Source organism: Malaya genurostris, chromosome 3 (genome assembly GCF_030247185.1).
Source record: "Malaya genurostris strain Urasoe2022 chromosome 3, Malgen_1.1, whole genome shotgun sequence".
Taxonomy (NCBI): Eukaryota; Metazoa; Arthropoda; class Insecta; order Diptera; family Culicidae; genus Malaya; species Malaya genurostris.
The window spans coordinates 243,009,457-243,273,434 of NC_080572.1; the positions used below are offsets into that span (position 1 = coordinate 243,009,457).

The 263,978-nt window shown below is 38.7% G+C and overlaps 11 protein-coding genes and 1 long non-coding RNA gene across 21 annotated transcripts; 6 read left to right on the forward strand and 6 right to left on the reverse strand.

The window, feature by feature from the left end:
* The first annotated feature begins 9,693 nt into the window (after positions 1-9,693).
* LOC131438682 (zinc finger protein 354C-like) lies at positions 9,694-11,811 on the forward strand. The gene is made up of 3 exons (XM_058608855.1): positions 9,694-9,884; positions 9,946-11,070; positions 11,143-11,811. The coding sequence occupies exons 1-3, from the start codon at positions 9,777-9,779 to the stop codon at positions 11,305-11,307; spliced, it is 1,398 nt and encodes a 465-aa protein (XP_058464838.1). The 5' UTR covers positions 9,694-9,776; the 3' UTR covers positions 11,308-11,811.
* Positions 11,812-24,295: 12,484 nt separating this feature from the next.
* Positions 24,296-25,972, forward strand: LOC131438679 (zinc finger protein 62 homolog). Its single transcript, XM_058608853.1, has 2 exons — positions 24,296-24,495; positions 24,552-25,972. Exons 1-2 carry the CDS (start codon positions 24,382-24,384, stop codon positions 25,872-25,874), a joined length of 1,437 nt encoding a protein of 478 aa, XP_058464836.1. The 5' UTR covers positions 24,296-24,381; the 3' UTR covers positions 25,875-25,972.
* Positions 25,973-28,033: 2,061 nt separating this feature from the next.
* Positions 28,034-29,763, reverse strand: LOC131438545 (zinc finger protein OZF-like). The gene is made up of 2 exons (XM_058608645.1): positions 29,547-29,763; positions 28,034-29,483 (listed from the first exon to the last, which is right to left on the reverse strand). Exons 1-2 carry the CDS (start codon positions 29,661-29,663, stop codon positions 28,116-28,118), a joined length of 1,485 nt encoding a protein of 494 aa, XP_058464628.1. The 5' UTR covers positions 29,664-29,763; the 3' UTR covers positions 28,034-28,115.
* A 5,254-nt stretch (positions 29,764-35,017) lies between these two features.
* LOC131437686 (zinc finger protein 714-like) lies at positions 35,018-37,517 on the reverse strand. The gene is made up of 2 exons (XM_058607190.1): positions 37,334-37,517; positions 35,018-37,278 (listed from the first exon to the last, which is right to left on the reverse strand). The coding sequence occupies exons 1-2, from the start codon at positions 37,448-37,450 to the stop codon at positions 35,893-35,895; spliced, it is 1,503 nt and encodes a 500-aa protein (XP_058463173.1). The 5' UTR covers positions 37,451-37,517; the 3' UTR covers positions 35,018-35,892.
* A 3,481-nt stretch (positions 37,518-40,998) lies between these two features.
* LOC131435616 (uncharacterized) lies at positions 40,999-41,777 on the reverse strand. Its single transcript, XR_009230516.1, has 3 exons — positions 41,551-41,777; positions 41,193-41,429; positions 40,999-41,130 (listed from the first exon to the last, which is right to left on the reverse strand). It is a non-coding gene; the product is annotated as an uncharacterized LOC131435616 (long non-coding RNA).
* Positions 41,778-45,724: 3,947 nt separating this feature from the next.
* Positions 45,725-48,411, forward strand: LOC131438363 (transcription factor grauzone-like). The gene is made up of 2 exons (XM_058608360.1): positions 45,725-46,128; positions 46,185-48,411. The coding sequence occupies exons 1-2, from the start codon at positions 46,012-46,014 to the stop codon at positions 47,529-47,531; spliced, it is 1,464 nt and encodes a 487-aa protein (XP_058464343.1). The 5' UTR covers positions 45,725-46,011; the 3' UTR covers positions 47,532-48,411.
* Positions 48,412-52,784: 4,373 nt separating this feature from the next.
* Positions 52,785-57,120, forward strand: LOC131437071 (transcription factor grauzone-like). Its single transcript, XM_058606133.1, has 5 exons — positions 52,785-53,111; positions 53,669-54,013; positions 54,088-54,342; positions 54,409-55,593; positions 55,661-57,120. Exons 3-5 carry the CDS (start codon positions 54,229-54,231, stop codon positions 55,835-55,837), a joined length of 1,476 nt encoding a protein of 491 aa, XP_058462116.1. The 5' UTR covers positions 52,785-53,111; positions 53,669-54,013; positions 54,088-54,228; the 3' UTR covers positions 55,838-57,120.
* A 5,052-nt stretch (positions 57,121-62,172) lies between these two features.
* LOC131437516 (zinc finger protein 93-like) lies at positions 62,173-63,830 on the forward strand. Its single transcript, XM_058606915.1, has 2 exons — positions 62,173-62,355; positions 62,423-63,830. The coding sequence occupies exons 1-2, from the start codon at positions 62,248-62,250 to the stop codon at positions 63,671-63,673; spliced, it is 1,359 nt and encodes a 452-aa protein (XP_058462898.1). The 5' UTR covers positions 62,173-62,247; the 3' UTR covers positions 63,674-63,830.
* Positions 63,816-65,781, reverse strand: LOC131437515 (transcription factor grauzone-like). The gene is made up of 2 exons (XM_058606914.1): positions 65,467-65,781; positions 63,816-65,402 (listed from the first exon to the last, which is right to left on the reverse strand). Exons 1-2 carry the CDS (start codon positions 65,608-65,610, stop codon positions 63,924-63,926), a joined length of 1,623 nt encoding a protein of 540 aa, XP_058462897.1. The 5' UTR covers positions 65,611-65,781; the 3' UTR covers positions 63,816-63,923.
* Positions 65,782-71,267: 5,486 nt separating this feature from the next.
* On the forward strand, positions 71,268-84,263 carry LOC131435261 (protein hobbit). 3 transcript variants are annotated; one of them, XM_058602948.1, is made up of 7 exons: positions 71,268-71,487; positions 71,616-71,739; positions 71,803-76,070; positions 80,801-83,081; positions 83,150-83,251; positions 83,390-83,404; positions 83,719-84,263. In XM_058602948.1, the coding sequence occupies exons 1-7, from the start codon at positions 71,429-71,431 to the stop codon at positions 83,767-83,769; spliced, it is 6,900 nt and encodes a 2,299-aa protein (XP_058458931.1). In that variant the 5' UTR covers positions 71,268-71,428; the 3' UTR covers positions 83,770-84,263. The 3 variants fall into 3 exon arrangements, with proteins under 3 accessions (XP_058458931.1, XP_058458930.1, XP_058458932.1); XM_058602949.1 differs by lacking the exon at positions 83,390-83,404 and having other exon boundaries at positions 71,269-71,487; XM_058602947.1 differs by having other exon boundaries at positions 83,150-84,263.
* A 5,838-nt stretch (positions 84,264-90,101) lies between these two features.
* On the reverse strand, positions 90,102-243,391 carry LOC131438700 (obscurin). 8 transcript variants are annotated; one of them, XM_058608877.1, is made up of 29 exons: positions 243,137-243,391; positions 235,099-235,400; positions 186,402-186,526; positions 186,146-186,313; positions 185,912-186,043; positions 185,669-185,845; positions 185,301-185,466; positions 150,017-150,109; positions 128,131-131,572; positions 126,959-128,005; positions 126,372-126,506; positions 125,581-125,820; positions 125,382-125,523; positions 124,353-125,304; positions 123,374-124,289; positions 122,298-122,432; positions 103,445-104,455; positions 102,707-102,873; positions 102,522-102,636; positions 101,855-102,457; positions 101,540-101,790; positions 97,101-97,312; positions 96,900-97,039; positions 94,438-96,836; positions 92,951-94,372; positions 91,461-92,892; positions 91,166-91,391; positions 90,987-91,092; positions 90,102-90,930 (listed from the first exon to the last, which is right to left on the reverse strand). In XM_058608877.1, exons 1-29 carry the CDS (start codon positions 243,183-243,185, stop codon positions 90,793-90,795), a joined length of 16,443 nt encoding a protein of 5,480 aa, XP_058464860.1. In that variant the 5' UTR covers positions 243,186-243,391; the 3' UTR covers positions 90,102-90,792. The 8 variants fall into 8 exon arrangements, with proteins under 8 accessions (XP_058464860.1, XP_058464859.1, XP_058464864.1 ...); XM_058608876.1 differs by having other exon boundaries at positions 126,959-128,008; XM_058608881.1 differs by lacking the exon at positions 126,959-128,005.
* On the reverse strand, positions 205,794-220,634 carry LOC131438702 (uncharacterized). Its single transcript, XM_058608889.1, has 2 exons — positions 214,370-220,634; positions 205,794-206,503 (listed from the first exon to the last, which is right to left on the reverse strand). The coding sequence occupies exons 1-2, from the start codon at positions 218,885-218,887 to the stop codon at positions 206,384-206,386; spliced, it is 4,638 nt and encodes a 1,545-aa protein (XP_058464872.1). The 5' UTR covers positions 218,888-220,634; the 3' UTR covers positions 205,794-206,383.
* Positions 243,392-263,978: the final 20,587 nt, after the last annotated feature.

A 263,978-nucleotide genomic window follows, 5' to 3' on the forward strand; every position in this document is an offset into this window, starting at 1 on the left:
TTCTCATATGAGAGATATTTTTCCGTTTTAAAAATTTTTGTATGAAGGCACCCAAAAAGGCACTTCTAGATGTGCGATCATTCGATTTGTTATATTATTTGCTAACTCTGACGAAATTTTGAACAAAATTTATCGGGTCGTTCAAAAGTTATAGTCGTAAACGTAAATTTTGTTCTCATATGAGAGATATTTTTACATTTTAAAAATTTTTGTATGAAGGCACCCAAAAAGGCACTTCTAGATGAGCGATCATTCGATTTGTTATATTATTAGCTAACTCTGACGAAATTTTGAACGAAATTTATCGGGTCGTTCACAAGTTATAGTCGAAAACGTAAATTTGTTTCTCATATGAGAGATATTTTTCCGTTTTAAAAATTTTTGTATGAAGGCACCCAAAAAGGCACTTCTAGATGTGCGATCATTCGATTTGTTATACAGGGTGATTTTTTAAGAGCTTGAGAACTTTTTTAAACAATAAAACGCATAAAATTTGCAAAATCTCATCGGTTCTTTTTTTTAAACGTTAGATTGGTACATGACATTTACTTTTTGAAGATAATTTCATTTAAATGTTGACCGCGGCTGCGTCTTAGGTGGTCCATTCGGAAAGTCCGCTTTTTTATCGACAAATTTTGTTCAGCGATGAGGCTCATTTCTGGTTGAATGGCTACGTAAATAAGCAAAATTGCCGCATTTGGAGTGAAGAGCAACCAGAAGCCGTTCAAGAACTGCCCATGCATCCCGAAAAATGCACTGTTTGGTGTGGTTTGTACGCTGGTGGAATCATTGGACCGTATTTTTTCAAAGATGCTGTTGGACGCAACGTTACAGTGAATGGCGATCGCTATCGTTCGATGCTAACAAACTTTTTGTTGCCAAAAATGGAAGAACTGAACTTGGTTGACATGTGGTTTCAACAAGATGGCGCTACATGCCACACAGCTCGCGATTCTATGGCCATTTTGAGGGAAAACTTCGGAGAACAATTCATCTCAAGAAATGGACCGGTAAGTTGGCCACCAAGATCATGCGATTTGACGCCTTTAGACTATTTTTTGTGGGGCTACGTCAAGTCTAAAGTCTACAGAAATAAGCCAGTAACTATTCCAGCTTTGGAAGACAACATTTCCGAAGAAATTCGGGCTATTCCGGCCGAAATGCTCGAAAAAGTTGCCCAAAATTGGACTTTCCGAATGGACCACCTAAGACGCAGCCGCGGTCAACATTTAAATGAAATTATCTTCAAAAAGTAAATGTCATGTACCAATCTAACGTTTAAAATAAAGAACCGATGAGATTTTGCAAATTTTATGCGTTTTATTGTTTAAAAAAGTTCTCAAGCTCTTAAAAAATCACCCTGTATTATTAGCTAACTCTGACGAAATTTTGAACGAAATTTATCGGGTCGTTCAAAAGTTATAGTCGAAAACGTAAATTTTGTTCTCATATGAGAGATATTTTTCCGTTTTAAAAATTTTTGTATGAAGGCACCCAAAAAGGCACTTCTAGATGTGCGATCATTCGATTTGTTATATTATTAGCTAACTCTGACGAAATTTTGAACGAAATTTATCGGGTCGTTCAAAAGTTATAGTCGAAAACGTAAATTTTGTTCTCATATGAGAGATATTTTTCCGTTTTAAAAATTTTTGTATGAAGGCATCCAAAAAGGCACTTCTAGATGTGCGATCATTCGATTTGTTATATTATTTGCTAACTCTGACGAAATTTTGAACAAAATTTATCGGGTCGTTCAAAAGTTATAGTCGTAAACGTAAATTTTGTTCTCATATGAGAGATATTTTTCCGTTTTAAATATTTTTGTATGAAGGCATCCAAAAAGGCACTTCTAGATGTGCGATCATTCGATTTGTTATATTATTTGCTAACTCTGACGAAATTTTGAACAAAATTTATCGGGTCGTTCAAAAGTTATAGTCGTAAACGTAAATTTTGTTCTCATATGAGAGATATTTTTCCGTTTTAAAAATTTTTGTATGAAGGCATCCAAAAAGGCACTTCTAGATGTGCGATCATTCGATTTGTTATATTATTAGCTAACTCTGACGAAATTTTGAACGAAATTTATCGGGTCGTTCACAAGTTATAGTCGAAAACGTAAATTTGTTTCTCATATGAGAGATATTTTTCCGTTTTAAAAATTTTTGTATGAAGGCACCCAAAAAGGCACTTCTAGATGTGCGATCATTCGATTTGTTATATTATTAGCTAACTCTGACGAAATTTTGAACGAAATTTATCGGGTCGTTCAAAAGTTATAGTCGAAAACGTAAATGTTGTTCTCATATGAGAGATATTTTTACATTTTAAAAATTTTTGTATGAAGGCACCCAAAAAGGCACTTCTAGATGTGCGATCATTCGATTTGTTATATTATTAGCTTACTCTGACGAAATTTTGAACAAAATTTATCGGGTCGTTCAAAAGTTATAGTCGTAAACGTAAATTTTGTTCTCATATGAGAGATATTTTTCCGTTTTAAAAATTTTTGTATGAAGGCATCCAAAAAGGCACTTCTAGATGTGCGATCATTCGATTTGTTATATTATTTGCTAACTCTGACGAAATTTTGAACGAAATTTATCGGGTCGTTCAAAAGTTATAGTCGAAAACGTAAATTTTGTTCTCATATGAGAGATATTTTTCCATTTTAAAAATTTTTGTATGAAGGCACCCAAAAAGGCACTTCTAGATGAGCGATCATTCGATTCGTTATATTTTTAGCTAACTCTGACGAAATTTTGAACGAAATTTATCGGGTCGTTCAAAAGTTATAGTCGAAAACGTAAATTTTGTTCTCATATGAGAGATATTTTTCCATTTTAAAAATTTTTGTATGAAGGCACCCAAAAAGGCACTTCTAGATGAGCGATCATTCGATTTGTTATATTATTAGCTTACTCTGACGAAATTTTGAACGAAATTTATCGGGTCGTTCAAAAGTTATAGTCGTAAACGTAAATTTTGTTCTCATATGAGAGATATTTTTACATTTTAAAAATTTTTGTATGAAGGCATCCAAAAAGGCACTTCTAGATGTGCGATCATTCGATTTGTTATATTATTTGCTAACTCTGACGAAATTTTGAACGAAATTTATCGGGTCGTTCAAAAGTTATAGTCGTAAACGTAAATTTTGTTCTCATATGAGAGATATTTTTCCATTTTAAAAATTTTTGTATGAAGGCACCCAAAAAGGCACTTCTAGATGTGCGATCATTCGATTTGTTATATTATTAGCTAACTCTGACGAAATTTTGAACGAAATTTATCGGGTCGTTCAAAAGTTATAGTCGAAAACGTAAATTTTGTTCTCATATGAGAGATATTTTTCCATTTAAAAAATTTTTGTATGAAGGCACCCAAAAAGGCACTTCTAGATGTGCGATCATTCGATTTGTTATATTATTAGCTAACTCTGACGAAATTTTGAACGAAATTTATCGGGTCGTTCAAAAGTTATAGTCGAAAACGTAAATTTTGTTCTCATATGAGAGATATTTTTCCGTTTTAAAAATTTTTGTATGAAGGCATCCAAAAAGGCACTTCTAGATGTGCGATCATTCGATTTGTTATATTATTTGCTAACTCTGACGAAATTTTGAACGAAATTTATCGGGTCGTTCAAAAGTTATAGTCTAAAACGTAAATGTTGTTCTCATATGAGAGATATTTTTACATTTTAAAAATTTTTGTATGAAGGCATCCAAAAAGGCACTTCTAGATGTGCGATCATTCGATTTGTTATATTATTTGCTAACTCTGACGAAATTTTGAACGAAATTTATCGGGTCGTTCAAAAGTTATAGTCGTAAACGTAAATTTTGTTCTCATATGAGAGATATTTTTACATTTTAAAAATTTTTGTATGAAGGCACCCAAAAAGGCACTTCTAGATTTGCGATCATTCGATTTGTTATATTATTAGCTTACTCTGACGAAATTTTGAACAAAATTTATCGGGTCGTTCAAAAGTTATAGTCGTAAACGTAAATTTTGTTCTCATATGAGAGATATTTTTCCGTTTTAAAAATTTTTGTATGAAGGCATCCAAAAAGGCACTTCTAGATGTGCGATCATTCGATTTGTTATATTATTTGCTAACTCTGACGAAATTTTGAACGAAATTTATCGGGTCGTTCAAAAGTTATAGTCGTAAACGTAAATTTTGTTCTCATATGAGAGATATTTTTCCATTTTAAAAATTTTTGTATGAAGGCACCCAAAAAGGCACTTCTAGATGAGCGATCATTCGATTTGTTATATTTTTAGCTAACTCTGACGAAATTTTGAACGAAATTTATCGGGTCGTTCAAAAGTTATAGTCGAAAACGTAAATTTTGTTCTCATATGAGAGATATTTTTCCGTTTTAAAAATTTTTGTATGAAGGCATCCAAAAAGGCACTTCTAGATGTGCGATCATTCGATTTGTTATATTATTAGCTAACTCTGACGAAATTTTGAACGAAATTTATCGGGTCGTTCAAAAGTTATAGTCGAAAACGTAAATGTTGTTCTCATATGAGAGATATTTTTACATTTTAAAAATTTTTGTATGAAGGCATCCAAAAAGGCACTTCTAGATGTGCGATCATTCGATTTGTTATATTATTTGCTAACTCTGACGAAATTTTGAACGAAATTTATCGGGTCGTTCAAAAGTTATAGTCGTAAACGTAAATTTTGTTCTCATATGAGAGATATTTTTCCATTTTAAAAATTTTTGTATGAAGGCACCCAAAAAGGCACTTCTAGATTTGCGATCATTCGATTTGTTATATTATTAGCTTACTCTGACGAAATTTTGAACGAAATTTATCGGGTCGTTCAAAAGTTATAGTCGAAAACGTAAATTTTGTTCTCATATGAGAGATATTTTTCCATTTTAAAAATTTTTGTATGAAGGCACCCAAAAAGGCACTTCTAGATGTGCGATCATTCGATTTGTTATATTATTAGCTAACTCTGACGAAATTTTGAACGAAATTTATCGGGTCGTTCAAAAGTTATAGTCGAAAACGTAAATTTTGTTCTCATATGAGAGATATTTTTCCATTTAAAAAATTTTTGTATGAAGGCACCCAAAAAGGCACTTCTAGATGAGCGATCATTCGATTTGTTATATTTTTAGCTAACTCTGACGAAATTTTGAACGAAATTTATCGGGTCGTTCAAAAGTTATAGTCGAAAACGTAAATGTTGTTCTCATATGAGAGATATTTTTACATTTTAAAAATTTTTGTATGAAGGCACCCAAAAAGGCACTTCTAGATGTGCGATCATTCGATTTGTTATATTATTAGCTTACTCTGACGAAATTTTGAACAAAATTTATCGGGTCGTTCAAAAGTTATAGTCGTAAACGTAAATTTTGTTCTCATATGAGAGATATTTTTCCGTTTTAAAAATTTTTGTATGAAGGCATCCAAAAAGGCACTTCTAGATGTGCGATCATTCGATTTGTTATATTATTTGCTAACTCTGACGAAATTTTGAACGAAATTTATCGGGTCGTTCAAAAGTTATAGTCGAAAACGTAAATTTTGTTCTCATATGAGAGATATTTTTCCATTTTAAAAATTTTTGTATGAAGGCACCCAAAAAGGCACTTCTAGATGAGCGATCATTCGATTTGTTATATTTTTAGCTTACTCTGACGAAATTTTGAACAAAATTTATCGGGTCGTTCAAAAGTTATAGTCGTAAACGTAAATTTTGTTCTCATATGAGAGATATTTTTCCGTTTTAAAAATTTTTGTATGAAGGCATCCAAAAAGGCACTTCTAGATGTGCGATCATTCGATTTGTTATATTATTTGCTAACTCTGACGAAATTTTGAACGAAATTTATCGGGTCGTTCAAAAGTTATAGTCGAAAACGTAAATTTTGTTCTCATATGAGAGATATTTTTCCATTTTAAAAATTTTTGTATGAAGGCACCCAAAAAGGCACTTCTAGATGAGCGATCATTCGATTTGTTATATTTTTAGCTAACTCTGACGAAATTTTGAACGAAATTTATCGGGTCGTTCAAAAGTTATAGTCGAAAACATAAATTTCGAATTACAATTTTTTTCATCACTTATTATCATCTCTCAACACACATGATTAACTGCAAAATTCATGTACACGCTCGTGGACAACTGATGGTCGTACCAGGAATGCGATACCAAAATCGAAGGGCACATTTACAACCGCGCGAGTGCTACAAACAACAGCTGCCGTCAAGACTTCGGTGACGAGTAAGTATTTTGTAATTTGGCAATTTTTCCACAAATTAATGCATTATTTGTTTTCCTTAGATCCTACGGAATTACCCTCAACCCTTGGTCTAGAACATTGACATACCGGTGGAGTCTAGACGCCGTCGAAGATTCCATTCAGTACTGTCGAAATGCCGAGTGACATTCTAACCAACATTGGCTATCTGAATGTGCGATTCGGTGCTCATAATTTCGGCACAGACGATTCTTTCGAAAATGTTTCTGGTCAGTCAGATGTCGTCGCAACAGAACTACCGGAACAGATCCCACAATGTGTATGGAACACGGGACTGGATTGTATTACTGGGTAAGTCAATGTCGCTTTGGTTGTTGAGTTGTGTAGTTTTTTTGTCGTGAATACGACTTACTTTACTATGGGGCGCCTTTTCAAAATTTACCCTCTGAGAGAGTGATAAGTTTTTGATCGTGAATATCCCATGTTATATCTAATGAATCAACATAATTCTTGCTACATGCCATCGGAAATATGATCACAATTTTATGATAAAACTTTCAGTTGTGTGACATATTCTTAAATAGTTCACAATTAAACTTTTCTGAAATGTTTGGTATAAACGAGTATCAAAGAGGATAATTCATATGGCGCGTTTGCCTTTCTCGTATTTTGAAAGCTCATAGCTCAGTGATCTGTAGAAGGATTTATATAATCTAACTACCAATAGAATCGAAAATATTCAACTTGAACGTGTATTACAACAATATTGAAGTTTTTCAATAGTACACTATTGAAAAACCTGTTTGATTTAACCCATGACAGCACCAGCCAATCAGAACGCGAGATGTCTGTATCTATACAAGAGCATCCATATAAAAGTTGAATGGTTCACTTTTCCTATCATTTGCTGAGCAACTCTTCCCGAAACAAGACACACGACAGCAACATCGAGGACCTGTCGTCTCATTGTTTCCCGATATGAATGCACGAGACACCGTCAGCACAATGCCACCGAAAAAGGCAGCCAAAAAGTCCAGCAAGGCCCATTACCGAAACAAGACACACACGAGAACCATCTCAGATCTCAATATTTCCTACCAAAAGATTCATCAAGATGGGAGTTAAAATAATTTGCACCGTCACTAACACATTCAATTACGAACGGCAATGCGAAAGCGAAAGTGATGATTTTGAACACATCTTTATACTAGTTTACAAATATGCCGTGCGAAACAGATTTGCCACAGATCAATATGTATTTTTGTCGCGATTACTTTAGTATGCGGCCGAAAACAAAAATTGTTAGAACAAATGTTTCCACTTGATTTGCACATTCTACTTTCCAGGCGTATCAGAACTGGCTAAACTTAAAGCAATTCTAAATATTTCTTTATCACAGTGATGTGGTCATCCTGAAAAGGACGGGGTTTTCAACGGATGGCCAGCTGCAGATGGCGAGGGATGATTTTCGTTTTCGTTGTCATGGGCAGCGTTACCGGTCAACTCCAACACTTCGGCAACCAAGTACTCCATCACTGCCGCCAGATAGACCGGTGCACCGGCACCGACACGCTCGGCGTAGTTCCCCTTCCGAGGCAAACGATGGATTCTGCCGCCAACTGGGCACTTCAGACCAGCACGGTTTGAGCGGGACTTTGCCTTGCCCTTAATTGTTCCTCCACAGCTCGACGACCCATTCAGTATTACTGGCTGCCGCTCTGCTAACTCTCTCTTTTATATCGTTTCACTGTTTCCCGTTCTGCGTATAGGAAAGGAATTCTAACAAATGGGACGTCTTACCGTGCTACCACTAGCACGTATAAAAGGAAATGTGATGTGAGAAATAGCGTCATTTAAGTTAAAGCAGCTACTCTGTACGTACGAGACACCGTCAGAACGATGGCTCCGAAGACAGGTAGAAAAGCAGATTTGTACCGTCACTAACACATTCAATTACGAACGGCAATGCGAAAGCGAAAATGATGATGTTGAACACATCTTTATACTAGTATGGGGTCGTGTGAAAATATGCCTTGCGAAACAGGGTTGCCATATATACAGATCAATCTGTATTATCATTATTATTATTATTATTATTATCATTATTATTATTATCATTATTATTATTATTATTAGAATCACTCTTGCATACCGAAGATCGTAGATACATTTCAGACCAGGCCATTGCAATTGTCTCGTACTGAAATTTCGAGAAGAATCAGATATCTTCGAACTTCATAGCTTCAATAAAAATAAACTACAAATTTGTCGTACCTAGCTTCCTATATTAGCAAATTAAAAAGGAATTGTTTCAAGTTTGGAATATATAGTTGTAGAATAGTAGCTGTTTAATGTAACTAAACTGTACTTTAATGTAGGTGCATCGCTTCAAACTCTATTAGTGAAAAAAAGGAAAGCTTGCACAATTCATACAATCAATCAACTAACTGATATTCGGAAAAGTGATGGGAGCGTGTCAGTTTTTTCGTATTCACGACATCCAGTTATGTCTCTGACATTACTCACCCGCCTTTTTTTAATGTACAGTACTGATAACTTGGTTTCAACAGCGGAAACAAAGAAATCGTATGTTTTATGCGTTATTATTTGTTCTAAGTAATGTTATTTTTAATCAACGTGTAAGGGCAGTAATGATTCGCAACCCGCACATAGGATCAGAAAGATTTTTCTGGTCCGAAGAGGTAATGAATTCTTCATACAAGGGCCGCTATAGATAATCAACACAATCAAAATTATTCTTGTTACATTTTATTCATACGGCCCACTATCTTTTCATATACGAAAAAAAAATTTATAGCTGATAGAACGTTCCTCTTGCGATTTTTTGTATGCGATGAACATCTTGTGCTGAATACTGAATTCTATAAAAAACATTGAAAAATTAAATTTATATAATTGCAAATATTATCAAGTATGCAATATTACACTCAGGCACAAAAATTTTTTGGTGCCTAGCTTGACGGTTTCAAAATTTGACACACAGGTGGCGCAACAATCGCTTAATTCCAGGCACTAAAATTATTTTGGTGCTTGGGATTTTAGTGCCTGACTTGACGCAAAGACTTCATATTAACAAGATATCCAGCTCTCACATTTCCCGAACAAATCATTGGCAACATCCTTTTTTGCGAGCATGTCGCCCTCAGGTGAGTCCGCATCGAATCTCATACATAGAAGTAGGGGAGAGAAATGTCAAATTCGTGCGCGCCAAAATAGCAGGGCTGCGCACCCATACAATTGACATGATATGTTGAATGTGATGCCGTGCGATGGCGTTGTTGAACTGAAGATTGATTTCGCTCCAAGCTGACAGGGTCTGCTTGACGCCAGTAGCGATCTACACGCTCGCTGAATTTTAACGAAAACAATCGCTGATTTTAGGAGATTTCCTGAACTAAGTTTTTCTGCGTATTGCACAAAATAGAAAGCAAGGATAACATCAAAACGTTTGCTTATCAACAATAAATGGTTCAGTTTGTCGGTAAGCATGTATATTGATTTAATTTCGAAATGGAAAGAAATGACTGTCGACTATGCCTTGATCCGGTTGCCGAAAACTATTATTCAATTGAGAGTCCAGATTTGAAGGCGAAAATGAATAAAGTGTTCAACTTTCCAGTGAGTATGAGCATATCTAGAATGATATAATATCGGTAAGCTTTTTTTTATAAAAACGCAGATCGATCTGAAAGCAGGATACTCAACCTGTGTCTGTGGGACGTGTTTATGTGCTATATCCGAGTTCTACGAATATTCGGAACGGGTTCGAGCTAACCAGGAATTGCTGAATGTCAAAGCAGAGTCAAGTCATCTAGAAGCTTTGGATTTTATAAATGATAGTGAATCCAAGACTGACGACGCCACAAAGTCAGCATGTGACAACGAACATGATTCATCTTCTGAAGAAACGACGGACCCATCCTTCTTTGCAAATGATATAGAATCGAGAAAAAGTGTTGTAGTAAAGCAACCAGATCTTCAACAGAAAGCAAAACAAAAACGTACAAAACTGACTAAAGAAACGTTGGAGCAACAGGATGAACAGATACACGACTTCTTCAAAATGGTTTGTGATGTGTGTGGAGAACTAAGCGAGAGCTTTCCTGCTCTGCATCTTCATTTCCAGAAATTTCATAGTAGACCCGGGTACGTGGTGTGCTGCAAGAAGAAGTTGTTCAATCGTCGTTTCTTGTTGGAACACATAATCTTCCATACGAATCCGAGCGCGTTTCAGTGTGAAGTTTGCCAGAAATCATACAAAAATAAAGAATACTTGGCAGCACATTTGGCGAAAGCTCATGGACAAGGTTTCGATCGTCAGTACAAATGTACGCATTGTCAAGTATCTTTCGCTAAAAAGCACAAATTGGAAGCGCATTTGCAAAGTCATGAGAAGGCCCAGTGTCCATACTGTAACAAGATGTTAAAGGGAGCAGCGAGCCTGAAGGTGCACATCACCAACCTGCACAGTGACACGGATCGGCGCATGATCTGTGACGCCTGCGGGCGAGTTTTCTTGAGCAAGATTTTCTTCGAGCGGCACGTCCAAGAACACATGGGAATTGATCCGGTGAAAAAATATCAGTGTCAAATTTGCCAAAGTTGGTTGAAAGGTGAGCGTGGACTGCAGGATCATTTGCAACATTCGCATTACGAAAAGGAACATGAATTCTACTGTGATATCTGTCAGCGACGTGTGGCAAACTATCGGGCACTACAGAAACACAAACGTCGAGTTCACACAGACGAAAAATATGGCTGTGACTTTTGTGACCGGAAGTTCAAACAGGCGTACGCTTTGAAGGTGAGACTTGGAACTGTGGTACTATCTACCGTTATGATCTGCAATTCAACTACAATCGAGTACATATTTTAGGAGCATCGTGCCGTTCACACCGGGGAAGTATTATATACCTGTGAAATATGTAATAAGACTTCAAAATCTAGGGCAAACAGGTATGCTCACATAAAAAAAGCTCATCCTATTGAATGGGCTGAAAAAAGACGCTTAGATGCGGAAGCCAGGGTGCCAAAAACGTAAGGCGTTTCACTAACTTAACTGTTCGATAGGTACAATCCTGACTAAGCCTAGACATGGTACAGATTGGAAAACTAGTCAAATACTTTCGGTAATTGTTAAAAGGTGAACTTTCACTTTTTGTGAATGTTTTGACGACGAAAAAATAGCTGTGTCCCGACGATTTAAGCTCTTTCAAGCTGTAGAGCAATGTGTTTACATTCAGACTAAGATTAGTCGAAACTCATTTTGTACTGTATTCTATATTAGATCAAAAAAGAAAAGAAAGATAATAAATTCTATGTTTGGCTTTCTTCTTCATTTGTAAAAGAAAAAACAGAAGTTACACATTGGATAGTAGCACACTGCGTCAATTATGCGTAGAACGTGTAGTTCTATTATATTTGAAAAAGAATCGGTTTTTTTTAATTATTTTCCAAAAAGGTGTGCCAAAGAAAACCAATTCAAAATATACACAAAGAAGAACAAATTCTGTTTTTTTCTTCCCTCAGTTAACAATAAATAATGACCACGATTGAATGAATTATTTTCATAAATATTTGGAACATAAACCAATTCGTAGTGATACTAAGGGTCAAATCACTCTAAACTCTGAACTTGTCCAGACAAATAAATTCATCCGATTTGAGTACTTGGGGTCTTTGAGAGAAAAATCCTGCGCTCAATACTTGTTGGTAAAAAAGAGAATGGCACAGACGCATGAATCATAAGCTGTACCAAGTACACAAACATGAGGACATTGGAAGACTTATAAAACACGACAGACTACAGTGGACTGGACATGTAGCAAGAATGTCGGAAGGGTTTACCAAGCGGTTTCCACGTTTATCACTCAACTCTTGGCATAAAATGATACCCGAAACTTTCGACTTTCAGACAGAGTAGTGAAATCAAAGAAAATCCTTCTAATCACATCACAATAATCGAAAGAGAGAGTGAATAAAGAGAAACTGTCATTTGCTTATACGCCATAATGAAAAATCAACCGAGAAATGCCATTAAACTTTTTTAATCCCGCGCAATCCCTCTTAAACTTGGTTACACTTGCTTATCTCACACAATTTCTCCGAAACTTTTCTAACCCCGCTAAACCTTGTGTGAATACAGACAAGGTTTAGATTGACTTGTCCCTTGAACAACGCTTTTTCTTTAACTTTCCTAAGTCCGTTGACACCGTTCATTTTATCCTAAACTGTCTTAAAAATACTAAATATCTGACGATAACCATTGATAGAAATTTCTGGTAAACTCTTAGGTGGCATAACAGTTTCATATAAACCGCTCTGAATTGGCGTTTCAAAGACGCAATGAAAAGATTCATGCATTTGCTCCATTCTCTTCTTTTTCACTTCTGGGTGGCGTCACCTCACTTGAGATGATACCGAATAATGACACAGCAACTTGGGCTATATTGCCAGTTAATTTTAGTTTATAGTCCAATGGACTTTCTTTTCACTGGACTACAAGTGAAAACCTCGTTGCGTGACAACGTGGAGTCGCAAAAGTACGGATGAAAAACCTTTCTTTCTCGCGAAATACTCAAATTTTCACCGCACTAACACGATACAACGTGTTCACTCATTGAGGGTTTCACCGGAAGTGGCGCCATTCTCAATTTTGTTGCTCATCGCCGAGTATTGAGCGGACAAATGTTCTCTCGAACACGCTGAATATTCGAAGATCTGTCACATTCAACGCATATGCTTTAAGGTCGTACAAAGCAATAGGTATTTATATATTACATTTTATACTTGATTAAACTCCTGCGAAAAAATATTTTCACATACAAATATGATAAAACTTAAATTCTACCAGATTTATACCTAATTCTCATATAGAATGCATTTTCATATGACGTGCATAGAAAGTTTAATTTGAAATGTCATCATTTTGATATTAGGTTCTTAATAATTTGTTTAGTTTTATGCATGGCAAAAGAGGTGAAAATAAACAAAGAGAAACTGTCATTTGCTGTGTCTCGAAAAGTCACCGACAACTTACTCTTATGCCCCGTTTACACTTCTGCTGACTGCCAGCATGCTGGTGTCAGTGTGCTGCCCTCTTAGGAAAAAACGTTCAACTGTGGTCCAATGATCCAAAGTATTAGACCAACGAAGGACCACCGTTGAACGTTTTTTTCCTAAGAGGGCAGTACACTGACACCAGCATGCTGGCAGCCAGCAGAAGTGTAAACGGGGCATTACTCTTACTCTTTCAGTCGTAGACCACGCGGGTCTCTACTGTATACAGGAGGCGTCTCCATTCAACTCGATTCATGGTTGTTCGCCGCCAGCCTCGGTAGCTGCGAAGAGTGCGCAGGTCGTTCTCAATTTGATCGATCCCTCTTGCCGCTCCGACATTCTAACAACATGCCCGGCCCACCGAAACCGCCCGACCTTGGCCGTTTGGACGAGGGTTGGTCCTCCCAGCAACTGGTGCAGTTCATGGTTCATTCGCCTTTTCCACGTACCGTCTTCCATCCGCACTCCGCCGAATATGGTTCGCAACACCTTCCGTTCAAAAACACCTAGTGCGCGTTGATCCTCCGCAAGCATTGTCCAGGACTCGTGCCCGTAGTGGATAACCGGTGTAATCAGCGTTTTGTAGATAGTTAACTTCGTACGACGGCGAATTTTGCTCGATCGAAGCGTCCTGCGCAGTCCAAAGTAAGCACGATTTTCTGACAATATGCGTCTCTGAATTTCTCTGCTGGTGTCATTATCGGCAGTCACCAGTGAGCCCAAGTACACGAACTCGTCGACCATTTCGATTTCATCACCACCAATCAGAACTCGTAATGGGTGGCTGACGTTATCTTCTCTCGAGCCCCTGCCTTTCGTGTACTTTGTCTTTGACACATTGATGTCTAGTCCGATCCGCTTGGCCTCAGCTTTTAATCCGATGTACGTATCTTCCATCTTCTCAAAGTTGCGTGCTATAATATCAATATCATCAGCGAAACCAAGTAGCTGGACGGACTTTCTGAAAATCGTGCCACTCGTGTCTATCCTCGCTCTTCTTATCACACCCTCCAAAGCAATGTTGAATAGCAGACACGAAAGGCCATCACCTTACCGTAGCCCTCTGCGAATTTCGAAGGAACTGGAGTTTATCCCCGATACTCGAACAACGCACATCACTCGATCCATCGTAGCCTTGACCAAACGTATCAGTTTGTCCGGGAATCCGTAGTCGTGCATGATTTTCCATAGCTGATCTAGATGAATAAGTGATGTGTGGGCACATTGTATTCGCGGCACTTTTGCAACACCTGGCGGATGGTGAACACTTGGTCCCCATAAATCCTGCCTGATATTGTCCCACGAATTCGTCAATCGGAGAAAGTCGACGGCATAAGATTTGGGAGAGTACCTTGTAGGCGGCGTTCAGCAGAGTTATCGCGCGGTAATTGCAACAATCCAGCTTATCGCCCTTTTTGTATATGGGACACACGATTCCTTACATCCATTCCTCCGGTAAAATCTCGTCCTCTCAGATCTTGGTAACGACCCAGTGCAGTGCTTTCACTAGTGCATTACCACCGTGTTTTAGTAGCTCGCTTGGTAGTTGGTCAACGCCAGCGGCCTTATTATTTTTCAACCGGCTTACCACCTCCTCCACTGCTTGGAGGTCTGGGACCGGCAGTCTATCGTCCTCCGCACGTTTGCGGGCGGCTTATTAGGCCTACGCCAACCTCCTGTCTCGCCGGAGGATCATTGTGCTTGCTCTGTTTAATGTCCCAACTACACGGAACGACCGAAATTAGCTCTGCGCCTAATTCGTATTACTGTTTTTGAATTAGTTGATTTTAACAACAAAATTTCCAAAATAACTATAAAATAAGTTAAAATTTAGAATTTACTGTGCTGAAAAAAACTCTTATTTTTAGAGAATGTGTTTAGTTGGCGAATATTCTGGACACAAACCAGCAATATTTCAATCCAACACGAAATTCTCATTGACAACTAATTTCGTTTTTAAAATCAGAAACTTTGATTCTATTTATCTATCACCGTCATTACTGAAGGACTGCAGTGTCAAAGCAAAACAATCCATTAAAAAGCTAAAAGGGATAGTCTTGTTGAAACTGCTCGCAAATTGTTTAGATGTTTTTCGCATGTGTTACGATATATCCCTATATAAATTTCTAAACCGATATGTAAAAATGACGTAAACTGTTAGTGGAAAGTGTATTTATTCAGAATTTGTGCGCAGTTGAAGCGATTGTGGGTAATAATGTTTTTACGCGAAACAGTGAAGTGAGTTTCGAATGTTGCACTCTAATTGTACACGTCAAATGATGTTTTTTTGTATCTTCTCATTCCGGGCTACGCCGTCCGGTGTACTACTTGTATTCGGTTTTTTTTCCGAGTGCTCAAAGTTTTCAGTGAGAGAGTCGATTTCGCGAAGTCGAATGAAGAAAACAGCGATTTAGAAGTAAAATTTTTCAAAAAGAAGTTTATGTTTCACTTATGTCTTTTTCTCCAACACAACATCGTATTTATACCTGCAAATATAGAAAAGATAAACGCGACTGAAATTTTTTTCGGTAGTAGTGTGCCATCTAGTGGCTAGTAGTCATTACGGTGTTAACGAGCGCCATATAGCTGCTAATTGCAGAAACCAATTCAACCATTTATGTTGGTTGAAAACAACGTTTTATTTCTCTAATTCAACTAAAAAATTAGTTGAATGGATATGAAGCGTGCCTTAGCTAAGAAATGACAGCACGTTTGATTGGTGAATTCAACTAAAAAAAATAGCCATTTCAACAAATATTTTATTATTATTAAGAGAATTTTTTTAGTAAGATTTTTTCAGTTGTCTCAAAAAATAACTAACTAAAATCAGAAAATCAACTAATTTTTTCACCAAAATACTAATTTCGGTCTTTCCGTGTAGCACTAGGACGATCCCGTTGGTGGGGTTGGTACCTTGGATTTAGCTGGACAGGATGCAGCATTTCATACTCAGTCGCTGGATACCAGAACAGACGCTGTTTGAAGCCGCTCCTAACATGGAGTACAGACGCTCCGATATCCTCTAAAGAGTCTAAAGTCACCGACAATTTAAGGATTATATTTACTGTATAGAATTTCTAAGATATGTGGTAGAAAACCCTGATTCAATCACTTTCACAATGATTCTTGGAACCCTTTTTTTCAAAACTTTTTTATTATGTACTCGACACTTAGTATTGTCAGGGAATATACAAATTATTGAGAAAACATATATACATCAATTCAGCGTCTTAAAATTGCCATGTTATGGCATTGATCTACACACCTAGAACATTTCGCAGAATTCGATAATTTTTTACCGAATTTTCAAAAGCTGACCGTTCGGCAATTGAATTGATTGCTGATCGTTTGGTAATTGATGAATTAGCAACAACTAGCGTAAACTGTAAAGCAAATGGATCTAACGAATGGTTCGGTAGTTCTTTTGTGTTTGTTTTGTTTTGGTTAAAATTCTGGATTTGAACGGATTTTCAGTTTTAAAAAATAACACAAATTTTCAACTTACGATTTTTTCACAGAAACGATTGCACTGTATATCCACGAGAAAAAAAAGTGTAGACAAAAACAATGCCCCGGTTGACCGGAATTATGGGTGCCTCCCAGAACACTGCACAATACGTCGAGTCCACCAGAAATTGCCCTCGAACGAATGATTATAATGTGATATGATTGAGCCATTTGATGACACACATCACATCTGTGCGCTATGAAGCGTACTTGATATTTTAGTAAATCTAGACACTTGAAATGTAACTAGCATAATTTATAAATTGAAAACGTTTTAAACCAAATTGAAGAGATTATCTTGCGTTTTTTTTGCATTATCGCTCTATGACTGGTTGCAAAATCGATTACCCTTTTTTCTTCATTTGTTGCACATTTTACCCTGTTACTCCTGAACTGGAAGTCCGATCCGGGTAAAATTCAATAGGAAACTATGGGATGAAGAGGCGTTTTATTGGAATCTAAATTTGTGAAAATCAGTCCAACCGACGACACGACCTGCCACTCGTCTATTAAAACTGTATCGCAAATCTGACTACCCCTCAGTAACTCGAAATGTCAGAACGAAATTACTTGAAAATTTGTTAAAACTGGCAACTCGATTTGATAAATTATTGATTTCGAATAACAGATACCTTGGAAACTGTTATTCAAAAACATGTTTATGTAGATAAACAAAACTAACTCCGAATCGATATATACCAGTCGCGCATTTTACTACTTTGCCTAAAAACAAGAATCGGCCCTTAAGGTGAAATGTAGCGTCATAAAATGCGCGCAAAATTTTATCCGCTTCAGTTGAACGAACCGTCGCACAAAGCATACCAAGAAAAACGGACACATGGAAACAAGAACTTTTTTCAATGATTGAGCGCAGTGGGTTTACCTCTCGTTATATTGGCTTGTAAAAAGACTGGACGTAATGGATTTTTGAATCCTTCACACTTTGAATATATGCTAATTAAATCGTTATTGTTAGTGATTACTCTTACACAAGAGCTATAAATCATGAGTAATTATGAATGACTAACATGAGGTTATATGTATATGTATTGACCAACTTGCTAACCATGTTGTTGAAGATATAGATCGAAGGAGCAGTTGATTATTCATTATCATAGTTGATCATAGTGATGTAAGATTTTTTCATTCTTAATATAACCGTTCACCAGTTAACACGGTCTTTCCTTTGGCTCCCTACTCAATAGGTTATGGGCCCAGAAGCGCTGTGAACGGGGAAGAATCGCAAGTTACGGAAGCAGTTTTTTGAAGAACAAAAGATTGAAGAATCGCAAGTTACGGAAGCAGTTTTTTGAAGAACAAAATTGAAATCTTTTGCAACAACAAGAAAGATGGATACTAGCGCGAAAAAGGCTGGTGTGATTCAATTTGCTGGAGAAGGTTTCGACACCTGGAAGTTTCGGGTCGAAACGCAGCTTTCGGCTCACGGAGTTCGGGAGGTTTTGGAAGAGAATGCACCGCCGGAAACGGCATCTGCCGATACGAAGAAGGCGTTCAAAGAAATGGATGAAAAAGCGAAAGCGCTTCTTGTGGCTTCCATAGCGGATAGTCATTTGGAGTATGTCCGGGACAAGACAACGGCGAAGGAAATGTGGACGTCACTAGGCAACACATACATCCGTCACATACTGAAAGACCATTTCCGGCGATTCGACGAACTTGTTCGGCAGCTTAAAGATGCAGGTGCCGTGTTGACGGAACTCGACCAGGTGAGCCAACTTTTCATCTCGCTATCTGCGTCATACGATGTTGTGACAACGGCCATGGAAAACCTCCATGACGACGAGCTTCGTTTGGCAACCGTCAAAGCTCGTTTGTTGGCAGAAGAGCAGAAAAGGAATGGGCGTGAAAATTGTAGTCAAAATGCAACAAATGGATCCGACAGCATGGTTTTGGCTATGAAACAAGGACGAAAATCAGGAGTACCAGCAAAGTTTTCCGGAAAATGCTATGGCTGTGGATCATTTGGGCACAAGCGATCGTCTTGCCCGAAGGAAAAGCGTAAAAATGTTCGAGCACAGGCAGCGGAAGTTCCAGTTGATCGTCAGGTGGCGTTGGTCAGTCCGACCAGATCATCAAGTAGCAGTGATTCAGTTGAATGGATACTGGATTCCGGAGCCAGCCGGCATATGGTGAGTGAAGAAAAACTCCTCTCAGAAGTCAGCTTGCTGAGCTTTCCCGTGGTCATCGAAAGCGCTAAAGATCGACAGAGCATGGCTGGCGTAAAAGAAGGAACAGTTAGAGGAAAAGTTCAAACGAAGGAAGGAGGAATCATCTGGAGTGTTAGAAATGTACTCTACGTTCCGAAATTAAAGTTCAATCTTTTGTCGGTTGCTGCTTTATTGAAGGTTGGAGTTGATGTTCAGTTCATGCCAGGCCGTGCTGTACTGAAAAAGAATAATGAACTGATCGGTGAAGCTAAAATGAAGGAAAATTTATTCTACCTGAAAATGTTCGTTACGACTGGAACAGCACTAGCTGTAGAAAAGTCTAGCAGTAACCTGGAATTGTGGCACCAACGCTACGGACATTTGAGCTACCGAAATTTGAAACAGTTGCAGAGTTCGAAGATGGTTGAAGGCTTGGATAAACTTGATGGTGACGGAAGCTTCTGTGTCGTATGTGCAGAGGGTAAAATGGTACGTATGCCATTTAAAGGTAGCAGGCCCGCTACTACGAGACCACTGGAGCGAATACACACAGACGTTTGCGGCAAGATTACTCCGGCAACTCACGATGGGTTTCAGTATTTCGTTTCTTTTGTGGACGACTACACCCATTTTTCGGTTGTGTACCTGATGAAGAGCAAGGACCAGGTGTTCCAATACTTCAAGGTATATGAAGCTATGGCATGTGCGCAATTTGGAGTAAAAATTGCAGCGTTGCGGTGCGACATTGGGAGAGAGTATTTTAGTAGCGACCAGCTATCCTACTATAAGAAGCAAGGAATTCTAGTTGAGTCGACTGTCGGCTACACACCACAACATAATGGAGTGGCTGAACGACTGAATCGGACGATTGCGGAGAAAATGAGGTGTATGCTGATCGGTTCTGGAACACCGAAACGTTTCTGGGGAGAAGCTGTACTGAATGCAGTTTATGTAGCAAACCGAAGTCCTACAGAGAAACTAAAAGGTAAGACTCCAGCGGAAATATGGCATGAGAAGAAACCGGATGTAGCTAAACTGAAGGTATTTGGAAGCCTGGCCTACTCGTGGATTCCAAAACAGAAGCGTGGAAAGTTGGATGCTACGGGTCAACGATGCGTGATGTTGGGTTACGCTCCATGCGGTTACCGGTTGTGGTGCCTTGAAACAAGAAAACTGATCGTGGCTAGAGATGTTAAATGTAACGAGTTGGTTTTTCCATTCAAAAACAAAGATCAACAGTGTTCATCGCATGTCACCATTCCAATTGTGCTTCCTGGAACGGATCAGACAGAGGTAGACGAGATATCTTCAGATCCTGTCGGTAGCAGAACCTCAGATACTCAAGCAGCAGACAAGGATGTACTGGAGCAAGAGGGGAAGATGAATTTTCCCTAGCTGAAGACGACGAAACAGTGGCAGTACCGTTGGCACTCCCACCACAAAATACAGGAGCTAGCAATTCCCGTGGAGAAACTACTCCGAGGCCCAGTGGTCGGGAGTGCAGAAAACCAGGTTGGTTCAAAGATTTTATTACTTCATACGGAGCAATTTCTGCTGTTGACGATTCTCAGGTTCCATCGTGCTACGCTGAAGTCGCTGGGCATCGAAATAGACGTTTTTGGATGCAGGCTATTGAGAAGGAATTGCTGGCGTTAGAGAAAAATCACACCTGGGTTGTTGTGAAGCGGCCAGACTCGGCGACAACCGTTCCCTGCAAGTGGGTGTTTACGGTAAAAATGAACGCTGATGGAAAACCACTTCGATACAAAGCTCGGTTGGTGGCGAAAGGTTTCATGCAGAAGAAGCACATCGACTATGAGGAAACTTTTGCTCCTGTGGCAAAGTTGGTGACAATCCGGACAATACTGGCATTGGCAAATGTCAGGGACTATGAGATTCATCAGATGGACGTATGTACAGCTTTTCTAAATGGTGTATTGAATGAAGAAGTGTACATGGATGTCCCCGAAGGCGTTCGAGCTAAACCAAATGAAGTATGCCTCCTGAAGCGATCACTGTACGATTTGAAACAGTCTCCAAGGTGCTGGAACACTCGTTTCAATACTTTCCTGGAAAGTTGCGGTTTCATTAGATCCCGTTACGATTACTGTCTATACATCAGAGTGCAGAAGAATGAGATTGCTTACATCGTTGTTTATGTTGATGAACTTTTAATAGTTACCAAAGATCTGGGTACCATGGACACGATAAAGAAAATACTAAAGGACGAATTTGACATGGCCGACATGGGTGAATTGCACAACTTTCTGGGAATAAAAGTGGAACGCGATCGAGTGGGCGGAACACTGAAGCTTTCGCAAATCGGTCTGTTGGAAAAAATACTGGCTCGTTTTGATATGCGTTGTTGCAACCCATGCTCAACACCAGCTGAAGTGAAGTTGCAGCTTCTACCATTTACGGATGTTTGTGAGTTTCCGTATAGAGAACTAATTGGCAGCCTAATGTATCTGATGTTGGGAACAAGACCGGACCTGTGCTACATTGTTGCCTATTTAGCAAGATTCCAGGATAAGGCAGGACCGGAACACTGGAAACATGCAAAGCGAGTTTTAAGGTACATTAGAGGGACAACGAATGTGAAGCTGGTATACAAACGAGACTTGTATGCAGCTCCGGTGATGGGTTTTGTGGATGCAGACTTTGCAAATGATGAAGTAGACAGGAAATGTGTATCAGGTTTCATATTGAAGATATTTAATGCTACAGTTGCTTGGTCTTCTCGAAAGCAAGGTGTAGTAGCAATGTCATCAACCGAAGCAGAATACATTGCAATGAGTTGCTGTATAAGTGAAGCAATCTGGCTTGGAGGATTGATGCTCGATCTTAACACTGACAATGTTTTTCCAATACCAGTTCTGGAGGACATTCAAGGTGCAATATCGATGGCAAACAAAGAGGAAACGAAAAGGGCTAAACATATTGACATCAAATTTCATTTTATTCGTGACAACGTAGCCGAAGGTAAAATTGAATTGGTATACATACCGACTAAACAGCAAGAAGCGGATATGCTAACAAAGTCACTGCCTGCGCCTCAGTTCATTGAATTTCGCAAAAAACTTGGTTTGGAAGATATCAACTGAGAGGGGGTGTTGAAGATATAGATCGAAGGAGCAGTTGATTATTCATTATCATAGTTGATCATAGTGATGTAAGATTTTTTCATTCTTAATATAACCGTTCACCAGTTAACACGGTCTTTCCTTTGGCTCCCTACTCAATACATGTATATGCCTGTTGTTTTTCAATGTTTATCACATTGTTTGTATCACGATAATACTTGGTTTGTATTTCATTCAGTAGTTTGTCAATGATGAAGTTATAGTTTACCTGTTATACGATATCACACAGCCAGGCTTTATTGCTTCAGCAACATCAATGCACTGAACTCAACAGAATTGGACATTATTAGCATTATAAAGGACAGTTACTTAGAAAATAAACAATTTCTTACAATACCCATTTTACTGTATTCAACTCGTTTTTATTGCAACACAAAACGCAATGCTGCATAAATTCGCGTCATAATTTCATATGTAATTTTTGCTCACGATATAATGCCACCGTGCCCACCATGCATTTCTCACACCACCTCAATACGAAACAGCAGCGCGCAAGCAATAAAAAAAATGCGGAAAAGTGTATGTAAACTTTTTCAAATTTCGGTTGTTTTAGATAATATTTTATAATTTTGAGTTGCATTTTTAGATTCTTTGTGAAATTCTGCTACAAACACTACTTTTCAGTTCTAAAATTATCCCCGTGGAACAGAACAGTAACCGTTTATACATTTCAAAAACCAATTACGGCTCGGCAAAGCAAAATTTCAAAATTCTAAGAATACTTAGTGATGATAAATTTGATTTCGAAAACTTAAGTGTTTTTGGTTTTTCGAAAATCGGTCTAGTTTTTGAATAATTGACCAAAAACGGGATTTTCGCATTCCGCTACATTTCACCTTAAATGTTTTTGCGATACGGATAAGTTATATTATTTTATTTGCACCACCAGTAATTGTATGCACCGGAAATTTGATACCAAAGCAGTTACCAATCAACTACATCATCATCTCATACCATTAGAAAAAATCAATAATGAATTAAAACTTTTGCATAGTTTTCATAAAATCTTTAAATTATGCGACTAAGAATTTCTGCTAAGATCGTATCATCAGCATTACTATTTTTTCGCGCCATTGAGACAAACTTTTGTTTTATGACTTTTGCTAACCCTAGAATAGTTTTAGTATGACATCTGGATAATTCTTGGAAATTCTCTTGAGAAGACTTGAAACGCATCTCCAATAAAGATCTTCATGTAAAACAATCAAGCTTTCTAGCATGATTTAGCAGATAAATAACATAAATAAATGCATTTTATTGTTACTGACTCAATGTTTAAAGGATATTTGAAAATAGCTTAAATTTAATACTGGTGTTTCAAAACGACATCACAGAACGCAGCAATTTCATTATCGTTCATTTCCCATTGATTATAACTTCTGTAAGGGTTCTTCTAGTGTTACGAAATAATGTTTTGGTCTCAATTGAATGCATAATAAACGAAATAAACATCCTGCTCCACGTTTTTTTTGAGTTTTAGAAACAGTAATTTTTCTTGATTATTAGCAAATACACATTATAATAAATTCAGTTTCGTCTTGTGTCCATATTATTGCAACAGATTTGGAAATATGTGGCTGCACACAAGAGAATAGATCGCTTTATTCCGAAATTAATCCTTTTTTTCTAGCATTTTCGTGGCTACTGACAATGGAACGGGATAGTTTTCCAGTTTGTTTGTTTATTTCTATATATGCGGTTCCTTGACAAATAACGCATAGCAACCAGAACTGTGTTGCCTAAAAAGAATAATTTTATCATTATCAAGGGGCCGCTATATTTGTGGCAACTGACGGAAAATCACTCACAGACACTTTTTATTTCGATTTTTCTTCGGAGTGCCTGGTCGTGTCGTCGGTCCAACCATCTTCGAGAAAATCGAGTGCACATTTTTGTTACATACTCACAGACATTTTGCGTACTCAACGAACTGAGTCAAATGATACATAACACACTCGGCCTTCGATTCAAAAGTCGGTTTTCACAGTGATTGCATAATTTTTCTATATTAGAAATGCAAAAAGTGTCGACTTTTAGCAGTGCAGCGTTTGTGCTTAATCATTTTTCGTAGCGTAATTTGTGTATATGCTCATATACAATAAACGTGGACGGGTTTCCGAAGGGCCATATGTCAAGACACTGATCAGCTGTCTTTACCAACCAATCTCATATTTTACAACTAGATTTGTTAGATTTTCGTTATGTTCTGAATATATTGGCATCTGTTCCAGATTTTAAATGGAAAAACTGCAAAATATTTGTCGCTTGTGTCTCGATTCCAATGGATCTAGCAACATATCTGTAACTGATTCCGATCTTCAGGCAAAGATGCAGGTCATTTTCAAATTCGAAGTTTGTACCACACAATACATTTCTCGTGCAAACATTTCATAAAATTATATTTTCAGTTTATCGAAGAAGAGCGTTTTCCAAATAGAGTTTGTCTTACATGCTCGTCTAAAATCATGGACTATCACCATTTCCATGAGATGGTTTGCGCAAATCAGGCCCAGCTTCTAGCGCTCTCTAACACTGTAATGCGTACATCGTCTCCAGATGATATCAAATTAGATATTTCGTTGGACTTTGTCGAGAAATATAGTGATAAATCGTACAAATCCGACAGCCCAGCTATTGATACCGATACGACAGTTCTTCATTCCATTTCGCCGTCATTAAATCCTGGTATTCAAACAAATGATGAATTGTTAAAGGTAATGAAAAGGACAAGAAGAAAGAAAATTATTCCTTTGCAAGCACTCAACAAAATTAGTGCAGAAGAAAAAGTGAGAAGATTGAAAGAAGAAAACAGGAAAATCAAAGAATTTTTTACCCTAAACTGCGAAATTTGCACAGAATCGTTCGATTCGTTTGATAAACTTCAGAGGCATACTCGAAAAATTCATAAAACACAGGGAACTATAAAATGTTGCAACAGAATATTTTATAAAAAATGCAGGATCTTAGATCACATAAATTCCCACGTGAATCCAAATCAATATCATTGCAACATATGCAACAAAAACTACAACGATAAATACTATTTGGATTTACATCGACTACGAATGCACAATACCGGTAAAAAACCGTTCAAGTGTGACAAGTGTGCACAAACATTCCACAAGGAATATCTTCTGAAAGCGCATCTCAGTACCCATATTCAAGTGCAATGCTCAATTTGTCACAAGATCCTAGCAAGTGCTTCGACTCTTCGTACGCACATGATTCATATGCACAGTGAGGATTCCAAGCTTATATGTGACAGCTGTGGGCAAGCATTTCGTACGAAGCTGGCTATGGAGAGGCACATCAAGAGGCACCTAGGTATCAATCCCATTGAAAGAATCCAGTGTGACATATGCAGCAAATGGGTTAACGGAAGACCTAACCTAAAGGTTCACATCAAAACGGTCCATAGCGAAGAGAAACAAGAGGTCGCATGCGACCTGTGTCAGCAAATCTATCCTAACATAAGAGCACTCGGCAGCCACAAACGGCGAGTGCATGTAGAGGAACGGTTTGAGTGTGAATTTTGCGGGAAGAAATTCAAACGAAATATCTACCTAAAGGAACATCGTGCTTCACATACGGGACAAACGCTTTATTCGTGCGATGTCTGCGGAATGTGTACCAACTCGAATGCGAACCTGTACTCGCACAAGAAAAGTAAACACCCGGAAGAGTGGATGGCAGCGAAGAAGAAAGCTATTGCGGTAGCCTACGGACAGTAGATGTCATCCGACGGAGACAATCGTTCGTTTTAAAACTGGCTGGAAGTTGGTAGTTTTATCTAGCCATTTAGTTTAATCTTAGGTTTAAATATGAGCTGAGCAAATAAAAATAATATTACTCTAGTATTTATTTCGTGGTCGTTCATTAATAATCTGAACTCTACAAGAAGTACACTGAAGTTTTTTTTTCATGCGGATTTTTAAAGCTCTGCGAATTTTAGGTATCGTTTCGTTTTCGATTGGTCATTTTTCTTTATTTTATGATTCTCCGAAACGTTTTTTTTTTTTCTAATCTACCGTGGTTGTATGAAATGAGTTGGCAACTTTAAGCATACATTTTCAAGTATATTTTGCCACCCAATTTTTACCAGTTAGCGTTTACCATACCGATGACAGCTCTTTGAGAAACAATTACACTCTTGAAAAGCGCTTTTGAACGCCTGGCACTTGAAACTGAGCAAGCGAAACTTCAAATGACTAGGAACTATTATTCAACTGACGATGAATTCTGGGAGCTTCACTTGAAAATGGCAGCAAAAGTCATATGAATTTGTATCGATTGCTGACGGTCAGTGGCCATAAATTTCATTTTCATCCGATATCATTCGATTGAAAATGAATTTTTACAGCACTACTGAGCGCACAAGACTTTTGTCGTGAATACGACTTACTTTTCTATGGGGTGCCTTTTCAAAATTCACCCTCTGAGAGGGTTATAAGTTTTTGATCGTGAATATCTGATCACAATTTTATGATAAAATTTTCAGTTGTGTGACATAATCTCAAATAATTCAAAATTAAACTTTTCTGAAATGTTTGGTATAAATGAGTCTCAAAGAGGATAATTCGTAAGACGCGTTTGCCTGTCTCGTATTTTTAAAGCTCATAGCTCAGTCAACTGTGAAAGGATTTATATAATCTAACTACCAATAGAATCGAATTTTTTCAACTTAAACGCGTATAGCAAAACCATTGAAGTATTTCAATAGTACACTATTAAAAAATCTGTCTCATTTGACTCATGTCAACACCAGCCAATCAGAACGCGTTCTGAAGAAGAGAACAAAATATCTGCTGCAGTACAACAAATCGTTTGAGAAAAATGTTCCGAACAGTGTTGAATATCGCAGGGAGTTCCTCAGCCTATTGATAGTTTCTTTCAATAAATTATGCAAATCCGATATGAAATAATCGGCATTAAAATTCTGTATGCGGCTATTTTAGTCAGTTGCACAATTTGACCCTTCTGAATGCTAGAAACGAATCCATACAGCATATTGATAGTTTCTTTCAATAAATTATGCAAATCCGAAATGATATAATCGACATTAAAATTCTGTATGCGGCTATTTTTATAGCCGTTAGGACCGCCCATTAGTGAAAAGCTACAAACGAAATCACGTAAAAAGATACCTCTTAACAAAAATTGAATCAGTTTGGATTCTGTCACCACTGCGAGCAGATGTATTGTGTGTCGTTTGCGAAGCTAGTTTCGCTTCCGACAAGAGCGATTACGTCATAGCTGCCAGTCGTTTGGATCGGTGAAAAAACAACGAAAAGAGGACAACGGTGGCGAGCATCACACAAAATCAGCCGTTCTAATGCCTCTAAAAGTTTTCTAAATAACTATTAGGATTTCTTCTTCGCAAATCGAAGGTAAATATACTCAGTTTAGTGCAAATCTAGAACAGTTTGATTAGATTTGTGCACTTTTCGCTGTATGAAATTCACAGTAATCGAGATCAAGTGAAGCCTTCTTTGTTTTGACGAAAAATGTGAAAAAGGGGAATGCTTGCATAATTCATACACTTGATCAACTAATTGATATTCGGAAGTGTTAAGGAACATGTCAGTTGTTTTCGTATTCACGACATCCAGTTATGTCTCTAACATTACCCACCCGCCTTTTTTTCCTTATTTGTACGTTTCGTCTTTGACTAATAAGTGCATTAACAGTTTATGTTGAACTTCTACTGCTACCTCCCGGTTCAACCTACACACCTTGCAATACCAAAACCCCGAAATGGCTATAATCTGATGATTTACGTAGCATTAACTTTACGTCTGTTCAGTGGTTTAAGTAGAATTTAAGAGAAACGTGAATCAAAACATGTCACAGCAAGAGACAACATATTACATAAATACATTTATTTGTACGAGAAACTTCCGAACTGCTTGACTCAGAGGACTATTTGTAAATGCTTGCGAATGCCAATGAGTGTCAAATCTCGATTATGAGATTTATGGGCAGCCCTTAATCTCTTGTCCGTAGTTAGCCGCAAAAGCTTTCTTCTTTGCTTCCATCCATTCCTCTGGATGCTTGTTTTTCTTATGCGAGTACAGATTTCCGTTCGAATTAAAGGTCGCGTCACATATATTGCAAGAGTACAGCACTTCACCGGTATGCGAAGCTCGGTGCTCCTTACAGTTGATACTGCGTTTAAACCTTTTTCCACAAAATTCGCATTCGAATTTTTTCTCCACGTGAACTCGACCCTTGTGGACACTTAGCGATCGCTCATTCGGATACTTCAGGAAGCATATGTCACAATAAAACTCCCGAGTTTTGTCGCAATGAACCGTGTTCATGTGGATCTGCATAACGCGTTTCCCCAATATCCAACGACCGCAGATGTGACACTGCAGTCGGTCGTCAATACCTTTGTGACGTTTGATATGTTGCTCCAATGTTATTTTACTGCGAAATTCTTTTCCGCATGTGTCGCATACATATTTCATGGTTCCTGTATGCCTTAGCATATGCATTTTTAGGGAATTACTACCCAGCTTTTGATGACATATGGAACATATAGTTTGAGTGTGAGCTTTCAGATGCGCATTCAATAATCCCTGTTGCGGAAAACTTTTGCCACATTCGTCGCAACTAAAGGAGTTATCTCCCAATTTCCTATGCATCTTTAGATTGTGCACTGCGAGATACTCTTTACTGCGATAGGATTTTTGACAAATTTCACAGTAAAACTGATTCGGATTTTCATGGGAATTTATATGCTCAATTATTTTATACTTATCGTAGAAAATTCGACCACAGCATTTTACTCCTGCTTTTTTATCGTGAACATTTCGACAATGCGTTTGTAATCGACCAAAAGTGTTTGAAGTTTCGGGGCAGTACTCACAAGTCAGTTCGAAAAATTCTGATATTTTTTGATTTTCAACAGCGCTTCTTTTTATTCGCTCTTTTTGACTTTTTAATTCATGTTCATCGATTCGTTTTAATGTTTCAACACTGTGCCTTACTTGAGCGATGGCTTCTTGGTCGTCCGTACTGGTATCAGGTTCATTCAATTCCACTTTAAATTTAAGCACAGTCACGGAGTCATCCTGCTCAACGTCATCCGCATCATGATTTGTTTCCCGTTCCTCTAACCAAATCACATTATCAAGCTCATTTTGCTCACTGTCTGGAGTTTCCTGTTTTATAATTACATTTTCAAACGCTAAGCGCTGGTATTCTTTGCGGCTGACAGCTTCATTTCTTAACTCGATTTGATTAACTCGAACTGTTTCGTGAAAGTTGTAAAATTCGATTATTCTGCTTCGACAGCTCGAACAAACGATAGATGGTAGTAATTTATCATCAGTTATCTACAATTCATAACAGGTGTCTAGATATTGTGAATAACAATACTTCATCTAACATTTACTTACAGCAAAGTTGAATAAAACCTCAAATTTCGAACGAAATTCAGCATTGTTAATCAATATACTTTCAGTAAGTACGGTAGAGTTGAGACAAAATCGACAGATACCCATGATTTTATCCATAATTTAAAGCACCAAACTCAGTTTTATCTCCTTCGTGATGTTTGCTGCAGACCGAAGACTTTTGTAGTTGTTTCCTCACTTTTGCACAGAGTTGCCAGGTAATTTTTTTCAAAAATCTTTAGAGCAAAAAGCAGTTGGAAGTTTTATATGGGATATCTATAATGCCCCGTTTACACTTCTGCTGGCTGCCAGCATGCTGGTGTCAGTGTACTGCCCTCTGAGGAAAAAACGTTCAACTGTGGTCCAATGATCCAAAGTATTAGACCAACGAAGGACCACCGTTGAAAGTTTTTTTTCGTCAGAGGGCAGTACACTGACACCAGCACGCTGGCAGCCAGCAGAAGTGTAAACGGGGCATTAGAAAAAAAAAAAAGTTCAACGGTGGTCCTTCGTTGGTCTAATACTTTAGATCATTGGACCACAGTTGAACGTTTTTTCCTAAGAGGGCAGTATACTGACACCAGCATGCTGGCCGCCAGCACAAGTGTAAACGGGGCATAATAGAACTGAAATTGAAACAATTGTATTCGAGTGAGCCGTTTTTTTATTTACAGATTGAAATTTTAAAACTGACATAAATTATGTATCTATAGAACCCGCCGTCGGAAGCGGCGGTCCCCACACACAAACCTGTAATCCACTCGTTTGCCTGGTATATTTAAAGCTAAAAGCTATTCCTTGGCATCGCATTAGAAAACCGCAAGAAGGCGAAGCCGCTTTGAGAATTTTTTTTCTAGTTTTAGACCACGAGGACAAGGCAACCTCGGCGGCGCCAAGCATGAGAGGTAACGCAGTCCGAGTCGTCCAATCACTAAACGGAACACTAATCGGAAAACCTATAATCCAAGCACAGACTAACAGACAGGACACTCAAATTAGATTCTTAAATCATTTTAACGGTTATTTCAAATATTCCTTTAGTTGGGACAGTACTCGCTTATGGCATGATGGCGCCACGTTACCCTATCAAAAACGTGCTGTCTGTCATCTAGACTGTGTTTATTTTTTCATTTACCAACAGAGTTGCCATTCATACAGAATTACCTGTAATGTATTTATTTGTATACGTCCATGCGAATTTCATGCAGGATACCGATTTAATACATATTACCAAAACTATATACATAATTGTGCCTACTTCTCATCCCCCAACACAATACAAAATCGAACCCTTTTTGTTACAATATTTACTTGCTTCTGGTCTGCCGCCACCTAATTTTGGGTGAAAATTACAAACACAATAAAAAATAGTCTAGAACAACGTTGAGAAAAATAAATTGTTACCATCCAATGTCGCTAAAAAAAAGTTAAATATATTATCAACGTAATCCAATAATTTATTGACACTTTGTTATTTTTAACAAAACATTTCTTGAAACAAACTGATGCACCGAACAAAATCATATATCTTATTTTGTAACTTCAGGCAACAATATTTGCAACTTCAAATCAGATTTTCTTTTGACACTATTTCAACAAAATTAATCGTTACGTGAAACCAAAATTTAGTTATTTTTACAATATTTTTCTCTGCGTGTAGGAGGATATACATTATACTTGAATTCAAAGCACAACCTATTTACATTTAACCCATTTAACGCTCATTTTATTTATCTCTGTGCGCTAGAAATTAAAATTATTTGCTTTGAAGTAAATATCAAATGTATTTAAATTGAAGGGAAATGAAAATAAGCGCAGATTCAAAATAAAATATCTTTAAATTCGAAGTGTAATATAATAAAAAAATTTGAAATAATTGCTTCTGCGTGAATATTGTAGATCCAAAATTTTTTAGAATTTGCTTCAAGAACGAGATATTTTATTCAGTATCCATGAATTTGAAGCTTAGACTCAGTATATTTGATTCGGTTGAATTCAAATCAAAATTGCTTGCAAATTTGTTTGAACATAATATAAAATTAGGATCTATACCACTACATAATTTATTCAAATGCATTCAATGTATTGTAACAAGCATTCGGTCAGAATAAATTTTTGATTGGATTCAATAACAATTTTTAATTTGAATCCATATCTTAATATATTTTAATCTAATATACATTGTAGCACTGAATTTAATTCAACGAGAGTTTCATTTGATTCAAATACAGTTCTATTTGATTCAAACAAATGTTTGAAGTTGACTTAAAAACTCAATATATCAGAATCTTCTGTGTTCTGTTTCACTGCGTGCAGATTATGAGGAACTGCTAATGTCTATCCTGACGTGCCGAAAGTAAAAAAACATATTGACGGCATACTGTCCGCCAACAGATTGTAGTCATTCAGGGGTTTTGGTACCTTATCTTAACCGGTTTGTGCTAAAGCACACATGACTAATTACAATTTGTTGTTCACTTCGCAATATATTCGAAATATTGAAATAGTAACAAATAAAATCTGGCTTGATATAGCAAATATTGCTGCTTGAAACTACAAAATATGATAATTAACGTTTTCTCAGCGGATTAGTTTGTTTCAAAAAATATTTTGATTAAAAAAAAACAAATCTTTTGTTTGGGCGTTTCTGTCAATTTTTTGACAAACAATTTCTCAGTCAATTCAAATTGAAAAATTAGTTTTAAATGAACAAACTTTGGAAAGAGTTGATAATTGTAGCACTTTTTTGTTTGTTTTTAAGAATATTTAAGAATATTTTTGTTTGTTTTTTAAAATACAATAATTTCGTTCAAACCGATTCGCAAGGACTTTGATTTCTTGCAAACTTAAGATTTCTAGCTCTTTTGTTGCGAGACAATCGAATTATTCACGTACCACAATTAAGCCCTGGTATTTTAATTTTTATAATATCCAACGATTCGGATCTACCACCCCGTTTCAAAATAAGATAAAACTTATATACCTATATATTATCAGGTGTACAACTTTGCTTCCGCCGTTTTCCGATAGGTGGCTGTACCGGCTGAGGCTGGTCAAAATACATAGATGATAATGCCTTTGAAGTGAGTGTGTACAGTGCCTAACCCCGCATACGCATGGCTGCCAGACGGCTGACTAAACGCTGCCAGCTGGAAAAATATGGCTGGCAGACATTCTGGTGACCGGCTGCCTCACCGCTGCCAGGAATACAACTCAAACGATACAACCGCCCGCATATGCATGGCTGTCAGACGGCTGACTAAACGCTGCCAGCTGGTAAAATATAGCTGGCAGACATTCTGGTGACCGACTGCCTCACCGCTGGCAGTTATACAACTCAAACGATACAACCGTATCCACCAGGATTTTTCCACATTGAAATCTTTGACATTTTCAGCGAAGGTGAGAAGATGAAAACGCTCGGCTAACTTAGATACAGGCGACATTGTTTTGTCAAATAGGATTTGACAACCGTCACTGAATCAATTTTGGTAGCCGTCTGGTGGCCATGGCTGCCCAGGTAGCCAAAACGCTATGCGGGCGTATCCACCAGGATTTTTCCACATTGAAATCTTTGACATTTTCAGCGAAGGTGAGAAGATGAAAACGCTCGGCTAACTTGGATACAGGCGACTTTGTTTTGTCAAATTGGATTTGACAACCGTAACTGAATCAATTTTGGTAGCCTTCTAGTGGCCATGGCTGCCCAGGTAGCCAAAACGGTATGCGGGACGAATTGTCATCGCCGTTTCAGTGACAGTTGTTCTTGTTTTCGTATTATTCACGCTCGAAATTGTCTGTTTATGTGCCCAATTCTCGCCATTTACAAGAAGTATTACTTTTCTGTTACAATTCTAAAAAATTGCAGCTGAAGCGCATTGAATGCTGTCAGAAACTTACGGTGATGCTGCTCTGAGTAAAAGAACGTGTCGGAAGTGGTTTCAACGTTTTAAAAACAATGATTTCGATGTCGAAGACAAACATGGTGGTGAAAGAGAGAAAAACCTTCAAAGATGAACAACTAGAAGCATTCGTGCCAAACCCAAGAAGAGCTTTCCGAATCGTTGGGAGTAAGTCAGCAAGCTATTTTAAAACGTCTCAAAGCCCTTGGCATGATCCAGAAAGAAGGAAACTTGTAACGAGTACAGAATTAGAATAGATATTTTTTGTAAATAATAGTTAGTAGGTGAATGATCTTTAATAATAATGTTTATAGATCCTTGTATTAAAATTTAATATAATAAATATACGAAACGATATTAAAAGAGGTTCACAAAATCGAATCATCCCGTTATGATGAAAAAGCTCTAAGTAAGAGATTTGCCCTAAGACACAGCAGCTGATTTCCCGCCGTTCTTAGTACGCGCCAATTGCTTTCTGCTTTGCCTGGCGTCGCAGCCGATGGGGTGTTTGTTTGGGTTACCGAAAGAGGCCATCGACCTTTACAAAGTTCATGACCGCGTTAATCTTTCGGGAGAATGCTCTGTTTCGCTCTGATGACTGGTCTGGCGGTGGGTTGGTTTGATTGGGGTCGTTCGCAGAAACGAGATGCGATCATGCGACTGGGGAAGTTCGGGTTAATCAATGCGAATTCGGAACTATCGCTATTATCCACTTCGTGGAAAATGCGTCAGATCCGCTAACGAAGATGTACAAACCGCGGTTATTCTGAGGATTCTCAAAGCCCAATAAACCACTTTGAACTTATCAGTGGAAGAGGCAAGAGTGGTTCGATTTCAGTTCGCGCCGTGTTGTGTTTAGTTTGGTAAATTTAAATGTAACTTGAAATTCTTCATCAAAATGTAAATTCGTTCCTTTCTCAAACAGAATAAAAACCCAGTTAGATTCCCTATCGTTAATTTGGCGGTTCGCGTGTATGTTGAAACCAAGAAATCAAGGTAAACTCACAAATGTTGACACTACCAAGGTGCACGTGCTTATGCGTTTTCTGTGCAATGGCAATTTCTTTCACAGGTTTGTGGCTACCGTCGAAGTATCCGACACATCACACCCGTACATTAGAGACCGCTCTTGACCCCACGATCTGTCTCAAGGTTTGGTTTCGGCGATACATTGGGCCGGAAGAAGGCAGCATCCGTCAATCTTGCGCCTTGGCAGGGTTAGTAGACAACCATCATCAACGCTGTTAAGTTTTCTGGTGACGATCGGAAAACTCGACGGCAGTATCCCGTCGTCGTAAGTCCACAAATCGGCGGGGGAGACCAGCGTCGCCCGTTCAGCTCGATCGAGGGAAACGCACTCGTCGCAGCACCGCGTCGCATCGTTAGCATCATCATCGTCATCATCAGTAGCACCAGTAGGAATCGCCGTCCCCCGCCAACACGTAAATCCTAGGTCGTGAGTACAATATATATTTGTTGTGAAGTCCATGCGCATGGGGTCACTATTGACGGCCTTACCCTACCGTCTAATTTGCATATCGACATATAATAATTAAAGAAATTGCCAAGTGATTTGCACATGAGATAAGAGGCAAGTGAGGTGAACAATGAACACCGAAAGCACGCACCGCAGACAATAAAAAAATCGCCAGTTAGGATAGATGAGGGAAAGGTGAACGAATGGAAATAGCTAGCTAGCACAGAATAGAGTGAACAGAGAACATGACCGGGAAAACCGATAAAGGCCAATAAATGTTGGATTTGTGATTTTGTAAAAACCTTTTTTTTGTGATTTGATGTAGTTCTCCAATTTTCAGATTGATGAAGCTTTTCAAGTCCAGAGTTCCGTCTCGTTTGTAGTTTTTTGTTGTATTTTGTTTTTACTGGGGAGGTTGGCCCTGAAACCTACCGGAACCACTCTCAAGTTTCCTGCAGATTGGTTAATTTGGGAAGTTAGACTTTGCCCATGATGATTACGACCGTGTGAGAATATCGTTTTCGGACTGAGATCGCATTGAACATTTCGGACGTGCCGTAGTTTGTATGACACGCGCGACTCGGACGCGCTTTTGGTCGACTAGCTTGCTTCCACCCTACAAAGAGGGAAACCGGAACCTTCTCCCGAGAAGTCTCAAAAGGCCGGGCAGCCACACATCTGGCGGGTGGTCTCTCATCGAGAGTGGCGCATAAATCACCCGCTTACACCCCTCGGAAGCACGTTCAGGCGGTCCAGTTACAAACTGAGTGCCGTACAAGTTGAAACCGAGGGACATCGATTTTATTTTTACATAAAATATGGACCGCCTTTGTTTAGTCTTGTATATAAAATAAATGTATTAAGAAAAATCACATGAATATAGATTCTAGAACTGCGTAACTGAAATGACTATTTGTAAAAAAAAAAACTGCGAGCGGACTCGCAGCAGCTCGAAGTATCAAATTTCGATTTATGGATGGTCCCCAATCTTTTGCCCGTAGGTAGCCGCGAAAGCTTTCTTCTTTGCTTCCATCCATTCCTCTGGATGTTTGTTTTTCTTATGCGAATACAGATTTCCGTTCGAATTACAGGTCATGCCGCATACATTGCAAGTGTACAGCACTTCCCCGGTATGCGATGCTCGGTGCTCCTTACAGTTGATACTTCGTTTGAATTTTTTTCCACAAAATTCGCATTCGAATTTTTTCTCCACATGAACTCGACCCTTGTGGACACTTAGCGATCGCTCATTCGGATACTTCAGGAAGCATATGTTACAAGCAATTTCCTGATTTTTGTCACAATGAACCGTTTTCATGTGAACCTTTAGATAGCGTTTTCCCAATATCCAACGACTGCAGATGTGACATTGCAGTCGGTCGTCAATACCCATGTGACGTTTTATGTGCTGCTCCAATGTTATTTTGCTACGGAATTCTTTGCCGCATGTATCACAAACGTATTTCATGTTTCCTGTATGCCTTAGCATATGCATTTTCAGAGATTTACTAGCCAGCATTCGGTGACAAACAGTGCATTTAATTTGAATATGAGCTTTCATATGTGCGTTTAATAGTCCCGCTTTTGAAAAACTTTTGTCACATTTGTCACAATTGAAGGGTTTATCCTCGATTTTGCTGTGCTTCTTTAGATTGTGTAACGCGAGATACTCTTTACTGTGATAATATTTTTGACAAATTTCGCAATGAAATCGTTTCGGATTTTGATGGGAATTTATGTGTTCAATTATTCTGGATTTAACATAGAAAATTCGATCACAGCATTTTACTCCTGCTTTTTGATTGTGAACATTTCGACAATGCGTCTGTAATCGACCAAAAGTTTCTGCAATCTCCGGGCAGTACTCACAAGTCATTTTGAAAAATTCAGAAATTTTTCGATTCTCATCATCGTATCTCTTCACTCTCTCTTCTTGACTTTTCGATTTACGATTCTGTTTATGCTCATCGATTCGTTTAGATGTTTTCAGTTTAACACTGCGCCTAATTTGAGTGTCGGCTTTTTTACAACTTGTACTAGTATCTGAATCGTTCAGTTCTACTTTAAATTCAAGTACAGTCTCGGAAGATTCTTGCTTAACATCTTCGGCATCATAGTCTATTTCCCGTTCCCCTATCCAAACCACGCTATTGAGTTCATTGTTTTCGAAGTTTGGAAATTCCTGTTTTATGTTTACATCCTCAAGCCTTTCATTCTTGTCTTCCTTGTCACCGATAGTCTCACTTGTTAAATGAATTTGGTTGACCCGAACTGTTTCATGATAGTCGTAGAACTCGATTACTTTGCTTCGACAGCTCGAACATACGATAGCGGGTAATAATTCATCTTCAGTTATCTACAACTCTCACTAGTTATAGTGGATGAAAACACTTAATCGAATATTTACTTACAATAAAATGGAACACAACCATACATTTCAAACGAAAATCAGCATCGTTGACTGATGTACTGCCAGAAATTCCGGAAGATTTGAGACAAAATCGACAGATTTCTTTGGATTTATCCATAGTTTCAAGCAATTATCTGCTTATTATTCACATAGATGTAAAAATATGAAAATTCTATAGGTTTTTTTCACAAATTATTGTTTCGATTTGTCAAATGTCAGGTAGGGGCAGAGATGCCAGGTCTGCAGATTTGTCTGTAAATCTGCAGATTTGGGATATAGAGCTGCAGACATATTTTGCTGTGCAGACTTTTGCAGACTTTTGAAATTCTCGGCAGACTTTTACAGACTTTTGAAATTTTCGCAGACTTTTAAAATTTCCGCGACCATTTGTTTTGCTCGCCAAGTCAAGTTTTGCGTGTCATACTTTATTGGCATATTGTCGCAAAACTGAAATGTAGAGGCGCTGCTTATTTAGAGATGATACTTTGAGCAAGAGCTGTCAAATCGGTAGGAAAATTTCTAATTACTCCACCTTTTCAACGATTTCTTATGCAAAAGGGCGAATTCATTTGAAAAATCATAGTAGAAGTTGAAGAAAAAGTTTTTGCTCTGAGGTGGTAATGTTGATCTTAGTTCATTGTGCGAAATCTATCGTTTATTCACAATAGAGCATTAAACATGGTTTGATATCATTTTTCAAATGCCTGGAAATAACAAATAAAGTATCAAAAATAAATAGTACTCAATCGCTATACATTCTAGTACTGCAGAAACAGACCCTGTCAGCTTGGAGCGATCTCAATCTTCAGTTCAGCAACGCCATCGCACGGCATCACATTCAACATATCATGTCAATTGTATGGGTGCGCAGTGCTGCTGTTTTGGCGCGCACGAATTTGACATTTCTCTCCCCTACTTCTATGTACGAGATTCGATGCGGACTCGCCTGTGGGCACCATGCTAGCATAAAAGGATGTTGCCAATGATTTGTTCGGGAAATGTGAGAGCTGGATATCTTGTTAATATGATGTCTTTGTGGAGAAATCAACATTACACTGGTTTCTGTTTAAAAAAATGTTGATCCGAAAAAACCTAACCTTACCCAATTTCACACATTTCTGAAGATTTTCCATTTTTAATCGTAGTTTACACTAAAAAAAGTAGTAGTAACCACTTTGAAATCGATTTTCTTCTACTCCGAGTGTACTTTTATTGCTGATATCTATTTGTACTCTTGAATAAACGATAAAAATGTTGCAAATCACTATTGCCGATATGAAAATTTCCGAAAGATGGTTCCATTTTTCATTGGCAGGTGTCGCTGTCGGTATTCAACTTTGCGACAATGTGCCAATAGAGAAATTGGTGCCAGCAAGACATACTTGCTGACTGCAGATTTTTTTTTTCAGATTTACAGACCCTGTCTGCAGACATTTGAAATTTTTACCTGGCATCTCTGGGTAGGGGACATCTCTTCATACGCAACAGCAGGGCTGAGACAAAAACATCATCGAATATATCACGTCGAAATCGTTACCGATGATTAAACTGATAAAAATTAGAGCAATCGATTCATATGTTAACAGCACTTCAATTTAGTAAGCTTTTTCATTTCAATACATGAACAAAGCGATTTGATTTAAGATTTCATGTGCAAATTCACTTAGATACAAGATTAGTTTATTTTTCACTTAGCTGTGATGTGTTTTTTGGATGTGATGTGTTTTGGTATTGAATCGAACTACATGTGTTAAACAGTTCGTTTTCTAGTGGAAATGAATACAGCAACAATGTATGTGCAAAACACTTGATTCGGTTTACTGTGTTTCAGTTGAAATCTGTGGGAAACAATGTGACATTCGTATTAAATTCATATAGAATCCAGAGGTAACGAGATATCTTATCGTTTTGATGTGCATTTCAGATAAATGTAGTATGATTTCCACTTAATATCAACCATTTTTTACAATAATTGTATGAGTTAAGTGTATATTTTCATGATGGTCGCGTGTTTTACAAGTAGTGATAGTTCAAGTGCTTTGCACATGATGCTAGCTAGAGATGGGCAATTCGCTCCTGAGCTGTTCCAGTGAATCGAATCATTGAAGTGAGCTGACAGCTCACAGCTCTTTTCAAAAGAACCGCAGCTCACCAGCTCACTCATTTGCTACCCAGTTCACTGCATTATGACGAAGGGAACACGCTACGAGCTGATCGGATCTTCGGCTCTTTAAGAGATTCAATTTAGTCGACATCAATTAAAGATAAGTTAATTCGCATTGCATTCATTGCATCATTGCAAATCAATGATTCAATTTCGATCATGCATATGAAAGAAAACCGGCATAAGAAAAACGGTGCACAAAATGAATCTAAGTTTAAACTAAAAGAGCTGATGAGCTGATACATCGAATCGATTCACTTTGGTGAGCTGATCGGTTCGGAGCTGTTCACCAAAATGAGCTGTTTTGCACACCTCTAATGCTAGCGTGCAAAAACAAGTGATCGGTGAGAGGGGACGGGTATAGCGTGATGGGTAAGTCGATGCCTTTCACGCAGCCCGCCTGGGTTCGATTCCCAACCCCGCACATAGGGTCAGAAAGTTTTTCTGGCCCGAAGAGGCGAATGACATTAATGTTAAAACCTCTATAATTGAAACAAAAAAAAAAGTTATCGGTATGCGAAAAAAAAGTAAACATAATTTCAGAACAATATTCATGAATGAAAATCTACTGCTATTCTTCAAAATTCTTTAAATTGCATTGAAACTGCATGTTTTCTAATTGTGTTGTAATTTTTTCGTCGAAGTGTTCACTTTAAATGTGAAAATAATGCATTTTTCGATGCATCTTCAAGAGCCTTAAAAAGGTGTTACGTGCACTGTGTTGATGAGTTTTTAGCTACGCTACCGGAGAAAACCGTTCGGATAGGTAAAGTAGATGAGATCTACAATGATGGATGTCTCGTAAAAAAAATAAACCATTGATTTTACAGCATGAAAAATTAATTCACAATTAGATATATGGGTTACAATACATTTCATTGTATCTTGATAAGATTTTTTTTCATTTCCAACGATTCAATATATTGTTTCTACGATTCTACAATTGAACTTATTGTACACTTGGTGTTTCAAACAATATGAGAAAATTTTATGATTTGAATTGTTACGATACTTAACAACCTATACATTCTATTGTAAAAAGCATATTCACAATTAATTGAATAGTGTGTAACAATACATTAAAATATTTTTCAATGGTCAAAGCAAAATTGTGGCAGGTTTTGTAACAGCAAATCGTATTGTTTTTCTACAATATTTTTTATTCGGGGTGGCTTATTTTCAACTTGTCTACAGTCATCCTCCAAGTGTCGAGTCGCACACAATTAAAGTTTGCACCAGTGAAGGCAAATGCAAACACGTGATAGCTTTTTTGAATCATTTATTGAGGTTTGTTTTTTTTAATCCATGTTCAAAATCACCAAATTATTTTTTTGATTTGTTACAGAAACTCGACTGAATATAACGATTAACATCCAAAGGAGATTAAAACGAGCGGCGGTCGGATATTCCGAACCGATAACATCATGTTTGAGGATATTTGGCATTTATTCATTAAGTATATTTTATTGTCAGATGAATAAATTTAATAAATACATAACTTTATCCGTTTACAAATTGACGACACGCATTGAACGACAATCGATAAAAATATGGCTCAGCTCCTTAGTAGGGACAGGAAGCAGCGGGTACAGAAGAAGTCCTCAGTATTACTCGCTTAGTTGGACGGCTCAAACCTTAGAACAGAATACGAATTACAGTTGTCTGAATTTAAGCTAGAACAATATTTAATACTTACTGGGGGGAACGAAATATATTGCCAGATAAAGGTGAATTGCACCCAAGCAGTTTTCGTTGACTCGATTTTGAATCGTTGAATCCATTTTATGTATCGTTCATTTTACTTGTTTAAGAAGGATTGAATCGATATACTCAATGTGGAACCGAACACACTGTTCTCATCAGTATAACAAACTGTGACAGTGTTTTTGCAAGCCCATTCGAGCAACTTTTCAGATTCATGACCTACAATATTCTGAGAAAAAAATTCTTAAATAAGTCTCAATTACCTTCCTCTGTATGGAAATGCACTGGTTTGCCGCATTGGAATAACTAAGAATAGTTGTTTGATCACAAAATTTCAAATATCGTCTTACCTACAGTGGTGGTAAATTGCGAACCGAACGCCGATGCTTCTGCAAATTTACTCAAAAATGTGCACCGAGCGTAAGCATGCGATAGGTTCGAAAATTATTTCCTCGGTTAATGCGAAGATGTTCTGTGCTCGGTGTTCGGCGAAGCAATCTGATTCGAACCGTTCGGTTGGCGGACCATCGCCGAGGGCCGAGTAAACTGCGTTCGATACGATGGTTTGTTGATTTCAATTCTCGCATCCTGGTTTTGAAATTATCAATGTACACGTGATCAGCACAAAAAAAAAGTTTTGTTCGATTGATAAATCGATCAATAGCAATTCAAATGGTATTATTTTGGACATTATCAGTATGCGTAGGGTGGCTCGATATGGAAAATAGAAAGTTTTGGATCTTTTGCAAATTTTATGGTTTTGGTTATAGAATCTATAACAATAAGATTTGAACATTTTGGAACATTTCAGCAATCGTAGAGTAGCTCAATATGAAAAGGGATTTTTTGTTTACTCTTGAAAATTCGATGTTTAATAAACTGGTGAGTCAATAGCAAAGAAAATTGAGTAATTTCAGGTATTTTCAACGAGCGTATTTAAATTTGATGTTCTATTGATTGTTGAATCAATAGCAGTTCAACTTGGATAATTTTAGACATTTTCAGAGAGCGTAGAGTGGCGAAATTTGAAAATTTGGATTTTGATTTATTGAATAGTAGAAAATCTTTGGAAATTATCTGCCACCGTAGGGCTTTTCTATTTGAAAAATTGTAAACTTTTTGTCTAATACCAATTCGATGGTTTGTTGATTGTTGGATCAATAGCAATTAAAATTAAATAATTTTGGGCATTTTCGGTGAGTGTAGGATGGCGCAATATGAAAACTTGTAAATATTTTGACTTTTGCTGATAAAATGTTTCATTTAATAGTGAATTAATATCAATTACAAATTGCTCATTTTTGAGATTTTCAGGGACCATAGGATGGTTCTATCTGTATAATGGTAAAGTTTTTGACTAATGTCAATTCGATGCTCTATTGATTGATGAATTAATAGCAGTTCAAATAAGATGATTTTCATGATGATGATAAGAACATTTTCAGCGATCGTAGGGGGGTTTAATATAAAAATTTGAAAATATTTTGAATTTTGGTATTTTAATGTTCAATAGATGAGCGAATCAGTAGCAGGTAGAATTGGATAATTTTGGACGTTTCTAGCGAGCGAGCGACGTTTGTTAATTTTGGATATTCTCAGCGAGCGCTGGATGGCCTCATATAGAAATTGTAATTTTTAAACTATTTACAATTTCATACCAGCGGTAAAGCGGGAACCGAGCACCAATGCTTTATACATATTTTTTTAGAAATGTTTTCCTAGCAAAAATATGCAAAAGCTGTTCATTCGGTTTATGGTAAAGTTCGCTTGCTGTTCGGCGGAGCAATATGTACCAAACCATTCAGTTGGTAGACCATCGGCGAAGGTCAATTGAGCTCTATTCGATGCGTAGTTTTATTATTCATGGTTCGATGAAATGTCTACCTACAGCATCAAAACTAAATTCTATTTCAATTGATGTTCAAAGCAATAGCGCGTTAAAAATTACAATCAAAATCACAGGCACCTCGACGATTTGCATGTTTAAATCCGATGGTTCACCACCACTACTATTTATATATTAATCAACACAGCATCCGATTTGGAAAAATAGTTCACAATTTCTCATATAAACCACCTTACCACCGAATAAAAATTCTAATATTCCAATTGCTATCTATTAAACATTGAATTAACAAAAGGTAAAGTATTCCCAAATTTTTAGGTATATTAAGCCATTCCACGCCCACAAGATATGTATAAAATTATTCTATTCGAATTCAATTCATTCATCAATCAATAAAGCATCGGATCTGCAAATTCAAATACTAACATTTTTCAAATAGCACCACACAACGCTCGCTGTAAATTGGAAATCCTATTGGAACTGCTATTGATTCACCAATTAATAGGCCATTGAATCGACATTAGTCAAAAATTTTAAAATTTTCCAAATAGCACCACCCTACGTTCGTCGAAAATGTCCAAAATTATCAAATTTACATTGCTCTTGATTCACTATTAAATGGAACATGAAATCAGTAAAAGTCTAAATATATGCAAATTTTCATATTGCACCACCCTACGCTCGATAAAAATGTACAAAATTATTTCCAGAATCATCGAATTAGTCTAAGATACAATTTTTGTCGATTTTTTCAAATAGAACCACCCTACGGTCACTGAAAATGTCCAAAATTGTTAAATTTTAATTGCTTTTGAATCAATATTTAATAAAACATCAAATTAGTAAAAAAAAAATTTACAAATTTTCATATTGCGCCACCCCCGCTCACTGAAAATGTAAAAAAATATCCAATTCGAACTGCTATTTATTCACTAATCAATAGAGCATCGAAATGAGATTAGTCAAAAATTTTTGTATTTTCCATATACAGGCACCCTACGCTCGTTGTAAATGCTCAAAATTACTCAATTTTAATTGCTATTGACTCACCAATTTATTCAATATCGAATTTGCAAATGTTAAAACATTTTCAATTTATCATATTGAGCCACCCAACGCTCGCTGGAAATGTACAAAATTACCATTCTCTGCTAAGCTACCCAAACACTGAAACGTCCAGCCGCAGCTGACAAAGTTCGGTTCATCCGAAGCATCAACCTATAGTACTCGAATCGGATGTTCATGAACATACTAGTAACGATAGGCTCACAAACTAAAGCATCGGTTCTTTCACCATCAGCATCGCATCTTGGTTCGGCGATGCTTGCTCGAACGATGGTATCGGCAAATTCATACTCGCGATGGTGGTTCGCTTCTTGGTTCGGAACGAACACGTTTTGCGTGATCGGAATCGATGCTTTACCACCACTGCTTACCTATGCGGATTACTAGTGCCAGAAGAGGAGTTCTTTCCCGCTTTTAACTCACGAAATACCAGCAATAATGTACCGCAAAATATGTTTTAATTACTAAATAGGAGCCGTTTAATATTTTTAGTACTTTAACGCACAAAAAATCAAATGAGCAAACGAAGAATTAACTAATTTTACTTGAGTGAAAAACTACTCTGCTTTGTTTACATTCACTTCACACACAGAATAAACTTTTATAGATAGCAGCACCGTTCCTTCTAGGATATGCTTTTTATTAACGGTTGTAAATCGTCAGTTTGAAACTAAAGAATGGGCCAGGCCAACTTGTTGCTTTCATGAACCAAAAATATTTGATGCATTTGTATGAGACTTAGGGGTATTATTATTTGTATTTGGTAGAACTGTTTGAATAAATAAAACTAAAACGGCATGTTTGTTCCAGTTTCAGTTCTATTGAAGAATCCAATCAGAGTGATCACCACGAGATAGCGTTCTGGTGATTCTTTTGACATATCCCATATATTTAGAAAAATTTTGGATGTATTTTTCAAGTTACTTGAGTTTGAACGAATGCAGATGGTAAAACCTCATAAATATAAAATGATAATGATGATTCACGTGTTGTCATCAAACATATGATTTAAAATTGTCCTATATACTTAAAAATCTCGGATGAAATCAGAAATTTGCAGTTCACATACAGATTTTATTTAAATAATAAACCATGAGTAAATAGACTAGTAATACAACTTTTGATCATAATTTATTAATTAATCTCAAAATCCAACCATAAAAACAAAGAATGTCCCAGATATGAAAACAGAACCCAACCTCACTTCTTCGAATTTGATATTTCATTTTACGATTTCACTATATATATCAATCAAACATACCACGGAAAGTTACTGAATCATTAATGATCGATTTTTTACCAAATTTTAATACGTTTTTGTATGTTAGTATTCGATTCAAAAGAAAGAAAAACCCTGCCTTTTTTCGAATCTTCAGACAAAATCTGAAAATTATCACCCTCGTTTAGTTCGAAGTTCGCCACTCGAGCAGCGCAACGATCACAGAATAGTTGGTCGGATTCCTCAATTATAAATCTGCCAATGAAACTTCCAGCTGCTGAATTTCCTTTAGGCGTGTAGATTTTTACCGACATTATAAAAACACCTGGCAACTCTGGCTGGTTGCCGATAAACCTTTAAGGGCATATTCAGGAGTGTTCTAGTTCTAGATGCATAATTTATGTCAGTTTTAAAATTTAAATCTAGAAATTATAACAAAATAAACTGGCAGCCCTAGCAGCGTTTTATCTGTGTTTCAAATATAGAAAAAATAGAACGGCAATGTATACCAGTTTTAAATTTGACAGTAGAACTGGTCGAAAAAATAAAACTAAAACGGATTGCTGGGGATACGTTTGTTTCAGTTTCATTTACATTATAGACCACCCATATGAATCTTGCAGCTGTTGAATTTGCTCTAAGAAAGTGCACAAAAACAACACAAATTTGTTGCTTCAAATTATGGACGAAAACAATGAAATCTGTCGATTTTGTCTCAAATCTACCGCACTTACTGAAAGTATTTCGATTAACAATGCTGAGTTTCGTTTAAGATTTGAGGCTGTGTTCAATTTCAACGTAAGTAAATATAGAATGGAATATTTTTTTTCCACTACAGCCAATATGACTTGTAGATAACTGCTGAAGAATTACTACCATCTCTCGTTTGTAAGAACTGCCGAAACAGATTAATCGAATTTTATAACTTTCATGAAACTGTTCGAATCAACCAAATAGAGTTGGGAAGTAAACTTGCCAATGATCACAAACAGTCAGGGATTGAAGATGTCAAAATAAAACAGGATCCAACGTGTGATCAAAACAATCTCGAAAGTGTGGTTTGGTTAATGGAACGGCAAACATATGATACAGAAGACGTAAAACAGGAGAACTCTGAGACTGTACTAGAATTTGCAGTCGAGCTGAATGATCCGGATACGAGTACAGATAGTAAAAAATCTTCTAAACATATAGACGAGAATGCAAGAATCCAAGAAGAGAGACGCGAATCCGAAAGCCAAGAAGAGAGAGTGAAGAGATACGATGATGAAAATCGAAAAATTTCAGAATTTTTCAAAATGACTTGTGAGTACTGCTCGGAGACTGCAGAAACTTTTGGTCGATTACAGACGCATTGTCGAAAAGCTCACGATAAAAGAGCAGGAGTGAAATGCTGTGATCGAACTTTTTATGTTAAATCTAGAATAATTGAACACATAAATTCCCATCAAAATCCGAAGCGATTTTACTGCGAAATTTGCCAAAAATATTATAACAGTAAAGAGTATCTCGCGTTACACAGACTAAAGAAGCACAGCAAAACTGAAGATAATTCCTTTAGATGCGACAAATGTGGCAAAAATTTTCCCCAGCAGGGACTATTAAACGCGCATCTGAAAGCTCACATTCAAACTAAATGTACCGTTTGTAATCTAACGCTGGCTAATAATTCTCTGAAAATGCATATGCTAAGGCATACTGACATGAAATATATTTGCGACACATGCGGAAAAGAATTTCGTAGTAAAATAACATTAGAACTGCACGTAAAGCGGCACATGGGTATTGATCCCGTCGACCGACTGCAGTGCCACATCTGCAGCCGCTGGATGCTGTGTAAGCGCAACCTGCAGATACACATGGAAACGGTTCATTGTGACAAGAATCGACAGTTCTCGTGTAACATATGCCCTAAGAAGTACCACAATGAGCGAGCCTTGAGGGTTCACAAAAGTACAGTTCACGTGGAGAAAAAATTCGAATGTGATTTTTGTGGAAAAAAGTTCAAACGTAGTAAACATTTAAAGGAACACCGAGCATCGCATACGGGCGAAACGCTGTACTTCTGCGATGTATGCGGTATGACTTTCAATTCAAACGGAAATTTGTACTCGCACAAGAAAAACAAACATCCAGAGGAATGGTTGAAGGCGAAGAAGAAAGCTATGGAAGCGGATTATGCTGTAATGCCATTGCTATAGACGGGTGTGCCGAGCACGACGCACGACTACAACAAATTTTTCGGCATTGTAACTTTGCTATCGTTCATATACCTTCAATGTAATAGATTATTAAAAAATGTAACCTGAACATAGATTCTCAATGGACAAACATTTGCTGATTTTCTGTATGCACCTATGTCATTTTGGACCATGTTTCTATCGTACCATTATTTTAAGCAAATATTCCATTCTTGTCTTTCTTTATCGGCCTTGATCTCCTAATGTTGCTTTTCCGTATAACCGCGGGTGCTTCCTACAATGCACAACGTGAGCCGTTATGTTTGCCAATTGCATATGAGTTCTGGGAGTTCGATCTCATCTCGTTGCCTCAGTTGTGTGCAAATCTATATACAGAAACAGAAGGTCACGCTTCTAGAGATCTCTCCCACAGCACCTTATGTATCCGAATTGCTCATAAACCATTCGAAGAACGTCTCACATCTCATCACCGACGGGCAACGTGATTCTCGATCTTTAAAAAAAATTTCTCAAATCAAAATTCGTTATATAATCCAATAAATATTTCAAGAACAGTATAAATCAAACTCTAATTAAATCAATATTTGAAGAATATACAAAGTTGGAAGAAGATCCACTTTTTTATCGGAAAACTGTGTTCAGCGACAAAGCTCATTTCTGGATGAATGGATACGTCAACAAACAAAATTGCCGCAGTGATGACCAACCAAAAGCAATGAAAGAACTACCAATGCATCCATAAACAGTCACTGTTTGGTGTGGATTTTGAGCCGGTGGCATTATCCGTGAAATAATGGCCGATATGTTGAAGAGCAAGTGCCAAAATTGGACCTTGTGTACGGGCAATCTAAAGCCGCGTCGCGGCTCCGCCAACATTTGAATGAAATTATCTTCAAACATATAATTACATTAATCGTTCTCTCGATTCCAATAAAGATTGCATCAATTTTCTCATTTTTTTTGTGTTTTTCGAAAATCACAACTTATACCTCTTAAAGAATCACCCCTTATTTTACAACGAGAAGAAACAACTATTTAATTTCCTCGATCGTTATTCAATGTTTCTTTAACATTATTTAATATCTGTGAAACCTGTATTTCTGGCCAAGAATCTATAATCTGTATCTGTGCAGAATCTTGGCCGCAAATTTATCTGAAATATCTTCGCCCTCCCCCACTAGATACGCCACAGACTGAGTAAGAAGTAAAGCAAGTACATCATTTCGTTTGGTTCAGGTCCAGAGGTCAGTTCCAGTATCAAGAATTCAGTTTAGTATTGAGTCAATTGCGGAACGTTCGCAGAGTCAGTTTTCCTTCAAAGAAGATCAATTGCATCATCCTGCTGCTGGGCGTTTGCATTGGAGCAAAGTACAACGAAAAGTGGACAACGATGGGTCATCATGCCAAATCAGGCCTTTTAATGGCTCCAAATGTTATCTAAAGAACTAAAAAAATTGCTTCATTGCAAATTGGAGATACAAACTACCAGTTGAGTACAAATCTAGAATAAATTTGTAAGCTTTGTGCACTTTTCGCAGTGCGAAATTTGCGCCATCAATGTTGTTATTTTTGTGGTCTTTGGGACCGCCCATTTGTCAAAAAGCTGCAAACGAAAGCGATTGTGTCACCCTGGTTTTGCACTAACTTTTCTCAGAGATGACAACCGGTTTTCACAAACTTAGATTCAAATGAAAGGTCTTGTGGTCCCATACAAAATTCCTGATTTTTTTTGGATCCGACTTCCGGTTCCGGAACTATGGGGTAAAATGTCCAAAAATATGTGAAAATAAGTGCACTAACTTTTTAGGGAGACAAACTTAGATTCAAATGAAAACTCCTTAAGTCCCATATTAAATTCCTGAATTTCATTTGGTTCTGACTTCCGGTTCCGGAGTTGTGGAGTAAATTGTGCAAAAATTGTGAAAATAAGTGCTCCAAATTTGTTCGGAGATAGCTCAACCGATTTTCACATTCAAATGAAATCTCTTTAGGTTCCATACTAAATTCCAGAATTTCATTTGGATCAGACCTCCGGATCCGGAAATATACGGTAAAGCCTGTTAAAAATTTTACAAAATGTTCTAAATCGCCCTGAAAACTTCTTCAATTGATAGTTTTTGTCAGAAGACGGTAAAAAATCCGATTTCGGTTATTCTTTCCAGAATCGAAGAAAAATATTTTGAAGAATACCTTAGTAATATATTATAGTATGAGTGGTATCGCCCACCGGTTGGGCGATCATACGACGTTCGACCAAGGTTCTACCCAAGTAGCAATCCGCAACTAGTTCTGATACGACAAAGTCCAAACTATGTTGCAACAAGAGCACGAATATGTGTTTTATGTTATACTGGTTAAAACATGGTGACAGCAATGTTTCATCATAACATAACTAGTTACGAAATAGTTATTTAGGTTTCCAATCATAACATCTTTGTGTCATATTGAATTAAATATAATTTATAAGCTATCGTTACTTAATCCAAACATATTTTTAATCACAACAATGCTTCTACCCACTAGTTGAAAATAAGTTTATTTGACTTCAATAGTAGCAACCCATAACTAGTTTTGATACCACTTAACCCAACTGTGTTGCAACAAGAGCACGAACATGTTTTTTTATGTTATACTGGTTAAAACAAGGTGACAGCAGCGTTTCTTTATAACGTAAACATTAAACTAACTATCATTTGTAAGTTATCGTTACTTGATTCTAACATATCTTTAATCACAGCTATGTTTTTAGCTACTAGTTGAAAAAAGGTTTATTTTCCGTTGCGAAACCATTATTAATACGTTAACGTATAAGTGAATCGGTACTGTGAATTGATATAGCAATAACTTAGATATTAGAGGATTATAACATATAATTTCTTCATTAATTCAGGTAGTTATCGTTAAGTTTTCTCAACGTTATGATAACTAAAATGCAAACAAAACAGCCTTTGTTGGCTTCAATATGGCGAACACAATATGGAGTGTCAAGAAGTGTATGAAACGTAAATAAAACCAGGATATTACTTTCTTCAAAACTACTTTTTGCCGAAAATAGTGAAAGGCAGAATAGTAATTTTTGTTCTATGCACTGTCATAAACACGAAGAAAATAATATAGGGATTGAGCATCGAATGTGATAATATTATAGTTCTCATGATATATGAATTTAAAATGATGAAAAATCAATCTACTTGGAATAAATTTGAGCATTCTGAACATAGGGTTATTTTGTTGTTTGTTTTTTATATCTTCATAAACAGATTTTGATGGAAGGCGCATAAAAAACAGTTAAGTAAAATTGAATTCCGCTCGACAATTTTTGGATCGTTGTGAAATTTGTACCTTGTATCAAGTTTGTGACTTAAAGTACTCTTCTGCTTTTTTATTGATGATAGAAAGGTATTCTGGATTCATTCAATGTTTATAATGTCGATGGTGACCAAGTTTCAACTAGTTTACTTGGAAACTAGTTATTTTCAAGTTATGAAAAGATAAGTTATTTAAGTATGGCATTACAACGTAAGGACAACATATTTTTAGCCGACTTGACAACTAGTAGAAACTGCGCTTTTTGAGTCATGCAAGTGGTTAGATGTTAGTAACAATCACTCAAATATCTGGTTGCAAACTAGTCACAAACAAGCTAGCGTAACAAAAATTGTTACTTGGGTAGTTAGAGATGTCCTGCGGTACAAGCCACCTCTAAGTCTAGATTGATTCTATAGTTTGTGGCGCCTGCGTAACAAATGCTACACGCTATAGACTTTGGAATGGGGCCCTTCGTCCAGTTAGTATTGTCCTGCGTAACAAACCGATACTAAGTCTGGTCGTGTGGTTAATCTGATTCCTCGCCTGCGTTACAAACAAGGAAGTAGATCGACCAAGAGATGCAAGGTGGAAAGCAACGATGAGCTCCGGAGTTTCGGAAACGAATGTTTGCTGAATGAGTTTTGGATTTTGACTGTGTCTTTATTGATAATTTTTGGGTTTTTATATCGAAATTTCTTAATGTCAATTATTTACAAATATATATAAGTACATTTAATATTTGAATGATTCTTTATGTTCCTATATTGCGCCGCTTATGTTATTGAATATATATCAATATATCGCGGTGCGACAATGGCATCGGCATCGAAAATGTTGACTTAGCATAATTGGTCTGTTTTATTATGTGACCGACCGGACTGAACGCCGAGTGCAGTTGATGTAATTTGATTCTTCCTTGCGGTGTGTAGTAAGTACTAGTTGTATGAATTATTGCGGTCAAAGTTTTTTTTAATCATGAATGAACGAGTGTTACGGCAATAACAGATGATTTTTGTTTGCTGAGAAAGGCTGATTTGAGTTTGTGAGAAAGGCATCATTACACAACATTTTTTATTATAAAGAACTATACAAGTTCATTCGTAATATTTAATTGTATATAATATCTATTTCTTTGCGTTTCGCCTTCGGCTCGTCAGTGCTTAAAGCAGTTCAAATTGAACTGCCATCTCGTGCCTAGCAGTTCAACTTAAACCGCTAAGCAGACGCAAAGTTTGCACTACTTATGCAACCCTCAAACAATATTGCACAAGTGCTATATTATTTCTGACGTCTCAGGCGTAAACGAGTGACGGCTTATTACTGGCCGTCGCAGAATGTGAACATTTAGGGGTTTTGTTGTGCAAACTTTGCGTCTGCTTAGCGGTTTAAGTTGAACTGCTAGGCCCGAGATGGCAGTTCAATTTGAACTGCTTTAAGCACTGACGAGCCGAAGGCGAAACGCAAAGAAATAGAAACAAAATATGTGCTTTTTGCACAAACCAACAAAACCCCTAAATGTTGTATATAGTATGTTTTATTCAACTAATCCGTACTTCAGTGTAGGTGCATCGTTTCAAATTCTAATAGTGAAGAAGAGGAAAGCTGGCACAATTCAGTCAATCGATTAACTAACTGATATTGTGATATTGTGTGAAGGAAGCGTGCCATTTTTATTCGTATTCACGTCATCCAGTTATATCTCTGACATTAGCCACCCGCCTTTTTTTCTTACAAAAGCTAACCCGTTCACAATGTTCATGTATGAATTTTAACAATGTTCATGTATGAATCCACGCGTTTTTTTAGAACGGCCAATAAGCCACCTGTCAACTTCCACTGTCGAAAGAAATTGCAAGCGAGCTATGAAAAATAGAGTATTAAATTTAACACCAGACGAAAGAGAAAACTTTTCTCTGCCTAATAGTATTAGGTTTTGCACGAACATGACATAACCTCACAAAAATGAACAGAATGAACTTTTTTTGACAGTCGACGTGTACTTGTTTACAGTTTAAAAGTTCATCAGAAGTTCATCGTTCGAATGTAAAAATTGCAAGTCGCCTCACACTCAACAGATTCATACATATATCGCTCCTTGATGCTGGAATCACATACAGGGCAATTTTTTTAGTTATTTTCACTATGGAATACGTTTTAAACAGGCACTTTTTCGTCATTTTTTCAAAACAAAACAAGTACACGGCAACTGTCAAAGATGAACTTGATTCATCGGCAGTTCATTTGTGTCGTCATCGTGCAAAACCTAATTAGGTTTTGCACGAACATGACATAACCTCACAAAAATGAACAGAATGAACTTTTTTTGACAGTCGACGTGTACTTGTTTACAGTTTAAAATTTCATCAGAACTTCATCGTTCGAATGTAAAAATTGCAAGTCGCCTCACACTCAACAGATTCATACATAAATCGCTCCTTGATGCTGGAAACACACACAGGGCAATCTTTTTAGTTATTTTCACTGTGGAATACGTTTTTAACAGGCACTTTTTCGTCATTTTTTCAATTTTTAACTTGCAGTCGCAAAACAAAACAAGTACACGGCAACTGTCAAAGATGAACTTGATTCATCGGCAGTTCATTTGTGTCGTCATCGTGCAAAACCTAATTATGACTTACTCTCAGCGAGTGCCGAGTTATTCGAAATTACTCTTCAAAGTGAATGTTGCTGGATGGGTTATTGGCCGTTCTCAAAAAAAAACGCGTGAATTTTTTTGTGATGGATACAGATATTTGAAACAAAAACTACCTGGCATCCCTGCTCCCAGCGAATATGTTTGAAAGAATAGAACACTCAAAACAAATTAGGTTTTTTATCGTGACGACACAAATGAACAAGTATTCATCCTTGACAGTTCAGCGGTACTGTTTACAAACAAGCTTAAACAAAAATCGAAGAGCACATCTAAAACAATCATCTTTACACTTTGCAACTAGTCACTTTCATTTAATAAATATCAAAAACGAACCGTATTCAATCGTGAACAAATGTTTTAAAATTTTATTTAGGCTATACTGACCGTAAATGGTCTGATCCAATTTGTCAATAAACAAACAAAAGAAATTTCTGTTTACAAACAGTACTGCTGAACTGTCAAAATGTGTTCATCCGATTGAGGTTAGCAGTGACGGTAAAAAACCTAATAGGCATAGGTAATTATTATTGATCTATATATCTTAAATTTGTGAGTTTCTTGCAATTATGTCATTTATTTTATTGCATTTAGTTTGAAACGGTCCGTATAAGCAGATTAACAACAATGTTAAGCCTTACATGCCGACTTTACTCATGAAAATAGTCTGTGATTGACTGTCACAATCCACCACGGTGAATTTTTCTAGATTCAAGAAAACACCCACAGATTGTTATGGAAAATATAACAGAGGGGTGCCGACTGTGTCTGGACCCGATCGCCGACAACATTCACTCTATTGAAAATGTTCAAATTAAGGAGCAAATCAATCAGGTTTTCCGATTTTCGGTAAGTAGAACGGACAGAACGTCGCCTACTGCTATGTTATTTTCAATGTAATGTGTTTACTTTCAGATCGAAAATAAAACTGGTTATCCCACAAACATTTGTCAAGACTGCTCACATATTATAGCCGAATTCTACCAGTATTCTGAAAAAGTTCGTTTGAATCAGCAGAGACTCGACGAACGCCAGAATTCGATTTGCGATACTGTGAAAGCTGAACTTTTGTCCGAACCAGAAGAGCAAGTGTTGTCGGTAGATTTGAACATAGAACAACCGAAAACAGAACCTGAAGAAAACGGTGACGAGCCCAGTGATGGTGAAATTTTTGTGGAATGCTATGAACCTCCGGTAAGACGCGGTAGAAAAAAGCACAAGAAAGAAATACTTCCTAGGCGAAAACGTGACAAAACTATAGAACTAGTAAAAGAGCGTACAATCAAACATTATAATATAAAATCGAAGGAACAGCTCGAAAGCGAAGACAAAATGATTAAAGAATTTTACCGAATGATATGCGAATTATGTGGAGAACCGGAGTCAAGCTTCAATAGTTTAGCTTCTCACTTCCGGAAAATTCACGGTCGAACGGGATATATAAGATGTTGTAAAAGGAAGCTTTTTAAGCGGTGTGACCTCCTGCAGCACATGGCACTGCATACAAATCCAAACGCATACCGATGCGAGCTGTGTAATAAAAGTTACAAACACAAGATGTATCTGCTGCTGCATCAGACTAAGGCACATGGTAGCGAGGAGGAACGCCCGTTCAAATGTGACCGATGCAAGCAGTCGTATACCAAGGAGTATATGCTTCGAAATCATATGATAAGTCACGAAAAGGTGCAGTGTCCACAGTGCGACAGACTGCTGGCCAATAAGGCGGCGTTGAACGTTCACATCATCAACAAGCACAGTTCAGATTTGGACCGAAAAATGATTTGCGACACGTGTGGACAAGAGTTCCTGAACAAAGTTTGCTTCGAGCGGCACGTCAAGCGTCACTTGGGAATGGAAGAAGCAGAACAGAAATTCCAATGTCACATTTGTCAGAAGTGGTTGATGGGAGAACGTGGACTTCAGAAGCATCTGCAGTTCACACATTACGAGAGGGATCAGACCCACACATGCGACATATGTCAGCAGCAGTATCCGAACTCGAGGGCTCTCTGGAGCCACAAACGAATAGTGCACATCGAGGAGAAATTCGAATGTGAGTTCTGCGGGAAGAAGTTTAAGCGAGCGATAAATCTTAAGGTAAAGTAGATTAAATGTTTTTTTTTACCTGAATAAACAATAGAAATCTGAAATGTTTTGTTTTCAGGAACATCGAACAACGCATACAGGAGAGGTGCTATATTCCTGTGATGTGTGCGGGGCAACAATGAATTCTAATGCAAATCTTTATACTCATACGAAAAAAAGTCATCCGCTTGAATGGGCCGAAAAGAGAAGAAAAGCGATAGAGGCAAACAAACCCAAACAAAAAGCAGATAATTGATGACAGAATTATCCTTCGTGCATGTAAATAAACCAGTATGCTCGTACCAGAGATGCCAGGTAAAAATTTCAAATGTCTGCAAACAGGGTCTGTAAATCTGAAAAAAAATCTGCAGTCAGCAAGTATGGCTTGCTGGCAGCAATTTCTCTATAAAGTATGACATGCAAAACTGACTTGGCGAGCAAAAAAAAAAAAAAAGGTCGCGGAAATTTCAAATTTTTCTGTAAATATAGATGAAAGTCAGCGAGAATTTCAAAAGTCTGTAAAAATCTGCGAGAATTTCAAAAGTCTGCAAAAGTCTGCACAACAAAAAATGTCTGCAGCACTATACCCCAAATCTGCAGATTTACAGACAAATCTGCAGACCTGGCATCTCTGGCTCGTACTAACATGATTGATATAGTCACATATAAGCCTATACGTAACTTCCCGTAAGCCTCTCATGTGAGCATTCCTTATTTCGAAATTATCAGCCAGTCTTTTGTGGTCAGCCAAGCGAGTAATTACGGATAGTGAGCCGATTCTTCACGGCTTTATATACTAACAGAAAAAAAACTATTAGTTTACCAGTACGAGACTGACAGATTTCCTCTTAGACGACTAAATCACGCGTTTTTTTTTTTTGAGAACGGCCAATAAGCCACCTGTCAACTTCCACTTTCGAAAGAAATTGCAAGCGAGCTATGAAAGACAGAGTATTAAATTTAACACCAGACGAAAGAGAAAACTTTTCTCTGCCGTTTACTATTATAACTTACTCTCAGCGAGTGCCGAGTCATTCGAAATTACTCTTCAAAGTGAATGTTGATGGATTATTGGCCGTTCTAAAAAAAAGGCGTGAAATTGTCCGCCAAATAATATATCCGTAAATATCTGGCAACAATGCAACAACTTTTGCCGATTATCTCTTCTACTTGGTAGTGTGAAAGCCCTGTAATTACCCTGCACTAGAGTGCCTATAACCAGAGTGACGACATCTCATCCGTAAGTATGGCAACAATTCAAAACATTCCATTAGTTTTACATTGAATTGACAGGTCGTTTGCTCGTTTGGAACTGAGAGCTGTCATTCCAAACGAACAGCTGTCGCCACTCTGATTATAGTCACTCTACCCTGCACAAAAAATTGTAATGGGCAAAAATGAAGATTGAAAATGAAAACGCCCTCTTCATATCCGATATATAAAAATTTTCCAGCTCTCGGAAAGAAAGGCAAAAACAAATTTCGATTCCAGACGTCAGTTTGGACATTTTACCTCGGTGTAATAGCATAGTGTTTTGCAAATAGCATTACGTCTGCCTAGCGGTTCATGTTGAGCCGTCAGGTTGCACTAGCTCAACATAAGCTGCTACGCACTGATGAGTCAAAGACGAAACGTAAAATAACTTTGAAACGTTCATATGATTCAGAATAACTTCCGATCAAACCAACAGATTTCAAGTAAACTTGACACAGATACTGATTGCACTTGGAAACTAGTCATAAGGGTATTTCCATGTGAGGGGGAGGAGTAGCACGTTTCCCTAGCAGGAGGATCTAAGGTGAAACTGATCGAATTTGACGAGAATTGAATCTCAATTGGCTTTTAGATGCAAAGCTCAAACCCACTCACCGCCTTCTATGTTTTACTATAAAAAACGATGATGTTAGTAAATCATCACATAGAGCACTATAGGAGTCGACATAAATCAAATAAACATAGATTTTCCATTGTACGAAGACACTAACAGCGCTTCTAGTGAGAAACGGTTGTACTTTTTTCCATTACTTAGCTTATCATGAGTTACTTTTTTGTGAACTACAGACGTTACGAAGCGTTACTTATTTGTAAGTTACAAGCATTACTATGCGCGTTAAAATCAACGTTTAGGTTTAATTACTAGGGCATCTCCCTCATTCACCTGATTTAGCTTCCTCGTACTATTATCTGTACTTAATTACTTTTTTTTAAAGATATTTTATTCAGGCCTATTTGCGTACAAGCCTTACGTGGCCGATTTAGCTGAGTTTTTAGATAATTTTTTTTTGTATTGAATCTCGTTGTCACCCTTTTTCTAGGGGGAGAGGAGCTTCCATTTTCCTCCTGCGAGGATTGAGGGGCAGTTTGTTCGTGGTTCGTCTCGTCATCCATTGCCGTGATATTGTTGTTGATTTCGTTGCTAGTTGCTGTAGATGCGCCTTGTTGTACATTGTTTGCAGTTGCTGGTTGGTTGGATGGTAAGCTGTTAACTGCAGCTGGTGTACTTTGTTCTATAGGGGTTACGTTGGATGGTTTCGTTGAAGGGGATACTTCCCTGTTGTTGGTGACTGTCACAGGTGTACTGGGGTTGCTTGGGGTTGATGTGAAGGAAGCACCGTTGTCCTTTGGTATAGGTGTCTCCTTGTCCGGTTTATCACATGGCTTACCGTAGTGAACAGCTTTTTGGCAATATTGACATGTGGCCATCTGATTGTCATAGGTAACAAGTGATTTGCACGGTATTCTTGTATCCTGACCGAATGTCACCGAATGTCAAGCGCATGCGTAACAAACGTACGCCATTTAGAATACCGGGGAAAAAATTCTTCCACTTTTCTTCTTCGATAGAGAGAATCTCTCCGTATTGGGACATGGTATGGCGAATATAAGGATCGATGACGCTTGAGGGAAGATCATGCACACGCACTTTTATAGCACCATCTTCCATATATACTGGAATGTTGTACTTGATATTTTCATGCTCCACATAGTGCACATTATTATTGTGCTTAGCGAATTGAATTGCATCCATCTCTTTATAGAACTGGATATAAACAACATTATTGGTCTTATTGCATTGAAGTAAATGCACACGTTTAATGTCAAGATGCATTTGCTCCTTAACCAAACCTTCAAGTTCTCGTATCGAAGGTCGAATTTTGCACTGTCTGAAGTCAACAATAATTGTATTCTTTCGTACAGGCGGTAGCTTTTGTTCGTTTGGTTCACTCATTTTCGAGGTCTATTGTTCACTACACAATACTGTACTTGGTTTCTTCTGTTCCCAACTTAAGCGGTTTTGTTTTATTGACTGACTTGGATGAGATGTAAACCCGAACTGACTCAATTACGTTAATTTATCTTTGATAAATGTGCTTTATAGTGTTTAGAAGGTCTTAGACATGTGTTACAGAAATAACCTGTCAGTAAACATAAACAAATGTAATACAATAATCTTCTCTCGGATATAGTTCCAAATTTTACTTGAATACTCCTTAATGACAGTTCCAAAGGGAAAGTTTAAAGTGACTGTTAAAAACGCCGATAAAAGGCACATCGAGAATTAGGTACATAAGTAATCTTCAGTAACATAATTTTTTTATCTGAGGTCACCTCCAGAAACGAAATCCTGGGTACGGGCCTGTAAGCGAGTGAATGGCGTACACCGAATGATCCGCGATGGAAAAAACACGTCGTTTCCAGTCGAAAAAGAAGGCGATGTTCACACAATTTTCATTGGTTACATGGGTGTATATTTAATATATTAAGGGGAGAGTAGGGTCCAAATTATGAAAAAAATCATCATTTTAGCGATTGTTTTTCAGAATCACTCGAGGTTTAACAAAATAAATTCAAATGAATGCATCATTCGAACAACATTTTGTAATTTTTTCGTGGAAAAATATTGAGAAATAAGTCGGTGAAGAGGTATTTTTGAGGACGCTTCTAAAAAATCATCTCAACGTAGACTGATCAGAAGTGAACAAATCAAAGCAGCATAGTTAGAGTAGAAGTTTTTCTGTTTGATTTTTTTTCAATTTTTGGTGGTTGTTCAAAGTGAAAACTACGATTTGGGGTCTGATTCTTTATGTGTAGAAGGTGTGTGCAGAATTTGAACAAAATTGGTGCGGTAGTTTTTGAATGACGATGGACACGGACTTTCAAAATCTGCTTTCGAGAAAAACGCGTGTAAATTTTTTTTGTCTATAAATTCAATGAAAAGAATTTATTACTCAAGGGAGTCCGTAGGGTCTGATATTTTTAAACAATCATATTTTTTCCTTTATAATTTGTTATAATGGAACATTTCGAGAATGTTTTGTCAAGTTTTTAAGTCAATCGAATCAGAAGTCTTGGGCCTGTGTGCCGAGCTCTTACTTCTTCGCAGTATGAGATAAGCAAAGACCATAACTTGCAGAGTTTTGTTCCGATAGACTTGAAAATTTCACAATATATTCTTGAAATGTTTCGCTATAAGAAAATAAAAAGAAAATAAAAAGATTTTTCAAAAGTGCTGGATCCTACCCGCCCCTTAACAAAATTAAATGTTAAGAACTCTGGTTGACGATTTCCTTTTAGTTGCGTGTACCACTTACCATTCACTCTTTTCAATGCGTGTATCGCATTGACTTAAAATTAACTGCACATTTACTTTTTTCACAATAAAAGTAAATGTGAAAACGAAAACTGTACATTAAATGTGCATTCTTGAAGTGATCTGCCCCATGATCTTGCACCACGATAACGCAACGTCACATAATGCCATCGTTATCCATGAATATTTGGCTAAAAACGAAATGAATTCGGTCGACTCAAGAAATGAGATTATGAAAAAATCGCAGGTGGCTCTGATGGCCATATCGAACACTGAATGTAAAAAATGTTTCGAGGATTGGATCAAACGCTGGCATAAGTGTGTTGCAGTCCATGTGGGGGGTTCTCTTTGATCAAGGTAGTATTACCAAATACAAATTATAATACGGAATGCTTCGACAAATTTTCGAGGACACGTTTTATCATATTCGGTACACTGTCAAGAGTAAACTGTCAGAGCGACAGAGTACTCTAACGTATTTTCCATATTACTAGCAACGATGAAGAAATGAAGAAACTTTTTGCCATTAAGTCCATATTCTATTATTCAAAGGTGAATAAGAAGTAGGTTTAAATGATTATTATTATTGTATCTAACGAATCAACATAATTTTTGCTACCTGCCATCGGAAATATGATCACAATTTTATGATACAATTTTCAGTTGTGTGACATTATCTCAAATAATTCAAAATTAAACTATTCTGAAATGTTTGGTATAAACGAGTATCAAAGAGGATAATTCATGAGGCGCGTTTGCCTTTGTCGTATTTTTAAAGCTCATAGCTCAATGATCTGTGGAAATCCTGTCTCATTTGACCCATGTCAACACTAGCCAATCAGAACGCGTTCTGAGGAAATGAGCAAAATATCTGCTGCTGTACAACAACTCGTACGAGAAAAATGTTCCGAACGGTGCATAATATCGTAGTGAGATCCACAATTTGATCCTTCTGAAAGGCAGGAATGTATCCCGTACAGCATCCTGATAGTTTCTTTCAAAGAAATGCGAATCCAAAATGAAACAATCGACATTAAAATTCTATATGCTGCTAGTTTTCTAGCCGTTAGGACCGCCCATTAGTGAAAAAGATACAAACGAAATCACGTAAAAAGAAACCTCTTAACAAAAATTGGATCAGTTTGGATTCTATCGCCCCTGCGAGCAGATGTATTTTATGTCGTTTGCAAAGCTAGTTTAGCTTCCGACAAGAGCGATTACGTCACAGCTGCCAGTCGTTTGCATTGGTGAAAAAACAACGAAAAGAGGACAACGATGGAGAGCATCACACAAAATCAACCGTTCTAATGGCTCTAAAAGTTTTCTATAGAACTATTAGCATTTCTTGCTCGCAAATCGAAGGTAAATATCCTCAGGTTAGTGCAAATCTAGAACAGTTTGATTAGATTTGTGGACTTTTCGCTGTGTGAAATTCACAGTAATCGAGATCAAGTGAAGCCTTCTTTGTTTTTGCGAAAAATGTGAAAAAAGGGAATGCTTGCATAATTCATACAATTGATCAACTAATTGATATTCGGAAGTGTTAAGGAACATGTCAGTTGTTTTCGTATTCACGACATCCAGTTATGTCTCTGACATTACCCACCCGCCTTTTTTTTCTACCATTTTGAACTGTCAGTTTAAATCTTAACAAAGAGGCTACGCCAACTTGTCCATTTGATGAGCAAAAAATATTCAAGCGATTTGTATGGTACCTCGGGGTATTATTATTTGTAGCATTGCTGGTATTACTGCATAAAGCACAATAATCGGTATAAATACCGATAAAACATTGTTATACAGCTGCCAACGTAGAAAGTGACCGAAATACATCCGTTACCCTACACACTTTCTAATTAAACCTTCTTATATAATAAGAAATACGATGGATTTTGCGCAGTGCATAATTGATAAAAATTGCAAACATGTGTGCGTAACGATATGTCGTTACAATGAAAAGAAAATATATGGCAATGTACCTTACGCCAAAGCCAACGAAAACTGCAGCAAGAATTACACCGATGTTTATTTTGAGTATGTTTAAATAGTGTTATATAGTATAGTAACTTGTTATTATGGAACGAATTTGTCGTTTTTGCTTAAATGATAATAATTCTACGTTAAACATATCGCTAAGTGATGATGCGATTCGGCGTAAAATCGATGTGCTGTTTACATTTCCTGTAAGACTGATTGCAGTACTCCTGCGAGAAGGGCAAAAGTAATCAAATTCTGTATTTTTATTTACAGTTGGAAAATGGATCCGATTTACCCAGTAAAATCTGTGAGAAATGTAGATCTAAGATCGATGAGTTCTATACCTTCTTGGAGATGGTTCGTAGCAACGAACAACAGCTTAAGCTCAGGGTCGATGAAGTTCCGAAAGATGAAATGGTCAAAATAGCTAAACAGGAACAACAAGTAACCAGTGATACAGAAGAACACAATGACACGAATGCCGTTGGATTGGAACATCAAGAACTGAGCACTAAAAGCGAAAATGATTCGGATCACAGGGACGAGGAAACTCCTCTCGCCATTAGGCGTCGGAAGCAAGCCAAAGAAAACCGTCTAATTAAGGAATACTATTCATTGAAGTGCAACAAGTGCCAAAAGGCTTTCGAAAGCTTCCGAGAATTGAAACGACATGCTCTGGAGGAACACGACGAATTATTTACCATCATGTGCTGCGATCGTAGTCTTCGAAGTAAGCATGAGATCTTGAGGCACATTCAACATCACCTTAATCCGAACTGTTTTCAATGTACCATCTGTGAAAAAAGTTATACCAACAAACACAACCTCGTTATGCATCACTCGAACGTGCATGTCGTTGACAACAGCAAACGTTTCAAGTGTCACCTTTGTGGTGTCCACTTTAGAAATCAATCCTTGCTCAGTTCTCACCGTAAAGTTCACGAAAAGTGGGAGTGTCAAATTTGCCACAAAGCACTGTCCAGCAAGTCGTCGCTTAAGAAACACTTGTTCGGCATGCACGAGAGTCCCGGCGAGAAATTCGTTTGCGACAGTTGTGGAAAACAGTACAATTACAAATCGTTACTCAATCGCCACATCAACAAAGTCCATCTGGGTGTTCGAGAAGACCGAGTACAGTGCTATATCTGTGATATTTGGCTTAATAGAGGAAACATGAAACCTCACATGAAAACGGTTCACAATGGGACGGACACCACAGTCGCCTGCGACATTTGCAATCAGGTGTATCCAAACCGAAAGTCTATGACTACCCACAAGTGGCGGGTTCACGTGGAGGAAAAGTTTCAGTGTGAATTTTGTGGTAAAAAGTTCAAACGAAGAGTCACTCTGAAAGAGCACCGAGCTTCCCATACCGGTCAGATGCTGTACCAGTGTGACGTCTGTGGAATGGCTACAAACTCGAATGGCAACCTGTACTCGCACAAGAAGAGTAAGCACCCGAATGAGTGGATGGAGGCCAAACGGAAATCTACCGCAGTGCTGGTTGAGAAACTAGTAGACTAGTACACAACTGAACTAAAAACCAATTCAAACGCTTACCTTCGGTGATGGAAAGTAGCCCTTCGCATTTTTCTTTCTAATTCTCCATTCAGTATTTTAGTTGTAGTACATGGGCCTATGGGAAAATGAAGAAACCAACAATAAATAATTGTACAACTAATGTATTATCTTTTTTTTTATGAAAATAGTCTACATTCTATTATTAACATGTATAATACCTTCTAATGAAATGGATGTACAGCATGCCACAGTTTCACTGGGGTGGTAGATGCTGTTGACGCTGGGCTTGCCCCTTGCTGATGCGTTCCTGGGCCCACTCGTACGGATGGGCTTTCTTTTTGTGGGCGTACATGTTCGCTTTCGAGTTAAAAGTGGTCGCACAGAATGGACACGAGTACAGAATCTCGCCGGTATGTGTCGCTCTGTGTTCCTTCAGCGTGATGGGGTTTTTGAACCGTTTCTCACAAAATTCGCACTGATATTTTTCTTCGCAGTGAACCTTACGTTTATGAGATTCCAGAGCAAACTTGTTCGGGGCCTGTTTGCCACATTCATTGCAAATAAACACCTCATCCGTTTGGGTGTGCTTCGCAATCATGTGCTTCTTCATGGTGGCTTTGTTATGCAAGATCACATGACAAATGTGACACTCGATGCTAGTGTCCTCCAGCAGACCCTTGTGTTTGCGTACGTGCTTATCGAAGCAGGGTTTCGTTTTGAACTCACGTCCGCAGGTATCGCAAATCATTCGACCCATATCACTGTGCATGTTGACCATATGCGCCGTCAGTGAACCTTTTCCCGCCAACACTTTGTCACACAACGTGCACGGGTACAACTGATGGCGGCCCATGTGAGAGGACAATTGTCCCTTTTGAATGAAACTTTTTGGACATTTGTCACATTTAAATGGCCGATCAACTTCTGATGCATGTGCTTGCATTTTGTGCAATTGAAGATACTCCTTGGAGCTGAAGCTTTTCGGACACAAATCACATCCGTATAGGTTGGGATTTAGATGAACTTGGATGTGTTCCAGCAAATGGCATCTCTTGAATAACTTCTTATTACAACATCGATGATATCCTTTCTGTCCATGCTTTTCCCGGAAGTGTCTTCTCAGTTCGATGAAAGTCACTGTCGTCTCATGGCAAAGTTCACATACAAATTTGAAATACTCCAGTATTTGTTTGTCTTCTTCTTCAATCTCTTCTTTCGGTTTACTTCTGTACTCTTTCGAAGGATCATGCCCAGATTCTTTCTTCGCTTTCTTCAACCGTCCGGAAGATCTTTTGGTATACTTTCGTTTGACTTTCACAACAGTTTCTTCCTTCTTAACTTCTTTTTCCGTGCCCTCGTGCGGTCTCCAATCTTCATCTTCATCGCTATCATCTCCATCACTGGCAGCTACTCTACCGTCATCATCATCATCATCGTCGTCATCCTCATCATCATCATCCCCGTCCAAATTTGTTCCACCTTCGGTCCAGTCAGTTTGCTCATTAATCATGACTTCCGTCTCCGGCAACTCTGGCTCAATCTTTATATCGAGGATCACGGCACTCTTATCATCCTCAGCGGTTGGATCAGGCTTCATCTCACTTTCGGGGCTCACCAACGAACGCAAATATGTCTGATTCTTCTGAACCATTTCAGAGAACTTATAAAAGTCCCCAACAATTGTGCAGCACTGCTGGCACACATGCTTCGGCAGTTGAGTCATATTATCAAACTGGAAACAAAAAACGAACGCATTTAAAACTGATAACAAGCAAATTAATACCAGAACTACTTACAGAAAAGTTGAACACTCGGCTTAACTGTTGACTGAGTGAAGTGGCTTCAATAGTGCTGTCGTTTCCAAAACCAGAACTTGAATCGAAAGTTTTGTTTACAGTCGGATCCAAACACAATCGACAGCTGTTTTGAATAGTTTCCATTGCATGCACGGGCGAACACGACCGGTGTCCAAAGTTTTCACCTACTGAATCAGTATTCACACAGTTTTAATTAAATGGATTGGCATTACTCTGGACAATAAAAAATATATTCTAAATATTATTCTAATCATCGCGTATTACACTTGGAATGTTTTGAAATTTTCATTAATTTCTGACGTTTTCAGCCCGATGAAAAAACAACGACACACCTTGAAAAAGTACAGGTGGTTACATTTTTTATGTTTGAGTTTTGCCCAGAGATGCCATTTATACAGATTTATCTGTATTATACAGATTTTCACATACGCATACAGAATACAGATTTCTTAAATTTAATACGAATCTCCCAAGAAGCAAAACAAAAACTTTTTCGTATGAGCAATCTATTAGTATTTGATTGCAGTGACGAGAAGCAAAGTCTTGGTCTCATTGGATCTACCATTCTACAGCAACAACATGCTGAAATAACATCTTTTAACATCATTTTATCAAAAATAAACTCAAGATTACAATGTCCCATACGATTCATTGAAAAATGTTGGGTCAGTAATCGTGAACCAGTTGGTTCAGTAATAATGTAATGTTATTGACCCTCCGTTAATAAGCGTGGACTAGTTCCTACAAAATGCCATGGAAACAATACATGTTAGGAATAATTCAAACATATATTTACATTCAGCACATAATGATTTCTTGTCACAACTGACTTTAATGCTTCATGGGATGAGGCAATAACAAATTAAAGAAATTCTACAGAATGGTTCTAAGTAGTTTTTACTTTCTTATTGCAAGAATTACTGGATATAAGGCAAAATTATTCAATATCGTTCATACTGTAATTTGATATTTTTCCAAACATAACCAATCATTGTCATAGCTACGGCGCATCTAGCGATCAGACGCTTGTTGCTTTGCTTCAAAATACTGAAACTGACAGTGAACCGAGCTCATCGAGGGGTCCTATTCAAATGATACATAAGAAATCGCAGACTACTCCATCTTGAGTTTATCTTTGATTTTATTGTTGAAATTTAATTTTGTTAGTGAATACAGATAAATACAGATTATTCATAGAGAGTAATACAGATCTGGCATCTCTGGTTTTGCCTACCCGTCGTTCGAATCGTGCGGGCGAATTGCAATTGCGTTTCAACTAAAGGTCTATTCGCACTAGGTCGATCAAACCCGACTTTTGTTTTTCCTCTTCGGTTTTGACCGAGCTGCCATCGTGTTCATGTATGCATACGAAAGCAGCACGGTCAAAGCCAAAATTTATCAGTAGGGTTGCAAAGTGCTAAAAAAAAATAAAATCTAGTTTTTTCGGAAGAAAATCTCTAATACAATTTGACATCATCTACATTGAGGCAACTGATCTAACGACATTCATTAAAATACTTTCTGTTTTTTTGCCACAAGAATTCAGAATGATTTTCATAAGATCGCCTTAGGAAACAAATCAGATTAAAACAATGACACATTATGACTTTCATACAACAGCCTTAAGAAATTTAAAAAGGAAGATATTGAAAAAAATCGAATAAGTGGTATGAAATTTGATATTAGGGATTATAAAATATTACTTATATAATCTTCATCTTCGATTTAAAATATTAACACAAATTTAAATTTCCAAATAATTCGATAACAATTGTAACCAAATACAAATTATAATACGTAATACTTCGAACAATTTTCAAAGACACATTTTGCATCGTGCGGTACACTGTCATGATACACTGTCAGAGTGACAATGTACTTTAACGAGTTTTCTATAAAACTAGCAACACTGAAGGGTAAGAACAAGTTCACCATAGTTACTGTTTATTATAGTGAAAAATAAATAAACAAACAGTTTTTATCTGATAATCAAGATCACAAGCGAAATGTACAATAATCTAGAATGGTTAAGCCACCATGAATATACTACTAGCTGTATTGATATTTGTAGATTCGTGGGTGTTTGTGTTCATTTTTCATCTTTTGTGCTAGTGCCGGTGATATTTAGACTGATTGTTGCAGTTTAATATAGCAACGATAAACATAAACAAACAAGTTTGTTTTGCACCGTAGCAACTAGCATAAAGCGTTGCCAGAAACGATCTCCTTCCACATTTTCAAACTATCGCAACGAAAGGGAGTAATTTGCTAGGCTTATTTGTTCAGGCTGTGAACCAAACATTGGCGGTTCGTTTGTATGGGACTTGGGGGTATTATTATTTGTATTTCATTGTAACGGTCAATAAATACGTACCAAGATGGCTAGATAAGTTACGAAATCATTTACATTACATTTTTTCAGAATGGATGTTCTGTAGACATTTTTATTTTAAACACCAGAATACTAACATTCACTTCACTTACATGTCACTTTACTTGATTTTCCCTACTACCAGTATCACGCGTAGTGAAGTGATCACTGTAGTAGAAAAAAAAACTCAGTTTTTGGTGTTGGTGGCGTATGCATGATGCTCATAATGACATCAACTTCATCCAAATAATTACTTTCGTCTTTGAAGCGACTTCCGTGCTAAGGACCTAGATTCACTTCACTCGATTTTCACCGTGAAGTGATACCGATGATAAGGGTCACAATTACTTCACTTGATTTTTACCGTGTAATGATACCGGTAATAAGGGCCATAAACTTCTAATCCTAACTGATCTTCATTCCAGGAGGTGTACTCGTAACACGACGACAGATGGTAAGAAATACAGGTAAGAAGTTTAGACTTCACTCTAATCACATCCTGCGATTCCTCTTCATTTCGTTTGCACCTTCAAGGTGGAACCAGGGGAAGATTCCGTGACTCCGCAACATTATCTGCCAAGTTTTGATCGGATATGAGAATTATAAGAACTTTATTAGAACAAAAGATGCAATTAATATTTTTACTCTAAATATTATACTGTTTAATTGCGTACATTCGATGTATTCTATCACCAAAAAATTTGTGGTATCGCTGATTGCAACAGCCTTTTTCCATTTTTCATTTCGTAATAGCAGTTCACATGAAAATGTTCCGAACAGATTCTAACTGACTTGAAATTAGTATTTTTCACCATGAAATTTCGATTTTCAGTTTTCCCAATAGCTTGTAGCCACAGGTTGCGACGGTACAGATTTATTGGAAAACGGTGTTTCGATACACAGTTCGTGTCTGATTTATTTCTATTATGAAACTTATTTCCACATGATGGAACAAAACATTTCGTGTTGTATTCGTGATAAAACGACAAAACTTTTGTGACAAATTGAGAGAAATCAATCTTAAAACTGAAACTTTAGAATAAACTAACAAGGAAATCTGAAATTTGTTCAATCACTGATTGTTTATTTACGATAGAAGCAGCCTACTTGTTGGATTTTTGATGTTCCGATTTCATTCTCATAAAAATGGCGGCTTGAATGCCCGAATAAAAAAGATTGTAGAAAAACAAAACGATTTGCTGTTACAAAATCTGCCACAATTTTGCTTTGACCATTGAAAAATATTTTAATGTATTGTTATATACTATTCAATAAATTGTGAAAATGCTTTTTACAAAAAAATGTATAGGTTTTTAAGTATCGTAACAATTCAAATCATAAAGTTTTCTCATACATGTTTTCTTGAGAAACAATAAAATGTTCAGTTTGAATATTGTTTGAAACACCACGTGTACAATAAATTCAATTGTAGAATCGTAGAAAAAATATATTGAATCGTAGGAAATGAAAAAGGCGGGCGGATAATGTCAGAGACATAACTGGATGTCGTGAAGACGAAAACAACTGACACGTTCCTTAACACTTCCGAGTTATGCAAGCATTCCCCTGCAAAGAAACTATCAGGATGCTGTACGGGATTCATTCCTGTCTGTCAGAAGGACCAAATTGTGGAACTCACTACTATATTAAACACTGTTCGGAACATTTTTCTTGAACGATTTGTTGTACAGCAGCAGATATTTTGTTCTCTTCCTCAGAACGCGTTTTGATTGGCTGGTGTTGACATGGGTCAAATGAGACAGGTTTTTCAATAGTGTACTATTGAAATACTTCAATGCTGTTGCTATGCACGTTTAAGTTGATAAATTTCAATTCTATTGGTAGTTATATTATATAAATCCTTTCACAGATCACTGAGCTATGAGCTTTAAAAATACGAGAAAGGCAAACGCGTCTTATGAATTATCTTCTTTAATAATCGTTTATACCAAATATTACAGAAAAGTTTAATTTTGAATTATTTGAGATTATGTCACACAACTGAAAATTTTATCATAAAATTGTGATCATATTTCCGATGGCATGTAGTAAAAATTATGTTGATTCGTTAGATACAACAAGAGATATTTTCGATCAAAAACTTATCACTCTCTCAGAGGGTAAATTTTGAAAAGGCACCCCATAGTAAAGTAAGTCGACATGGAACAAAAAAGCTTGTCAAGATACAATAAAATGTATTGTAACCCATATAACTAATTGTGAAACAATTGTTTTTGCTGTAAAATCAATGGTTAAATCGACGACACGACCAGGCACTCCGAAGAAAAATCAGCATTAAAACTGTTCGCTAATGATTCACCGTCAGTTACCACAAATCTAGCGACCCCCTGTAAATGATAAAAATAATCTTCTCGAGCAACACTGTTTAAGCTGATATGGACTAGTTACCAAGGAACCCCAAAACAAATAAACATGTTTTGAAAGCGGTGGAATAGTTCTATTAGTGTTAAACTTTGTCCAAATTAAGCAGAAATGCATTTAAATGGACTCGAATTTAGGAATTTAATCGAAACTATGGATGAAACCAACGAACGAGGACAATGATCTGCTTCCAGCGATTCATCCGTACACTTCAACTGCTAGCTTTTCTGGGCAGTAGGATTCGGTATAATATGCCGGTGTCAAAATTGTTTTGTGTCGGTTGATTGCGCAGCAGTGGAAACAGTATTTCACTTTGTTGGCCACTATTCTAGGATTACTAGTGGAATTCCACGAAGAAATCATTTTACCGTACGTTATGCAGGTACCGCAGAGCACTAGCTTCCCTCAGCTCGTTGTCGATCATTTCCATGTCTTCCTTCTCACACAACGGTTCCAAGTCAAGACCTGAATTTTGAACTTGGCTTTATAAAAGACATAACTCATACTCCTCAATTTTTATATTCCGCTCGAGTCAGGTAAATCCATTAAAATGTTCCGTAATATAATAACCGATCTGAAATTTATTTTGTTTACATTCATCTTGCCTTCGATATGCAGTAACCAAGGTAATGGTGACTGTTATTCAAAATCAATAAATATATCAACTTGTGCTGCCAGTTTAAAAAAATTCACTAGCGTTTTCGATTTGACATTTCCAGTTACTGAGGGGTAGTTAAATTTACGATACAGTTTTGATAGACGAGTGGCAGGTCGTGTCGTCGGTTAAATATTTTAGTCGTTATCACAGAATACGTACGAGTAAAAAAATAGTGAATTTGTACCACCCTATTGAAATCAGCAATTTTATTTTCACTGGGAAGTGCTTATTTGAGGGGTAACCGGCAACATTTTCCGCCTGCAATTGTCACAAATACCATTACACAAAACCAGATGTTTTCGAGTTTGCTTTTAGATTTCTGTTCTATATTCAATCAAAAAAGCATCAGTCAGAGCTGTCAAAAGTGATTAACATAACTGTCAAACGATAGTGTTATTTATTACTCTACCCCATCGTTCGGGTTCGTGGAAGTGAAAGTTTTCCGATAAAAATATTATTTCAATTTGTTCGCAACACCCGATTGCTATTGCTGAATTCATTGGGCTGCACAGGAGAAAGATGTCCACATCATGATTACGCTATTTTCATTTTTGGTGATACTGGTGGTATTCTACTGGGGAATCACTTGGTGAGTAATTGTTTTTTTCTCTGGTATCTTACTTAACTGGGGCGTTTTTAGATGCCCTCGGATAGATAAAAACAATGAAGCAGATTGTTCTGTCTTGATATTGATAATGTTCTGTGTTTGCTTCGCAGGCTTCTGCCACAATGCATTGGGTATGTGTTGAAACGAAAGTTCAATATCAAAATTCGTTTCGGTCGGATTAGCTTACCGTTATCACTGCGAGATGTGAATGTCTGCAAAAGTGGATTTTCAGTTGTAAGTAATAGTGATATTGGTCGTACCCCATCTGTTCATCATGTTTTCTATTCTTCATTAAAGCAAATTGACGAGATCTGCATACGCAGTAGCTTTTTCAACTCGGAAGTAACGAAACTTTTATCCATCAACATCCGTGACATAAGAGTCAATAAGGATATTAATCGCCGATCAGTTTCGAGTCAGTATCAAAACTATCAGCAGAATGCCACATCACAAACTGGAGCAACCTCCGATGGCTGTAGTGACGGCAAGTCGTCGAGCAAGCGCAAAATTTTGGATTTTCGTGAGAAAAAAGTGCATCCAATGATCATAAAGTTTGCCCAATTCATGGCCGTTCATATTAACAATGTGTCGGTTGCTTTGCTGAACAATGATAACGATCCGGGCTGGTTGTTGCATGCCACTGCCAAAGAGCTTCACTTGGATGGAAGTATCGTACATAACACAAAAACGATGCTCGTTTCTGCTGCCTTATGTGATGCTCAAGCGAAAATACTTCGGCACTGTCCGGTTACCAAGAAAAAACTGGGTGACAATCAGGCTTGCCTGGGTGAGCTTAGCTTCGGAATAGCAATGGATAGCATTTTGGTAGCTCACGGTCCAATTTCGTTGGAAAAACTACAACTCGCAATGACCAACACAAAGGTGGTTCTTCACGGAGGCTTGTATGAATTCATAAAGGACGCCCAAAGCCAGAAGCGAAGGCATCAGTTGTTCCTGCGCCAGAACAGTGTCAATTTGGATCAAGTTCCGGTGTTCAACGAGTCCGATAGCAACGGCAGTGGAAGCTACCTCGGAATAGCTCCGATCATTCCGAAGAATTTTATCATCAAAATAGAAAACACAACCATTTCGGCAGTGCGGGAAAACAGTTCGAACGATTTTTCCGCTACCCTGCAGTCTTTCACCATATCCGGGAAATTTAACAATCGAAATCTGTCGGATGAATGTCGGCTGCCGATGTTCTACGTTGGAACACAACTGCAACAGTTGGAAATTGATACGATGCAGGAAAAGCTACTGTTCATGGAACAGTTCAGCGTGGATGCCAAACTGGAGAAAGAGCTGATCAATGTGTACTCAAAGCTGAAGGCGTTCCGTATGATTTATAATCATAAGGAAATTTACGGGTGGATCAGTAAAAATTTTTTCTCTAGTGAACGATTGGCCCGACAGATGAATCCTAAAAGTTTAAAGCTGGCGACAAGCATGAACAGGTCAGCTGCCAGGTTGACTGGTGGCGGAGGACCGTTGGAAGAATTTTTGAAACGAGTGGTTATAACCGGCTGTGCGGAACTGTGGAATGTCACATCGGTGTTTAAATTTGGTCCACAAGAGACCTGTTCCATCTGTTGCAATCACACGAAGCTGCTGCTGGAGCAGGGAATTGAGACCCGCGGTGGAGCGTATGAAAATCAGTTCCTAAACATGGTACTCGGAAAACGTCAGTGGAGTGCCGAGCTGATGATCGAGTCTCTTTGGTGGTCACTGAATGGGAACGTTTCAAACAGTAAAGAATTCGGTCAAAGTCTGAAGAAAAGTCACATCCGAGGAAGTCCGTTCTACATCGGAGTCAGTTTGATCAAACTGAGTAGCTACGGAGATGCCACGAAGCTTGACTTTACGATACACACTTTCCGAACGGAATACAGTCCGGCGTTGGCGGCTTATCTGTTGCAGGCGAAACAGTGCCTGGAACAGTACCGATCCAGCGGCCTACCGTCTGGAACGAAGTTGAGTTATTTTGCCAGCTCGGACGAAGCGGAAATAATTCTACCAACTACTTCGTTGAAACGTCCGAAAACCGGATTATTGATCAGTGCCAAGATAACCGACGTCACAAGTTTCTTTTTCAACAAGTACGAAACATGTGTGCTGGTTAATTTGAACGAACTATCGTTGGCAAAGACGGCGGCCGTAAACATCCTAAAGCTAGATCATTTTCATATGGAAATTTTGGATTTCAAAAACATATCGGGGTCAAACTTTGGTTCGGCAGAGATGCAGAACACGTTCGCTAATTTCAAGGTGATCAGAATAGAGCACACGGAACATCAGCAACATCCGAAGTTGGCCGTTCATTTCCTTGAGGATACCGGAGCGATGTGGAATGCGAATCTTCATATGCACATCGTTACACTGTTCGGCGAGATTCGGGAACTGAAGGCGGCACTGAAGACGAAACAAATGGCACAACCACCACTGGAACTGCCAGCAAAGCCTGAGGCTGAGCCGGACAGTTCCACCGGAGCGAAGCGTTCCTGGATCATTGATCTGTACGCCGAAGGAAGTGCCGAGCTGGCAATCAAAATCAGTGATCGTCATTCGATGCAAGTGTTTAGTGAAAATTTATACATCAGTCGGAAAGATTTGTGGTTTGTTTCGTTCGAAAACATATTTATCAACATTGATGATCAGCACATTTTTACGTTCAAAGACGTTGATAGCCATCAGCTGGCCGATATGGACGTGCTAAGATCGGAGAGGAAGCACTACGACAAGTTCCGGTTGGCCGACAATAGAGTTTGGGCGACCACGATCGGGGTGGTGAGAATTATCTTTCCCTATGATCACGATTTTTACGGTGCTATAGTGAATGAGTTCGTGTCGATTTACAAGTGGCTGAAGGTGGTTCATGGATATAGGAAGAAACCGTTCACTCAGGACTCTCCGCTGCCGAGTGATATGTTCATTCAAATAAAAGAGTTCCTAATGGAGATGAGTGATGATCCGTTCGAGGTGAAACTTCGTGATAACTACGTTCTTCTGTTGGACGAATACAACGAAAGTGTGAAGCGGAAGGAACTGTTCGATCAGAAAATTGCCCAGCTATGCTCGGAACGGTTGCTTTTGCCAGCAGGAACGCTGGAGGAACTAAACGCAAATTTGATCAAAAAGAATTCCGAAATTTACATTCAACGATCGAAGAAACTTTCGGAAACTGGACCACCAAGAACCCGATTGATCGCATGGATTATGACGGATCTGGAGATTTTGGCTATGGCGGATCCGTCGGTGCACGGAACGGACAATGCAGTTCGAATGATTCGCGAGATAGACGCCGAAAGTCCGTGGCCTGAGGAGGGCATCGAGTTTGTGACGCTTTGGTGTCGGGCGGTGAACGTGAGTTGCACCGAGTGGAAATTCATGCTCCGGGACTATCCGCAACCGATGTTTCACGTCAAGGCAATGCATTTGTTTGGATATCTGGCTGGAGCGGAGATGGCACCTCCGCGTAGGGCCAAACGGGATGTCGACATCGAAATAGGCGATCCATTCGGAACGCATACGATCCAGAGAAGTATGACTTCCATCAAGTTTTATCATGATTTCGATTGGGAATTGGACTACCTGGCGTATGCGTTCGGTCCCTGTTGGGAACCGGTGATGGCCCAGTGTAATTTGATGATGGAAAAGATTTCAGCACCCTCGCGAGATCCCAGTCCGCCGCTACCATTCTGGGACAAAATGCGTCTTCTCATGCACGGACGCTTAACGATCATTGCTAAACAGTTTACCATTCTGCTGCATGCTTCACTGGATCCCTACAACACCACCGAAGAAATGGAGTTAACCTGGAACAACTGCGGAATTGTGTACACCAATGCCAAAATCATGTTCAAAGGTGATTTGAATGTGTTCGTGCGGACAGCGTCTCGCTACGACGATTGCCGGCTTCTTCACCTTCCAAACCTCAAGCTAACGTTTAAACTAAACTGGACCTGCCTGGCAAATCCAAACGATCACCATGCCGTCATCCCATGTGCTCCTGATAAACTACCGGAGTATTCCAGCAATCAGGTGCACGATTCTTTCCGAGCGTTTCGTTCGCAAAACCTAAACATGTGGGTGTCGTTCGAAATCAAACAGAACATATCCGACCTGGACGTGCCGAATTTGGTTCTCTACGGGAGCACCCTTCGGTGGTTCGAGAGTCTTAAATTGATCCTTTCGGGTGTAACCCGACCGACCCGTCGGGGTCCCGTTTTCAACAACGTTCGTCCCCGCAAAAAGCAACTCAGTCGACACTATCGGAAAGCCAACCTGCAGATGAGTCTGCACAAGTTTCAGATTTTCTACTGGATGTCGCATGCGTTGAACCGTGGTTTTCAGCTGAACGGGGGCCGGATCACGTTCAGTTCGGAGCACACGTTGACCCTGTCGCCGATCGATGATGGATTGATTCATCGACCGCGGGCCGATTGGGCGATTGTGTACATGAACTGTGAACTGAACGATGCGGAGATTTGGTTGCGCACGACGACGATCAGCGACAGAGCGGACGGAAGCTCCGAGAGTATTTCCAACTCTAATGGCGATATTTGCAGGTAGGTTTTGTTGGTGACACGTATTCTGAATTTCGATTCGTAGTTCTTGCTAGTCGGAGGGTCATCGTGGGGTTTCGTTTGTTTTCCGTCACCTCACTAAAGTGACATTTGCGAGAAGTATTTAGTCTCGAATCTCGGATTGGCACGATCCGATAGTGTAACTATTTGATTCCGCTTATGACGATGATACTGTGGCACGTAACTTTGAGATGATAATGATGATGGAAACATACATCGGACTGAAAGCCGAAGCTAGGCATATTTGACTGGCTATAAAATATGTATATGAGAGGAAGAGTCTCTAATGAAGAAACACTACGCCTCTCACCACGAATATTGATAGACGGCGATGATGTCATTGTGGTAGACGAGTTCGTATATTTGGACTCACTGGTGACCGCCGAGTATGATACCAGCAGTGGTGCATACACGCTTTACTCAGAAACATCCTTCGAAAGAGAAAAATACATCACCGCACGAATCACATCACTGTGAAGAATCCCTCTAAAATTGATCTGGTTCTAACAGATCAAAGTCAGACAGACAGATCGCTAAAGAAGTTGAACCATCGAAAGAAGTTTGAAACATCGCTAAAAAAGTTGAACAAATCAAACCATATTCTAAACCTTTCTGGAAACTTTCTAAGGTTCTTAGCAAACCTCAGAAACCAATCCCTGCTATCAAGGAAGGAAATCAATTACTTCTTACAAACGGCGAAAAAGCTCAAAAACTTGCTCAGCGGTTCGAGAGTGTCCATGTCCGTTGTGAGTCCTATTGAAAATGAAGTTTCACTGAAATACGATCATATTTTAACTCTAGTGTTATTACAAGATGACACTACTGCGACGAATTTTGATGAAATTAAGTCAACCATTTGAAAACTTAACAACTCCTGGTAATGATGGAATCTTTAATATTCTTATTGAAAGTCTTTCCGATGTTGCCTTGAGACTTTTGGTTAAAATTTTCAACAAGTATTTTTCATTAGCTTACTTCTCTAAGAGATGGAAAAACGCTAAAGTAATTCCCACCTTCAAATCTCATAAAACCCCAGCAGAACTCGACCAACTAGTTCTATCAATAAACTTTTTGAAAAAAAATATTTTGTTGAGAATGTTGTCCCGTATAAAAAAGAAGTCATTTTTTACCTAAGCAGTTTGGGTTTCGTCATGAACATTCAACCTTCAAACAAGATAAAAGCAAATAAATCTTCTGGGTTATGCACTGGAGTTGCTCTTCTAGACATAGACAAAACATTGGACAGTGTTTGGCACAAAGATTTAATAGCAAAAATTTCCAACTTCCAGTTTCCTGTTTATTTGATTCAAATGGTTCGAAATTATTTAACTGTCTGTGCTCTCCAGGTTAGCTATCAGAATTGTAAATCTGAATTGCTACCCGTACGAGCAGGTGTTCCGTAGGGTTCGAGCGTAGCTCCGATCTTGTATAATATTTTCACATCTCATCTTCCAAATACAATTCCGTTAGTTGTCAGAAATCGCTATTCGGTGATTACACAAGTTTGTTAGCCACAGGTAAAAATCTAAGAGTGATCTGCAGTCGCCTACGGATCGGGGTCATGTCGCCGAAAGCCATTTCGCCGAAAGCCGTTTCGCCGAAAGTCATTTCGCCGAAAGGGTCATTTCGCCGAATGTCATTTCGCCGAATGGGACACTTCGCCGAATGTCATTTCGCCGAAAGGGTCAATTCGCCGATTCCTGCAAATGTCTTAAAATCGTAATGGGAATCGATTTGAAATAAAAACAAATTAAAGATGATAACGTTAACGCCCGTTTTGTTGACCTACAATTGTACTTCTTGAATAAAGATTGATTCATGAACCTCAGAACGGAGTTCCCAAAGAAACTTGATGACTACTAATCATCAAAGCAATTCCATAGGTATCTACCAAGCAAATGTATGTGGTATTTTCCGTTTACTAAATAAAAAAATATCTAATGTGACTTCGCCACATCGATTTGATTCGTGTGCTGTCTAAAGCAAAGAAACCTAGCTTTGAGTAGACCGGGCAAACGAGGCGGTTACAGGTTTGTATGCAAGAGGCCGCCGCTTCCCGTCGCCTACAAAAAAGCTTAAATATTTTCAGTGATTATCTGTCAAAATGGAAAATTGCACCAAATGCAGCTGAAACGCAATTAATTATCTTTCCTCATAAACCAAGAACTTGTTTTGTTAAACCAAACAATAATCACATTCTCAAATTGCATGACTTGGAATTGACATGGTCTGATCAAGCAAAATACTTAGGTTTAACGTATGACAAAAAACTCACTTTCAAGGATCACATTGAAGGAATCCAGGCAAAGTGTAATAAATATATTGAATGTTTATATCCTCTTATAAACAGAAATTCTAAGCTCTGTCTAAAAAACAAGTTGTTAATTTATAAACAAATTTTCAGACCAGCCATGCTTTATGCAGTACCAATTTGGTCAAGTTGTTGTTCCACCAGGAAGAAAACGCTTCAAAGGATTAGGAATAAAATTCTGAAAATGATTTTGAAGCGTCCTCCCTGGTTTAGTACAAATGAGTTACATAGACTCACAAATATAGAATGTAATGTCACATAATATTATAAACAAATTCTGACAAAAATCGATGCAATTGAATCAATTCACTTTCTGTATTAGTTAGCAGGGCTTGCAAATTGAAGCAACGAATATGAACAAAAGGGTTTCACCATCTGTGCTATTCACACACATTCGTATGTCAGATAGAATTCACAGCGCAACCCAAGCAAGGAGAGCTGCTTCGTTCGTTCATTAGCTCATGGATATGCCCGATTGCTGAGACCTATGCTTCATGAGGTTAGCATTTGATGAATGGTTCTCATATTGTAGATGCCTATGAAGGAACTAGATTCATAACTTTTAGTTCCGATGAATATTAATTTAGAGAACATTGTTTTTAGTGTTTCTAGGATATATACACAGTGTAAACTGCCAAGAAACAAATTGATCGTTTTGAAAATGGGCTCAAATGCAAAATTTCTGCTGTAAAATGTTTAAAGTATGTTTGAAATGTGATCAAATTTGGTCTTGGAATGCGAACACTATGTTAAAAATGATTTCTGTAAACCTACACTTTAAAAATAAACCGTAAACATTGCCTATATGATTTTGCTTCGCGTCTTGTAGCACGCCGTGAAGCAAGGTCTTCTTTCTCGTACAATACTAACGAGAGCGAACCCTTCATTTTATTACATTGTCATGGATTGCTTAGTTCATGTGTTAACTGAGACTGAGAGCACAGACAATTTACTTGGCAAGGGGAATTGGTCTGCTCAGTAGCATAAACCTCTCACGCATCCAGTTTCTCTCTAATATAGGTCTCTCATTCAGCTATGTCAAGTAAAGTGTTCACAGCAGATGTTTTTTGTTGCTTCGTTCGTTTGAGGATTCACAATACAAGCCCTGATTAGTTAGTGAGTTAGTATATAAGTTCCTTTTCCCCATTACACAATACATTCGGTTTACAATGTCTTAATGGTAATAACCAAATCATGTATATTAAAGGGCTGAAAAAAGTCACTACTTGTGGCTGAACACCCAATTTAAATCTTGATAATTTAATTTTAACTCATATTTCAATAAATATTACATTAAAATAAAAAAAACATCACCGCACGAATTTTGATCATCTTCAAAACACTTTTTAGACTTTTTGTTCTCTATGGAGTGCATTGACTATTGAGTGGCTAGTGGATCGAGCGACCATCGATAGAGCTACATGAAGACGATTGGTAGAAACCGAAAAAAACACCACATGACTAAGCTGACAGACCCTCACTTATTCTCAATACCCTATTTATTCTTCTTCTTCTTCACTCCTGGTGGCGTCACCTCACTTGAGATGACGCCGATTGATGGCACAGCGATTTAGCTATATTGCCAGTTAGTTTTCGTTTATAGTCCAATGGACTTTCTTATCACTGGACTACAAGTGAAACCCTCGCTATGTGACAACATGGAGTCACCGAATACTCGAATTTTCACCGCACTAACACGATACGACGTGTTCACTCGTTGAGGGTTTCACCGGAAGTGTACTCTATTTATTAACGCTTCCAATATGGAGCAGCTAAGTTGTTTGTCAAGCTCGGATTTTTTTGCCGAAGTTTCAACAGGTAATAAAAATTTTGTTGATGTTCAACGACTGGCAGGACACTTCATATTTTACTTTTCCCACGAAGAAAATGAGCTCCAATGTTCCCCAAGAAGCTGCTGCTGTGGCTGATAATCAGCGAGATGGAAATGTCAAAGCCGCTCTTCTGTCGCTCTGGAAGCTCTGGAATCTCCGTGAGCGGGAAATTTTATAGTACGAAATGCCTGCCGCAAGTTTCGTCGCGATAAGAGAGAAGAAGAGGAGTTCCGGCCGGTCGGTGAACACGCCCAACGGCCCCCAACTGCGTCCCATCGACAATTTCTGGGTCAACCTGAAGCGCAAGATCTACTCCAACAATTTTGTCGCTAAAACTAAGGAAGAATTGATTTAACAAAAAACCGGAAGGTCGCTTGCAAGGGCTCAAATAATTACCTTCCATGGGAAATTTATCAATAGCAATTATTTGTTTTAGCTTTATCACCATCTGAACAAAATTTAAACGTTAATAAAAAATTAGCACTAATTGCTGCCACAAGCAGTTACTATATTTATCCTGATATTTATCATTCTTCGGAAGCTCAATTTCGCACCGCTTTTCATTTCAGATACTACTTCCTTAGTGTGGCCCGAGTCTCGTACGGACGGGAGGCTCACTTCGTCAACGGAAACGAACGGGAAAAGGACACGCCCACTCATAAGCTGGTAGTGTACGACCTGAAGGGAGCCTGGACCAAAGATAACCGGGACGTTGCGTTCGCTTTGTTTGATTCCTTCATGAAGAGCCAACGGTTGAAGAATAATCTTTCGACCGAAGCACTGAAGTGCTTCCGGAAGGAAGGCAACAAAACTCCGCTAAAATCTCGGAACAGCCAGGATAGCAAAGGTACACCATCCCAGCACCATTCGGACGGTGGTGGACGGAGCAATCAGGGGCATCTGAGCAAACGGCAGGACACCGCGGATGGGTTGATAATGCTGCAGCAGTTGATTTCGGAAGCAGATCACAAATCGGTGGTCTTCAGTGATGATTTATCGGCACAGACGAGACAGCAGCAGTTGAAGGGATTGCAGGCCTGTCAGGACGGCGATGTGTTACACTATAACTGGTTTATTTCGCTGGTTAACTCTCAGGTTCTGCTGAAAGGTTGCGAAACATCCGGGTATGTGATTTTGAGTGCAGCCAAGGCGGAAATTTTGCAGCGAGTTCATCGACCGGTTTGGAGGGATCATACCATCGTATCGAAAACGACGTGGGTCGGTTCGTTGGAGTGTATGCAGTACTATGCTACAGTAAGCGAAGAGGACGGAGATACGAGAGAAATGGCAGAAATCATGTGGTTAACCGTGGACAATATTCAGGAGAAAGATAAGGATGCAACTGTGATAAACGAATTTCCGGACTTGCCTCACCTGGTTGGGAGTGGTCAAAGTGTAGGCGGAGTAGTTTCGGAGACCGTTGGTGTTTCTGGGGATAGCTATAGAGGGGGGAAATCACCAATTCAACTACAACGAATCGTGTCCAGGTGTAAGTGTGAGTTTTTCTACGTAAGCTATGGGGACACTAGTATCGATCCGGGAACAATCAGTGAGGTTCCGCCACCTCCGGTGGAAGAGAGTTTAAGCCCTTGGGAAAATCAAGACGATCCGGTAGATGCTTTTACCTTGATGCATCACGATTTGGACGTGTGCACGAATTCGCTCCAGTACGCTATGATTTTGGACATTGTCAACAACCTGCTTCTGTACGTGGAACCTCAGAGGAAGGAAGCTTCGGAGCGGCTCGCTAGGATGCGTTTCCAGCTACAACTCTACAGTGTGGAAGATCAGAAACGGCCCATCCAGCACATGCAAACAGAAATTCGTGGCCTGATGTCGCGCATTCGGTGCCTGGAGAAAGACATTCATTTCATCACTAAAGCCCGACTGGAGGAAGGTGACAGCGATGAGTTACGAATTGAGTACGATGAAGTACAGAAAATGATTCGAGAATACAAGGAAATGCTTTCGAACAAAAGTGACGAACTGGATATGATGCTATCCTGTTACAACGAAAGTCAACTGTCGGCTTCGAATCGGTTGGCCACCATTCGGAAGGACAAGCCTCTTACGATTGTGCGAGCGAATGAAATCTGCTTCAAACATGCTCAGTGGCGGTTGACGGAAGCGGATGGACAGATCGGTATAGCGGATCTTATTCTGAGTAATTTTTTGTACACCAAAAATTCCCGAAGCGATGATTCCGTGGAGCATCTGCTGGAGCTTGGTTATATTCGAATAAATAATCTCATACCGAGAGATAACTATAAGGAAGTTCTTTGTCCGACGGAAATTCAGCGTGACATGCCGGTGGATCACAAACGGGTGCTGCGGGTATTTTGTCGTGAGAAACCCCCGGTTGGAGGAATATCGGTGAAGGAACATTTTGAGATCAATGTCGTTCCGATCACTATTGCTATCTCGAAAAAGTTCTACAACACCATGCTGAAGTTCTGCTTTCCTGATCGGGATGCTTCGGAAACCGAGGGAAACGACGAGATAGAGGACGGTGCAAGTACCAGCTCTACGTCATCGACAAAAAGTTCCTCCAAGAAAGCGACCGTTTCTAAGAGCAAGAAAAATTTGAAGGACAGCAATTTCTACGTCAAAATCCAAGACGACGTGGAGAAAATGAAAGAACGGGCAGAGAAGAACAAACTGTTTATCTATATCAAAATCCCGGAGGTACCGGTTAGGGTCAGCTACAAGGGTAACAAGGAGAAGAACATCGAGGATATCACGGACCTGTCGCTGTTGATTCCGACGCTCGAGTACCACAATGTGACTTGGACCTGGTTGGATTTGCTGCTGGCAATGAAATCCGACAGCCGAAGGGTGCTGCTTTCACAGGTTATTTCCAATGTTGTAACGAATCGCGTGCAAAAGTTTCAGAAAGGTTTTCTCATTGTTTCCAACAGGCCATCAAGCAGAAGCTGAAGCTGAAGAAGGTACTAGTTGACGAGCAACCTTCCCCGCAGGAGGAGGACAAAGCTAAAATGCTTTTCGGAAATCGTCACGCTGTAAGTTTTTTGTTGTTTGTATCATTTTACAATCGTAGTACGATATATTATACCATTATTTCTTCCTGGTTCTCGCTGTTTTTTGCATGTACGATTGTTGGACAACTCGTACGTGTGCTACTATGGGTACTTCTATAGAGAGCTAGGAGTAAGGTATATGCATTTATGGACCAAACCAAATGACACTATCGCTACTGCTTTCATAGTTTTCAAAGCAGCGCACATTACATATTTTGTTGGCTTTATTTGTGCAGTTGATTGATGTTGTGTCAGTTACTATGACAACACATCATCATCATGTATGACTGGTTATGTAGGGTAAAATGATCGTTGGTAAAATATTGTTTAAGTCAGGGTACATAGCGGGGTTTTATTTTGTTGTTGCTTATCGCTTTTCAGTCGTTGGCAGATCGCTTCCATGCTAGATAGCACATTACTGAAGCTTGCTTCTGTTTCCTTCATTCTAGCCGGAGAACAAAAGTTTGCGCAAGGGAGTGTTCAAGTTTTCCAAATCCTAAGGAAGGAAACAGCCTTCGTATCTTATATCACATTTTACAGATTTTGTAAGCGAAACACGTTGGCTTGGATCTACACGCACCATGTGATGAGAGAAAATGGTCAGCAAGTTTCATACTAGTCTTGAAGGTGCGGCTTCAATTTACGTTTTAGGCACTATAATTTAATACGTCATAGCCAAAGTTGGTAGCACACAGGAAAGTTTATCACAGAGTATTAATTGTTAGTTTTATTTATTTTTTTTATCTTTTGGTCACAATTCAATGATGAGGTTTATCAGTTATCAGGTAACGTGCGTTGAATATTTTAGACAGGTTATTCCACTGTATTAAAGGGCAATATATGCTGGCTTCATGTTCACTGTTAGCACCGCCTAAAGCAATTTTATTCGTACTGGACAATAGCTTTCATAGAAATGTATGCCTTTTCGCTACGCATGGTAAAGTTTCGTTGGTTTCGTTTACATATATACAACCGTGATCATGTAATAAAACAGCAGCAGGAATTTCTGTAATCTGAAACGTATTCGAAGTCCTGCACATCCGGTGATAAAATCGAGAATATTAGTTGCCTGATTTGATTCGTTCATGCGTATTGTGAATTGTTATGCCAGATGACCGTTTGACCCTGAAATTTCCAGAGAACAAATTTCGTACCTTTACCGTGACATTGTCTTGACATTTACAGTCCATTTTAGAAATATTTTTACATTCACTTTCGGTGTTACTGGAACCGGCTGAAACTGACATAACCATTGAGCTTGGTTGATCGTCAACTATCAACCCCAACACAGTTTCGTGAAAAGTGTTTGTTTGATGACACTTGTTTCAGTTTTCTCAAGCGAAAATGACATAAAATAGTTTATTTTTAGAATTTTCAATTGTAGTAGGCGTGTGTGTCGGATGCAAAAATTTTTTCGCTCTTGTCAAAGCATTGAAAAAGAAACGTTTATGTTTATTATCAATACTAGCTGAATTACCCGACGTTGCTCGGAAATGTTTCGTGAAGACAAGGCCGCAAAAAAATTCTAAAAATTGCGCATGGACAATGTCCTATCTCAGAGCTCACAATAATCATAACTTTCACGACATTCTCGTAAAATTGGGTCTGTTTCATATTTGATTCCTTTTGCTAGGACATTTAAAACACCAAGTAAACTTTAAGTCCTTTAGATTAGATGAATTTCGTCATGATCCCCACCCCCTAAAAATACCCTTATGACCATTTCTGAATAGCAAGAAGTACCTGTGCCAAGTTTGATAGCAATCCGTGCAGTTATACCATTACAAACATTACACCCTCTTCCTTAGAGACACTTACTGAACTAGTATATTGCACAATTAAAGGGGAAATAATGTTGTGCTGGGTGGCGCCGTGCTCAAGAGAAAATATTGGATTTCCGGTGAAACTCTCAACGAGGGAGCTCGTCGTAACGTGATAGTGCAACGAAAGTTCGAGTATTTCGTGAGAAAGAAAGAATCGGGGACATTTCAAGTGGGGTGACGCCAACCAGAAGAAAGAAAAAAAACCTGTTTTAATCCACCTAGTGGAATAACCGGAATCGCTTTATCTGGCCGTCTATTGATAATGACTACTGATTGGAGCAGTTTTGATGTTGATTAAGAATTTTTTTACGTATTTTGTTTCTCCCCTTTAAGTGACGGTATAAAATTTTAAGCCCACTTCACCCTATAATTCCGGAGCCGGTAGTTGGATCCGGATAAAATTCAGGAATTCCGGAAAGGACCACAGGACCTTTCATTTGAAACTAAGTTAGTGAAAATCGATCAAACCATCGCTGAGAAAAGTGAATGAGATCCATCTGGGAAAATATGACCCCTATTTCCGGTGCCTCCAGAATCGGAAACCGGAAACCATGATAGCCGGAATCAGTTTTTTTTTGGTTGTCTACTGATAATGACTATCAAATGGAGTAGTTTTGAAGCCAGTTTTGAAAATCTTTCAAGTGTTTTTTTCGCTCATTTTAGTGAGGGTATAAAATTTTTATTTTTACCCTATAATTTCGAAACCGGAAATCGGATCCTGATAAAATTCAGAAGTTTTGTATATAATCATAAGACCTTTAATTTACATCTAAATTTGTAAAAATCAGCCACGCCATCATTGAGAAAAAAATAGTACACATATTTTCATTTTTTGCTCATTTTGATCATAAGACCTTTCATTTGAGTCCAAGATTATGAAAACCGGTTCAGCCGTTTCTAAGAAATTGGAGTGATTTTGGAGTACACGATCATTTTTTTTTATTGTTCCGGATAATTCAAGAATTATACAGCTATTTGAATGTATTTGATTGAATTTTCCGTGTCGTGTATAAAAACACGTCGATTAAATACGTATATCTCTGGAAATACTTTATCCTCGCGTGAAATATTTCGTAGACTGATGAACGTATGTCTGTCCATTGTGTAAAATCAGATTTTTTTTGTGATACTAAAAGATTTTAGATCGAAGATGGTGTCAAAAGAAGAGCAAGTGCGAAAACGCAATTGTGTGCGGTTTGGATCTGTCAGTAAGAAAACTTGCAAACAAACTTGGTTTTCCTCGGAACACTTTTCATAACGTTCTTAAATCTTTCGATACACGTTCGACAACAGCCAGGAAGGCAGGGAGTGGAACAAAAGTGGATCTCAGGATCCACCAGGAGGACGAGAAGATGAAGTAAATATTGCAGAAGAGACCAGATCTTTCGGTATGTACTGTGACTATAAAATAAAATGGCGGGTGGGTTATGTCAGAAACATAACTGGAGGACGTGAATACGAACAAAACTGACATGATTCACTTCACCTCACCACGATATCCACACTCCAAAAAATTTTGAATTTTACAGGTGACTTAATCCTTCATACGATGTAATTCATAAAGACCTAATTTGTCAAATGCCGGAAAATTTTATTTGTAATGACTTAATGTTAGATGAGCTTGAATTTTACTGGTTTCGACTGCAACTTGCGTTCTGCTAGCAGGTTCGACTGTATAAATTTAAATGCACCTTTCACCAGCCAAACAGATGCATGCTTCTGTGGCTCAGTCGATTAACAGACGTACTTGCGATCTAGTGATTCTGGGTTCAAGTCGCGGTGGTTTTGCTATCCAGTATTCTTTTTTTTATTATTTCAATGAATATCATGTCATGGAGTCTTAGACACAATATTAAATGTTCTTTGACGTAAATTTGCGTGAACTGCGACGCTCCATTTATGTGCATCTAATAAGATGTAAAATAACAGGGATTTTTTTAAGTGTAGTTCTGTCTAATGCACTAGGAGAAATGAACAATTTTTGATCAAAGCTTACCTTTCATACTCGTTCAGTAGAACATGGGGACTATCAGGTGTACAACTTTGCTTCCGCCGTTTCCCGATAGGTGGCTGTACCGGTTGAGGCTGGTCAAAATACATAGATTCGATGACAGCCTTTAAAGTGAGTGTGTACAGTGCCTAACGAATTGTCATCGCCGTTTCAGTGACAGTTGTTCTTGTTTTCGTATTACGCTCGAAAATGTCTGTTTATGTGCCCAATTCTCGCAATTTGCGGGAAGTTTTACTTTTCTGTTACAATTCGAAAAAAATGCAGCTGAAGCACATCGAATGCTCTCAGAAACTTTTGGTGATGCTGCTCTGAGTAATATAACGTGTCGGGAGTGGTTTCAACGTTTTAAAAATGGTAATTTCGATGTCGAAGACAAACATGGTGGTGGAAGAGAAAAAACCTTCAAAGATGAACAACTAGAAGCATTGTTTGATGAAGATTCGAGCCAAACCCAAGAAGAGCTAGCCGAATCGTTGGGAGTGAGTCAGCAAGCCATTTCAAAACGTCCCGCTATAAGAAAAGCGGCCACAATGTCAAGAGCGACATGACAAAGTCATCCTCCAACACGACAATGCTCGGCCTCACGTCGCAAAAGTTGGCAAAAAGTACCTGGAAACGCTGAAATGGGAGGTCTTGCTTCACCCGCCGTATTCCCCAGATGTCGCCCCTTCTGACTTCCACCTATTCCGTTCGATGGCACACGGCCTGGCAGATCAACATTTTCAATCCTTCGAAGAGTTGGAAAAATGGATTGCTTCATTGATAGCGTCAAAAGAGGACTCCTTTTTTCGAGCCGGGATTCGAAAATTGCCGGAAAGATGGGAGAAAGTTGTCGCTAGCGATGGACAATACTTTGAATAATACATCTGTAAGCACTTTTTCGCAATAAAGCTTTTAATTTTGTAAAAAACCGGCGGAAGCAAAGTTGTACACCTGACATGTGCCTGACTACCTCAAACCGTCGTCCGGGAGCGAAAAAGGCAGCATGATGAGTTTTCCTCATAGTTTCCAAAAGTTCGAGAAAATTTTGCTTTTGAGTTTTTTATGGTTATCTCACACTGTTGAAAATTAAAACACAAAATCTTGATCATATTTCCGATAGCTTGTAGAAAAAAAAATATGTTGTTGGGTTAAGTACAACAAGAGATTTGCACGATTGAGTTCTACCCATTCTTGTGCAGGGTAAATTTTGAAATGGCGCCCCATAATAAAGTAAGTCGTTTTCACGACAAAAATGTCGACAACTGTTGTGCATACTTTCAAGCCCGGCAAGATATGAACTCGTTCAAGGTGAAAACTGTACTTAATCGTAATGATAAACAGAATAAGACAGCTAAAACCCGGACTCGCAAATTGTATCGCAAATGTTTGACGATATTTTCCGGCGTGATAGTGGACGATGAAACTTATGTGTTCGAAGACTTTAAGCAGTTTCCGGGAATGTATTTTTATACTGCCATGCAACGGAACGGCGTAGAGGAGCTTTTTAGGACGAAGAAAAAAGTCAAGTTTCCAAAAAAATATTTGTTTTGGCAGGCAATAAGCAGCTGTGGTCGAGCAACTCAATACTTCATCACTACCAAAACGGTAAACAAGGAAATGTAACGTTAAGAATTACACACTTAAAAAAATCCCTGTGATTTTACATCTTATTAGATGCACATAAATGGAGCGTCGCAGCTCACGCAAATTTACGTGGAAGAACATTTAATATTGTGTCTAAAACTCCATGACATGAATTCGTTGAAATAAAAAAAGAATACTGATAGCAACCACCGCGACTAGAACCGAGAATCATTGGATCGCAAGTACGTCTGTTAATCGACTGAGCCACAGAAGCATACATCTGCTTGGTTGGTAAAAGGTGCATTTAAATTCATACAGTCGCACCTGCTAGCATAATGCAAGTTACAGTCGAAACCAGCAAAATTCAAGCTAATCTAACATTAAGTCAATACAAATGAAATTTTCTGTCATTTGACGAATTAGGTCTTTATGAATTACATCGTATGTGAAATTAAGTCAACTGTATTATTCAGAATTTTTTGGTGTGTAGAAGCGTTTTTAAAATTGACGCACTTAAGGGCTGAGGCCAGTAGGTCGCGTAAAACCACGTGGCTTTCTGTGCGTATTACATTTCTCTCCATGCTCTCTCGCAAATGTGCAAAATGACTCTCGATGTGGCCGGGTTGCCAAGAAAATTTTGATATTTTCGGTTACAAGTTTGACTACATCACATAAAATACAAGAAAGCTACCGCTTGTTTGGCAGCCTTGCTGAGCCGATTTTATTTCTCTCTCATGTTTGGTTACGTTACCAGGGAACTAAAATGGCGCCGCCATAGAAATCGACTTACCTTCACAAAAAATAAATTTTCACTTCATATTTGTCGCAACAACATATATGTTTTTATGCACTAATCGCATCTAAATTAAATTATCTAGACATTGTCAGGATAGATTTTTGATCCCTGCTTTTGAAGGCGAGATATTCAATGAACAAGTTGAAAGAGGGCGTTTTCAGCTATGCAATTTTTCCTTCAGAAAAAAGACTTTCCCGACCGCTAAAGACAATGAATCATTCTGAAATTTTCACAGAATAATCTAAACTAATTTTCTAAGAGATTGTCAGTTGGGTTTTTTGGTATTCATCACCGTTTCTGAGATAATCAGATTTGAAGCGAGAAAATAGCCCTCTAAAACACACTGGCCTCAGCCCTTAATGAAATTATTTGCAATTGTGAATATGAATTTGCTTTGTCGTTTGAATATTGAGATTTCAATTTAACATCATGGAGAAACAACATAACTAATATTGGGACGAGGTTGCTTCCCTGTGGCGCACCAGAAAAGTTAGTGAAATGTGAAGACGCTATCGAATCGAACTTGCCACAGATAGTTTCAAAAGTATCGACGTTCACCAAAGATAAAGTTGATCTTTACCTTCAAACAGGGACTTTCTAATTAACTGCGTAATGTCGAACTGAAATAAGACACCGTTACAATTAAGCACAACTATTTATTAAAATAAAAATATCGCAAAATGTCATCTCCGGCGAGGAATGACAAAATAACTAGAACGAAAAAAAATATTTTCATTATTTATCCAAAGCTTCGAAAGTAGGTTGGTTGATTAAAACTCTGAAACCGAACTAAATTCAACGAATTTTACACGTAATTTTCCGATTATCGAATTAGTTGCCTATCGATTGCGTTCTTGTTGCTCTGAAAGAATGCATATTTTCAGTGACTGTTCTTCCTAGGGGCTTAGGCTTAGCGATTCTATTTGATTTCTTAGCGTACTTCACAATATAAAGCGAGATAGAGAGACAATGTATATATATATATGGTCCGAGTCGTTTCTTCAGGGATGTGTAACGTATTTGTGGTTATAGCTTCGGTTAAATGATTATATAAAAGTTGTTTCCGACCCGGCTATCACATATATCAAAATATAAGTTTTTTTTGTTTTGCTAAACTGTGTTCTCGTCGTCTTTCCTATACAAAAATAAGTTTTCCTTTATTATTATGTACAAGGCGGGGCTGGATGCGAAGATAGAAGCGTGAATAAGCAGTTTGACATTATATTCTATATAGTGAATAAATAAATAAATAAATAGTTGCAAGGATTTCAAAGGCGATAGAAACGTAACGTAACGTAACGTAGAAGTGTAGCTTAAGCTGAAGGGCTTAGAAAGTGGTCAACAACTCCTCCTGGATGCTGTTGGACCTTAGCAGCTGCCGAGGGGATTGACCACCGATGCTGGAGATAGTCTCCGACTTGGTGGCCTCGTTCGTTTTCATCGTGTGATAGTGTTCGGAAAAGTCCTACAATATGCAATATTTAGTAAAAACACAATAATCTTTGATCGTTTTGAAATTACCTTCAGACGACTACCAGGGAAAATCGCTCGCTCACGTTTCTTAGTCATGAAGTCGGTATGCACGAGCCATCGGTGTTCGAAACATTCTTCGACCGATGGACGTTTACTGCAAGGAAAAAAAAGAATTGATCGATAACTCCCACCCTGCCAAAACCACTATACAGACAACCGTGACTTACGTGGGAGCTCGCTTGAACGTCAGCATCAAGAAGCGTGTTGCCTCCTGGGTGACTTCCTTGAACAGATATTCGAATCGATAGCGTACGAAACTGATGTTAGCTCGAGTTTCGGCTTCATCTCCGCCGCGGAACGGACTGGTCGCGGATAGGAACAGGTATGTAAGACAGCCAACCGACCAAATGTCTGTTTGTGGGTAAGCTGCTTCAGCGTTGAGCACTTCGGGAGCTGCGAGAGTTTAATAATGGAAGATTGTAAGCCGCTAGAATCAAATCAAACTACCCCGATATTACTTACAAGTGAAATCCAACCAGCCCTGATTCGGTACAAGATTACCCAATTTGGACACTTGCTGTGCCGCTCCGAAGTCGACCAGTTTGATCTGAACCTGTCGGACCGAAGACATAACAATGTTATCCGGCTGCAGATCTAAATGACAGATTCCACGCCAATGCAAGTACTGTAGACCATCGAGAATCTGTCCAACAATGGTTGCAACAATCTGTTCACTGTACTCGGAGCGACTGCTCAGGTAGGTCAGCACATCGGCACCCTGAAGTTTTTCCAGAACAAGGGCAGCAATAGAAGTGTTCTTAGGTTTGAAGGCAGCCAGTAGACTAGCGATGCGTTCGTGTCGCAACGTACGCAGCATTTCGTACTCGTGTTCTGCGGCTTCCGCTACACGTTCATCACCCAACTCGAAGATTTTAGCAACGACGATCCTGTCGGTAGCTTTTTCCAACCCTTTCACAACAATCGAGTAGCGTCCCCGCGAGATCTCCGACATAAAGCTAAACTTTTCGTTGTAATTACCTTCAATACTCCATTTTAAGGGAGTTTTCTCGTAGCTGTAGTCTAGGCGACCCGAACGTTCTTCCGGTGCAACCTGCTGGCCTGATTCTGTCAATTGCTGTAACTGCTTCATGGCTCTCGTGATTTGAATCTTCGGAGCACCGACTTCCAGGGTGTTCACCGTTTTCGTAGCAATACCACGGTCACTCCATCCGATCCGGTTATAAGCAGCCAATCGGAACTGATAGCCCGTATTGGGCGTTAAACTGTGCACCAAGTAGAACTCGTGATCAATGTTGCTGGCCACATCTACCCAGTCTAGCTTTCCATGTTCTTTCTGTTCTAAGCTGTAGCAGATAACTGGCGAATTACCGTCACTTCTGGGTTGTTTCCAACGCAGCAGCACCTCGGTATCACTGGCAGCTACGGCATCAGGACAGTCGGGAGCATCGGGAATAATGGCGATCACCACCCGGCAACGAGCTGCCGTTTTGGCGATCCTGTTACTCGCTACTGCTTTGTAGATACCGCAATCGCTATGCGAAGCCGGATGGAACTGAATCACGGATCGACCATCGACATCATCCAAAACCTTAATGCGGCTACTGTCGGTAACGACCATATCGTTATGGAACCAGGTCACCGCTGGCTTCGGATCACCAACGGCGTAGCAAATAATTTGATTGGGTTCACCTTCGCGAATTGCGATCGTTTGCGGTTTTTCGCGGAAGAACGGTGGATGACCTTCACGTTTGACTTCGATCAATGCTTCGGCTTCCGCGTAGGAGCCCAGACGAGTTCCTACCTCTGTACGAAGTCGTCGGCTGATCGTTACACTGTCGTCTGTGCCGTAGCGACTGATGCGACTTCTACGTTCATCGTCGATTTCCTCGTCCATGATATCGGTAAAGCGACGACGTTCGCGAATGATGGGGAGCTGTAATATTAATCATTCAAATATCTGTCAAAAGTACTATCTTTACTGGTATACTTACACTTGAATCATAGTTACTTTCGCTCAGCAAACTAGGCGAACGATGTTTGGCGATCTTCATGTACTCACGCAAACGGCACGGGAAGTTGGTGTCACGCAGCTGTAGCAAATACGTGTCCGGCCCGTACTGATAGTGACTTTCGGATTTGAACGATGCAGTTTCGTAGTCGGGATGGTTATCCTTCGATACGTATTCGTCCCACTTCCTGCGTTTGTGTGGGATATCATCCACGGTAACCGGGGGTGGTGTACCTTCCGGAGTGAATATTATACCGGATGGATAGATCATCTTCGACGGATGGTCGAAACAACTCATCAATGGACGACGACGGTACCAGGTGCGACATGATGCGTTAGTGTACCAATCTCTGTAGTGGTAATAGTAGCGACGGAGACGATCCGTACCAATCTGGTACTCTTCGAAGGTTCGCTTGTAAATGATATCGAACCACGAATGATTCAGAGCTTCCTTGATCGTCATACGATGTTCGTCTTCGTAAACCAACAGTTTGGTAATGAAATCACGGGCCTCGGCGGAGATGAACTCCCAAACACTGCCAATAAATGTCCACTTTCCGTCTCTTACTTTGGTTAAGGTCTCGCGATCGTTACGACCCATGAATGGGCTGATGCCTCCCAACAGGATGTATGTGATAATACCGATACTCCACATATCTTGACCTAATCCAACACCACGTCGGTTGATCACTTCCGGTGCCACAAACTCGGGCATGCCATAGTCTAGGGTGAACAGTTTATCATCTTCAATACGACGAGACAAGCCGAAGTCACAGATCTTCAGGTTGTCACTTCCAGGATGGGCTATCAGAAGATCCTTGATCGTAAGACCCATGTGTCCAATTCCTCTAGTATGCATATGCTCCAATCCCAGCAAGATTTGGTACACGTAGATTGCGATCTGACGCTCGGTGTAGTAGTCGTGGACTAACAGATTGTCACGAACTAATTCCCCACCGGAAGCCAGTTCCAGTATAAGAGTCAACGATTTGCTGATGTCGAACGAATCATGAAGACGAATCAACTTTCTGTGATTAAGAACATTCATAATGTCCACTTCGTTGAACATAAACGGTCGTAAGTCGGGACTACCGTGCATAATCTTAGCGGCGTAGTTACGTCCGCTGGCACGGTCAACGGCATGATAGGTAATACCCTGAGTTCCCCTTCCGATCTCGTCACCAATATCATAGAAGTCGTCGCAAACCTTATTCCGGGCTCGAACATAGGGAGTTCGGTGATGGGCATTGTACACGTAATCTTCCTCGTTATCCTCAACATGCACCATCACAGACGAACTAATGGATCCAATAACGTTGCGTGCGCTTAGCGAGTACAATCCTTCGTCTTTTTTGATCGCATCAGTGATCAGCAAAACCCAAGTATCAGGTTCGTAAAATATCATCTGAAAAAAAAAACGGGAAGCCTTCAGTTTAATAACCAAATCAACAGTGGCGTCAAACAATCTACCTTAAGCCGTGATGATTCTGTGATCGGCTGCCAGTCCTTGTACCATTTCACATCGGGGAAGGGTACACCGGCAATCTTCGCTTCAATACGCCCTGAGCGACGTCCCATGATGAACACTTCCTCGGGGCGTTGTAAGAACCGTGGGTACTCACCCAGTTCCAAGCAAACGCGTTGCCTAACCGAACCGTGTTCGTTGGTTGCCACTGCTTCGTACACTCCTACGTCGCGCTCGCTCATGCGATTGATGAACAGTGTTGCCTGCCCATTTCTGGTATAGCTGAAACAATAACGGCCGCCTGCTTCGATCTTCTGATCATTGAAGTAGTAGGTCATTGTTGGCTTCGGATAACCGTACACGAACCAGAACAGACTGACGTTGTGGTTTTTGGTACCGTATTGAACAGGGAATTCTTGACGCAGGAACTCCGGTGGAATTCCCTCGCGTTGATCGTGGCGCGATGCACGTTCCACGTCAAAGTTGCGTGGATACAACGGAGAAGTATCTGGACGGAAATCGCGTCCCGGTCCAAGATATGGATAGAACACCGGGGCACTAGGCTCCAGTTTCTGTCTATAAGTTTGCACGTAGGGACTCGGCTCACTGACTCCGTACTTATTTTCGACGCGAATGCGGAACTTGTAATCACGGAACGGTTCAAGGTTGCGTACTTCACACGAGCAACTGCGGATTCCGGAACGGGTAGTGTGCCAATCACCATCCGGAAGTTCCAACATCTCCATCTGATAGGTGATGGGGTACCGTGGTACTGTAGTCATCGATGGCTTCCAGGACAGTGTCAGTCGTCGGTCGGATAGCTTGGAAATGATTGGTTTGTCCATAAGCGGATACGGAGAAGTGTGCAGATAATTCTTGTCCTTAGTCTTTCCGTAACGACGCCGCGGACAGGCATCCAATGGTTCAAAGTGTAGATTTGCATGGGCTAATACTTCGGCCAGATTGTTACTGATTTTGCAAGTATACCGACCAAGATCTTCTTCCTGAACGTCATCGATGATCAAACGGGCTAGGCCATTGATGTCAGCTTCAATACGGTATTTTTCACTTGGTACCAACCGGTGACCATCGCGGATCCATTCCACTGTGGGTAGTGGAAATCCATCTACACACGCCGTGAACTTGGCTTTCATTCCTTCCAGTACAGTGATGTCGACAGGTTTTTTCATGAAATATGCTGGGGTAGGTTCATCTCCCTTGGTCAACTGCGAAACAACATCCAGTTTGGCTTCTACGGTGCTGGTTCCTTCGCGATTGGTTGCCACGCAGGAGTACAAACCGGTATCGGATTCTACACATTCTTTGATATACAAACAGCAATGTTCTCCCTCGTATTTCATTTTGTAGCGGTCGTTCGGATAGATGGGAGTCTCATTCTTATACCACTGAACAGTCGGTCGAGGAACACCGACCAGCTTCGCTGGGAACTTAGCTTCCAAACCGGGCAATTGTTGGACATCTGGGAAACGGTAGACAAAGTTCGGTTTTTGGTACACTTTTCGGACGATGGCGGAGGCTTTGGTTTCAGTTTCACCCAGAGGGTTAGCCATCAGACAAGCATATTCGCCGGAATCCGTCATCTCAGCCGGTGATATTGTGAGTCCAACACTTTTGCCGTCACATGAGACCGTAACACGTCCGGTTGGTTGAAGCGGTTCACCGTCCTTCGTCCAAATAACCTCGGGTGCTGGGTTACTAGCGAAACGTGCTCGGAAAGTAAGCTCTTTGCCTTCATCCGCTGTGATATCACGGATTCCTCCCAGGAAGGTTGGTGGTTCTTCACCAGTTGAAGTGTCTGTTACCGGCAGAATTGTTACCGTAGCTGCACATTCTGTGTCACCGTTTTCGTTGGAAGCAACGACCTTATATTCACCACCATCAGCGGCCTGAGATTTATCGACGGTCAACGTAGAGCATCCTTCGCCCTCCGAAGTGATCTTGAATCGATCGCCGGTTATTTGGGTTCCATTGTGTAACCAGGCGATTGCAGGTGCTGGACAACCGACAACCTTAACGTTCATCTTGATCGGGAATCCTTCAACGATGCTCGCATTCAAAAGCTCGTTGACGAATTGAGGTTTCTTCGCTTTCGGAATAACTTCGGCAATTGAAGCGGAAGTTGCTTTTCCAACGGCATTCACCACTTCGCATGTGTAGATTCCAGCATCTTCCGGTGTGGCACGATCAATGATAAATCCAACGATTCCGTTAGGTTCGTTAATGAAGTTGATAGCTCGTGTCTGATGGACCGGTAGGCCATCCTTGAACCACCGAACCTCTGGCATTGGGAAGCCGGCAATTTTACCTTCCACGTGCAGAGTTTCTCCAATAACGACCTGTTGATCTTGTAGTGGACGAATGAAAACGGGATATCTCTGTTTGGCTAATGGAATGAAAAAAAAAATTGTTCAGAAATGGTCTAATTCGAGCATCAAACAAAACTTACGAGTAATTGCAACCGAACTTTGTGTGGCAACGTCACCACTTTTGTTGGAGAGAACTAGTTTGTAGCAACCGCTGTCTCCTGGATCTACTTTTTCTATGATCAACCGACAACGACCATCGTGTCCGTGGGTGATTTTGATACTGCAAACATAGAACAACAATGCACGAATTACGTTGTTGGAGCTGTTCAACCTCAACTTACTGATTATCCGGAGTGATCTCGTTTCCATCCTTGTACCAGGTCATCTTGGGCAATGGACTGCCATCAACGATACAGGCCAGCTCCAGGCGATCGTCTTCCTCCAGATCCATGGTTCGGTCGAGACCTTTACCAAATATAGGCTGTTCGTTCTTTACCAGTATCATGAATTTTGCTTCCGTTTCTCCACCGATGCTCGATGCCAAACACGAGTACTGAAGTGGTAAAATATAATTTATTAGTTTTACATATTATCTCGGTTATCTGAAAATCAGTGATAGAAAGGTTTCACTTCTCTCAGGTTCAGGGCGTTCGAAGGAAAAGAAACAGTTTGCCTCGTGTTATGCGAAAATTTTAAATTAAATATTCCACTTTTTGCAAAACATATGGAAAATTATTTGTTATTCTTAGGGTGAAGCCAGAGTGGGAGCGACTAGCGACGCAAAGCGATGCGCTGCGATACGTAACGAGAAAATTTTCAATGCTATATAGTAGCCTTTACTATGGCTAGAAGTGATACTCAAAAGCACCAGAGGAAAAAAATTGACATTTTCATTCGTTGTTAAAGTTTCAAAAGAATGGATTCGGACGAAGAGTTTTTTATGTCCGAGGGCGTACGCAACTTTTTCTTCGGAAACCATAAAAGAGTTCGGAATTCATCCCATTAATCGAAACAGTAGAAAGTTCGGTGAATATCACCATCTGTATAAAGAATTGCTCACAGATTCTCAAAAATTTCATGACTATACTAACCAGTAGCTCTTAATATTTCCAAAACTTCTGCACAGAAACCTTTTTCCGGTAATCACGATATTGTTGATCCCAGAGCGCATTTCGTTTTAAAATAGCACCGATTAGCGCATCAATAGCAATCGAATTTCTTGACAAGAATCAATTCAATTTCTGTTCGCTCGTAGATCGCGTGAAAAACTTTGCACGTGGTGCTTGGTCGCTTGTCGCGCTGAAAATCGCTCGTCGCTACGCAACGTATCGTGTTTACTGTGGCATGCACGCTTATTTTATTTTAAATGGACGAAATTCGGTCGTGATTCGCCATGCAGTTCGGTCCACTCTCATTTAAGCCAAATGCTGTAGTGTCAATCGCTGCAGCTCTATCCGAAGTTGTAGCTTTTTGTTGCAGAATGCAAATCACATGCACACGACAATGTTTTTTTTTCTCCAGTAGTTTCAACTTTCAAAGTTCTATTTCCTGAAGTAGTGTCGATTGGTTATTCTATTCGGAGTTCTCTTCCACTTTCTTGATGAAAGGCGAAATAGAAGAGCAACTTGGCTAGTTCGAATATCTCAATCTGCTAAATGTCATTTCAAATGACCCTTCTTCGAATTGTCGTTGTCGTTGTCGCTAGTAATTTTTAATATTTTCGAAATATCTTTCCGACACTTGCGCATTCCGTTAAAACTGTTCCGATTAGAGCTTTGATATCAATAAAAGTATCTTCTTCCGCCATAACGAGTATCATTACTCGTTTACAGCCAATAAGGTGGGACTAACGAGGGAAAAATCCCTCCTTAAGGGCTGAGGCCAGTAGGACGCGTATAACCACGTGACTCGCTCTGCGTATTACATTTCCCTCCATGCTCTCTCACAAATGTGCAGAATGACTCTCGATGTGGCCGGGTGGCCAAGAAAGTTTTGATATTTTCAGTTACAAGTTTTCCTACATCACATAAAATCCAATAAAGCTACCGCTTGTTTGGCAGCCTTGCTGAGCCGATTTCATTTCTCTCATGTTTCGTCACGTTACCAGGGAACAAGAGCAGAAAAATGGTGCGTCTTTGGAAATCGACTTACCTTCACAAAAATAACATTCACTTCATTTTTATCGCGACAACATATATGTTTTTATGCACTAATCGCATCTAAATTAAATTATCTAGACATTGTCAGGGTAGATTTTTGATCCATGCTTTCGGAGGCGAGATATTCAATGAACAAGTTGAAAGACGGCTTTTTCAGCTATGTAATTCTTCCTTCAGAAAAAAGACTTTCCCGACCGCTAAAGTCAATGAATCATTCTGAAATTTTCACAGAATAATCTAAAATTTCTAAGAGATTGTCAGTTGGGTTTTTTTGATATTCGTCACCGTTTCTGAGAAAACAGATTTGAAGCTTGAAAAGGATCAGGGTCATTTCGCCAAATACCATTTCGCCAAAAGAGTCATTTCGCTGAATGCCATTTCGCCGAAAGCCATTTCACCGAAAGGGTAATTTTGCCGAATTCGTCATTAGTCTTTATATCGTAATTGGAATTGATAAAAGAAGACAAATAAAAAATGATTATGTTTACTCCCGTTTTGTTGACCTACAATCGTACTTCTGATATGATCCAGAGACTTGAATAATTTTTGTAGGTTCATTCATGATCCTCAGAACGGAATTCCCAAAATAGCTTGATGGCTTTATTAGTGTAGCTATCAGGCAATTGTTTGCGAAATTTTTCGATAACTGAGTGCAGGTGAAAAAATATTAATTGCGGCTTCGCCACATCGTTTTGTTCGTATGCTATCCGACCTCGCTACCGCTCGTTCTGACTCAGCTTTGAGTAGACCGGGCAAACGAGGCGGTTACAGGTTTGTATGCAAGAGGGCGCCGCTTCCGACGGCGGGTCGACGGCTAACTCAGCTGACGTCGACTCGGCTGCTTTGTGCCGCCGAGCCATCTTGGCTTCGGTTATGTGGCTGCGATTATGTGGACATGCGGAGATTTAAAGCAAAGAAATATTTTTGACCCTAAAAAAATGACCCTTTCGGCGAAATGGCTTTTTCGGCGAAACGACTTTCGGCGAAATGACCCATTCGCGAAACGACTTTCGGCGGAATGGCATTCGACGAAACGACATTCGGCGAAATGACATTCGGCGAAATGACATTCGGCGAAACGACTTTCGGCGAAATGACCCTCTCCCAGTGAAAATAGCCATCTAAAGCCTAAAACACACTGGCCTCAGCTCTTAATCCACCTAGCGGTATGATGATGCCTTTATCTTGCCATTTTAATAGTTTCATTAAACATTTGTGCGATTCTATCCTCGGCCATTGGTATAGCGAGAATATCGAAAAACCTAATAGTAATATTCAAACGAATCTAAGTCTTTCGAAATCGATTTTTTCATCTCTGATAAATTTTGTTGCATTGAAAGCTACTGGGATTTGTCGGTTACGTCACATATAACATATCTCGATCCGAAAATGTTCGCTGATACCCTTCCAAATTTGATTTGATTTATTTAACTTCCAAATAAGCCTAAGTTTATCTACATTCGTTAAGTCATCATCGAGAAAATTTAGCCGACGTCACTTATACTATTATATCATCAGAACCGGAAGTGACAACCATTTGATTTTCGAACTTCGTCCAACATTTAATAGTAGCTTTCAAACGAGTCTAGATTTGTTAAAATCGGCTCTGCCATTGCTGGTAAAATTGAGCGGTAAAAAAACAACGGTCGGTTACGTCACTCATGCCATTATATCTCTGGAATAAAAAATCATAGCCATTTGATCTTAGAATTTGATCCACAATTCAATAGTAACTTTCGAACGAACTAAGCGTGTTAAAATTGGCTGAATCATCTTCGAGAAATTGAGCGGTAATGTAACAACTCGTTCTGTCGGCTACGTCATTCATACCATTATAACTCCGGAACTAGAAGTGATAACCATTTGATCTTTGAACTCAATCCACAATTCAACAGTAACTTTCAAACGAACCTAGCTTTGTTAAAATCGGCATAGCCATCTGTGGAAAAATTGAGCGGTAAAGAAAACAACGTGTTTTGTCGGTAACGTCTCTTATACCATTATATCTTCGGAACCAGCAGTGGTAGCGATTTGATCTTCGAACTTGATCAATGGTCAAATAGTAGCTTTCTAATGAGCATAAGATTCTTGGAATCTGTTTGACCATCTCCGAAAAAATTGAGCAGTGAAAAAAACCGAACTGCACACGAGACGAATTAAATTTATTACTTCATCAACATTTCTATGAACGAGAGTATCTTTGAGATCGATTTTCGGTTCTTAAAAGAACTGTATTGTTGAATTATTCTGCAGAATGTCGGCGCGAATGGCGTTTAAAGCAGACCGAACAATGATCCACAATCGCTATGAGATAAAGTTGAGTGCGTTATTCTCTGATGAGAATAACCAATTGAGTAATGCTGAATACAGTTTTCAGTTACTTGGTATGGATGGCGTCGTTCAATTAACAGAACATTCTCTCCAGATAGGACAAAGTTACGGGTTCGGGTCATGTTTCTGTGGATTTTGTTTTCGCAGATCATCATTTCTGCTATTTCATTTATCAGTCTTCCAAATGTCTTGTTTTAAACGGTTACTTGTAAAAAGTGAAACCAAATGCATGTTACTTTTTCAACTCCTTGAACTGCTCCTTTGTGCCATTCCTTAAAACAAATACTTACATCTCCCTGTGATTCAGGTCCAAAGTGGGTGATGAACAGCTCACTGGTCACCTCGGTATCACCGGATGTAACCACTTTTACCTTGGGTTCACTGGTTTCTTCATCGATTTCGTCTAGGTTGAGCGGTGTACCGTTGTGTAACCATTGGATTGATGGACGCGGAATACCCACGACCACAACCTTGTTGTAGACATCGGCCCAATCGTGAACATTCATGCTCTCCGGTTCGATTGTGAACTTCGGTTTCTCAGCTGCAAAGGAAAGAACAATATTATTAACTAATTGGAATGCAGTCAAAACACACGATAGCCTTACTATGCACATTCAGCTTCGCTGTGGCCACCGTTTCTCCGAAGCTGTTGACCGCAGTGAGCGTGTAGGTGCCGTGTTCGGCTAGTGCACATGATTCTACCAACAGTGTGTAGATCTCCTTCTCGACATCCGCAATGACATCACAGTTGTCGACATTGCACAGATTGATGCCATCCTTGGTCCAGGTGACTTTGGGTTTGGGATTGGCCTTGACCAGTACCTGGAAGACACCTTGGGTAAACGGCATCACCGTGATGTCGCTGAAATTCTCAAACTCAGGCTTCAACAGCACATCCAAACGTCCATTGGATTCGTTGATGTCATATTTATTCTTCGCGCGGAAGGTGTAGTCTCCGGTATCGTAATGGCGAGCTTCCGCGATGTGCAGCGTGTAGGTGATCTCCTTGAGGTTGTACTCCAACTCCTTGATTTCGGTTTTCATCTCCACAAAATTATCGGCATGAACTTCAACACCATTCTGGATCCAAGTGAACTCCGGTTCCGGATCCGCCGTAATGGTGACACTCAAAGTAACCGGTTCGTTTTTGTGAACGCTGATGGTTTCAAGGCCTTTGCTGAATTTCGGTCGACGATATTCCTTGCAAGCTGCGGGTTTTACATGACAATAACGGATTTGCGTGACCAGTTCTAGTTTGATTGTTCTACTTACGAATAACCGTAAGATTACACGGTAGCGTCTTCTCTCCGATACGGTTCTTTACCACAGCTTTCCATTCCCCGGCATCAGCTTCCTTGACATCGCGATTCTCGATCTTGTAGGTAGTCTGTAACGATGGATGGATTAGTTACCGGTAGTGATGGATGATGTGATGAGATGGATATTGCCGCTGTTACCCCTGAATCAGTGATTCGGATCCGATCACTAGCCACGACCTCTTGTCCGTTGCAGTACCAGGAAACGGTCGGTCTTGGGATGCCATCAGCTTCCACGGTCCAAACCAGAGGAAGCGAGTCGAATGTTGTAACATCGGCAATGTCGGTTCTGATAATCTCCGGTGAGGCTAGATGATAAAGTTATCGTATTAGTGTCGATGCTACGGAATCGTGTTTAACTTGTTAGTCGGAAACTGAGAAGATATTTACATTGTTTAAAGATACTATGTACAGTTGTTTTTTATTTTTGTTTTTTTTTGGTTTTGATTCTTGAAAAGTTAAGTGGTAGCCAGCCACTACAGTAGATGAGCATATAGACAAGCCTAACCTAGAATTTCATAACATTCATAACAGCGTACATTTGTGTTCGGCAATAGCAGCGGTGTAAGTAACGAGAAAAACTATATAAATTCGCTAGGAAAATGTTCCTTACAGGACTATATTTACAGAGGAGATCTACAGAAATACCCAGCACTTACCAATCAATGTTGTACCGGATTCAACGCAGACAGAAAGCGAATCTTAAACCAGTATGATTAGCTCAGCTGAAACTGCGGTAAGCGTTAGTCACAAAGTGATAGCATGCTGCCAATTTTTTTGTAACGAATTGAGTTCGTGTGTTTACTGAGTCAAAGAATTGTTTGAAATGTGAGTATGAGTGTACTAAGAGAAGTAATAGAGTGTCCACGGTTGTACTACCTTCAGGGCGTTTTAGACTTTCCGCTTCAGATTCTTTGGCTTTCTGTGGTTTTCCAATTTCCTCTTCTGTCGTATCTTGCTTGGATAAAGCTTTCCGAGGGGTTTGGCCGGATGTTTGCAATTCGGCCTCAGTTTCCTTCTGATCGATTTCATTCGACGATTCCTTCTGAAGCAATTTAGAATTTAATGTTTCAACACCGTTAACATTTTTCAAATGTGCCTGTTGCTCCTCATCTATTCGCTTCGTATCTATCGTCTCCTTACTGAATAGCTTTCTGTCACCTTCTGTAGCGTCTACTTCTGACAGTTCAACAGGTTTTCCTGTTTGACTAACCTCAGTAGCCTCAGATTGTTGCAAGGATTTACTCATTTTTGAAATCATCGTGTCTTCACTGAGTGTAGCGCGCATTTCGCCACTCTCGACGTTTTCCGCCTCGGAGTCATGTTTCTCCAGCACTCGAGCATTCTTCGCTTGAGCTGTGCCATTGTCAAAATGAACCTTTTTCGCTTTCTCGGTACTACATTGTTCGACTTGCTCCTGCTCTAGTCGTTTGCCAAAATCGGCTTGACCAACCGTCGATTCTACACCATTCACCTGTACTGTAGTCTGTACTGCAGTTGCTTCGAATCGTTGTGATTCCGATTCTTCCTTTTCCAGCCGGCTAGACTGCCGAGAAAGCTTCTGCTCATCATCGGAAGCGGATGTGATGGACACGCCTCGTGAATATTTGCCACCAACGAAAACGGTGTGTGTTGTTTCGTTGTCCGATTCTAGCTCTTCAATGATTAGTCGCGTACCGAAGGATTCGTTCGTCGCTAGACTGTGATACTTGGCGGTATCCTCTGGCGATTGGAAAGTTATGCTGTCGATTTCCTCTACGTGTAAGGCCGACGCGTGCGGTTTATTAGGGTAGATGATTCTTTGAGGTACCTCCAACGGGGATCCGCTGTCCTCTTCAAATATGACGGTGGTAGCACGCATCTGGTGAATTGAGTGGGATGCTTCTGGGCCTGTTGAGAGTGCAGATGAATCGAGTGCGTGTGCGAGTGTGTGTGTGTGTGTTAGAATGAAAGGGAAAATGTCGATTGTTGAATAAGGAAGTGAAGCACACTGGAACCTCAATTTACACGCAGAGTCTGTGCACGGTCTGAGACTATGGGAATTCGTATGAGATGTTGTACGATCCAAGAATTTCTTGAAATATGGTTCTTAGTGTTTACATGGATCCACGTCACGAATCCATACGACGTTTATGAAGTAACAACTTTCAAAAGACCATTTAAGTGAAGCTACTTTTGTCATTTTCGAACAATGGTTCAAAATACCTTCATGTGTTAATTTCTCATTGATTCTCCATGAAAAAATACTGTACAAGCTCAGTAATAGCCTCAAAAGTGTTATTGGGACTCTTCTCCATCGAAAAGAACCATTTGTTATAAGTTTGTGGAATTCAAGCGCGGTTATAAAGACACTGCTGACGGTTGTCCCAGAAAACATTAAAAAACTCACCAAATTGGTTATACCTAATCCGAAATTAAAGAAAGGTCTTTTCAAAGTGGGGGCCACGTTTACTCACAAGTCGTTCAAAAACACAAACGTGTTGATGATTCAGAGCAGTGTTTGGCCATGTTTTTATGTAATAAATACGTTTTTTTTTTGTCGATATGTGACAATGGATGAAATATGGATCCAATGGATGGACCATGGGTCCGACTGGGCTGCAACCGGTGAACCTCGTCCGAAGTGTCTAAAGAATCTACAGTCAGTTGAGAAGATTATGGCTTTAGTATTTTGGTATAATCTCCTTTCTTTAGAAAGGGAAAACAATCAATAGCGAATACCGCAAAGCGTTGTTAGATCGTTTAAATATTGCTTTGGAAGGTGTGCTTCGACGAGCGAGGATCGACACGAGTGGCACAATCTTCAGAAAGTCCGTACAACTTTTTGGCTTCGCTGACGATATCTACAAGGTGAGATGAAAAAACTGCAACCAACTTCAGACTGCTGTCATTTCTAAACCGCTCGTCCCACAGCTGTCAGATTTATTCTAGTGACAGCTCATTATATTATTTACAAGCGCACAAAAGCATTTTGGTGGGAATTTTTCAGAAAAAAAGTTATTTGCGATGGAATTCAAGTGTGATAGTGTGATTGCTTTGCATTTGGCTGGAAAACCACAAGTGGCTATCGTTAGAGCCCTCCAGCATTTAAAAGTGAATAAATCTTTTGTGTCTCGTACCATCGCTCGTTACCGTGATACTGGTAGCGTAGCCCGACGTCAAGGAAGTGGACGAAAAAAAACAGCAACATCGGCAGAAATGGTTCGAAAAGTGAAGAAGCGAATTGAACGAAATCCGCGTCGCAGTGGCCGAAAAATGGCTCGTGAGCTGAACATATCGCAATATGCCATTCGGCAAATATTGAAAAATGAGCTTGGACTAAAGCCATTGAAGTTCCAAAAAGTGCAAGATCTTACTGATGCGCAAAAAAAAGTTAGACTCGAAAAAGCTAAAGAGTTGCTTCGCTTGGCCGAAAGTGGTGAACTGCCGAATTTGGTTTTCTCCGATGAGAAACCATTCGTTATCCAGCAGTTTGTAAACAAACAAAATGATCGTGTTCACTTCCCAGAGAGGTCAGCTGAAAATTTGCAACTTCGGTTGGCCACCAGAGCTCAAAAGCCGGCCATGGTGATGGTGTGGGCCGCCATAACAGCCGATGGTCGCTCGCCGCTCGTATTCATCGACCGTGGGGTCAAAATAAATGCGCAAATCTATCGCGAAAATATTTTGGAGGGAGTTCTGAAGCCCTGGGCACGCAAACATTTCGGCCGCAGACCTTGGACATTCCAACAGGACTCAGCACCATCGCACTCAGCACGCGCCACCCAAGAATGGTTAAGAAATGAGGTTCCTCGCTTCATTTCCACCGCACGATGGCCACCAAAATCTCCGGATGCCAATCCGTTGGACTATTGTGCCTGGGGTATTTTGGAAAGCAAGGTTGGCACTAAAAAATACCAAAGTGTCGATCATCTCAAGCAAGCGCTTCGCCGAGAATGGGACAAAATACCGCAGAGCCACTTTCGGGCAGCGTGTGATGGTTTCATTGGCCGTTTGAAGGCCATGGTTCGTGCCAAAGGTGGCCAATTCGAACAAATCTAAACCGATTCTCAAATTTGATGTTATTTCCGACATTTTTTGCTTTCATTCAATAAAATTTAAAAAAAAATGAAAAAATTATGGCGTTTTACTTTGTTGCAGTTTTTTCATCTCACCTTGTATATTGTGACACGTAACCTTGAGAAGATGACGGAAACCTACATCGGACTGAAAGCTGAAGCTAGGCGTATCGGACTGGCCATAAATGCGTCAAAACAATATACATGAGAGGAAGAGGCTCTAGATAAGAAACACTACGCCTCCCACCACGAATATTGATAGACGGTGACGATATCGAGGTGGTTGACGAGTTCGTGTATTTGGGCTCACTGGTTACCGCCGATAATGATAACAGCAGAGAAATTCAGAGACGTATTTTGGCAGGAAATTGTGCGTACTTTGGACTCAGAAAAACCCTTCGATCGACAAAGGTACACCACCGCTCGAAATTGACCATCTACAAAACGCTCATTAGACCGGTTGTTCTCTATGGCCACGAGACCTGGACTATGTTGGCAGAGGACAAACGCGTCCTTAGTGTTTTCGAAAGAAAGGTACTGAGGACCATCTATGGTAGATTGCAGATGGAAGACGGAACTTGGAGACGGCGTATGAATCACGAATTGCAACAGCTGCTAGGTGAACTACCTATCGTACAGACAACTAAAATCGGACGTCTACGATGGGCTGGGCATGTCATAAGGATGTTGGGCGACAGCCCAGTGAAAATGGTTCTTGAATCTAATCCGACTGGTACAAGAAGAAGAGAAGCGCAGCGAGCAAGGTGGATCGATCAAGTGCAAGGTGATCTACGAATCATCCGTGCCTTAAGTGGCTGGCGACGAGCAGCCCTGGATCGAGTTATGTGGAGACGTATGCTTGATACAGCAAAGAATACCCCAGGTGAGGTGTTAGGTAAGGTAAGTAACTAGGTTGAAGAAAAAAACACTGTTTCACCAAGACAATGCACCGATTCACAAGTCGATGGCAACAATGACAAAATTCCACGAATTAAACTTCGAATTGTTTCCTCATCCACCTTATAGTTCAGATCGGCCCCCCAGTGACTACTGGCTATTCGTTAAGCTCAAACAAAGAAAAATTGCTCGCCGGTTGATAATTCGACTCCAATGAAGAAGCAGTTGCTGAATGTGGAACTTTTTTCAAGGTAAAAGACAGATCTTTCTACAACCTATCAGTAACGAGAAGCGTTGGAATGATTGTATTGCTCTTGAAGGAGTTAGCAGTGATGATGATAAAATCGATTTTCGGTATTGGTTTTTACCTATCGACTATCAGCAGCTTGTTAAAAGTTTTTGTTGCGCTTCAAAGCTACATACTACGCACTTGTCCAGTTTAATCGGTTCCAGGAATGCTTTCCGTCATCCTAGAACTTCAATGAAAACGAGTTTTCTGATCTTCACAAGCAATTAGCAGCTCATGTATAATTTGTTATTGGTGCTGATAGTGTTGGAACTTTTTTTAATGGCTCTTCCCACTCCCCTACACCACAATGCTCACATTCTGAGCCCCCTGGTCATTAGGGTGCCAAATAGGTTGTATGGGAAATAAGTACAAATCGAATTTAACAAATCGGTAATTGTCAAAAGATCTAGCACTTCTGAAAAAGTCCCTAGAGAAAATTTGAGTTTAATCTAACATCGGTAAGTGCTGCCACATCGCAATCGAAGTTTTATTATTTTCAATCTTGAAAACTCATCATGAAGGATTATAGGAAGGCGAAGGGTATTTGGAATTTCTGAAATCTAAATGTTTTTTGGTGTCGGATGTCTTAGATGCATGAAACGTCGAAACGTGAATTTGACCTTTTTACCTTTTTTTATATATATAAAAAATAGGTATAGAATTCGCTCAAACTTTCGAAAAATTTTCCGAGGCCCGGAGGGCCGAATGTCATATACCAATCGATTCAGCTCGATGAACTGAGCAAATGTCTGTGTGTGTGTGTATGTGTGTGTGTCTGTATGTGTGTTGTCAACTAAGAGGTCGAGATCTCAGAGATGGCTGGACCGATTTTGATCAAACTAGTCGCAAATGAAAGGTCTCCCCGTCACCCAGAACGCTATTGAATGGTTTTGAGATCGGATGTTTACTTTTTGAGTTATACGATGTTTTATGTCAAAATTTTCAGTTTTTTGACAGTATCTGTCACATTTGACCTTGAAAACAGAATATGTTTCCAGACTTAGATTTCGCTCGGTAATACCTATCCAACAAGCCATAGATTGTTAAAATCCGTCCATTCTTAACGGAGATATCGATATTTTTGTGTAAGCCTTATTCCAGTAGAAGGAATTTTGAGCGCTGTATGAAAAAGCAATGCTTGGGAGCAGGAATCAGGAATCAGAACAAATTGGCTCAAATGGCACGTTCCCCTTGATATTTGGAGATTTGTGCCTTGCCATCAATTTGTTTTTAGCATCATTTTCCCGATATATAAGAGGGAAGGATTGAAAGGAAATGGTAAGGGTTGGACTAGGAGGATGGGAAAAATTGACGACACAAAAACACATAAAAGCAGAAGTAAATTCTGCACCCCTAAGGGATGCCGAACAATCTGCTGAGGATCACATTTAGTGGAAGCAGAAGTAAATTCTCAACCTCAACGAGGTCCCGAACAGTCCGCTGTTAATAAAACCTCCAACCCCCGAGAGGATTTGAAGATCTTACAAAAGCGACACCATTCTGCACTCCCGGAAGAATGCAGAACGATTCGCAGTATGTACGAGCAGAAGTAAATTCGGCACCCCCTAAAAGATGCCAAACAATCTGCTAAACCCTATTTAAGGTAAATACAGAAGGGATTCATTCACTCCAGGAAGAACGATGAACCCTTCTGACTATAGCTCCTTACCACATTGGGTAAGAAACGAGAGAATATCCTTCAATTTTAGCTCCGCATACACAGACTCAACCATGTATGGAGAACCAAAAACCCGGATACGTAGCTGCGTCAATGCGGGACAGTTACATATCAGATGATATGAAGTACCATAATCGCATTCACACAAATCACACGAATAATACTCAGCACGTTGAATAGTAGCCATGTGATAATTGAGTTTGCAATGTCTAGTCAGAGCTCTGACCAGAATACTGCAATGATGCTTGGAGAAATGCAGTAGACACTTTGACATTTTCAGATTTAAATCTGGTAGAAATGCTTTTGTCTGAGCGCAAGTTTGCAAGCTGCGCCAGTAGCTGGCATGTTTGGATACAGCCCAAGAACGAATCTTGTGCTTTATCCAACTAGTTGAAAGTGGTAAAGCTGGTTCAGGACCAACGAAATCATTCGTTGCACCAGCTCTAGCCAACTCATCAGCCCATTCATTTCCAGTAATACCAGAATGGCCGGGTACCCATAAGAAGTAAACAGCATTTGTAATGCTGAGGTCTTCAATTTGAGTTCGACATGCGATCACTAGATTCGACCGTGAGTCATTCGAACTGAGTGCTTTTAAGGCTGCCTGACTGTCGGAACAAAAATAAATTCGCTTACCACAGATCCTCTGCTGAAGTGCCGATTGTACTCCACACAGAATCGCGTAGATTTCTGCTTGAAACACAGTACAGTATCTACCAAGTGAATGAGACTGCTCCAGCCTCATTTCACGACAGTAGACACCAGCACCAGCACGACCATTCAACAGAGAACCGTCCGTATAACAAACTATGTGTTCATCAAGTTGTCGTTCCAGACAACCAGACAACCATTCCTCACGAAGAGGATAGCTCACATTGAATGTTTTGAAAGGAAAACTGCATGTGAGAGTTAGGTCACTAGGAGCGAGTAAATACTCATCCCACGTAACCATTTGAGACCACAAGCGAGTGTGGCTGGTAGCATAATCTAATGGGTTACTGTTCCAAAGCCCTGTAACCTTAAGACGATATGCACAAGATAATGCTTCTTGTTTTAGGAACACATGTAGTGGTTTAATGCACAGTAGCGCCTCTAGAGCAGCAGTAGGAGTTGTCGTGAATGCTCCTGTCATCGCCATTAGGACCATCCTTTGGAGATGATTTAGCTTTGACTGAACTGTCGCGACTTCTCCTTTCTGCCACCATACAAGACATCCATATGCTAAAATTGGTCTAACAATAGTTGTGTAGATCCAATGAATATATCTGGGTTTGAGTCCCCATGATTTTCCAAAAGCTCGTCTACATTGGCCGAAAGCCATGCAAGCTCTTTTAATTCTGAAGTCAATGTGAGCAGACCAATTCAGTTTTGAGTCAAGAATAACCCCGACGTATTTAACTTGATCGACCACAGTGACCTCTGAACCAAAGAACTGCAACGGACGAGCTCCTGTGATTATCCTACGATGAGTGAAAAGCACCATTGATGTTTTGCCCGGATTTACAGATAATCCAACCTGACAACACCATTGTTCAACAGATCGCAGGGCTTGCTGCATTAAATCAAAGAGAGTGTTAATGCTTATACCGGTCATCAATATATGATAATCGTCGGCAAAACCATAAGTAGGAAATCCAAGGTTATTAAGTTTCCTTAACAAACCATCAGCGACAAGGTTCCATAAAAGTGGGGATAGTACACCACCTTGAGGACACCCACAGACACTTAGCTTTCTAATCTCTGCTTGCCGAAGCGATGAACAAAGAAGTCGATTGCTAAGCATTGCGTGTATCCAATTTGTGATACTTGAAGGTATGCCATGACCACGGGCTGCTTCCAGAATTGAATTGAAAGACACGTTATCAAAGGCACCTTCAATATCTAGGAAAACTCCCAAGCAAAATTGCTTTTGTGAGAAAGCTTTTTCAATGTTGTACACAACATCATGTAACAGGGTTGTAGTGGACTTTCCACGCTGGTAAGCATGTTGCATTCCATGTAGCGGAAACATGAAACACGATTTCATTCGTAACCGAATGTTCGAAGTGAGCACACGCGTTTTTTTAACAATCGACATCGGTAAGACGAAGGTGCCTATCACAGCAGAGGCTGTAGTATAGGCATTAAATAAAAGTGATAAAAAGTAGCATCCCCGCAAGTGAGTTCTGTCTGTGCACCGGTTTTGTATCGGTATCGACAGTAGACGCTATTGTGCTATCCTCGGGCAGCAGTTATTTCTATTGTTTGCTACCCGCATCGCAGCAGCCAAATCCTGAGTCAAGGTCACGCTGAAGCACAACGAAGGAGTGAAGGAGCAACTCACCTAACAGCTTACCGTGACATACTGTTAAGTATTTTCTCAAACTTTTTCTTTCAACTTTTACTATTCATATATTTTCTTTTCATTTTATTTCTTTCTTTCTCATTTCAAGTGCGGGAGACTTCTTTACTCCCGCACTTTAAATATGAATATTGATGACAGTGGGGGTGTCTCGGAGGAGGGCGAAGCTGAACGAATGAACGAAGAACATTTAGAGGCTGAGTTTGCTTCCGAGATGCCATCTACCCCTCCTATACCATCTCCCCCTCCGATACCATTTCCCTCTCCAATGCCATCTCCCTCTCCGATGCCTCCATCTCCCTCTAAGATATTGCCTGCTCGCCAAAAAGTTTACCAAGACGATGGCTCGGGGGGTCCGTGGGTGGTATACTTCCGGCCCAAATTAAAGTCTCTCAGAGTTTTAAATATTGCTCGGGACCTGGAAAAACATTTCTCGGCAATAAAAACAATAGATAAGGTTTCGCCAAACAAGTTACGCGTTGTTGTGTCCGACCTGAAGCAAGCAAACGAGATTGCTACCAGCGAGTTGTTCACGAAGGAGTACCGCGTGTACGTCCCGTCTCATGTGGTGGAGATCGACGGTGTGGTCCGTGACGAAAGTCTGACAATCGAAGATCTGATGAAGGACGGGGTAGGCCGTTTCAAAAACCCCGACCTTCAACCAGTGAAAATTTTGGAGTGCAAGCAATTGCACTCCAAATCGATAGATGGTAAATTTTACCAATCGGACTCATTTCGCGTGACTTTTGCCGGATCTGCACTTCCAAATTATTTGGTAGTGAGTGGAGTTCGTCTACCTGTTCGGCTGTATGTACCGCGGGTAATGCATTGTACAAGCTGCAAACAGCTAGGTCATACGGCAACCTATTGTTGCAACAAACTGCGATGCGGCAAATGCGGAGAGGCCCATGAGGACGATCTCTGCAGAAGAGCAGTGGAAAAGTGTTGCTACTGCGGGGAGAATCCTCATGATCTTTCGGTGTGCCCTACGTACATACAGCGTGCGGAGAAATTGAAGCGATCCGTGAAAGAACGTTCCAAACGTTCTTATGCGGAAATCTTAAAAAGAACCACTCCATCGACCCCTGAGAACCCGTTTGCAATCTTGCCAGTTGAAGAGGATACCTCTGACGACCCAGGCGAAGGACCTTCCTACACACAGGTTGAAGGAAGCAAGAAAAGACAAAATCTGGCTTCTCCCAAGCTTCCTCGTAAAGGCCTCAGACTGTCCTCTTCGTCACAAAAGAACCAAACGGAAACAAAAAGTGCTGACTCAAAACCGAAGCAAACACCTCCTGGGTTCAAAAAACTTAGGGATGATAAGGAGTACCCAGCACTTCCTGGGGCATCAAAAAACCCGAATGACCCCAAAGCACAACCAGAAAATCCAACAAACGCTGGATTATTGAAATTTTCTGATATCGTGGACTGGATATTAACAGCCTTCAATATTACTGATCCTCTGAAAAGCTTCCTAACTGCTCTACTGCCAACAGTAAGGACATTTTTAAAACAGTTGACTGAACAATGGCCCCTCCTTGCAGCGATCGTATCTTTTGATGGATAATTTACCACTGAGAATCGAAGATATGATCATTGTGCTTCAGTGGAATTGCAGAAGTATCATCCCAAAACTTGATTCTTTCAAACACTTAATACATACTCATAATTGCGATGTATTCTCCTTGAGTGAAACTTGGCTTACTTCTAACATCAACCTCGACTTCCATAATTTTAACATAATCCGCCTGGACCGAGAAGACTCTTATGGAGGGGTACTTTTAGGGATTAAAAAGTGCTATTCATTTTATCGTATTAACCTCCCCTCGACACCGGGAATTGAAGTTGTTGCTTGCCAAATTAATATTAAAGGCAAAGATCTATGTATAGCTTCTATCTACATTCCTCCCAGAGTCTCGATAGGGCATCGTCGGCTAGCAGACATCATAGAACTTCTTCCTTCACCGCGGCTGGTTTTAGGGGACTTTAACTCGCATGGTACAGGATGGGGCTGCTTATATGATGATAATCGTTCTTCGTTAATCCAAGATCTGTGTGACAACTTCAATTTGACAATTCTAAACACGGGAGAAATGACACGGAACCCTAGACCGCCAGCACAACCAAGTGCGATGGATTTATCCCTTTGCTCGACTTCGCTACAGTTAGATTGCAAGTGGAAGGTAATCTGTGATCCTCACGGTAGCGATCACTTGCCGATCATAGTTTCTATCACCAACCGTGGAAGACCATCGGAAACAATCAATGTTTCGTACGATTTCACACGAAACATTGATTGGAAACGTTACGCGAGCTCGATATCTGAGAAACTAGAAACATCACAGGAGCTTCCTCCGGAGGAAGAGTATACATTTTTGGCTGGCTTGATTCTTGACACCGCAATTCAAGCTCAGACGAAACGAGTACCTAGCGCGCAAACTAGTATGCGTTCTCCCAACCCATGGTGGGACAAAGAGTGCTCAGAGCTGAAAACGAAAAAAGCTTCAGCCTTCATCTCGTTTAGAAAGAACGGAACTCCAGATAATTATCGGAAATACGCGGCGTTAGAATTTCAAATGAAAAGTCTTATTAAAGCTAAGAAACGCGGTTACTGGCGAAGGTTTGTTGACGGATTAACGAGAGAAACAGCAATGAGCACTCTTTGGAATACGGCCCGTCGCATGCGCAATCGAAATCACGCGAACGAAAGCGAGGAATATTCTAACCGCTGGATATTTGATTTCGCTAAGAAAGTATGTCCTGATTCTGTTCCGGAACAGAAGATATCCCGCGTCGCGACATTGAATACAAACGAAACACCGTTTTCGATGGTAGAGTTCTCACTTGCGCTCTTGTCGTGTAACAATAGAGCCCCGGGGTTAGACAGAATTAAATTCAACTTGTTGAAAAATCTGCCCGACTCTGCCAAAAGGCGCTTGTTGAATTTACGAACGATTGTCTAGCGTTGCTCTCAACAGAAATTCAAATGGCATTTGCTCGTAAAGAACAAATGGCATCAGTTTTCCTCGACATCAAGGGGGCATTCGATTCAGTTTCCATTAACGTTCTATCTGAGAAGTTGCATCAGCATGGTCTTTCACCAGTTTTGAACAACTTTTTATATAATCTATTGTCCGAGAAACACATGCATTTTGAGCATGGTGATTTGACGACAAAGCGATTCAGTTACATGGGTCTTCCTCAGGGCTCATGCTTAAGCCCCCTTTTATACAACTTTTACGTAAATAACATTGATGAATGTATCAACACATCTTGCACGCTAAGACAACTTGCCGACGACAGTGTTGTGTCTATTATAGGACCCAAAGCTGCCGATCTCCAAGGATCATTGCAAGATACCCTCGACAACTTGTCGACATGGGCTTTTCAAATGGGTATCGAGTTCTCTACGGAGAAAACTGAGCTGGTTGTATTTTCAAGGAAGCGAGAACCTGCGCAACTACAGCTTCAACTAGGGGGTGAAACCATAGCTCAGGTTTTCACATTTAAATATCTCGGGGTCTGGTTCGATTCCAAAGGTACCTGGGGATGTCACATTAGGTATTTGAAACGAAAATGCCTACAGAGAATCAATTTCCTTCGTACAATAACCGGAACTTGGTGGGGCTCTCACCCAGGAGACCTGATCAGGTTGTACAAAACGACGATATTGTCAGTAATGGAATATGGATGTTTCTGTTTCCGCTCCGCTACGAATATTCATTTCATTAAACTGGAAAGAATTCAGTATCGTTGTTTACGTATTGCCTTGGGTTGCATGCAATCAACCCATACGATGAGTCTTGAAGTGCTGGCGGGCGTCTTACCGTTGAAAAACAGGTTCTGGGATCTCTCATATCGACTGCTAATCCGATGCGACATTTTGAATCCGATGGTGATAGAAAACTTTGAAAAGCTCGTCGAGCTTAATTCACAAACCCGTTTTATGTCCTTGTATTTTGACTACATGGCTCAGAATATAAATCCTTCTTCGTTTGTTCCCAATCGTGTTCATTTTGTGGATACTTCTAATTCTACTGTGCTTTTCGACACATCCATGAAAGAAGAAATTTGTGGAATCCCGGATCCTGTACGCCCTCAAGAGATCCCAAAAATTTTTAATAATAAATTTAAAGAAGTCGACTGTAATAAAATGTTTTACACTGACGGATCATATCTAGACGGGTCCACTGGCTTCGGTATATTCAATGTAAATTTCACCGCTTCCTATAAACTCAGTGATCCAGCTTCAGTTTACGTCGCAGAACTAGCTGCAATTCAGTATACCCTTGAGATCATTGACACTCTGCCCACAGATCACTACTTCATTGTATCGGACAGTCTCAGTTCCATTGAGGCTCTCCGTTCAGTGAAGCCTGGAAAGCACTCACCGTATTTCCTGGGGAAAATACGGGAACAATTGAGTGCTTTATCTGCAAAATCATACCAGATTACCTTGGTTTGGGTCCCCTCACATTGTTCCATACGGGGCAATGAGAGGGCGGACTCGTTAGCCAAGGTGGGCGCACTAGAAGGTGATATCTATGAAAGACCAATCTGCTTCAATGAATTTTTCAGTTGCTGTCGTCAGAAAACTCTAGCTAGCTGGCAGAATACATGGAATAGTGGAACTCTGGGACGATGGTTACACTCAATAATCCCACAGGTATCGACGAAAGCTTGGTTCCGGGGGTTAGACGTGAGCCGAGACTTTATTCGTGTAATGTCAAGGCTCATGTCTAATCATTATATGTTCAGCGCGCATCTCCGTCGTGTGGGGCTCGCTGAGAGTGGTGTCTGCGTTTGCGGTGAGGGTTATCATGACATCGAACATGTTGTTTGGACATGTGTCGAGTATTGTGATGCCAACTCATAGGTTCCCTTCGGGCCCGAGGTATACCACCCTTCGTACCAGTCCGCGACGTCTTGGCAACTCGAAATCTTCCTTATATGACTCTCATCTATAACTTCTTGAAAACTATCAATGCTCAAATTTAGTGCTCTCCCTATCTCTTTCTCGTCTACAGCTCTACCGCACTCTTCTTTACGTTGCTGGAAGTATGGCCTGTGTAAACGATGCTTCGGAGCATGCACCTGCCTTGAACTGACTGAGTTGCTGGAAGCTACCCAAAAACGTCACATCAACGTCAGAACACACCAACGAAGCATCCCAATCCAGAATAATCTCTTCATTGCTACAAGCTGAAAAACATGAAGATTCATCGAACGCAAAATGTGTCTAAAAGATGTATGCCACAAACCAATGATGTATTCAAATTTCAATTCAATACTGTGTAGGTCCCACCCTCCCTATGTCCCCTTACTAACTGGGGAGTATGCCGCCCCGTAATACGGCATCCCTTTCTCTCTCCCTAACAACAAGACAATCGGCCACGTTAAGCTAAAGCAAATGAGCCTAATAAAAAATTTTATTTGAAAAAAAAAAATGAAACACGATTTTTTATACTGTTACATATAATTGTTTCTAAGTACCAAAAAGACTGTGTACAGCATCTTTTTTTATGACAATTTGCCTCGGACCAATTTTAGCACGGTTCATTTTTGGCAACATAATCTTTCGAATATGACATATGTAAACCAGATGATACCAGCATTATCGAGTTGGAAGTAATTCCATAATTATATTGACGTGTGTGACAAATAATTTCACTCAATTTTCTCGGAGATGGTTAAACCGTTTTCTACAAACTCAGATTCATATGAAAAGTCGTATACTCCCAAACAAGGTTCCTGAATTACGTTTGGATCCGACTTCTGATTGCGGAACCACAGGATGATAATTAAAATAATGCAATTAATTTTTCTCGTAGATGGCTGAACCGATCTAAGATTCAAATGAAATCTAAGAATCATCTATGATTCAAATGAGAGGTCTTAAAATCCTATAAAACCTCTTACTTTTTAGTCAGATCCGACTTCTGGTTTAGAAAATGCAGGGTGATTAGTATAAAAATGTCCATTTCACATAAATTAATCAGGTTTATCGGGTTTGCAGATTTGGATAGTCGATTACCAAATAAATTTATTTCAGTTTAAGCGGTATTCGTTTTTGGATTCGGAATGTACCCCCAAATTTTAATTCGCACTACAATTTCTCAAAGATGTCTACACACTCCTCAGGTGAATTTAACTGATTTCGGCTACACCGATTTTAGAATTCCGGTTCCAGTATCGAATCGATTCTCAAAGCTCAATCATTTTCTCAAAAAAGACCAAATCGAACTTCAAAAACAAATATTACAGGACTTAAGGTCCCATACAAAATCGGTGAATTTTATCCGATTCTGGAATTACAGATGATGAGTTTATAAATTTCATGTAAATTGTTTGGCGTAATAATTTATGGCCATTCGAATCATTTTGGGCTATGCTAATTCCTGAATACCGGCTCTGGAAGTACCATAAATAATCACGAAAAACTCTAAAGAGGAACTTACTTCGACATCTCATGGAATGTTCAATCGATTGTTACACGCTAAGATTGAAATTCGATATGTTTTGCAGTTTCGGCATTACAGGGTAATGAGTGATTAAAATCTCAATTTGCCGTTTAAAACGACGATAATTAAAATAATGTCATGAGAACTAAAACACCTAAGAATATCCATGCAAAAACACATGCGTATTGATAAAAAAAGGTATCATCTCACTGCTAGGTGGATTAATCACGTTTTTTCAATAGACTTCGCAACCGATTAAAAGTGTACAGAACCATTGCATGGCTGGTGCTACAATCCTACTGACATTACGAATCCTTCCAGATCGGGGCTCGAACATACGTCACTTGTACGATTATATTTTCGAACTTGATCCATAACCCAATGTTAGTCTCGAACGAGCCTAAAAGTATGGAAATCGGTTCATCCATATCCGACTAAATTGAGCGGTAATGAGTTTTGTCGTTTACGTCACTTATACCATTGTATCACCAGAACCGCTAGTGAGAGCCATTTGAAGTTCAAACATGTTCAATGAACCGGTAGTAGTATCCGAACGAGCCAAAGTTTGATGAAATCGGTTCTGCCATCTACGAGAAAACTGAACGGAGAGAAAAACTAGAGCGTTTTGTTGGTTATGTCATTTGCACCATTATTTCTCCTGAATCGAAAGTGACCGCCATGTTCGAACATGATCTACGACTCAACAGTATCTCTCAAATGAGCCGAAGCTTGCTAAAATCGGTACTGCCCGGGTTGGAGGTTCAATGCATAGGGCACTGGTCTCACAAGCCAGTTTTCGTATGTTCGAGCCCCGACCTAGAAGGATTTTCATAGTGTCAGTATGATCGTAGTACTAGACATGCAGTGATTCTGCACGCTAAGAGTCGACTGCGAACAAAATTCCACAGAAGTAATGTAAAGAATTTAGCCATCGGAGAAAAAAAGACGAAAAATAAGTGTTTTGTCGTTTACGTCACTTATACTATTACGAAGAGGTATTTTTTAGGCGAATTTATTACGCGGCTTATTTAACGCAAATTTTCAAAGCTATCCGGCTTTTTTGTTTTGTCTTAGAAATGCACGAAACAAATTTTTTAAGTCATCTCTCTCTCTCTCTTTTGAAATCCTCTTTCAAAAAAATATTTTTTGAGATTACACCAGATCTCGACTTTTCATGCATTTCTAAGATATTTGGCATAAAAAAGTGGATAGGTAATGACAGAGACATAACTGGATGACGTGAATTCGAATAAAACTAACACGTTTCTCCACACTTTTGAGTATCTATAATCGTTCTCATAATTGTGCAAGTTTTCATTTCATTAATTCCAGAGTTGTGACGGTGCACCTATACTAAAGTATGGTGAATTCACGCCACATTTATTCTAACAAACAAATTAATGAGACATGGCAAGAAACAATAAACAAAATGTTTGCCTGCAGAAGTGCACACGGTACGAGTTACAATAATTTCAATGGAAGTTCTGTCGCTCACTGCACCGAAACCGTCGTCCAAACACGAGAAAGACAAACAAGTGTCATGAACTTTACTCTTTAATACTCGTTGAAACCTTAAATTTTGTAAAACTATAATTTTGAATTATTTGTGGTTATTTCATACTACTGGAAATTTTACCATAAATTGTTGATCATATTTCCGATGGCATGCAGAAAAAATTTGTTGTTGGGTTAAGTACAACAAAAGATATTCACGATTAAGTTCTACCCATTCCTGTACAGAGTAAATTTTGAAAAGGCGCCCCATAGTCAAATAAGTTGTACTCACGACAAAAAAAATGATCGAAAAACTCAGTCGATTTTTTTTCAAATTTTGTTTTCGGGATTACATCAAATCTGGACGATTCATGCATTTCTAAGACATTTTACATCCACAAAAAAATTGTTCAGTTTTGCGTTTTTTTTCAACGAGGATTTCCGAACTTTGGCATCCAAATTTTTTTTTTCGTTTTTGGAAATCTCGAAAGTCCCGAAATCGGTTTTTTTCAAAAAATTTTTTACGAGATTCCACCAGATCTGAAAGTTTCATGCATTTCTAAGACATTTGGCATTAAAAAAGTTTCCTTTTTTTTTCGGCATTAAAAAAGTTTCCTTTTTTTATATCTCCGGAAGCACAAGTGACCGCTGTTTAGTCTTTGAACTTGACCATAGTCCTATAAAAGCTTTCGAATAGGCCTACACTTGTTGTAAATTAGCCCAGCCATCTCCAAACAAATGTTTTTTTCGGATACGTCACTTATACCATTCTATTTCCAAAACTATAAGTGTCATTCATTTGATCTTCGAACTTTGTCATTGACCCAATAGCGATAGCATGTTGAAGTCGGTCTAGCTATCTTCAGAAAAATAGAGCGCTGAGAAAAAAAATGCATTTTGTCGGCATTATCAATCATTTTTAACTGATAAGCTAGATTTGATCGCACAAACACCGATGATGTACTGCGCTCTGGTAATTCAAAAGAGGCCGTAGTTCCGTAAATCATCTCAAAAGTTCGTTCCATTATTATGGGAAATCGAAAAGAGTAGTTGCGGGAGATAGCTGATATCGTAAAGATTTTTTTATTTCGTTATTTATTTACTTCTGGAGCAGGGAAAAAACACTGGGATATAAGTTATCATCAATCTATCTCTATGTCTCCAGGCATAAAACCTCCTCATCTTTTGTACTATCAGATTTCAGAATATCCAAATGATACAGATATTCAAAGAAAATGTATTCATAATTTTGTATGAGCCCTTGAAAAGGTATGTAAATTCAGATTTCTGCTACATACACCATATTCGCCAGATTTAGCCCCCAGCGACTATTTTCTATTCTCAGATTTCTGATGGTAGAGCTTGCTAGGAAGATGTTCGTATCTTGAAAGAGCTTCATGATACGTATTTAATTCCATCGATCTTTAATGACATTTAGAGATTTCAGCGATTCAACATCGCCTTGAAAGGAGTAATACGACGAGCCGGGCTTAACATCCGGAGTGGCGGATGACATGGACATTATCGCGAGAAACTTTGGAACTTTGGAGCAGAGCAGAGTTGAATCCGTTTACCTCGGAGCCCTACTAACGGCTGACAACAATGGGAGTCGTGAAATACAAATACGCATCATCAATGGAAGTCGTGTCTACTACGGGCTCCAAAAGAATCTGCGGTCAAAAAAGATTCACCTCCGCACGAAATGTACCATGTACAAAACGCTCATAAGACCGGTTATTCTCCACGGGCACGAAGCATGGATCATGTTCGAAGAGGACCTGCAAGCACTCGGAGTTCTCGAGCGACGCGTGCTAAGGACGATCATCGGCGGTGTGCAGGAGAGCGGCGTGTGGCGGAGAAGAATGAACCACGATCTCGCTGTACTCCCGCGGCTAACCCAGCATCCAGAAGGTGGCCAAAGCCGGAAGAATACGGTGGGCAGGGCATGTTGCAAGAATGCCGGACAACAACGCTGCTAAACTGGTGTTCACCACAAATCGGTTTGGAACTAGAGGGTGAGGAGCGTAGCGGGCAAGACCAGGTAGAACGTGATCCGGCGAGCATTGGGCGTGATCGAGGATGGAGAGCGGCAGCCACAAACCGAGTACTGTGGCGTACTATTGTTGATTATGTGTTATCTTAAATGTGATGTAGTGCAAATATATGTATGTACATGTAGATTCCAGATAATTTTTGGGTGATTTCCTCAATGTGATAAAACGAGCAAGAATCGCACAAAAGAATCTCGTTAATGTCATCAGTTACGACGGTAGATCTGAGGGTCTATATTCCAAGGAGTTTTTGGATGAACAAGAACTTTCTCAGTGCAGTGCATTCTGAACCAGCAGGTACGCGTATAGATACTGAATTCTATTTTTATAGAGACTTCTTGGATATCCAAGGTCTTAAATTCGCTATTCGTGTAAATTGAGGTTCTAGTTTAGTACGTTACAGGTAATCAACGACGGGATGAATGATGGGGATGATGAGGTGTAGCAATCAAGAACCAATTACCTGTTACGATGGCGGCATGACTTTCTTCGGTATGCACCGAGATCATGATTGTCTCTCCGTTCTGATCGATTTTGGTACATTCGCTGAACACGCGGTGTGCTTCGGTATTATCACCGGGGCTCGCTACAAGGGCCTCTGCAGACGGTGACGAGTGCCGAGCAAGCACAGCCAAAGTTCAAGCGGATGGTAACGTAGTTTTAGCAAACATGAGCATGGTTTCGACAATCCACAAGATGTGTATGACGTGTGTGGATGGGGTGTGTGTGTTGATAGCGATGGGTATGTGTTGAGCATGTATATAAATAGACATTTATTACAAGGGTTTATCAGGTCACTTAAAACTACTACTTGAACTACAATATGTACAAGGACTATTTTCATGAGAAGAACCTGGTGGATGGAATACTGGTTGAAAGCTACTAATACGCTAGATACGAACTACAAGGGAATAAAACGGGTAGAATTCAAAGTTTTTTTTTCGTGCCGAAAATGTGCTTTCAAAGAGTACTGATTACCCTGATTATTGGATACTTCAACCGGAGCTATCGTGCTGTCTAGGTTTATTTCAATTTCTTGAACCGGTAGCGGTAGCGAAATTTGCTCCGTTTCTACCGGTTCGCTTATCGTAATCTCAGTAACCAGCTCCCGTTTATCGATAGTAATCAAAGACTGCTCACGTTCGGGACTTTCTTCTCTAGGAACGGTTTGCGAGATTTGTTCAAGTATTTCCTGTTCAAGCTGTACCGTTTCCGTATTCTGCAACTCTTTGTCGGTCTCATCCCTTGTTTGCTCTTCACATACGGCTGAATGATAATAACATTAAGCGCATGATTTTAATAAACGCAATACATATATAGAAAAAAAACGATATTATCACATGGTTTCAGCAAAAACTCCACATTGAGTCAAATTCTATCTAAACATTGCGTTGGTTATTGACAAAACACGATCTTCGCTTGTCAACAGATAACACATACATAGACTCGCTGCTGCTGATCCACAGCAGCGGGGATCGGTGAAATAAAACCTACCACTGTAAACGTATATCAAACTAACCGTCGAACTGTAATACTCACTTTGCACAACGACCCGTGACTTGCTGCTGATGGTGCCCATGGAATTGACGGCGCGTACTTCGTAGTCCCCGGAGTCGGCACCGCGAACCATGGCCAGCGATAGGGTATAGTTTTCGACGCGCTGCGAATCTCTCTTGATCGTCAGTCTGGCATCGGTTTGCATCGGTTGACCATTCTTGTACCACGTTATTTCCGGCTCCGGTTCCGCGTAGATTCCGACCTCCAGCGTAAGCGTAGTGTTCTCGTCAACGTCGGTGTCGACTAGTGCCTTGCGAATCTTGGGCGTACACTGAATCGTCGTCTTAGCGCTGGTCTCGTCTGAACCGTAAATGTTCGTGAATTTAGCCTTGTAGACGCCTTGCAGTTCTGCCTTAGCTTCCTTGATGTATAATTTATAGTACAATCCTTCCTCCTCAAATTTGTAGTCGTTGCTAGATTCCGTAATCTCAACACCGTCAATGTACCATTGGACGGTCGGTCTGGGATATCCATCGGCTTTCACCGCCAGCATTATGTTCGTTTCGCCTTCCTTGCAAGTGATGGCATTCAGCGACTCGCGAACCTTGGAATCGGTATTCACGTTCACCTGACAACGCTCCTTCACCGTACCGTAGTCGTTAATGATATCGGCACTGTATTTGGCTGTATCGTCACGGTCTGCAGCGTGAATTTTCAACGTGAAGCGACCATCATCTTCGGTTATGATAACCTTTTTGCCATCGGCAAAGATTTCCCGGCCGTCCTTGTACCAACGGACGATAGGAGGTGGATTACTGTCCGCCTTGATGCATAGCTCGATGTCTTCCTTCTCGTTGACAATCAACTCCGGATCCAACTTACGGGTGATACGCGGTGGAGAGTTTATGGAGAATTCCCAGAATTCGGTTGCTTGACTGATTTCGTTGGTGGCAATAATCTGCGAGGGTGAGATAGAGTTCGAATAACGATCCCCCATAGAATTTTACCAAAGGAAACTTACCGAATAATTGCCAGCATCTTCCATTACGGTTGGGCTAAATTTCATAATGTAGTAATTTTCAGCAGTCAAAAATTTGATACGTTCATTTTCCACGATTTCCCTGCCGTTGCGGTAGAATTTAACCGTAGCCTCCGGGATGGCGTCGACTTCAATGGACATCTTGTAGTGCTCACCGACCATAGCGGACATGTCGTGTGGTTTCACGATCTTCGGTGGACATTTGACGATCAGGTTGATAAAGGTCGAATCTTCGCCCAGTTCGTTTTGCGCTACGATCGAATACGCACCTCCATCCGACGGTTGGACATTCCGGATAACGAGCGATACCGATTCGGCGTCCTCGTAGAGGAACTTGAAGCGATCGGTCGCTTCGATAATCGTGCCTTCGTGGCGCCAGACGAGCTCCGGTTTCGGATAACCGTGGACTTTCAACTCTAGCAATGCTTTACCACCAATTCGCGCCAGTGCGTCCTTCGATTCCAATATCAAGTGCGGCTTGGTTGGCTCCTGCGTCAGTTGGTTAACCTGTCCCTGAACCGTCAGTTCAGCACTACACTGGATATTGCCGGAAGCGGTAGCGGCAACACAAGTGTAGAGTCCAGCATCCTCTGGTTTCACGTGCTGGAAGACAAGCGCCAACGAGTCGGAATCTTCAGCCATCAGCACCTTGAAACGCTCCTCAGGATCGAAGGGAACACCGTTCTTTTTCCAAACGAATTTGTTTTTGTCTTGCAGAGTGTCCAACTCGTTGAATAGCTCGGTCTGGTCGCTCACCAGCAGTTGCGCTTCGGTTTTCGTGCTACCGAACTTGTTATAGGCCGTGCACGAGTAAACACCACAATCGCCTTTGTGCACTTCTGGAATAATCAACTCGTAGTATCCGCTATCTTCGCGATCACGAACGATTTTCATGCGCTTGTCGGAGTCGGTAATCTCGCGATCGTCCTTACAGCTGAAATGAAATCGTTCGGAAGAAAATAAAAAAAACCGTTGAGTGAATAGTGTTCCCATCCCGTTTTGACTACTTACAATCGGATCTTCGGTTTGGGATCACCTTTAACCTTTACCATGAACGTGAGATAGGTCTTCTCAACGACCTCGGTACCTTTCATCTTTACGATGAACACTGGAGCGTTGGTTTCCGACAAGGCCTTCCTCTGCTCTGGTGTCACTAATTCAAGGAATTAATTCATTGCAAAATGACATCGGAGACGCTATGTCTACTTACGTTTCTCCACGGTCAACTGGGCCGTACATGAGGAATTTTCCGTTCCGTTGATAGCACGGGCCGTGTAGGTACCGGTGTCCTCTTCGCGACAGTGTTGAATTTCCAGCGAATATGCTAGGTCATTGGTTTCACGCATATTGATGCGATCCGCCAGCTTGTCGTCGAGCGGCTTGTTGTCCTTAAGCCACTGCACGTTCGAGCGCTCATCCAACTGACACGTGAAACTCGCATTTTCACCGGCTGTTCGAATTTGAAGAGAAGACCGGTTAGATTCTGTTTGGAAACTCAAATCGGAATAATCATCAGAGGAAAACAAAAAAAAGGTGTTCGCAGTTATAGGTGCTAACGTAGTACGGGTGTCGTGCTGTAACAACGTTTCGGCTGTTCTCGTGTGGGGGAACTTCTTCAGGGTAGGTTGGATACTTTTCACTGAAGGTTATTATTAGTCCAAAGCCTTACAGATACAGTTTGGTTTTGGACTACAATCAACTCATTAATTACTCGGTCAGTCTACATAAAGAAATTGAAGCGTTCTCTAGAAGCTAGTTTAATCTCTACAAAAGCTTTGTCTGATCATTAAATTTGAACATGTATTTCAAGCGGACAATGGACTCCAATAAGCCAGCCAGGAAGCGTTTATTTTTTTCTATGATTGTTGCTGTTGTTTAATGTACGCGAGACTGGGTGATTGTATACTGCAAACTGCCAACCTAAATGAAACTCGGAGTTTCCATTTCCGTCTAACTGAATGACTGAGTGTATGACTATACGCTAACAAAACGACAACTTACGCTCGACGCTCAGACCATGAATTGCCTTCAAAAAGCGCGGTCTGATGTTGGTTGGCACCGGTATGGCCTCGGTATTATTGGCCGACATCTTTCCTTCGTGCTTGACCTCAAAATCGGCTAGTTCCTCGAGTTGTGCTGCGCGTCCATTTATGTTTTTTTTTTGTCACAGGGATTAAGTTCGGTTGTGAAAGGAATAAGATTAGTTTAAACGGTTGGAAAGTACAAACTGCTGAACAAGGGAATGATGAAGACACGAAATGGTAGAAAGCGTTTGCGCTGTGAAACAAAATTAATCTTGAATTGATGGTTAAATAACAAAACAGAATGTCGAACGAGATGCAATATTTGGTAATTATAAGAAAGAAAGAAAACATAAACCTAGCATTCCGATGTGCTGCTGCAAATAAAACTGGATTATCTTCACTTAGACGTGTACAAATACTGATTGGAACATGCTATTAACCGCCAACGTTTTGCCGATTCGGATTGGTGCATATTCATTGGCCTAGATATGCCCTGCTACAGAGTGCGAGTTAACAGATAGTTTGACAACAGGCAGCAACAGGTCAACACTAATGCAATTGTACCTTCAAGGGTGCGATCCTTTCGCGTGGAATATCGATGGGTCGCGTGCCTGGAAGAGTGCTCCATTCTATGACGGTTTCTATCGATCGTTTCCAGATCAAGATCTGCCGTGCAAATTTTCTCTCCCGTCACCGGATCTTCGACGGTGTACTGATACTCGTATACCGGCTCTTTGTGTTTGGGTTCTTCCTCTTCCGGGATGATTATGCTCTCGAATTCACCGTGTTCGGCTTTGAGAACCGTATCTTCGGCGTACCGTACGGTTTCGCCGGTTTTACCAAACAGATGCTTAATGCCTTTCACTTTACGGTGCGCGGCTGCAGTTGAGAAGTCCGGATCCGGTCCTTCCGGTAATTGACCTTCTAAGAAAAGTTGTGACTTCCGGTCTAGCTCGTCGGTATTAACCACCAGCTTCCTGGTGATCTTCGGTGGCGGTGGTGGTGGTGGGCGTTCTTTCTTAATGAACACCTCGATTGTAGCGTGATATACTGGCGGAGGCGGCGGATCAAAGAATGTCGGCAGTTGAAGAGGCGGTGGAGTTCTCTTTCCTCCGCTATCTCCTCCCGATCCTTCCTGGTTTCCTTCTGACTGTTCACCTTGATCACCACCCGATTCTTCCGCTTGTTCTCCTGATCCACTTCGACTGTTGTCGTGTGAGGATGGCCTTCGTTGATTCGGGGAATCCGGATCGTTATCGGCTGCCTGTGTGAACTTGGGTAACCTGGTGTCGGTCGGCTTATCTCCGTCACCCAATACAAACTGAACAGACTCTTTGGTAGCCTTAATCTGCTCAAGTAGCTCGGAAGCGGTTTCCTTGATCTGCTGGATTTCCCGCTTGCTTCGTAGCTCAAACTTTCGTCTGATCTCTTCCTCTTTGGCCTGTCGAATGCGTTTGGCTTCCACCAGTGCCGCACGTTCCTTGATGCGGATCTCTTCGAGTTTACGCTCAAGCACCGCTTCCCTAAGTTTCTGCTGTTCTAGATTTTCTAGGGAAGATTCTGGTTCGTCAACCGCTACAGGAGTATCGTAACCTATTACACTAGCGGAATCTGCTGCAATAATGATTAGGTTCAAGGGTATGTAAAAAGCAGTTCATATGTACAAATGCAGCGGATGTGACTGTACTACGGGATTGGTTAGAACCCGTAGAGTCAACCGATATTGAATAACTTACCTTTGGTCTTGGCTGGTGGCTCTGGTAACTTAACTGATTCGATCTTCTTGGCTTGGAAAGGTGTTTCTACCGGCTTTTCTGTATCTGGTTTTGGTTTAGGATCTTCTAGCTTTCTTGGTGGCGAAGTGTTGGTTTTCTCCGGTTCTGGCTTCTTCTCCGGTTGCTTACTGGTAATCGGTTCTGGAGCTTTGATTGATGGTTTTGTGACTTTCGATGATGGTTTTGCAGTTTCAGGTAGTTTTTTGTCAACTACTTTCGAACTTTCTGGTTCTGTTTTCACTGAGTTAGTATTCGGTGTTTCAAAAGATTTCGGACTGCTTGAAACAAGTTTCGCTGTTGGCTCTGCAGCTTCGGGTAGTTTCTTGTCAACTGCTTTCGAAGTTTTTGGTTCTGTTTTCGCAGGGCTAGTTGGTGTTTTCGGTGTTTCAACTGGCTTCGGACTGTCTGAAACAAGTTTTGCTTGTGTTTTCTTAGGCTCAACTTTCTGTTCTACCGATTTACTTTGAGCTTTCGCGTCTTCGGTTGCCTTGTTCTTCTCTTGTAGTTTTGGACTATCCGAAACTAACTTCGTAGATGTTCTAAGTGGCTCGACTTTCTGTTCAGTTGGAGTTTTTGAAACTTCAGCAGTCTTAGTAGGTTCTGCCTTCTTTTCCAATGGTTTCGAGAGACCCGAATCTAGTTTTTTCGATGTTTTCGGAGATTCGATCTTCTGTTCAACTGGTTTAGGACTATCGGAAATCGGTGTTTTGGGAGTTTCGGTCTTTTGCTCGGCTGTTTTGAGAGGTTCAGAAACCTTTGTCGAATCAACTTTCTTTTCGATTGAGTTTTGACTAGCTGAAACTACCTTGGTTGGTATTTTCGAAGGTTCGACCGGTTTAGTCGGTGTCTTCGGCGACTCCGGAGCTTTAGTTGGTTCAACCTTCTTGTCTTGAGGTTTCGAACTATCTGAAATTGATTTTGTAGTTGTCGGTGTCTTCGTAGGTTCAAATTTATTCTCTACTGGCTTCGCTTGTGGTGTTGGAGACTCGACTTTTTTTGGACTTTCTACCTTCGGAGACTCCGCGGGCTGTTTCTCAGCAGCTTTCGGTGCTTCTTTTGCTGATTCAACTTTCTTTTCAGTTGATTTCGGACTTGCGACAGACTTTGCTGGAGCTTTCGGTGACTCAACTTGCTTTTTCGGTTTTGGGCTTTCGACGGAAGAATCTGCGATCTTTTCTGCTGTAGGAATTAGTAGCTTGGGAAGATCTTTCTTTTCTGTTTTATCCTTTGGTGATTCCGATTCTGGTTTCTTTTCTTCCGGTTTGGTCTCTTGCTTTGCCGTAACTGCAGGAAACTTTACGGCTTCGACCTTCTGCACTGTAAATGACTCTTCTTTTTTCTCAGTTTGGCTTACAGCAACTGGAAGTTTTGATTCTTGTGTTTTATTGGTTTCTTCTAAGTCAGATTGTTCCTTCTTGTATGATTGTCTGCGAGCAGCGTGTCTTGCTGCGATTTGCTCTAACTTTGATAATTGTTCTTGTTGATCGGAGATCGGCTTTGTTTCTGTTGTTTGAACTTCTTGAACTAACGGTTCTTGATGCTGCTGTGTTTGTTGTTGTTTTTGCTTGAGGGCTGCGTATTTCGATTCAATCAGTTGAATCTTTGTTAACGGTTCGGCATTCAACGGAACCGCTTCAACTGAAGATACTTCTGGTTCGGTAGGAGCAGTTGAGATTGCTTCTACTGGTTCCGGTTGAGATTTCTTGGTTTTACCGTATTTCGACTCAAGTTGTTCAAGTTTCGACAGTGGTTGTACTGGTTCTGGTTTCTGTTCCTGAACTGCTACAATCGTTACGCTTTCCTGTGCTGAAGATTCGATGATATGCTGAGATTTTGATTCGATTTGTTGTAACTTTTTCGAAGGTTCAGCTGGTTTATCTTCCTGCTGTTGCTGATGTTTTTGGTGCTGTTGAAGCTGCTTCTGCTTGAGTGCAGCAAATTTGCTTTCCACAATTTGGAACTTGGCGTCTAGTTCTTCCGACTTTTGCTCCAATTGTTTTTGCTTAAGGGCCGCGTATTTCGATTCAATCTGCTTGATCTTTGAGTCGGCGTCAATCGGAGGACTGAGTGGGGATTCTGGCTTCGCAGAAACTGTATTAACCTGGACAGTTTCGGTTGTCGACACTTCCTGTTGTCTTTGCTTTGACGAAGCGTGTTTCGCTTCGAGTTGAGCGATTTTAGAGGTAGATTCTTGTTGTTGAGCAACTACTGAAGTCTCTGTTACTTTCTGTTGCTGCTGTTGAGTTGATGTCCTTACCTTTGCTACAGAATCTTGTGAAGACGCTGTAGCTTTTGTTTCGACTGCTTGAACTTTTGTTTTGGAAGCTACTTGCACCTCCTGCTGTCGTTTTGTGGTTGTTGTTTGGTTGTTAGCTACTTTAGCTTCTTGTATTTGGATTTTCGCTTGAGATTCTAGCTGGGACTCCTGATGGCGTTTGATCGCTGTGGATTTGGATTCTTGAAGTTGGGTAACTTCGGATTTCGATTGACTGACAACCTTCGAATCCTGTTTTAGTGATGTATTCTGGACTTGCACAGAAGAAACGTTACTCTCTTGGATATGTGTGCTAGTGTGTTTGCTCTGAGACACCTGTTCGGCTTGTTGTTGAAGTACGGTTTCTTGTTTACTAGCAGAAATGTCAAGCTTTCGAGAGGATTTTTTAACTTCAAAGGCTGCTAAACGTTCTTGAACACTTGCGGGTTTCTCCTCTTCCTCTTCTTCAGTGGTTACAACTTCTTGACTCGCTGTTTTTTGTGCCGACTGAATTTCCTCGCGATGTGCCTTGTGCTTGAACACCACGTAGTTATCGGCAAAATCCGATGGTTTGATGTTTTCGTCACTTTTATGTGCTTCCACTCGCTGTGGTAGCTTTATGATACTATCGTCAATGTTTGTCTGATTAGGATCAAGTCGCAAATCGTCGTTGTTGTGCTCCTGAAGTGCTACAGCGTTATTAGCGTACTCCTCGATCTCGTAGATCCAGCGTTGCTTAGCTTCTTCGGAGTATGCGATCAGATGTACGGTTTCTGCTCGACTGGCCGCCTTCGGTTGTATTTCAAAGGCACGTGAGTCGATCACTTTGATTTGGGCGTCCGGTAGTTTGACGATCTCCTTGAGTATAAAGATGGATTTTTCGTCCGACAGGCGTTTTGCCTTGGTGATGAGGATGCGTGCTTTGAAGAGAAAAAGATAGCGCTCCTTGATTTTACCGTCCTTTTCCTTCACTCCAAAATATTCGTGAGCAAGTACTCGACCTAGCTTCTGTATGTTTCCACGGAAACCTTCGATACTCTCCAAGTACTTATTGTTTATCGCTCGACTGGGCACCGAGAGCATCAACTCTAGGGCCTTCTGGAGGTCGGTGACATTTTCGCCAAGTGAAGTGGAATATTTTAGGAGCTCCTGCGGAGAAATGTGACAATAATAAGAGGGTCAGTTTTCATCTGTTATTTGTTTCTACACACTAAATACTTTTTTTTCAATCCGATCTACTAGGTTGGACAAGCTGTGGCCTGTGTGTTCGATTTTTTTTTTTCAAATAAAATTTTTATTAGGCTCATTTGCTTTAGCTTAACGTGGCCGATTGTCTTGTTGTTAGGGGGAGAGAAAGGGATGCCGTATTACGGGGCGGCATACTCCCCAGTTAGTAAGGGGACATAGGGAGGGTGGGACCTACACAGTATTGAATTGAAATTTGAATACATCATTGGTTTGTGGCATACATCTTTTAGACACATTTTGCGTTCGATGAATCTTCATGTTTTTCAGCTTGTAGCAATGAAGAGATTATTCTGGATTGGGATGCTTCGTTGGTGTGTTCTGACGTTGATGTGACGTTTTTGGGTAGCTTCCAGCAACTCAGTCAGTTCAAGGCAGGTGCATGCTCCGAAGCATCGTTTACACAGGCCATACTTCCAGCAACGTAAAGAAGAGTGCGGTAGAGCTGTAGACGAGAAAGAGATAGGGAGAGCACTAAATTTGAGCATTGATAGTTTTCAAGAAGTTATAGATGAGAGTCATATAAGGAAGATTTCGAGTTGCCAAGACGTCGCGGACTGGTACGAAGGGTGGTATACCTCGGGCCCGAAGGGAACCTATGAGTTGGGACCTGGCATCACAATACTCGACACATGTCCAAACAACATGTTCGATGTCATGATAACCCTCACCGCAAACGCAGACACCACTCTCAGCGAGCCCCACACGACGGAGATGCGCGCTGAACATATAATGATTAGACATGAGCCTTGACATTACACGAATAAAGTCTCGGCTCACGTCTAACCCCCGGAACCAAGCTTTCGTCGATACCTGTGGGACTATTGAGTGTAACCATCGTCCCAGAGTTCCACTATTCCATGTATTCTGCCAGCTGGCTAGAGTTTTCTGACGACAGCAACTGAAAAATTCATTGAAGCAGATTGGTCTTTCATAGATATCACCTTCTAGTGCGCCCACCTTGGCTAACGAGTCCGCCCTCTCATTGCCCCGTATGGAACAATGTGAGGGGACCCAAACCAAGGTAATCTGGTATGATTTTGCAGATAAAGCACTCAATTGTTCCCGTATTTTCCCCAGGAAATACGGTGAGTGCTTTCCAGGCTTCACTGAACGGAGAGCCTCAATGGAACTGAGACTGTCCGATACAATGAAGTAGTGATCTGTGGGCAGAGTGTCAATGATCTCAAGGGTATACTGAATTGCAGCTAGTTCTGCGACGTAAACTGAAGCTGGATCACTGAGTTTATAGGAAGCGGTGAAATTTACATTGAATATACCGAAGCCAGTGGACCCGTCTAGATATGATCCGTCAGTGTAAAACATTTTATTACAGTCGACTTCTTTAAATTTATTATTAAAAATTTTTGGGATCTCTTGAGGGCGTACAGGATCCGGGATTCCACGAATTTCCTCTTTCATGGATGTGTCGAAAAACACAGTAGAATTAGAAGTATCCACAAAATGAACACGATTGGGAACAAACGAAGAAGGATTTATATTCTGAGCCATGTAGTCAAAATACAAGGACATAAAACGGGTTTGTGAATTAAGCTCGACGAGCTTTTCAAAGTTTTCTATCACCATCGGATTCAAAATGTCGCATCGGATTAGCAGTCGATATGAGAGAACCCAGAACCTGTTTTTCAACGGTAAGACGCCCGCCAGCACTTCAAGACTCATCGTATGGGTTGATTGCATGCAACCCAAGGCAATACGTGAACAACGATACTGAATTCTTTCCAGTTTAATGAAATGAATATTCGTAGCGGAGCGGAAACAGAAACATCCATATTCCATTACTGACAATATCGTCGTTTTGTACAACCTGATCAGGTCTCCTGGGTGAGAGCCCCACCAAGTTCCGGTTATTGTACGAAGGAAATTGATTCTCTGTAGGCATTTTCGTTTCAAATACCTAATGTGACATCCCCAGGTACCTTTGGAATCGAACCAGACCCCGAGATATTTAAATGTGAAAACCTGAGCTATGGTTTCACCCCCTAGTTGAAGCTGTAATTGCGCAGGTTCTCGCTTCCTTGAAAATACAACCAGCTCAGTTTTCTCCGTAGAGAACTCGATACCCATTTGAAAAGCCCATGTCGACAAGTTGTCGAGGGTATCTTGCAATGGTCCTTGGAGATCGGCAGCTTTGGGTCCTATAATAGACACAACACTGTCGTCGGCAAGTTGTCTTAGCGTGCAAGATGTGTTGATACATTCATCAATGTTATTTACGTAAAAGTTGTATAAAAGGGGGCTTAAGCATGAGCCCTGAGGAAGACCCATGTAACTGAATCGCTTTGTCGTCAAATCACCATGCTCAAAATGCATGTGTTTCTCGGACAATAGATTATATAAAAAGTTGTTCAAAACTGGTGAAAGACCATGCTGATGCAACTTCTCAGATAGAACGTTAATGGAAACTGAATCGAATGCCCCCTTGATGTCGAGGAAAACTGATGCCATTTGTTCTTTACGAGCAAATGCCATTTGAATTTCTGTTGAGAGCAACGCTAGACAATCGTTCGTTCCTTTACCCCTGCGGAACCCAAATTGTGTACCTGAAAGCAATCCATTTGTTTCGACCCAATTGTCTAGACGGAAGAGAATCATTTTCTCCAACAATTTCCGGATACAGGAAAGCATAGCAATCGGCCGATACGAATTGTGATCGGAGGCTGGTTTTCCAGGTTTTTGAATAGTAATAACTCTCACTTCTCTCCATTCGTGTGGGACAATATTACCCTCGAGGAACTTGTTGAATAAATTCAGCAAGCGCCTTTTGGCAGAGTCGGGCAGATTTTTCAACAAGTTGAATTTAATTCTGTCTAACCCCGGGGCTCTATTGTTACACGACAAGAGCGCAAGTGAGAACTCTACCATCGAAAACGGTGTTTCGTTTGTATTCAATGTCGCGACGCGGGATATCTTCTGTTCCGGAACAGAATCAGGACATACTTTCTTAGCGAAATCAAATATCCAGCGGTTAGAATATTCCTCGCTTTCGTTCGCGTGATTTCGATTGCGCATGCGACGGGCCGTATTCCAAAGAGTGCTCATTGCTGTTTCTCTCGTTAATCCGTCAACAAACCTTCGCCAGTAACCGCGTTTCTTAGCTTTAATAAGACTTTTCATTTGAAATTCTAACACCGCGTATTTCCGATAATTATCTGGAGTTCCGTTCTTTCTAAACGAGATGAAGGCTGAAGCTTTTTTCGTTTTCAGCTCTGAGCACTCTTTGTCCCACCATGGGTTGGGAGAACGCATACTAGTTTGCGCGCTAGGTACTCGTTTCGTCTGAGCTTGAATTGCGGTGTCAAGAATCAAGCCAGCCAAAAATGTATACTCTTCCTCCGGAGGAAGCTCCTGTGATGTTTCTAGTTTCTCAGATATCGAGCTCGCGTAACGTTTCCAATCAATGTTTCGTGTGAAATCGTACGAAACATTGATTGTTTCCGATGGTCTTCCACGGTTGGTGATAGAAACTATGATCGGCAAGTGATCGCTACCGTGAGGATCACAGATTACCTTCCACTTGCAATCTAACTGTAGCGAAGTCGAGCAAAGGGATAAATCCAGCGCACTTGGTTGTGCTGGCGGTCTAGGGTTCCGTGTCATTTCTCCCGTGTTTAGAATTGTCAAATTGAAGTTGTCACACAGATCTTGGATTAACGAAGAACGATTATCATCATATAAGCAGCCCCATCCTGTACCATGCGAGTTAAAGTCCCCTAAAACCAGCCGCGGTGAAGGAAGAAGTTCTATGATGTCTGCAAGCCGACGATGCCCTATCGAGACTCTGGGAGGAATGTAGATAGAAGCTATACATAGATCTTTGCCTTTAATATTAATTTGGCAAGCAACAACTTCAATTCCCGGTGTCGAGGGGAGGTTAATACGATAAAATGAATAGCACTTTTTAATCCCTAAAAGTACCCCTCCATAAGAGTCTTCTCGGTCCAGGCGGATTATGTTAAAATTATGGAAGTCGAGGTTGATGTTAGAAGTAAGCCAAGTTTCACTCAAGGAGAATACATCGCAATTATGAGTATGTATTAAGTGTTTGAAAGAATCAAGTTTTGGGATGATACTTCTGCAATTCCACTGAAGCACAATGATCATATCTTCGATTCTCAGTGGTAAATTATCCATCAAAAGATACGATCGCTGCAAGGAGGGGCCATTGTTCAGTCAACTGTTTTAAAAATGTCCTTACTGTTGGCAGTAGAGCAGTTAGGAAGCTTTTCAGAGGATCAGTAATATTGAAGGCTGTTAATATCCAGTCCACGATATCAGAAAATTTCAATAATCCAGCGTTTGTTGGATTTTCTGGTTGTGCTTTGGGGTCATTCGGGTTTTTTGATGCCCCAGGAAGTGCTGGGTACTCCTTATCATCCCTAAGTTTTTTGAACCCAGGAGGTGTTTGCTTCGGTTTTGAGTCAGCACTTTTTGTTTCCGTTTGGTTCTTTTGTGACGAAGAGGACAGTCTGAGGCCTTTACGAGGAAGCTTGGGAGAAGCCAGATTTTGTCTTTTCCTGCTTCCTTCAACCTGTGTGTAGGAAGGTCCTTCGCCTGGGTCGTCAGAGGTATCCTCTTCAACTGGCAAGATTGCAAACGGGTTCTCAGGGGTCGATGGAGTGGTTCTTTTTAAGATTTCCGCATAAGAACGTTTGGAACGTTCTTTCACGGATCGCTTCAATTTCTCCGCACGCTGTATGTACGTAGGGCACACCGAAAGATCATGAGGATTCTCCCCGCAGTAGCAACACTTTTCCACTGCTCTTCTGCAGAGATCGTCCTCATGGGCCTCTCCGCATTTGCCGCATCGCAGTTTGTTGCAACAATAGGTTGCCGTATGACCTAACTGTTTGCAGCTTGTACAATGCATTACCCGCGGTACATACAGCCGAACAGGTAGACGAACTCCACTCACTACCAAGTAATTTGGAAGTGCAGATCCGGCAAAAGTCACGCGAAATGAGTCCGATTGGTAAAATTTACCATCTATCGATTTGGAGTGCAATTGCTTGCACTCCAAAATTTTCACTGGATGAAGGTCGGGGTTTTTGAAACGGCCTACCCCGTCCTTCATCAGATCTTCGATTGTCAGACTTTCGTCACGGACCACACCGTCGATCTCCACCACATGAGACGGGACGTACACGCGGTACTCCTTCGTGAACAACTCGCTGGTAGCAATCGCGTTTGCTTGCTTCAGGTCGGACACAACAACGCGTAACTTGTTTGGCGAAACCTTATCTATTGTTTTTATTGCCGAGTAATGTTTTTCCAGGTCCCGAGCAATATTTAAAACTCTGAGAGACTTTAATTTGGGCCGGAAGTATACCACCCACGGACCCCCCGAGCCATCGTCTTGGTAAACTTTTTGGCGGGCAGGCAATATCTTAGAGGGAGATGGAGGCATCGGAGAGGGAGATGGCATCGGAGAGGGAGATGGTATCGGAGGGGGAGATGGTATAGGAGGGGTAGATGGCATCTCGGAAGCAAACTCAGCCTCTAAATGTTCTTCGTTCATTCGTTCAGCTTCGCCCTCCTCCGAGACACCCCCACTGTCATCAATATTCATATTTAAAGTGCGGGAGTAAAGAAGTCTCCCGCACTTGAAATGAGAAAGAAAGAAATAAAATGAAAAGAAAATATATGAATAGTAAAAGTTGAAAGAAAAAGTTTGAGAAAATACTTAACAGTATGTCACGGTAAGCTGTTAGGTGAGTTGCTCCTTCACTCCTTCGTTGTGCTTCAGCGTGACCTTGACTCAGGATTTGGCTGCTGCGATGCGGGTAGCAAACAATAGAAATAACTGCTGCCCGAGGATAGCACAATAGCGTCTACTGTTGATACCGATACAAAACCGGTGCACAGACAGAACTCACTTGCGGGGATGCTACTTTTTATCACTTTTATTTAATGCCTATACTACAGCCTCTGCTGTGATAGGCACCTTCGTCTTACCGATGTCGATTGTTAAAAAAACGCGTGTGCTCACTTCGAACATTCGGTTACGAATGAACTGTGTGTTCGATGTTGTAGGTTTTTACTTGTCTGAAAATGAGTTCCTGTAAGTTTTTTGATTGCGTTTAGTCTGTTGTGAAGAAAAAACTAACGAAGAACCTTCGATTTTTCGTTGAGGATGTGCTGAATGTTTAAAACAGTGGTGAGTAAAAACGACGACACGACCTGCCACTCGTCTATTAAAACTGTATCGCAAATCTGACTACCCCTCAGTAACTCGAAATGTCAAAACGAAATTGCTCGAAAATTTGTTAAAACTGGCAACTCGATTTGATAAATTATTGATTTCGAATAACAGATACCTTGGATACTGTTGTTCAAAGGCATGTTTATGTAGATAAACAAAACAAACTCCGAATCGATATACCAGTCGCACATTTTACCACTGTACCTAAGAACAAGAGTCGGCCCTTAAAAGTTAAGTGAAGCGCTATGTTTTTGCGATACCGATATATATCATTTTATTTGCACTACCAGTAATTGTATGCACCGGAAATTTGATAGCATAGCAGTTACCAAACAACTACATCGGCATCTCACACCATCTTCATTAGAAACATTCAATAATGTATTGTAACTATTACATAGTTTTCATAATATATTCAAATTATGCGACTAAGACTTTCCTATAAGTAGATCGTATCGTCAGTATTACTATTTTTTCACGCCATTGAGACAAACTTTTGTTTTATGATTATTGCTAACCCTAGAATAGTTTTAGTATGACATCTGGATAATTCTTGTAAAATTCTCTTGAGAAGACTTGAAACGCCTCTTCAATAAAAATCTTCATGAATAACAATCAAGTTTTTTAGCATGATTTAGCAGAGAAAAAACATAAATAAATGCATTTTTTCGTTACTGACTCAATGTATAAAGGATCTTTGAAAATAGCTTAAATTTAATAATGGTGTTTCAAATCGACATCACAGAACGCAGGAATTTCATTATCGTTCTTTTTCCATTGATTTAAACTTCTGTGAGGGTTCTTCTAGTGTTACGAAATAATATTTTTGGTCTTAATTGAATGCATAATAGACGAAATAAACATCCTGCTCCACCTTTTTTTCGAGTTCTAGAAACAGTAATTTTACTTGATTATTAGCAAATATACATGATTGAAAATTCAGTTTCGTTTTGTGTTGCAACAGATTTGGAAATATATGACTGCATTTTCGTGGATACTGACAATGGATCGGGATACTTTTCCTATTTGTTTGTTTATTTCTATAATTGCGGTGTCTTGACAAATAACGCATAGCAACCAGAACAGTGTTGCCTAAAAATATTAATTTTATCAATATCAAGGGGTCGCTATATTTGTGGTAACTGACGGAAAATCACTCACAGACACATTTTATTCCAATTTTTCTTCGGAGTGCCTGGTCGTGTCGTCGGTAAAAATGTCCAATGAGTGAGAAGCATTCCATCATCGCTCAGACAGGAAAGCAACGCTTACTAAGTTACGCGTCTATTTTTCTTCATACAGCCGTTGGGTGGTCAAGCAAAGAAAATTAACGTCATTTTGTCCGAACACTAATATTTGTAAACAATTTCTTACAAATTGAACGTTAAAGAAATTGATTGGTCATTCAGTATTGGAATATAATAGAGAAATTGCACAACACTGGTTTCGCGTACCAAACGTGCAAATTTATGCCAAAATAACGATCACGAGAAACACCTGTTTTGTGCTATTCTCCTTTGACCAACTCCCTTGGATGCAGTTTCTCGCGTGGTGCTTGAATGAAATTGAATAGATTTCATAACCTATTTCATAGCATTGTCAACGTGCCATCTACTACCGAGACAACGGTTAAAAATATCCCAAACCCAAATTGTTCCTGCCCGCCCTGTATAGTGCAGCCAACGTAGAGCTGGCCAATCGTTCGGCCGGTTTTGCTGCAGGGGTCGAATTGTAAACAGTGCAAGCTATTTTTAACATCATGGCAAATGGGACGTATGGTTATTACGTAGAAGAATCTGTTCTATCCAAGCGGGAACAACCGACTTGTATCGTGGTTCATGGATCGATAAATTTTTACTATCCATTCCGATGTCGAACAGAAAACGATTTCGCGCTACTGGGATTGAGAAAATTGCATAAATTCATTTAAATGTCAGTCAAAGTAGGCGATGGTTTAAAAGTAATGGTCAATGGATCGATCCTCTACAGCTTGTTTGTTGTCTGAATTCAACGTGAATCACTAGAAAAGCGAAGTTACGTTTATACTTCACTCATCAGTTAATCGATACTGAGATTCAAATGTTTAGTTTCATATTTCCATCGACTCTACATATTTGTTTTACAATAAATATTCACACTTTCGTTTTCAAACATCCCATTTTCATTTGCTATGAGTCACAAGCTTAAAGTTATGCAAAAAAATCTCTTAAAATAATTCGTGATGGCATTTTGCGATATCCGAACCGTTATTCTCAGGTGTGTTTATGATGTTCTGTTTGCTTTGAATTTTCTTTTTTTTTCTCATGACACACCCACGTTCATAACGTCTCGAGAAAACATTGTGACGCATAAGGTGAACAACTTTTTTTTTTCTAAACACGTGGTTAATTGATGGGATGGTTGCCAGCTAGACATGTTGTTTAATTATTCGTTGAATCCTTACTGTTGTTTTGATATTTTCGGAACGTTGGAAAATACACTCTGTCCAACATAAGGAATATGATGGGATATTTTAATGATCTGTGCCCATTTTTACTAGGTGTTTCTTTCTCAAGTCTAGTAGTGAGAATCACGCAAAAGTGTTTGTAACCATAACGACAATGAAGCCTGAAAAAGGTAATTTAAGATCGTAGCAAATTTAACAAATAATCCGATTCAACATACCATAACTCAGCAATAGATATTACAATCTCGGAAAATTAAACTTCAAAGGACAGCCTTATGGAATTGTTCGAGCTCTTGACGTAGAACTACCCAACTAGTGTCGATATAACTGTTAACATTTGTTTTGAACATTTAGGCGGCAATTTTTTTGGGTTCCATTTAAACATATTTTTGAATATGTTGATGTGAACCTTTTTTCGTAAATATTTTTTTGAGAATTTTGATCCGTTCAGCTTGTTGTGGTTGTTGATAAAAGGTGATGATCACATTCACCCAGCACTCCATGATCGAAGTCATCCTTCATTTTTCTCGTATTCGAAGAAACAGCACTTTTCCCAAGTAACATTTTTCTTATAATAAATACTTGCAGCTGCCTTCAATGCAACATAATAAATCTTGCATTAAAACTTCAAACTCCATGAAAGCCTACTGAAAACCACTATAAGAGCATATCCCTGCCAAGTGGACCATTCTTTTAAAGCAAAGTGAAGAATCAGTATAAACCTGCGTTAAATCTTCTTCGAAATGATTTCGAATTCAAGAAAATTTTGAAACCAGTGTCATGCCTGCTTTGAATGCAATCAGTAAGAATATATGAGATTTTAATTACGCGTTTATAACTTATAATGCGGTCTTTGTGAAAGTATCCATGATTTATGAAAATTATGTTTTGTGATTCATCGTCATTTTTGTGTAAAACTATTTCGTGGCGTCAAAACTTGTGCATACGTACGTTGAATCATTAAAGTCCATCATATTTCCTTGTTTTTGCCTTTCGAAATTTATATGATAAGAACATAATAACGGCGGCCATGAAATTTTGTTTAATTCAAATTACACTTAATCTAGGAAACAATAAATCAAATAGCACACAACAAATGTGTCATAAATGTACTTTAGAACCCAAAAAAATTGCTCTGAGTGAAACTGTCATCCAATCAACACGCACACACTCTAAGGAGTGTATCGAAAATAAGCTATCCACATACATTTGTGTTGTACGCATGTATTTGTGATGGTTTTTTTATGTTCAGATCACAGCATGTTGTGCGTTTGGCTGTCAGCTTTCGTTTGTTTACTTGTTTGTGCGGTTGAAATTCTGCGTTTTCAAAATGTCGCGTATTGGAAAGGAAGTGAAAATTAAGGTTCTGGACACAGGGACTAAGCGAAAATTGGCGAAGCGGTTTGGAGTTCATCACGTCAGTGTTAAAACCATCATAAATAAGTTTGGCGAACACTATTCTTTAGATGAACTACCAGGAAGAGGCAGAAAATCCGCTTCTTCCAACCCTAAACTTAACCAGAAAGTGGTATCTCTAATCATGAAGAACAAATCAAAGTCAATTTGTGATTTGGAAAAAACCAGGTATGAGTGTCGGAATAATCCTGCGTATCAAGAGGCGAAATCACCTGAAGATCTACAAGAAGCAGAAAATCTCGAAACAAAGTGAGAACAGACGAAGCGAGCAGTAACAAGGGCCTGGAAATTGTATTCGCGTCTTTAACAGTGTCCGGTTGCGTGCTTTTTGATGGACGATGAGACTTATGTGAAGGAGGACTCAATATATAAGCCTTTATATAAGAAGCATAGTACACCTCCACTGTTTTGGCCGGATTTAGCGTCGGCTCACTATGCCAAAACCACTCTCAATTGGATTGTGGAAAAGGGTATAAATTTCGTTGAGAAAAGTATCAATCAGCCAAATTGCCCTCAGCTTCGACCCATTGAACGTTACTGAGCAATAGTGAAGAGGGTCTTCAAGAAGACTGGTGAGGCAATTGGGAACATGCAGGAATTCAAAACAATTTGGGCTCAAGCGTTCAAAAAATGCGTTGCAACACTTGTCCGGAACTTGATAAAGAGCGTTCGATCAAAAGTTCGAAAATTCGTAAAGGAATAACTGAAATTTCATCCGGTTTTCATTATGTTTAAGTTTAACCTCGTACAATAAAGGATGCGAACACACTCATTGAAGGCCAGAAATCTCTTGATAACCCTGAACTTATGTATACCAAACTGTCGTATCTGTTAGTAGAAACCATCATAATTGCATGAAAAAGGGGAAATTAGACATTTTTCGATAATAATTTTAATTCAACCAATCTTAAAAATGTACAGTTTTATCTACTAGAATCGTTGCGTGAAATGATATCGAAAATTTGTTTAAAATTGGTTGAGCCGTAGATGTTCAAAACCTGACCACTGTTTACATGGTTTTATTTTCCTTATTATGAATTCGCACCCCTATTAAAAAAAACAAAGACGCAGTTCTACGTTAAAAATGTGAAGGCTATAGCCGGGTAAGCATGTGAAATCTGCCTTCAAAGAAAATTAATATTGTTTCACCACATTTGAAAGAACTTGCACTGAAGACAATTGTGCCAAAATGACAACCTTTTTGATTATCATTTTATTTGATTTTTTTAAGTAACCGGTTCATTGGAAAATTTGAAAAAAAAATCAGGCTTGTTTTAGGTATTGGGATGTATTTCTTGCATTAAATTTGAAACATATTTTTTCCCACTTCCGATTTTAGTACCATTCTGAATTTATTAGTAACAAATAAATAATTTTTATACACGTTGAAGTGCTTCGATAGCATATATTTTTTAAATGTTGACGACCACAATATTTATAATATCTACACAAATTAACAATAAATCATGCGTTTCTATCGAAGCGCTATTAGAAAGAAACGCATGGTGTTTAGTTCTAAAACATGAGTTTGCTTCTAATAGAACTTGAATGGAGACGCATGGTTGAAAGATATTAGGCCGTATGATTAAAACGTAGCATGCTTGAATTTCGGTAGTAAATGCTACATGTGGATCACGTTCCTGTCAAAATCAGAGACTTTACTACACAACAACTTTCAAACATGTAGTATTTACTACAATTTTTCGGTAGGTAGCTTCAGATGTGTGTTTGCTACTCGTGGATTTGCTAATAAAGTGAGGTAGAAAAATTAAATAAAGTGGCATTTTTGCCGTAGTAAGTACGTTTCTTGCTTTGTGCATACTTATTCCAGCTTTTCCGGTTCCGAGTCGATTCGGCATGCAATAAATGCTCAAATTCTAAGGTAGCATTAACTACATGTTCGAATTTGTTTTTTTTTTCATTCATATCAAACGAGTTTTAAACTGTGGACTTTGTTTCTGAAAAGATACTACAAACAACAGACTTTACTACATTTTATTTATACGGCCCATTGTATAAGAAAATAAGTTTCAAAATTTTAAAGTGTTTTTAATGCAAGAAATATATGATCCAAAAAAATTAGAAAATTTTAGACTTTCCTGACAATGTCTAAACCATCCCTTGTTTTGTTCTAATTTTTTGCTAGAGTGGTTAAGTGAAAAACAATCAGAGGCAATTCAGTAGGCCTTGCTTCTGCAATGACTCATAGTATATGGAAAGAGTTGCCAACATTCAACGCGACATTGAGTCGGAAAATGTGATAGCATTGTATTGGTACTGAAGCGTTGCAACGGGAAACGTTTCGATGAACTTAAAAATGAATATATCTGAAATATATAAAGAAATTTTATTTACTTTCCAAAAAAAAAACAAGTAGTAGGCATATTAAAGGCAACTGCCGTTCTGTGTGTTTTTTTGTCGCCTCGCGAGTGTTTCAAATGTATTTGAAATGCATATCATAATGGTAATACACTGGGGTCTTTTTTATGCGGCTTTCGATTTCCAAAGTTACGCGAGATCAGGAGTTATCCCGATTTTTTTAAATCAACGCTCTGACACTTAGAAAATATTCGATTAAAAAAATGTTCTTAGATTACACCAGATCTCGACTTTGCATGCATTTCTAAGACATTTGAAATAAAATAAAGGCGGGTGGGTAATGTCAGAGACATAACTGGATGACGTGAATACGAATAAAATGGATCGTTCAGTTTCTTTGACGTTAAAGATTCTGAATTCATTAACTGGAGTTCAGGAACCGAATTTTTGATCAGAATGCTAGAATTCTGAATTTTAAACTTGAATCCTAGCACTGAACTCTGGACCTGGATTCTGATTCGCAGCTGAATTTTAGTTACAGGATTCCGATCCAGGATTTCGTTTTCAAAATCGGATTTAGAATACATTTCTAGAATTGTAGAACTGAACTTTGGAACATAATTCTAGTAGAATAGCATTTAAACACCATTCAATTCTACTATACATAGTAGAATAGAATTGTGTTAAAATATTATTCCAGTGAAATTATTCTACTAACGCTCAAGTGACAAATTAGTGACCAAATTCTAGACTTGTATCCTAGTCTAAAACTCTGAACTTGGACTCTGAAATGCAGTGTAGAACTAAAATTAATGAAATACAATTTAATTTTGGATCTGAGTTCTGTTCCTGGATTTCGATCTAAAGATCCAGAATCTCGGGTTCAGAATCTGAACCACTATTTCAGTTCCAGAGTTCAGTTTCAAAATTCAGATTTAAAGTCCAGGTCTCGAACCAATCCTTATCTCAGATCCAGAATTCGGTTCCAAAATCCCGGCTTAGAATCATGTTCTGGAATTGGGTTTCAGTTCCAGAATTATGGTACTTGTTTCTGGCTTTGGATTCTGGGCTTGGGACCAAATTTAAGATCTGGTATCTGAGAATGAAAAAAATATGAGGTGTTGAATTCTGAAACTGAGTTACAGTACTAAACTCTACAATTAGATTCTGATCTGGACTAAACGAGTCAACTACGTAGGCAAGAATGAATGAAGCATCAATTGAAAGGGTTGATTTTGTATAATGAACCCCATTTTGCTCCAATGCAAACGACCAGCAGCAGGATGACGCAATCGCTCTTGTTTGAAGCGAGACCGGCTCTCAAACGTCCCGTAATTGATTCAAAGTTGAACTGAATCCTTGATACTAGAAATGGAACTAAGCTCTGGACCTGAACCAACTGGAATGATGCACTTGCTTCACTTCCTGCTCAGTCAACTGTGCAGGCTAGAATGAACGAAATATATCAAGTGTTAACCTTTCTTATATTATTTATTTTACCAGTTAACCTTTTATACCTACACAGGAATGAGAAAGGCGTCATTCTTTAATAATCCTTGCACCGAATATTTTAGAAAAATTTTGAATTATTTGTGATTATCTCATACAACAGAAAATGTTATCAGAAATTGCTGATCCTATTTCCGATGGCATTTATCAAAAACTATGTTGATACGTTAGATACAACAAGAAATATTCACGATCAAAAACTCTAAAAAAATAAATTTTGAAATGGTGCCCCATAGTTAAGTAATTCGTATTCACGACAAAAATATCTTTCGATTTCGGAAGTTCCTAAGTCGGTTTTTTTCAAAAATTTTTTTTTTTAGGTTGCACCAGATCTGGACGTTTCATGCATTTCTGAGATATCCGACATCCAAAAAAAAAATCTTTAGTTTTGCATCCAAAAAAAAATCTCTTGTTAGATCCTCTTTCTACGCCTCCGATGGGCAACTGCGGTGTTCGGGGTTACTATCCTTTTGAAGCACCAAATTTTCATGATTGCGTTTGAGCATGAATATGAAATAATGACCATCTAGTCGATCTTAATATTTTGGTTAAACTGCCAAAGCCAATATGGAAAAAGCAAACAAAAAATGTAGAGTTTTACCAGGTGTATGATGGTACCGTGTACTGTGTATGACTGGTATAACAGTTACACCCCGTTTCGCCAATCGTTATTTGGCATACGGTCAATTGGCATAAAGGTCATTTGACATAAAGTTGTAGTTTCATTTCAGGAGCAAATGCATCTCGATCTCAAGAACGTTTATGCGCTTCAATTGAATTAAACGAATAGTATTATACACTTTTAATTCTTAAAGAAGATCAAGGCAACTGACTTCACTAACAACAACAATATGCACTATGTGAAGTACAAAGCAAAGCCTTGGTATTACATTTCTAGCGTACAGAATCATTGCATGGCTGGTCCTATTGACACTTAGAATCCTTCCAAGCTAGTAAGACCAGCTTGCTGTGTATTGAACCGCCATCCCGGGTTATGTGAAGTACGAGAACATCATTCTACATTCTAGTGTTCACGAAGGATCGTTCTTTAGAAGTGTACATGTTCCTCCTTTAGAACCTATGAAACCATTTGAAAAACCTAGTCCTAATCAAGGATGGCTTTTATCGTATCAAAGAACGTTCGCTGGCAACTCTTCAACGATTGAATCAGTGCCATCAAAGAAGAGTTAGAAATCATCGCAACAACAAAAACCCGCCATGGCTCATTTAACATAGAATCGACACCAGTGCGAGAGCGAATTTCTCTCGACGACATTTCTGAGAATCAAAGGTTGGCACGCCGCTGTGGGGATCTTCTCTGAAGCAACAAACGGTCGCTTATTCTCGTTTCGCGATCCGATTCTATACAGGCAGTTGATAATTGCGATAGAATCATTTTACTATTGCCGCTTATTCTAACTATGTGCGTATAATCTTTGTATAAGTTGTGTCTATGAAAATGTATGTGAATGCTCCACACAAGGGTTTTGAAATATTGCAACCTAGTATGAGAATCATCGAGTTGAATCATCGATTCGATTTTCTGCGATAATTGTCAACTTGCGATTCTCTCTTGGGAAATTCCACACAGCAACGATCATTATCAGACTGTAATTTTTTTAAGGGCCGAGAAATACTCAGAGTATGAAGTGGAGCGAAGGAATGTAGAACAACTCTCTCGCGGTTCATGCATAGAGAGACTCGAGTTCTTGTAGCATCTTCTACCGGATTGAAAATGTTGTATACAATATAGATAGCAATATAGCAGCTTCTGTGAAATTTTCGGCAATCACCAACACTGGTCCTAATACAGAGATATACTTTCCATCAGAAAGGAAGTATGGAAAAAAATTCCCGATATTCTGAATGGCGTACGCTTATCACGCGTGCACTCAAGAAAGTCTATACCTTCTTATCTAATTTTAGTTTAGAGTACAATGTTGGTTGTTCGTTGGTCATCTACGACAGGTATCTAGCCACATGTACATTTGGTTAGAGAGCAGTTTACTATGGTAAATCATGCGAGAAACTGTACAACTTCTTCTCAGTGCAATAAAATTTCATTCCAGACAATTGAAACCGAATGTGGCACACACTGACGATCACTCTGAAGCAGTAAACTCCACACTAACATATACAATGTTCGCTGACGTACCGAATGGGCAGCAATTATTTCGTCACTTGTTTTTCTGTCAATCGAAATCAGTTTAACCATCGTCAGTTGATTCCTCGAAAGAACAAAATATCTCTTTCAATTGAATGAGCGAGCGTCTTTCAAAAGAGGTTTATGTATGCATTTAAATTGCACATCAAAAAAATTTGAATTTTACAGGTGACCTAATCCCTGTAATTCACGCAGTTCTAATTTGTCAACTGACGGAAAATCTCATTTGCTACTTTATGCTTTCGAACGCAACTTGCATTCTGCTAGCAAGTGCGAATGTATGAATTCAATGCATCTTTTACCTGCCAAGCAGATGTATGTTTCTGTGGATCAGTCGATTAACAGGTGTGCTTTGCGATCCAATGATTCTTGCTTGAAGTTGCTATCAGTATTTCAATGAATTTCATGTCATGCTAAACTATCAACTACAGAATATATATAAAATAACTGTTTCTTCTTTCAGTTTTCATTTTCAATAATTTAGAACACATTTGAAGCAGTCGAAAGAGTAGAAAAAGATTTAACCTCGCTGGTGATAGTCGCAAACTGAGAATCGTCACCCTTTATTTATAGTTCTGTCATCGAGTTTAGGTTGATTCATTCAAACATGCTCACTACCAACAGCTGAGACAATGAAGCAGGTAGATTTTTTGGCACTTGAAACTGACCAAGCAAACTTCAAATGACTAGGCACGGTTATTCAACTGACGATTAGTGTGGGGAGCTTCATTTGAGTATGGTAACGAAAGTCAAATGAATGAGAAGGTATACCTTATGATAAAAAAAGACCCGGAATTTTCATTTTAAAATTCCCGCGCTTGTCCAATCGGTAAACTTTTATTCTCTCAACGTTGGCAACACTTTTATACACATTCTTTCAAATTTTGACGCATATCGTACGATTAGTTTTTGTTTGGCGTCTATACAAAGAAGTTGAAAAATTTTCGTGGGGCGATTTTTATAACGGATAAAAATTTAGAACAACGTGCGTGCATCAAATTCAGTGTTGCAAATGGATTTAAACGTTCCGAAACGTTGAAAATGCTAGATAAGGCCTTTGGTGAATCGTGTCTAGGAAAAACACAGGCATACGAGTGGTATAAACGCTTCAAAGGTGGTCGTACAAGTTTGGATCATGATGAGATCCCTGGCCGCCCAACAACATCTGTTACTGAAGAAAACATTGAATCGGCGAAGCAAATCGTGTTGCAAAATCGTTCTGTACCGATTAGAGAGATTGCTTTGTTGTTGAGCATCTCTTATGGATCAGCCGAACACATTTTAACTGATGTTTTGGGTTTGAAACGCGTCGCTTCTCGGGTGGTGCCAAAAAAGTTGAATTTCATTCTATGCGCCGGCTCACACAGCGTTGGTTGTATCGCAGTTTTTGGCCAAAAACTCAACCAATATCATCAATCAAGCACCGTACTCTTCAGATATGGCCCCGTGTGACTTTTTCCTCTTCCCAGACTCAAATTGCCATTGCGGGGAACGCGTTTTGAGACCATAGAGACCATAAAAAAAAATTCGCTGCGTGAACTAAAGGCCATACCTTCGGCGGCCTATGAAACTTGTATGGAAAATTGGATCAAGCGTTGGCATTTATTAAAAATTGAAATTTTGCGTTTTTTAATAAAATTCCGGTTCTTTTTTGATCATAAGGTATACTGACAGTGAATGGCCATAAATTTTTATTTCATCAAATAATTTTCATTATATAATGAAATTTTACCGAACTGCATCTTCTACTCCCACGCTAAACCAATGGAAAAAAGCATGAATAGTGAACCAATAATCCCCCTTCATTCGCTGGATAGCAATTAGAATGCGTGATGGGTAAGTCGATGCCATTCACGCAGCCCACCTGGGTTCGATTTCCAACCCCGCACATAGGGTAAGAAGGTTTTTCTGGCCCGAAGAGGTGAATGGCCTTAAAGTCAAAGCTTCGAAGCTAATCGAAACAGAAAACTGTCCCCGCAAGGACAAGGGTAACAACGAGTTCCAATAATAACGAAATAAGGTGAGTGAACTATATTTGTTAGTATCATACGCTGAGGTATTTTCAACAAGTGGGCTCGCTTAAACAAAAAAACTTTGGTGAAAATAGTCTGCTTTAATTGCTGAATTGGTAGTAAAGTGTATTGCATGAAAATACATAATATGATACAAAAAATTGTGTTTGCAGAATTAAAACCTGTGTACTGTGATGATTCATTGTGTGACTGTTAACCTAATGTCTCGAAGCGTCTGTTTATTTGTACAGCTACTTACCTTGAATAATAATTTATAGTCGTTGATACGTTGGATTGGTAGCTTGAGGTGCTCTGATAGGCTTTTATCGTCGTTGAGGGTCTGGGAGAGTTCCTGCAAAAAAAAAATGTGAGAATTAAACACAAGTCTACTATGATGAGTTCTTTTCAATGAATGTGTCTCATAAAATAAAAGTTTCTTAAAAAAATAATAAGAAAATCAAAAGTACCATATACTTTTAAACTGCTGATAAATGAGCGTGAAAATTCTTGCTTTACTTGGAATATACGGTAAAGATAATACTTCGTATTCGCTGAAGATTGAACCAATATTTCGTTGACTATGACGGGTAAATTTAGATATCCGCCCATAAAATACTAAGAAATCGTTTGAAATTGACTGTTGAGTTTGTGTATGCAGAATTTATAGTTGGTTGGAGCTTTATCGTGCAAACATAGGATTCATCGAAAGATTTTCTCATTTCACTATTTTGCCTTAATAGAAACAACTCCAAATCGGCCCCGTTTCTAAAACCTTAAGGCCAACTATCAATGCTCATCAATCAGTAACGAACTACCGCCACGCGGTCGCCATGTTCAACACAAAATGACGGTCAAGTGTGACAGTTGCCCTCTAAATCAGACCGACGATGGTAGGTAGGTGGAAGGGGGTCGGTAAGGTGTGAAAAATATTCTCAGCGTGCCATGTCAAGTAAAAGCGACGGACCGCTGCAGTTGGTAGGACTGAAATAAAAATATCTGGAATCGACCCAAGTTCACTGCGAAAACGCCACCCACGTTTTGGGCGGGGTGTCCGTTGATGAAAATGATTTGTTATGTTCGGATGGAAATTCAAGGTAGAGTCGGGCGTGGGGGAGATTAGTAGAACGATCGGAGCTGATCGGCGGTGACGGTGCTGAAAAACGGAATAGATGTTTTGCTCCGCAGCGGGAATCCCATGCTCGAAAATGTTTTGTTTATTTCATGTGCTGACAGTAACAAACAAGACAATGGCTGGCGACGCAATTGACTGATATTTTGAGATGTTTAGCTTCATTAGACTATACGGATTGCACAGTTCAAAAAATCCTTGCAATTTTACATGTTATAATATAATACATAAATGGAGCGTCGCAGTTCACGCAAATTTGTATTAGAAGAACATGTAGTATTGTTTGTTCTAGAAATTCTTTGGCATGAAGTAAAAAAAACTAAAAACTGATAGCGACTGCAGCGACTTGAACAGAGAATCGTCGGATTACAAAATACTGAGACTGAGCCACAGAAGCACAGTTGGAAAAAAAAATTCATTCTAATCCTACATAAATCACAAATGGAATTTTCCGTCATTTGACAAGTTAGGTCTTTACGAATTCGTATCGTATGTCACCCACAAAATTCCCATTTTTGTGTGTGACATTGTTGCTATCGAATTCAGATAGAAATGATGTTGAAATATTACAAAACTACTAAACTGCATTCTCATAAAAATAGATGGTGGAGACGGATGGTCGTCTTTATTGTGGCAAGAACAAGCGAGACCTATCTTTGAAAAGCTATTGATAAATTCGGGTTTCGTTATGATCTAAAATACACGGTATTAAACTTTTACCTACTTCTCCTTGTAATTCCGAGACCGGAAGTTTGAATCAAATTGAATTCAAATGCAGCTTATGAGATCATACCCGCATAGGCTTGGCTAACTAAAGGTTGCCAGCGGGCAAAATATGGCTGGCAGCAATCCTGGTGACCGGCTGCCTCACCGCTGCCAGACATACTCAGCCAATGAGACAGTCGTATCCACCAGAATTTCTGAGGTAGACCGATCGAAATCTTTGACATTTTCAGCGAATGTGAAAAGATGAAAACGATCGGCTGACTAAGATACAGGCAACTATGTTTTGCCAAATTGGATTTGACAGTCGTCACTGAAGCAATTTTGGTAGCCATCTGGTGCCAATGGCTGCCAGGTAGGCCGTGCCTTTCATTTGAACCTAATGTCGTTTTCGCTTGATGCCAAACCTAACCCAGTTTTCACCCTAACTGCTGTCAAACCGTTAATTTGAAGCTAGTTCCGAGCCTAGTTTTAACGTTGTTGAACTGAAAATCGAGTCAGTTTCGAACCTGGTTTTTATATCAGGTTTGCTCAAGCCCCCGTTGCTAAGTGCAAAATCAACAAAGTTTCGTGAAAAGTGTTTGTTTGATGAAACTACCCTGGGTCAGTTTCAGTTTTCTCAAGCGAAAACGAACAGTTTTGAGTTAAATTTAGGAAAAAATACGTTTCTCGCAACGTTGCTCTAAATGACAGTTTAGTTTAGAAATTTCAAATACTCTTCATTCTGTAATTTCTGAACCAGAAGTCGGATCCGGATAAATGGACCTTCCATTTTAGCCTAAGTTTGAGGAAATCTGTTAAGCCATCTTTAAGAAATTAAAGTAAGTTCCTTTTTGAAAGCTTTTGACATTTTCTATATCTAGAGGTATTAGCAACTTAGATCGGATGTTTCCAAAATTAAATTGTTTGGCTATCAACTAATTAGATTAGCACAACTCAAGAATTATATGGCTAGTTGAAAGGATTTTGCTCCCGAATCTGATCCTGAAAATGAAATGTAAATATTTATCACCCTGAAATTCCGGAACCGGAAATCGTATTTTTGTTCAGATTTAAGGAGTGTATCGAAAATAAGCTATCCACATACATTTGTGTTGTACGCATGTATTTGGGATGGTTTTTTATGCTCAGATGCGAAAATTGACGAAGCGGTTTGGAACTCATCATGCTAGTGTTAAACCCATCATTAATAAGTTAGGGGAACACTATTCTTTGGATGAGCTACCAGGAAGAGGCAGAAAACCCGGTTCTTCCAACCCGAAACTGGACCAGAAAGTGGTATCCCTAATCATGAAAAACAAATCAATGTCAATACGTGATTTGGCCAAAAAAGCAGGAACGAGTGTCGGAATGATCCAGCGTATCAAGAGGCGAAATCACCTGAAGACCTACAAGAAACAGAAAATCTCGAAACAAAGTGTAGAACAGAAGAAGCGAGCAGCAACAAGGGCCTGGAAATTGTATTCGCGTCTTTTGCAGTGTCCGGATGCATGAGTTTTGATGGACGATGAGACTTATGTAAAGAAGGACTCAAAACCCTTTCCAGATCCACAATACTTTACTGTCGTCGTTGGGGAGGATGTGAGCGATGCGGACAGGTCGAATCAAGTGGAGAAATTCGGTTGAAAGGTACTGGTATGGCAAGCAATATGTTCCTATGGTTTGAAGTCAACCATTTTTTACACTACCGGAACTATAAATGCAGAAATCTATCAATCTGAGTGTCTCCAGAAGAGATTGCTGCCTTTATATAAGAAGCATAGTACATCTCCACTGTTTTGGCCGGATTTAGCTTCGGTTCACTATGCCTCAACCACTCTCAATTGGCTTGCGGAAAAGGGTATAAATTTCATTGAGAAAAATATCAATCCACCAAACTGCCCTCAGCTTCGACCCATCGAACGTTACTGGGTAATCGTGAAGAGGGTCTTCAAGAAGACTGGTAAGGCAGCTGGGAACATGCAGGAGTTTAAAAAAAATGTGGGCTCAAGCGTCCAAAAAATGCGATGCAACACTTGTCTGGAATTTGATCAAGAGCATTCGATCAAAAGTTCGAAAATTCGTGAAGGAATAACTTAAATTTCATCCGGTTTTCAGTATGCTCAAGTTTAACCTCGTACAATAAAAGATTTATTGGTATCGATAAAACGATCAATATAATTGATTGTTTGAGGATGATTTCATGCAAATGTTGGTAGCTCTTGCAATGGTTCTGGCTGGTCTTCACTCCACTTTTGCTTGTTGACGTATCTTTTCAACCAGAAATGAGCTTCGTTGCTGCACACAATTTTTCGATAATTCATGATTAAATTATAGACCAAGCGACAATTCATGATTAAATTATAGATCAAACTGAACAAGTTTGGCAATGACACAAGACACGATTCACGTGCCAAAAACAAGGTTTCAGAAAAGATACCAGCAAAAAATCACACTTTATAAAAACAAAACTTAAACGATCGAATCGTTCGAGTATTTTCACCGAATGAGTCATTTGTGGAAATAAAACCGTTGAAATTACATCTGTCTAACTTTCCTCGTATTACCCAGTCTACCCAACACTAGATTTATATGGCATAAGCTATGCTATATTTTCCATTTTTAGTGAAATTCCTTGGGGTGCCGGTAACCGAACACCTTTTTTGAAATGGTCAAAATTTATCACTTTACTGAACTGATGAAGTTTTTTCAATAAAATGAACCAAATTAGTTTCTTACTCAGTTGTTAGCTAGAGACTTTAGCTTTCCATTGATGTATATTCGCCCGCATAATGTGCACTTAGCCAGAAGTTATAAGCTTAAAATGAAAGGGTGCTGGTAACCGAGCACTTTTCAATAATCAGAATAACAAGCAAAAAACTAAAATTTAAAAAAAAACGTCTAATATATATTTTTTTTGAATTTATTTTCAACCTTAATTTCAAACCCACATTTCAGACACCATTTGGTAGAATTTACAATTTCCGAATAACTACGATTTAAAGAAAGTGCATGCTTTTTTTTGTTTTGATTATAGATGTTATAACTTTTAGGTCATACGCCTCTTTGGGCCAGGAAAACTTTCGGACCCTATATTCGAAGTTGGGAATCGAACCCAGGTTGTATGAAATCGAGTAACTCATCTCGTTATACCCGTTCCCCACATACGCCCTCTTTTAAAATCAGTCTTGAGTGGAATTGGTCGCTTCATCTGTGCAAAACAAATGGTTTGTCATTCAAAACCGTGCCTAATCCACCTAGCAGTGAAATGATACCTTTTTTATCAACCCGCATGTGTTTTTTGCATGAATATTCATCGGTGTTTTAGTACTTATGACATTGTTACAGTGACCGTCGTGTTAAGCGGCAATTTGAGATTTCAATCGTAGATCGGATCGAATTTTATTCTAAGCGTTTGACAATCGATTGAACATTCCATGAGATGTTGGAGTAAGTTCCACTTTAGAGTTTTTCGCCATTATTTACACTTCCAAAGCCTGTATTCAGCAACCAGCATAACCCACAAAGATTCGTATGACCATAAATTAATATGACGAATAAATTACAATAGTTTGGGTTCAACTTCTTAATTGGTTTGATTTTTAAGAACTCATCACCTGTAATTCCAGAATCGGAATTCAGAATTAGATAAAATTCAATAATGTTGTATGGGATCCCTTAATTCGAATATTTGTTTTTGAAATTCGATTTGTCCTGATTTGAGAAAACGATTGAGCTGTGAGAAACGATTCAATACTGTAACCGGAATTCGAAAATCGGTGTAGCCGAAGTCAGTTAAATTCACCGGAGGAGCTGTATCGTTTACATTTGATTCAAAATGTTTGAAAATCAGTGTAGACATCTTTGAGAAATCGTAGTGCGAAAAAAATTTTAAGGTACCTTCCGAATCGAAAGTTGGATCTGACTAAAAAGCAAGATGTGTTATAGGATCTTAAGACCTTTCTTTTGAATCTTAGATGATTCATCAACGAGAAAAATGAGTTACATTATTTTAATTTCGTTTCACATATCATCCTGTAATTCTGGAACCAGAAGTCGGATCCAAATGTAATTCAGGAACCTCGTTTGGGAGCATACGACTTTTCATATGAATCTGAGTTTGTATAAAACGGATGAGTCATCTCCGAGAAAATTGAGAGAAATTATATGTCACACTGACGAACTGATTCGAATGGTATATGGGTATTATGTTCTTCCAGCATTTATTGCTTTAAGTAGTTTAAATAAATATAGTTATGGAATTACTTTCAACTTGAAAATGCTCATCTGGTTACATGTGTCATATTCGAATGATTATGTGCCAAAAATGAACCATGCTAAAATCGGTCCGAGGCCAAATGTCATGAAAAAAGATGCTGTACACAGTCTTTTTGGTACTTAGAATCAAAGATCAAATCAAAGATCGTGTTTCACGTTGTTCCCGAACATTGCTTTTTCATACAGCGCTCAAAACTCCTAACATACTACTGGAATAAGGCGAAAAGTCATTTACACAAAAATATCGATATATAAAAATCGACGGATTTTAACAATCTATGGCTTGTCGGATAGCTATTACCATGCGGAATTCAAGTCTAAAATAATATTCTGTTTTCAAAGTCAATTGTGACAGATATTGTCAAAAAACTGAAAATTTTGACATAAAACTTCGTATAACTCGCAATGTAAACATCCGATCTTAAAACCATTGAATAGCGTTCAGTGTGACGGCATAAATCAAATAAACATAGATTTCCCAGTGTAATAGTAATGTAGTTGAGCAACCCGTGACACCAAAAGCGCCGTCTGGTGGAGAATGGGTGCGTAAATGCTCCTAAAATGCATGCAAAAAGTTGCCTGCGCATTTAACACAACCACAGTAGCTAATGGAAAAAAGTACACCCGTTTCTCACTAGAGGTGCTGTTAGTGTCACCGTACAATGGGAAATCTATGTTTATTTGATTTATGGTGACGAGGAGACCTTTCATTTGCGACAAGATTGATCAAAATCGGTCCAGCCATCTCTGATCCCTCCGGGCCTCGAAAAGTTTGGGCGAATTCTAAACCTATTTTTTATATATAAAAAAAGGTAAAAGCGTGTGTCATGTTTCGATCAAATTGAAAAAAAAAGTCGATTTTGATTTTACTACTTTTTTTTGTTGGTAATTTCTGGAATTGCTCAGAAGAAACCAGATGTTTCGGTACGTAATGTGGCTAGAAAAATGAAAAGGTCTTCAGCTTTCGTGCATACTTCCAAGCCCCGGTAAGGTATGAAGTCGTCCAAGGTACCGACCAGTAAAACGCCAAAAAAACGCGAGCTCGCAAGTTGTATTGCGAATATTTGATGAAGTTTTCCTCCGTGATAATGGGCTTATGTGTTTCAACGCATTGACGTAGAAGAGCATTTCAGGACGAAGAAAAAACCAAACTTTCCAAAATATTCGATTTAACAGGCAATATGTTGCTGTGGTCGAGCAACCCTCAGATTCATCTTCATCGGAATGGTAAATATGGAAATATACTGTGAAGAATGCCTATAAAAGCGATTGTTACCGTTCCTACGCAGCCAAGATGCTCCCTCGATATTCTGGTGTGATTTGACACCTTGTCACTACGTCAAAAAAGTTTTTTAGTGGTATAAAGCAAATGGAGCCCATATTATGCCGAAAGAGACTAATCCACATAACTACCCGGAGTTGGACCTATCGAGCGGCATTGGACTCTCGTGAAGAGAGGACTCTCTCAATATTAACAACAAGCTACAACTATAGAAAAATTTCGAAAATCTTCACCGATAAAAATATTTACATCTATTTTAATGCACATATTTCGAGCAGGAAATTGAATATGAAATTACTCCTCAGGTCTTTACTTTTCCATACACCTTTAAAGTAAAACTAAGCGTAAATTAAAATAAGTTGTATAATTCATTGAAAAATCAAGGCATTCTAATCTACTTTTACATCGATGATGGTTTTCAATTACATTTTTGATTCAATTGATGTCTATTTCAAAGTATCATTGAATTACACGTTGCACAGTGGTTCGAATCAATAAAAACGTGGACATAAATCAGTAGCTGCCGAACCGTTCTTTTAATGCATATAGTTGCTTTTAAGAAATTACTTACAAATATATACCGCGTAATTTGATTCTATCCCTAATTGTTCATGGCCTACTTTGACAAAAAATATAACCATAACTTTTTTTTTCTGAAGAGATACAAATTTGTTTTTTCTTCCACAAACTTTTAGAACTAATAAAAATAATTTACTTTGTCAAATATATCATGCATGATTAAGAAACGGAGGGTGTCACGCGTCTGCTATTTCTGTAACTCACTTTTGCAGTGAGCGTAGAGATGGGCAATTCGTTCCTGAGCTAATCCAGTGAATCGAATCTTTAAAAAGAGCTGATAGCTCACAGCTCTTTTTAAAAGAACCGCAGCTCAGCAGTTCACCGCACTGGTAAGCAGGGATGCCAGGTTCACAGATTGATCTGTGTTCAACAGATTTTCAACCTTTTGCAAAGATTAAAAAAATGGAACAGATTTTCACAGATTTCTGAAAATGGTCACAGACTTACACAGATTCTGAAATCGATCACAGATTTTTGAAATTTATCACAGTTTAGCACCAAAAAATTACAGAGCGTTAGGAAATAGTGAGACCGTTTTTTTGCTTACCAAAATGATTCCGATTAGTTATTATGGAAACTGGGAAACGTGCACAGATTTTGCACAGACAGGTTCTTGGCTTGATCACAGATTTTTTTAAAAAATAACCTCGCATCCCTGCTGGTAAGGTGGAAACAAGCTACAAGCTGAACGGATTTTCGGCTCTTGAAGAGCGAGTTATAAATGAGAAGAAATGTGTGCATGAGCTTTTATTCGTTTTTTCCAAATGTGTATTTATCCTTCTTTAACAGATTGAATGAGCCGTTGTCAATAAGAAATCTCTCACTCAGTAGGCTAAGGTACATTCAGGGATGCCACTTTTGCAGATATTCTTAAATATGACATAATAATAATTCGCAAACAAGTTAGTTCGCATAGCATTGTTCTTTGTGCATCAATGATTTCGATCATGCATATGAAAGAAAAACGGCACAAAAAAACGGCGCTCAAAACAAACCTTCAGTTCAATTTAAATGAGCTGATGAGCTGATACATTGAATCGATTCTCTTTAGTGAGCTGATCGGTTCGGAGCTGCTCACCGGTATGAGCTGCTTCGCATATCTCTAAGTGAGCGTTGCACAATCAATATGTCATATTAAAAAACGTGTTGCTTTGCGATAACTCAATTTATTTACACGTTTAAAAATGAAATCTCTTCGTAAAGGTTTGTACTTTTGCAATACTTTTTCATATTTTGATTGGAAAACATTTTTCCATTTTTTTATATGTGTTGAACTTTTGATAATTTTTCGGATTTTCAATATTTAAAACCCAACTTGAAAAGGCCTAAAAAAATTGCATCGAGTTCCACTTAGATTTTTTAAAATATTGTTAATTGTCAAAAAGTAAACAAAATATAAATCCCAACAATTTGCCTAAGTTGTGCGTGCAAGTTTACGCGTACTTTGTAGTAGATATTTAGGTAATAGAGGTAGATTCTACAAAGATAAATCCAAAAAAATTGTTTTTAAAATAAAGTGAATATATCTCAAAAAAAATTTTTTACTCTATGAAATGAAAAATGAAATAGAAAAAAAAAATTTTTTTGTGAAAAAAAAATTATTTTTATTCGAAATTGGTGCTACCCCCTTAACAAAAATTAAGGAGCCACTTTAAAAAAAAGCGTAATTTAATCTTGTAAAACTTCTTCGAGGACACGTTAGCTCTTAAAAATCAGTGAAAGCCAGTACAGACTTTTGACCGTCTTTCTCCAGTTTTGGACTACTGTGCGTCGTGTAAATTTCATTATTTTTTAATGTGTTGAACAAAAGAAGCTAAATCGTGTGCAGAGAAGTTTGCACAGACCCTAATGGCTGAAGTAAACTCCAAAAAGTCTCGTAAATTAAATTCACGTGAATTAGGGTTTTTAGTGCATGGTTGAACGCAAACTGCAAGCATGGATCTCTCCCTGCCTACTTTGCGGTAACTCGATTCAGACATCAAAATCAAAGATGGCAGGCGATTTTGCAGTAGCGCTCAAAAATCTTTTGTAGGTACTTCCTCTTGTATATTTTTTGGGAAATGTTGCACTAAATCAGCCGCGGTTGTCTTTTCTTTATTGGCAGGTATAAATAAGATGTTGTATTGGAGAAAAGGACATAAACGAAACATAAACTTCTTTTTGAAAATTTTTCTTTTGAATAGCTGTTTTCTTCATTCGACTTCGCGAAATCGCCTCTCACAGAAAACTTTGAGCACTCGGAAAACAAAATCTGAATACAAGTAGTACACCGGACGGCGTAGCACGGAAGGTTGGAAGATACAAAAAACATCATTTGACATAAACAATTAGAGTGCAACATTCGAAACTCACTTCACTGTTCCGCGTAAAAACATTATTACGCACAATCGCTTCAAATGCGCACAAATTCTGAATAAATACACTTTCCACTAAGAGTTTACGTCATTTTTACAAATCGGTTTAGAAATTTATATATGGATATATCGTAGCTCATGCGAAGAACATCTAAACAATTTGCAAGCAGTTTCAACAAGACTGTCATTTTTAGCTTTTTAATGGATTGTTTTGACTTCTCATGAGTTTTTGGCTAATAAACATATTAATAAAACCGATTTCATTTTTGTTTTCTTTGTGCTGTCCTTCAGTAATTACGGTGATAGATAAATAGAAACAAATTTTCTGATTTTAATAACGAAATTAGTTGTTAATGAGAATTTCGTGTTGGATTGAAATATTGCTGGTTTGTGTCCAGGATATTCGCCAATTAAACACATTCTCTAAAAATAAAAGTTTTTTCAGCAAAGTATATTCTCAATTTTAACTAATTTTATAGTTATTTTGGAAATTTTGTTGTTAAAATCAGCTAATTCAAAAACAGTTATACGAGGCGCAGAGCTAATTTCGGTCGTTCCGTGTATGAGATTCAGGTCTGGACTTTGGCTAGGTCAGTTTAGACCTTTTTCTTTTTGTGATTTGAAAAATTGTTTGAAAAGCACAGAGTTCATTTTTTTTCGACACCCACGTACTCACAACTTGAGAAAGGTGGAACTCTCTTGTAACACACGATTGGAATTTTTCTTGACCCAAGCAAATTCCTTTCGTGGAATTTGGTCCTTCTGTTTCAACAGACTTCGCAGCCGATTCTTAGCGTACAGAATCATTGCATGGCTAGTACTATGGATCCTACTGATACTAAGAATCCTTCCAGGTCGAGGATCGAACATACGACAGCTGGCTTGTAAGACCAGTGTCCTATGCATTGAACCGACAACCCGGGACAATGCGACCCAATGCGTACAAAAAGGCTGTTTTGAAGTTTGATGAGTATTCTTCGCGTGTAGTCATGGTCAAATATCAGCAAATAAACATAATTTTAGTAAAAAAATATTACCTGAATTGTAAACAACGCTGTTGCCGTTCAACAAGAAATTGTGGCAAATTGAAAAAACTTATGGCCCACCTATTTCAAGATGTTTAAATGTTTATCTTTTTCAAACATTACCACTTAATTCACGATGTTTTTGTTTATAGGAGTTTGTTTGAATATATTTTGTCGTTAGACCGTTTGAAATTCGTTGTAGTTTATTGTTACAAAATTGTAACTAATACCGTTTTCGTTTATTGATCAGAGCAGCCCGAAAGCTGAACCAGAGTCGCCCAAACAACGTTTGAGATGTTCGTTTTAGCAACCTGAGGTCGCTCTAGATCGGACTCCAATCGCGTAGTTTTGCTCTGAAAATTTTCTCAGGTCGCACCACCCACGCATTCATGTGAGTTTGTTTATTTTCTCTTTTTTCCTTGATTTCTTTTTTCCATGATTTGTTGTTTAGGGCGCGAACCACGTGTTCGTTTTACTCGGAGTCAGAGTCGCCCGCGTCTAGGTTCAAAAACGAAAACGGTATAAGACAGAAATACATGCTTATGCGTGTAAATAATAAACAGGATATCCATGGATACCATCGGTATCACTGAGCTTTGAAGGTTGAGGGGCCAATTAATAGAATAGTTCACTGGATCATGAACCGTGCCCAATAAATTTTCATAAGCTTGTATGGTACATAGTAATCTTGAGTTCATCTTTGAAAACTCTAGAAACATTACACAAAATGTAACTTAGTATTGGGTGACATTTCTTTAATTGATATACTACCGTATCAAAGATCTAGAACAAACTGCATCATTAATTGCAATTTACTCTTGCACTACGTTCTACAATAAACATCTGCAACGGAAGTGTGCATCCTTCAGTTTCAATGTCGTGCACTATGAAGTCTTCCTGTGGGTTGGTTCAGAAATTAACGTAGAATTTTGGAATAGTTCCAGGAACCAGAGGCACAATAAGTGTGGGTGAAAGCACGCTTACCCTCAAGTGCACACCTGTTTCGGCCACGATCTTGCATGATGATTCAGCTTCGAATCGGACTGCGCATTGCAGGTGACTGAGTGACCAGGGGGAACAGAAATTCAGGTGTAAACAAAATATTGTTTGTTTGGTAAACAATCATCCCGGTACTTTCATTGATCTTTCGATTCGACGAAAAAACGATACCCGATAGTCATTGGTGTTAGTGTCCTTGAACGCAACGAGGAGATCATGACTGAGTTTCTGCTAAACATTCGGAACAGTTTTCCGATTCGCGAAAAAAAACGGACTTAATTTCGAGATTGTTATAAATATAAAATCACTGGTGTTTGTGAACAAACGGCGAGCTGAGATTTCAAGCCACTCGAAAATAGGCGATTTGCTTAGCGCCAGACCAGACCAGAGCTGAAGGGGAGATTTGTTGATGGGAGATTTCGTGGGAGTCAATGGCGATGCTGGACTGAATTCGAAGGCCAGATGCAATAACGTTGTCGAACGCGTGTAAGATTTATTGGTTCCAAAGGATATTTTTGACACTGGTGACGAAATGCTGCGTTGGACATCCGGTCATGCGAATATTTTTTTTTTCGTGAGAGCCAATGAAAAACCAAATCTGTGCAACTTGAATTTATAGCTAACCTCTAGATGATTCTAGTCCGTGTGTTGAGATCTCCGCGTTTTATGCGTGGCTGTTAAAAACCGGATCGAAAATTGGGATAAATCTGTGACGAACAAAAGTAAAATGATTCTCTTAGTATCACAAAACACTACTTGCACAATTTCCACTGGCAGATTATGTAACACTAACTGGTCAAGATTCGACACTTTTAGCAATATATTTCTACACTTCTGGTCAAATAACTTTAAATCAAAATTTCCAGCTAATAGATGGAATTTTTCAGTGGCGTTGGATATCTTTGGAAGCTTCTAGAACTTCACTCGCTAATGAGCCGAAAATTCACTATCACAAAACTACAAAATTCCTCGAAAATTGTACAAAGCCAGGAACGGAAAAACCCTCGCACACACTGACACTCACTTCAATCACATGGACCGTGAAATCTTAGCCGTGACGGGTACAACCCGATGAGGACAGAGTTGCTTCTTTTCGCGCGATCTTGCCACTAGAAACTATGAGCAACGACTAACAGGCAAACGCCAAGATCGCGGGCAGATTCTAAAATTACATTCCCAGCTTGGCTGTGACCGTTGGTAGCGTGACAGGAGTGGCCACCGGTTGGGAACCCATGAGTAGAAATTTGAGAGAAAAGCGTGGGTCTCGAGAGTGAAATCATGGGACGGGATCCGACCACCAGCAGGTGAGTTACTTAGAGAGAACGGAGATGATGACGGTGTGGTTTGTTTGGAAGAATGATTTCGGTTGTTTTCGCGGGGTTTTTGGAAGGATTCTAGCATTAATTTTGATCAGACTTAGCTTTTTTATAGTATTTTGTGTAGGTGGCTCCTTGAGTTTTAAGCCGGTCTATAATTGTGCTGCTATTCGTCAGAAAATATAGCTAATAAATTATCTGTTGCTTTAAATTGTCTCCGCCTGAGACTATTCTTGTGAAATAATGGAATACAGTGCGTCTGGTGTCTGCGTGAGGGTCAGATCTGAACTATACGGTGGATGACGAAGCAATTCGAACTACGTTCAATTTAACCATAGTTTCCATCGACTAGTGAGTAGGTGCATTGGATTGGTGAAACGGTAGTTTTTTCTTCGGCATGTAGTATTTACTATTGATTGTTTCGATTGATATAGTCTTTATCGACTATATCAAGATAGTCGATAAAGACTATATCAATTGCATCTCAAAATACTAAATCCACAACTTTCCCAGCTGACTGTTTAGCCTTTGGACACTTAGGACGTGGTTTATAGGTTGCAGTCCACTGAGAACCAAGTTTCTTCCATTGTCACATATGGACGAAAAAAATCTGATTTATTACTTGTTAACATGACCAAACACTGTTCTGAATCATCAACACGTTGTTGTTTTTGATCGACTTGTAAGTAAACGCGGCACCCACTTTGAAAAACCGTTCTCATAGTCATCAATGCTCATGCATAATTTGAAAACACACTGCCTTCTGATGTCTTTACGGCCTCAGCTATCTCACGCTTTCAGTTTGAGATTAGTTAAAATCAATTTGTGAACTTTTTAGATGTTTTTTGGAGCAACCACCTCAATTGGACGGCCAGAATGTTCACCATCATCGGTGTCTGTATGAACACGTTTGAACTTCGCAAACCAATAATAAATGGTACTTTTCGATGAAACAGAATGCGGATAACACTTTTGAAGCCATTACTGAGCTTATATAGCTTTTTGCCTATCTCATATAGAAAGGCTATACGATCACTCTGAAAACCGACTTTCGAACCGAGGCCCGGAGGGCCGAGTGTCATATACCATTCGACTCAGTTCGTCGAGTACGAAAAATGTCTGTGTGTGTAACGTTTTTTTGCACTAACTTTTCTCGGAGATGGCTGAACCGATTTTCACAAACTTAGATTCGAATAAAAGGTCTTGTGGTCCCATACAAAATTCCTGAATATTATTTGGATCCGACTTCCGGTTCGGGAGTTATGGGGTAAAATGTGCAAAAAAAAGAAAATATGTGTTCTAACTTTACTCATAGATGGCGCGACCGATTTTCATAAACTTGGGTTCAAATGAAAGGTCCTGTGGTCCCATACGTAATTTCTGAATTTCATCTGGATCCGTCTTCCGGATCCGGAAATATAGGGTAAAGTGTGTTAAAAATTGTATACCATCACTTAAAATGGGGAAAAACCTTAAAAAATGTTCTACATCGACCTCAAATCTTTTCCAATTCGATAGTTTTTATCAGTAGACGGTCAAACAAACCGATTTCGGTTATTCTTTTAAGAATCGAAGAAAATTATTTTTTTTCAGTATTATATATGATAGTATGATTGATATGAGCAAGGCATCATTACACCACTAGGTGGATTAAAACCGGTTTTTCCGCTTCCGAACGCACTGGTTATAGTGAAGAAAGGCTCCAAAAACGGAGCTTGTTATTAAAAAATTCCACTAAAGATCTGTGTCTTAAAAGATACTGTGCATTTTCATTCAGATCCGAATTCCAGTTCTGAAATTATAGGGCAATGAGTATTAAAACATTTAAACTGTCATACAAAATTATGCAATATCGGTACGTGCTGGTACGGAAGAAGAAAACGTCATCGCCTAGCACACAGCGTGCTTTGTTCAACGTTGTAAAGCGTGCAGGGTTTCCAAATTTAAATATATAATAACTTGACTTGATTTTATTCAAGTTTGAAAAAAAATCTTGACAGAATCTTCTAGTAATGTTTTTGAAAATATAAGCAATATGAGAATGGCATTATCAGTACATTTTATTTGGTACGTATAACAGAGATTTAACAGTATACCCAAACCTCCATTTACGAACCTTATATATGTATGTATGTATGCTTACACACTCACTCGTTTGCGTATATGTGTATATATTTATACATATAAATGATCGCTTTAATTTACCAATATTTATATGTATTAAGAAATACAAATATTTGCACACATGCGTACATATATTAATACATATATACATATAAAAGTTACGTAAATGGAGGTTAGGGTGTATTCATATATGCAGTGCAACAAGTTTATCAAAGTGGCTTGCACGATTGAGTTTCAAACAATCATTTTTAACATTAATTTATTCTCAAATGAATGTTAGGCCTGATTTTTTGGATGAAATATCAGTTTTGATCAATTTTTCACCAACGTTCGATGGAAAATTGCTCACATTTTATGAAAATTATAATATATTTTGATTCCCTAATAAAAAAGTTAGCAACATTGTAATGCCTTTGTATTAGATTGCGCCACACAAAATAAACCAAACTAAATATTTTCTGTTACAAAAGCAGTTTTCCGGAAAAATAAAAAGTTTTACGACAACATTCCATATCCATTGCCTTTCGCGTGTTAAATTAAAGTTTCCTATTTTGCGGGTTTACTTATAGAAGGTACGTAAATCTTTATATCGCAATAATTTCTGCAAGAGGAAATCCATATAGGAATGTGTTTGTTGCTAATCAATTGTGTTAGGGGAAGTAAGCCGAAACTGAAATAATTTTTCTCGAGCAGTTTTAAGGAAAACGGAAGAATTTCAGACTAAAATTCTCGCTTTTCTTGAATTGCAATTTTAAGCAGAATGAACTGATTGGTTTATTTCTCAACCATCTGGAAAATTTATTGATTAAAATCAGGAAAAGAAGCGCCGGAATTTGTTTTTACGCACCATTGTTGACATTACTCATACGCTTGCAAAGAGTCTTGCTCCTTAAATGGCTGTCACGCTAAAATCGTAGCTTTTAGTTTGAATAAGTCTCAAGAAGGACTGATTTTCCAAGTAGCAAAATCAATCGGCGTTTACTACGTTGACGCTCCCTAGTATCAGTTCGTGCACTCGCCTCGAGAGAGGTATGATATCTTCAAAGATGCCAACATCTGCAGAAGATTCTATGTGGATGCACAAACTTCAAACTCAGGATCAATCCGTTACCAATCTTATCAGGAAGTTTAAATGCTAAGAGTGTTGATAGCATTTTATACATATAATATTGAAATCAGTGTTTCATTTTGACAGAAGCTGCTATATTGCTATCTATATTGTATACAACATTTTCAATCCGGTAGAAGATGCTCCAAGAACTCGAGTCTCTCAATGCATGAACCGCGAGAGAATTTTTCTACATTTCTTCGCTCCACTTCATACTCTGAGTATTTCACGGCCCTTAAAACAATTTACAGTCTGATAATGATCGTTGCTGTGTGGAATTTCCCAAGAGAGAATCGCAAGTTGAAAACTATTGCAGAAAATCGAATCGATGATTCAACATTTTGAAATATTGCAACCTAGTATGATTCTCATACTAGGTTGCAATATTTCAAAACCCTTGTGTGGAGCATTCACAGACTTTTTCATAGACAAAACTTATACAAAGGTTATATGCACATAGTTAGAATAAGCGGAAATAGTAAAATGATTTTATCGCAATTATCAACTGCCTGTATAGAATCGAATCGCGAAACGAGAATAAGCGAACGTTTGTTACTTCAGAGAGGATCCCCACAGCAGCGTGCGAACCTTTGATGCTCAGAAATGTCATCGAGAGAAATTCGCTCTCGCACTGGTGTCTATTCTATGTTAAATGAGCCATGCCGGGTTTTTGTTGTTGCGACGATATTCGTCTCTCTTTGATGGCACTGATTCAATCGTGTGAAGAGTTGCTGGTGAGCGTTCTTTGATACGATAAAAGCCATCCTTGATTGAAATCATTTTTTAATTCAAAAATTTCCAACTTTTAACGACTCTAATCTCTTACTGCTTTTTGTTATTCATTTTAATTTATTTCATTACCAATATGTCATGTTTATTTTTCCTTATAATGATCAATATTAGCATAATATCCAATTTCGTTCAAAAAAACGTGGTTCTGTCCCAACTACAGCATAAAACACCTTCAATTACGTCGGTACTTGTACGACATCACTATAGATTTTGCCAATGCGCATAATAGCCTATTCTTAAAGAGCACTCGGCCAACCTGCCCCGGTTTTCCCCTACTGAATTTCATCCGAATCCGATTTCCGGCTCCAGAATTACTGGGTTATATGTGATCAAAATTTCCATTTTCAGAAAAAGTTTAATTTTTATACGAGCAAATTTCTTAGAATTAGTAAGTAAAATTTTCTAGTTTAACTTGCCAAATATACTCACTTTTGCTATGCCAGTATACGATTCCCGACCCTGGAAGCTTCGGAAGTAGCGGATCAAAGGAGTTCGACATAGAACTTACATTGATTTCTTCAGGCCCCCATTCACGTTCTGTTTTACGGACAGTTTTTCGTCAATCTGAGTCGAAACGAAATTGATCCCGTTCAAACTGTATATTGCGCTCAAAACTGATTTAGTTTATAGATTATGTTGGTTAACCGAGTTGTATATTTAGTGTAGAGCAATGTATGGTATGGTATTCGTGAAATGCTAACTTTTTTCGAACGAAATTGGATGTTATGCTATTGATGATTATAAGAGAAAATACGTGTGGATAAAATCATGAATTCCACACTTTAAAGATCACTTATTCCGTGATGGTCCAAGCGGTTCAGCAAGAACATAATTTCAAGAATTCCACTAAACTTTTCATTCACTATGTCAAACCGAAATCCTTGAAGTTCAATTGAAAACACACATCGACACAATTAAATACTGATGTAAGAATATTTAAATCATCTCGATGCAAGGTGGATTAAGAACGTTTTTTGAAAAAGAGTAGTTGTATCACCATCGGAAATTACAAATTTGCAAAATTTCAAAATCACTGTAAAAAAGAAAGCCTTAGTGCATTCTTCCTTGTAAAAAAAGTTCAATAACACTGTGGCTCCGCAAAATGCCTGAAAAGCTGACCAAAGCGAATATTTTCATACGTTTCGTCGCCCAACGGTATGTATCCAGAGTAACTTTCTAAGAACCTTTCTATATGACTTCCAACCTCTTGTTTGATTTTTTTCAGTAATAATACACAGTTCGAAAAAATGTGGTAATTCTACATCTTATAAGATGCACATAAATGGAGCGTCGTATTTCACACAAATTTTTATTCAAGAACATGTAAAATTGTTCGATTTGAAAATTACATGGCTTGATTTCGAACGAAATAACAGAAGATCGTAAGCAGCACTACGATTTGAACCGAAAAATATTAGATCACAAGCACATCGGTTACTCGACTGAACCTAAGAGTTCATATCTGTTCATTAAATAATTGATACATATAAAACCATAAAGCGGGACTTGGTAGCCGAGTGCAAATTACATTCGGAGCGTGTAAAATTATGTGCGAGTGGAATATTGCGTCATTTGAAAAATTAAGTAGTTGTGAATTGTAACAGATCGGCTGAAAGGTTCGTATCGTTTCTATTAGAGGGCGGCACTAGAATTAAATCCATACCATTTTCAGTTAGTAAGAGTTGGAATTAGTGCTAGACAGGCAAAGGACTGAATTGTACGAAAAATAATTTTTTGGATAATAGTCTTTAAAGAGAAAGATTAAATATTAGGCTTTGAAATGACTGAAGGTATTTTTGGTAACCTCGAGAAAGGTTGCTAAATTGAAGAAGCGTTGAAATCAATGACGGTCTAACAATATATATTTCTGTCAAATTTTGTCTTGGGTTACTATGATTGATGCGAAATAGCGTTCCTGACGTCCGAGGCGAACTTGAAAATATTCGTCACGCCAAATTTCTTACAAACACCAGAGAGACGAACACACATTATTTTATTCTTCTGTAAGGAAACCTTATTATTTTAGTAAATACTTGTAAATACAGTTTTGCGTGTTCTATCATAAATCTTGCCTTGAAAATGTAAACTCCGCAGATGCCTATAGGAAACCATTTTAGTATCATATTTCAGCCAAAATCTATTTAAATTTATTATGAAAGGATTCGAGGAAGTTCTAAAACCTGTTTTCAATCAACAAAAAATTTATTCGGATGAATTTTATAGTAAGAATACCGTAGATTTTATTTAAGAACTTAAGACTTTTTTTAAAATTTAAAAAATAATCGCCTTTATTTTTTATCACGAATGTATAGATAAAAATAAGAATTATAGCAATTCGACTTGAAATAAATGCGCTTCTTACAAAAGTATGCATGATTTGAAAAAAATATGTTTTTGTAATTCATCATCATTTTAGTATAAATAAGCTTCGTTGCGTCTGAGCTTGTGCAGGCGTTCTGAAAATGAAACATAAAAGTCGCTCGTAGTTTCTTTTTTTTTATTTTGAAATTTATTTGATGTCAGTAAATGCTACGGTAGAATATAAAAATGGCTGATAAGAAATTACACTTAATGTAAAAAGTAAATCGAATTTGCTATGAGCGAAAATGACTTTCAATGAACACGCGTTAATTCACACTATACTAGTTCTGTGAAAGAATCGAATCAACAACAGTGTTAAAAGAGGATGTTTGAAAGCATTATTGAGAATGTATGCATTATTTTACTACCGCTCAAACGTCTGCACTAAAAATGGACTTGTTTTCGGTTGTCGATAAAATAAACTAAGACAGATAATAGACATTGATAAATTTCCCATGGAAGGTAATTATTTAAACTTACTTGCAAAAAATTCTACGCCGTTACGAGCGGCCTTTCGGCAGTTAACCGGAACAATCGCTACGGCGGACGAAAACATGCGTGTAGGCATTTTTTTCAGTTCTTTCTTTGTTTTATTTATCAATTCGACGTCAACATTTCAAAAGGGCCTAAAAACAATTGAGAGTTTCTCTTTGTTTACGTTCTCTTTCGACTATATCTGCGTTATTATACAAACGTTCGCTACATATTTGGTACTGTTAGAAAAATGGGAATGTTGTCTTTCATTCTACATGATTATTATAAAAATTTTAGGAGATTTAAGGAGATATTAACAAAAGAGAAAGTAAACAAAGTAAGAAACTCTCATTGGTTCATGTGACCTTATGAAATGTTGACGTCGAGTTCCTCCTTAGTTTTCGCGACATAATTCATATTCAGCCGCTCCACCTCCTCCAACGATCGCTTCAAGTAGTGGGCCGACGCCAGATCCGACTAGAAAACCGCGTCTTCGCCCTTATGGTGTTTCTTAAGGAGCAAGACACTTTGCAAGTGTATGAGTAATGTCAACAATGTGTGCGTTAAACTAAATTCCTGTCTAATTTTTTTTCCTGATTTTAATCAAAAAATCTTCCATATGGTTAAAAAATAAACCAATCAGTTCATTCTGCTAAGAATTTCAATTCAAGAAAAGCGAAAATCTTAGTCTAAAACTCTTCCGGTTTTCTGAAAATTGCTTGAGAAAAATTATTTCAGTTTCAACTTACTTCCTCTAACATATTTGATTAGAAACGAACACATTCCCATGTGGATTTTATATTGAAGAAATTATTGCGAAATAAGGATTTACATTCCTTCTATAAGTAATCCTGCAAAATAGGAACCTTTAATTGACCACGCGAAAGGCAATGTTGTTGTTTCCGGAAAACTGCTTTTTCAACTGAAAATATCTAGTTTTGTTTATTTTCTGTAGCGCGATCTAATACAAATGCATTGAAGCAGTGTAGCTAACTTTTTTGTTAGGGAACTAGAATTTGCATTCATGAAATAAAAGCAATTTTCCATCAAACATTGGTGAAAAATTGATCAAAACTGATGTTTCATCCACAAAGTTTGGCTTAACATTTGTTTTAGAATAAATTATTGCTAAAAAAAGATTGCCTTAAAATCAATCGTTCAAGCCACTATGGTAAAATGGTTGCACTGCATTTATAAATATGTAGATCTATGACATACGTACCAAATCCGAAACCAGTGGACGCTTCTTCTTTCTTTATTGAGTTGCTTCACTGTTTGTGCCATCACGGTTAGAGTTCGACTGGTAGCTGGTAGCTGTCAAATTTTGTATGTTGCCTCTTGGGTTACTATGATTGGTGTAAGTGCGGGTGAAAGTAAACTCTTGAAAAATCGACAATTTTTGTCCATTTCTTAATGCAAACGTTAGTTATTTTATTTTTGGTGAGTTGAAATGCAATTAAAAAAACCAATGGTAAGTTAAAAATATTGCTAAATTGTTAGTCTATGCAAAAGGTTTCGAGAGGAGGTCCCCCAGGTCTGGCTCCGTCCGAAATCAACGCTTTCATCAATTGCTTTGTAACATATTATTTACCCAAAAGATGGATAAATATTATGATCTTTTATATTACACCGTGAAATAGTTGTTTGGATAGTTTCGCAGCCAATGAAGCCCGCCTACGATGTGCATACAAAAGGCAATATCAGAACTACATGAAATGGTGCTGAATGGCCGGAATGTGATAGCAGATGTCACAAGGATTAGTACGGAGCGCACATATCATAGTTTGAGTTATATTCTTCAGATGAAAAAGATATTCTGTCGCTAGGTACCACTTTCTCAGAACTGAAAAGATTAACGCGAGTGCACTTCTGAAGCATGTTTGGCTATGTTGATGCAGGTTCCTTTGGATTCTTATGCCCGGATTTTCGTTTTCGATTCGCTGACAGATAACATCGATTGCCCCATATGTTTTATGTTACGATTTATAATTTTATAACTAGATCGCATCATATTCATTAAGACTTCTTATTGTCGGATGAATTAATTGAAAGATAATAAGAAGTTTTTTGAGTTCCATGTTTCATCTTCGACTCGTCAGTGCCTAACAGTTTTTTGTTGCACTGTCACTTCTAATGACGATTTGAAATTTTCTACATTCATCACCTAGTATTTCTGGACCTGGAAGTTGGATCTCGATTAAATTGAATATGATCAAGTGTCTTATAATCACCCTTGGTTTGAATATAAGTTTGTTAGCATCGGGTCAGCCATCGCTGAGAAATCGAGTTCGATTTCAAAATTTTTGACCGCTTTTTTGAATAGTATGAAACCTTTTTTTGTTTCAATTCCTCATACTGATATTCAAAATATATGACTAGGTATTTACTTAATTGCTATTTTTTTCTACGACGTTCGAGTTATTTCTTGGGTATATGAGATATGTACATAGTGAGTGAGTTCCATTTTTGACCACTATTTCCGGTGTTTTCTGAATCGGAAACCAGGACAGCCGGAATCGGTTTGTTTGTCCGTCTACTGATTGGAGTAGTTCTGAGGTCAGTTTGGAAACAAATTTACTTGATTTGTTTCGCCTCTTTAAGTGACGGTACATCATTTTGAACATCCTTCACCCTAGTTTAAACCGGTAGTCGGATCCGAATGAAATCCAGGCATTCCGTACGCGACCACAAGACCTTTCACTTGAACTTAAGTTTGTGAAAATCGGTCCAGTTAAAGTTTGTGAATAATACATACATTGCTCGATGAACTGAGTCGAATAGTATTTGACACCTTTCAAAAGTTTGTATTCACACAAAAATTACTATAGATGTCGCAACTGCGCATAATAGTCTTGTTATAAAAGACGCTTGGAAAACCTACCCCTGGGACCAACCAGCCCCGGTCTCTCCTACTTTTCAACCAAATAAATAAGAGAACTTTAAAAAAACTTGTTCAAGCAATGGATGTTTGATGAACGAAGGACGCGTGCATCCTCAAAAAAACATATCCACATCTTGTAACTGTTATTCCATGTTATAAATTTGACGATAATTCCTCACTGCAATTCATTGAAGTGTCCCGTTTTGCCTTGCATAAAATATCCCAAAAACTGTGATGGGATCATCTCGCATGGGTTGGTAGAAGACAAATTAAAAACGACCGTCAAACGACACAATTCGCGATCGTAAAACAAATGCCCGTCCGCCGTTACAGTAAGCTCACGACCGTCACATGCACGCATTCGCAAATCTCGGGAAAGTCGTGGCTACGGAAGAAATTGATAAAATTAGACCACCCAACGGGGTCGGGTTGAGTCCACTCGGTATTGACGATCGTAAGCAGAATGGTCAATGAAATTAAATGGTGAATTACAATCGTGATTTTTTTTCTTCTTCTTCGCAGGAATGTTGAGTGATGAATATTTACAATTTGAGAGAATAATGAAGTGCAATGGTAGAAAAGATTTTCCTCTGTTGTAATTGTAATCGCACCACAATGAGATACCAACAGATTTGGCTAAAGTAGTTATAAGAAAGGTTGTGGCAATACACTGCTACCAAATTGTAAACATTATTTTTTCATTCCTATCCCATTTTTATTTGAATAACTTGAATTAATAACTTTTCACATAAGAACACACGAAGTTCAATGGCTTTATTATTTTTCCTAGAAGAAAAGGTTGAATATCTGTTAAAAAACTCTCATGTTGATTTAGTTCAGTTCAGTACTTAACTGTCAACATCGATTTTTTTTGTTTCATAGTTTGTTGGATACTTTTGAGTTACTTGCAAGCAAAAATCATAAAGTTCCGATAAGCGTTATTACAAAGTTCTTTTTAAATCGAAGCCTCATTAAAGCTTCTGTAAGTTAGGTGACGCATTTCAATTTACTGTCTACCTTTTCCGTCTCTACAATCGCCAAAACACACACACAATGAAGGATGCTGAATTTCCCTTGCTGTCGCAAATGTGTTCTGTTATGATGACATAATGACAAAAGTTTACCGAACCTACTACTCGCAGTAAAATAACCGAGTAGACTATTTCGAAAAGCAGTGACAAGAATAGACAAAAAAAGCAAGTATCAATTTCATGGATGAGGAAAGTCTAGCGAAGAATAGAAAAAAAACCTCACACGAATGAGATAAATTTCTTGCTTCACCGCGAGACCGGCGATCATTTCCGGATTATGGGGATCAGTTGAGGAATCGCAATGCTGTACCGGCTTCCGTTGTGTGGTGAGTGCATGTTGGGGCATTTTGCACGAATATCACTGTCTCAGCTAAGAAGAGCTCGACAATTTACTTTTTATTGTTGAGTTTTCAATTTTTGGCAGATAGAATCCATAAATCGATTTTTTTTCAATCTGAATCTATTGGGAAATTAAATTACCACCATGAAAAGTGTAATTTAATCTGTACGATGTGGATTCGGTTGCCGTTATGAACGTCATAAACGTAACTCAGAACTCTCGTGAGTGACCGCAAGTCTAAACGAAAGTTGTTAAAAGAAATTAGGACAAAATATTCTGTTCAATGCAGTGGTTGTTATTGTGTGTCAAATAATGCGGTATGTGTTTAATAATCTTATTAGGTTTTCTCGGAGATGGCTGACCCGATTTTGACAAACTTAGATTTGAATGAAAGTTTCCATACGGAATTCCTGAATTTCATCCGAGTCCGTCCTCTGGTTCCAGAGCTATAGGTATATGTAAATAAAAATTCTAAACTGATCTCAAAACTATTCCAATCTGTAGTCGTTATCAGTAACCCGCCAAACAAACCGATTCCGGCTATCCTGGTTCTTGGTTTCCGATTACGGAAGCACCGGAAATAGTGGTTATATACCCCAAAATGGATCTCTCTTTTAACAGAGATGGCTTGGCTGATTTTCGCAAACTTAGGTTCAAAAGAAAGGTCTTGTAGTTTTAAACTGAATTTCATCCGTATCCGACTACCGGTTTGCGAAATGGATATTATTTCGCTGGAAGCAGTTTCAACGAATGCCAGACGAAAGGGTTATTTCGTCGAATGCCATTTCACCGAAAGGGCCATTTCGCCGAATCGTGCAGTTCTCTGATTATCATACTTGGAATATATTTAAAATAAAGACAAATGAAAAATGATATTGTTCACGACGAATTTTTTTATCTCCAATTGTACTTCTGAAATATCTTATGTTCAAAATAATCGTTACATTCATTTTCCCGAGTTTAATCCAGGGCAGCTTCTCTCTTCATTAAATTTTTTAGATTGAGAATGAAACTTGTTGACTTTCTAAGCTACTGAACATAAATATTTTTCGTTACTTGAGTGCAAATGAAAGAATGTTTAATGCGGCTTCGTTATATCATTTTTAGTTGTGTGCTGTCCGACCTCGCTGCCGCTTCTTCGGACCTAACTAAAGCAAAGAAACCTAGCTTTTAGTAGACCGACGCAGTTACAGGTTTGTATGCGAGATGCCGACACTTTCGCGATGGGTCAGCGGTCTTTCCTCAGAGATGGCTTGACCGAATTCCACAAATGGTTTACGTAGTTTCAATATATGTTCTCGTTTGATGCACCCCGTGTTCGATTTCCCAACCGGTTGTTTGATTCGCAATAAAATGAATGCTAGATGGAGGTTTTATGTAAATATTAGGTTTAGATCGTAATTGATCTTTCAGGGCTTTTATTGTGGGGGCACGCAGTGCCCCCAAAGAAAATTTCAAAAATATTATCGTGACTCATCTGGGCAATTTTAGGCTTATCATACTTATTAATCCGTGGATGACTTTGATCATCAACTAACCAGACCAACAAATAGGAATAATGTTGACACCAATCTCGAAGATAGCTTCTTTGTTTTTGGTCATCATGCATATGGAGGTTAGGATTTTTAACACCCATCATCCTACATCTCATTAGACTAGAATTTCGAAGAGATTCAAGATCGGATTGGAACATTTTCTAAGTCGTCGCTAAATTGACTATTTGAAAATTTTTCAACACTTCATCACATTGTGGTTCAGGAACCGGGAGCCCGATACACATGAAATTCAGGAATTCCGTATGGGACCGGGAACCCTTTCATTCGAATTTAACTCTCCTCATCAATACTGTCCATACCATAGCAGTTACAATGAGATAATAATTGCGAAAAGATTCATAAACAAAATTTAATTAAAATTGCTTTATTGCATATATTATAAACAAAAGTTAATATTTTATAACAATAAAACCTAAATAAAAGTATAATAAGCAGCTATTATTTTTCACTAAAATATTATGTTTTTCACCAATGAAAAAAATCAGTTTAATTTTATCCGTAAACCATTGTGGAGTGGGTATAGAAACTTGTGCACTAGCGTACCTCTTAGAGAGAAGTAACAAAAAAACCCTGCATATTGTTAATTTGACAGCTTTCACTACGCAATGCAAAATTAGTAAAAAAAAAAATTCACACCAAATAGCGATTAAAGCGACAAAAGATTCTGTTCTCTGTACTTCCAGCTAGTGAATTCTGATGATGATGTTAATGCACTATTTTGATAAAACCCAATAAAATCCTATTTGACATGAATTTAATTTATAGAAGTAACAGGAGCGCATGGTTTGCCAGGTTTCAAACACACAGCAGGTGCAGCTTTTGAATGGCGCGTTTGAATTGGCGTAGCAAAACCTGCCCTCCTGTTACTTCTGGGTATAATATTCAAGCTAAATAGGATGAATTAATCAGCTGCATAAGATGCTTTGTGATTAATATATGTTAATATTATTTGCTATTTCTCATATAGGAAGGGTTTGCAATCACTGTGAAAATCGACTTTTGAATCAAGGCTTGGAGCGCCGAGTGTCGAATACCATTTGCCACAGATCGTCGAGTACGCAAAAAGTGTGTGTATGTGTGTGTGTGTGTGTGTGTAACGGTTTTTGCACTAACGTTTCTCGAAGAAGATTGAACTCATTTTCACATCCTTAGATTCAAATAAAAGGTCTTGCGGTCCCATACAAAATTCCAGAATTTTGTTTGGATTCACAACCGGTTCCGGAGTTATGGGGTCAAATGTGCACTAACTTTTCTCAGAGATGGCTGTACTGATTTTTACAAAATTAGACTCAAATTATTATTAGAACTTATGATCCCATAGTCAATTTCTGAATTTCGTCTAAAACCGACTTCCGGTTCCGGAATTACGGGGTGATAAGTGCAAAAATTCCTATTTCAAATTAATTACACACTTTTCTTAGAAATAGTGTGACCGATTTTTATAAACTTTGACTCAAATGAATGGTCTTATGGTCCAATACAAAACTTTTGAATTTCACCTGGATCCGACTTCCGGTTCCGGAATTACAAGATTAGAGTATTGAAAATTCAAGCAGTTACACAAAGCAGTGATGCAAAACACGGAAAAATGGGATTGCTCGGAGCTCAAATCAGTTCCGGTCGATAGGCCTTGTCAATATCTAATTCGACTATACCAAAGAAGCACCGGAAATAGTGATTTGAGATCACTCTAAAACAGATCGCACTCACTTTTCTCAGCGATGGCTTATGGTCTTATGACACCATACCTAAATCTTGAATTTTATTCGGATCTGACTTCCGTTTCCGCAATTACAAGGTCATGAGTGTCTAACATTTGAGGCCATCTTAAAAGGCACACCGGTACGTACATTCGGTGGTACGGAAGAAGAAAACGGAACACCGCCTCTACGAACGAAACGGGGGCGGGTCATTTCGCTGAAAGTCGTTTCGCCGAATGCCATTCCGCCGAAAGTCGTTTCGCCGAAAGGGTAATTTCGCCGATCCGACGCTAGCTGAGTCGGAAGCGGTGGCCTTTTGCATACAAACATTCATGAATCAATCTTTATTCAAGAAGTACAACTGTAGGTCAACAAAATGGGCGTTAACGCTATCATCTTTCATTTGTCTTTATTTTAAATCAATTCTAATTACGATTTCAGGATTCGGAGAAATGGTTCTCGGCGAAGTGATCCATTCGGCGAAATGTCATTCGGTGAAATAACCCTTTCGGCGAAATGGCTTACGGCGAAATGACCCTGATCGGAACGAAACAGGTGTTCGATTTCGTACATGCGCTAAAGAACACGAAAACCAACACCGAAGCTCGGTTTTAAAAACAAGAGCGAGTCCATCGGAACCGAACACACACGAGTAAGAGTTTTCAACCGTGTTGAAGTAAACTGAATCACAGAACAGACACGAATGTCTGTTACCGGTGTGTGATTTTTGTTGAACACTGTGCTGAGGTAAATACAGGATAATAAAATTGAAAAACTTTCTAACTTTCATACAGTTGACGACACAAAAAAGTATTGCTGACTATTTAATGGCCCTGAAAACTTACTGCAATTTCGACAGTCTCCCGATACCAGCTATGATTTTTCTTAATTCCCAACGATTGTTGCACCTAAGCCCATATAAATTGACGAAAATTATCAATTGCTCTCGGCATCTTAAAGCTAAGGCAGTGTTCCCTTATTAAATATATCGTTGAAAAAAAAATATCAATGCATAACTTGACTCATAAAAATTAACTGAAATTATTAACTTGCGACTTGACATGATCATGATCATACACAAGGAAAGACCGAAATTAGCAATTAGTTGGTTAGCTATTTTTTAAGACAACTAAAACAATCTTACTTTTGCTAATTTAGATTTTTTAATTCTCATTCCCTTCATAATGATAAAATATTTGTTGAAATGGCTATTTTTTTGTTGAATTCACCAATTTAACATGCTGTCATTTTTTAGTTGTTTTCAACCAACATAAATAGTTGAATTGGCTTCTGTAATCGGCAGCTATATGGCGTACTGTCACCAAAAAAACGTTAACACTGCTATGACTACTAGCCACTAGATGGCACACTACTACCGACAAGAATTTTGCCGTCGCGCTTGTCTTTTCTATATTGGCAGGTATAAACACATGAAGCGATTTTCCGTGTTGTATTTACGGAAAAAAACATAAACGAAACATAAACTTCTTTTTCATAGAATTTTTCTTTTCAATCATTGTTTTCTTCGTTCGATTCAGCGAAATCGACTCTCTTACTGCGAAAACTTAGAGCACTCGGAAAGCAAAAACCGAATACAAGTAGCACTCCAGACGACGTAGCCCGAGCGAAACATACCATGAAATAACAAGAAGTCACAGAGAAGAGCAACCGCCTACTACGAGTATTCTACACAAACTGTAAAGGATCTTATTTTTTTTATCCAAAACTATATTTTGAACAAATATAAACCAACTTTTCATTTTGTTTCGATATAGCCTTCAGCTGGAAAAACTACAACCAGTTGCAATTTAGGTTGGAAGATACAACGAACTTCGCTTAACGTATACAATTACAGTGCAACAATGTTTTTCAATGCAACAACTCACTTCACTGCACAGTGGTTCAAAAGCGCAATTTCACGCTCTTAATTGATAACTCATAGGATCGTGGTTTTTGAGGTACAGTATCTTCAGAAAAGTTGCTCAGAATAATAGACGCCATCTTTTGGCAAATTTTGTTTATGTGATTAATCCCCCTAAAAGTGAGATAAAAACTTTATTTTAGCTCAGGGCCAACATAAGGGCTAAGTTACTTCGACAAAGTTGTGCAGAAAATTATTTCCAATAAGTTTGCTGAAGGTACTATTCCCGTAACTTGAGTTTAATTCAAGATATAATGTATTTTCTGAAAAGGGTTTCCAAAAACCAGTTTTTGTAAGAAAACATATATATTTTCAATTTATATGAGTTTTTCATGTTATACAAAGTTTTTCATCTTTAAAAACTACACAACTTTCTCGAACATACTATGCTTCTATCATTCCAGTTTAATCAAATAGAGCAATTTTTCATGTTTTTTTACATAAAATTCTAACTTGTCTATTATCAAAAGGCGCAGGAAGGTGCAGATGAGACTACTTACATATTAAACTACTTCAGAAGAGCTTTCATAGCGTGGTTGAGTTACTCGTCTGCGATCGTCTGCAGGCGAGATATGTTCTTTTTAAATATCCTTGTCGTTGACATTTGCAATGATAAAGTTTATTGTATATCAGATCAGAGTTCAGTGTATATTCGTTACCATGGAAACTCTCATAATAAAAGGTTTTTATGGACATCGAAGTCTACAAATAGAAAAGTTCAGTAATAATTACAGACGTTTTTTAAAAGTGCGATAAGAAGGCACGACTTTGAAAAAAGGTAATTATCATGTCGAATTACGTTATGTCATTTTTTTATATAGAAAAGCTCTGCGGATAAATATCCTCTATTCATCAATTAAAGTGGAGATCGATAAACGCTTGCTATATTGTACTGTTCATAATGATTAAGATTTTTCTTTTATACAGATGTCGGGGGTATTATACACGCGAGCAATCTTGATCACTTACGAATCGGGATTCCACGAATTGGTAATTAGTTTCATTGGATCCTTTGGTTACAAATATTCTTAAATGGCCAAAACAGTCCAAGAAGAATCTGTCGAACGATGCTAAGAGTCTTTTAGCTGGTTAAGAACATTGTCAGCTATTATAAAATAAATACTAATAAATAAAAAAATGAGTTTTGATCATACTTTTCTCTACCAGAAGATGACATAACTTAGTTCGATTTGATGATGACTTTTTTAAAAGTCGTGACAAAACAATTACTAAACTATTCAATTTATAGACTTCAATGTGCACAAAAAAATAATATTTTGTGGCAAGTACCATAGTAATGAATATATACTGAAATCTGATCTGAAATACAATGAACCTTATCATTGCAAATGTCAAGGACAAGGATATTTGAAAAGAACATATCTCGCCTGCAGACGATCGCAGACGAGTAATTCAACCACGCTATGAAAGCTCTTTTGAAGTAGTTCAATATGTAAGTAGTCTCATCTGCACCTTCCTGCGCCTTTTGATAATAGACAAGTTAGAATTTTATGTAAAAAAACATGAAAAATTGCTCTATTTGATTAAACTGGAATGATAGAAGCATAGTATGTTCGAGAAAGTTGTGTAGTTTTTAAAGATGAAAAACTTTGTATAACATGAAAAACTCATATAAATTGAAAATATATATGTTTTCTTACAAAAACTGGTTTTTGGAAACCCTTTTCAGAAAATACATTATATCTTGAATTAAACTCAAGTTACGGAAATAGTACCTTCAGCAAATTTGTTGGAAATAATTTTCTGCACAACTTTGTCGAAGTAACTTAGCCCCTATGTTATCCCTGAGCTAAAATAAAATTTTTATCTCACTTTTAGGGGGATTAATCACATAAACAAAATTTGCCAAAAGATGGCGTCTATCATTCTGAGCAACTTTTCTGAAGATACTGTACCTCAAAAACCACGATCCTATGAGTTATCAATTAAGAGCGTGAAATTGCGCTTTTGAACCACTGTGCACTGTTCCATTTAAAAACATTATTACGCATAGTCGCATCAAATGCGCACAAATTTTGAATAAATACTAATAGAAGTGGAGTTTTTGGCTAATAAACTCGTAAATAGAAGTAATTCCATTTTTGTTTTCTTTGTGCTGTCTCTCAGCAGTGATGGTGACCGATAGATAGAGTCAAATTTTCTGATTTTATTCACAAAATTAGTAGCCAATGAGAAATTCGTGTTGGATTGAAATTTTGCTGGTTTGTGTCCAGGATATTCGCTCACTGAACACATTCTCTAAAAACAAGAATTTTTTTTTCAGCAGGTAAATTCTGAATTATAACTAATTTTGTAGTTATTTTGGAATTTTTGTTGCTGAAATCAACTAATTCGAAAACAGTAATACGAGTTAGGCGCAGAGCTAATTCCGATCAGTCCGTGCAAAAATCAAAATGACTTAGAAATCAGATCAGCTGTGATTACGCAACGATGATTTTTTCCTTGGCTAAGATCACTTATTATTAAATCAGCATGGTTTTTTTTAATGTACGCGAACAGTATTCCTAAGATCAGCAATGATCTTAGAGCCCTAATGATTTTTGATTTTCGGTTATTTTTCCAGCCTTGCAAAAACAGGACACTTTTGGGAAATTGCAAAAACATCCATTACAACTAGGTTTTTACCCAAGCTATCTATGCCGTTGTGGTTAGGCTTCAACCTTCAGCTACGATTACCAAAACGTGATTTGGAAAAATATGCATCATTTTTCGTACCAAGTCGCGCTGAAGCGACCAACCCAAAATCCAATATTTCAGGAATCGCGGGGCAAAAATGTAGAATGAATACAGAGTAGGAAGTAAAATAAAATAGAGAAGAAATATAGATATTAATCTTAATATATGTTTCAAGAATCTGTAAGAATCTCCGCACATAAAATTAATTTTCGGGGGGCGATAATAATTACATTTTCCACGCAATCGAAAGTACTGAATATTCAGCACGAAATAAACCTTTAAAAGTACTGACCAGACTGTCGTTACGATGTACAGAAATTAAATATACTTAAAAAATCAGAAAATGAAATGTCTGTCACATAAAAGTGCGGTTTACAAAGTCAATCAATGGATCGAAATAATTACTGGTTTATAGGATACTAGCTGACAAGTCGAACTTCGTCTCGCCTGAATTTTTTTTTAAATTTATGTTTTCGAACAGTAAAATTATCTAACGTTAATGTTTTATTCTATTATTTGAACGGTTACTTGGCCTACAATAAACGAATTACGATAAATTCATATTCAATACATTCAATTCGGCCTGAAGAAGAAATATTATCAAAAATTATTGTGAACGTGTTAAAAGCATTTGTTACGAATCAATTAAACAAATGCATTTTCTTATCTTCAGTGCATTAAACAGAGATTGTAGATCTCTCTCAAACTAATGGGTGGAGTAGAACCCCATTTTAAAACTTGAAGGGTGGAGTAGAGATGGCCAAATGTATATTTTAAATTTATTCCGCAAATTTACAAAAGCTGCCCTCGAAACTTGTTGTTTGTAATTGCATATAAAAGCTCAATTGTAGACTAAAGACGTTTAAAAATTTAATGGCAAATCCTTGGGATTATCGGATGGAATCAAATTGTTTTGAGCAGTTTTCCATAAATTGGTTCATCGCTAGTCTGGTGATAATGCTTAGTTGTGTTTTATGAATGTTCGTAGAATGGCAATCAAGCAATCAGGATCAATTTTCGAGTAATTCTTCAGTTCTAGCGGAGTGAACATTTTGAGTGATTCTACCACTATCCTTCTTATCAATTATAATAGATCACACAACTAATGGTTTTTACATACCACAACTTCTCCTCCAGGTATGATATTCACGATTAGCATTTGTTAATTTGTTAGGAGAATGAAATGATTGGCTCAAGCAGCTTACAAATGTTATGAATAGCATCCTAAGCAATTTTTAAGTAATCCATCCTTGAAAATTTACCCTAAATGGCTGAACGAACTTCAGCATGCTAAATGCAAGGAAAATCTCTTTTTTGTTTTGATTATAGAGGTTTCAAACTTAAGATCATTCGCCTCTTCGAGCTAGGAAAATTTTATGACTATATGTTAGGGGTTGGGAATCGAACCCAGACGGGCAGCGTGAATGAATGGCATCGACTTACCCATTACGCTATACCCGTCCCTGTATTTGACCTCATTATTTTAATAGCAGAGTCCTATTATTGATTTATTCAACTCACGCCCATGATGGCCAACATTATTCATCTAACTGATTACACTGCACACAATGCATCTACTGGTAAACGATATCAGAACTTTTGATCCTGCTTACGATAGATCTAGTGTTCTTTTCTTCAACGGCGAAATACTGAGCATCTCGTTGCGCGCCAAACACAAATCGTAGATCTAGTAATCATTGACAACTTTTTCAACAACACGGACCAACGCCATCTGGAAGACTCATGCAACACTCAATTCATCGACCACTGCCGATCGCCATTACGATTTACGAGAACCCGAGACGACATAGTCAAATGATACTATTATAGTTTTAAGTTAGTCGTTAAGTAAGATTAGAAAATACCCTTGGCATCTTAGAGCTTAAGCAGTGTGCCTAAAATTATATTACATTATTGAATAAAAAAAAACTTTTTCAACGGAAAATTCCATTGTCCATACAAATCAACAATATGGATTTATCCAAGGGGAGAGTCGCTTAACACAAACTATATTGTGCCTCTAAAAAAACACGGGCTATACTGTGAGTCTAAGTGTGCCACGCTGTTCCCCATGAAACAGCTACTTGTCAAAACTGAGTCCTTTGTGTGCCGCAACTGTGCAACTGTATGAAAACGAAAGTGCCTATATTGATAAATGCGCCAACGCATTGTGTTAATGTGTGATTGGCACATTGTTCTAAGCGTCCTCCCCTTGGATTTATCTCACTTTTCCGGCAAGTTTTCCTAATTTTTTTAATGTACGAACCCGGTGGGGGAAAAACTGATCAAACAAAAAAAGAATCATGTAGATCCATCCGTTCTTACGTGATGCGATTACAAAGAATGATCTCTGCATTTATATATATATATATATATATATATATATATATATATATATATATATATATATATATATATATATATATATATATATATATATATATATATATATATATATATATATATATATATATATATATATATATATATATATATATATATATATATATATATATATATATATATATATATATATATATATATATATATATATATAGATATAGATATAGATTTAAGCTGCCCGATTCAACCCCGTGTTCGGTCTAGCCTCGGTCTCCCCTATACAAATTTTTTATCGCGGCGACTTTCGATTCATTTTAAAAGTTGATGTGATCTTATAACAACTATACTTAAGGCATAAAATCGTGAATTGCACTAATAGCAGAGATTCACCAATTGAGCATGCGTCGGATTGAACGCGACCACCGTTTGACCGTATGATGCTTACAAATATGTTGTTTCTCCATTTTGACACAGAGAGGGCAGAACATCCGATTTCGGTTAAGCTTTCCCCCCGCACTAAGCTTTTAAGTTGAATTATAGAAATGACTTACCATAAAAAAATCCCGCACAAAATCGTTGCTGGCGAGAAACTCCTGGGTGATCGGAGCATCGCGGCAGTACCGCACGTGCTTGTCGAAATCGCGCTCTAGCCGCAGGAAAGTTTTGCCTATCATTTTCGGATTGTTGGCATTATATTTGACGCCCTCGATTAGCACTCTGTCCGGGAAAATGGAAAGCAAACGAAAGGAAACAACGTCAGTAGTACTTTGCAACCACATGCATCTCACGGCCGATATTCAATTAATCGAATTAATTCATTCGCTCCTCGTCGTCATGCCTCAGTGAAATTCGTTGGAAACTAACCAAGCGCAAAGTGGTGCAAATTCGCACACCACACAAAATAATGATTCATACGTACGTGTTATGGAAATCCGCGATCTGCTTGAAGTTATTGAATATATCATCCTTGTGATCGCGAATCTGCCGCGGGATTTTGTTGTCCGGGTTATCGATGTATTTGATGTAGTTCTCGACGACCTGCTGCAGATCCTTGCCGAATTCTTCTTCAGTTTCAATCAGCTCTCGAACGACAGCTCTGTGGAATAATGGCAGAATCAGAGTTTTTTTTTGGTTTTGATCAGACGACGATGATTTTTCTTACTCTCGACGGTAGGCGGCATCGTTGGCTTTCTCACCAAATACGGCCTGATCGGTGTGCATAATGTCCAGCACCGACACCGGAATCCAGCCTGCTTTGGCATTGTCGTCACCATCGAAGATTCGTACTTTCCACCTTTTTTTGGATAGAAGAAATAAGAGTGTAATCAAAAAAGTTATTCACTTTTATTCAAAACTTTATTCATTGAACAACAAAAACCCTTCGATTCGAACTTACTTTTCGTTTGGTTTCGGCTGGTACTGTGGTGGCTGCGGACTGACACTTCTCCGGTGCGAGCTGTGATGATTCTTCTTCGGTTTGACGGCCAGTTTATGCTTTGAGAGTGAACTGTCCAGCAAATTTTCAGTTTTACCTACGCTCAGTAGTGGATCTAATTTCGGTTTCCTGTATATTGAACGTGCCGGAACGTACAAAATGTGTCAGTTTCGGAACCATCCTCCCGGGGAAGGGGGTTGGATTGACAGGTACTTACTTGGCTGCACTGTTCGCTGTGGAATCACCCATGTCCAGCACTTCGACCAGATCTCCCACCCGCACTGAGATCGAATCGGGTCCTTCGGCATTGTAATTTTTGTTTACAACCAAAATATCGTACATCTGTGGGAATCGAACGAATGACGAACGGTATAAAAGTACATGACGGACAGACACCAAAAACAGAAGGTAATTAGTTTTCAGTTGAAGCGCGGAATCATTATAACGTGATGGTGAATGTTCAACAAGTTTTCGATGCACTCCTCAATTATATTTTAGTTCGACGATCTATTTTCGCTGCATCAGGAGCTCGTCCGTATGCTTATTGTAAGTTTTAGATTTTGTAGCACCAGCCAAAGTTCTCTGAATGAGTAATAAATTTGTGAAAATGTTTCCTTCCTACCTTGTCAGAGTAATATTGAACATTTATGTTTAAACATTTCAGCAACAATCAATAGTAATCAAATCTGACAGACAACTGCCCCTCAATCCTCGCAGGAGGAAAATGGAAGCTCCTCTCCCCCTAGAAAAAGGGTGACAACGAGATCCAATACACAAAAAAATATTTGAAAACTCAGCTAAATCGGCCACGTAAAGCTTGTACGCAAATAGGCCTGAATAAAATATCTCTAAAAAAAAAATCTGAATGATTACAAAAATTAACAACAAGTAGAAAAATCAGAATCGGCTTGCTTGGATGTGTACGAAACTTTGCACACATTCCAAAAATTAACAACAAGTAGCAAAAATCGGGATCGCCTTCTTCGATTTGGACGAAACTTGGCACACGTCTTCAGTATGGCAAACCATTCGCTTTGCGTGGATGGAGAGGTCGAATCAAGACTATCTTTTTAAGAGGGCAAAGCCTTTTGATTGTATTTTTTTTTTCAAATCGTTGTGCTTCGGGTAGGGTCTAACACTTTTGAAAAATGATTTTTTGTCTTTGCATTTTCTTATAGTAAAACAATTCAAGAAGATTCTGTGAAATTGTCAATCCTATCGGAATAAAACCTAGAAAGTTATAGACCTTTATCTTGACCCTTGAGTAATAAATTGTTTCCATTGATTTTATACACAAAAAACTTTAAAACGTGTAAAAAAAACCGTACTAATTCAGGAAACCGTGCAACAACAAAACCGCGTGAAAAGTTGGACGGAAAAATTTCAAAAATTGTAGATTTGATTGTTTTTTTTGCTAAAGGCTATAGCAGGATAAGCATCTGCCCCCAAAGGGAAATCCTTTTTTTATACCACATTCGAAAGGTCATAGACTGGAAACAATTTTCTCCAAGATTCAACCCTTTAACTGCCATATTGACGGAGCTAGGGTGGTTCTATTGATTTTTATTTTATTTGATTTTTGAAGAAACCGCTTATCCAAAAAATTTGAAAAAATAGGTATATTTAAGACATTATGGGGAAGGTTTACAATTTTTTTCAAAATGTTTGAAGATGTATTTCTTCCATTAAAAAATACTTGAAAATTTTGAAACATATTTTATCTCTCTTCCAATTTTTCACCACCCTGGATTTTTTAGTGATAAATAACAAATTTTAGACATGTTAAAGTGGTATGTTTTCATATTTTAAAAAAAATGTGGACGACCACAATATTTGATTTTTTCTAAAAAATAAATAACAGTCGACCATGCGTCCCCATCAAGTTCTGTTGAAAGGAAACGCATGGTGCTTTGTTCTAGTAGTTTATGCAACTCAAGCGCAGGGCTTAGGAATCAAAGTAACGAAAAGGAGAAAATGAGTTTCAACCTTTGCATGATACATACACGATCATACTTCGGGTACAACCTAGAAAGCTACAAAGCAAGAACTTACTGGTATGTGGTTCATATATGAATGGTAGTAATACGTGAACGTCGCGAGTATCATACATATGAAATTCGGTTACGGCAGTCAAGAACTAGAGCGGCTGTCAGTTTTTACGTGTTTGCTGAAAACGTCAATCGAATCTTTAGGATGGTTTTCATGGTTTGAAACAGTAACAGATATAAAAAATATAGTGATGCGTTATATTTCGTTTTTGAGTTATAACCTTTTGCATAATTTCAAGTCATGCATTTATCGACCATGTCCATTAAAAAACTTGATTTGCTGAATCGATTTCTTTAATTTTTGGGTATGTTGTGTAGAATGGTCCGTACTTTCCAGAAAATATAATGACGTATCATGTACCAATCAACTCAGTAAGTGATTCTTCACTCTCAGAGGAACGCCTCCAGGTTTTTACTGGTTTAACATGGCCAAATATTATTGAGCTTCGTGATATGCTGGTGTCAATGAGAAAGATTTGGTCGTATTTTTGTTCAAATTGCGAACGTGAAGTTCTAATAAGTCAATATCATCAATCCTTGGATTGGAACGAAAGCAGCAAGTATCGAAATATAGTAGCTATGGAATAGAAGCATTTGAGAAGGATGTTCTGCAAAGAAATTTTGGATTTAAAGCTTTATCACAAGATGACCTAATTGAGACACACATATCACAAAAAAGCTATTCGGGCCCGTAATAAGTTGTATCTCATTTTTCAAAGCTTAAAAATGCTACATCGAGTAAACTCCAAATTCGACTAGATATTTGAGAATCCAGCGCCGTTGTTGTAAATGCGCTATTCGAAATAGAACTGTTGGTTGCTATTCACACGTGGCCGCCATTATTTACTACTTATCTCATGTTCGGTTTTTATCCAGAATAGTGAGACCGGCGGAAATATTGTCAGAAATGCTTAAATCAGAACAGCTACAAACGACGAACAATGAAAGAAGTTACGATAATAGGTCTATAGAATAATCGAAAATAATTAGAGAAAAAATGTGTGCTTTCAAATAGCAATGTATTTTTATAATATTTTTTATCCCATTTCCCATTTAAATGAAATATACAGTCAATAATCCTAAGTAATCGATTCCAACCTTTATCAATGGTCACTTCTGTTTGACACCAATATAAAAAAGAAAAATTCAATTCGCTGTTGTTCCAACTCGATTGTGCATTTAGTGAAATGTACAGAGTTGGCAAAGGGAAACCGCGTTGTACGAGACCCCACAGTACAAAACGATTTGACCATTTCAAGAAACACTATCAAATTATTGAATTATATACAGTCACTTTTGAAACTGTAACGAAAATTTCATTCTTTCTTTTATTATTATTTCATTGCATCCATCAGCAACACGTAAAAAACTGACACCCGCTCTAGTTCTTTACTGCCGTAACCGAATTTCATATGTGTAATACTCGCGACGTTCATGTATTACTACCATTCATGTATGAACCACATACCAGTAAGTTCTTGCTTTGTAGCTTTCTACGTTGTACCCGAAGTATGATCGTGTATGTATGCAAAGGTTGAAACTCATTTTCTCCTTTTCGTTACTATGATTCCTAAGCCCTGCGCTTGAGTTGCATAAATTACTAGAACAAAGCACCATGCGTTTCCTTTTAACAGAACTTGATAGGGACGCACGGTCGACTGTTATTTATTTTTTAGAAAAAATCAAATATTGTGGTCGTCCACATTTTTTGAAAATATGAAATCATACCACTTTAACATGTCCAAAAATTTGTTATTTATCACCAAAAAATCTGGGGTGGTGCAAAAATTGGAAGAGGGATAAAATATGTTTCAAAATTTTCAAGTATTTTTTAATGGAAGAAATACATCTTCAAAAGTTTTGAAAAAAAATTGTAAACCTTCTCCATAATGTCTTAAATATACCTGACTTTTTTCAAATTTTTCGGATAAGCGGTTTCTTCAAAAATCAAATAAAATAAAAATCAATGGAACCATCCTAGCTTCGTCAATATGGCAGTTAATGGGTTGAAACTTTGAGAAAATTGTTTCCAGTCTATGACCTTTCGAATGTGGTATAACAATATGACTTCCCTTTGGGGGCCGATTTCACATGCTTATCCTGCTATAGCCTTTAACTGTTACTTCATAGTAAAAACTGAATTCTAAAAACCAGCGTGAAGTTACGAAAATAATCTAGTCATCCTTGATCATTCCATTGGATGATAAGTTAAAATTAGAACACTTAGGGAATATTCAGTAGTGTTCTAGTTCTAGATTCATAATTTATGTCAGTTACAAAATTTAAATCTGAATTTTATAACAAGAAAAACTATCAGCCCCAGCAGTGTTTTACTCGTGTTTCAAATATACAAAACCTGTTTTAATCAACCTAGTGGTGTAATGATGCCTTTCTCATATCAATCATACTATCATATAAAATACTGTGGTATTCTTCAAAATAATTTTCTTCGATTCTTAAAAGAATAACCGAAATCGGTTTGTTTGACCGTCTACTGATAGAAAACTATCAATTGGAAAAGATTTGAGGTCGGTTTAGAATTTTTTTTAAGGTTTTTCCCCATTTTCAGTGATGGTATACAATCTTTAACCCACTTTACCCTATATTTCCGGATACGGAAGTCGCATGAAATTCAGGAATTACGTATGGGACTACAGGACCTTTCATTTGAACCTAAGTTTGTGAAAATCGGTCGCGCCATTTATGAGAAAAGTTAAAACACATATTTTCTTTTTTTTGTACCTTTTACCTCATAACTCTTGAACCGAAAGTCGAAGGTCGAAGTCGAATACTCACGAATTTTTTATGAGACCTCAAGACTTTTCATTTGAATTTAAGTTTGTGAAAATCGGTTCAGCCATCTTTGAGAAAAATTAGTGCACTTATTTTCACAATTTTTTGCACATTTTACCCCATAATTCCGGAACCCGAAGTCGGATCCAAATAATAGTGAGGAACTTTGTATGGGACCACAAGACCTTTCATTTGAATCTAGGTTTGTGAAAATCGGTCGCGCCATCTATGAGAAAAGTTAGAACACATATTTTCTCTTTTTTGCACATTTTACCCCATAACTCCCGAACCGAAAGTCGGCTCCAAATAATAATCAGGAATTTTTTATGGGACCTCAAGACCTTTCATTTGAATCTAAGTTTGTGGAATTCGGTTCAGCCATCTCTGAGAAAAGTTAGTGCAAAAAAACGTTACATACACACATACGCACATACACACACGCACACACATACACACACAGACATTTTGCGTACTCGACGAACTGAGTCGAATGGTATATGACACTCGGCCCTCTGGGCCTCGGTTCAAAAATCGGTTTTCACAGTGATGACACCTTTCTATATGAGAAAGGCAAAAACAGAACGGCATCGTAGACCAGTTTTAAATTTGACAGAAGAACTGGTCGAATAAATTAAACTAGAACGGCTTGCCGGGGAATATGTTTGTTCCAGTTTCTGTTCTGTTATAGATCTTCCATATAGAACTTCTAGCTGCTGAATTTGCTCTTAGGCAAACGTAGACAAATTAATCTAAATGGCTCATGCCTTCTGTATAATGCATTACGAGTTTGAAAAAAAAAGTGAATACGTTGGTACAAATTAAAACAATCGAGTAGTAAAGTGCTGATAACACCACCCATAAGCATTTTCACTACAAATAAAGCTTAAGAAAAAGTTCTTTTCTATTGAGAAGGTGCGATGTGTAGTAAACGGTTACGATCTTGATATACATTTTTAACTTAACTTAACTGTGTTAAAGACTGAATTGAAGGGGAAGAATTGATAGAGATGAATACGGATCAAATTAGAAAAATTGTATTGCTATGTGTCATGCCGAAGCAACTCATTTTTCATCGGCGTAGATCATAACACTGCTAGAGCTACACTGCCCTGAAAAAGTTTGGACTCACTTGGAGAAAAAAAAATTTATGCAGCATTTGAACCATTATCCTCAGAAAGTTGTAACGGATTTGAGAATACCACTTATGAAATGAGTTCGAACATATCCACTGTTTGTGACATTTCTCGTTGCGTTAGTTATTGGTTTTATTCAGAATCACTGCCTGAGCTCGATTTGAAAAACCTTCGAAAAAGTAGAGAAAAACTAGAAAATTGGTTCGTTTAGAATTGGAAATTTTGCATTCAATGCATGCTAGATCTCCAATGATTGTTTGGCGCGTATCGAATTATGCAATGTTGCTGCCCGCTAGAGAGCAAAATATGAATACTAGATTACTAATAAAACCGTTTGGCGCCAAACGAGCTGATTTGTGCAAAAATTGCTCTGAGCCTACTTTAATCAAGTTTATTTCGAATCACATGTTCAATTAAGTAAGAGCGCCAAATGAACAGTATACAGGTTTCCATTTTCCGATATATAAATTTGGGTTCAATACCGTAAAGTCAAATTATAAAACGACTATAAGAAAAGAAATGTGAATTGTATCTTCTTGATAGATATAATTATTGCTTTCACAATGCACTGAGACAACAGGATCAGCACACCTCAGCTGTCACTTCAAATTAAGACCTTTAACTCAAACACCAAAACTGTTCGGCTCTCTACTTTTTGGAACGATTCCATTCGAATTAGAAGGATGTTTTCTGTTTTTTTTTCGGCTTAAATTTTTCATAAGCATTTCCCGTGCTATACCTTCGAAGGATTTTTTGGGCGAAATTTTGTGTAATTTTTTCTAGAAACGACCTCCAAATTTCGTCAATTGCTTCAAGTTCGGTTATTTATTTGAGTCCAAACGTCTTCAATTGGCCCAAACGCGATTCGAATTATATCTACCCAGAGTATTCCGAAATTTCAAATTATTTGCGTTTGAGTAACTATGAACAGTTTCGTCCAATGTACTCAAACCATCCCGTTAGCCTTCTGTTTTTAAATTACATCGATTGAACCGAAATTTGGGAACTCTTCGACATGTTTTACCTATTCGAATGATTCACTCTCTTGTTCAATAATAATTTTTGAGCTGTGAGAAATTCACAGGGACAGCTACAGGTACAGAAATAAAAGGAACAAGTACAGAAGCTAAGTTCAGGAAATAATAAAGAAGGCACAGGAACAAGTGCAGAAAGTACAAAACCAAGTACAGAAATTCCGCGCATTCCAATGATGCCCACTGCTATGTCATTTCAATTTGAACGTCATTTTCTCATCCGTTCAACTTTTTTGTTACCGTGAATAATAATTATGAGTCTGTAGCGTGAATTTAGAGTTATTTTCGGATGGTAAATAGTACGCTGCCTGTTTGCGTTTCGGCAAACCATCGGTATTGTCCTGTTGTCCGCTATATAAAAAGGTTAGGACCACTATCATAGAGCATTATAATGATATTTTTCTTCAATAATCATTAAAATTGATAAGTAGTGTTAATTTTATACATCTAATCTAATATTATTGCGCTACGAAGTGTGCAGGAGTCCGCTAGTATTATAATATTTCGATAGAATAAATAAATGATAATTCAAAAAATCATTAATAAATGTGTTGCCATACAAATACGTACATTAAAATGTAGATTGATGAATAAAGTAGCGAATGGAAAACTAAACCATTTTTACAAGTGAGTCCTAACTTTTGTAGGGCTACATTCCAGTTTTGCGACAATATGTCAATAGTCCCGTGAATTGTTGAATTAATGATTTTTTGTTACATTTTTATTAAATTAGCTCTCATAATAGTTTTCTTACAGATTTATTTTTAAACTCTCGTCAGAAACCGTGTTAAATTCGAAAACTGCGTAAATAAATACCGTGTAGAAAAAGACGAATTTAAAAAAATCGTGTTAAAAAACATGTAAAAGGAGACCTTAGTGTACTCGCGAATATAGAACCTTTAGTGCAAACTCAGCAGTTGGATGTTTTGTATGAGAGGTCTATAATAGAACTGAAACTGGAACAAACATATCCCCAGCAAGCCGTTTTAGGTTCATTTATTCGAACAGTTCTTCTGTCAAATTTAAAACTGGTCTACGATGCCGTTCTATTTTTTGTATATTTGAAACACGAGTAAAACACTGTTGAGGGTGTCAGTTTTTCTTGTTATAAAATTCAGATTTGAATTTTGTAACTTGCATAAATTATACATCTAGAACTAGAACACTACTGAATATGCCCTTAGTGCAAATTCAGCAGCTGGAAGTTTCATGTGGAAGATTTATAATAGAACTGAAACTGGAACAACGTATCTTCAGCAAACCGTTTTAGTTTTATTTATTCGAACAGTTCTTCTGTCAAATTTAAAACTGGCATACGCTGCTGTGGATGCATGAAACACGAGTAACACACTGCTGGGGCTGCCAGTTTTTCTTATTATAATATCTAGATTTAAGTTTTAAAACTGACATAAATTATGCATCTAGAACAAGAACACTACTGAATATGCCCTTAGATGTCACAAAACATTATAAGTAAATTCTGATAAAAATCGATGAAATCTTCAATTTAATCGATTCGCTCTTCATATAATTTAGTAAGTTAGTATATTAGATCCTTTTCTCCCATTACACGTTACAAATAGGTTTACAATTTTCACTACAAAAAAATCACAGTCATCATTTGTGACTGAACACCCAACATAAATATTGACAATCGAAATTTAACTCATATTACTATTAAAAATACATTTAAAAAAACCTATCTGATTCACCTTGGGTACCCCAGCTGGATACTGATATGTGCGATTTTTATCGTGTCTCTTTTGCTTCTTGGTCTAAAGTATTTATTTCCAATTAAATCTCGATCAACATATGACCAAAACGATTTAATACTTGTCAGACATGTTTATTATTTAAGCTACTAACGAGATCAGACCCATCAGGACTCAAACACCCAATTTAGAAACCGGCGAAAACGTACCGATTACTACCGACGATAAAATTTACTCAAAATTTGTGCATTGGTATTACAATAGTTAATTTTTCACGTTACAGCTTCTGCCAACTCATGTCAGACAGCGGTGTCTATTCATAAGCTTGGACTGTGCATCACGTGAAAGGTGAAAATATAAATTTAAACTGTGCTTGAAACTGGTCTCAACGCTACGGAAAGTTAATGAACCGGGGACTTCAATAGGGGACCTTTCCTCTCACAATTCATTCATGTGTTAGTATTTGCCTTAATTTCGCTTGATATGCACAATATTATTGCATAACAAAGCGAACTAGATTACGTGGTCGGGGAACCATTCGTCATAAGTGAGTCATAAGTCACTGAAAACATTTTCGACGCGATAGAGTGTGAGCATGTCATAAGGCTACTCAGATGGAAAGTTTTTGGCAATAAAATTTGCTAAAAATAAACAACTAGCCTCATTAGTGAGTGTAGTAAAAAAATTTGACACAAGAAATTCGATTAGTCCAATTGTAATCCACTATCGGACAGATTTCACATCTCGATTGGAACTCGCACGAGCTTCCAATATTGAACCCATCCGCTGTCACACGTTGACATTTGGTTGGCGATTTCCGTGCAATTCCTAGCTCTTCTTAATGGCAGCTTGAGTATTAGTTTCGTAAAACATATCCCTCTTGGACCAGAGAGTGGATGTGTCCGCTCATTGACTGGCAGTTGCCCTAGAATCGACGTTTCCTGTCTCAATCCAAACTGTCCGAAGCGTCGCCCGAATGACGTCCGGAGTTCTGATCTGCGAGCCTGCCTTGACTTGCCGAGTGAACCGTCGTTGTTTGGCAATTCGGGTCAAAGACACTGAGACGGTCGAGTTTTGTTTCATGGAAATTATTCATTGCACTCGAAAATATCATAAATATAACCACCTAGAAGTTAAGCTCAGTTTGACATGTTTACTCCGTTAGTAATCGACGGATTCGACCCTGTAGAAAGTGGGGCATTTACTATCATGCATGCTCATTAAACGATGAGATTAATTCTGTATCCGATGTATCATAAATTCACAAACATTACCCGATCTGCAGATTATATCCGAATTTTTCCGATCCGAACGTTGTTATATGATCCGGAAAAAAGTACCCTCGGAAACATAATTTAAATATTTTGTGATTATTCTATACTACCCGTGACATTTGAATTTGCCAAAAGTTCGGGTAAAAAATTACGATCCACAACGGGTATGACATGTACGTTTCGAATTTCTCTTTCACTCTATGAATTTACCCGATCAGGAACGAGTAATAGAATCTCAATTAGATGTGTTGTTTTGAACAAAAAATGTATTGACGAAAATATGAAAAAATGTCGTTGTTGTTGAGCTTGTTTTGGACATTCGGTACCGGAAACTAAAACTTTGCTTAAGTAGCAAATGCTCCTCGATCTAAAGCAAGTTTATTTGGTTCAACTGAATAGAACGAATAGTATTAACCACATTCAATTCTATAAGGAGTGCAAAGCAATTGAATCTTCTAAAGACAATAACAATATGCACTATGTAAATTATAGAAAACTTTGTCGCAATACGGAGAAATTCAAATACATACAAATGAATGACTCGCATAAGGGGCTGTCCATGAAAGACGTCACGCCGCAAGAGGGAGGGGGTGTTTCATAAAACGTGACCTTTTGTGACTGGGGGAAGGGGGGGAGGTTTTTGGAATGTGACTTCCAATATTTTCAATGAGCGCATTTTTGAAATACCTAATTATATTACTGCTTTGCCCTATTTCCTGAAAAAATCTTCACAATAAACGTTTACATTCTATAGGAAAACGTGTTTTTTTATGTAAAATCTGCTTCTTGTAAATTCGGAAATGAATGATGCAGCAAATCATTTCTGTTGTGATCAGCAAAAGTGCACGGAGGAGCGAGTAAATTAGCGAAATTAATAAATTTTTCCTAATATGCGTAAAAAGAAAAAGATGCCTTCAAACGGTTTAACTTAAGTTATGCACTGACAATTTTTTCAGTAATTTGATTTTCTAGTATTGATAATAGTATATCATAAGAATTTCTCTTATCTGATTCTGATGCAGTTTATTCAATTGTACTCCATTTGAAAAAGGGCGGGAGTTCAACGATTTCAGACGTAGATCATGTCATGTCTTATCTTGATCATATGTGATTTTCCTCTTACATAAATCAAGAATCATTTTAGCTCAAAATCACTACCCATTGTGTGACGGAAGATCAGTACCGATATTGATCGATGTGATTTAAAATTCACTGATCAACTGATCAAGAAAAGATTCTCCAGCAATGATCTCGTTTTGATGAGGTTTTGGTCTTTATTTTCTCAGCCCTGTATGCTACACTAAGAAAATATTATTCTTTACCTAAAACAATAATATATTTGTGTACCCCTAGGAGGAATAAAACATATGATTTGAATGTTTCATCAATTCCAACCAAATACTTTTATTAATTTATATAATTGACATTAATAAAATAATTCCGATGATTTTGTAGTTTTAGGAATATTTTTTAATCTAATGACTTTATTTTTCCCTCATATTTGTATGGTTTGTCATACATATTGAGAATGTATTGAGATGAATTTTTTTTATTTTGAATTCGTGACATGTGACATAGGGGGGGTGGGGGGTCTTTGCTTCTGTGACAATTTGTGACAAAGGGGGATGGGGAGTCAAAAATCGTAAAAAAAAGCGTGACGTCTTTCATGGACAGCCCCTCCCGAATCTCCCGAAGCCACCCTGATCGAAAATGTGTGCAGGGTTATGATGAAAATCTGTGCACGATTCAAAGCATTTGATACGCTGAGTACGAAAAAATGTCTGATGAGTCGAAGACAAAACGTAAAAACAATCATTTAACTGTGATTTATTTGATATGTTTTACAAATTTGACAGATCAATCTGAAAAAGATCTTATTAACAGATCAAAACCGTAAAAAATTACATCGAACAATGTGTTATAAACATCTAAACGAGATATAATTTTCGTTAGATTTTGTTACCACTCTCAGATCGGGTAAATATCCATGATCATCGAAGCATTCTATTTTCGCCCTCTGAAATGTTACCTTCTTGGCGTAGTAAGCAATGCGTTACCACGAATACCGGTATCTATAGAAGCGCCAGATTTATTTTTGACTTTCACACGAGATGATATTTGCAACTTTCCTGACATGTTCTTGCTTGTCTCTAATATTTACTGGATCTTTTGTGTGCGTGTGTGCATTCGTTTTTCAATAAGGTCCTGTACATTGGTTAAGAATTGCTTAAAATGCACAGTTTGATGAATTCGACCAAAGTAAGTGACAGATTGATATTCCATCTGTTGTTTGATCCCAGAGACATATTCTGTCCGAATTCGCCCTTTCCGAAAAATCGATTCCATGTTTTAATCTTACATCATCCTCAACACGATCGAGCCAGACTGCTTGTGATTTTCGGAGAAAGGTCTCCGGATTAAACAGTCGTCGTCGTCGTCCCCGCAGCGGAGGGGCTGGGCGATGAAAATAATTCATTTTTTTCGTGCGTCGCAGCTCGTGTTTGGGGGAAACCAGGTCGAAAATGTGTCATTGGCATTTACGACATTTGATTAAAAGTTGAATAATAATAGTAGCAGTTAAGCGTCTAGCAGATGATTTATTTCGAGTGAATCGGTTTCCAGGGATACATTAAAACATAGATTATTTCGCCGAGCCAACTGCGTTCGCACGCTTGAAGTGTGTTGGATGGCGGTGATTCAGCTAACGATCACTGCAAAACGGCAGTAATAGCACTGTAAATGAAATTTAGAATCACCCACCCACTTGTAACTCACAGCTTCAGGAATGAAATGGTCCATTTGATGGGTGATATAGCGCAACCACCGGCACTGCATCAATTAAGTTGTTCAACTCGATTAAGTCGTAAACCAGTTTGCGCATCACAGTGCAACATTTTATGCTGTGCCAATCCACGAGGTCGATGATCTTTGTGTTGATAAATTACCGAACGAATCAGAGTTGTTCTGATCGACTAAGTTGATTCAAAAATGAAATAAATATCAGCGCCCATCGTCCATTCAAGAATAGTTTCCATTGGTTTGTTTTACTTATTTCATTTACTGTGAAATTAACTGTGAAAAATATACGTTTGTCATCATTTCGCGACACGTGCACTGACACAAACTAATTGGGAGAAAATGGCAGGAAAATAATTCTAGAAAATCTGCCATTGGTACAGGTACCAATTTTCCCACGCACTAGAAATGAAAAAGGGCTATCGGTAGAAAGGCGTCAAACGATGTGATACTCCTACGATACACGGTGCAATCAAATGGTTCTGTACCGAAAAACCCGTGGGATGTTCATCGTCCAGCCGTTGTGTTGTGTCACTAAAAAGTATAACTTTTCGTTACACGTACATTTCGAATTAGTTTACGTTTCACCATTGAACAGGACAAAGCCATTGGATTCGGAAGAGCGAAACTGCCCGCCAAATGTGTTTTACATTGCCTTTTCCATAATGCCTGGGAGTGCGATGGAAAACAACTGACGTCAGTGTGCACAGTCAATGATCTTCCCTCGTACGGTTAGGAAAACACCATTAGCAGTAGTAATCCGAGTGATTATTACTACTTTGTTTTCCGTCAAGTAAGGAAAAACATCAAATCAACTCACAAGCTACTTATGTCCATCCGCGACATTCAATTTTCTGTCCCATATATCACAGATAATTGCTTCCGTGTAGTAAAATTCTGTGAATAAAAAAAATATTCCAAAACAAGTAAATGACAACCGGGTGCTGAATGGAAAATTCGTAAACCACTTGGTTAATCCACACCGACCGCACCGCAAGTATAAACCAACTTGATGTTTGACCCCAATCGGGTAATCCGGCATAAGCCGTCGCTGTTTGTTTTTGTTTTCCAAGTGACCTTGTTCGAGCTGCTTGGTCAGTTACCAGTTTTCGTGTAATATTTTTAGAATTATATAATGCAAGTTTCGCGCAAACAGGACCGTCTTTCTAGCGCTTAGGGCTGATGTATCTATTTTCATCCTATTAGCATCTAATTTCTCGACTCACAATCGACGGATTAAGTAGTCATCAGTTTCCAAATCTTTACTCGTTTCCAAATCTCGAGAAGCAGTATTGTAATAATATTAAGGGGCAGAGCTAATAAAGGTCATTTTCATTGACTGAAAAATAGACGAAAATGACAAGAAATTGTCACTCTCAGCTTCGCTTGCAAACCATGAGAACGAAATCCAAGACGTTAGTTTGGTTTCGTCTTGTCCCAGAGGCAGTGGCGTCTCGTGACAAAATTGACTACTTGTGCACTGCTTATGTGGTATGATAGCAGATGTAACAGTTCTTTGTAAGTGAAAACTAAAGATTGAGGAATGGAGATTCGCTTGTGTTTTCCAATACAATGAGATTACGATATATTTTCGGATGGGATTTTTTATTAAGCAAACAAATCTCAAAGCTTAGCTGAGTAATTCTCTCTTCTTAATCTGTGCAGTAACTCATGTGCACGGAAAAGACACTAACACAGCGACAACAGATACTTGAAATTTTATGTCTGATGTATATAAGATGCGTGTAAATACACGCAATATCGGTGCGATCTAACCTGCTTTCATTGAATAAAAAAGGATGCCAACAAATTAATTGAATTTGGATGGGGTTGGGGATGCAGTTCATTCCTTCAATTCGACCGGTTGTGCAGTGCACGAGGTGCACATGAGAACGAGACGCCACTGCACAGAGGAAAGAGTGACGTTGGCAATTATGCTCTCTCATTTTTTCGATGACAAACGAAAATGCCTCGTCTCTCTTCGTTTGTTCTGGTGTCGGTCATTTACGAATGAGACAGTAAAACATTGAGAATGAGACTGCTGGAATGGTTTCTTTCATTGAGAATGTGTGACAATTTTAAGCTCTGTTAAGGAGTGTATCGAAAATAAGCTATCCACATACATTTGTGTTGTACGCATGTGTTTGTGATGATTTTTTAAGCTCAGGTCACAGTATGCTGTGCGTTTGGCTGTCAGCTTTCGTTTGTTTACTTGCTTGTGCGGTTGAAATTCTGCGTTCTTAAAATGTCGCGTATTGAAAAGGGAAATTAAAATTAAGGTTCTGGACCCATGGCTAAGTGAGAAGGGTATTACTTTGCGAAAGTTGGCGAAGCGATCTGGAATTCATCATGCCAGTTTTAAAACCATCATTAATAAGTTTGGGGAACACTATTCTTTGGATGAGCTACCAAAATGGTGTTATAAATAAATATCCAAGTATCTCAAGAACAGCTACTTTCAGAAGAAAGGATATCATGAACAAATTTATTGCCTTGAACCTGTAGAATAATATTCTACTGTTTAAATGATTATCTTTCAACGAGAACTTGAAATTTCGAATATATCTGAAAATTGTTTTAGCTGTAACTTCTTCATTTTTCAAAAGGCACGGATGGGATAGCTATCAATCTTTAGGTTTTAATAACCGCTTTAAAATAAAAATTATCAAAAAAAATTAAAACCATGCTTTTTTTATTTAACTTTTTCGGATTATTTGGAATTATTGAGAAAAATAATCAAAATTTTTTTTCAGTGTATATTTTTTCTAGAGTGCCCAATCGAGTCCCTACAACTTCTTCCTGAACGCCATTTTTGAACAATTACCGGTTTCCGAGTTACAACGATTTGAAAAAGGCAATTTTGGTGAAATGCAAAAATACATACGCCCTTTTTAAACATCAGTCGTGAGTCGGATTGACCTCTCAATCCATTCAAAACTTATGGTTTGCCATACTGAAGCCATGTGTAAAGTTTCATCCAAATCGGAGAAGGTCGATTCTGATTTTGTCACTTTTTCGTCTACTCATTCCTGGAATTGCTCTATAAATATACCCTGTTGCACGCTTTCTAGTTTTAGTCTATGATAATCCCTGCACACATCGAGTGCGCAAACCATCATTTACGTCAAGAAAATAAAACTATACTCAGAATTATTCAATTGGTTCTTTGCGTTAAAGGAAAATACCATAAACAGTATTGAACCACGGAGAACTCAACAATTTTAGACAACCGAGAAAAGTATTCCGTGGATCAGCTCGGTGGATCGTTAATTTCACAGAGATTCAGCTGCTGGTAGTTCGCATTCAAGGAAAATATACCGAAATTTCTACAAATCGCCCATCTAAGGGTTATAAATGATTACTAATAAGCTATACGAATTACTTATCCGTTGAAATATGCAAATCGGAAGTGAAAATAATCAGATTAGTGCACTAGACGAGCGTAAATAAAACCAACATTCCGCTTATCATTATGATACTTTCTTTTATTGAAAGATCCAAATCCGAAATGAAATTTTCGACATAAAAATTCTATATGTTGCTATTTTTCGATCCGTTAGCACCGCCCATTGGCCGAAAAGCTACAAACAAAATCACGTAAAATGGAAACTCTACACAAAAATTGCTTCAGTACTGAATCAATATGCACTGTGAGCAGTTCTGCTACAGAATGGACGAGAAAAGTGAACTGCTAGCACTTCCCTGGCCTACTGCGTTAGTAGAAAACGGGCGATTGGAATCTATGTTGCTCTTAGTTCGCATCGTTGGATTCGTTTAGTGCAGTGTTCGCAGTGCAAGTTTTGCTTCTAACAAAGGCGATTCATCATTCGGTTGCTGGTCGATTGTATTCGAGAAAAATACACTGAAAAGTGAACGGAGAAACTGCGACTTCAAAGGGATATAAATGTATATCCATTTTGATTATAATTTATTTTAATTCAAGGACATATGTTGCAGATATTTTTTGAAAATGATATCGCGTAAATGGCCACCTTTGGTAAATTTTGCTTGCTCTTCGTCACACAGAGGAGATAGACATCTCTGCCAGCCAGCCCGGCCGGGACTTAAAAGTGGTTGAGTACATCAGGAAAAATGCATCGGCGTCGACGCGGGATTTGGCCAAGCAGTTCAACACCAGCATCGGGATGATTCAACGGATCAAAGTTCGGAACTCCCTGAAAACGTACAAGAAACAGAAGGTGCCGAAAAAGTCCCTGGTACAGAAAGTTCAGGCCAAAACAAGAGCGCGAAACGGATTCTACAGAATAAAGACGGATGCATCCTGATCGACGACGAAACCTACGCCAAGAAAGACTCTCGAGCGCTGCCCGGACCGCAATATTATACGAAATCGATGTACTAGGACCTGGACGACGCTGACACCACGGTGGCGATGAAAAAGTTTGGGCAAAAGGTGTCGGTCTGGCAAGCAATTTGTACCTGTGGTTTGCGGTCGTCGATTTTCTTCACGAACGGCACAATTAACGCCAAGGTGTACGGAGAAGAATGTTTGAAGAAGAGAATGCTGCCACTGTACAGAAAGCATAAGGCTCCTCCTCTCTTCTGACTGGATTTGGCTTCAGCCCACTACGCAACTCCGTTCTACAGTCGTTGTCAAAAAATAATGTACAATTCGTGGAAAAGGACATCATCCCACCGAACTGGCCGGATCTTCGGCCAATTAAAAGGTATTGGGCAATTGTCAAGCGGCACTTTCGGAAGGAAGGTACAGTGTCAAAAAACATGCAGGAGTTCAAAAAAAAACTGGACCGCTGCCACCAGGAAAGTCACAAAAGTAACTGTGCAGAATTTAATGAAGAATGTCAAGTCCAAAGTGCGAGCGTTTCACAGGAACTAGGATTTTCTTCAATATAATCAGTGAAATGCATAAAAATGTAATTTTTCTACAATATATCGAAAACTGATGTCGAAATATGTTTTTTTTCGCTTTTTTATTCAATAATCAATGTTGCTAACGTTTTTTCGATACACTCCTTACAGTCCTACGTCAATCCCGCGGTTATGTCTGTGACATTAACTACTTTAACTTTTTTCATTCATTTATTTAAAAAACAAGATACAAGTGTGCCATTAAATGTCGTTGACATGTAGTGTACCTCACAACTAATCGGTTAAGTGAAAGACAATACGGTCGTATCTTGCTCAGTGCACCATCTGATGTCGTGATCCGCGATCTGTGTTGTGTCAAAAACTTGTTAAGTAGATTCTTCAGCGAAATGCAACCGACTTGGTGCATGCGGTTGCTAAGCAAATGTTTTCGTTAGGGTGATTAAATATTTCGTTGAAAATTAGTAAGTGATTTCTTACTTACTTACTTACTGAAACTTACTCACTATTGTTATCTGAATTTAAAACAATGGAATCGCCATAATTCATAATCTAAAGCAAACGTTCATGGAATTGAACTAATTGAATTGCATGGTGACACCCGCTTGCTTCGATTATTATGAACCACTCTAGACCGTATGCAGAATTGCACCGAGCATCAGTAACACAACTGACAGCGGATTATTTTCGCAACATGGGCGGCCAGAGTGATATTTCGCAGAAGAGTAGATCATATTTTCCTGTACATGCATACACTTGAGATCCACCGACTGCCGCTCCTGTTCGCGATCGCTGTTGTTTTGCGGCAATGACTGAATTTTAATGCTTCTGTTTTATGTTCGCAAAAACAATCTTTTAATAGGTTTACATCGGTTGTGCCAACTCGCACGGGTGTTGACTGAGCAGCATATGGTTACATGTCGGCCAAAGGAATTGATACTCACTTCGCATTAGGATTTTATGTTGGATTTCGGAGCTGACCCAAATAGGAAAACCGTTGAAATTGAACTAGTGCTAGTTGAAATTTTGGCAATTATTCAACCTCCAAGTTTGGGTAACTCATTTACAATACATTCAAAACAAACTTATAAAACCGATACACTGAAGAAGGATGTAAGTAACATTCCGAAATACGCGTATCTGTATTGTAACGTTTGTTATGCTTCATTAAAGTATAGTGACTTTGTGAAAGTGTAATAACGTGACAGTGAAATAGTGGAATTAAATGGTACAGAAATACATTCATAAAATGTATTCCAAGCGCTAATTGTCGATCGTTCACTAGAAGAAACAAAATCCTTAGCCGAAAATATCACCGCATGACAGCTCAATAACGTTCCTAATTAGCGGGTATGATTAATTTCTGGTCGGTAACAGACCCTGTGCGTGTGTGATGCAACTTCAAAGCCGTGATGATGGAGGAAAATTCAGTTTTCCACTCGCTCTAGACCAGATCGTTCAAATCACCGCCTACTTTTGTAAGCGTATCCATCCAGCAACCCGCTATTTTCGCGTAGGACTACGTCAATTATGCAATATTTGTAGTTGATTCAAAATCATTTTGTGTATTTTTTAGAAACTTTTCAATCAACACGATTCAAGATTAAGTTTGAGATAATACAGGTTGCTATCAATGCTTGTTCTGATGCAATTTTCACGTTGACAAAAATGTAGTTCTCAGATTTACTATCGTACACACTCGCAGCTCCTCTACAACAGAACACCTTGTAAACAAAATTCCAAATACTTAACATACATAAAAATAAACACGTCACAGAGCGGAATGTTTACGACCAGAGTTTCCTGACCGATCGGAGAAGGAAAGCGAACGAAATCTGGCATCGGAAGATCGATCGTCTGTTTCGATCGATGGTGAATAACAGGGAATTTTCTTTCGATTTCGCGAATTAAACTTCCTGGAAGTGTCATTTTCACTTTCCTTGGCATTTCGATTATCGGAATCGCACAGTATAAATACTACCTAGCGTAAATATATATTTTGATGATTCAGCAAATATGTTTACATCTCTTGTTTGTATAGTTTCACGATAAAAAGAGTGAATCTTAGTTTAGACAAGCTGTGACTTTTACTAGATCGGAGTTGATTTTTGCGGTGTCATTTCTGATCTGAGTTACAAAACGAATATAATTTTTTTGACACATCGCAAAATTCAGTTTCCATGTAATCCTCCTAACAAGTAGACATTTTTAATCAATTATCATAAAACTAAACACTAGTTTCTCCTAGAGTGAGCTTATATTTGCGTATCGTTCTTCAAAACTACAGTGCAGCATTCATTTGACATATGCAGCAATTTATTTAATGTCAGCGCAGCCAAAGCAAAGGTTTCCGTTTTCAAGTTCGGATTTCGATTAATTACGGCGATCAGGGTGACGGTTCCGTTTCAAATAATAGCCCGCATTGTACTCGTCGTTCTAGAGCTAGGAAACAGCAGACTCACACACAGAGATCTCTCCTTTTCTCTCTGTCTCGTAGATCACGGTTATGCTTCTATTTCTATCTAAAGGAAAGCACAAACATCAGGACCGCAGAATAGCGCTCACTTCAGTCGGCTTATCGACGATGACCGGTGGAGGTAATCCCGGCTCGGAGATTTGATGATGGGTGCTTCACGCGAAAGTGAGGCCTTGATCGCTATCCGCATGGCCATCGGGAGGGTCTGTAAATGGAACAGAGAAAAAAAAAGAACGAAACGCGAAAACAACAAAAAAAAACAGGAGAAAGAGCAGATGGTTATGGTTATTATGTCGAGCCGAAAATATTGGTTTTGCGTGATTTATTGCAACAAACTATAGTGTAGTATACCTACTTACATGGATGGAGTGGGGGGCGAACCACGGAGTAATTATCGAGACGTAAGTAACGCGACGCGCTAAACGAAGCCGACAGTTCCTCGAAACGAGACTATTTTTAGCGAGTTGGTTCAAGTGGCAGAAAACCGTTACGACCGAAACACAACTTTGCGTGTGAATTGTTCAAAAATAACTCCCTGATAAAAGGCAATTGTTTGACGAAAGACATCACTTTGAGTCGAACTGTATACATTTGTGAAACCATCAGTTCATCTTTCGGTGTTTTTTTTGTGATGTTGCTAAGGTCATTCAACACAAATTATGATGACAGTTGATCAAGTTATATTTTTTTTTCGTCATGTAGCGATCAAAGTAACCCGAGTAAACATGAACTAGAGGTTTTTGATTCGATTGTTTATATAAAACTAGGAAGTTTAAAGAGCGCCAAGAGGTAAATGTTTTTTTTTTTAGTAGAAGCGAATTTTTCGTCTGCCTAGCGATTTGAGTTGAACTACAGTGCTATTTTAACAGTACAATTTGTACTGCTCCGAAGACGAATAGCGAATAAAGTGTTTGCATGTATATTGTTGGGTCTTTAATAGAAATAAGTTTTCAATTCAAAAACCAAAAACATGGTCAAATTTGTCCTTGTGTTTTCGTTGATAAATTTGAATTTTTCTGATTCGCTAGACGTGACAGACGAATTTCAAACTTATATACAGTTTCTTTGCACACGTAGCCATCACTTGGAATAAGACCCAACTCAAGTTATTTGGAAAAAAACCCTTCAAAAATTCCCCAAATACATGGGAAATGTCAAACCGAGTGTAAGTCGGTTCGATACTGATCAGCGATGTCAGATAATTGACGTAGATTAACATTTTCCCCAGAGACCCTGGCGGTGTCAAGCACGAAACGTAAATGAGAACCCTTATTTGTTGCTCACAATACAAAACAGTGTCCATAGAAAAATTCCGATTCCCATATATAATTTTTCTACGAGTTCGAACATCTGTAAAATATCTCCCATTCCATAGATCTACGGAAACTTTCGTATATATGAATATTTCGCCCATCCGCTCTGCATGAAGGCAGGCGTTGACTGAACAGCAAAATGTGACAAATCATTTATTTATAGATTCCGTTTTGAGCGAATGTTCATACTGTGTTCATATGAAGCCTATATCACCGAAGCAGAACTGCTACTGAATGAAATGTGAATATATTTCGAATTTCGTTGCTGATATTTAAGAAGTTCGTCGCGTTGTCACTGAATATAACGTGCGGAGAGCGACATTCAATTCACGACTTCTCCCAGATGCGCAAGCTTAGAATGTCGTTTTTTCTTCATTGAAGGTTTTCGAGCTTTCCAGATCGATGGTGATATATTTTTTATGCAAAGTATCGGCTCTCGCTTTCCGGAGCGGGTCATTTCGTCGAAAGGGTCATTTCGCCGAAAGGGTCATTTCGCCGAAAGGGTCATTTCGCCGAAAGGGTAATTTCGCCGAAAGGGTCATGTCTCCTGTATGTTATATCTCCTGTATAATTGATGTGGTCTCCTGTATAAGCCGACGTCGGAAGCGGCGGCCTTTTGCATACTAACCTGTAACCGCCTCGTTTGCCCGGTCTACTCAAAGCTAGGTTTCTTTGCTTTAGTTAGGTCGGACAGCACATGAACCAGAACGATGTGAAGTTGCTGCATTAGATATTTTTTCATTTCCACTTAAAAAACGCAAAATACAACATACATTTGCCTGGTAGAAACACCTACGCAATTGCTTTGATGCTTAGTAGCTAATATTAAACAAGTTTTCTTGGGAACTCCGTTCTGAGGTTCATGAATCAATCTTTATTCAAGAGTACAAGAATCAATCTTTATTCAAGAAGTACAATTGTAGGTCAACAAAACGGGCGTTAATGCTATCATCTTTCATTTGTCTTTATTTTAAATCAATTCTAATTACGATTTTGAGACGATTTCAGGAATCGACGAAATGGCCCTTTCAGTGAAATGGCACTCGGTGAAATAACCCTTTCGGCGAAACGGCTTACAGCGAAATGGCTTTCGGCGAAATTACCCTGTTCCAGACCCTGTCAGCTTGGAGCGACATCAATCTTCAGTTCAGCAACGCCATCGCACGGCATCACATTCAACATATCATGTCAATTGTATGGATGCGCAGCCCTGCTATTTTGGCGCGCACGAATTTGACATTTCTCTCCCCTGCTTCTATGTATCAGATTCGATGCGGACTCACCTGAGGGCGACATGCTCGCAAAAAAGGATGTTGCCAATGATTTGTTCGGGAAATGTGAGAGCTGGATATCTTGTTAATATGATGTCTTTGCCTGTTCCCTCGCTTTCATCCCATTTTGTCTATCTCCTGGGTAATTGATAGATACCATCCCGAAAAAAATTTGGAAAGTTTGGAAAAGACAGTGCGACAGTCAGTGCGCCCATCGATGAAAATATGGGTGATAATCAGAAGGCGCCTGGTCTAGTGCATATGGCGAGTGTGATAGGAGCTCCCAACCAAGCGTAAAAATTGATTCTTTGACCATTTTGACTTTTTCGATAAATGCGTTGTTCAAATTGATCATTCGGTAGCAGACGATATTAACTATTCCGCTCGTAGTATAATTCTTCACGTGAAACAATGACCAAATTTAGAGCCGCCTGTCTATTTGTCGCATGTTTCGTGTGATTGAACGTCTTTGAACTATTTCTTGTGGGGCCATGTTAAGGCTTATGCCTATAATGAGCAACGATTGACTTCCAATGTAGCCAATATTCAAGTATTTATTCGCGATATGTCGTCCCGTGTTTGTTTAACGAATAAATAAATGTTTAAATAAAAATTTCCCCGCATAAACAATTAGCCACAAAACTCGGAATGTTCATAGTAAAAAAGATATTGTTGTTAACGTTTCAGTCAAATGACACCTACAGATTCTGAAACTGTATGCCAGTAGCTCTTTAATGCAAATTAGGAAAAGTCAATCATTGGAATAAAAACCAAGTTACACCATCTGTTAGAAAACGGTATGAACTTATTTATACACCTTTTAGTTCTGACTGCAGATGATATCTCGAGGCGTCGCACCACCGAGCCATCTCAGCGCGAAAGAATTTTCTTTCATACTCACTTCTTCTTCTTCTTCACTTCTGGTGGCGTCACCTCACTTGAGATGACGCCGATTGATGGCACAGCGATTTAGCTATATTGCCAGTTAGCTTTCGTTTATAGTCCAATGGACTTTCTTTTCACTGGACTACAAGTGAAACCCTCGCTATGTGACAACGTGGAGTCACCGAAGTACGGATGAAAATCCTTTCTTTCTCGCGAAATACTCGAATTTTCACCGCACTAACACGATACGACGTGTTCACTCGTTGAGGGTTTCACCGGAAGTGTTTCATACTCACGAATTACTCGAACTTCTAACGCACTGATCACGAAACAACGTGCTTAACTGCAAATGACAGTTTCTCTTTGTTTACTTTTTCTTTCATGATTTATCGGATTGATTTCATATTTGTAGCTTTACTCTTCGCAAAACTTTCACATTAAAACTACAAGCTTTCGATTTATATTGGAAACTTTCAAGAAATTGCATTTAGAGCTCCGTAATAATCAAAAGAAAAAGTAAACAAAGAAAGGCACTCATTCGCAGTTAGGCCCTTTTGTCGTGGGATAATCGAAATGCACGAAATTGTCGAGATTTCGTGAAATGTAATATGTTCTTGCTTGACTAGCAGGTTGCTACGCAGTAGGCGCTGACTAATCTGTTAGCTGTGACTAATATAGCTGCAATTAATATATTACCTTAAAAATGACTCCGATTTTATGTTAATTAGGAAAGGAAATCAAATGACAGAATTATAAAGTATAAAAGAAATCGAATAACGGAATCATATTTGCGTTCAAAATTGTCATCTCCTAGCCTGAGTTATGTTTCATTTCGTACGACACACACACCAAAAAAATTTGAATTTTACAGGTTACCTAATCCCACATACGATGCAATCAATTTGTCAAATAACTGAAAATTCCATTTGTAATGATTTATTGTTGAATTAGTAGCAAGTACGACTGTATGAATTTATATGCACCATTTACCCGCCAAACAGTTGTGTGTTTTTTTGGATCAGCCGATTAATGTACGTACTTTGTAATCCAATGATTCGGAGTTCAAGTCGTCGCCGGTCTTTCTTATCAATTTTTATTTTTTTCAATTCATTGCATTTCATGTCGTAGAATTTTCAAACCACACAATACTGCAGTTACAGTTTGCGTGAATTGTGACGTGTTTCAGGGCTTCGAAATAAGCCGGAATACAATAAATAAACGTTAGATCAACTGTAAAAGTGAGTCATTTTTAACATTCAAATATGTCTGTTCCAGAAGACGTAAATTTACACGAATGTTTTAGATGATCAACACCAAAAAATTGAATTTCACAGGTGACTTAGTCCCTCATACGATGTAATTCATAAAGACCTAATATGTCAAATGACGGGAAATTTCATTTGTAATGACTTAATTTTGGATTAGCATGAATTTTACTGGTTTCGACTGTAATGTGCATTCGGCTAGCGGGTGCGACTGTATGAATTTAAATGCAGCTTTTACCAGCCAAGCAGCTGTGTGCTTCTGTGGCTCAGTCGATTAACGGGCGTACTTTGTGATCCAATTATTTTCGGTTCAAGTCACGGCGGTCGCTGTCATTATATTTTGTTTTTATTTTGATGAATTTCATGTCATGGAATTTTTGTCACAATATGAAATGTTCTTGCACGTAAATTCACGTAAACTGCAACGCTTCATTCATGTGCATCTGATAAGATGTAAAATCACAGGGTTTTTTTTTTGAAGCGTGAGCCAGACCGCTGCTTTTGATCCGCGCCAAGAAAAAATCGTGTAAGTTTACGTCTTCTGGAAATAACTCATTTTTGCAGTTGAGGTTCATGCATTTTGATATATTTTTACGTACCGAAACATATAATTTTACACGCCTTGCGTGAAACACGGGATATGTTTACTACAAACTTAAGTGATTCTGATAAAAGCCAGTCATTTAACTTATTACGTAGAGACGTTGAGTTGAGTCATACGAGAGTTTACGTCTCCTGTAAAGTTCATAATTTTTTATGTGTGGGTATATTTGACACATATTTATATCGTTCTTGTAAATTTCAGTCATTTCGCGAATTACGTTTTTTTAATTGAGTCATATATGGATTCCCTTCACCTGTGAATTTCATAAATTTTCGCTGTGTAGTTGTGGAAATACTTGAAGTCAATCCTTTTCTCATTGCTTTTCCTTAACAGTGCTCAACTTTGTCTGAAAGCCTCTAGTTCTATCTTTAATGCGTGAAAGTATGCCGATTAACTACACACTTTAAATTTTATATTGATCTCGGCGAAAAAAGATGCTGAAAATGAACGGCAAAGCGATGTTTTACTAAAATTTCGGCTAAGATATCTTTTTCCAAAATTCTCGGTTTATTATTTCCGATTTCTCGGCAATTCAAAATTTTATATTTGATATTCGGTTTTGTAAAATACCGTGTTTACCTGCAATTGGTCGTTTTGCCGAAAGCAGCAAATTAATGATATCTGCTCACAGGAATCTCGGTATACAGGGTCCGGCACTCGAAGTGTAACCGATTAAAAAGGCCATACATTCAGTTTGGAAAATTACTTTTACTTAATTCAAAGTACAAAATGTGTAAAAATAATACAAAATTCAGAATCAATTCACTTTTGCTCGATATGACCACCTTTTGCCTTGACTTGATGACTTGAGAGAGCGAAGGAGTTGCTTCGTTTCGCCGAATGTGACTTGCAGGTATTTTGGCCCACTCGCGGACAATAACTTTTTTCAGCGCCTCGAGACTGGTGTATCTTTTAGTTCGGACTTTGCTCTCCAAAATGGCCCAAAGAGAATAATCCATTGGAATCGTATCTGGTGAATTCGAGAGCCATTGTGTGGACGTGATGAAGTTCGGAACGTTGTTTTTCAGCCATTCTTTGTTCACTCGAGCTTTGTGAGACGGTGCCGAGTCCTGCTGAAACGTCCATGGTCTGCCACCGAAATGTTTGTCTGCCCACGGCTTCAAAGCAACCTCCAGAATACTTTCCCGATAATATGTCGCATTTACCTTGACGCCAGGCTCGATGAAAACGATTGGAGAGCGCCCATCTGCGGTTACAGCGGCCCAAACCATTATCTGTTGCGGGTGCTGCCTCCTGGTGGCCAATCGATGACTCAAATTCTCGTATGAACGGTCGGTCAAGTAAACCCTATCGTTTTGAGAGTTTCCGAATTGCTCAATTGGAAAAATTTTCTCGTCTGAAAATACAATGTTCGGAAATTGACCGCTTTCGGCAAAACGAAGCAACTCCTTCGCTCTCTCAAGTCATCAAGTCAAGGCAAAAGGTGGTTATATCGAACAAAAGTGAATTGATTCTGAATTTTGTATTATTTTTACACATTTTGTACTTTGAATTAAGTAAAAGTAATTTTCCAAACTGAATTTATGGCCTTTTTAATTGGTTACACTCCGAGTGCCGGACCCTGTACAACGTTTAGACAACCGAAATTCGGTGATTCATCAAAGTAGCCATTTTTCTTCAGTGCAAAACTGAGTGATTTAAATAAGTGCATGTGTTCCTATATGGAATTAGTTGTAAATAAAAATTGAATCTGAATATAGTGATATGTTTCGTGATATTAAGAACTCGACGATTATTCGTGACAAGAAATCCCCCAGAGCATTCTTACGGGAAAAACATCCTCGCAACGCTAATCTATTGCATGAAATTGGTTGGATTCCGGTATCATATATTTCTTTAAATATTCAATGTTTTATTGAGCCATTACTTTAGTTGTAGCCGGAATCTGTGCTTCCATTCTACGGCGTATATGTTTGGCAATATTTTCTTCGTGGGACATATTTTTTTCTTATTTTACATTTCCTAGCCTATTAGCCTCTTGGCTGTTGAAATAAATAAATCAATGATAACGAGTTTTAACTGGAAATTTTTTTTAATCAATTTCTTAAAATTTCGGCATTAGCTCACATGCTTGAACACCGATAAATTCGGTTTCCAAAAGCGACGAAGATCTTGGTAATTTATAGTTTTCTCTAAACCGAAAATCTCGGTAAAAGCAAATTATCTGTAAAATGAAAAATACCAACAATATCAGTTGTTTTAACGTTTCACGAGATGATTGCCGAGCACTAGGCTGTGAAAATCTCGGCAAAGTTTTTCCAAGATTCGGGAAAAAAAATCTAAGTGTGTATACTTATTTTTAATTGCTTGTATTCATTTTTGAAAATGGAATTCGTATTTTAATCTGAAATCGAAGATGATTCCTGCGTCAGAAATTGATTTTTTATTTATCAGTAGGCGCTGACTTAATTACCGCTGGTATGATGAATTCGCGGAAAATGTCTGCGACTTTTTCTCATTCAATATACATTTGAAACTTACAGTGTCTTTTTATTCGGGTTCGCGTCAGATTTTTTTTTGCTACCTCGAAATAAACGCCATAAAAACTCTCACTCGTTTCGAAGGGCACTTGATGCATTATGTTTATCGCTGTCTAAATATAATGCACGTCTCTAGCTCCATGGTTCCATCATTCTACTAGATATGTGTTGCAATAAATCACGCCGCCAAAACAACAACATCAACAACGTCAACAAAAATATTCATACTAACCTTAAAACTATCCTCAGGACGGCGATACGAATGATGATGGTTAAAGCCGTTTTTCAGTTGTTTACGACGCGTACCCGGCACCTGTGAATAATAGTCCAGTCTATCCCCTCTCCTGTTGTTGTTGTTGTTGTTACTGTAGTAGTAGCCATTGGTTGTCGCCATGCCGCTGCTGGACATGGAACTTCGCCTAGATAGGGGCCGGTAGTGGAAACTGTGTTCCTCCAAGTCACCCTCGTGGCTACTGTTACTGCTAAGCGTATCGTTGTCCGGTTCCTCGCGGATATCACAAGTGTACATCGAGAATCGATGCAGGAAGCGTGGGATGATTTTCAGTGCGTTCAACACATTCATCGGCTGGAAGTGTCGGATGCCTTTCTCGTCCAATACCGTGTAGGCGATCTTTCCGGCCAGTACCTCATGGCTGGATTCACGTGGGATCACCGCCTGGATGCCCTTTTTGATAATCAGGAAAGCCTTCGGACTGTGTCGCTGTACCTGGCCGCTCTTCAGGAAAAACTCATCAATCGCTACCCGATTATTGGTGTAGAACAATGAAATCGGTACGTCTTTCGAAGTTTCGATCAGTGGTTTTTTGGCGGGTGCAAACGTCAGTGCTCCACTTTGACGTATCAAATCCCGCAGCTTATCACTTTTCGTGGCATGTGCTGGAGTTTTTTCCAAGCTGTCTATCAGCTCTCGACATTCGTCGTCATCCTCGGCCAGTTCTTCCATGATCAACACACGGTTTATGATCGTGAAAAGTTCGTCTTCTTTGTTTAGATCTTTCAGTGCTTCTGAATGTCTTAGTAAATATTCGAATGTTTCCGCTTCTTTAGTGTGGCCCAGAGCTAGCGCAAGACCCTCCGACTTTTTCAACAATGCCGTCAACTGATCTCGGTTGGAGTCACTGAGTAGTTCCACCATAGCAGTCTGTGCCTTATCTTGAATACTGTCGACAACAGCCATTTGCAAGATGTCGGAAATATTTACGCTATCCTCGATAACACCCGAAGTTTTCAAACTACTCACGATCACTTTGAATAGATTTTCGTCCTTCCGCAGGAGGTTCACAAAAGCCTGCGACATACGATCATTGTTCATCAACTGACAAAACTCTTCGATTGCCCCTTTTGGCGCCACAGTAACCAACTCTTCTCCATCGATCATCGAACCACCAACCAAAGCCGTGATCGATTTGAGCTTCTGGTCAATGTTGTTTTTCACAATAGTCCGGTTCATCACGTTTGCCAGATATTCCGTTGCGGCCGGAGTTTCTAGCACATGCTGTAGCTCTTCGATACTGTACTCACCGTCCGACATTTTGATTGCTTCGGCGATCACCTCATACATGTTTCTGTTTTCGTCCGCGTTGGCATTCGACAAAATCGCTACCAAGTTGCTGGCGAGTGTTTCCACAACTCCTATCGAACCGTTGCATGCGGAAACATCCACACGTTTGTCGGTGTCATCTTCGTACTGTAGAGACTCCAAATCAATACGTGTGCAAACTTTTTTCAGACCATCAAAGATCGTCTCCAACACGTTAATTCTTCCCGTTTCGATGCTCAATTCCGTAACGAACCTCTGTAAAGCCTTCCGTTCTTTTGTACTTTGAAGCACATAATCTACGGCAGATGCCTCCACCTGTCGTCCAACGTGCATTCCCGCTTCGGACAATTGTCGTAGCATTGAAGTGTCCAGCGTAACGATCAGTGAACTTTCCGCCGGTTCCAATGTAGATAGGTTTTGGTTCGGCTTCAGCAGCTTCAATTCTTCCGGTGTCACTGTGAAGCTCTGCACCAAAAACTCTTCATCACCATCTTCCGTGTCCTTCAGATCGGGCGCAACAAACTTGGGTCCATCTGCCGTTTGGACGATTCGTCCGGGAATAAACGTAACCTTGTTTTCCGTTTCCACAACACGACCCGGTACGAACCGTGGACCATCTTCCGTATCGACGATTTGTCCCGGTACAAATTTCTCTCCGTCATCATCCGTGCATATCACCTGACCTGGAATGAACATGGGTCCGGCTTTGGTATTTATGATCTGACCCGGAACAAACCGAGGACCGTCGCTTGTTTGCATCGTTTGACCCGGTACGAATTTGGCACCGTTCTTGGTTTCAATTATCTGTCCGGGTACGAATTTCAATCCCTCCGAAGTCTCGATCACCTGCCCCGGAACGAACTGCTCCCCGTGATCGGTCAGTACCACTTGGCCCGGAATGAAACCATCTTCCACATTGATTCCGGGAATGAACTTCGTCTGAGCCTGCTGCTTGATCAGTTTACCCGGCACGATCTTGCCTTGCGGGAGGTGTTCTTTTTTAATTTTCTCCGGGTAGAACTCGACTCCGGTTTCATTTTGCACCATGTGTCCAAAAGCACACAGCGTCGGTTCGGTTATCTTCATATTATCGAAGTCCATTACCATCGCAACGGGGGACGCTTCACTGAACTGGACGGCGTCGATCGTGGAAGCAATTTCAAATCGTACTTCACCGTTCTCGTTCACCGTTGTCGATCCGGGCATGAACACATCGCCATGTTTCGTGTGAACTATTTGTCCCTGCACAAATTTCGATCCTTCCTTCGTTTCGATGTTAACTCCTGGGACGAATGTTTCTCCAACGCAAATTCCCGGAACAAACGTGTCGTCCACGTACTGTCCGGGGACAAACTTCGATCCTTCGGCACTGACAATTGTTTTTCCGGGAACGAACTTAGCTTGCCCCTGCTCATCCATCACGACTTGACCCGGAACGAATACCATTTCTTTTCGCTCGTTCAACACCGTCTGACCCGGGATGAACTTTTCCTTCCCGTTAACGGTGATCGTTTGGCCCGGAACAAATTTAATCCCTTCGGGAGTTTCAATATTCTGCCCGGAAATGAAGCTTCCCGTGGCATCGTCTATCGTTCCGGCTACAAATTTGGTTAACCCTTCGGGAGTCACTATGGTCTGTCCCTGAACGAACTGCGGTTCACCATTAATGGTAAGCACCTGACCACAAACGAACCTTCCTTCGATCATTTTACCAGCGACAAAATTTTGCGGTTTTCCCATTTTCGTAAAACTGATTTCACCCGGAATGAATTTGATACTTCCGTCGTTTGCGGTGATGGTAACTCCCGGGACAAATTCCAGCATCCCGTTGTGAGTCTCCAACGTTTGACCGGGCACGAAAGTGGGTTTGTTGTCGATCGTTAGGGTTTGACCGGGGATAAAAATTTCCTGGTGATTAATAACCAATTTTACTCCGGGAATATCATCCACCGTCGTTGAGTTAGCTCCTTGAAGCTGACCGACAACCGAAGCCAGATCGTCCAGATGAGGAAAGAGTTCCGGTTGAGCGGAAAGCTTTTCTTCGATGTGCCACAAAGCGTTGAGAGTTTCTACCGGAAGCGTTTTCTGGGCATTCAAGCGTTCGGTCTTAATTTCGATCTTTGCCGGATTAATGGTTCCAACATAGGAAGCTGCTTCTACACCCGCACATTTGTCCAGTATTTTGCTGTCCACTTGGAACTGTTTGGGCGGTAGATCCAGGGGTGTAATTTGCATGCTTTTCGGTAGAGCTTTGATCGACATTGCCGTTGAACTGTTTTCGGAAGCTTCCTTCTCGAGGGTACTCCAGTCCCATGACTCGATCATTGGTTTCACGAGATCACTGAGTTCGTCTTCTTGTTCGAGCAAATGTTCGTTCAACTTTAGAGCCTTCTGGTTTTCCAGCTGCTGCCGTTCTCGACGTTCTTCGGCGGAACGCGCCGCTTTCTCTCGATGGGCTTCGATAAATTTCTGCTGCTCTTCATCTTTCTGGTCTTCGATCTTCTCTTTCTGTTCGAAAATGTTAGCGATACTTGATAGGTTGGATTTGCTTTTCGGTTTCGGACGTTTGGCTTCCTCCTTTTCGCGCTTCTTGATCACTTCTTCACGGGGACCTTCACCTTCGTACAAATTTTCCAGTTCGGTTTGTTCGACGTTTTTCAGACTCACCGAAACGCTGTTACCTTTCGTGAGTTTGATCAGAAGCTTGTCGGATTCTTTGGCGAGCATGACGTCTCGTATATCGCCATCGCGTACGGCTGCCTCCAGCTGAGCCGGAAACACCAAACCGAAGTTTCGTTCGTCTACCTTATAGACGTAGAGACTCTGTTCGATGGGACTAGTTTTCTGGGCAAGGATGTTTGTTAGATTTTTCTGTGATTCATCGTTTGAATCGAGAATCGGTAGAACATAACGGAGCTGACAAATGATTACGTGCTTTCGATTTCCGTAGTCACCCGGCATGTAGTGATGGGGCTGCAGTTCTCCGGCAATGTTGGTCACTTTACATTTCTCCTTGTACGAACATTTGATCAGAAGTACGGGAATGAAGTGATGAGACGGCAGTCCATAAGATTTTCCGGTTATGCGACAAAACCGTTTCGCATCTGCTGGCGAAATCGGTGGTAACATCGGAAAATAGTTCGGCTTCGGTAGAGACCGGCATTTGCCGGTAATGCGACAGAACGACATCCCGGGGTGGTCTCCGAGGTGCCTGGACTAAATTGCCGACTATTACCGTTCCAGACAACAGCCAACCGACTTAGATCTCTAATTGCTGTCTATGTTGTTTTATTTTTTCTCGTTTCGTTTGAGTTGATCTACTTTCAATTTCTTTCGTTATGTAGGATTGCTAAGAATAGCTGGGTTTTCAGCTTCTGCGATGCTCAATCCAGAAGCACGTGCGACTGTTGAGTCTGCTGTTTACCAAGAAACATAGCTCCGCTCGCCACTGCGGCACTGAGAAGCATAGTTTCCCTCCTCGACGGTTTTCTCTGGACTAGATGCAGTTCTATTTTTATTTACGGTCCACCACAGAACGGAATGCTTCGACGAGTATTTAGGCAATAAACGCAAACGGCTATGCTAGACCTTCAAATCCTTTGTTGTTTGCTCGGTATACGTAAATTGAGACGACGAGATTGACAGGCAGGGTATTTTTTTTTTTGCGAGGAAAATCACGAATGTTTGAGGAAACGTTTTCATTTCTCACTAAAAATAAGTATGTACATATGTTACGTTTGTCACTGTTTGACCACCCAACACTTTGACTTTCGTTCTTCTGCTACTCACTTCGGTACGAAAATCAGTAATTTCCCTTAAGACTACACTCTTTTATATCGGGAAACACAACCAGCACCGACATTCTGCTGCCGCTGCTGTTCTATTCAATTAAACTCAATTTTTTTCGAGACAATCAACCACTTCTCGCAGATTTCCTCACATGAACACAGTGACTGATCTCATTAATCTTCTTCTTGACAACTCAGTACAAGCCCGAAGTATGGTGAATAATCGCCTAAAAATGCGAACGTCACCGAACCAAAAAAAAACACAATTTCTTTCCCGAAACCAATTATTAAATGAACGATGTTGGCGATTTTTATTCCGGCCGCGATTTACAATTACTTATTCGAACTACAATGTTCTAAGTGCTGTTGCTGCTGCAGCTCTATTCCAGTGATACCTCGGTCGCTTCGAACAGAACAAGACCACATCCGATGATCGCTCGCGGTAGACTGATGCCGCTAAAGAGACACTCTGCGTCGGCAACGTGAGAACCGGTTGGTTATAAGTATAAATAATTTTCCCGACCCATCACCCGTCCGTCCATCCGTCCGTCCGTCTTACTGATTTTTCCCAAAAGAACCGCACTGTTTTCTCCCGCTCATCACGCATCACGCTTAGAGCACCTGTGTTAGGGGTTTGTACCAGGGTGGAATTTCGTGCGGTTAAATATTAGTAGTCTATGAGTGCTCACAAACAAACCATTCCAAGTATAACCACCCTACAGCAGCATCGCTAACCATATTGCGAAGATGAGAGAACCTATTGCCAGCTGATCGTGAGACAGTGACCGGTGAGTGAGGATGGTCGATCTGCTCACGCTCATACAATTCACGCTGTGTTTACTCTGTGGGGCACAATGAGGAGTATGCTATTTTGGAATAGCTTGCCATGAAGGTAAGGTAAGTCTCAATATCGCCTACGTTTAAACTTTCCGATGATGTACCGCGGTGGTTATTAGAAATGAGTTTCTTCATCGCAGTGAGCTATTGTTGTAGCAAAAATTGTTTCCAGCTTTGTTCATTTTACGACATCGCACAGTGCACAGTGGTCCGAAACAGGAAATTAGCGTGACAAAAATATTTTCACTATTAAATATTAGTTTTTTGTAAATGGTGTCTTCACAAAAGTTGTTTGTAATCAAATGGCGCTCCTTTTGATGAAAAAAGTTACTAGGGTGGTCCTCATTTAGATTGAAATTTGAAATCTAACTTTCTTTATTGAACTCAAAAATGATTTCGTTTTACAATCAAGTTGTAGGAAATTTTATTTTGAGCAACTTTGCTGAAAAAAGTATCTCTCTAGCTTTTCATTTGATCGAGTTACATCAACTTTCCCCAGTAAAAGTAAAGTGGCTCCCAAAAAATCACTTTTTTTGTTCTAACTTTTTTGTGAAACGTTCTATGGAAAAGTTGTTTTCAGAAGAGTTGTTGAACTAATTATTGCGCACAATTTTGCGCAACTAAGATTCTTCATAGGAGCTACCAGTAAAAAGTTATGATTGTTTTTTCATCAAAAACTAGACAAATATCAATATTCATTAGATGCCAGATCGATAAAAATGTATCCTATGCGGTTCCTGAAAGGTCAGAATATAAGTAAAAATTTAAGAGAAAATTGGGAGAGTTTTATTTTTTAACTTATTTAAATTAGTTTTAAAAATACCTTGAAAAAACTCAAAAACATTGCATATCTTCTTAACGCGTTAACGTATCAACATACTTCTTTCAGCAAAATAATACTATCAAATTAGTTCTACAAATGTTCCATACATTGTCCTTTCGAGAAATAAGTCACACAAAAACTACAGCCGAAAATAGATTGCTGAACAATTGTAATTCATTTATTACCAAGTAACTACTTCAATTGAGTTTGAGCAACTACCACGAAAATTCAAATATTTCCTTACCTATGCGGATTACTAGTACGGAAGAGGAGTGTTTTTCCGCTTTTTACTAATGAAATACCAGCAACGATACACCGCAAAATATGTTTTAATGACTAAATAAAAGTCGTTTCAACTTTTCAGTACTTTAACGCACAAAACATCAAATGAGAAAACAGAAAATTAATTAATTTTACCTGAGTGAATCTGTGTGTGAAGTGAATGTAAACAAAGCAGGGTACTTTGTTTACATTCACTTCACACACAGATTAATCTTTCATAGATAGCAGCACTGTTCCTTCTCGGTCGCGAATCACACATCAAAAGTCTGTCTATTTGACACTGAGAAGAAGTGCGCTTTTCTTTTTGTGTGGCGTTTGCTTGCTGCATCCCCAGTGTAGAAATAAATCTTACACCAGCGTGTATCACTCTAGTGAAATGTCATCACTTTTCAACAGTTTAATTACAAAATACCTTATGATCAAAAAAGAACCGGAATTTTTATTTTAAAATTCCCGCGCTTGTCCAATCGGTAAACTTTTATTCTCTCAACGTTGGCAACACTTTTATACACATTCTGTCAAATTTTGACGCATATCGTACGATTAGTTTTTGTTTGGCGTCTATACAAAGAAGTTGAAAAATTTTCGTGTGGCGATTTTTATAATGGATGAAAATTTAGAACAACGGCTCGCCTTCGAAGCGCCATTCGGTCGATTGTTGTGCGGTTTCGACGTCATATTCAAAGATCCACACCTCATCACCAGTTATGATGCATTCGATGAATGTGGGGTCACTATCTGCGTTAGAAATCATCTCTTTGGCCACATCAACACGACGCTGTTTTTGAATGAAATTCAGCTTTTTTGGCACCAGCCGAAAAGCGACGCGTTTCAAACCCAAAACATCAGTTAAAATGTATTCGGCTGATCCATAAGAGATGCCCAACAACACAGTAATCTCTCTAATCGGTACAGAACGATTTTGCAACACGATTTGCTTCGCCGATTCAATGTTTTCTTCAGTAACAGATGTTGTTGGGCGGCCAGGGATCTCATCATGATCCAAGCTTGTACGACCACCTTTGAAGCGTTTATACCACTCGTATGCCTGTGTTTTTCCTAGACATTAACATTTTCAACGTTTCGGAACATTTAAATCCATTTGCAACACAAAATTTGATGCACGCACGTTGTTCTAAATTTTCATCCATTATAAAAATCGCCACACGAAAATTTTTCAACATCTTTGTATAGACGCCAAACAAAAACTAATAGTACGATATGCGTCAAAATTTGACAGAATGTGTATAAAAGTGTTGCCAACGTTGAGAGAATAAAAGTTTACCGATTGGACAAGCGCGGGAATTTTAAAATGAAAATTCCGGTTCTTTTTTTATCATTAGGTACTACATGTTCAAGTATCAATATCTCTAAAATGAGGAAATATGTGAAACCAATTTCTGATCTTCAATGTCAACTTCTCTTGCTGTGCAGCCTAGATAGTCGTGTAGTGTCGGCAGCGGTTCTCAACTGGCTAAGAATAACACTACGGGTAACCTGTCTCGATGGTATAAGTCCACCAAGCAGGTAAGCCGTGTATTCTGGTCAAAGCTCTGACTGGACTTTGCAAACTCAATAATCACATGGCTACTATTCAACGTGCTGAATATTATTCGTGTGATTTGTCTGAATGCGATTATGGTACTTCATATCATCTGATATGTAACTGTCCCGCATTGACGCAACTGCGTATCCGGGTTTTTGGTTCTCCATACATGGTTGAGTCTGGGTAAGCAGAGCTAAAATTAAAGAATGTTCTATCGTTTCTCACCCCATGCGGTAAGGAGCAATTGTCAGAGGAGTTCATCGATCTTCCTGGAGTAAATGAATCCCTTCTGTTTCTACCCTGAAAGTTATTAGCAGATTGTTTGGCAACCCTTATGGGGTGCCGAATTCACTTCTGTTCATAAATATTGCGAATCGTTCTGCATTCTTTCGGGAATGCATAATGGTGTCGCTTTTGTAAAATCTCTAAATCCTCTCGGGGGTTGAAGGTTTTATTAACTGTGCATTTTGGCACCTGCAGACAGTTCAGTATCCTTTCGTTGATGCAAAACGATTTGTTTCTTTTGTTTTGTGCTCTTTTTTTCACCTCACCTACTTCACATTTCCTTTCCATGTTCCTTTCCTTCCCATCAGGATAATGATGGGAGACCACGGCAAGGCACAAATCTCTAAATAACTAGCGGAACGTGCCATGTGAGCCAATTAGTTATGATTCCTGATTCCTGCATATGTTTAAGTTAAGAAACAAAAAAAATTTGTGATGCGTTTTGTCGGTTACGTCATTCATACCAATATATCTCCTAAACCAGAAGTGACAGCCACTTGATCCTAAAAATTGATTCACAACCCAATAGAAGATTTCAAATGAGTCAAAGCTTGTTGAAAACTCCTCAGTCATTTTCTAAAAAATTGTGCAGAGAGGAAAATCATGACCATTGGCGACATTCTCTGAAAATTGAGCGAAATCAAAAAATGGCGATTTGTCGGTTAAGTTATTCTTACGATTATATCCTCGAAACTGAAAGTGTTTCCCATAAGCCCTGAAACCTTATCAAATAACCCAATAGTAGCGAAAGATTTTTTCTTTCGAAATCGGCTCAGACGTTTCCGAATAAATTGAGCGGAAAAATGGAAATGTTTTGTCGGTTATGAAACTTATCAGAAATGGTAGACAGACACGTATATTTGCTCAGTTCGTCGAGCTGAATAGATTGGTATATGATCGGCGTATTTAAAGCTCTGTTCAGTTAGAATTCGGAATCACTTATTGTGTTGCAGAGGTACGGAAAGTGATCGCTGCAAGAATTCTTTTACAGCGGTTTGTTTACCTAGGCGTCTACTTTCTGTGGTATAAATGTCACGGTGTTTCGTACAGTGAGTTAAAAGTTATTTCAGATGGAAGCCGAAAGGAGAGAGAAAATTCTGCACACCTACTTTGATAATCCAACGTGTTCCGCAACGAAAATCACCAAACCAACCGTGTATGATGACATATGGGACCTGAACCAGAAGATGTTGAGAACCGTCAGGACAAACCCTGGACTATCCAATAATGAAATCGCACCAAAATACGCTGCTTCTCGCAGTACCGTTCGAAGAATTCGTTTGCGAGCAGAACGAGCAACTGAACAGAACGTTGAAGGAAGGTTTCGTCACCAAAACTCGAGCTCGGACAGCTTCCTGGCCAAAAATTCTACATGGCGACGGCACGAAGAGATGTTTCTGCGAATTTATACTACTTTACTTACTTTTATGGACAAAATTTGCCAAAAAACTGATGGTTTGGCAAGGGATATGTAGCTGCGGAGCAAACACCAAAGTGTTCGTGACTTATAAGACGATGGGCACGAAGCTGTACAAGAAAGAATGCCTCAAAAACTTACTACCTTCCATTGAAGCCCATAAAGGTCCCGTTAAGTTTTGGATAGATTTGGCGAGTTGCCACTACAGCCGGGAGTATTCCAATGGTACTGCGAAAATAACGTAGATTCCATCGATAAAAACATAAATCCACCCAACTGCCTGCCGTTCCGACCCATCGAGAGATTTCGGACAATAGTGAAGCGAGAGTTTAAGTAAAGTGGAAAAAATGACTCGAGACGTGACTCAGATGACCAACATGTGGAACAAATGTGTCAAGGTAGTTGACTCCGGAGGTGTGAATTAGCTTTGTTTTGATTGTATTAAGCTAATTTGTACGTTAGTTCGTTACCGAGACTCAGATTACCGATTTTATTATTCCGGATTCTGAAATAAAATAACTTTATAAAAAGTGTAAAAAGGCTTGAAAACTGGTAAAATATCATTTTGAAAATTGGTAAAATATCATTTTAACAAATATTCAATAATAATATTGAACGCGAACTATTGAAATAGCAAAAAATGTATCACAAAAATTTACTTAATTCTACAATCCCAAGTACAGTAACGGAGCTTGAAAGGTTTTTATATAATTTCAAGAGTTTTCAAAAGTCTGTCAATTGTGTTAAGATACCGGCCATCTGACACTTTGTTCAGAGACCGGCACCGATGAAACACTCTTCTTTTACTGCAAAACAATATTTTACTTGATTTCACCTAACAAAATGTTCAATCTCACAAAGCTACACCTTTGTTCGAAGCGTTCGCAATAAATTTGCTTCATGTCATCATCAAACCCTACCACTCAACAGCTTATCATCCCACAGTATATACAATGCCGGCCTGCTGGGATGTATGCAGATCAGATCTAGTAATCGAGTGTCTAGCAGGCGAATGTAGAAAAAATCTGCAGACTATAAGAGGTTCACGAATTAAGGTCGTTCCGAATATTGATGAGTTCAATCAGAGTCAAGATCGCGCGGGATTTACGCTCATCTCCGCTGCAAGCAGACTAAAATGTGATGCACACGTGTGTATGCAGTTGATTTTAAGTGCTAACGAACAGGATACGATTCATAAGCCCGTCAACTGACGAGTTATTCTTGTCATGTTTTTTTTTTCTTCCTTTGAGACGCCGCCTCCTTGGTTGTTGCACTGCCAATGCCACTGTCAGCAGCTTTCTGCCTGTTTGCCTACCTACGTACGTGACCTGTCAAAAAGTGCATTTATTTTTGGTTCCGAGTGGAAAATTTCCGTACAGGTTACTAACTGTCCATGACAGCATCGTACTAGCTAGCATTGCTACCTCAGATAGTCACGAAACCCCCACAAAGTCCAAACGTTTCAACTACTTCAATGGAGATGAACGGTGTTGTGACTTTGTTTCAGGAAACGAAAATGCAAAATTGAGTTCCCCCCCCCCCCCCCCCTCTCTCGCTGTTCATTGTATGCATGTGACCGCGAGAACAGGAAGACTCTGGGAATAACTTTGTTCGGACAAGTCTGGATATTTGGTTCGTTTTTTTTTCACTATGAAGCAATAAATTATTCATCATGGTCATAAACTACTCGCTCATTTTTCCGAAATGCACCATTGATTCTTTTGTTGTTGACAATTTGCCAAGCCTTCCCGTGGGTGTAGTGCTGCTACTTGAGTTAGTGCACATTAGTTAAAAAGCAAAATTTTCAAATTGTAATACTATACTTTACAAAATCAAACTACCATCATTTTGAAAAAAACGGTGTAAACGCATGGTAGCTAGTAATAGCTTCTGAACTGTTGCCATCTACTAACCATTTTCAAGGGCAGACAGATGTTGGATCGCATTAATTATGACCTCAACTCGAAAAGTCGTCGAAGTGACTCATTCAGCTCACGTCGCACACCTCAGAACATGTCAATGTCCATCAAGCTTTGCTGATTTATTACGGTCAAAAATATCCAACGGGTGCAACCGGTCCTGTGCGATTCGAAGAACGTCAAAGCGACAAAAAAAAACAACTCATTGGCTTACCGCAAAGTTTATTTGAAGAGAAAAAAACACTGTAACAAATACCCCGTTTCTTGTTTGACAAAAACAGCTCTGTTTGTTTACCATGTATCTTGCAGTCGAGATCCACCAGCAGAAGTAGTAATGGTTTTCACAACAATGATTTATAGTGTTGGAAATAATTCAATCGAGACATAACTGTGGTTGTGGTTTCTTCCTCACACAATGAATCGAGACCGGACGGAGCAGACGGTGTAAATCACAATGAGTAACAATTAATAAATCGTCATCTCATTAGCTGCACACAACAAAACGAGTTGATTGACGAAGGGAAAGGAAAATCATTGCAATTTATTTCCGAACGAGATCAAATAGCCACTGAAAATTAAAAAAAAAAACGATTAATAACAGTGTTCCGTAAAATTTTGATTGACACCGTCCGGCCGGCCAGACAAAAAAAAAACTGCTCTATGATCTTTCCGAACCGCTTATTCATTTTTGCCAGCACGTTCAGGGATCATTTCGTATTTCAATCTACCCCAACAATCCGCCTCCGCATTTCAGACCGTTATTTTTCCTACTGATAATTAGCTTATGTGAAACATCCTCTCTCTCTCTCGCTCTTAGGGTTAGAGACAATCTAACACTTGTAGTGGCTGCCAAAATGGTTAGTGTAATGAATTCCCCTGTCCGCTCGTGCAGAATCGGCGTTTGTCGTCTTGGATGTTCGGCCAGGGATGTTAGCATTTCTTAGTGTCAGTTTATTGTGATGACTGGATTTTTGGCGAGGAAGTGACAGGACCATTATTTAGATGACTGCAGACAATGCATCGGGCGGTAGCTCATTTTGGCAGTAAAAGTTACTGCTCTAGTCGGTGAGGATTATTTTAATTCGACTAATGACTTATTTAAACATATCTTTTTTAATCCTCCTAGTGGTATAATGATGCCTTTCTCATACTACTTATATTGAAACACAAAATCACCAGAAGATTCTGCCAAGATTTTTTTTTCAAACTTGAAAAAAACTCTAAAACTTTCTTTGGGTATAAACTACCATAACCTTTTCAATTTGTAAATAGTTATGTCAAATTAATATAGATTTAAATGTGGCAACCCTGCACCCTGTGTGCTAGGCGGTGACGTTTTCTTCTTCTGTACCCGCACGTACCGATATTGCATCACTTTGTATGACAGTTTGAACGTTTCGATACTCGTTTCCCTATAATTTCGGAACCGAAAGCCGGAAGTGAATGAAATTGCACAGTATCTTTTAGGACACTGACAGGTTTAATTTGAATCATGATTCACTAAAATCGATTTAACTGTTGTTGAGGAATCGAAGTGAGTTCCGTTTTTGGAACTTTTCTTCACCTTGTCGATGCTTTCGAAAGCGAAAACCGAGGACTAGTAGTCCCAAAGCGGATTTATATATTCACTAACTAACAAGATAAATTTACCAATAAATTTTATAAAAATTTGCACTTTGTTTCGTCATAATTTTTGAAAAAAATCCTCATGAAATTGAAAATTTTCTTTCGGTTACGGCATTCCAGCGCTGTAATATCGTAACCGATAGTCGAATCTGGATCAACTTTTCAGGGATTTTTCAAAGAATTTCAAGACCTTTTATTTGCATCTTAGTTTGTAAAAATCGGTTAAGAAATTTCCGTGAACACTGAGTTCGAATTTTCACATAGATTTGCACATATTGCTTTGTAATTCCGAAACCGGAGGTCGGATGGGCATAAAATTCAATAGCGGTCTATTGGACTATAAGACCTTTCGTCTAAATTCAGCTTGTAAAAATCGGTCACGCCATCTCTGAGAAAAGTGAGTGACAATTTTTTTTTCGTATTTTGGTACATATCACCCTGTAATTCCGGAACCTTATATATGTTAGAGCGGTAAAAAACAACGTGTTTTGTTGGTTAGATAACTTATACCATCATAGCTCTGGAACCAGAAGTCACAGCCATTTGATCTTTGAACTTGATCAATGGTTCGACAGTAGCCCAAGTTTGTTAAAATCGGTTCAGTCATCTCTGAGAAAATTGAGCGGTAAAAAAATCTTCAAAAGTGGGTCTCCTAGGCTCGAAAGTCGAATTTTCCAGCAATTCTAGTACCTTTATATAGAGAAAAGTAAAAAGGTAACAAGGTTAGGAGCACCGCTTAAAATTTTTGAATTTTATACTTTTGACCCAAGTGTATTAAAAATACAATACAACCAAAATATATACAGTTTTGCAATGATCGGCGCTGTGTGAAATTTACCGTGAGAGAATCGCAAGTTGACAATTATCGCAGAAAATCGAATCGTAGAAAATCGACTTGATGATTCTCATACTAGGTTACAATATTTTAAAACCCTTGTGTGGAGCATTCACAAACATTTTCATGGACACAACTTATACAAAGGTTATATACACATAGTTAGAATAAGCGGCAATAGTAAAATGATTCTATCGTAATTATCAACTGCCCATATAGAATCGGAGCGCGAAACGAGAATTCAGCGTGCTAACCCGTAATGCTCAGACGGGAGAAAAAACCCGTGATGCGCATCGAGAGAAATTCGCTCTAACACTGTTGTCCATTCTATGTTGGATGAACACTGATGGCACTGAATCGTGTGAAGAGTTGCTAGAGATACGATAAAAGCCATCCTTGACTATAAATTTTCAATGTCTATACTAGGCAAACTATAGAAAAGAAAATAATTCGACAGTTGGATATGGTTTGTGGATGCCCGTTGCTACAAATCTCAATATCCTAAACAGCATGGTTAAAAAAATTTTCTTTAAAGCAACTAATTTTGCCTGACTCCTTGAAAAGCATGGTTGATAATATTTTCAAAAGACCGCTTCTTGTCTGTCAAATGTAATTGGCTTGGTACAACGTAACGCCACGGAGGTTTTATTTTGACTACTAAAGTAGGTGCTTTTTTATATTCAAATCTCTGACTTTTATATGCGACATAGTCTTCGAAAATGGTGCTTACGTGTGAAAACAAATGTTCGAGAAATACGTCAAGTTCAAAGAACGCTTATGCTATCTCTTACAAAATAAAATGACGAATTTTGATATTACATCGAGTAAATCGAGTTAGTTCATAAAAATAGTTATTTGGAATTTACTTCGTAAAAAAAGTTTGCGCAGTGAATGTTTTGAACACTAATCATATGGACATTTTTGAATTGGGTTTGATGAATACGTGCCGGAAAATAATGTTTGGCGTTGTTCCAAAATCGAAAACGGCGACTTCCGATTCTGTTGATATTCATTGAAAACCCTTACTGCTATTAAAATGAAATTCGAGGTGTAATCAGGTTTGCCACATTTAAATCCGTATTGTTCAGCAGAAAATTCTCTCTATCGGAGAATCCAAAATCTGTACATGAAAACGATAAGAAACCGAAGCACTACGAAATGAAACAGTCTTGTAGATGAAAAAACGTTGGAAAAGATGTTTGATTTGATGAAAAACATTTAAAATCCCATCTGAAACTGAATAACATATTCTGTATATTTTCACTTTCTTTTATTGGATATAATGTAATCTTTTTTTTTTACCACCTTACATTATGACCGAGGCCATTATCTTTCCCTCTGATCAGAAGAAAATTTTGAAAGCATGGGGAATTACGCAAATTGCAAGAAAAAATTACCATTTCATGAGCAGAATGGAACCATTTTTGGTGTTCACTGTCCTTGATATTCTCTTTCATTCCAGTTTCATCTTTTTTTTGGAATCAACACAAAATCAGGATAATTGTTTTACTTCGAGAAAAAACAGTACCGTACAACGAAAAAACCGATTCTCGATTAAAATGTGTCTCGTTCGAATCGAACGGCGCACAAAACAAATCCATAAACCAGTCCAGTCGCTGATGTGCACTACACACTGCTCAAAAAGTTATAGAACGGGAGACCATGAGACAACGTTTGTAATGTCAAACCGACGACACGACCTGCCACTCGCCTTTAAAACTGTATCGTAAATCGAGCTACCCCTCAGTAACTGGTAATGTCAAAATTATATCTTATGAAAAATGTTTGAAATTGGCAACGCGGTCTGAGAAATTGTTGTTTTCGAAATAACAGTTACAGTAACCCTAGTTACCATTGCTTATCTTTTCACAGCTAGCGGACTAACTACAGTGAAGAAAATTTCATCGTGAGACCAGAATGGTCGGCAACCTTTTCTGCAACCCATTGAGGCACTCAGATAAATGTGTATGACCCCGAATGTAGGTTATGTGCTGCAATTTAGAAATTCGGTGAAAAGTTCCGATCGTGATTGCCGTTATTTTTTTACTTTCAATGCAAATGTACCAGAACAGCTTAAATTATTTATATTTCGAATGTTTTTCGATCCAATTTTTGTACATTTTTAATCAGATTTCACGAATTTCAAATGACTTCACCAATATTTAAATTATATAAAATGCAACAATAAATAAATGATTAAGGTACCGGTGAAACATGCTGTGATTACAATTACAATCAACTTCAATCTGCGCTAACATTTACCGGTTTATTAGTAAATCATGTTTCAAACGTCCGGAATAAATAAAAATGTAGATTGATGAAATCTATATTTGTTGTGCTCGTATTACGGCAAGTCGTTTTGTAAGTAAATAGTTCTTGAGCGTGCTTTGTTGGTCGTGAGATAATTTGTTTTGCAACCGATTATCATCGCAGCAAAGGGTTTGAAAAGTATAACCCGTATTCGGATTTAATAAAAAAGATTTGTGGTATTCTGATTTAAAATGTGGCCAAATGAAGCAGTCATCCGAAATAATGAAGCAAGTTTTTACAATCGTGATGGATGAACGCAAACTCAAAGTTCTTTAGCACATCAACTTAAAGTGCTTTTACGATCTTACGCGAAAATATGAGCACGAAAAAAGTCTTCTCCAAAGTCTTCGCTCACAATCGACCAAAAACAACAACGCATCAACGAGCCAGATAGCTGTTCCGTACCGTTTAGTCGCAATAAAATCGATTTTATGCGTTGGTATGAAACAGTGGACGAATCATGGATCCACCATCTTTCTCCGAAGTCATATTAGCATTCAGACGGGGAAAGCCGTCCAAAAACGCTACAGGTAGTTGGAACAACCATGGCGTAAGTTTTTAGATGTTCAATGTATTTTGAATTGGCACCTCGGGATAGAAAACAAAGACGTTGTCTTACGTCAAAAATTTTTCAGTGATTTTTTATGTGAGAAAGAACGAAAAGGGGAGCCATGCCAAGGTTCATTTAAGCAAGCAGAAATCTTTTAGTAACTTTATGGTTACCTTCTATTTTGGTATTTGTACCTGAAACCCGACCCACACCCGAACCCGAAGGCTATTGGTCTGGTTCGGGTACAGAAAAAATATGTTTGTCGGGTTCGGGTCGGGCACCGGTGACATTTTTGCCTTTCTCGTATAGAATGGTTATACAATCACTGTGAAAACCGAATTTTAAACCGAGGCCCGGAGCGCCGAATGTTGTATACCATTCGACTCAGCTCGACGAACCGAGCAAATGTCTGTGTGTGTGTGTGTGTGTGTATGTGACAAATAATGTAACTCACTTTTCTAAGAGATGGCGTGACCGATTTTCACAAAATTAGATTCAAACGAAAGGTTTTATGGTCCCATAGATCGCTATTGAATTTTATGTTTATCCGACTTCCGGTTCCAGAATTACAAAGCAAAATGTGCAAATCTATGAGAAAATGCGCATTTAATTTTCTCGGAAATTTCTCAACCGATTTTTACAAACTATGAAATTCTTTGATAAGTCCCTGAAAAGTTGATCCTGATCCGACTGTCGGTTCCGGTATTACAGCGCGACAAGCGAAAAAAAAATGTCGAAACGAGGTGCACATTTTTATAAAATTCATATAGTTGGCAAATCTTGTTAGTTTGTGGATATATGAATCTACTTTGGGACTACTAGTCCCCGGTTTTCGCTTCCGAAAGCACCGATAATAGTTAGGAAATGCTCCAATAACGAAACTCACTTCAATTTCTCAGAAACTGCTAAACTGATTTTTACAAATCATGACTCAAATTAAAGCTCTAAGTATCTCAAAAGATACGGGCATTGAGTATTAAAACTTTCAAACTGTCATACAAAATGATGCAAAATCGGTACGCATTGGTACGGAAGAAAAAAACGCCACCGCCTAGCCTGCTTCGTTCAATTTTGTATAGAGTGCAGGGTTGCCAAATTTAAATCTATATTAACGTGACATAACTGTTCACAAATTGAAAAGGTGATGGTAGTTTATACCAAAGAAAGTTCTTACTTTTATTCAAGTTTGAACAAATTCTTGACCGAATCTTCTAGTGATGTTTTTGAAAATATAAGTAATAAAAGGAAGGCATCATTACACCACTAGGTGGATTAAAAAAGGTTTTTTTTTAAACCTTTTTTAATCCACCGAAATTGAGTCTATGGATTAAATAACCTTTTCCCAGTAAAAATTAAATTAAATAACCTTTTCCTAATTCTTAGTACAATAGAAAAATCTTCTGCTAAAATTTCAATTTTGCAAAAAATACCAAAACAAATGGTCTATTGCTTCGTTTGCTGCTAACCGTGCAGGCTCATTTTGTTGGAAAACAAAGTTTCACCAAAGATAAATAATAAAGACATGTATGTGCTTACAAATATTTAAAAAAATCTGGTTCGTTCCCGGTACTTTCTAAAATGACCACACTCACCGCTTGGTGGAGCGTGAGATTAATTGCATTGTTATTATTTCAACCAAAGTGTGCCATAAAATCTCAATATATACAAATGAGCTAACGAATCGAAAGGGTTCTCACGGTTTGACATTTGCATTATGAATGTGATGATGGGAACTCAGCAGTGCAACCAATTTATCACCATTGGTGCCAGTTTCACGGAAGACCGTAGATGTGCGCCAAAAAAAGATCGTGACTGTCATGTCTGGAAATTCGTTTGTGGTTTCACGATCAATTTTTTTTCTAGTATTTCCGGTAATACAAAGTGCGTTCTTAAATCCAATTACATCGAGCGTCAACACACTAACCAAAACATATCATTTGAGCGTCGTGGACAGGATTCTGGTGGTTTATGAACGAAGTTCATTAATCAAGTTGCCTTCTTTCTCTATCTGTTTCTCGTTAGCAATGATCAAAACAGCTTCAAATGTCTTAATAAAACAGATGATTATATTGAATCATTCAGAAATTCTGTGATGCTATATCGATACATGAATCCTTAAATAATATTGTTACAAACTGTTTCAATTTCAATTGGCTTTTTAGTATTTTATAATCAAGAACAGCTTTCAGTTTCTTTGAAAGAAGCTCTTGATTATAAAAGACGGTAAACCCGATACATAACCTCCAATTGTCAATCGATTTGTAAAACACAGATAGTCATAGAATCATTAGAAATCTGCGCAGAAAGGAAAAAACCAAAATTATATTCAGTAAACGCATGTTTTACTTGTCTACCTCAATCTTTATAAAGAAATTGTCACGAACCGGGCAAAGGAAAAACGTTTCCCACAGCACTTTTCTCAATAGCAGTCATCACCTAGGAAGAATGAAATCGTCCCATCAGTGCCAACGGTATTCCCCGGTCGAGTTACGGTCAACACTCCATAGCCAGTCTGTCATGAAAGCGTAACCCACTCATGAAGTCATACATAATTTACAGCACCAACAGTCGGTGCAAAGTAAAGGTGAGAATGAAGCGTCGTTGGCTCACGGTGACGGAACGACACAAAATCTTCTGAAAATTATGTGCCATCTGACTGTGAGAAAATCGTCACGTTTTGGATTTTCCAACAGATGGCAGCAATTCAGGCAGACCAAGTTCAAGATCGATCACGATCGAACTACTTCACGTGTATCCTTGAGAAAAAGAAGAAAAAAAAGCAACTCTCTCAATAGAGAGCGTCGCGGTGCGCCTGCGCAACTACATCGGAACTAGGAACCTCTCCGAAAGGGATGCGCATCTGCGCAAAGCTCGATACCATTCAACCGTCGCGAATTTTCAATTCACTTAAGAGTCGAAAGGAATTTAAAGATTCCTAATTAAAATATCCCTTTCGGCGCCGGGTGCGACGTTTTTGGCTGGTGCTACGCTAATAGATATAACCCTACACACATATGATGCACTCGAAAACTAGTTGGTCGTTGTTTTATTTTTCGGATGTGCGGTCGGTCAACGCGGTCGTCAGCCTGCCTGAAACGGAACTGGGTTGACGGCTGGGTGACGACCAGTTGATCTACATACCGATTGTTAGTGAAATGACCACCACCACCAGCACCACTTACCTTGGAACCGTTGGCTTCGCAGTCTTCGCTCAGTGTCTGCTGCTCGTAGTCGTAGTCGTCGATTCTTTGCTGACAGTAGCGAGTGGTTTCGTTCGATTCACATGGGTGATATTTCGGTTGGTAGTGCTGATGCTGTTCCTGTTGTTGCTGATGATGGTGACGATGCACCGGAGCAACACATTCGAACTCCTCGCTCCGGTAGGACGGGGGTGGCGAAGAGGGCTGTGCTATCGATGACTTCCGGCTGATCGTCGACGTCAGCAGGAGGATCTCGTCTTTGGAGGAGTACGATTCGCCAAAGTCTGTCCGGCGAAAGGAAGGGGATGAGATTTATTTCAATAAAATATTGTAGGCACACGGCTAACATAAAATACAACAGAATTACACAGAAGTTAACAATGTTGTAGTCACACGGTCAAATAGGGTGCAAATTGGCCACTGGTCGTTTTGATATGCACCGTAAAATACTTGAGGAAAACACTTCTTTTTAGTTTTACGACATTTTCAACACTGCACAGTAAAACATCTGTTTCATTTTGAAATATTTCATTTGCTTGAAACTGCTCAGTTTAGGTGCATTTGATTCATTTTATTACCATGCATTATGACACATTGCACTTCACTTGGCTTCGGTATTACATTTATGGATCGTAAACCAGAGTCGATAATTTACTACTGTTTGAGGTTTACAGACACAATATTACGTTAAGTACCATTTAATAACACAATCACAAAAATATTACTAGAAACATTAGAACATCGGTTTGCAGACGTTTTTTATTGAGAAATTTAAATTAATATCATAATGAAATATCAGGTTGACAACAAAGAAATCGATTAAAGTTCTAAACGGTGTTTATAAGAACTTGCTGTTTTGAAATTTAAATGGTTAATTTTTTTATTTGGTAGAAAATTTCTTAGCATTTTAATATGATTTCGGGCATATGACCGCCGCGACTATTTTTCACAAAGGTCATTTTGGAGGTCCAATTTTCGATCACGTTGACAGGTATTTGAGGGCGTATCTCAGCAATAACACGTTGCTGGCCTTTCCACATTAATCAATGACTTCACGGATTCCGAGTGGCGTCCAATCACACAAAGGCGGAGATCAATTTACCGAAATAATGTTGTCGTTGAAACGTACTTTCAATAAGTCGATTGTATCGGCCGCAGTATGGCAAGTGGCACCATCCTGTTGAAACCACATTTCTTCCACATCCATATCTTGAAGATATGGTAACAAAAATCCATTGATCATGGTTCTGTATCGATTTCCATTCACGGTAACGCATCGTCCTTCCTCAATTTAAAGACCGCACCAAACAGTACATTTCAGTCGGTGTTGAACAGTCGTTCGCACCGCACGCGTATAGCTCTTGGCGCCTGGAACTTTTTTCTGACTACCTAGAGTTTCATTGATTCAAGGCTTCGGTCTTTTTCAAGGCTACCTGAATCACCAACAGTCTTTTTAAAGACTAACAATTAGTCAGCCTTTCTCAAGGCTATACAAAGAGTGATATTAGAGTGACTAAGAAATTAATCAGCCTTTTTTAAGGCTAGCTATTTAAGACTACCACAAAATCAGTCTTAATCAAAACATTTCCATCAAAACAGGAGTCTAATCGAAGACTAATTTAGCCTATTTAATTTAATTTCAAATTTCATTCATTTAAAAAATGCCTGCGTCCAACCGGAAGGCAACAAGCCTGAGGCTAAAAATAATTCAATACGGAATAAATCACAATCCGCTATTCAACATTTTTCTAATAACATTCACGATATTATAGAATCTGAATGTAAAAATAAAAGACATCGGACGGATTTCCCTTCCGCTGATCCTATGCCGTCTAACAATATTTACGAGATTCTTCCTGAATCCGATTGTAGCGACATAGAAGAAAATTCTTCAAAAATTCCCAAAATGGACGCTTGTCGTTCTGGGAAGAAACATCAATCTATGCCACCAATGACGGTGATGATTTCCGACTTCAAAGCATTCTGGATTGAGCTTTCTACTTTTCTCTCGGAAGTAAAAGTCTCATTTCAAATCGGACGAAGAGGAGAATGTCGAGTTTTGGTTGATGGATTTGAAGATTATGAACGTCTTATCCTATATTTGTCCGAGAAACTTCATTTATTCATATGATATAAAATCAAACAGACCCATCAAGGCTGTCTTGAAAGGCTTTTCAAATTATCAAAGTACTGATGAAATTAAAAATGAACTTAAAGAATTTCTTGGTTTTGCCCCTTCCCAAGTAATACTTATGAAAAGAAGAGCGAATGGTACTTCTAAACCACGCTCTGGAATTTCCCATGAGCTCTACCTTATACACTTCAATCGAAGTGATGTAAACAATTTGAAAACTTTAGAAAAAGTACGTTTCATTTCCCACATGAAAATTCATTGGGAACATTATAAACGGCGTAATCGTATTGCAAACTTTACGCAATGTCGTCGTTGCCAAGGCTTCGGCCGTGGAACCAAAAATTGTCATATGGATATACGGTGTTTGAATTGCGGTAAATCGCATTCGAAAGACGTTTGTCCAATGAATGAAACCGCTGATAAATTTTCATGTTCAAATTGCGATGGAAATCATAAATCCAATTATTTGAAAAGTCCTGTCAGGGAAAAAAATTTAAACGCTCGTTCTCTTAGACAACAAGTCAAATCAACGACCTTAAATTTACAGAACATACCTGAAAATCAGAAAACCGTTACAAATGCCACGCCTAATTCTTCGAAGGCACTTATTTCTTCGAATTTAAAACAAAAAACAGGTAGAAATCTACCACTTAATTCTTCTAATGTAAATAATCAAAACACAGGACCGCCTGGCAGTTCATCTTCTAACGAAAACAGTTTATTAATAGGTAGATCGGCCATATCATCTTCTTTTAATGGCAGCCTACCTACAAATATTCCTTCAATGCCATTCGCTTCTTTAAATGAAGTTGATTTAGGCGATATAACTGAAAATAAAATGATCTACCTACAAGATCAACTTTTTCAAATGATCATCCGAATGAATTCGACTTCATCACTTTTTGAAGCATTTCAAATCGGATGGCAATTTGCAAATAATATTATAATGAATTTAAAATTTAACAGTGATGTTAAATAATTATTTGAATATTTTAAATTGGAATGCTCGATCTTTGAAATCGAGTGAAGATGAATTTTATAAATTTCTCAAAGTTCACTTGTGAACTTCGAGGTTCAGAGTTTTGTGGATACTTTTTTCATGAATGAAAATCTCAGAAGTGAGTTTTTTAGAAAATCTCTAAAACTGATTTTTTTTAGAAAATCTCACGAACTGATTATTCCACGAGTGATAATGAAATGATCGTTGAAAAAGTTACCGGAAATCGAATGGAAATCCAAATACAATATTCATTAAAACAGATTTTCAAAAATTTAAGGTATACCAAACGAAAGATCTAAAAAACTTTTTTTGAGAAAATCTCTTGAACTGATTTTTCCACGAGTGATAATGAAATGAACACTGAGAAAGTTGCAGGAAATCGAGTGGAAATCCAAATACAATATTCATTTAAACAGATTTTCAAGAATTTAAAGTATACCAAACGAAAGATCTAAAAAACGTTTCTTTTATTTTCGTTCTCTAGATATTTGGGACTGAAATTTCGTTGTAATTAGGAAAGTGTAGAAGAAAAAGTTTTAGCAAATCAATTGAACACTTCTAAATTACACTAAACTATACTAAGAAAAGTTCAATGCTTCACGAATTAGAAAACCAACCGAAAAAAGATATGAATGAAAACCTATTGATTTAATAGTAGGGGAGACTGGGGGGAAATGGTAAAGTGCCGAGATCGATAATCTGCATTATCTCTAGATTCATAACAGTTACCGGCGTGAAATTTCTGTTGAAGGTGGCTTTTGACATCAAGAAGAGTGGACGAAGGTTGTGAATCGTTCCGTTGAAAATTGATAGCCCAAAGTGTATTTTGACAGTGGTGTCGCATATATTTTGCAAAAGGATTTTACTAATAGTAAATTTCTACGCTAATTTGAGGGTTCTAAACGCGAATATAATGGAATTATCTATGTATTTACAAGCATATTGTATGTATTTGCCATAGTTGTCAAACAAAGCATATTGTATGTATTTGTCATAGCTACCAATTTTGCCATAGTTGCAAACCGTTTCAAAGAAATCATCAAGTAGATTAGACCGTTTCAAAGGAAATTTTAATTTGAATCGGTGAATATAAAAAAATTACATTCTAAAAGTACTGTCCTCAGCCTTATTATATATTAACTTTTCTTCTATAAACAGGCGTTTTCGAAATATTTCGACAGAAATTCAAATAAATCAGATTTTCACTGGCTTGCTTAGTTTAACAAATTATAGGTAATTGTAATTTCATTTAAAAACGACGAAACCTAACAAAACTCTTAGTAGGCTATTTCTAGATGAAACTTCACTATGAGCAAATTTATTGCTTTCAACTCTGGCCATTTAAGAAGCTAGGAATGTTCATGAAAACTTATTTGTGCGAAGTGCAAAAGCCTAATTTTATCTTCATTCTACGTTTTGTCTTGGATTCATCTGTGCATCAGCAATTTATGTTCCACCTCGCATCACTAAATCAACATCACTAAATAACATAAATAAAATAAATAATTTGTCAAAAATAAAACGTAAAATGAAAGTAAATTTGGTAATGTTCGCTTCGCACAAACCGGTTGCCATGAGCAACCATAATCTTTAAATGGTTACTTTCTGTTCTCGGCCAGAAAGGCGTCACAGTGTTTAGTTCGGCACGTTTGTAAAGACGTCGCACACACTTTCGGTGAAACTCTAAACGAACGAGCACGTTGTATTCGTGTTAGTGCGATGAAAATTGGCGACTCGACATTGCCATAGTCAGTGAAAAGAAAGTCCAGTGTGCTATAAACGAAAATTACCTGGCAATATAACCTAAGTTGTTATGCCATCTCAAGTGAGCTAACGCCAACCACAGGGAAGAATAAGAAAACGCTGCACTTTTGTATAAAATAGAGTTTTTAAATGGAGTTCAACATAAACTGCTAATGCATTAGGAATTCGCAGACGAAACGTATAAAGGCATATTCTAGTATTTGAATGATTACTTTTATCAAAAACCTTAAAGTTTAGCAAATGCGTATAAATTGATTAAGCTTCCGCATTTTGAAGAAGGTGCTAATTAAATTAGTGTTAGAATGTTGCAAAAAACATTATATGTGGGCATTCAATCTCCGTGGTCTCCCAGGTTAGGACTCGAACATGACTTGTAAGACCAGCACCCGATTAATTGAACCACTAATCGAGGAATTATTGGACCGAATAAAAATATGAAAGAAACCAGCGATGGGAAAATTATGATCAGAAAAAGTTTATTTAATTATCGCTCGTGAAAAATTAGTTCAAGAGATTTTCAAAAAAAAAACTGGGACGGAAAAAATCAATTCCGGGATTTTTATTCATGAAACAAGCACTCAAAAAAATCTCGAAGTTCACAAGTGATTTTCCGTGTCAGCGGAACTTAAAATATCGCTAAAAAGATAATCGAAAAGGAGAAGAGTCTCCGATGATAATTCGATGCTGAATGTCTACTACGCTTCAGTTTGACACCGAAGTGATTCATGCCAGACTTATTTATTATTAATTATAATTATAAATGACCATACCTGAATCGGCCAGTATTAGTCGAAAAAGATGTTTTGGTTCGGCACGTCGGAAAAAACAGTGTTTTGCAAATAGCATCTTTACATCTGCTTAGCGGCTCAAATTGAACTGTTTAAGTTTGCACTAAGCAGTTCAATTTGAACTGCTCTGCACTGACGAGTCTAAGACGAAACGTAAAGAAAAGTTAGTTATTATATTTTCGCAGCTGAACAGTAATGACTGCGATATTTTTAATGCACCTAGGGTGATCAATATGAAAACAATATTTTTTCTCACATTCCAAATAGTGAATATAGCCACAAAAAGCTGTTTGAATTCCAGCTGGTTGATTACACTGCTCCATTCAGATTAAATCCAATAAAACGCTATTAAGCATGAATTTGATTTATAGAAGTAACAGGAGCGCTGCATTTTGCATGTCTCGAACACACAGCTGTCGCAGCGTTTGAGTGGCGCGTTTGAACTAGCGTAGCGATAACCTGCGCTCCTGTTACTTCTGCGTATGATATTGATGCTAAACTGGGTAATATTTAGGCTTCGTGATTGTTTTTTTATATAATGTTTTTATGAAACAGAATAGTTAATGTATGCCATTTAGTTTCTAGTTTTGTTGTAGGCCTTTTTAAGGAACATAAAAACTGTTTTCCATAGTCAAAAAGTCGATGTCTTATGTGCTGTTGTTTGATGATTTTTGCCTGTGCTAAAATTTACCAGACAACGTAGCGTCAGACATCGTCAATTTAACTGTACACTACAGACTTCATTTTCCTTGGAAAAGATTTACACCAAAGACCGAAACCTCGAATAGTAGACGACAACATTACTTTCTATTATAAGATTTAGATAGTCACGTTTTCTTAAAAAATAAACAGTTAGTAATAACAATCTACGCCACATAGCGCCGCTGCCATCACCACTGGTAAAAAATGGCCTAGGGCTGCAGATTTTGATATTCTGTATCGGCGCACAGCTCAACATTCAACATTGTTTAACATCGACGAAATTTGACAAATCGATAAATTTTAATGGCAACGAATCGATCCCAAAGAACTTCGTTCTATATTTCCTTCCGTTGCAATTTGAAATTATCAATTCTACAGTAAGCAAGCAAGTGTATCCGATCTATTCGCATCCGCGTCAATCCGGTTTTGTCTTTGACATTACTCACCAACATTTTTCAGTGTCTTCGTATCGTGTTTGCTATTTTATGCAAAGCATTACGTATTTAATTTGATTTTATATTTTTATTCATAATTTGGCTAAGGGCTAAACCTGGTATTTATTTTCTCCAATGTTCAATTATTTATACTAAAACTATGGTTATAAAAAACTGCAATGAATTTTAGAGAAAAAATAACAAAAAATCTCACTAATGGCTTCCTCGGAGAATATTTGGCTATAGATATTCGTGTTTGTACACCTATATAAATTTCTAAACTATGCGCTCACCTGTAACGCTACGAATGCAAGTCATCCGTGTTCTATTTTTACGCCTCGCCTCACCCTCCAGTGCCAAAAATAGCCACCGGTCGTTTGGTGAGAACCGTTGGGAGGTGAGTAAGTGATATTTTCAGCAAATTTATCTACAAGGCCATGCGTGGCCCATGATGTATCATCATTCATCCGGTGTTACAAATGTGTACATAGTATACGTATTTCGCATCTCCGTTTTCTACGGTTCTGAGAAATGAAAGTTCAACAAGCGTAACGCTTGAAATCCCTTGTTAATTGCTAAACTATGACATACAAGCATGGATGTCATGCAACCGTGCGAAATTTCGTCACGTCTAATGAACACCCGTCAACAAACGTGATCACCAGTGGCAACCACGCACCTGAAATGTATAGCCGTAGGATCAAAGATTACAACCGGTTACTACGATGGGATTTGCTGGCGCACGATGAGGTAAATCCTTGCCAATTGGCCAACAAAAACATGAAAACATCAAGGTCATGTTTTTATTTGATTTTTTCGTTTTTTGTTGAGTAAACATATGCCAAATTGTATGATGCATAAACAATTGCTAGAAGCATAAATTTATCTCGGTGAATTAAGTTTTCTAACATATTTACGTCATTATAAAAAAAATCTACTGAATATTTTTTTACCCTATATCATAACAATATAAACATTTGTTTAAAGTCGATTTAAGAATTTTACTAGTTGATAAAATATGGTGCATATTCCACAAATAAAAACAGAACATATAAAAACCACAGTCTACTACACGTAACGAAATCATTACCAACAGCCGAGGAATGGTTAGAGATTGACAACCGAACTGACAGGAGCACTTCATTAGACACAGCATCTGATGGAAACACGTAACAGAACAGCATATAATGTATCATACCAGGTTTGACTTCCGCCGAGGCGGCAACAATTTCGTCTTTCAGCGTCATTTCCGAGGGATTTTATCGTCGATGACGGGACGGGAACCTTGTCCGCACGAATCAATGGTGGTCGGTCTCGTTTTATGCTTCGGTTGGTTATTTCTTCACTAACTCACGGCACTAGTGAAGCCACTTGTGAAGCTACTTGAGGCTGATCTATTTTGACACTTGGAATTCGCGGGAGCAGTAAACCATCAGGAAAAGTTGTTTCTATTCTGTTGTGACATACGAGAAAAATCGAAATTTTACTTTTCACACTCATCTGATCGAACGGTGTCTCTTAAAAAAATTAATTCTGATATAAACCACCCAGCGTCTCCTTCGGAAACATTTGAGTCCGTTTGCGTCCACAAGTGGAGCTCTAATGTGTCAAAACGATACTACATAAAAGTCATACGAATCCTGTGAATGTGACTGATTGATTCATGATGGCATCTGTTTTTCGTGATTATTCGTTCAAACCAAGAGCCGAGCTGACGTATAAATGAATCATTTCCTATTCCCTCTCTAATGAAAACATCAGATGAATGGCTGTCTTTTTTCCATCGTTAGTCATTATATTTCGGTCGAGCAATGGTAAGCATTCTAATCCCGAATGATCCTGCTTAAATTAATACACCCACCAGCTGAGATCCCTTAGGGATCCCACGATACAACCCATAGCAGAGCACTAATGACGGATTTAAAAATAACCATTCATTGGTGGCGGTTTTTTTTCGTGAACTTGAAATCATCATTACACCGAAAAAAAACCTCTGCTCCGGCATCTTGAGATTTACTACCCATGCGTTATTTACTACTTGGAATGCGGTTGGCTGAACTAGTTCCTGTTTAGAAGAGAGTATATGAAACGAAAGCGAATCGCGCGAAGTTCTAATCTTTAAAAAAAAACGCTACGCTTTAAATAAATGTTGAAAAATGCCATTGACCTTCCTCGGAGACGGCTCTAGATTCTATAATTTTCAACAATGTATCAAGTTTGGGAAACTGCCATCGGTTCAGTGCGTTTCACTTCAGTTGATGAACAGTCAATCGTGTTGTTTTCTACCCACTGGCGTTTTCTTAGTCACCTTGTGCCAATAATGTCAACTAGTGATCGGAAATAATCGAACCAGCCAATCTATCATCATACGAACAGTAGCTGTGTTTTAGTGAATAAGGTTGCATCCAAATTTAGAATGCAACCATTTAATTGATTAGTTTCACAACCGAATGTAACTGTGATACTTCGGTGTGGTGTAAGGACTTGAACATAGTTTTATGTCGTTTTCGTTTTTAAACTGCACTACACCGGTGCAGTGCTACACCATGGCATGAATAAACGAACGAAAATAATGATAACGTAAACAGTAACCCTTGATTACAATAAACAATTCCATTGCACAGAGCTACACCGAACTTTTGATGAGTGCTACACCAGTGGTAACGGTGCAGAAAAAGTGTAGCACTGGTGTAGTGCAATTGGTAAAAACGAATGGTTTAGTGCAGTTTTGGTGTAGTGCAATTTAAAAACGAAAACGACATTAGTTTTAAAACATGGACGACAGCCTTTTTTTCCGTTATGCCCGTTATGCCCGAACACAACAAACTTCTCCGACAGCCTTTATTGTAACGATTTACCGTATGCGCGATAATGTTAGCAGCATCGTATAAGGTTCCCGTTTTTCCATGCATGCAATGCCGTAAGCTAGAAATCATACCCCTACCATAATAGTTAAAAAAATTCGTTTGCTTTGATTGAATTTTCTGCACCGTCATTCGAATATGTAACTGACAATCACTTCCATGAAATTCATCGACTACTACGATGAAAATGTTAGGTTTGAAAAGAACATGAGTTGCTTTCAAAAACGGGTAAACTCAAAGGCATTACGAAATGAAAATCGCCCTTATTCTGAATAACGACGTATTGATTTTTCGATCGAATATGGTTCGATCGAAACATAGCTACCTTTGATTTTGCTAGCGTTATGGGGAATACAAATGAAATACGAGCGAAAAAACGATACGACGTTATCCAGAATAAGGGCGAATATCATCCGCACACAAATCACACAACCGCACCAATGAGTAAACTTTTTGATAATCCGACTATTTCAATAATGCGAACTGAAGAACTTATTGCAACCGTAAATTTACCGCCAATATTTCATATGTATTGTATTAATTAGAAAGTATTAATATTTTGTGATTTTGTAGCATAGGATAATAGATTTGTCCATTTCCATTATATCAACAGTTCAAATGATTCTACGTGAAAGATATCTTTCAATCAAAGATTGAAAACGTGAAAGATATCAATCAAATTAAACATAGATAATGAACTACAGCACATCCGATAACCGGAAAAAACAGCAAAGGCTTTTAAAATAGCCCAAAGAATGCTTGAATTTGAACGTTATTCAATTCAAATATTCACCGCTAACTATAAATGTAACCGATTATTTGGATGTGGATGTGTGAGTCTGACATCATTCTTCGACTCTTTCAAATCAAAGCAGACACAGAATTACCGATAGCTGAGAATGCTTGAGCTTGGTCGAAAATCGTTGATACTATCTACCAACGATTTACTTATACCGTTTTCGTTTTTGAACCTACACGCGGGCGACTCTGACTCCGAGTAAAACGAACACGTGGTACGCGCCCTAAACAACAACTCATGAAAAAAAGAAAAAATAAACAAACTCGCATGAATGCGTGGTGCGACCCGAGAATATTTTCAGAGCGAAACTACGCGATTGGAGTCCGATCTAGAGCGACCCCAGGTTGCTAGAACAAACACATCAAAAGTCGTTTGGGCGTCGTTTGGCTCTCGGGCTGCTCTGATCAATAAACGAAAACGGTATTAGTTTGACAGTTGCACCACGAAGTAGTGGCAGCGTGTTCGTGATTCATCCCAGAGTTGGGAAAAAGCCCATTTTGCGCATGATCCAAGATGTCTGATTGTGAATTTAAAAATCCGAATTCCGGTGTCATAATCACACAGACGTTCCTAGGCTATGGTTCACACTTGGTCACTTTTGCAGGTCTAAAATTTGATTCAAAAATTCAGTTATACAATTCTAGATTAACTAATTTAATTTATATCGTTTATTTATACCCGGCTTTATACTAGTTGCGATCGTTCGCCGCCAGATTAACTTGATCCTGTTGATATTTTAACTAAATTCCGGATCTGGATTCTAGAATTGAATTTCGGAGCTGAATTTTGAAGCGGCATTCTGTAATCAAAATTCAGCTGTAGACCAGGAATTCAGTTTCACAACACTGGAATTCAATTCAATTCAATAACGCTGGATTCAGTTCTAGCATGTAGCTTCAGAATCCAGAATATAGCATTTAAATTGAGAATTCAGGTCCCAAATTCAGTTCTAGCATTCGGCTCTGAAATTCAGTTGAACATTCTTCAGGATGTAGTACACGAAGTAAGTTATTCTTCTAGAATTGTAGAACTGAATTTTTGAAAAAAAAACTCTAGACCTGCATTTTGAAACTGAGTTCTGAACCTGGATTCTGGGATGCATCATAGAACTGAATTCTGAAAATACAAATGAATTTTGAATCTGAATTATGGTCCTGGATTTCGGTCCAAAGTTCCAGAATTCCAAAAAGGAATTCTTTAACTCAGTTCTTATCTGAACATCAATTTCAGCTCCAGAATTCAGTTTCAGAATTCAGAATTGAAATTCAGATCTGGATTCTGGAAATGAAGAAGAAAATCTGGCCTTGAATTCTGAATCTGAATTTCAGAACTGAATTCTGGTCTAAACTGAATGAGTCAACTACTAGGCTATAATGAATGAAGCATTTTCATTTCTTTTACTTATCAAACATTCTAGAAAATTCAAATTTCGAGTTATTATCTCATACAACTAAAATTTTTATCACATATTGCTGATCCGAAGTATTTTTTTTTATTTTGACATTGCTCAATGGCGCAAACATTATCACGCATACGATACATCGTTAGACAGCTATCGGTGTTTGGTTGACATGTTCACTCACGTTCTCTTCCATGTTGTTCCCATGTCATTCCATTATGTTCCTTGTCACTCGACAGCCTTCCAGGGTAGACAAATAATCACTTAACAAAGATAACCTTTGAATTTTCGGCAGTTCATTTGTGTCGTCATCATGTAAAACCAAATTAGGTTTTGCACGAACATGCCATAACCTCACAAAATTAACAGAATGAACTTATTTTGACAGTCGACGTGTACTTGTTTACAGTTTAAAAGTTCATCAGAAGTTCATCGTTCGAATGTAAAAATTGCAAGTCGCTTCATACTCAACAGATTCATACATATATCGCTCCTTGATGCTGGAAACACATACAGGGCAATCTTTTTAGTTATTTTCACTGTGGAATACGATTTTAACAGGCACTTTTTCGTCATTTTTCAATTTTTAACTTGCAGTCGCAAAACAAAACAAGTACACGGCAACTGTCAAAGATGAACTTGATTCATCGGCAGTTCATTTGTGTCGTCATCGTGCAAAACCTAATTAGGTTTTGCACGAACCAGTGCTGTCAACTATTTTTTCCAAAAATCTGTATTTGGTGGAAAAATCTTTCTGTACAATATCTTTCTCGAAAAATCAAACATCGATTTAGTGCGGAAACTGATTTTACTAACAAAAAAAAAGGTCGCTCGACCTGGTTTACCCCTACGGAATCCAACACAAAAACTGAAAATCGGTATTTATCTGTATGAAAATTGAAATATCGGTATTTTGAGAGAGCATATCTGTATTCCTGTATCGAGTCCAAAAATCGATATAAATACCGAGAAATCGGTATAGTTGGCAGCGCTGGCACGAACATAACATAACCTCACAAAAATGAACAGAATAAACTTTTTTGACAGCCGCCGTGTATTTGTTTACAGTTTAAAAATTCATCAGATGTTCATCGTTTGAATTTAAAAATTAGAAGTCGCCTCACTATAAACTATAAACTATAACTATAACTATAAACTATATAACTATAAACGAACTTCAGCGAAAAAGACCAGTTGAGGGTAAATTCACCACCGAGATGAAGGAATATTTCCGAATGTCAGAAACGTGTTTCAATTCGCTGTTGAGTAAAATTCATCCGTATCTTAAAAAGCATGACCCTACATTCCGATTAGCAGTGACTTCCCGAGAGAGGCTGGCAGTTTGCTTTAGGTATTTTCATTGATTTGTTAACAAGATTTCTTTGTAAAAGTCAAGAAAATTCCAACCAAAAATTGTATAGCGATCATTGGAATGGTTTATAAAGACTGTCCCAGAAAGTATGGACGCAACCAAAAACCACTGCCATTTCGCAATGGTTCAGAATCTGTCAATTTTTATGGCTGCGTCCTGTTGTTTACACTCTTCTCTAACCTCTTGTGCAGTTGTTTATTCGTTTTCATTAGTTTGTTTCGAAATGCGTGGACTTTCAGCAGAACAACGTCGAAAAATTGTGTACAAATGGTGCACAGAACGCGGACTGTCACTGAGAAAGATAGCAAAAATGGAAGGAGTAAGTGAAAAAGCCGTGCGAAATGCAATCAGGGAGTTCGGTGAAGATAACACCTTTCAGGATAAACCGAAAACGGGTCGAAAAAAAGGTCCTGCTAACCCTCAGTTGGATAAACGTATACTGAAGGCGTTTTAGCAAAAGAAGGAGGTTTCAGTTCGGGATGTGGCCGAAAAGTGGGCACTTCGAAGTCAAATGTTCTTCGTGTTAAAGAACGTTTGAATCTTCGAACCTATAAAAAGCAGAAACAACCAAAACGTAGTCCGAAACAAGAAGCATTGATCAGGCCGACGGTTCGAAAGTTGTACAATACGATTCTTGCTGGAAATTTGAACTGCATAATCATGGACGACGAAACCTACGTGAAACTCGATTACAAATCCTTGCCGGGACCACAATATTATACGGTGCGAGTGGGCAAGTGTTAAACCAGTCCGAGACATCGATTGAAGTCGAAAAATTTGGTAAGAAAGCTATGCTCTGGCAAGCAATTTGTAGCTGCGGTAAGATTTCGAAACCCTTCATCACCACTGCTTCAATGAACAGCGAAATATACATCAAGGAATGTTTACAAAAACGACTTGTACCCATGATTCGAAGCCACAATGATCCTGTTGTCTTCTGGCCAGATCTTGCTTCTTGCCACTACTCGAAATCAACGGTATACTACCAAAAATGTCACTTTCGTCCCAAAAGACATGAATCCATCAAATTGCCCACAACTTCGACCAATTGAAGAATTTTGGGCATTAACGAAGGCACATCTTAGGAAACATGTCTCGGCAGCCGAAACCATTCAACAGTTCGAAAAAGATTGGAAAAAAGTGTCAAAACTTGTCGCCAAGAAGTCTGTACGGAATTCAATGAGGTGCGTCAGCTAGTCTACAATGGCTAAGTAGCAAATGTTGGGAATAATATTCTGTTGTTGTAGTCTAATATTACCAGTATACCGAATAAAATTTGAATATCTAACACTTGTGAATTATTTACTGTGAAATCAATGTGCGTCCATACTTTTTGGTACAGTCTTTAGTTTGTGGTCGTCTCATGATTTCAGATATTTAGCAACAGGAGACACGCAAAAAACCATAGCATTTAGTTACAGACTTGGGGCAAGTACTGTCCACCAGATTGTTCACGAGATATGTCGAACCGAAAAATAATCGACGATGCAATGCCGAAACCAACAGAAGATATGTGGAAGAAGATTGCAAACGATTTTTACACTATGTGGAACTTCCCGCTGTATCTTGGAGCCTTGGATGGAAAGCATGTGACAATTCATGTACCTGCCAATAGTGTCTTTTCACATGGAGCTCTATTAAACAAATTTGAAGCGTTACCCGGACGGGGTCCGGTTCAGTTCCGGTCCGGATACGTCACGGCCTAGTGTGAATAGCGCTTTATTATTTGCAAAACTTTCAAGTGAAAACTTCAGGCTTTCGATTTATATTGGAAACTTTCATGAAATTGCAGTAATAGCACCGTAATATTCAAAAGAGAAAGTAAACAAAGATAGGCTCTCATTTGCCGTTAGGCCCTTTTGACGTGGGACTATCGATATGAAATAATATTAAATGGAAAGAAACGATATGGAATGAGCATGTAAACAAACCACTGCACAGTGGTTCAAAAGCGCAATTTCACGCTCTTAATTAATAACTCATAGGAACGTGGTTTTTTAGGTACAGTATCTTCAGCAAAGTTGTTCAGAATGATAGACGCCATCTTTTGGTAAGTTTTATTTATGTGATTAATCCCCCTAAAAGTGAGATAAAAATATTATTTTAGTTCAGAGAAAACATAGGGGCTAAGTTACTTCGACAAAGTTGTTCAGAAGGTTATTTCAAACAAATTTGCTGAAGATACTATTCCCGTAACTTGAGTGTAATTCATGATATAATGTATTTTCTGAAAAGGGTGTCCTAAAACCAGTTTTTGTATGAAAACACATATATTATCAATTTATATGAGTTTTTCATGTTTTACAAAGTTTTTCATCATTAAAAACTACACAACTTTCTTAAACATACTATGCTGCTATCATTTCAGTTTAATGAAATAGAGCAATTTTTCATGGTTTTTATTACAAAATTTCAACTTGTCTATCATCAAAAGGCGCAGAAAGGTGCAGATGAGACTACTTACATATTAAACTACTTGACAAGAGCTTTCATACCTTGGTTGAATTACTCGTCTGCGATCGTCTGCAGGCGAGATATGTTCTTTTCAAATATGCTTGTCCTTGACATTTGCAATGATAAGGTTTATTGCATATCAGATCAGACTTCAGTATATATTCGTTACCATGGTAACTCTCACAATAAATGATTTCTATGGACATCGAAGTCTACAAATAGAAAAGTTTAGTAATCATACCAGACGTTTTCTGAAAGTGAGATAAGAAGACATCTTGAATCCGATGGTGATTGAAAACTTCGAAAGGCTTATCGAGCTCAATTCTCAGACCCGTTTCATGTCCTTGTACTTTAATTTCATGGCTCAAAATATCAATCCTTCTTCATATATTCCAAACCGTGCTCATTTCTTGGATACTTCTAATTCTACTGTGTTTTTCGATACATCCATGAAAGAAGAAATTCGTGGAATCCCGGATCACGTACGCCCTCAAGTGGCCCCAAATATTTTTAATAACAAATTCAGAACAGTCAACTGTGAAAAGATGTTTTACACTGACGGATCAAACATCAACAGGTCCACTGGCTTTGGAATCTTCAATCAGAACATCACCGCTTCTTACAAACTCAGTGATCCGGCTTCAGTTTACGTCGCAGAATTAGCTGCTATTCAGTACACCCTCGAGATCATTGAAACCTTGCCCAAAGACCATTACTTCATCGTCACGGACAGTCTAAGTTCAATAGAAGCTCTCCGGGCGATGAAACCAGGAAAGTATCCCCCATATTTCCTGGGGAAAATAAGGGAACATTTAAGAGCTTTATCTGAGCGGTCTTATTTAATATCGTTAGTCTGGGTCCCTTCGCATTGCTCTATTCCGGGCAATGAAAAGGCAGACTCATTGGCTAAGGTGGGCGCATTAGAAGGTGATATTTACGAAAGACCAATCTGCTTCAACGAATTTTTCAGCATTTCTCGTCAGAAGACACTCGAAAGTTGGCAAGCTTCATGGAGCAATGGAGACCTAGGACGTTGGCTATACTCTATAATTCCAAAGGTATCGACGAAGCCTTGGTTTGAGGGGATGAAAGTGGGTCGCGATTTCATTCGTGTGATGTCCCGACTTATGTCTAATCACTCCGAGTTGGGTACGCATCTCTGGCGAATTGGCCTCGCTGAAAATGGTATCTGCGCTTGTGGCAATGGTTACCACGACATCGAGCATATTGTGTGGTCATGTGCCCTGAATCGTTTCGCAAGATTACAGTTAAGAGACTCCCTTTGGGCCCGAGGTAGGCCACCAAATGTGCCGGTGCGAGATGTACTAGCAAGCCGCGATTGCACTTATATGTACTCGATTTACATCTTTCTGAAAAATATTGGTTTATCAATCTAGTTACTGCTTTTCTTTATTTACATCCTTTACAGTTCACCTTTCCCCAAAATGCCATATGGTGACGTACTGATTGGTTTTTGGTAATCACACATCGGAAATTTTGAGCCAAAATGAAACGAAGATTACACGAAGACTTTGAAGTTATTACATTATTATTATCTGTTTTTTGTTGTTGTATATTGTTTGAGTGTGTATGTAACTATTTGTTTTTTCCATACTAACCTGGAGTAACCGCCAGTAATTCGGCTCCCTTTTTCAACACTAACCTTAAATTTTCTATAGTTTAACCATAAATGTATTCCCCACTCTTTATCTCTCCCACCAACCTTGTATGTGTATGTATATATGTTAAATAATAATTGTAATTATATTGTACGAAAAAATACAATACAGACTTTGGCACCTCTGAGCTAAAGCTATGTGCCATATCAAATAAACGATCTGAAGAAAAAAGAAGCCACGGCTTTGAAAAAAGGCAATCATCATTTCGAATTACGTTATGTCATTTTTTGGTAAGTTTTTCTATAGAAAATCTCTGCGGACAAATGTCCTCCATTCATCAATTGAAGTGAAGATCGATAAACGCGTGCTATATTGTACTGTTCACAATAATTAAGAAGTTTCTTTCATACAGATTTTGAGAGTATTATACACGCAAGCAATACATATCACTTTCGAGTCGGGATCCCATGAATTTGTTATTAGTTTCATCAGATCCATTGGTTACAAATATTCGTGAATGGACAAAACAGTCCAAAAAGGATCTGTCGGATGATGCTAAGAGTCTTTTAGCTGGTTAAGAACATTGTCAGCTATCATAAAATAAATACAAATAACTAAAACTGACTTTTGATCATACTTTTCTCTACCAAAAAATGACATAACTTAATTTGATTTAATGATTGCTTTTGTTAAAAATCGTAACAAAACAATTACCAAACTATTCAATTTATAGACTTCGATGTGCAAAAAAAACATATTTTGTGGCAAGTACCATAGTAATGAATATATACAGAAGTCGGATATGACATGAAGTGCACTTTATCATTGCAAATGTCAAGAACAAGCTTATTTGAAAAGAACATATCTCGCCTGCAGACGATCGCAGACGAGTAATTCAACCACGGTATGAAAGCTCTTGTCAAGTAGTTTAATATGTAAGTAGTCTCATCTGCACCTTTCTGCGCCTTTTGATGATAGACAAGTTGAAATTTTGTAATAAAAACCATGAAAAATTGCTCTATTTCATTAAACTGAAATGATAGCAGCATAGTATGTTTGAGAAAATTGTGTAGTTTTTAATGATGAAAAACTTTGTAGAACATGAAAAACTCATATAAATTGATAATATATGTGTTTTCATACAAAAACTGGTTTTAGGACACCCTTTTCAGAAAATACATTATATCATGAATTACACACAAGATACGGGAATAGTATCTTCAGCAAATTTGTTTGAAATAACCTTCTGAACAACTTTGTCGAAGTAACTTAGCCCCTATGTTTTCTCTGAACTAAAATAATATTTTTATCTCACTTTTAGGGGGATTAATCACATAAATAAAACTTACCAAAAGATAGCGTCTATCATTCTGAACAACTTTGCTGAAGATACTGTACCTAAAAAACCACGTTCCTATGAGTTATTAATTAAGAGCGTGAAATTGCGCTTTTGAACCACTGTGCACTGATATCTGATAGCATTCTGCTAATTTGAACAAATTTGTTTTTATCATATATTTTTATTCGTAGAATATCGCACTGCCAAGCAGTATAGAGATTGAAAGTTACATAGGATATATCGTTTTTTCAGACCCGGCTTTAACCTAATCGTTCGATGGAAGGTTGGAAATTGTTGGAATATCATCGGAAGAGAACAGGAGTGGACACATATTACTAATTCATTGAATGTATTGCAACTTTGCATGAACGGAAAAATCGACTTTTTTGAATCAGCCTCGGGTGACGCTCGATTTTAAATTTATTTTAAATTTATTTTGTTCTAGTCTCAATTTTTTCTGTTTCTGTGGAATAAAATAGAGAAAATCGGAATTTTTTTCAGCGTTGCATAGAATGGCTCTCAAAGGAATACAGTTGCTTATGTGGCATTCCGGCGTATAGATAAAGTCTCACCCATTTAACAAACATCATTGGTGTACCTATTCGAGATCATTTCGTTTAATGATGTCCAGCCAGCGACTGGCACCAGTAAAGCAGGTGACAAGCGATTTTAAATACACTCTCCTACTCAGTGCTTGACCGGAAAATAGGTATAAAGCGAGAAGACTAATGTTTGATGGACAAAGAAGATGTTTGGATGTACGCTGATGTACGCTCTACCATGTCTGACTGCGTTTTAGAGTGTCTAATAACAAGGTTCAGAGTGGCGAAATGGTAGTGCGTATGTTCGAGTCCTGTCTCTGAGCATATCTTTTTCAAATAAATCATCTTTTCTGTTAGTTTCTCATTCATTTGGCTTATCCAATATATCTTTCCACTCAATCATTGCAAAACTGAACTTAGTTATGGCGGCTTTACGTCGTCAAACCAACTAAAATTAATAAATCGTGTTCAGAACAAATTTTATAAAATACTGAACAAAAAGAAGACAATTATTTAATTTCACAGTATTTGACCGTCCTGCGCTTCCCTGGCGCAACGGCCACGACCCATGTGTAACTAGATCAACACGACGATTATCTAAATTTAAAGCTCTGTAAACGATATTATATCAAACCGTCGTTTGCGCATTTCACGAAACAGTTCAACGTAGAGTACATATCGTGTGTTGATTTCCGCTATAACACTGTTTCCCTTTCCTGCGGCTCCCCCATTGTCACCAGATATCTACACGAAATCGGATTCTTCGTTAACTCGCAGCGCCTAGCGTCTGACAGCGGCCCGCAAGACTTGAAATTCAAAATATATTGAATAGTATGTTCTAGATGATATAAACTGCTTTGCTATCCCGTTCTCTCCAACAGTCAACTGGCAGCTTGACCGGTGATCATGGTAGCCGGGTAAGGCTGCTACTTTCAATCACAGCCGGTTGTTACTCTGCGACCTCGGAAAACCCGATCGCGGTCGGTAATTGTCCGAGAAAATGGATACGCATGGTTCATCGTGCTACCAGTCAGCCTCCGTATCCAATGCATTTCCAAGTGACAATGGCCACGGCGGGATGTCTCTATGTCGTTTTTCGGAGGATGCTCAAACGAAAATAGTATAAAACGACTGACTTGCAACCAGTCAGACACGCAGCCAGTTAGTCAACCGGGTAATGCGATTGCACTTTACTTGTATGGCATGTCACCGAGAGTGCAACAAGTGATTGTTAGAGTGGCACTTCGTAACCGCACTAATTTCACCGCATTAAATTGGAAAACCCGCACAGAACGGCGGGAAATGTCGGAAGGGATGCCAAAACTGTCGTTTAGAAGTTCCTAGAAATTACTGATTGAAGGTAGTTGTAATACTCGCTCGAAACACTTCAATCTGGCAACCCGGTTCATTCGGAAATCCTAAGTGTTTGTTTTTACTTTCCGCAACGATTAGACGACACCCGTCCCGAAATGCCCATCTGCATCGTCCCTACCCCTTCCTAGGCCCGTGATTTAGTGATTAAATACAGAAGTGCGACGAACTGAAGGCGGATTAAAGCGAAAATATAATCGCCGGCAAACACACACACGCAGCAGCTGGGAGAAATAGAAAATAGAGTACTAATTGAACACTCTTTCTTTTGCTGCCAAATTGTAATTTCAACAACGGGTGTAAGTTTTCTTCTTTACTGCAGCAGATGAGTAGTTTTCTCTTCTTCGAAAACACACACGCACACAATTCGTACTTTTCGATTTCGGCTATCGATTGCGATCAATCACTTATGTAAGAAGGAATTATTCAATCACTTAAAATGTTCACTAATTTAATCGGTTAAAAATTGCCTTTCCTTTTCGTAGTGCGTTCTAACAAGCAGGGAACGTGTCATATCTCGCTGTCATTTATTCTATTTGCGTGCGGTTGTTAATATCCAACGGTCACTTGGATAATTTGTCTCCCATTTATTCGCCCTTTCACAGGTTTCACTGTTCATAAACGTTACTTCAATCGAAACCACGCGATCTCTCGTGGATATTCGAGGATTACTACATGACTTCCACCAACAACGAACAAGTGGCCAATTTATACAGTGGACCCCTTACCGAAAAATCCTACTACACTCCCGAATATTCAGTTGTAACTGATAACTTACTTTTCTACTCGAAAGCTCGACTGAAACTGAGTGGCTGGTTCGAGACGGACGAACGACCGAATGGCGCACACTTCTTCTAGGTCCACTCGCAAATCTGAACTAATACATCGCAAACCAAACGAGTCGACCAACCAAAAGAAATCCAAAAAAAAACATTAAAAAGATCATGATCATTTGGCCAACCGACAGGGCATCTCGTCGTACCGAGGGAGACGATTTGATAGCGCGAAAACCCCATCGTCTACAACCTGCATTTTCCCACACCCTTCTGCTACTTAAGCGATGAATGCCCTCTGTCTCTCTCTCTCTCTCCCTCTCTCGATCCGCTAATGCTGATCGTTTCGTCGCCACACACCACCGTAGGAAAATGATCCTCGCGGACACCAAGCGGCAGGAAGATTGTTTCGCCGCACCCCAAACAAGACATGAAGAGATATTTTTAATTGCACATATTTTTCCGCAGTACATTTGCTGCTTTCCTGTGGACTTTAGGGACGCCGTTTTCAGCACTTCGCTCCCCCACGGTTGTTGTTTATGGTTTATGGTCGATCAACGACATGATGGATGGTATTTAGGGTTGAACAGGGGAACACTACCTCTCACGAGAGAACGTTGCATATTTACCTTGATCTGTGCGATGAAGATCTGATCGATGAAGATGAATGATGACGGAAGTATGAAAGTTTTTGTTTGAGATGAATAATTGGCCATATGCTCTTGTGTGTGTGTGTGTGTGTGTGTAACCTATGTATGCTGTTTTTACATACAAATAACTTCAATCCTAGTGTGCTAGCATAATCTAGCCCGCTGATTTGTTTCGCATACAGAAGAAATCGTTTTCCATGGTTATTAGCTCCATCTCGATGCAGTGTTTACATCAAATGGATTCAAACATTACAGAGAAACTTTAGATATTTTGCAAAGGACAAGCAGTTTGCATCCAATATCCTATTTCTTACAAATCTTATGCAATCCTTCAGTCTTCAAAACATGCCAAGCAGCTGGAAGAAACATATACAACCACCAAGGAGCAGGCTTCTTATTTAGCTTTAAAAGAAAAATACGAAATGAAATATTGATCAGCTATGCACGATTGCCAACCTTATCAGCCATCTTTTTCCACCATTTCTTCCGGTCAGATGATGTTTTACTTGTTTTAATTTATAATTTACACTTGACAATTGCCTAGCATTTTTTCGATCTGGATGATTGGGTGGATTCGTTTTTTTTTTCTATCTCAATAAGAAAATAAAATCGATATCATTGCGCTCATTCCAGCTGACATCTCGTCTATAGTGGCAGCTAAATAAGTCAGGCCAGCAATTCACGGGACCGTTGACCGCATACTCGAGCGAATGAAAGCCATACTAGAGACTTTAAGCTGTAAATGTCTGTAAAATGTTTGCTGTTCTCATTACAAATCCCAAAAAACGAGATGCATTTTTTTCTTTATGGGTTACTCTGGCCAAGGGTGGGAGTTTCCAGATTTCACACTTTCCATACCAGATGGACTAGGCAATTGTGCCTAAATGGACACTAGTAACGCTGAAGGAAACCGGAATAATAATACCCTTAGAGCAAATTCAGCAGCTAGAAGTTCTGTATGGAAGATCTATAATATTAGGGGTACAACTTTGCATCCGCCGTTTTTTTTTCAAATTTTAAAGCTCTATTGCGGAAAAGTGCTTACAGATGTATTATTCAAAGTATTGTCCGTCGCTAGCGACAACTTTCTCCCATCTTTCCGGAAATTTTCGAAACCCGGCTCGAAAAAAGGAGTCCTTTTTTGACGCTATCCATGAAGCAATCCATTTTTCCAACTCTTCGAAGGATTGAAAATGTTGATCTGCCAGGCCGTGTGCCATCGAACGGAATAGGTGGAAGTCAGAAGGGGCGACATCTGGGGAATACGGCGGGTGGGGCAAGACTTCCCATTTCAGCGTTTCCAGGTACTTTTTGACCACTTTTGCGACGTGAGAACGAGAATTGTCGTGTTGGAGGATGACTCTGCCATGTCGCTCTTAATACTGTGGCCGCTTTTCTTTTAGCGCGCGACTAAGGTGCATCAGTTGCGTTCGGTAGCGATCTCCTGTGATGGTTTCACCCGGTTTTAAGAGCTCGTAGTAAATTGTTATTCATCTTTGAAGGTTTTTTCTCTTCCACCGTCATGTTTGTCTTCGACATCGAAATCACCATTTTTAAAACGTTGAAACCACTCCCGACACGTTCTTTTACTCAGAGCAGCATCGCCGTTAGTTTCTGAAAGCATTCGATGCGCTTCAGTTGCATTTTTTTTTCGAATTGTAACAGAAAAGTAAAACTTCCCGCAAATGGCGAGAATTGGGCACATAAACAGACATTTTCGAGCGTGAATAATACGAAAACAAGAACAACTGTCACTGAAACGGCGATGACAATTCGTACACACTTACTTTAAAGGCATTATCATCTATGTATTTTAACCAGCCTCAGCCGGTACAGCCACCTATCGGAAAACGGCGGAAGCAAAGTTGTACCAAAGATAAATAATAAAGACATGTATGTGCTTACAAACATTTAGAAAAAATCTGGTTCGTTCCCGGTACTTTCTAAATTGACCGCACTCACCGCTTGGTGGAGCGCGAGATTAATTGCATTGTTATCATTCCGACCAAAGTGTGCCATGAGTAGAACATAATTGAATGTCAACATTGTCACTCATTTCGCTACCGTATAACGAGTTGTTGGTAAAAATGGGAAAACTCTGTTGTATTGAAAATTGTCGGAGAAAATCTCCATTCGTATCGTTATTTAAATTTCCGAAGCAAACAGAGAGGTAATGATATAAATTTTTGTTTTGTATACCTTATAATAACGTACAAACAATATAAATAATTCATCTAGACTTCAAGATTGGATTAAGTTTTGCGGAATCATTGGAAAAGAAAAGAATGGCTCAGGAATCCAAGTAGAGCATCGGCGAATTTGCTCTGTACATTTCAAGCCTTCAATGTTTCGAGATCCAATGAATACATCGAAAAGGTAATTATTTTTATTGTTTAGATTAACACAAACTTCATTATTTTTTCATATACTCCATGCAGCTTAAAATCGAAGAATGGGCATCCAAAGTAAGCAACCAGGTCATCAAAAGAGCAAGATCGGAACACGCAAATCACCTAACTATAAAAACATCCAGATTCGAGCATTGAAGCAAACATCATATTCACACGATCCAGTTACAAATGTAAAGCAAAACGGAATTGAAGTTTGAAGTAATAGAATTGATAATAATATTGGCCCTAGTTCTTCGAGTGACAACAATCCACAACCTGACACGAAAGATTACAAATTAAATGAGATGGAAAAATGTGTAACAATGCAATAAAATTTGGTCTCCAAATTCCCAGAGCGAAAAACAGTTCATGTCGAGCAGAGGTGGTTTAATAGTTTCAGCTACAATTGTGCAAATTTAACGAATATTTTTTTCAGGGATTGTCTCACGTTATCTCTTGATACATTCTAAGTACATACGATGAATTTAAAATCGAATTGCAGTACATTTTTATTCAGTACATTGTACTTCCTTAATGTAACTGCTACAATGCTGCTGCTAATCTGCTGTAAACTGTCCTCTCGCGGTTAATTTAAGTACACGAGAGATCATGGTATTAAACGATTACTTTAAAACAAACAAAATATTAAGTGTAACATAAAATCTGAATATATACAAATGAGCTAACGAATCGAAAGGGTTCTCACCGTTTGACATTTGCATTATGAATGTGATGATGGGGACCCAGCAGTGCAACCAATTTATCACCATTGATGCCAGTTTCACGGAGGACCGTAGATGTGCGCCAAAAAAGGTCATGACTGTCATGTCTGGAAATTCGTTTGTGGTTGTACACCTGATAGAACAGAAACTGGAACAAACGTATCCCCAGCAAGCCGTTCTAGTTTTATTTATTCGACAAGTTCTTCTATCAAATTTAAAACTGGTCTACGATGCCGTTCTATTTTTTGTATATTTGAAACACGAGTAAAACACTGCTGGGGCTGTCAGTTTTTCTTGTTATAAAATCCAGATTTAAATTTTGTCACTGACATAAATTATGCATCTAGAACTAGAACACTCCTGAACATGCCCTTAGGTCTCATACCCGCATAGCGTTTTGGCTACCTGGGCAGCCATGGCCACCAGACAGCTACCAAAATTGATTCAGTGACGGTTGTCAAATCCAATTTGACAAAACAAAGTCGCCTGTATCTAAGTTAGCCGAGCGTTTTTATCTTCTCACCTTCGCTGAAAATGTCAAGGATTTCAATGTGGAAAAATCCTGGTAGATACGGTTGTATCGTTGAGTTGTATATCTGGCAGCGGTAAGGCAGTCGGTCATATTTTTCCAGCTGGCAGCGTTTAGTCAGCCATCTGGCAGCCATGCGTATGCGGGTATAAACGGACCAGTATAATTTGGATCACCAAATGCAAAAATTAGCCTAGCCTACTATTCTGCACATCCAAATAAAGTGTTTCTTTCTTGATTGTTGTGATATCGTTGTAGAGAATTGATACCACAAGTTTCGTTATACTACCAGTCCAGATCATTCCAATACCCGGTAACATGATGTCATGAATTTCACTGGATGCAGAATCAAAAACTTCCGAAAAATCTGTTTAATATTTTCGTAAAAAGCTTTCATCATTTATGTTGAACTGGAAAATAAACAGTATCCACATCAAAAAACCGCATCCATGGTTAAACTGGATTCCGTCGTCGGTTAAACTGGATTCCGATTTTCAGTGGTTCCAATTTCATTAACATTTCATCATAATACACTGTCACTTTGACAGTGTACCGCATATCATAAAACGTGTCCTCGAAAATTTGTCCAATTACTTCGTATTATAATTTGTATTTGATACGAGTATCTTCCATTGCAAATTCACCAGAAAGTTTGATAATTGGGTTGAAAATGTGCTTCTCTCGGTCACCAGTCAATCATTGATTTTCTGTGTCTGTATCGTTCAAACATCCGTCAGTGTTGTCAATTGATTTAGTATTTTGTCAAGCATCGCATCGGTTTTAATGTCTTCGTTAGTGAAATTTTGAAAATTTTCGTATTGTATCCACTTCGGTCTTGGTCCTGTTTTCTTGCCCAAGTAGCACATGTAACTTGTTCATAGAAAAATAAAAATAAAACAGATGCTTCATAATGGTCGCATGACAAACACGACAACACAAATCGTATTATGATAGTGACAATGGAGTCAAAATAATGTTACGAATTGACATCTCATCATACTAAGTTACAATATGTTCCAACGTAACTTTTGCGATACATTCGCACTACCAGAGAGAATATTTCTACACTTTGTCACGGCAGTGTATGCATGGAAAAACTTATGCCAATGCCTACCATTATGACCAGGGAATGAAATATTAATTAAATTTGAAAAAAGTGCAATTTTTAATTATTGCGATTGGTCAACTGTTTTAACTTTGGTATATGAAAAAACTAATATTAATCACAAAAAAGTTCTAACTGAACACATTTCGACTTTTTAGCTGTAAATTTCATTACGGGAATAAAAATATGAATATTATTTTGTATGTCTATGTTCTGAAACCCAAAATATCGAAGGCGCGCACGTTTTCAATAAGTATAACGATCAACTTCACCACAAATATTAAATATCACTTAGATTTTGAGTAGATACAGTGAGTTTAAAGAATAGTGAATTCTATAATTTAGCTCTTATTATCGGATGCCAATGTTTGGTCGTAAATGTTGAATGGGAAAAACATCAACAAATTGTAACTTGACACGAACTTATATTTCCTGTTTCATTGACTGATGTGCGCACTGAATCAAATCAAATGTTCTTTACTAAGAGAATGATTACCAACCCTTGGTAAGTCGCACAAGCGCCTCTTACGCTTTTCAGGTTACATAGCAGTTATAATGCACGTTTCAAAGTCTTCAACTTGTTCCATGAATTTGTGTCATATAAGTTACTGTCATTGAAGTGTAATAACGTGTGCTACTTGGGTATATAGTGTTCCATGTCTGAAGAGTTAAAAACGATTATTATCTTAATGTTCTTCAATATCGAAAAGTTTTATCTACTAGCACTAACCTTGCTAGTCTGTTCTAATTGTTTCTTTCTTTGTCGATGTTTCACATGAGAATTTATCAGGAAATATATAAACAACTAAAACTAAACAAAATAGGGAATACTTACCATAATTTATCTACTTCCGTTGACTGTCGATTCCATTAAATTGTTTTCTCCTTTTGTAGGAATATAAAGTAAACTACGAAACATGTTTTCGCCTTGAAATGGATGTAGTTGGAATAGAAAAGAGGCCTGGCATGATTGTGTCATATTATAAGTTATATAAAAATATCGGATACTTCGATGTAATTGATGAATGAGGAAGTATAAAATATTCTACAATTAACAATTTCACGCTGAAGTTTAAATCAAGAATTACATATATCATGCAATGAAGCTACTAGGTGTGATTTGTTGGATGATTTGGTCTACTTGAATTGTAACTCTTCACCTAACCAACCTTCACCTAATGATCAATTGTCTATTTCAAACTCTTCCAGTCAAATTCAGTCCGCAATTGATCCAGAAAACATTACAATTTCTCGTCACCAACAAAGGATCGATCCCGGTATGGTTCGAATGAGTCCAGCTTCTTTACTTTTTGTTTCTTTTTTTTATAAGAAGTGTAAATTGACTCCCACCCCATCCGACAATAAGGGGTACGCGCCCTTAACTCAGGGAACTCGAACAACAAGATGCCTTTGCTACATTAAAGTTCATATGCTGCTTGAAAGAAATAGTTCTTCTATAATTACACCGTGATCCTTAACACATGTAATAATGTTGATCACTGCTTCACCAAGGCAGTAGTTATATCTTAACGGAACTTTTACGTATGTGAACTTGATAATCGAGCATATGTCAATGTTCAAAGCCATTCGATTTACCTCGCACTACTTTGAACAAATTTCATATGGTGTTGGAGGAAAACGGCATCCTCGATGCTTCGAACTAAGCTAAGTTAGCTTAATATCGTCAGCGTGGACAGTCAAAAGAAAGATTCAAATCGTTGAGGTACGGAAGAAGTATTTTGGGTCCAAGGTGGCTGCCTAGGTGAAATCCCAGATGAAGCGATAAAGTCTTTGGATACAGAGTCAGAACCAAAGCCCATTCTGTCAAACTTAGCGACAGTAACGACGTCAAACTTAGCGACAGCAAACGCCGCGGAAAAGTTTGTGTAGGTAACATATAATGAACCTTATTTAAGAATATTGATTTTTATAGGGGTAAATTTTGACAGAAAGCAGATAGCGTCATTCCGACAAATATCATACGTGTGTAATAGTAGCTCGTTCTTTTTGTGCCGAATACCAAAGCAAACAGATGCTTGTAAGTTTTGCTGCGCTCAAAACAAATTTTAATTACGTGAAAATCACCACAAAAGTTTTTTCTGACTTTTTTTA

Excerpts from the sequence above, each read along its gene's own strand:
- LOC131438682 (XM_058608855.1), top strand. The coding sequence starts at position 9,777 with ATGGAAAGAAATGACTGTCGACTATGCCTTGATCCGGTTGCCGAAAAC. Across the intron at positions 9,885-9,945 it reads ATAAAGTGTTCAACTTTCCA|ATCGATCTGAAAGCAGGATA; the intron begins GTGAGTATGAGC and ends ATAAAAACGCAG. Across the intron at positions 11,071-11,142 it reads AACAGGCGTACGCTTTGAAG|GAGCATCGTGCCGTTCACAC; the intron begins GTGAGACTTGGA and ends TACATATTTTAG.
- LOC131438679 (XM_058608853.1), top strand. The coding sequence starts at position 24,382 with ATGGAAAAACTGCAAAATATTTGTCGCTTGTGTCTCGATTCCAATGGA. Across the intron at positions 24,496-24,551 it reads AGGTCATTTTCAAATTCGAA|TTTATCGAAGAAGAGCGTTT; the intron begins GTTTGTACCACA and ends TTATATTTTCAG.
- LOC131438545 (XM_058608645.1), bottom strand. The coding sequence starts at position 29,663 with ATGGATAAAATCATGGGTATCTGTCGATTTTGTCTCAACTCTACCGTA. Across the intron at positions 29,484-29,546 it reads AGGTTTTATTCAACTTTGCT|ATAACTGATGATAAATTACT; the intron begins GTAAGTAAATGT and ends TATGAATTGTAG.
- LOC131437686 (XM_058607190.1), bottom strand. The coding sequence starts at position 37,450 with ATGGATAAATCCAAAGAAATCTGTCGATTTTGTCTCAAATCTTCCGGA. Across the intron at positions 37,279-37,333 it reads TGGTTGTGTTCCATTTTATT|ATAACTGAAGATGAATTATT; the intron begins GTAAGTAAATAT and ends TGAGAGTTGTAG.
- LOC131438363 (XM_058608360.1), top strand. The coding sequence starts at position 46,012 with ATGGACGAAAACAATGAAATCTGTCGATTTTGTCTCAAATCTACCGCA. Across the intron at positions 46,129-46,184 it reads AGGCTGTGTTCAATTTCAAC|ATAACTGCTGAAGAATTACT; the intron begins GTAAGTAAATAT and ends TATGACTTGTAG.
- LOC131437071 (XM_058606133.1), top strand. The coding sequence starts at position 54,229 with ATGGAAAATATAACAGAGGGGTGCCGACTGTGTCTGGACCCGATCGCC. Across the intron at positions 54,343-54,408 it reads ATCAGGTTTTCCGATTTTCG|ATCGAAAATAAAACTGGTTA; the intron begins GTAAGTAGAACG and ends GTTTACTTTCAG. Across the intron at positions 55,594-55,660 it reads AGCGAGCGATAAATCTTAAG|GAACATCGAACAACGCATAC; the intron begins GTAAAGTAGATT and ends TTTTGTTTTCAG.
- LOC131437516 (XM_058606915.1), top strand. The coding sequence starts at position 62,248 with ATGGAACGAATTTGTCGTTTTTGCTTAAATGATAATAATTCTACGTTA. Across the intron at positions 62,356-62,422 it reads ATGTGCTGTTTACATTTCCT|TTGGAAAATGGATCCGATTT; the intron begins GTAAGACTGATT and ends TTTTATTTACAG.
- LOC131437515 (XM_058606914.1), bottom strand. The coding sequence starts at position 65,610 with ATGGAAACTATTCAAAACAGCTGTCGATTGTGTTTGGATCCGACTGTA. Across the intron at positions 65,403-65,466 it reads GCCGAGTGTTCAACTTTTCT|TTTGATAATATGACTCAACT; the intron begins GTAAGTAGTTCT and ends TTTTGTTTCCAG.
- LOC131435261 (XM_058602947.1), top strand. The coding sequence starts at position 71,429 with ATGATTACGCTATTTTCATTTTTGGTGATACTGGTGGTATTCTACTGG. Across the intron at positions 71,488-71,615 it reads TTCTACTGGGGAATCACTTG|GCTTCTGCCACAATGCATTG; the intron begins GTGAGTAATTGT and ends TTTGCTTCGCAG. Across the intron at positions 71,740-71,802 it reads GCAAAAGTGGATTTTCAGTT|CAAATTGACGAGATCTGCAT; the intron begins GTAAGTAATAGT and ends TCTTCATTAAAG.
- LOC131438702 (XM_058608889.1), bottom strand. The coding sequence starts at position 218,887 with ATGTCGTTCTGTCGCATTACCGGCAAATGCCGGTCTCTACCGAAGCCG. Across the intron at positions 206,504-214,369 it reads GTCCTGAGGATAGTTTTAAG|ACCCTCCCGATGGCCATGCG; the intron begins GTTAGTATGAAT and ends TTCCATTTACAG.
- LOC131438700 (XM_058608876.1), bottom strand. The coding sequence starts at position 243,185 with ATGACGCTGAAAGACGAAATTGTTGCCGCCTCGGCGGAAGTCAAACCT. Across the intron at positions 125,821-126,371 it reads TCATGGTCTGAGCGTCGAGC|CCGGTGAAAATGCGAGTTTC; the intron begins GTAAGTTGTCGT and ends AAATTCGAACAG. Across the intron at positions 124,290-124,352 it reads AAGATGCTGGCAATTATTCG|ATTATTGCCACCAACGAAAT; the intron begins GTAAGTTTCCTT and ends TCACCCTCGCAG.